Source organism: Apostichopus japonicus, chromosome 3, assembly GCF_037975245.1.
Source record: "Apostichopus japonicus isolate 1M-3 chromosome 3, ASM3797524v1, whole genome shotgun sequence".
NCBI lineage: Eukaryota > Metazoa > Echinodermata > Holothuroidea > Aspidochirotida > Stichopodidae > Apostichopus > Apostichopus japonicus.
Window position 1 is genome coordinate 9,130,553 of NC_092563.1, and position 286,948 is coordinate 9,417,500.

A 286,948-nucleotide genomic window follows, 5' to 3' on the forward strand; every position below is an offset into this window, starting at 1 on the left:
TTCTTCCAAAAGTAAGAACAACTGTGTAAGCAACTGCCAAATACCCATGAATTGTAAGTTCATTTTATTCCACAAAATTCGAGCTAATGTGGTGCATCAAGTGTTTCTGTATGTGAAAATGAAAGACATTTTGACGATGAGATCAGGATTTCGTTGAAACCTCGTTACCATAACGTACTCAGGCACCCTTGGGGCCCTGGGTGTATCAAGATGTCGCCAGTGACCCGCCAAGCGCTGCAATCGTATTGTTGTCAGCGGGTGCGATGTGGCTTTTATGTGTGAATTTCTGTGGTGCTCACGAGGAAGGGAACCATCTTTAAATCTGGAAGGCAAAACATTGGAAGTTGAACAATAAAGATCGTAATTTTCAATACATTGCAAGGTGTGGTACTCAAGGGGTTATCAAAACTGAACAGCCTACATGTAGAATACTACCCACAGAACAGATGACCTTCATAATCATTTACATATTTACTACTCTTTATGAGAGAAACTAATCATTTTCAGACATCGATCAGAAGCAGAGACAATATACCCAAATTACCCATATCTTGCCTGCCGCTAACCTCTATTTTGTTATTTCCTGGAAGAAAATGATAACCTTGTCCAAGCAGAAGGTGATATTAATTTAACTAAACTAAACAACAAAGAACACGGAGACAGGACAGTGGTTTGCTGTCGATACCCCCATCAGGGAGTTGTTATGGAACAACTCCCTGCTCCCATACCACAGCAGGTGAACTGTGTCCCAGCTACAGTAGCACAACTCACGTGGAGCATTTTTGATCAAGTACGTCATCGAGAACGGATAACGACACCTGTTGACATACTGTATAGCGCTAAGCCGCATTGACATTGTCATTACTGATTTCGGAAGTGCCTGGCAAAGACACATGTGACGGACTACACTCACGTGTAGATCAGTGACAGGAAAATTGTGAACGGAGTCTCAGTAACACACCAGAATAATCGCGACCATGGGCAATAAAAAGGTAAACAAAGTTTCAATATTTCCTGCGATTCTTTTTATGTAATTTAGGCATCTTTGGCACAGAATTCATAGGACTGAGTGAAAGGCTATGTAATCGCTGCCAAATCGCAGTCTACGGATAAGTTTAAAGAACACATGTTTGCAACAGATTGCGAATATAAGCTCGCAAATTGCACTGACATTCTTGTGAGACGGAGACGGATGGCAGGGGGACTTTTCAAGGAAGATCTTCAGAGTCTGGTAGTGCAATTTTTTCTCTAATACGTTTAATTTGCATCTTGCACTGCAGATCTGCTACAAACGGCTTTAATATCAATTAAGGAGTGGACACTAATTGATAAATGCCACACACCAATTGTTATTGTTTAACCATAGTGTCGTGCATCTTTCAACATCTTGTAACCTGGGAATTGTCGACTATCTGGCCTCCCCCCCCCCCTAAAAGGTGCTATTATAACGCAAGGGGACATCTTTCCGAACACCCTCTCCATACACGTTATCCTCTTGACAGGCTATAGGTCTATGTAAGGCACTGTTAGGCAATAATTACAGCAATAATAATAATTAAAATAATAATGACAATAATAATAACACTCCAGATTCCCATCCCTACAATTGTGTGTATGTACGTTATACATAACAGCACGAAATCTTTGGAATCGTGAAGAAACTTCTGTGCATTAATAGAGTAAATCGCAAACCGCTCAATGATGAAGCTCCTCTGAACATGGTTTTACAGGCCACCGTACGGTGGAATTTCCCTTAGTTAATAATAAAGGTACGTGCTGTAGTATAGGATCGTACAGTAGTTACTGCAGACCCCTTCGTACGTGTAAGTGTATTTACACGATGAAGTTTTCTTTACTGTTTTCATATCAAAAGCAATGTTTAGTCATGTCCATGCAATGGTGGCGGAACCGGGGGGGGGGGCTTGGGGGGCTTGGGGGCTTGGGGGATCAGCCCCCAATGAAAAAGTTGAGGGGGCAAATGCATGATAAGCCCCCCCCCCCCTAAATATTTACCAAGGCTCCGAAACGTGCATCTACCCATTTTCCAATGCATAATTGTCGATCTGTCCGATGCACACGTATACTATATAAGTGTAATAATTCGATAAGATAATTGATTGTCTGTATCATGCCTCATCGAATATTAGTGCTTTAAATAGGGTGTTACTTAAACGAATGACAATTGCGTTACACATAACGAATGACGATATGTTGTACACACTAAAAAATTGCGTTGACTAAAACGAATGACAGTAATGACAGCACAGACATTTGCTTTAACCGGATATCACAGTTCAGATTTCGTGGGTATCTAGATCTAGTAAAGTACGGACAATATAAAAACGCACCTTATAGTAAGCGAAATTGTAAGTCTGATTAAAAAAAAAACAATTTAACGTCATTTTTCCGATATTAATTGTTAGAAACTAACAATACTATAATCTTGAAACGGCTTCAGATATATTTCTATATAAATCTACAGAGGTAAAAAGCACAGCACTCAAGCGCATTCTCACACACAAACTTTCCCTGTGGTTTCTATCCGTAAATTACACCAAAACCCTGCAACCATGTAACATGCGATTTTCCTCAAATCATTTTTGCGCAGAAAACCAATAACCGCATTTACTCCACTCCGTTAATCATGCTATCTCCACTCAACACTGTCCTTCGTTGTCCTTCGTTGTCATTCGTTGTCATTCGCTGTCATTCGCTGTCATTCGCAAATGATAATTAACCCTGTACAAAGTCAATTGTCATTCGGTCATTCGCTGTCATTCGTTTTAGTTTGTCCCTTTAAATAAGAGTGTAATAAGGGTCAATCCATGCCAAATCAACAGTGGCCTCCACGTCGACCCTCTCAGAATCGCCTGAAATTGATATGGTGTCTTGCCATATGTCTCAAAGGATGAAATTGGGCAAAAAAAAAAATTTAAAAATTTTTGTTGCTAGGATACGGCCCCGCCTAGCAACCAAATCTGGATTGCATTTTAAGAGCCCTTAATTTGTGTCAAGTTTGGAGGCATTTTTTGCATAAATGTTAAGTATTTTATGTCTAATATTGCAGATATTGTGGAAGACATGTGGCCAGTCTTCGAATTTAGCTAATTTTGAGGAAAATTTACGGTCTCAATTTTTCGTAACAAGTAATTAAAATGGCAGAAAATGAGATAGGGGTCTTTTCTGGCCCTACTTTGAGTGTGCTCTATATTCACAAGCAGAGGCATGTTTGAGTTTTAATTTCCATAGGATCCTTGTCCAGTGGTAGTTGTACGGGAAAAGTGCAAAAAAAAAGTCAAGCGGGTCGTACGTTTTACGAACAGCGCCCTCAAACTTAAGAAATCTCACTTCTGGCCCTTATTGGGGGTCCATTTTGGGCCTGTGGGTATTTTTTTATTTTTTTTTAAATAGCATTTTTCAGGAGCGTATTGACCCTATTTTTAAAAACTCAAGTCAAAAAGTTGTGTATTTTGCGTTATCTACTCAAATTTACGACTCGAAAATTGCGAAAATCACTTCGTTCATATGTATGAAAATGCTTGCACAAGCCGATTTGAGTAATTCAAATGACAACAACTTCTTAGCATTAGCATACAGGTGCTTAACAATTAAGAGGGTGGTCCACTAGCATAAGGACTACAAATAAACTGCATTTTCAGGGTCATATGCCCAATGATGCCTGTGAACAGCGCCCTCAAACATCACATTTTACCAATATTTTGGGCTATTTTGGGCATTTCAAGGTCAAATTTGGTCACAATTAAAAGTTTTATTTTTGGTTTTTAATACAAAATTAGTAAGATATGTATAGTTATGATGCACAGAATGAGCTAAAACATCTTTTATATTAGTTATTAATGCTCTGATGAGCAGCTTAAAGTGGCGTATATGAGAGTTACATCAGCTCTACAGAAACATGCTTGCGAAACATGCTGTACTGCGAAACATGCTGTACTGTATAGGGTACATGAATTCGTGACAGTGCTTGGTTCATAGAAATTTGTTGGCAACTACACATGGTTTTGGAATTACCCATTTGTTGACATTAGGAAATGCTTTCTGTTTTTTCTTATGACATTTATTTAATTATTGCATTTAATTGCAAGTAGTAATTTACTACACTAAAAAAACGTCTTTGCGAGCACACAACGAGTAATAGCTACTCTCCTAAAACACCATCGAATATACAAATTACAATGTTTTTACATATTTGTACGTGCAATCTGAGAAATTGCAGGCTTGAGACCCATATTTTAGGGCTAGGTATTCGCAGCATGAAACACTCGTGAAGTGCCGCTTCCGGCCATCAGGGGGTTTGAAAATCCCAAACTTTTCTTGTACGCTCCGCGCCAACCGATGGTGGCGCTCCGCTTAGATAGTCTCCACACATTAGCCCCCCAACAATTTTCCCGTTCCGCCGCGCCTGTGTCCATGCGAGCTACATTAATCTATATAATGCTGGTTCTTTAACACAAAACGAGTACCGTACCAGGTGATAACAAACGACTTTGCTCCTCACTAAGCGGATTTATTACTAGTTGTAATTAGCTATATCCGTTCAGAAGTATAGTTGCTTGAATAGTAGGGACGGAATTCACCAACATTTCGCAATTTAATTTAAAGCGGCGCACTGCCTTGACATGGTAATATATAAGGATTTAAGCAACCTCAACAACCGTTGCCTTCGAATCTTCCCATTAAAATGATATGATGGTGACAAAAAATGTGAAGCTTGGATTGAAGAATCACAGTAGGCGCATCACAGTAAAAGAATCACAGTAGTCGAATCACAGTAGGCTGTATATATGTGATGCCATCTGAGCAAATGATTATCAAAAGTTTAAAGTAGGCTATTATTTAATCTTCTTGTTGATTTCTTCTTGGAACCAGATAAACCATGGAAAGTTTGCTTAGTTCTTAAAGTTCTATGTTTAATGTTAGGCTACCTAGAATTTCACGGAAAGGTACCTTTTTTTAGAAATATTGTTATTTACATTTGTATTGCATATATATTCGCGGTTCAAAATGGCTGCTGCGTCGATTTGATTTCACCTATAAGATAGAGAAACTTTTCAGCAAGTTTGCTAAGCAATTCAATTCAGCAGCCAAGAAAATCCCTTTCAGTGATAAAGATGATCCGAAGAGATTTATTGCTTGGTGTAATATATACGATGGTTTATAGGTGTGTTTATTTAAGGGGAGGGGTGTGCGGCGGAGTTGGGATGAGGTGGGAACCGTGGGGTGGGTGGGGTAACGTGTCATTCGAAGTGACGTAACAGTGCCAATTTCAGTTAAACACCATATACACTTCCCTTTGTTTCTCTTGCTAAGGGTACGTTACATACTGCTTACACTAATATTCTAAGGTGACCATATTTTCCTCAATGAATGATGTTGCCCACGCCCCCCCCCCCGCCCCACCCAGTCGCATTCCATGTTGACATGAAGCGACATGGACGGCCACTGCAAGTTTAAAGGGAGGGAAGAATTTTGAGGGCCTTTTTGTGTTTCGGTGGTGCAAGGGATTATATTAAAACACTAAATTTTTGAAAACCTGATTTTGAAACTTGTTTTGGGAATTTTGAAGAAACTTCTGTGCATGAATATAGTAAATCGCAAACCGCTCAGTGAGTGATGAAGTTCCTCTGAAAATGGTTTTACAGTCCACCATACAGTGGAATTTCCCTTAGTTAATAAAGGTACGTGCTGTAGTATAGGATCGAGTTACTGCAGACCCTTCGTACGTTTAAGTGTATTTACACAATGAAGTGTGTTGACAGTTTTCATGTCAAAGCAATGATTAGTCATTTTCATTCAGGCTATATAATGCTGGTTCTTTTACATAAAACTAGTACCGTACCAGGTGATAACAAAGGACTTTGCTCCTCAAGCGGTTTTTTTTACTAGTTATAATTAGCTACATCCGTTCAGAAGTATAGTTGCTTGAATAGTAGTGACGGAATTTCCCAACATTTCGCAATTTAATTTAAAGCGGCGCACTGCCTTGACATGGTAATGTATAAAGATAAGCAAACTCAACAACCGCTGCAACACACAATTCCCTTTGTTTCTCTTGCTAGGGGTACGTTACATACTGCTTACACTAATTTTCAAAGGTGATCATATTTTCCCCAATGAATGATGTTGCCCCCCCCCCCGCCCCACCAAGTCGCTTTCCATGTTGACATGAAGCGATATGGCCACAGCCACTGCAAGTTTAAAGGGAGGGCCTCTTTGTGTTTCGGTGGTGCGATGTTTCAATGGATGATATTAAAACACTAAATTTGTGAAAACCTGATTTTGAAACATCTTTTTTTGGTGCCCAAGATATAAAAATACAATGCCCCCCCCCCCCAAAAAAAAACTTGGAACGACCAGTAACTGTGAGCCTTCTTATTTTTCATTTGGTTCATATGCATGTGTTCTAACATACTTGTCTGGTTCTAGTACTCGCCCTCCTGAATATGGACTTACACTCGTAATCTTTAAAGTTTTGAAATGTAGTGCAAGATTATGTAGTCATGTCTACTTCAGCAATGTAATCGTACCGTCGTGCCAACAGTAATTCTACTGATGATCATCATCAGAATGATTTGAATTATTGTTGTTATTATTGTTGAATTATGAGTAGAAGTGACCATTATGTGTATCTATAGCTTATTTTGGTGGTAATATGGATGACTTTTAAATACCCTAGCTGCATGAAACCACGCATTCTCAGGGCCCGTATATATACTACCAATTGCTCGTCAAATTTCTGGTTTGAGCGGCGACAAATCGGAGTTCGAAGCAGGAACTCCATGGTCGAAGTCGTGCTCGTGTATACCATGGCACGCTGCTAATTGAACCAGGGAGCTGTCATAACGGGTGACTGTAAAAATATAGGAACTATAAGACCTTTAAAACAACGAGCTGTAAAACCAAGACCCGTAAAACTAAGACTAAGTATAGGAAATGTTGTATGTCATCGTAGCAAATAATTGTAAAGGTTTGCTATAATATTTTTGATGTTGACTTCTCAATAAGGTCTTACAGTCACCCTCTCTCAAAAACTAAACCCCATTTAATTTTATCGTCCCGTTTTCGCGTAGTGGCGAATGTGCACTTTTGGCGAAATTTAATTAAATATTGTTCTTACCTATTTCGAGGGTGAAGAATCGGTTGAGCCGGATTAGAAGTTTTAAAACTGTCCATGTTTTCGTTTTTTTCTGACTCATTTCTGACGAATGTACACCTAAGGCCCACTCTCGTGTTTACATACTGACGAATACATTAGTCATCAGTACAACCACTCAGTAACACAATTTGTCTAAGGTCCATACATCTGACTGCCATTTGAAAACACCCAGGATTATGGGAAGGTAATATTTTTATTATTTCCACCTGTAATTGCTTAATGCAGCATTTCATACACGATAGCATAACTCGTGAAAACAGAATGGCCAGTGGGTCAACAATAATATACCTGAATAGTAGCCTAGTGTTATGATTGCAGTACATTCGATGCTTGTATCTGTTGCGCGAGTAGCTATAGACAGTGGACTGGAGTAACGCTATTTATCTCTATACTGAATCGGTGTAGCAGTGTCGGTACATTTAATTAGAGCTGTGTGTAAATGAGGAAACAGGTGGTGTAAGTCACTGACGGACATTGATGACAATGGGTGTAATTCTTTTAAAAATGATGAATAAATCACTCAAATTTTAATTGTGACCGCGAAGACTACAATACCTAGACCAAGGTTAAGTAATTTAAGCCATTCTTAGAGTTAGCCTAACCATACCTAGGGATTGAAGGGAAGGAATCCCAAACCATCACAATGAACGTATATCTCCAAGATCCTTGTGATGAACTTTTCCCTAAAATATCTAAGTCCATTATCTTGCACGGTACTGGAGTAAATTGGTTTTTAAAAGTCGTGGCATGTAGCTATTTTGGGCAATGTGTAATGTCATTGTGCCACTTGGGATGATGGGGGGGGGGGGGGGTACTTTTCAATGTGAATGTAAACAGTTCAATAAACAAATACCAGTATTATGAAAAATTAAAACATGCAAACGCCAGCTCATTTCCACTTAAGACTTCCTCCAGTCTTCAATTCATATGTAAAGAAACGTTAAAAGTGTAACATCTCCCTAACGAAGTACGGTTTCTCTTAGCTGTTGGCGGCTTTGCCCATCACGAGCATTACTCTAGCCTCACTTAAAACTAACTTTATCTGGCTTAGTAATACCTAGTTACATAGTTGAAGGTCACATACTTTTACATTAAACTTTGGAAGGTATACTAGCATAGTTTATACTTAAGTAGTTTACTTTGCTACAGGTTCTCTGCTGGGTGGATGCTTTTCTGAGTGATAGAGAGCAGTCGGTTGTTGTCAATGGGTCTAGGTCTAATCCTTCTAAGGTTACTTCCGGTGTTCCGCAAGGGTCAGTTTTGGGACCCATTCTCTTCCTGGCCTACATAAATGATATTGGTAATGCTGTTTCTTCTGGTGTCCGACTGTTCGCTGATGACTGTGTCTGTTATCGGGTTATCGATGATGTCAGTGATGGTCATCAACTTCAGGAAGATATAAATATACTAGTGCAATGGGCTAAAGATTGGGGCATGAGTTTCCAGCCTGTGAAATGTAACATTATGACCATTACTAGAAAGAGGAAACCTGTAATTTTCAATTACATGCTCAATGGGGTTCACTTGGTTAAGGTTGATTGTGTTAAATATCTGGGTATTCATATCACTTCAGATCTCAACTGGGGAAAGCATATTCAAAATGTGTGTAACAAAGGAAATAGGATATTGGGAGTTCTTCGTAGAAACTTATCCCCCTGTTCGAAGGATGCAAAATTGGCTGCATATAAAGGTCTCCTCCTGCCAGTATTGGAATATGCCAGTTCTGTCTGGGATCCCCACCAAGCTCTTGCAGCACAACCTCGAAAACATTCAGAGGCGTGCAGCCCGTTTCATCGCTTCAGATTATTCAAGAGAGCCTGGCTCTGTCTCATCTCTGTTACGGGACCTAAACCTGGTGCCCTTGGCAGAGAGGCGCAGACAAAGTAGAATCATCTTATTTGCTAAGGGCATCTATGGTCAGGCTCAGATCCCTATTGACTGCCTAAGAAAGCCTCTGCGTAGGAGTCGGAACATGCATGATATGCATTTCTGCCAACTGTATGCCAGTACCAATTGCTATAAGTATAGTTTTTTCCCCAAATACAATTAGGGATTGGAATAGTCTGCCTTCAGACCTCATTAGTAGTTCCAGTGAATCCTGTCACTTATATCAGTACTCGGGTCAGATTTAACTAGTTATTCTCTTGACATGTGTGTGGTGAGATATTGTCCCTTTTTGCGGATGTGTCACCGTATCGAAGACGAAGACGAAGAAACACAGTTACATTCCTAAAATACAGTTACGCCTAGTAGTAGTAGTACTACTAGTAGTAACTACAGTAGTTAATACTATGCCTACTACTAGTTATAGGTAGGCTATATCGAAATTCGGACTTTTCCATCACTTCCAAAGCGCCCGAATCGACCGCTCGCCATTTCTCTATTTCTATGCTCCTTCACCTTGACTATACACGCTTGAAGTCGGGCTGGAAGTCGCCATTCTTCTCGTATACGTTTTGCACTTTGCTTACATCTATGGGCGCAGACATCTTGATTTGGGGTGCTTGGCAGCGATTGGCTGAAATCCCAAACCTTCTTTAAGATCTATTTTGATTGGTGCTAACATACTGTGACACCGTCACCCTCCTACAGTAGCACAACTCACGTGGAGCATTTTTGAGCAAGTACGTCATCGAGAACGGATAACGACACCTGTTGACATACTGTATAGACATTGACAATGTCATTACTGATTTCGGAAGTGCCTGGCAAAGACACATGTGAAGGACTACACTCACGTGTAGATCAGTGACAGGAAAATTGTGAACGGAGTCTCAGTAACACACCAGAATAATCGCGACCATGGGCAATAAAAAGGTAAACAAAGTTTCAATATTTCCTGCGATTCTTTTTATGTAATTTAGGCATCTTTGGCACAGAATTCATAGGAATGAGTGAAAGGCTATGTAATCGCTGCTAAATCGCAGTCTACGGATAAGTTTAAAGAACACTTGTTTGCAACGGATTGCGAATATAAGCTCGCAAATTGCACTGACATTCTTGTGAGACGGAGACGGATGGCAGGGGGACTTTTCAAGGAAGATCTTCAGAGTCTGGTAGTGCAACTTTTTCTCTAATATGGTTAATTTGCATCTTGCACTGCAGATCTGCTACAAACGGCTTTAATATCAACAATTAAGGAGTGGACGCTAATTGTTAAATGCCACACAACAATTTTTATTGTTTAACCATAGTTCGTGCATCTTTCAACATCTTGTAACCTGGGAATTGTCGACTATCTGGCCTTTTTTTTTGTACCCTAAAAGGTGATATTATAAAGCAAGGGAACATTATCTTTCCGCACACCCTCTAAATACACGTAATCCTCTTGACAGGCTTTATGTAGGCATAGGCGTACGGGACCATTTCAGTTTGGGGGGCAGAACTTTTTGTGCCCGAAAGTTCCCGTGACACTATCTAAGCGGAGCGCCACCATCGGTTGGCGCGTAGCGTACACAATGCCTCTCAGATTGCCGGAAACGGCACTTCTGAGGCCTTGCAAGTTGCATCTAAACATTCTTTATTTTATAATCTCACGTTTTAGAAATTTACACTTCCCCAAAAATTTGGTAAATTAGAAGAAGAAAAAATGGTAACATCACTTTGAAGGGGAAAAATGGGACATATATTTTAAGCTCCTATTTAGTTACCGTATTTATACTTTTAACACAGTACTCAGCTACCTCCAGAAAAAAACATACATTGTTCAACGACACGTAGGCGGGATCATGTCGCTGTGTCGGGTGAGACTGCAATTTGTCTCACAAAAAAGTATAAAAAATAACAAAGAATATGATAAACCTGTACTTCTAGGCTTGTAGGCACTCCCCCCTCCCCCCACCATCCATGAAAAAGAAAATGTTTCTTATATACACTCATGTTGCGGATATCCAGGTCAAGGGCGGCGGAAGCACTTTTAATCTGGGTGGGGGGGGGGACCGACATCAAAGGGCACTTTGCAGAAATTCGATTGGACTGATGCAGCCTTAGATTTAGTCCCCCTTATAACTCTTATTGTATTATCTTATTTGTGTATATACATCACACCATCAACGCCCCCCCCGCCCCTAAAGGAAAATATGCATACTAAAACTGCAATATCCAATGCGCAAATTGGGAAACAAGGAACAAGTTTTCTTTTGAGACGAAATGAGGTGAAATCATGCTAGTTGCTATTGTAGGAATCTTCCGAATTAGAGTTTATTTCTTGTTAATACCTTAACAAATTTTTTCCATTCGAAATAGCTTTGAGTTTGACCCACAGAAATTCATTAAAAGTCACGGGCTTAGCCAAGATTTGCAAAGTTGTATGCACGACTATCTGAGCGGAGCGCCACCATTGGTTGGCGCGGAGCGTACTAGCAAATTTTTGGTTTTACAAACCCCTCAGATGGCCGGAAAAGGCCCTTCCCGAGTGTTCATTCTGGTTACCTGACCTCTTGCTAACTTGAGGCACCTCAATTTTGTAGAAAAAAGGCCCCTTTTTAACCTGTGGAAAAGTGGGGGGGGGGGGCACGTGCCCCCTGTGCCCCCCGGTTCCGCCGCCCTTGGTCCAGGTATACAATTGAATAGTTAGAAAAAAAATTGATCGTGCAAAAAGCGTGGTAGCCCAGATGAACTGCGCTTACGGTGGTGTTACACGGAAATATTCGGGCATCATGATGCTAAATAAAGAAAATCATGGAATTGTCGGGCAAAAACTTGAAAAAGATTCGGGCAAGCTACTGCATATTTATATATATATTTCCAGAGGACAAGAAACTCGGGCAAAAGTCCTGAAAATTCGGGCAGCCTAAGAGGAGAAAAAAAAAAAATATATATATATATATTTTTTTTCTCCTCTTAGGCTGCCCGAATTTTTCAGGACTTTTGCCCGAATTTCTTGTCCTCTGGAAATTTGGGGGGGGGGCAGTCTGCCCCCCTGCCCCCCGCCTCGTACGCCTATGTATGTAGGATACTGTAAGGCAATAATTACACCAACTTAATAATAATAATAATAAAAATAATAATAATAATATAACACTCTAGATTCCCATCTTCACAATTGTGTGTATGTACGTTATACATAACAGCACGAAATCTTTGGAATCGTGAAGAAACGTCTGTGCATTAATGGAGTAAATCGCAAACCGCTCAATGAGAAAGTTCCTCTGAAAATGGTTTTACAGGCCACCGTACGGTGGAATTTCCCTTAGTTAATAATAAAGGTACGTGCTGTAGTCTGCAGACCAGACCCTTCGTATGTGTAAGTGTATTTACACGATGACGTTTTGTTGACTGTTTTCATACCAAAAGCAATGTTTAGTCATGTCCATGCAGTGGCGGCGGAACCGGGGGAGGGTGCTTTGGGGGGCAATGAAAAAGTTGAGGGGGCAAATGCATGATAAGCCCCTCCCCCAATATTTACCAAGGCTCCGAAACGTGCATCTGCCAATTTTTCAATGCATACTTGTCGATCTGTCCCGATGCACACGTATACAGTACTATATAGGTGTAATAATTCGATATGATAATTGATTGTCTGTATCATGCCTCATCGAATATTAGTGTTTTAAATAGGGTGTTACTAAAACGAATGACAATTCCGTTGCACATAACTGACAATACAGTGGAGTAGGAAGGTACTTTTGAGTGGGGGGGGGGGGGCTGAAGACTGATGGCTGGCCTGGGGAGGGATCTAAGGGGAGGGGGTGTCCCCCTCCCCTTTGGATTTTTTTTGCATTTCCAGGTGGCCTCAGATGCAATTTGGTGCAATATAGCACACTTCAACACCCACTCCATTTTGTAAAGAATTTTGCATTTTCACCTGGCCTTAGATGCAATTTGGTGCTTCAAATGAGATTTTTTTCTCATTTGGAAATGAAAAAGGGGTTTTCTGACTTGCGGAGCGGGGGGGGGGGGGGGTGGAACGATACTTCCGCCCCCCATATTTTTCACTGGGGGGGGGGCTGGCGCCCCCAGCCCCCCCGGTTCCTACGCCCTTGTGACAATATGTTGTGCACACTAAAAAATTGCGTTGACTAAAACGAATGACAGTAATGACAGCACAGACATTTGCTTCAACCGGATATCACAGTTCAGATTTCGTGGGTATCTAGATCTAGTAAAGTACGGACAATATAAAAACGCACCTTATAGTAAGCGAAATTGTAAGTCTGATTTAAAAAAACAATTTAACGTCATTTTTCCGATATTAATTGTTAGAAACTAACAATACTATAATCTTGAAACGGCTTCAGATATATTTCTATATAAATCTACAGAGGTAAAAAGCACAGCACTCAAGCGCATTCTCACACACAAACTTTCCCTGTGGTTTCTATCCGTAAATTACACCAAAACCCTGCAACCACGTAACATGCGATTTCCTCAAATCATTTTTAACCGCATTTACTCCACTCCGTTAATCATTTTATCTCTTCTCAACACTGTCCTTCGTTGTCTTTCGTTGTCATTCGTTGTCATTCGCTGTCATTCGCAAATGATAATTAACCTTGTACAAAGTCAATTGTCATTCGGTCATTCGCTGTCATTCGTTTTAGTTTGTCCCTTTAAATAAGAGTGTAATAAGCTAAACGCTACTACACTCATCAAAATTTGCGTTTACACTACGAGTACACGCAAGGCGTGGAACATGGCTTTATGTTTAAACGCAATCAATTATTAAACGAACAAAAACACAATATTAGCATTTCACCTGTACTGTATAGGGTACATGCATTCGTGACAGTGCTTGGTTCATAGAAATTTGTTGGCAACTACACATGGTTTTGGAATTACCCATTTGTTGACATTAAGAAATGCTTTCTGTTTTTTCTTATGACATTTATTTAATTATTGCATTTAATTGCAAGTAGTAATTTACTACACTAAAAAACGTCTTTGCGAGTACACTTCGAGTAATAGCTACTCTCCTAAAACACCATCGAATATACAAATTACAATGTTTTTACAGATTTTTACGTGCAATCTGAGAAATTGCAGGCTTGAGACCCATATTTTAGGGCTAGGTATTCGCAGCATGAAACACTCGTGAAGTGCCGCTTCCGGCCATCTGGGGGTTTGAAAAACCCAAACTTTTCTTGTACGCTCCGCGCCAACCGATGGTGGCGCTCCGCTTAGATAGTCTCCACACATTAGCCCCCCAATAATTTTCCCGTTCCGCCGCGCCTGTGTCCATGCGAGCTACATTAATCTATATAATGCTGGTTCTTTTACACAAAACGAGTACCGTACCAGGTGATAACAAACGACTTTGCTCCTCACTAAGCGGATTTATTACTAGTTGTAATTAGCTATATCCGTTCAGAAGTATAGTTGCTTGAATAGTAGGGACGGAATTCCCCAACATTTCGCAATTTAATTTAAAGCGGCGCACTGCTTGACATGGTAATATATAAGGATTTAAGCAACCTCAACAACCGTTGCCTTCGAATCTTCCCATTAAAATGATATTATGGTGACAAAAAATGTGAAGCTTGGATTGAAGAATCACAGTAGGCGAATCACAGTAGAAGAATCACAGTAGTCGAATCACAGTAGCTGTATATATGTGATGCCATCTGAGCAAATGATTATCAAAAGTTTAAAGTAGGCTATTATTTAATCTTCTTGTTGATTTCTTCTTGGAACCAGATAAACCATGGAAAGTTTGCTTAGTTCTTAAAGTTCTATGTTTAATGTTAGGCTACCTAGAATTTCACGGAAAGGTACCTTTTTTAGAAATATTGTTATTTACATTTGTATTGCATATATATTCGCGGTTCAAAATGGCTGCTGCGTCGATGTGATTTCACCTATAAGATAGAGAAACTTTTCAGCAAGTTTGCTAAGCAATTTAATTCAGCAGCCAAGAAAATCCCTTTCAGTGATAAAGATGATCCGAAGAGATTTATTGCTTGGTGTAATATATACGATGGTTTATAGGTGTGTTTATTTAAGGGGAGGGGTGGGTTGCGGAGTTGGGGTCAGGTGGGGTAAGGTGTCATTCGATTTTTGTCAAGAAGTGACGTAACAGTGCCAATTTCAGTTAAACATTATACAATTCACTTTGTTTCTCTTGTTAGGGGTTTGTTACATACTGCTTACACTAATTTTCTAAGGTAACCTTATCTTCCCCTATGAATGATGTTGTCCACCCCCCCCCCACCCAGTCGCTTTCCATATTGACATCAATCGATATGGCCACAGCCACTGCAAGTTTAAAGGGAGGGAACAATTTTATGGGCCTTTTTGGTGTTTCGGTGGTGCGATGTTTCAGTGTATGATATTTAACACTAAATTTTTGAAAACGGGATTTTGAAACATTTTTTGGGGTGCATTAATAGAGTAAATCGCAAACCGCTCAATGTTGAAGTCCATCTGAAAATGGTTTTACAGGCCACCGTACGGTGGAATTTCCCTTAGTTAATAAAGGTACGTGCTGAAAATTAGGATCGGAGTTACTGCAGACCCTTCGTACGTTTAAGTGTATTTACACGATGAAGTTTGTTGACAGTTTTCATGTCAAAAGTAATGATTAGTCATTTTCATTCAGACTATGTAATGCTGGTTCTTTTACATAAAACTAGTACCGTACCAGGTGATAACAAAGGACTCTGCTCCTCAAGCGTTTTTTTTTACCGGTAGTTATAATTAGCTACTTCCATTCAGAAGTTTTGTTACTTGAATAGTAGGGAAGGAATTTCCCAACATTTCGCAATTTAATTTAAAGCTGCGCACTGCCTTGACATGGTAATGTATAAGGATAAGCAAACTCAACAACCGCTGCAACATACAATTCCCTTTGTTTCTCTTACCACAGGGGTACGAAACCTACTGCTTACACTAATTTTCTAATGTGAGCATATTTTTCCCAATGAATGATGTTGTAAATGAGCTGTAAAACCAAGACTTTTGGAACTAAGTATAGGAAATGTTGTATGTCATCGTAGCAAATAATTGTAAAGGTTTGCTTTAATAATGTTGATGTTTACTTCTCAATAAGGTCTTATACAGTCACCCTCTCTCCATTACTTAACCCTATTTAATTTTAAACAAATGTGCCGCTCGTTGATGTGGCAGCTTCCTTATTACACTTCATGTAATGTCCAATTTTCTTTCATTTTCCTGTGGAAGATCTTGCTATCCTTATGCTCCGGAGGCTTCTTTTTTTGCTGGAAATTGTCAAAACCACATCCATAGCACTTGGTATTGCGAAGAAATGAAGTTTTCAAATTTGGGGATAAACTTGTGAATACTTCTGGCAACAAAAGAGTAAATGATGCCTCTATGAACTGAGCAAAATCTTGTAGTAAGACGTGTCTATGTACTGCGTAAATTGCCAGTTTAATTACAATTTAATGAACACAATGATATCCACCACATATAATTATAATAACACATGCCTGTCACTACACTGCTTTAATACTGACAATTTGACGTGAGCGACTCCTGTAAGTGACACTGCGTTTTCGAACGCCGTCGATCTATACTATATAAAACTTAATCTTTGGATTACGTCACCTTTTAAGGTGACCTGAGGGTACTCCGCTTCCACTATAGTGACCCTATTGACACCAACTTTCAGGGTATTACCTGCACTGATGTGCTGGGTCTTTACTCAGGGGTTCTTTTCCACAGTTGTTCTTGATTGTATCTTAAATTATAATGGAGGGAATTACAAAACCTTTAGGCATTCTTTTTGTTCTTTCTTTCGTTTCCCGTATTTTGATTACTTGCCGAAGGCAGGCAAGTAACATATGCAGTCAAAGTTGGCATGTGCATGTATGCGCGTGTGTATTTGAGTGTGTGTGTAATTGGGTTGGGGGGGGGGTGTATGTGAACACGATATCTTTGTAATCACGATAACTTGAGATAGGTATGCAGATCTCATATTTGGCATGTGGCGTCATCTTATTCAGTAGAAGAACCAAATTGTTTTAGTAAAGGTCAAAGGTCATATGGGATCAGCAGAGGTCAAAACTTGAAAATGTTAAAAGTCCTTTATCTCCAGAACCCCCCCCCCCAAAAAAAAAATAAATAAATAAATAAAAAAAATTGGAAACTCATATTTGCACGGTCGGTTATTGTAATACTGTGTACAAATTTTAAACTATTCTGGAGAAGGTGAAATGTCATTTTATGTAAGCCTTTAGTAAAATCTTGAAAATAGGGATGCACCGGATATCCGGTCCGGCCGGACTATCCTGCCGGATAGTGAGAAATTATCCGGTTCCGGTTCCGGTTCCGGCCGGATATTTTTCAAAATCTGACCGGATCTTTTTCAAAATCAGGCCTGAATCATCCCTTAAAAAGGTGTTGGTATTAACTTAAATCAATGTAAACTATTTCCAAAAATTAATAAAAACATTCAAAGTAAGGAAAAATTAGGTTTAACATGTTTAATTTAATTTTCTCAATGGTCTGACCCACTGTTTCTAAAGATCAACCAAAACAATACAACTACTGTAATTATATGAAGCAATATACAACAAATACAGTTTGCAGTTAAATCATTTCTTGCAGCCTTCAGCAGTTTAATATTGTAGTTATTTTATTAAAGAATGTAGATTACACCACTTCAAGTCATATTTAATCTCATAAATGGGGTCTTAATTTCACCTTCTTTATAATATGCATACATACCTCACCTAAGATTTGCTCCTTGTTCCATACTTCTACTTCTTATTAATGATTTTCTTTTGTGTAATGAAAAAATCCGGTTCCGGCCGGATTTTATCCGGCCGGATTTCACGTACTATCCGGCAAAATCCGGTTCCGGCCGGATCCAAAAATTTGGATCCGGTGCATCCCTACTTGAAAACATTGTCAACACGATATTTCAAGAAACGTAACAACAGTAGATTACATATATCGTATTTAGTAGGTGGTTTCCGTGAATTGAGTGCAAAAGTGTTAAATGAAAGGTCCCTATTGTTTTTGACCGAAATCAAAGGTCACCAAGGGTCAGCAAAGCTGAAAGTCTGAAAATGTGAAAACCTTTGTAATAGAATCTGCAGCATTTACAGACTTCATAATAGCATGGTAAGATCTTGGTAGGATACTTATATAGACAATTTGGACAAACTAATTACATCAACTGGAATAATAAAATCATTGAGGTTACGCGAGTCCAGATTATTTATGTTACTCGTAACGTATTTGTTTGTTAATGAATCCACCTGGCAATAAATTTGAAAACCATCTGTATAACGGATACTGCTTATGTATATAAACAGTTCTATTGTTACTAATGCGTACGCGAAATATATCACAGTGATTATATATATGCCTCGTATACATATCATTATCAACACGAACTGAAAAAGTCTCTGCAAGCAGTTTTTATACTGAATACCTTATGTCGTTAATAATCAGTCTTTGGGCTTATATTTTGGCAACGAGCAAGTGGGATATTTACTACAGAATAGTACCAAAAGAGATTCTTTCGACCGCCAAGATCGAATACATCATGAGGCTTTATGGTTGTTAATATTGTTGATTCTTCTGTTTCATTGTACAGTATAATTGTGTGATAAGAACAGAATCGGCATTATTGTTGCGCATCGATCTGGAAGATCGAAATTACATGATTCGTTATTGTATTCTTAATTCTTAATATTTCAGAAAAAATGGAAGCCAAAATCTAGAAATTTTACGGCTCCCAAAAAAGCAGCAGCACCTTCGCAACGGTCTTCTGCTCCTGCGAATGAGAATGAAAGACACCCTAGTCCCTTGCCACCGCCAAATCTTCTGGAAGGTTTGTTTATTTGCTTCTTCTTTGCGTTACATTTAATCATCTTCAGCAAGCAATTTGCAATTAAGCACTACACTATTCAGTACATAATGCACATAGTCACATACCAGCAGGTTACTCCGCCGCCACCCCACCCGAAGTATATGTTGTTTCGCCCCTTGTTGTTGTTTATATGAATTTTGAAGAATACACTCTGGTTAATTTATTTGAAATTCAGGCCTGCACTGAGGAGTCGACGTCGTCATCAATGAAGCTTTAAAGGAGCGTTCCCGAGATTAAGCATGTTTTTCAAAGTAAATATCATGAAAACCGAAAACGCTATAGAAACAAATGTTACTAGCACTCAATTTTCCATTTTCTTGGACTGTTAAAATATCAGATCTAATGTTCTGCTTCCTTTACTCATCCTTTAATGACACTTGTTAGTATCACATGATCCTTGAAAGAGAATTAAGTCTAGCTTCGTCGGCGAAGATCTAAGCCTTATAGACCTTATTATATATGGCGTATATAGCGAAGTATCGATATTTCGTATTTTTTGAAAAATTCCTGCAACGATTTCACGAGATGTTAGAAGCTATCTACCCTCATTGCTCGTTATGCTTTGTCGGTGGTGTGAGCAGGGAACTGCACCCAGGTGGAAGGCCCTTCTTTCATGCGTATTCAAACTAAAGAAGTTGAAACTGTCCAGGGTAACCGAGGTTACATGAAGCGTCGTTTTAAGTTATCAAGGGTCACACCCTTCAGACCAGTAGGGTCCATATTTTTATAGGTAAGGTTTTGTTTGTCGGTAAAGGTAGGCCTATGTGTTTGATAGACTTGTTTGGACTACCGGCTTACTACTGACTCAAAACCGATGCGCCACTGGGTCAGACCCTGGCACCATGAGGTTGATAGATTATCGTCTTTCTTTCCCCGCCAAATGGGCCGTTTATTTCAAGTCCCCGTCTCCATTGGTTGGAGATAGCTTATTCGAAAGCAGCCTAGTCGGAAACAGTGTTTGCATGTAATGAAATTGAACAACATCGGTTATGCAGAGGTAGTATGGAAATAATTAGTTATATACGTACCTGTAACTTAATTTTTAAGATCCATTGATTTTTCCCTCTGTTCATCTTTTCGTTTAGAAAGTGCATCGTCAGGATTTACGTCGACCACCGGAGAAGGCAATCACAGCCATCTTCAATCATTGCCTGCCTTGCCGCTGCCTGATAATGGTATTAATATTATTGATATTTCGTATTTTTTGAAAAATTCATGCAACGGATTTCACGAGATGCTATAGAAGCTAGCTACCCTTGGTGGTGTGAGCAGGGAGCTGCACCCAGGTGGGGAGACCCTTCTCTCATGCGTATTCAAAGTCAACGAATTTGAAACTGTCCAGAGTAACCGAGGTTACATGAAGCGTCGTTATAAATTATCAAGGGTCACACCCTTCAGACCAGTAGGGTCCATATTTTTATAGGTAAGGTTTTGTTTGTCGGTAAAGGTAGGCCTATGTGTTTGATAGACTTGTTTGGACTACCGGCTTACTACTGACTCAAAACCGATGCGCCACTGAGTCAGACCCTGCACCATAAGGTTGATAGATTATCGTCTTTCTTGTACCGCCAATGGGCCGTTTATTTCAAGTCCCCGTCTCCACTGGTTATAGATAGCTTAGTCGGAAGCAATGGTTGCATGTAATGAAATTGAACAACATTGTTTTGCAGAGGTTTGTACGTAACTTAATTTTTAATGATTCATTGATTTTCCCCTCTGTACATCTTTTCTTTTAGAAAGTGCATCGTCAGGGTTTACGTCGACCAATGGCAATCACAGCCATCTTCAATCATTGCCTGCCTTGTCGCTGCCTGATAATGGTATTAATTAAGGGATTTGTTCAAACTTTTCACTCTTCAACTTTTACTTTGCATGGAGAAAGGTTATATCTCTGTTTCATGTTCTTTGTTTACCACTTCATAAACCAGCAAACAAAATAATAATAATACCAGTATTAAAGTTATATTTGTTTACTGTTCATTTTTACACACTCATAGGTTTAGAATTTTTTACTATTTGGAAATAATAATCAATAGATTAGATATATTTTAATATCGTGTGCATTATGCATACTGTAGTGTAAGCTAATTAGCTGTATTTGAGTTGAAATGAATTCAGTATTTGTTCTTGGTATCTGGGATCTTAAAATGTTTCTTGTCTGATAGATAACAGTGTAAATATGGGACATGTTTAATGTTTCATAAAAAAGGTTTATATATCAAAATGACAAATTATGTTAATATGTTAAAAATCTATAACATTCAAACGTATTCTGAAAATATATCAGAGAAAAAGGTTAAACATTTTCAACCTCGATTGTAAACGACATCCGAAATCAAATTCGACGTTTCCATTTCCGTTGCGGAAAGCAATGTTTCGTTAACCTTACGGTTATGACACACTGCTAGGTGTAAATGAAGTTCGTATTTGACATGTGTACAGGCAATGCTGAAAGAAACTTGGTATCAAATGGAACGCCCGGGAAAGGAAACTCTGTCCCGTCTCAAAATGAAGATAAAACGTGCATTACTGGGAAGGGAAACCTTGTTACGTCATTGAGAAATGAAGGCAGAAGAGTTAAAGGGGATTCATCTGGTAAGTAACAACTTAGTTTCTGATTCTTTGTTATTCGTGGACGTATCAGCTTTGGTCACGGACGTCCAGATCTCGGCTTTGAACAGTTAGGTCTCAAAACTGTTACAATATTTAATACTTTCCACGGGTAACTTGTCTAGGGTACAATTAAGCTAGGGTATAAATTTATTCATTCATATTAAGTTGTACCGTATTCCCATACAATTGGATATCGCTCAATATAAAAAGATAATTATGTGATTTCAAATGTTTCGTTTGTCCTGATTAGCGGTTTATCAACAATTTTATTCAATACAGACATACAATTTAATCATTCTCAAAATCTTTTTTTCAGGTACATGGTCTTTCCTTAAATGGTTAAGTCAGTTGCAACTAGATTGTGGCAATTGGAATGCAAATGGCTACTTTCAAAATTAATTCTGTCACGTAATATGTGAACAGATTTCGTGCCAATATAAGTAATCATCACTAATTATTGGTTCCTTGCTTTAGCAAAAGGAACCTATGCAGTCAGGTTGGCGTGTGTGTGTGTGTATGTATGTATGTATGTATGTGTGTGTGTGTGTGTGTCTGTGACACTTGCTTGGGTACGCTCTATCTCAATAAGGGAATGTTGGATTGAGGCCAAACTTGGACGATAGATCCGCCATATGGAGAAGGTGTGCCCTATTGTTTCTGGTGCCCACAAAGGTCACCAAAGGTCAGTTATGGTCCAAAAACCGAAAATATTAAAACTGCAATAACTCCCAGTGCCAATGTGTGACAAGATTGATATTTTGGGACAAGTTGTGAACTGGTTAGGGGAGCATTTTCAAACTTAATGGTCATGTGATCCGAGGTCACCAAAGGTCAATTAATGATAAAAAACTAGTATTTTTGCGATAACTTGAGAACGAAATGTCCGTTAGGGTTGGGAGTTGCTTCAATGTTATCCAATTGTTGACCCGCATCTGGGTGACCCTTGACCTCAATTTGACCTCTGGTGACCTTTACGTGTTTTTGGGGATTTTTACAGTTTTGATGCTATTTTCAGATGTCAAAGGTACCTTCTGATCATAAATGTCAATAGGTTGACCCCGTGTGACCTTTATGTGCGAAGTTATATGGGGTCAAAGTTTTTCGGTCGGAGTTAGGATGGTTGTACAGAATTGTCGTTTTGTTTTTTGGAATCAGGAGATTAAACTACATCTGAAACCAAGGTCAAAAGGTCAAAGGTCACATTAGAAAAAATGTGCTTATTTTGGGAGGAAACGAGCAAAAAAGGAAATGTTTGGTTTTGATGCTAGATTTGGATATCAAAGGTACCTTCCGATCAAAACTGTCAATTGGTTGACACCCGTGTGACCTTCATGTGCGAAGTTATACAAGGTCAAAGTTAATTTTCAGACATTTAATGCAACAACTCCCAGTTCCAAGGTGTGACATGGTTGATATTTTTGGACAAGTTGCAAATGGTATAGGGGAATATTTTCAAACTTAACGGTCATGTGATCCGAGGTCACCAAAGGTCAATTAATGTTAAAAAACTAGTATTTTGGGGGCAGAAAATGGGCAAAGAAAAAATGTTTGAATTTGTATAGTTTGATGCTCTAATTTAGGTCTCATCAATCAAAAATGTCAATAAGTTGACCCAAGGTGACCTTTGTATGTTAAATTATATGAGGTCAAAGTTAATTTTCAGACATTTAGTGTAATAACTCCCAGTGCCAAGGTGTTACACAGTTGATATTTTGAGACAAGTTGCAAATGGTATAGGGGAATATTTTCAAACTTAAGGGTCATGTGATCCGAGGTCACCAAAGGTCAATTAATGATAAAAAACTAGTATTTTTGCGATAACTTGAGAACAAATTGTCCGTTAGGGTTGGGAGTTGCTTCAATGTAATCCAATTGTCGACCCGCATCTGGGTGACCCTTGACCTCAATTTGACCTCTGGTGACCTTTACGTGTTTTTGGGGATTTTTACAGTTTTGATGCTATTTTCAGATGTTAAAGGTACCTTCTGATCATAAAGGTCAATAGGTTGACCCCCGTGTGACCTTCGTGTGCGAAGTTATATGAGGTCAAAGTTAATTTTCAGACATTTAATGCAATAACTCCCAGTGCCAAGGTGTGACAAGGTTGATATTTTTGGAGTAGTTGCAAATGGTATAGGGGAATATTTTCAAACTTAACGGTCATGTGATACAAGGTCACCAAAGGTCAATTAATGATAAAAAACTAGTATTTTTGCGATAACTTGAGAACAAATTGTCCGTTAGGGTTGGGAGTTGCTTCAATGTAATCCAATTGTCGACTCGCATCTGGATGACCCTTGACCTCAATTTGACCTCTGGTGACCTTTTCGTGTTTTGTGGATTTTTACAGTTTCGATGCTATTTTCAGATGTTAAAGGTACCTTCTGATCATAAATGTCAATGGGTTGACCCCCATGTGACCTTCGTGTGCGAAGTTATATGAGGTCAAAGTTAATTTTCAGACATTCAATGCAATAACTCCCAGTTCCAAGTTGTGACAAGGTTGATATTTTTGGAGTAGCTGCAAATGGTATAGGGGAATATTTTCAAACTTAAGGGTCATGTGATCCGAGGTCACCAAAGGTCAATTAATGATAAAAAACTAGTATTTTTGCGATAACTTGAGAACAAATGGTCCGTTAGGGTTGGGAGTTGCTTCAATGTAATCCAATTGTCGACCCGCATCTGGATGACCCTTGACCTCAATTTGACCTCTGGTGACCTTTTCGTGTTTTGTGGATTTTTACAGTTTCGATGCTATTTTCAGATGTTAAAGGTACCTTCTGATCATAAATGTCAATGGGTTGACCCCCATGTGACCTTCGTGTGCGAAGTTATATGAGGTCAAAGTTAATTTTCAGACATTCAATGCAATAACTCCCAGTGCCAAGTTGTGACAAGGTTGATATTTTTGGAGTAGCTGCAAATGGTATAGGGGAATATTTTCAAACTTAAGGGTCATGTGATCCGAGGTCACCAAAGGTCAATTAATGATAAAAAACTAGTATTTTTGCGATAACTTGAGAACAAATTGTCCGTTAGGGTTGGGAGTTGCTTCAATGTAATCCAATTGTCGACCCGCATCTGGATGACCCTTGACCTCAATTTGACCTCTGGTGACCTTTTCGTGTTTTGTGGATTTTTACAGTTTCGATGCTATTTTCAGATGTTAAAGGTACCTTCTGATCATAAAAGTCAATGGGTTGACCCCCGTCTGACCTTCGTGTGCGAAGTTATATGAGGTCAAAGTTAATTTTCAGACATTTAGTGTAATAACTCCCAGTGCCAAGGTGTTAGACAGTTGATATTTTGAGACAAGTTGCAAATGGTATAGGGGAATATTTTCAAACTTAAGGGTCATGTGATCCGAGGTCACCAAAGGTCAATTAATGATAAAAAACTAGTATTTTAGCGATAACTTGAGAACAAATTGTCCGTTAGGGTTGGGAGTTGCTTCAATGTAATCCAAATGTCGACCCGCATCTGGGTGACCCTTGACAACATTTTGGAACATGTGGAACATTTTGAAACTTAAAGGTAATGTCATCTGAGGTCACCAATGGTATCATATCTGTTGACACGCTTGTAGGTCTCTTATATTTCTTACATTTTCGACGCCATATTTAGATCTCAAAAGTGCCTTTTGATCCAAAATCCGATCACATTTTGTGATCACAAAAGTGTTGGCTATAGTGTTGGTTACTTTATGGGAACATGTAGGACCACAATTACTTGGACTATTTGAGCCCAATCTTGCTTGATAATGTTATGTGTATTGTCATATACCCCAAGCAAGGAACCACAGTGCCCTTGGGCTCTTGTTTATTGATGTAAACTCATTCTAAGCATGCGCATAACTTAACATTAAATATTCGTTGTTTCCCCCTCTGTATTTAGAAAATGCAACGCCAGGACTGACGTCGACCAATGAAGAAAGCAACTCTGCCGATCGTCAATCCTTACCTGCCATGCCGCTGTCTGCCAACGGTATTAAACGACTATCACAACCTATAAACATAAATTTGTAGCTTAAAAAAGACGATTCTCTGTTTATCCCACCCTTATTTATAGTAGACACAATCATGACATGCTTGTCTGGAGACAGTTTGAAAAGTTAATGTATCTGGTGGTTCTGGATGCAATTATAAATCATACAGATAATCTAACGAGCTCAAGCCCTTGTTAAAAGCACCTTCATCAGCAGTATAGCGTCACCCTCTTAAAGCAAGTCGTACGATTTATGTCAGACATCTTTGTATGTTGTATGTTAATTATATCTTAATAGATTATGACTGCTGTCACGAACATAAATGGGGCAAGGCCATATGATGTTTGGAAGCTATTTACATAATCATGAATAATTGTATTCACACAGTTCAGCATTAAAATATTTTATTATAAACATTACATCATATAACATTACATCATTTTGAGTATGTGTCCTTTCCCTACATATCATTTTATTTAGAAAGTGCTACGCCAGAATTACCGTCGACTAATGGAGAAAGCAGTCATAGCGATCTCCAGTCTTTGGCGACCATGCCGCTGTCTGACAATGGTACTAACCATTATAATTCTAATTTATATATATATATATTTATATATATATATATCTATATATATATATCTATATATATATATATATATATATTTATATATATGTAAATATGTAAAAACATATGTCACCAAAGCAAAACTAGTTTGATACAGGTAGCAGGAGCCTACAGTAGAATTACGACCCTCCTTACCGGTTATGAAACTTTGGACGTACAATCAGTGTCCATTGCTTAGTGGTTAGGGTGTCCGTATATATATATATATAATGTTTATTATGTATATTATGTGTATTATGTGTATTATGTATATATTATGTATAATATATATTATATATATATATTATATATGTGTGTGTCTATCTATCTGTCTGTCTGTCTGTCTGTACACACAATCCCCTTTGATGTATTGAAGATATCACATTTGAGATCCCAAAAGCAATTTTTTGTATGAATTTCACACATGACTCGTATAACCCCCTTCTTGGGTACCAGAACCCTTTGAATTATATGTGAAAGTGAAAGGTAAGTTCAGGTAAACATAGGTCAAATTATGCAAACCTGGCGCTATGAATTCAAAGGCATGACTTTTGGGTCAACTTCATACTTTGTTCATACAGCAAATTAGTGGTCAAATACTGAACTAAAGACTGAACTAATTGAAAAAAAATAACTTGACTTGCTAGAATTAATTTCATTCGTGATATGTAGGTCCACATAAGTGTAAGTTTCGCCCTGGTATACTCTTGACAACACTTGAAAATTGACTGTTAAATTGCTCTAGATAATGAATGGAACACAAGCACTAAACGTATTGGCTTTCTGTTTTTCCATCAAGGATTTGAAAGGAAGGACGTTTGTAAATCTGGGAAATTCAAGATCAAACCGTTTCGTTTGATGGTACATGGATTAGAGAAGTGCTTAGATCATGGTGCCGTTACTGAACTTGCTCAACTGACAGAACAAGATCCTGACTTTGTGCTGAAGGTGGATGAATTACGAAAGCCATTCCACCATCTTATGGCCAACTGGGAGAAGGAAGGCATTGTCAAAGAGGATGATGTAGATACATTGGTGGAACTATTGAACGTGTTGGAGGCATATGAAGCTTTGGATCTAGTAATAGAATACAAGGCATCGTTCGGCGGTGAATTGACAGAAAAAAGTGTTTCTTCTAAACCACAAGGTCAGTTTGCAGGATAGTGATACTTGATTGAGTCTACCGAATGTTTATTCCTCTACCCAACAGTGGTTGCGTGATGTACGTCAAGTGATCGTGCTAGACATGATGATGAGTTCTATTAGATCGATAACATTGAAGTCCATCTAAGTAGGAAGTAACATCAGTTGACTTTTCCCCAATAGTTAGGCAAGTTATAATTTAAATACAAACTGCTCTGAAGATGATTTGATAGAACCAAGAGCAATATAGAATCAAAGTGAGATACTATATGTGAATAAATCAAAGGATTTTCAAATGTTCTGAACCACAAACATTTAATATTGTACCTCAGTAGGGTATACATTAAAAAAAACACAGACCCATAATCATCTATGAAACCAAAATAATTTTAAGGGTATTAATTGATAGTTTGAACACATCCAAATGGCGGATTTATTATAAAAGAAAAGCTTACGAAAACAAGGATTTAGTTTAACCCCCTTCCCGTGCCACAACCTATTGTTACCGAATTCCTGAAAAAGTGTAACCAATTTTTGTATTTTTCTGTAAACCAAACGTTACAACCCAAGGTAAAGTCTTAGTAGCGGCTGTTCAGCTGATAGATACTTCACCCTTCACATGAATATTAATTTGGAAACATCCGAGTTATTTTTATTCGTTGTTCCAAGCATTTAATAGATACCATAACTGTTAGTGGCAAGAAAGCAGTTTAAGATGTGGTTTAGAACAATAACAAGTAGCCTTTTTGCTATTAAAAGTTTAATATACTGTGCATATGAACACTTGATGCACCTGATATTGCATAGCAATGTACAACGCCATGTCTTACGAGACAAATCAGATGATCGAGTCAATGGATGTATATTTTACTGATGACCGTGTAGTACCACACCAATGAAATGTTTCCTATCAATGGTATATCCTACTATGTTTTGTTGGAGACATGAGTGGAAGTTATTGATGACTTGGATTTCGTCTTGGTTAATATATTTTTTGAAGTATTGTGTATTTTGTTTTGTTTTTGTAACAGATATCAAACCTTCTGTTCAGTGTTCTAGTCCAAGAGAAGCTGCCACAAACATCCCATCACAAGAACAGGAACAACAGAGAACATCATCGGCAAGACCACGGGAGACATTTCAGAATCCCACAAGGAACAACCATAGAAGCAAGAAACCAACTCACACAAAAGAACAGGTGTTATCCGTCCTTCAATCGTTTGGTATTGATTTAGATTGTGGTAAACAGTTAAACGTTCTCAGTAGCATGACCCTGGAAAGCATTCATCTTTGCGAAGACACCATATCCCCTGTATGTCTTGTCACGGCTTTTTTAAGTCGTTTGATGTCATACGATTATCGTTCATTGCGACTCTTTAAGGAACATGAAGAGCTCAACATGATTCTTTCAGTGGCCCCATATCCAAATAATAACCCTCATTCGTCCGATTCTACTAACACAGCTAGACTGAGTTGCAGAGATATTGTGTCTGCCATCGTTATGCATTGCGATCCTTTCCTTAGGCAAGAGGTTTTGTCGAAAATGTCTGCTTGCCAGCTGGCTGTTCCAGTGATTCTTCCACAATCAACTACGTCTGACCCTATGTTTCTTTTATGGGGACTTCAGAAAATATCGAAAGCATGGAAGGACCCGTCAACTTCCCTTGTGAATGAAGTTAATGTTACACAATTTCCCTTTCCGATTGTAGCTGCAGTGCGTTTCGGTATTCCTGGCTTCTCAAAGTCGAATACTTTGAACAAACTGATAGGTTCTGTTCAAGGTAACGACGAACATCCGTATTTCTGCAGCCAAGAACAGGACATCGCTCCTTCCATTTTATCCAGAGGAACAGTGGAGGCGGTTTGGTACCTTCCAAGTGATCGTAAAAGTCGTAAATATACCATTGAGAAGGCAGCTTGCTTCCTTAACCTTCGCGGAGATGCTGTAGAGTCCTCATCCCAGTTTGATTTTCTATGTACCTTTGCATCGATCACTTTAGTGTTTGTCAACAGAAGAGATGTACAAAGGATGTTGGTCCAACTTAACGCCATTACCCGGAAGAGCCAAGTACTGCTGATTTTGTCCTCCAATGGGACATTAGTTCCAAGATGGAAAGAAGATGAGTATGTGGTAAACTCTATCAGGGCAACAGGAGTAAGTGTCATAGACACGTCACAGCTTTCACAGATCGATGTTTGTGAAAACATCTGCGATCAGATGAAGCGATTGCTCAAGGAGGTAAAAACACCCCCAGTCAACCTTCACAATACAGCATCATATTGTGCAGACCACGGTATTGCAGTTGATATATCATTCCAAGATTGTTCAAAGGCAAAAAAGGCCGCCCTTAACATATTACAAGCATGCAAACATGACCCCAAAGAGTACAAACCGAAAGCACTTCCTTTGCAGGTAAAATGGCAAAAATGGTCTCAACTTGACAAAGACCGAAGTTGGAAAGGTGCACAAGGTAACGTAGAAAAAGAGCTTGCTATGTTGCACAAAGCTAAGACAGCAGTGAGACAACAACAGCGTGACATTGGTATGTCTAACGAGATGCGTTTACTGTATGAAGAACTTTTGAGTTCAACTTCGGATTACAAACAGTTTCTGGTGTTTTGGCTTCAACACTTTTTAAATGAGGTCTCGATTGAAAACTTGCGTCCCGTTCTAGATGAGATGAAGGCCACTAGAGATGAACTACGAGAAACCGCTGCAAAGGTCACAAATGTTCAAAGAAGACTAAGTGTTTCTTCCATTCCTGCGCAAGAGAAAAGAGCTTTGCAGGATGATGTTAGAAAATGGAAGTCCAAGGAGTCTGAGTTGCAGCAAAGTCTATTGGAGAAGACTAAGACATTTGACGCATCCTCTTTAGGTTTCGAACATTTCGTGAGGGAATTCGGCCAAATATATGAGTGCTTCCATAACACTGAAAAAAGGAATCAAAAAAACATAATGAAGAAATTTGATGTAAAACTAATACCGCAAATGGCTGCTGAAATGCTACTCAGTGGCCACCCATTAGAAATTTTTGATGGCGATGCGTGTCATGTACCCATCAAGTGGGTAAAAGGAATCTTAGCAGCGGTTCGCGGAATCATTGGTGACGCATCTGTTTATGTAATTTCAGTTATCGGCATACAAAGCAGTGGTAAGTCTACCCTTCTCAATAGCATGTTTGGAGTTCGATTTGCTGTAAGCGCTGGAAGATGCACTCGGGGAGTGTTTATGCAGTTGTTACCAATAGCTGATTCCCTAAAGGAAGAAATTGGCCGTGACTATATTGTTGTTATAGATACGGAGGGTTTGAAAGCACCCGAGAAAGCTGTTACGGAACGCAAAAGTGAAGACAATGAGCTAGCGACCTTTGCTTTATGTCTCTCCGATATGACTCTGATCAACATTGGAGGGCAGACTGTTGGAGAAGACCTGTCTAACATTCTTCAGATATCTGCACATGCATTCATAAGGATGAAGGAGGTTCATCTAAGCTCATCTTGCTACCTCATACAGCAATTTGTGGCCGACGTAACCGCCCAATACCGAAATCAGAGCAGCACCCAAAGCATACTGCAGAAACTTGATCAAGCTGTTATCACCGCCGCAACAGAAGAAAGGAAAGAGGATCAATACAGACAGTTCTCAGACTGTTTCAACATTGTCAACATTGACAACAAAGAGGATAATGTGCAGTACATTCCCAGCCTATGGAGAGGATCAATGTCGTCCCCCAATCACGACTACAGCGAGACGGTGCTAAAACTGAAGTCCGCTCTTTTAAGAGAAGTGAAGGGCAGCTGTAGACCACAAAAGCTCTCAGACTTTGAGGAAAGAATTAGCAGCGTTTGGAATGCAGTGAAACAGGAAGACTTTGTATTCAACTTCCGGAACACTACCGAAATCTCACAATACAACACATTTTCCCAAATGTTTAAGAGACTACAGTTACGTCTTAATCGGGAAATGATGAAGTGGGAACTTGAAGCGAAGCAACAGATTCGAAATTCAACTGTTGAGAATATTGAAGGACGGAAAGGAACTTTACTATTAGAACTTGAACATAAAATGACTGAAGAAATGAGCGAAATACGAGCTACCATTGGCGAAACATTGCAAGAACGAGAATTTGAGAGTGTTCGACACCATTCCACTTTTTTTTACCGTGATTTAGATCTTTTCGAAAAGAACATTCTAGACACGGTGAAGAAAATGATACAGTTCGAATCCGATATCATCGGCAACGCCACAGCGAAAGAAAACCAAATTCTACCAAAGCTTAAGGCGGATTTGCGGAGACAAGTTCTTCCGGTTGCAGAAAAGCTGCAAAACGAATTCCTGCAAAGTTACAGTGGTAAGTCTAAAGAAGAAATATCTGAGCAAACTGAAGAGCTCGTGAAGACAACATTTGAAGAAGAGTGGTCAAAATGTATGAGAAATATCGAGCTTGTCCATCCGACAAATAGTGAAGAGCGAATTCGGCAAGACATTGAAGCTGACATTTATAGATGTGTCCAGGAGTGTCTGCAACATAGCAGTCATAGTATGGCAATGAAAGATTTACTGACTACACACAAACTTGAAGGACTTTGTGAAATGACCCCAAGTGTCAAATCTGAAAGAGATGCAGAGGAAGCATTTCGACTAATAGGACCATGTGATAGAGAAATGACGAGGTTAATAAACGTCTTACTTGAATTTGTTGAAACCACATGTGGCAAAGAAGATTTTCAGTTCACTGAAGAATTCTTGGACAGTGTCAGAAGGTTACTGACGAGCATCGTATCAAAGCCTTGCCCAGGATGTAGAGATAAAACAGCTTTGATCGTTATCCTGTCTTGTAACATTGTGCAATCCGCAAATGTCCCACACAAGCAAAACATTTTGAAGAAGATCATTCGAAAACGGGAATTATTGGTCAAATTAAAACAATTTGACATACGTACGGAGTGGAAAATAAAAGAACACGTAACTGCGTGTCTCAAAAGTGAAAAATTGAACTGCGCTTCGAAAGGCACGTTGAAGAAATTGACTAATTGGGTAATAACAGACATGCTTGGCTGGGGATCAGACAACAGTGAAGAAAATTTCTTGAACAAAGTTCGAGCTAATCTTAATGACATCACGTCAAGAGTAGACGGAAAGAAGTGGTATTCGTTAGAAGCAACAAAGGATTTCGTTGCAAGCATTAGTGGATTATTGAATACATTTCGTTTGACAGATAAAAAAAAACGTGAGCATCTCCAGTGCGAAGCGTGTGGGTATTACATTCAAGAAGCCGTACGCTCTGAAATGGATGCGCTAGCTGAAAGCGTATCTTGGTCTGAAGTGCAAACATATATGGACATTTTCTCTGTAGACATCATCGATCAAATGACAAAATTGGTGGATACTGTCAAGGATCTTGTGCCTGTTGAAGTGGTTGAAATGTTAGTTGGTCTGTCAGAAGAAAACATTCAGAAGTTTGCCAATATGGTACCTACGGGGGACACACGACACACACTTGATAAGTGCTTTATGATGGAACTACCAATGCTAGAGAGGCAAGACGTCCATATTGTACTATCTATCGTGGCAGAAGCACGTCAGACGTTTCTTGCGCAGATCAAAAGTAATGGGTCGTACAGTTCCACTATAATGAGGGGTATGATTACTTCCATTGACCAGGAGTTGAGCGCACGTAATGAATTGGGCCTACGGGAACAAATCGTTTCTATTGCATACTTTTGCTCCTGGGCCTTCCCGATATGTGCTGATGTTCAAACTACATCTGAACAGGAAAACAGTGTAACGACGTTACTAGAGAAGGAAAAACACCCTTTGTATCAAGACTTCAAAACGTTATGTGACGGTACCTGCAAGGATCATATAGCAGCTAAATCGTTTAGCTCTATTATCGAGGAATCTCTGAGGCAATGTCTACAGAATCGAATCTGCACAGCAATGTTTGAGCGATTGAGTAAAGCTGGCGATGAAATATTCTGCAGCAGACCTCGTTTCTTAAAAGCCGTTTTAGAGAACCTCTGCGAAGAAGAAGATTTTGAAAATTATATTGATTTTCTTAGGCGACACTCAACCTTTCTGCAAAAATGGACCTTATCTTTTATTGCCAAAGAATGCTGTGAAGTAACAGAGAATTGTATTCGAATCAAAGATATTGCAATGCATGAAATTGGTGAAATACTGCGAGAGACGGGAGAATCACTGGATGCAACATTGCGTTCTTTGCGAGCAGAAAGTGAAGGCGACATTTCCTTTGAAAAGTGGGTTGAAACCTTTACCGAGTATTTTGAAAAATCAGTAAAGTCATCTTTAAACGAAGAAGATATATCTGAAATGACCATGTACACAGTTATATCCGACTATGACGTATTTGGTGCAGAATGTAAAAATCTTGTTCAGAATACTATGCAACCGAAACTATTGCAACATGCGGACCTTCCAGATACTAGCTGCATCGAAAAAATCAAGGAATGGTTTGAAGACCTTCCCAAACAATTGCATATTCTTCTAGCTCACGCGATGCAGGGATGTGGAACCCAGTGTCCGTTTTGCAGGACGCTTTGTGACGACACCGTCAAAGAACACAAAGTGCATTTTTCTAATCTACATTTTCCTACTGGTGTAGGTGGTTGGCGAGTTCGCCGTAGTAGAAAGCTGGTATGTAATACTTGTACTGCAAACGTCGCATCAAGAAGAACGTATCTCAAATGTGACTGTCCCGGACGAACGTGTGCACACATCCCAACACCATACAAGGAATACAGGAATGATTATCCGGAGTGGGATATCAAACCAATCTCTGATTATGAAGCAACCCTCTACTGGAAGTGGGTGCTTTCGCGATTTAACGACGACTTTGCAAGATACTACAATTGCAAAAGGGCGTCCATTCCATGGGGAACAGTTACAAAGGAAGAGGCCCTATCAAGCATAAGAAATGATACTTGACTTCGATAGACGTTCGGGCATAGGTTATATGCGTGTCATGGTTAAATGTATATATTCGGTTTTAACCAATAACAATGGGAGGGACCTAGTAGAGGAAGGATATGTGTGTACTAGGCATATGTGTGCGTGTGTGGGAGGAGTTGGGGTGGGTGCAATCGTTGCATAACAGTCGTGGCTTTAGGTAGAACCGATTGAGATTACAGTAACTAAGAAGAAAAATATGTTCAAAACAAAATTGTATTTCAACATCTAGTCGAAAATCAAAGCTCCCTGAATTTTAATTAACTACGTAGGGTAAATTAATATTTACACTATTGACTCTGCGCAAATACTGGTGGGATAATCACAACATTATTCAGACTATTTCCGCGAATGGTATGAATAATTTCTGACTGTCATCGGAGTCACCATTGTACTAAAAATCGAGTAATTTTTTGTTATGTTCATACTCAGTTTAAAGGGCTGTCTTTGTTTAATTGCTTATACTGCAGCAGTATATTTTAATATCTTTACGACATTTAGTTTCGTAACATGCTTGTTTTGACTAAATATTATGCTTTTTCGCTATTTAGTTTATGTCTAGATTTCAACGGGACCTACTTTAAAGATAATGTCAAGAAAATCACTTTCGAGAAAGGGCTGTCGGATTATATTATGAAGACATATTTAAATACATCTCTTTCGCAATGTTTTTGTCGTTATAGCTTATGGGAACAAAAGTCACCATAATTTAACATATAATGTAATTTACGTAAACACCTTGCACAGATAGCACTAGCTTGCTTTCGTATAAAATATTGACACTGTTTGGTCACTTGATGGTTGATACGCCAATGAAAGTAACTGTTGCCGTCATGTTTACATTTGATTTGCGTGTGAATGTGACACATTAGATTGTAGATATGTTGTCCCATGCAAGAATCTCTTCCAGGTGGCAAGTTTGACACACGTCTAACATATTTAGGTGAAAGGTTATCTGTCGCAATGTTTTTGTCGTTATAGCTTATGGGAACAAAAGTCACCATAATTTAACATATAATGTAATTTACGTAAATACCTTGCACAGATAGCACTAGCTTGCTTTCGTATAAAATATTGACACTGTTTGGTCACTTGATGGTTGATACGCCAATGAAAGTAACTGTTGCCGTCATGTTTACATTTGATTTGCGTGTGAATGTGACACATTAGGTTGTAGATATGTTGTCCCATGCAAGAATCTCTTCCAGGTGGCAAGTTTGACACACGTCTAACATATTTAGGTGAAAGGTTATCTGTTGTTAATTAAAAATCAGTAATTTCTTTCATTGACAAAATAAATTCAAGGAAATGGTTGATATGGCTTATTGAGATTTCATTTATATAGGCCTATCTATGTAGTCTTTGTGGTTATCTGGTGTAAGACGTGATTTTGCAAGTAAATAAATCCCTTCCAAAGTACGTTAATTTTATTACCAACTCTACAGTTTGTTTAACGGAAATACCATTTTCTTTATGATTATATAAGGGAGAAGAGTTATGTATACTTTCTGTATTTTTCATACCATAAATAGGAAAAAAGGTTGCGGCAGGTAAACTATTAAGGACTTCAATGTAATGTTTGATATCTACCCAACGATTCGTAAAGACGGGTTAGGTTTGGTAAGCCGGGTTTTTGGTTCATATCACAGTATTAATTAGACTGGACTTACTTGGTATGATTAAATAGCCATAATGCCATTATCTTTGGCTGTCTTAGAATGTACGTTTGTATGGCTTAAGTATGGTGGAAGTAGCTTGAAGTTCAGTACCATCAAGATTATCTGTACTTCACCCAATCTCTTAAAAGTTTGTCATTTCTTTGTAGTGTTTTAGTAATGATGATAACGAAGATAAGTGCTCACCTGTTAGCCTAGAAAATTATTTCTCTCTCTTTCAGTCTTTCCAGCACACTAGACCAGATGCAAAGCTACAACTTTAATAAACATTTAACATGAAACGCCTTTCGGAATGCTTCGGATCACACTTCATTTAATTTAGGACGTAAGGTAGATCGTAGAATAGAAAATGTAATTTGTTTAGCATAAACTCTTTCAATTGATATACAAGTATTCCAAATCGTATATGGTAACTTTGTATGCACTGTTAGACGGGTAAAAAAAAACAATCATATTAAGGTTATCCTTTAATAAATGAGGTAAAAGGTAAAAGGATCTCTGTTGTGTTATTTTTCATGAGAGAATCTTTCCCCCCGAAATTAACTTTAATAGAAAATGTTTAGGTGGCTATATCAGGTACTTTAGAAGGAAGATGAGAAACATCGTTTTTGGTTCCTTGCTTTTTGCAAAGCAAGGAACCTATGCGTTCAACTTGGCATGTGAGTGTGTGTGTGTGCGTGTGTGTGTGCGTGTGTGTATGTGACGCTTGGCTTGTGTACACGATATCTCAATAAGGAAATGATGCGTCATGATGAAACTTGTTGGGTGGATAGCCCATAGTAAGAGGAAGATCCCTATTGTTTTTGGTGCCCGCAAAGGTCACCAAAGGTCAGTTAGATGCCAAAAACCAATATATTAAAAACAGCAATAACTCCCATTGACAGGGTCCGACATGGTTGATATTTTGGGAGTAGTTGTGAATGGGGTAAGGCATCGTTTCCAAACATAACGGTAACGTGATCGAAGGTCAACAAAGGTCAATTAATGATAAAAAACTAGTATTTTTGCGATAACTTGAGAACGAAATGTCCGTTAAGGTTGGGAGTTGCTTCAATGTAATCCAACTGTCGACCCGCACCTGGGTGACCCTTGACCTCAATTTGACCTTTGGTGACCTTTACGTGTTTTGGGGGATTTTTACAGTTTTGATGCTATTTTCAGATGTCAAAGGTACCTTCTGAACATAAATGTCAATAGGTTGACCCCGTGTGACCTTTATGTGCGAAGTTATATGGGGTCAAAGTTTTTCGGTCGCAGTTAGGATGGTTGCACAGACTTGTCGTTTTGTTTTTTGGAATCAGGAGATTAAACTACATCTGAAACCAAGGTCAAAAGGTCAAAGGTCACATTAGAAAAAATGTGCTTATTGTGGGAGGAAACGAGCAATAAAGAAAATGCTTGGTTTTGATGCTAGATTTGGATACCAAAGGTACCTTCCGATCAAAAATGTTAATGGGTTGACACCCGTGTGACCTTCGTGTGCGAAGTTATACGAGGTCAAAGTTAATTTTCAGACATTTAATGCAATAACTCCCAGTTCCAAGGTGTGACGTGGTTGATATTTTTGGACAAGTTGCAAATGGTATAGGGGAATATTTTCAAACTTAACGGTCATGTGATCCGAGGTCACCAAAGGTCAATTAATGTTAAAAAACTAGTATTTTGGGAGGAGAAAATGGGCAAAGAAAAAATGTTTGAATTTGTCTAGTTTGATGCTCTATTTAGGTCTCACCGATCAAAAATGTCAATAAGTTGACACAAGGTGACCTTTGTGTGTTAAGTTATATGAGGTCAAAGTTAATTTTCAGACATTTAGTGTAATAACTCCCAGTGCCAAGGTATTACACGGTTGATATTTTGGGACAAGTTGCAAATGGTATAGGGGAATATTTTCAAACTTAACGGTCATGTGATCCGAGGTCACCAAAGGTCAATTAATGATAAAAAACTAGTATTTTTGCGATAACTTGAGAACAAATTGTCCGTTAGAGTTGGGAGTTGCTTCAATGTAATCCAATTGTCGACCCGCATCTGGGTGACCCTTGACCTCAATTTGACCTCTGGTGACCTCTGGTGACCTTTTTGTGTTTTGTGGATTTTTACAGTTTCGATGCTATTTTCAGATGTTAAAGGTACCTTCTGATCGTAAATGTCAATGGGTTGACCCCTGTGTGACCTTTGTGTGCGAAGTTATACGAGGTCAAAGTTAATTTTCAGACATTTAATGCAATAACTCCCAGTTCCAAGGTGTGACACGGTTGATATTTTTGGAGTAGTTGCAAATGGTATAGGGTAATATTTTCAAACTTAACGGTCATGTGATCCAAGGTCACCAAAGGTCAATTAATGATAAAAAACTAGTATTTTTGTGATAACTTGAGAACGAATTGTCAGTTAGGGTTGGGAGTTGCTTCTACGTAATCCAATTGTCGACCCACATCTGGGTGACCCTTGACCTCAATTTGACCTCTAGTGACCTTTTTGTGTTTTGTGGATTTTTACAGTTTTGATGCTATTTTCAGATGTTAAAGGTACCTTCTGATCATAAATGTCAATAGGTTGACCCCTTGATGAGCTTTGTGTGTGAAGTTATAAGAGGTCAAAGTTAATTTTCAGACATTTAATGCAACAACTCCCAGTTCCAAGGTGTGACATGGTTGATATTTTTGGACAAGTTGCAAATGGTATAGGGGAATATTTTCAAACTTAACGGTCATGAGATCCGAGGTCACCAAAGGTCAATTAATGTCAAAAAACTAGTATTTTGGGGGTAGAAAATGGGCAAAGAAAAAAATGTTTGAATTTTTATAGTTTGGTGCTCTAATTTAGGTCTCATCAATCAAAAATGTCAATAAGTTGACCCAAGGTGACCTTTGTATGTTAAGTTATATGAGGTCAAAGTTAATTTTCAGAAATTTAGTGTAATAACTCCCAGTGCCAAGGTGTTACACAGTTGATATTTTGAGGCAAGTTGCAAATGGTATAGGGGAATATTTTCAAACTAAACGGTCATTTGATCCGAGGTCACCAAAGGTCAATTAATGATAAAAAAACTAGTATTTTTGCGATAACTTGAGAAAAAATTGTCCGTTAGGGTTGGGAGTTGCTTCAATGTAATCCAATTGTTGACCCGCATCTGGGTGACCCTTGACCTCAATTTGATCTCTGGTGACCTTTTTAGTGTTTTGTGGATTTTTACAGTTTCGATGCTATTTTCAGATGTTAAAGGTAACTTCTGATCATAAATGTCAATAGGTTGACCCCCGTGTGACCTTCTTGTGCGAAGTTATATGAGGTCAAAGTTAATTTTCAGACATTTAATGCAATAACTCCCAGTTCCAAGGTGTGACGTGGTTGATATTTTTGGAGTAGTTGCAAATGGTATAGGGGAATATTTTCCAACATAACGGTTATGTGATACAAGGTCACCAAAGGTCAATTAATGATAAAAAAACTAGTATTTTTGCGATAACTTGAGAACAAATTGTCCGTTAGAGTTGGGAGTTGCTTCAATGAAATCCAATTGTCGACCCGCATCTGGGTGACCCTTGACCTCAATTTGACCTCTGGTGACCTTTTCGTGTTTTGTGGATTTTTTACAGTTTCGATGCTATTTTCAGATGTTAAAGACGTGTACCTTCTGATCATAAATGTCAATAGGTTGACCCCTGTGTGACCTTCGTGTGCGAAGTTATATGAGGTCAAAGTTAATTTTCAGACATTTAATGCAATAACTCCCAGTTCCCAGGTGTGACAAGGTTGATTTTTTTGGACAAGTTGCAAATGGTATAGGGGAATATTTTCAAACTTAACGGTCATGTGATCCAAGGTCACCAAAGGTCAGCTAATGTTAAAAAAGTAGTATTTTGGGGGAGAAAATGGGCAAAGAAAATTTTTTTGAATTTTTACAGTCATGCTCCCTTTAGGTCTCACCGATCAAAAATGTCAATTGGTTGACCTCCGGGTGACCTTTGTGTGTGAAGTTACATACAAGTTCAAAGTTAATTTTTTGACATTTAATGCAATTAAATCTCAATGCCAAGGTGTGACATGGTTGATATTTTGGAACAAGTTGTGAATGGGGTGGTGGAACATTTTGAAACTTAAAGGTCATGTCATCTGAGGTCACCATTGTTATCATATCTGTTGACACGCTTGTAGGTCTCTTATATTTCTTACATTTTTGACGCCATATTTAGATCTCAAAAAGTGCCTTTTGATCAAAAATCTGATCACATTTTGTGATCACAAAAGTGTTGGCTATAGTGTTGGTTACTTTATGGGAACATGTAGGACCACAATTACTTGGACTATTTCAGCCCAATCTTGCTTGATAATATTATGTGTATTGTCATTTACCCCAAGCAAGGAACCACGGTGCCCTTGGGCTCTTGTTATGAATTCGTTTGAAAACTTTCGGGATAGTTCAGTGTGCTTAACTTTCTGTTAATGTTAATGTTAAAACGTTTTTAAAAACATAATGATGAATGAAATAACTTTTCATAGCCTTTTTAATGAACGCATTGAACGCAGGATATATGGTTGCGTATATGGTTGCGTTAATAACTACTTCATTTGTGGTGGGGTGGAACGGGATGTACATTCCATGCAACCCCCTTCCCCGAATTCTCCATTTCCCCGGAACCTAACCTACTTGCTGAACACTTTCATTTGTGACATTGTACGCATGGAATTATAGGCACGAACGTACGATCAGTAGGCCTACATAAAAGCAACCTACTGACATTTGTCCTGGTTTTTTAGTGTGCATTACTGTAATATTATCTTAATATACTTTTCTTTTTAAGTACTTAGAACATGATTCGTGTAAATAAAGAATACTAGTTAAGAAAACACAAAGTCTAACAAAGGGACCTGGATGATCTTCTTTGGCAGTTTAATTTGAAAGGACAGGTTTGTAGTTTCGATCGTATAAGTTTTCGTTCTGTCTTCACAGCAACTGGCTTAGGTCGATATGGTCAGGAGGGGGAACTGTGGTGCAGTTACTGCTGGGAAGTCCTCATATGCCAAGTGGACCCATATGGGTGTTCATGTGCAGATGGATACATGGGCCAAGGCTGTCATAATGGTAGGTTCAATTAACACGTCACTTTGTTATTATGAAACCATGTTATTTTTCATTTGTTTTTCTTCATGGGCTGGGTGCTGAATTAAAAAAATAAGAGTAGCCTAATATTACGGAGAGCCAAACGTTCCATAAATGTCGAAAAAGAAAGTGAAATGTCCAAGTTAATATACATATATATGTCCAATTCGAAATCAACATGTTACAATTCCATATATACATGTCGAAACAAAATAACAATATGTCATTACGTTTATCAATATGTCAAATTCAACATCAGCATGTCGAAAACTTGTAACAGCATGCCACTACTTGGCATTTATGCCTCTATGGAAGACCATATAACATATGTGCGTCTGTCTGCTCAGTACCATCTCTACAACATCGGAAGAATACGAAAATACCTCACCACAGAAGCCACAGAGCAGTTAATCCATGCTTTCATAACATCTAAACTGGATTAATGCAATGCACTTTTCTGTAGACTACCAGTTAAACAAATAAAACGACTGCAAAGGCTCCAAAACACAGCAGTAAGGATTGTTACACTAACGAGAACATCAAGTCATATTACCCCAGTATTGCATGATCTTCATTGGCTGCCGGTATCTCAGCGGATTAGGTTTAAAGTCCTTCTTGTGTTCAAGTGCCAGAACAACATGGTACTTCCATATCTGAAGATCTCATCCGCCCTTATTAGCCAACAAGAGCCCTACGGTCTGCTGGTCAGAGTCGTCTGGAGGTACCGATCACAAAAAAAAAACCGGCCATGGGAAAAGAGATTTTTGCGTGGCTGGGCCACGCCTCTGGAATGAGCTGCCAGCTGAACTCAGAACTGTTTTTAGTCTTACGACATTCAAGTCAAAGCTGGAAACCTTTCTTTTTAGACAGAATTACTGCAATTTTTAAACTGTTTATTAAATTCTGTTCATGTGCAATACTCCAACAAACTCAAACGTGCATGTTTTTTTTTCATACTCATTTATATTGTATTTTATTCTGCATTTTTACTACATATTTTGTGTCATATATATTTTTATTTGCTGTTACATAGCGTTTTAGAGCACTTTCATGGATTTAACGCTTTACAAGATGAATTATTATGTTATTATTATACTACATTGATCATGTCAACATTGCTTGCTAGATACAATATTGACGTCATACTATAATGTTGGCACATCGGTGAGCGCCATCGTTTCATGAATACCAAAACTGTATATATATGTCGAAATTTATATGAGAATGTCCAAAACTTGTGTCAGCATGTTGAGACAAGGAAATAAAATATTCAAGCCGTAGAGATCACGTTGATGCCTTAGTGCAATTTTTGGGCCCTATGTCTATATTCACATGATTAATTCCTGTGTGGGCAATTGAGCCTTTGAGGTTGCTGCATGTGCCCCGTTACAGTTAAAAAATGAAGTCGTAGATGGTATTTTGGAAACCGCAATGTCCAATAGGGCCAACACCTCTAAAAGAATTATCCTGCTTTTTGTTAACATTAATGGAACGTTTGGCTCTCCGTACAATATGGCAATGCCATTTTGTTCTTTTCTTCCAAGTCTTTTCAGAATGCGAACTAGGAACGTTTGGAGCGAATTGTGAGGTTGAATGTCATTGTGTAGATAACAGCCTCTGTGACTTCATGACCGGATCTTGTGACAGTTCTGGAGGATGCCAGACTAATTGGGCTGGACATACTTGTCAAATTTTCACGGCGGGTTCTACATCATCAAAAGACAGTCGACTGGGAAAACTGATTAGACTGATGATATACAAAGAAATTAGTTCTAAACATCTGACAGTTCTCATGTAATTCCTACAACGCGTGTTCGAGATATTTATTTTGAAGTTGTTATACAGTTTGTACTATATGTGAACTCGGAGCAAACAGGTGTGACGTCATAGTTGCACATTAAGAGTATAATCACGAAATGTTAAAAAGAAATTGCTTTTTTTTTTTTTTTTTTGATTATTGGATCGGGTTGTGAGCGGGTACGATTGTACATTACTCCAATTCAGAGCTTTTTAATGTAGCAATATATATGTATACCCATATTCTTATGGCGTATTGTATTCATACGCGGTTGATCGTATTTTGAAGTAGGAATATGGATGTACATTTCACTGAAAAAAATAACAACATTTGCCAATGTGCAATAACAACATCACATCTGTTTGCTCCGAGTTCACTTATGTAAGTACTAAACGCATTAAACTTCTACTGTTGTTTTTGTCGCAACCATACACTCAAGCTTACACACCAATTAATTACTTAGCTACATGCAGCAGTAAACAAATTTGAATTTGAATTCGTTAAAATAGTTTGTTAAACACTAGAAACTTTGATGCTGAGTCCTAAAGTTGATTTTATTCGGTGGCACTAAAAGCCATCTCCTACAAGTGTTTGTAGTTTCGACCCAGATCATTATCTTAGTATATAAACTCAATATTTAGTATCTTTAAATGCTTTAACTTTTTATATGCACCGGAATGCAATCAAACTAACCAACATATCCTTTAAAACGCAATATAAAGAAAGGGTAAAGTTGCCACTGCTACATTGGTCACCGCTATCATTTCGTCCCGTCTGGTTTATGTAAATAGCCTGCTGTGTGGACTCCCCAACTCTACAACTCGCAAGCTGGAAATTGTTCAAGAAAATGCTGCTCGTATAGTTTATAAGAAAAGGAAAAGAGACCATGTCACACCACTATCGGAATCACTGAATTGGCTACCAATAGATTTTCGAGTGAAGTTTAAGCTAACCTACTCACCTACAAAGCTCTGCACGGTCATACTACCTGTCTTGTCTCCTTACACTGTACAAACCTAGCAGAACCATACGGTCGTCATCACAGGATTTGCTCAATGAGAAGAGAACAAGACGAAGACCGGCGACAGAGCGATTTAATCTTTGTGCATTTTACTATATTACTACTAACTTAGTTCCAGTTTTCATTGAGTACAATGACAGTGTTGACATTGGTGGCGCCAAGGAGGCATTGGGCTCATTTATCACCCGTCATCCGCCACACTACATTCAGGTGCGGTTAAAAAGAACTGGCTCACTTTGTCGTCTAAATTTCCTATATTTGGGCAATATATAAAGCCAACAAAATGCTTCACATTTCGGAGGCTTGGCCACATGGGCCCGCATAGGCTTTGAAATACATTCCAACTGAATTGTAATCTCTGGATGTATGTCTCTGCTTTAGTTATCATAGCTATAAGAGAAATGTCTGAAAGCACTGCAGCTTCCGCGCTTGGAAAACCTTTCACAGAAATGAAGTTCATCGTTCAGATAAGTGCTTTGGTAATTTAAAGTAAGTTGTTATGAGATAACAATATTAATATCGAACAAGGTCTAAAAGCATTTGTACTTACTCAACCATCACGGCCTCTTCACGGTGATAAAAGATTATTTTTAAAGTCAGTGGCTATGGGAGAACAATATTAATATCGACCAATATCTAACATCATCTGTACTTACCCAAACATCACGGCGATAACAGATTATTTGTAATATTAGATATCTTAGGACCTTGCATGCGAACAGCCAGTATATTGACCTATCACTACCGTTTACTTGGGAGTATCTTGTTTGCCTATATCTGTCCATTCTTGATTCAGAAAGGTGCAGTTTGTGCGATAAATATAGCCTGCTGTAACAGCGACACAAGCTTGGTATGTCATGTTGTGTGTTAGTATATGAAACAATTCACAGGACCCGTTGTTGCGGTATAATGTAAAGCAACACATTTCAACTACATCTGATCAACGTCAAGCAATGGGGGGCGCAGCAAGTAAAGAGGTAAGCTTTGGGATCACATTGTACTTTAAAGACGTCATGATTGATTGACTGTGTTTAAAAAAAGTTATGAATCGAGTCGATAAATTTCAGGAGTAAAATGAGAAAATAAAGTGTCTCGAATCTATGATTCGAGTCAGAGCGTTAACACTGGCAGTGATCCGATTCGACCTGCAATGAAGTGGTTGACTTGTTAAAACTTTGTTGTTTGAAACTAGATACGGGAGAGAACTTGGATTCTGTTATAGACAGATTGACTATAATATCAATACATATTCATATGAAGGCAAATTTCTAGACAACTGAACTGGAACTAACATGATCATTAGCAAATGGAATCCACTCGCATGATCATGTCGCTCAATGTTTGTAATTAATCACATGCTTAATCTAAAGGGTGAGAATCCAGAATGTTCAGGGTGATCGCTAAGTAGTTAATTTAATTCGTATATTGAACAGTACGGGAGATTCTCACAGTAGTTCCTACCAGAGGACATCTTCGATCTATTTGTGCATTTTGTTACACGCCTTTCTAATAGTCACGTTACAGAAATTAAGCAGTTTGGTTTCGCCCAAATTGATGAAGATTAGGCTACGTGCATGCCCTGCGAGAAACCACTTTTCATCTCCTGTTCATGGTTGATGAGTGTTGTTACCTAGTCAGCCTCTCCTGCTGCTGATGTCATACATAAGCTTAAAGTACTGTAACGATCATGTGGTACTTTCCAATGTGGATCTATACTTACCTGTTAACAATAAAATGTCTTCAGTGTTTAGCTCTACCTTTGGATATCGTATTTATTTTTTGTTGTTGTTTTTTGGAGAGAAACGGGTGGTGGTCGGAGCAGAATTTAACTCCTTTTAAACTCCACTAAATTTAAACTAAAGGGAGACCGTTTAAGCTTTATGATGAACTATTAAACTAAGCGGGTGCGAAAGATATCCATGGAAGTACTAGCAATGGGTATGACTAAAACATTCTGCCCACATGAAACGCGAAACGAGGCTACGTTGCCGATTGACCATAAGTGGCTGTCATCACTAAACGTGGGTGGAATGGCTCATTGATTGATGGTTTATGTGTTCAATTTTTTTCAGATTAAACCATCCTTAGGCAGGAGCCATGGTAAGTATGGATGGATGGATGGATATGTAGGTAGGTAGATAAAGGTTATACATGTATCTTGCATTTCATCTGTAAAATATAAATTTTTTCGAAGAAACAATAATAGTAAGTATGGAGGGGACTCAATGCATAGGCCCTATGTTTAATTTTATCCCAAGACATAATATCTGCAATTGATCTATTGTGATGTTCACTTGATTGTTTAATGTTACAATTTACTATTCCTGTTATCTATCACATTATCAATTGTATTTTTGGTCATGGTAAACTGCGAACGGTGGTACATGTTCCGATCCATGTGCTGGAGAATGAACAGAATTTTGAAAACTCGAAAACTAACCTCTATTTTTGGGAAGCATTACAAAAACTGAAAATCCCTTCCACTCTATACGACGTTGTGCTCTTTTAACATGCTTCCGTATATTCGACATGACATAAAAAGTACCTGTTTTCTAAACCTGATAGGGTAATACTATCGATTCCCTTTTTGCGGCTTTCTATAGGAGTTCGTTTGGTATAACGCGGTGGGTAAATTAGGGACAGGAAGAAAAAGAAAAGGTTTGGGTGGACGTAAATTGGATATAATTAAACTGTTTTTGACAAATGTCCTTGTACATCGAATTACATTCATTGTCGTTCATGCCTGAGGTTTCTCCGAAATATATATTCCTTTAAAAGAGCAACATTTGGATAAATATCTTTGTAAAGTTGCTATATTGACATACAATCTTTGCAATAATTTTTTATTACTTTGTAAAGAGACCGACAACGACAAAAAACGCTCAGCCTATTTGCAATACTGACAAATTGAGACATGTTTAGCACTGTAACTGTTTAATAATAATATATAGCAGAGACTGGCACAGGATTAAAGTTATTCAAAACTAGGTTAATTAATATCTTGGGTGGTAGACCATCTTTAACAATGTTTGCATTTGATATGTTTGTTTCAGATTCAAAGAGTACCAAAAAGGCACTAACGCATCAAATAAACACATTAAAAGACAAAGTGCAGGAACTCTCTCACAAACTAACTGAATCAGACTATGAAAAACAACAGCTCACTGGAAGACCAAATGAGGTGAGACAACGATTCAATGATAAACTAGCAATATCAGAAGGTGAAAAGCATCAAAATATTGGAAGACTTAAATTTGCAGAGGAAGAGAGACGTCTCAGTGATAAAGTTACAGAATCAGAAGATAAGAGACAACACTTTATAGGACGTTTGAATACAACAGAGGAGGAAAGGCAACCATTTAAAGATACATTGAATACAACTGAGAACAAGCTGAAGACACTGAAGGATGAGACGGAAGAATTACTTCAGCAGCAGAAAGAGGTTAAACTCCACATAGCATGTGATTATATATATCCGATGACCGAGTTACTGTACCTGACTTGGTTCATGAGAAAATTAGTCATTATGAACAAGATTACCATTCTGCCTAATCTAGTAGTGTAAAGTGACTTTGTTATTTATCATTTGTAACACAACATGTATTTTCAGCAATTAGGGAATGTTTATGATGTCCAACAGTAGAGATGAAATGATGAACATATTAAGGGCTCTTTGTCTCAAGAATTGTATACAAGCATGATATTTGTTTATATGATGAAAATTAATTCTATATGTATGAATAGAGGTTAGGCCTAGTAACATATGTATGAATAGAGGTTAAAGGTTATTTGATGTTCAGAGAGGTCAATCGACACATGTTTTATGCACAGGTGAAATGCTTTAATCCCTTTATTTCAAAGAACAGAACTTTCAGAGATTATTCATTTCATAGTGGAATGCTATTTTAAAGAGGACAGCATACTGCATTGTTCTATTTGTTACTAAACAGGAATTCTTCATGTGCTGCGGCACACTATGTAGTAGATTAAAGCATAGCATGGGACTTATTGAACATTAAAACAATGTATAAGTAATTAATTTAATTGATAAAAATGAACGTCTGTCCTGCAATGTGATAGGTCTACATTCCTCCTTGTAGAACAGTAGTTCCACCGTTCATAGAAGTTCCTTTTGAAGGTTAGGTCTGCAATTTCAGCGCTAAATTATTGTGAACATGTAGTTTTCTCTGAGCCAGGAAGTAATTTGCCAATAGTCATACCTCAAGTAAAGGTCAAAAGGTTATCATTTCAGCCTGCTTCAAAATAAGTATGAAGACATTTGTCAAGTTGAATAATGTGTTAGCTTCAGACACAGAGTACTTCAATGTTCGCATAGACTTTAATTTGTGGCAAGTAGTTAAAGGTGTTACAAGGTGACAAAATAATCTTGAGCTTTACCGAAAAAGTTCAATGAGTTTAAAACAAAAATTAAAACTCATACTACATTTGATTACAAGTAGTGAGTGTGAGGAAATTCAGCTATGCTGAAATCAGTTGCTTCTATTAGCTAAAAGCTTAATTGATGTAACTTGACAGGTGACGGAAAGGAAACTGAGGTACTTTTTTAATGTGTCAGTACACCATATAAGATAACTTTCCTGTGTTGTTTGTTTGCAGACTTCCTCCACCTCTGTTACGGAGGAAGACACCCTACTTGGAGAATGTGAAACTCTAGACAAATCACATCAATCAACTTTGGCAGGTAGGATCACAATGAAAAGATAATTGCTACTGATCCTTGTAAATTTGTAATAATGTTTCCTTACGTAAGTCTGATGATCACTAAATAGTCCTACCTGCAGATCTTCAAAGCTACCAGGGGAGATGTAAGAAGAGGGGAAGGGGGGCGGCGGGGGGGGGGATTGGTAACTTGAGTCAATTTAAGTAGTGTAGGATGGATTTCTTTACCTTATATGCATATTTATGTCAGTTCAGAGCAAGAGTCCCATGTGAAATCATTTGGAGGTCAAACTCATAGAGATCCCCTCCTAATGTCCAACACATTACTGAACTTCTGTGAGACTGGATATTCGGCAAGAAAGAAAACTGAATGTTCTTACGCTTTTTTTGTAGTGTATGCATATCATGGATGCAGCTCAGGCTTTAAGTTGTTTTCATGAACTCACCGACCAAAGACAATCAACTAACATGCACATACTTCAAAAAAGTGGGGAAGGGGCTTTGTGGTAATTATACCATATATTATATCATAGCGGACCAAATTTGCAAGGACATACGGTGCATGCCGTGCAGCACGGTATATATACGAACCGATAAAATGTACATCAACTTTCCCATTTGCGCGCGCGCGGCGCAGTGTTGATATTTGGTTTTACAAAATCTGATTGGACAATAAGTCAATCCTTACAACACTGACCGACCTTTATTTGCACCACGTGACTTGATTCGATCGGTTTGATTGGATAAATTCTGTAAATCTAAAACACGATTGCCTCAAGTTTAAGACCCTTAAGACCGCTTAGATTTCAGTCCATTTTCAATCAATAGATTGTAAAGTACTGTCAACTCTTAGATACGACTGACTTTGTCAATCTTATGAAGTAAGAGAGTATGTGATATGGAACATCACGTATAGGTTGTGCAATTGTGGTCATGAACCGCAGCACCTGACACAAACGTGACCAACTGGCATTCAGGAAAACGCAACATGTTGGGTGCCGGACCGACTGAAGCCGACGCGACTTAAAACTGATTAATATCTTGATACTAAGGACCGGCGGCACCGCACACTGTCCCCGCCCATTATAGTATATTCGTATAGGGCTACCGTAGGGTCAATACAAGTTCAGTGACAATGTGAGAAGTAAAATTCATGGTGGTTTGTAAGGTATCTGATTAGTTGTATTGCCTCAGTTTGCTTGTGTCACATGCAGCGACATCCCATGCCAGAGTACTTGAGTAATTAAAGCGCTGTGAATTTTTTTTATTACACTGCTTTATTACCGTACATACCATATTCAACACCAGAGGAGTCCACGTGTTTTTCATGATGTTTTGTTTTGTTTGTGTTTAAACACAGTTATTATTCCAACACGTTTCTCGATTTTTTGTTATTCGTGGGGGTATTTGTTTTGGTCACGGACCTCCAGATTTGAACAGTTAGGTCTCAACACTGTTACAATACTTAATACTTTCCACGGATAACTTGTCTAGGATACCATTAAGCTAGGGTATACATTTATGTCATTCAGATTAAGTTGTACCATATTCCCAAACAATTGGATATCCCTCAATCTAAAAAGATAATTTTGTGATTTCAAATGTTTCGTTTACCCTGAATAGCGGTATCGACAATTTTATTCAATACAGACATACAATTTAATCATTCTTAGAATCTTGTTTTCAGTTACACGGTCTTTAATCCTTAAATGGTTAAGTTAGTTGCAACTAGATTGTGGCAATTTGAACGCAAATGGCTCCTTTCAAACTTAATTCTGTCACGTAATATTTGAACAGATTTCGTGCCAATATAAGTATTCATCACAATGATTTGTTTATGTAAACTTATCTAAGTATGCGCATAACTTAACATTTAACGATTATTTCCCCTCTGTATACGTCCTTCCATTTAGAAAATGCAACGCCAGGACTAACGTCGACCAATGAAGAAAGCAACTCTGTCGATTTTCAATCCTTACCTGCCATTTCGCTGTGTGCCAACGGTATTAAACGACTATCACAACCTATTAACATAAAACTTGTAGCTTAAACAATGCGATTCTCAGTTTATCCCACTCTTATATATAGTAGACATAATCATGCATATTTTGAGTCATACAGATCATCTAATGAGTTCAAACCCTTGTTATAACCTCCATCGGCTGTCACTCTGACCATGCAAACAGCGTCACCCTAGTTAGTACGTCGTACGAATTATGTCAGACATTTTTATATCTTAATAGCTTATGACTGCTGTCACGAACATAAATTAGGCAAGGGCGTATCATGTATGGAAGCTATTTTCATGTTCATGAATAAATGTATTCACGTATTTCAGCATTAAAGTATTTAATTCTGAACATTGCATCATACTAAGGACGTGCTTTCTCCCTACATTTCACCTCATGCAGAAAGTGCATATATGTATATATATATATATATATATATATATATATATATATATATATATATATATATATATATGTAAATATAAATATATATATATATAAACATTTATATATACTAATGACTCGTATAACCCTCTTCTTTGATTATATGTGAAAGTGAAGATAATTTCAGGTAAACGTATGTCAAATTATGCAAACCTGGCGCGATGAATTAAAAGGCATGATTTTTGGATCAACTTCATACTTTCATACTTTCAGCAAATTTAGTGGTCAAAGACTGGCCTAAAGACTGAACTAATTGAAGCCAAAATAACTTGACAAGCTACAATGAATTTCATTCGTGATATGTAGGTCCACATAAGTGTACGTTTCCCGCTGGTATACACTAGACAAAACTTGAAAATTAACTGCTTAATTGTTGTAGAATAATGAATGAAAAATAAAAACACTAAACGTATTGGCTTTCTGTTTTTCCATCAAGGATTTGAAATGAAGGACGTTTGTAAATCTGGGAAATTCAAGATCAAACCGTTTCGTTTGATGGTACATGGATTAGAGAAGTGCTTAGATAATGGTGCCGTTACTGAACTTGCTCAACTGACAGAACAAGATCCTGACTTTGTGCTGAAAGTTGATGATTTACGAAAGCCGTTCCACCATCTTATGGCCAACTGGGAGAAGGAAGGTATTGTCAAAGAGGATGATGTAGATACATTGGTGGAACTACTGAACGTGTTGGAGGCATATGAAGCATTGGATCTAGTAATGGAGTACCAGGCATCGTTCGGCGATGAATTGACAGAAAACAGAGTTTCTTCTAAACCACAAGGTCAGTTTGCAGGATAGTGATACATGATTGAGTCTACCCGAATGTTTAGTCCTCTACCCAACAATGGTTGCGTGATGTACGTCAAGTGAACATGCTAGAAACGATGTTGAGTTCTACTAGATCGATAAAATTTAAGTCCATCTAAGTAGAAAGTAACAACAATTGACTTTTCCCCAATAGTAAGGCAATTTTAAAATTTAAATACAAACTGCTCTGAAGATGATTTGATAGAACCCAGAGCAATATAATATCAAAGTGAATAAATCGAAGGATTTAAAAATTTTTGAAAGACAAACCTTTAAAACTGTACCTCAGTAAGGTATACATTTAAAAACACATACCCACAATCATCTATGAAACCAAAATAATTTGAAGGGTCCTTAATGATAGTTTGAACATATCCAAATGGCGGATTTATTATAAGTGAGAAGCTTACGAAAACAAGGAATTAGTTTAACCGCCTTCCGATGCCACAACCTATTGTTGCTGAATTCCTGAAAATTCTAACTAATTTTTGTACTTTATGTAAATCAAAACGTTACAACCCATGTTAAAGTTTCAGTATCAACTGTTCAGCTGATATATACTACACCCCTCTCATGAAAATTAATTTGGAAACATCTGAGTTATTTTTTATTCGTTGTTTAAAGCATTTAATAGAACCATTTATCCCACAACTGTTAGTAGCAAGAAAGCAGTTTACAATGTGGTTTAGAAAAATCACATGTAGCTTTTATGCTTTTAAAGAGTTTTATATACAGTGCATATGAACACTTGATGCACCTGATATTGCACAACGATGTACAACGCCATTTCTTACCAGACAAATCAGATGATCGAGTCAATGGATGTATATTATACTGATGACCGTGTAGTACCACACCAGCGAAATGTTTCCTTTCAATGATATAGCCTACTATGTTTGGTTGGAGACATGAGTGGTAGTTATTGATGATCTGGATTTCGTCTTTGTGTATATATTTTATGAAATATTGTGTATTTTGTTTTGTTTTTCTAACAGATATCAAACCTTCTGTTCAGTGTTCTAGTCCAAGAAAAGCTGCCACAAACATCCCATCACAGGAACAGGAACAACATAGAACATCATCCGCAAGACCACGGGAGACATTCCAGAACCCTACAAGAATCAACCATCGAGGCAAGAAACCAACTCACACAAAAGAACAGGTGTTATCTGTTCTTCAATCGCTTGGCATTGATCTAGATTGTGGTAAACAGTTAAACGTTCTTAGTAGCATGACCCTGGAAAGCATTCATCTTTGTGAAGACACCGTATCCCCTGAATGTCTTGTTACGGCATTTTTAAGTCGTTTGATGTCATACGATTATCGTTCATTGCGACTCTTTAAGGAACATGAAGAGATCAACATGATTCTGTCAGTGGCCCCATATGCAAATAATAACTCTTATTCGTCTGATTCTACGAACACAGCTAGACTGAGTTGCAGAGATATTGTGTCTGCCATTATTATACATTGCGATCCTTTCCTTAGGCAAGAGGTTTTGTCGAAAATGTCTGCTTGCCAGCTGGCTGTTCCAGTGATTCTTCCACAATCAACTACGTCTGACCCTTTGTTTCTTTTATGGGGACTTCAGAAAATATCGAAAGCATGGAAGGACCCGTCAACTTCCCTTGTGAATGAAGTTAATGTTACACAATTTCCCTTTCCGATTGTAGCTGCAGTGCGTTTCGGTAATCCTGGCTTCTCAAAGTCGAATACCTTGAACAAACTGATAGGTTCTGTTCAAGGTAACGACGAACACCCGTATTTCTGCAGCCAAGAACAGGACATCGCTCCTTCCATTTTATCCAGAGGGACAGTAGAGGCGGTTTGGTACCTTCCAAGTGATCGTAAAAGTCGTAAATATACCATTGAGAAAGCAGTTTGCTTCCTAAACCTCCGCGGAGATGCAGTAGAGTCCTCATCCCAGTTTGATTTTCTATGTACTTTTGCATCGATCACTTTAGTGTTTGTCAACAGAAGAGATGTACAAAGGATGTTGGTCCAACTTAACGCCATTACCCGGAAGAGCCAAGTACTGCTGATTTTGTCCTCCAATGGGACATTAGTTCCAAGATGGAAAGAAGATGAGTATGTGGTAAACTCTATCAGGGCAATAGGAGTAGGTGTCATAGACACGTCACAACTTTCACAGATCGATGTTTGTGAAAAAATCTGCGATCAGATAAAGGGATTGCTCAATGAGGTAAAAACGCCCCCAGTCAACCTTCACAATACAGAATCATATTGTGCAAACAACGGTTTTGTAGTTGATATATCGTTCCAAGATTGTTCAAAGGCAAAACAGGCCGCCCTAAACATATTACAATCATGCAGAGATGACCCAAAAGGGTACAAACCGAAAGCACTTCCTTTGCAGGTAAAATGGCAAAAATGGTCGCAACTTGACAAAGACCGAAGTTGGAAAGGTGCACAAGGTAACGTAGAAAAAGAGCTTGCTATGTTGCACAAAGCTAAGAATGCAGTGAGACAACAACAGCGTGACATTGGTATGTCTAACGAGATGCGTTTACTGTATGAAGAACTTTTGAGTTCCTCTTCGGATTACAAACAGTTTTTGGTATTTTTGCTTCAACACATTTTAAATGAGGTCTCTATTGAAAACTTACGTCCAGTTCTAGGTGAGATGAAGGCCACTAGAGATGAACTACGAGAAACCGCTGCAAAGGTCACAAATGTTCAAAGAAGACTAAATGTTTCTTCCATTCCTGCGCAGGAGAAAAGAGCTTTGCAGGATGATGTTAGAAAATGGAAGTCCAAAGAGTCTGAGTTGCAGCAAAGTCTATTGGAGAAGACTAAGACATTTGACGCATCTTCTTTAGGTTTCGAACATTTCGTGAGGGAATTCGGCCAAATATATGAGTGCTTCCATAACACTGAAAAAAGGAATCAACAAAACATAAGAAAGATATTTGATGTAAAACTAATACCGCAAATGGCTGCTGAAATGCTACTCAGTGGCCACCCATTAGAAATTTTTGATGGCGATGCGTGTCATGTACCCATCAAGTGGGTAAAAGGAATCTTAGCAGCGGTTCGCGGAATTATTGGTGACGCATCTGTTTATGTAATTTCAGTTATCGGCATACAAAGCAGTGGTAAGTCTACCCTTCTCAATAGCATGTTTGGAGTTCGATTTGCTGTAAGCGCTGGAAGATGCACTCGGGGAGTGTTTATGCAGTTGTTACCAATAGCTGATTCCCTAAAGGAAGAAATTGGCCGTGACTATATTGTTGTTATAGATACGGAGGGCTTGAAAGCACCTGAGAAAGCTGTTACGGAACGCAAAAGTGAAGACAATGAGCTAGCGACCTTTGCTTTATGTCTCTCCGATATGACTCTGATCAACATTGGAGGGCAGACTGTTGGAGAAGACCTGTCTAACATTCTTCAGATATCTGCACATGCATTCATAAGGATGAAGGAGGTTCATCTAAGGTCATCTTGCTACCTCCTACAGCAATTTGTGGCTGACGTAACCGCCCAATACCGAAATCAGAGCAGCACCCAAAGCATACTTCAGAAACTTGATCAAGCTGTTATCACCGCCGCAACAGAAGAAAGGAAAGAGGATCAATACAGACAGTTCTCAGACTGTTTCAACATTGTCAACATTGACAACAAAGAGGATAATGTGCAGTACATTCCCAGCCTATGGAGGGGATCAATGTCGTCCCCCAATCACGACTACAGCGAGACGGTGCTGAAACTGAAGTCCGCTCTTTTAAGAGAAGTGAAGGACAGCACTAGACCACAAAAGCTCTCAGACTTTGAGGAAAGAATTAGCAGCGTTTGGAATGCAGTGAAACAGGAAGACTTTGTATTCAACTTCCGGAACACGACCGAAATCTCACAATACAACACATTTTCCCAAATGTTTAAGAGACTACAGTTACGTCTTAATCGGGAAATGATGAAGTGGGAACTTGAAGCGAAGCAACAAATTCGAAATTCAACTGTCGAGAATATTGAAGGACGGAAAGGAACTTTACTATTAGAACTTGAACATAAAATGACTGAAGAAATGAGCGAAATACGAGCTACCATTGGCGAAACATTGCAAGAACGAGAATTTGAGAGTGTTCGACACCATTCCACTTTTTTTTACCGTGATTTAGATCTTTTCGAAAAGAACATTCTAGACACGGTGAAGAAAATGATACAGTTCGAATCCGATATCATCGGCAACGCCACAGTGAAAGAAAACCAAATTCTACCAAAGCTTAAGGCGGATTTGCGGAGACAAATTCTTCCGGTTGCAGAAAAGCTGCAAAACGAATTCCTGCAAAGTTACAGTGGTAAGTCTAAAGAAGAAATATATGAGCAAACAGAAGAGCTCGTGAAGACAACATTTGAAGAAGAGTGGTCCAAATGTATGAGGAATATCGAGCTTGTCCATCCGACAAAAAGTGAAGAGCGAATTCGGCAAGACATTGAAGCTGACATTTATAGATGTGTCCAGGAGTGTCTGCAACGTAGTAGTCATAGTATGGCAATGAAAGATTTATTGAATACACACAGCCTTCAAGGACTTTGTGAAATGACCCCACCTATGAAATCTGAAAGAGATGCAGAGGAAGCATTTCGACTAATAGGACCATGCGATAGAGAAATGACGAAGTTAGTAGCTGTCTTGCTTGAATCTGTTGAAACGGCATGTGGCAAAAAAGATTTTCAGTTTTCTGAAGAATTCTTGGACAAGGTCAGAAGGTCACTGGCGAGCATCGTTTCAAAGCATTGCCCAGGATGTAGAGATAAAACAGCTTTGATAGTTATCCTGTCTTGTAACATTGTGAAATCTGCAAATGTCACACACAAGCAAAACATTTTGAAAAAGATCATTCAGAAACGGGAATTATTGAACAAATTAAAACAATTTGACGTATGTACGGAGTGGAAAATAAAAGAACAGTTAACTGCGTGTCTCAAAAGTGAAAAATTGAACTGCGCTTCGAAAGGCACTTTGAAGAGATTGACTAATTGGGTAATAACAGACATGTTTGGCTGGGGATCAGACAACAGTGACGAAAATTTCTTGAACAAAGTTCGTGTTAATCTTCATGAAATCACGTCAAGAGTAGACGGAAAGAAGTGGTATTCGTACGAAGCAACACGGGATTTCGTTACAATGGTTAGTGAACTATTGAAAACATTGTGTTCGACGGATAAAAAAAAACGTGAGCATCTCCAGTGCGAAGCGTGTGGTTTTTACATTCAAGAAGCCGTTCGCTCTGAGATGGATGCTCTAGCTGATCGCGTATCTTGGAATGAAGTGCAAGCATATATGGACATTTTCTCTGTAGACATCATCGATCAAATGACAAAACTGGTTGCTACTGTCAAGGATCTTGTGCCTGTTGAAGTGGTTGAAATGTTAGTTGGCCTGTCAGAAGAAAACATTCAGAAGTTTGCCAATATGGTACCTACGGGGGACACACGACACACACTTGATAAGTGCTTCATGATGGAACTACCAATGCTAGAGAGGCAAGACGTCCATATTGTATTATCTATCGTGGCAGAAGCACGTCAGACGTTTCTTGCGAAGATCAAAAGCAATGGGTCGTTCAATTCCACGATAATGAGGGATATGATTACTTCAATTGACCAGGAGTTGAGCGCACGTAGAGAATTGGGCCAACAAGAACAAATCGTTGCTATTGCATACTTGTGCTCTTGGGCCTTCCCTATATGTGTTGATGTTCAAACTACATTTGAACGTGAAAACAGTGTAACGACGTTACTAGAAAAGGAAAAACACCCTTTGTATCAAGACTTCAAGACGTTATGTGACGGTACATGCAAGGATCATATGGCGGCTAAATCGTTTAGCTCTATCATCGAGGAATCTCTGAAGCAATGTCTACAGAATCGAATCTGCACAGCAATGTTTGAGCGATTGAGTAAAGCTGGCGATGAAATATTCTGCAGCAGACCTCGTTTCTTAAAAGCCGTTTTAGAGAACCTCTGCGAAGAAGAAGATTTTGAAAATTATATTGATTTTCTTAGGCGACACTCAACATTCCTGCAAACATGGACTTTATCTTTTATTGCCAAAGAATGCTGTGTAGAAACAGAGAATTTTATTCGAATCAAAGATATTGCAATGCACGAAATTGGTGAAATACTGAGAGAGACGGGAGAATCACTGGATGCAACATTGCGTTCTTTGCGAGCAGAAAGTGAAGGCGACATTTCCTTTGAAAAGTGGGTTGAGACCTTTACCGAGTATTTTGAGACATCAGTAAAGTCATCTTTGAACGAAGAAGATATATCTGAAATGAACATGTACACAGTTATAGCCGACTATGACGTGTTTGGTGCAGAATGTAAAAATCTTGTTCAGAATACTATGCAACCGAAACTGTTGCAACATGCGGAACTTCCAGATACTAGCTGCATCGAAAATATCAAGGAATGGTTTGAAGGCCTTCCCAAACAATTGCATATTGTTCTAGCTCACGCGATGCAGGGATGTGGAACCCAGTGTCCGTTTTGTAAGACGCTTTGTGACGACACCGTTAAAGAACACAAAGTGCATTTTTCTAATCTACATTTTCCAATTGGTGTTGGTGGTTGGCGAGATCGTTATAGTACACAGCTCGTATGTGATACTTGTACTGCAAACGTCGCATCAAGCAGAATGTATTACACATGTCACTGTCTAGGACGAACGTGTGCACATAGTCCAAAACCATACAAGGAATACAGAATTGATTATCCGGAGTGGGATATCAAACCAATCTCGAATTATGAAGCAACCCTTTACTGGAAGTGGGTGCTTTCGCGGTTTAACGACGACTTTGCAAGGTACTACAATTGCAAAAGGGCTTCCATTCCATGGGGAACAGTTACAAAGGAAGAGGCCCTATCAAGCATAAGAAATGATACTTGAATTCGATAGACGTTCGGGCATAGGTTATATGCGTGGCATGGTTAAATATATATTTTCGGGTTTAACTAATAACAATGGGAGGGATCGACCCAGTAGAGGGAGGATATGTGTGTAGGCATATATGTGCGTGTGTAGGAGGAGTTGGGGTGGGTGCAATCGTTGCATAACAGTCGTGGCTTTTTGTAGAACCGATTGAGATTACAGGAAGAAGTAAAATATGTTCAAAAAAAAATAATGTATTTCAACATCTAGTCGAAAATCAAAGGTCCCTGAGTTTATTTTAATTAACTACTTAGGTTAATTATTTTTTACACTATTGACTCTGGGCAAACATGGATGGGATAATAACAACATTATTCTTACCAAGACTATTTCCGTGAATGGTATGAATAATTTCTGACTGTAATCGGAATCACCATTGTACTAAAAATCGATTATTTTCTTTTTAAGAACGTTTACGTTAACATTTCAATTGTTTGTGCAAGATATTATCCCTTAAAAGTTATCGATGTTATCGGTTTCCAAATTCAAAACCACATTTGTAAGTCATTACAAATTTCTACAACGTGGAATGGTACTTTATCACACGACTCCATTACAGTTTATCAGACACGCATCCAAACTTAGTTTAAGGACTGTCTTTGTTTAATAACTTATACTGCAGCAGTATATTTTAAAATCTTTACGACATTTATTTCGTAACAAGCTTGTTTTGATTTCATATTAAACTTTTCGCTATTGAGTTTATGTCTGGGTTTCGATGGGACCTACTTAATAGTTAATATCAAGGAAATCACTTTCGAGCAAGGGATGTTGAATTATATTAAGAAGACATAATTAAATACATCTCTTTCACAATGTTTTCGTCGTTATAGCATATATGGGAACAAAAGTCACCATAATTTAATATATAACGTAATTTACTTAATTCAATAACTTGCACAGATAGCACTAGCTTGCTTTCGTATGAAATATTGACACTGTTTGGTCACTTGATGGTTGATACGCCAAGGAAAGTAACTTTTGCCGTCATGTTTACCTGTGATTTGCGTGTGAATGTGACACATTAGGTTGTAGATATGTTGTCCCATTCAAGAATCTCTTCCAGGTGGCAAGTTTGACACATGTCTAACATATTTAGGTGAAAGGTTATCTGTTGTTAATTAAAAATAAGTAATTTCATTGACAAAATAAATTCAAGGGAATGGTTGATATGGCTTATTGAGGTTTCATTTATATAGGCCTATCTATGTAATCTTTATGGTTATCTGGTGTAATACGTGATTTTGCAAGTAGACAAATCCCTTCCAAAGTACGTTAATTTTATTACCAACTCTACAGTTTGTTTAACGGAATACCATTTCTTCATGTTTATGTAAGGGAAAAGATTTATGTATACTTGCTGTATTTCTCATAAATAGGTAAACCGGTTGCGGCAGAAAAAAAACTATTAAGGACTTCAATGTAATGTTTGATATCTACCCGACGATTCGTAAAGCTGGGTTAGGTTTGGTAAGCCGGGTTTTGTTCTTCTTCATATAACAGTGTTACATAGTTAGACTGGACTTAGTTGGTATGATTAAATAGCCATAATGTGTGGGAAAAAACTTGCAACGTATTTTATTACATCTTTGGCTGTCTTGGAATGTACGTTTGTATGGTTCTAAGTATGGTGGAAACATTGTGAGTAACAATGTTGTATTGAAGGGCAAAGATGGGGAAGTAGCTTGAAGTTCAGTACCATCAAGATTGTCTGTACTTCACCCTACAGTCTCTTCAAAGTTTGTCATTTCTTTGTAGTGTTTTAGTGATAAGGATAACGAAAATAAGTGTATATATAAACGCATCACCTGTTAGCCTAGAAAATTATTTCTCTCTCTTTCAGTCTTTCCAGCACACTAGACCAGATTCAAAGCTACCACTTTAATACACATTTAACATAAAACGCCTTTGCTATGCTTCGGATCACACTTCATTTAATTCAGGACGTGCGGTAGATCGTAGAATAATGTATTTTGTTTAGCATAAACTGTTTCAATTGATTTACAAGTATGCCAAATCGTATATGACGTAGTCACCGTTAGACGTGTAAACAAAACAATCATGTTAGGTTATCCATTAATAAATGAGGTAAAAGGTAAAAGGATCTCTGTTTGTGTTATTTTTCATGGAAGAATCTAAACTCCCGAAATTAACTTTAATAGAAAATGTTTAGGTGGTGGATATATCAGGTACTTTAGAAGGAAGATGAGAACGCTTTTGTAATTCAGACTGTGGGTTAAGAAGATGCAAGATATCGGAGAATAGAATAACAAACTGGCGAATTTCTCAGAAGAGGAAGTCGGGGAGACAATAAAGTATTGGTGGATACTGGAATAACTTCCTAATCAACGGTGCATACGAGAAACATCAGTTACAAATCAGATATACACAGGCGCGTAGCCAGGAATTTGCCAAGGGAGGGGCGAAACTGTAGATTCGGCATTGCAAACTATCTAAGCGTAGCGCCACCATGAGTTGGCGCGAAGCGTACAAGAACACTTTGGATGAAAATGCCTCTTAGATCGCTGGAAATGGCACTTCCCAGGCCTTGTAAGTTGCATCTTAGCATTTTCTCTTTTGAAAACACTAGCGATATCATAAAAACATTAAAAATTTTTTTTTTAAATATGCTCAAGGGGGGGGGGGGCGGCTGCCGCCCCCCCCCCTTGGCTACGCGCCTGGATATACACGCCCACGAAGTTTGTTAATAGTTTGCCTACCGAGAACTTTCCTTTAAGCAAAATTAAGTGCAATTGAATAGTGCAATTGAATCGGGTCTTATCCTTCCTTTAGTGAGCGTCTGTCGGGCCATCGGAGCATCCTAAGTAGTAGCCGGCTCTTAGAAAGCGAATCTGAAGTCAGCCCAACAAAGTGTTTGCGTGTCTGTGGTTGAGTTTGAGTGTATTTGTATGTGTAACCAGTGTGGTTTACTGGTTAGAATTTTTCTTTTTTTGTTCTTATCATAGTCCGTCTCTCTATTCATATTATTCTTTCTTACTTCTAACTTTCTAACTTTTTAACGCGTTTCATGTAAGTTTCTTCCATCAACTCTTGTAGCTTGGTTAACTGACATCAAATAATTGGCCTGCAGTGTTTGCATCGTCCACCTGTCACGCGGTTTCTCTGATGGGGTGCGGTGTGGTGTGTCGGTTTTAGTTTTTTCTTATAAAACAGATATCAGGCTGGAGTTTGTCTTCCTTTAAAACGATGTAATTTATCACTTAATTTCCGGGAGAGTGGGGAAGAATGTAATTATGAGCTTTTCATAATCATGTTAGTAGACACCTCCCCGTAGTCTTGTATCCTTTTGGTTTTCGTGAGGCTACGTTTCTAAATTTTATTTGTGCACTGATTGGTGTCACTGGTGACGTATCACTGTACAGAGTGTGGACGAAATGAAATTAAGGCATAGATGACGGGAAAATAAGTAAATTATGGGATAGGAGGTCTTGACGTGTAAGCACGACATGGAAAGACGGGGGAAGAGGACTCAAGACTTGAGGTAGAGACTTCCGGTATATAGAGTTGAGAGAGTGTCGGAGAGATAGAGGAAGGCGAGGTAGTAGTGCTTTAGGAATAACAAATGACCTTGAGTTATATTATGATCATATTTGATCTCTATAGAGTAAGGCAAATATGTCACCAAAACAGAACTAGTATTGTTCGATCCAGGTGACAAATGCCTACAGTGGAATTACGACCTTACTTACAGGTTTCGAAACTCTGGACATACAATCAGCGTCCATAGCCTAGTGGTTAGGGTGTCAGCATATAAAGCGGGAGGCCCGGGTTCGAATCCCGATGGAGGCTGGAAGATTTATCACTGTCTGGATTTCTCAACTCATTTCGTTTTCAATTATTTATATTCATTTGCCTTTGTCTTTTACCTCCATTTCATTTACAAAAAGTCTGTGCAATCTCTTCCGAGATCCGGCTTTAGGAATCACAAATTACTTCGAGTTGGTTAGAATTCCTTTTCGAATTCCTTTTCGAATTCTTTTTCCAAATCGGGATTATCTACGAATAATCCAAGTTTTCTCTTGAAAGTCCTGATTTTTCAACCGATAATCCAATTTTATCGTCGATATTCCAGTTTTTCGGGCGTTATCCCAGGTTTATCGTTAAAATGTAGATTTTCGATCGTTCCAATTAATAGGCATTTGGCTAGCCATAGCCGTCACATTTCTTCATTCGGAGATAGCCAACACACATGATTCCTTCTCATCTGTACCTATCAATGACGATTTATTAGTTTTGCTTCTTCTCGCAAGACAATCTCAATCTCTTTTAGGAACAGCGCCCTCCTATTTCCAAGTTTCTCATCTTTGCTCTGATTGGTTGGTAGAGTGGTACAGATTTCATAGAAAATTGCCAATTGCTTTCGTGATTTCTCCTTGATATATATCTATATAACCTCTCTGCTTTTAAGTAGGTAATGACTCTTGTAAGATTAACGTCACAAGAGACAAACACAAAAGTGTTAAAGATAATATCATTTTATCCGCAATAGCCGAGTACGAATAACTGTGCTCGATGCTCATTTTATCCTTTTTCGGCAAGTCATAAAGTATGTTTGCATGGGTACGAAAATTAACTCTCAACCCATCCCAACCAATCTTTATATCAACACTGACTTTATCAACGTGATCATGACAACTAACCATCAAGAAACAAAAGAAGATATCTGTGCGAATTAATTGGTTTCGGCAGATTGACTTGTTTAATTCCCATTATTTTGATGGAGAAGGAGAAAAATAATTAAGTCGTCGCTTAATTTACTATGGAAAGCATTATATTACTTTATTTGAATATTTTTAGACGTTCGCAATGATCGAACAATCAGGAAAATTATCAAGTATCTTATATATACTTCATTGGTAATATTTAAGTGTTAATATTTCATTGGTACTACGGGATAATTTGTGTGTACACTATATGAAACGCATTTAAAATTACAAGGTATATGAAACTAGATATGTAATTGCTTGGCAATCGCGTTTGCTTCTTTCCCCAGAATTTGGCTGCACTATCTATAGCAACGCCATAGAATGACATCAGTACTCAGGCTCGTATCCAGGGGGGGGGGGCGTTGGGGCGCGCCCCCCGGGTAAGGAAAAGAGGAGAAAAAAGATAAGCAAAAAGGGAAAAGGAGGGGGGAAAAGAAAAGGAGGAGAGGAAGGAAGGGAAAGGAAAAAGAAAAAAGAGAGAAAAAAGGAGAAAAGGAGGGAGCAGAAGATAGCCAAGACTTCTGGAAGAGAAAGAGGAACGGTCATAGTTAAAGCGCTGATCCCTATTATATACACAGGGTAGCCAGTGACAGATCAAGGATTACGAAGGGGATGTGCGCCTCACCCTACCCCTTACATCGACAACTCCATTTTTGACGTTTCCATTTTTCCTCTCTCACTAATGAATCTATAAGTACTATATATGGTCTATCATAACGCGTGTGTGCGTATGGACGCCTTAAACAATTGTACAATTGTGCTTTATGGAACCAACTGTGGCTTGTTTTGAACTCGACCGAGTCGTCGGGGAACATGACGCATTTCGGGAAGGGGACGACCGCCCCTCCCCCGAGCAAATTTTCTTTATGACATCGCTAGTAATTTCAAAATAGACAATGCTTAGATGCAACTAACAAGGCCTGGGAAGTGTCATTTCCAGCGATCTGGGAGGCACTTTCGGCCAACATTTTTATTGTACTCTTCGCGCCAACTCATGGTGGCGCTTCGCTTAGATAGTTTGCCTACAGGCTTCGCCCCCCCCCCCCCCCCCTTGGCAATTACTCGCTACACGCCTGTTCGAATTTGTAAAGCAAAGAGCAGATATAATATCATATCATTGAGCATTGAAATGCATGTTCCACGATGAACAGCCTCAAAAACTGTCTATGTGTGTAGTCAAAGGCGTAGGAGCCCAATTGGATTTGGGGGCTGTAATGACTTGCCCGAAAAAAAAGCCAAAATTTTTCGCGCGCTAAGCGCGAGTTCAACATGTCGATGCCAATATCATATAAGCAAGCATCGGCCATTACATTGCATGGCATCGTGTACCGCACGGTCCGTGAAAGTTGCACAGTATACCGCCGGATGCTAATGTAAACAACCAAATGTCTTATGTAGATGGAGAAAAAGCATACAGATCCATTTATGTCAAAACTCTCTTTTACAGTATAGTTATGTCGGCCAAGCTTAGAACTTTAATTTAATTACCAAGGAGATCATTTTTAAGCTATTCATTGCTATTTATTTTTCTTTCAGTAGGTGCCCGAAAAAATGGGGAAAAAATTGGTTGCGGGGGGGGGGGGGGGGACCTACGCCTATGTGTGTAGTGTTCGGTTTCGATATACCTGATATCGGAAATATCTGCTATTTTTCATTTCCTTCAACCAAGTTTTATAATAGCCGTTATAAGAGGTTTTAATATTTCTACACCATTAAATTAACTGTGTCTGAATTTTCCAAAATTTCCTCACCAACATTCTTCATCATACTTTCCTCTACTCATGCAATTTTGACTTGTCTGTTAGGGCTTCAAGGAGGTTTTTCTATATTGGTTGTCCATAGATTGAATTTTGTGCAACATTATGGGTATGCTTTAGAGTGATTTTATTCACGAGAAATGTGAATTTTCAAATTCTCAACAAATAATGGGCTTAAAACCTTGAAAAGTGGGGCTTTCGGATATTGTGGGCCGTGACGTAGAATCACCTACAAAAGCAATGATCCATAGGTGACTGGTGACAATCTTCATGTGTGACTGGTGACAATCTTCAAAAAGGTTATGGATGGAAAAAAAACTTTTGGGAAATACTTGGTTCTCAGGCAAAAGTGTACATCTGGTTGGTCATTTTCAAGCCCGAGAAGTGCCATTTCCGGTGATCTGGGGGTTATCAAAACCAGAAATTTTCTTGCACGCTCCGCGCCAACCGATGGTGGCGCTCTGCTTAGATAGTAATTCGCGCCCCCGGGTTAGAAAATCCTGGATACGCGCCTGGTACTTACAAAATCATCCTTCCCCCTCCCCACACTTTCAAAAGCAATGATCTTCCCAGGCCCATGCCCCTCCCCACCCCACACAAGCCCACCAGACCTTGTCCCTGCACCAATGGTAAACCATTGAAAACGTTAAACGTGACTAAATAATGATGATACCATTGCAGAAAGAAGGAAGACAAGGTTTGGTTAGTTGAATTGAAAGAAGAGAGCGGGAAACAGTAAGTTCAGACCTTTATATCGTGCTCTTCAGTTGAATAAATTAATCATAACTGTGGTAACATTCCACGTACCTGAGATCCCAGTGTCTGTGGCCTTATAAAACCAACTGCATTGGGAGTGAAGGGAATATTTCTGGGAATATCAAGTACTGCAGTAAGTTTTTAAGAAATGAAGTCATCCAAGTTAGATATTGGGCACAAACCAAGTGACCCACTTTTTACCCAAGTCCCCTTACGTGGAGACTGTAAGCCTACTGTCCCAGCAAACACAAAACGTTATCATAACATTTTTAAAAGAGCCTCTAAAATATTTTTTCATAACGTTAAATGTGGTATTATAATCGGCATAACGTTTTTATGAGATATTAATTTTATATTAATGTTTTAACGAATTTTTTTTGAGATAATAGCCTGAAAACGCTTTCGTGACATATTTATTGCACCACAAATAACGTTATCAAACAAAACGTTTTAATAAAAACGTTTTATGTTTAAGTTTATTACGTAACCAATTTATTTTACATAACCTATATTGTATCGTTCACGCTCCCGACTAATCGTATGGCTTACGCTAGTACAAGCTCACAGTTGAAGAAGAACTGATCCGCACTTGGAAATGCCCTTGGGCGATAAGTATGATAGTAAGTCACCACTGTAATATTTTTAAGAGTAGGAAAATTGTAAGGCATTCGCGGAACTTGCCATAAGTCTCCGAGTTAAAGAAATCCCAAAATAGAGCAATAAACGTGAAACATAAAAAGTGGTTGGATTCATAGGAAACAATTCCCGTGGGGTTTGGTCAGACTTATTTTTCCGATTACCAGTCAATTTAAATGGTTATTTAACATTAATGAATAACAAATACCCCAAATGATCCAATCTGAAAACAAACAAAAAATAACAAAAAACCTTGGCAACTTTTACTGGAAGGTATCATAACACTCACTTTACTCAACTTCGGGTACATCGATAAAAATAAACAACTGAGTGATAAAAAAAAAATGTGTGACTTCCAAGAGCGCTTCCTATTAACTGCAAATGACAATGTAAATGCCCGAGACATCACAGAAATATCCATATAGTTGTGAACTTTTACAATATTTCATTGCCATACTGTTCTAAAGATTAGTGAATGAGCGCATATGTTAGCACTGCTGATAACAGATACCCGCCATTCTATTCTGTGAGTTAAATTTTGTTTTGAAATTTGATATGTTCAAATGCAGTCGAAGTTGTTGTAGGCCACCGTAATATGTGAAACTTTGTTATGACGTCACGTCACCCCAGCAAGATGTAAACCAATCAGATATTCGGGTTTAGTGATGCACTTCCAAGTACATAATTTTTCGTACGAATGATCTTCATCGTGGTCGTAATCGATAATCGGGAGCGACGTTAGTGGCAGGTTACCAAGCTTGCACAGTTATCTAGTAGCATTTACCTGACCAGACGGTTTCGATAGGCACTGCACCATGGACTTGAAATACGGTCATCCAGCTTGTGGGGTAATGCTCGCGCTGTGGTATCGTAAGTATTTTATTTTTTATTTCATTAGCGTTACTTTATCTTGCCTAAGGATAGGGATCACAGACGCTTCCAGTCACCTAATTAGTAGTCTAAATATGAGTCAGAATTGCACCATTTGTGGTACCTGTACTACTACTAGGCTAGGCCAATTGACAATAGGCCCTACTGCCATTGTCGTATTTTATGATAACGATATGGAGTACCAATGGCTGGCCTGGTAGTAGTAACCTCGTTCAACCCTACGTTAAGAAGCGTAACTAAAGGGCGACGGGCTCATTCCAAGACATAAAGGGAACTGATGCATAGCAAGTCCAAGAGCCTGCTGTATATAAAGGGACCCTAGTAAGGCCCAGACCTCACAGTTATAGTTAGGTAATATACTACTAGGCACATTTGCTGGGCTTCTCTTTGTACTTCTGCAATAAGCTATAACAGTTACAACCCAGTTCATCATTGCCTTAGCAACAACATACCTGAACGATCAACATGGAGAGAGTGGCTTTTGTATGGGTAAACAATCAAATGTTACTCTACAAACTTGATGTGACTGTTACAGTGTTAGCTTAATTAAAGCCAAGAATTAATAGTAGCTCCCAGTTAAGGTGTACTAAAACACATCTCACATGTCTGCAGCATGTGGCTCTACATAGGGTATTGACTCAAGTCTGTTCTGGTTGGTGATGCAGGTTTATTATGTTCTTTATCAGTCTTTAAAGGCAAAAAGAAAAAAAAATTACCAGAAAAAAGGGATTCCATGACAGTCTACAATACAATTGCTTTGACTATATAGTGCATGTTATTTACTCTGCCCACATTATACCATTGCAACTAAAGAACATTGACGTCCGGTTAAAAGATAAATATATTCACCCATGTAACAAAAGGATATAAGTGTTCAAAAGAAGTACTGTGCTAAAAATTGTGATAAACATTGCTGCATAAGTTGCCTAGTTTGGACTTTTATAGCTGTGTTTAAAGTACATAGCAATGGTGATGGTTGGATATCAATGGACAAGTCTCACTCAAGTACATCCACAAAGTCTGATGTACTTATTTCTGTATTGCTCTGACATCTTGCTTATGTATCTCCATGTATAGATCTTTTGATATATCTCATTTCAGTAACATGTATATTACAATGTTATATCTATTTTAGCATTAACTTAATTATATTTGGGATCAGACTACCTTGAATTAATTGGTGTGCGTCATACCACGGACAGAGCACTATGTAAAAGGGACCTTTTAAGAAGGCCAGGGAATAAATTTTTGCTTGGATTGCCCATAGCAAGATGTAAGATTTGTACGGTTTTATGATACTCTGATAATTTCCTACAGTTTTTGTGTAAAACAGCTGTTACACTTTTGTAGAGCTATTGACCATGTAGTTTTAACATAGTATTTTGCTCCGCCCTAGATTCCATTTCACATGCATTGTGTGGTTCACATTTATAGGGGAGTGCATCCAAATGAAATGGTTAAAGTTATTTCAGTAAAGGAATTTTTTAGTTTTTCCGGTCACATCATTTCTTGTCTTTGTATTGCCTTTAGCCTTGCCCTGTGATGAATTTTAGTTTATGTGATAGAGTGCTTGATATGTTGGCCGCCCGTCCTGCCAGAAAATTTGAATCTAACACTGACTTATGTCGAGATGGGACGTCAGTGCGGCACATTGGTCGGACTCGATCAGATCTCACTTCAAGCTTGGTCATGATACGCTGACAGGAATGTGTACAGACTTTGTGTATGGCTGTGAATTCATAGGAAAGATCTCACTCTAAGCTTGGCCTTGACATTATGAAGAAGAACTAGTAAGGGAATTATGGAACGTTTTGACTCTCCAAAAGATTGCTAACTTGCAACTTCCCCGGGAAATTTCCATCTAAATTGCTAATGATAGCGTCCCTGCTGTATATTAGATTAAGTTGGCGCGAGGTTCAAAATTTCACTTCTCCTGAATTATAGGATGAAAACTCCCTGAACTAGGACTGTGGCGATGAAAAAATTATGGAGTTTTTTTCGTAAACCCAATAGACAGCCACTAAAGAATTTCTTAAGTTGTGTGCCCTCAGGTGCCATTCCCCTTTTCCAAACTATATATCAAGCCCTGCATGGTACTGTATACACTTTATCATGTACAAGACTAAATTTTGCTATATGGATATATATATAACCAAAGGAAAGGCATTTTCTCCATCCAAGTGCTGTAGAATTTAAACAATTAAGACTAAAATTGAATTTTATTTTGCTAATTAGAAAGGAAATCTGTACCAAGACTGTATGGGCCATAAAAAATAATGATAACATTAATAATTTGAAGGAAGTTGACAGAGAAGTGAAGATAATGGTACAAAATCTAACTGAATAGTTGCTTGTTAAATTGCATAAATTGTGTTCCATTTCTTTTAAACAGTCCTACAGTTAGCAAGTGGTCATTACTATGGCATTGAAATTGGTAAATTTGCCCTTGAAGATTCCACACAGCTGGGAGCAAGAGGAACAGTCTATGCTGTGGATGAGTCAAAAATCTTCATAAAAGGGTTCACTTTTGATGGAAACCAATTTGGCACAGGTAAGAAGCCTTGGTTAATTGTAAGCAACAGATGTGAGCTAATTTCCTAAACTTGTATTGACGAAATGATCCTATTGTTGTTTAACCTTGACTATATGCAGACATCTTTTGTCCGGATTCTAAAATAATCTGGATCCAATCTTTCATAATAATCACGGCACAATGTATTGTTACTTCGGCACAGTGTTTGCAGCTCCATTAATATAATAATGGTTCTATTGTTGCAAACGAATAGCACAGTTTGACTTTGTGTAGATTTTGAAATACTAAAATTAAGACAAGGGGTATGTGTTGTATTCCACATTATAAGTTATAATCTAAATAAGTGGACAGGGGGTAGGAGCCGAGGGGGGTACGAGCCCAATCCCCCCCCTCACTTTTTTCCAAAATAATATGTGCCCCTTTGATGAAGAACTGTCTTTTGAATATCTTAAGCCTTTGTTTTTTTTCATGATTTTATTTGAATTATTCACATGCACCATAGTAGTATTGATAGCATACTAATACATCATATATTTTTAAGTGATATGGCCAATGTGTATCGGTTTATAGCATAACGAGTGGTGGTTGTGGAATGAGAAAGTGCCCCTCTGATGTTGTGCCCCCTCCCCCACTTTGTGGAAGCTTCCTACCCCCCTGTAAGTGGACAAAGAATGTCAACCTGTGCTAAAATATAGGAACTATATGTTATGCTGATTTTTTTCACTTCCCAAATATTTCCCTTCCTGAAGTAATGGGATAATTCATGTTTTACACATGTGGTTAAGTCATTATATACCTGTTTGTCTCTTTTCATATTTTTAAATGGTAGTTCCCGGTTTCGATCAAATTTATGTTCGAACGGCCAAAATCTGCTGAGGCCTATTTACATCAAATTCCATTGTTGGACTGTAACTATAAACGAGTGCCTTTGTCTGTACAATTAAGCTCTGCTCTTAGTTGATCCAGGGCATTATCAGTCCATTTTTAGACAATAACTATAGAGGAGGGCCTTTGTCTGTACACATCTAGCTCGCTCTTAGTTGATCCAGGGCATTATCAGTCCATTTTTAGACAATAACTATAGAGGGGGGCCTTTGTCTGTACACATCTAGCTCGCTCTTAGTTGACCCAGGGCATTATCAGTCCATTTTTAGACAATAACTATAGAGGAGGGCCTTTGTCAGTACAATTGAGCACTGCTCTTAGTTGACCCAGGGCATTATCAGTCCATTTAGACAATAACTATAGAGGAGGGCCTTTGTCTGTACAATCTAGCTCGCTCTTAGTTGATCCAGGGCATTATCAGTCCATTGTTGGACTATAACTATAGAGGAGGGCCTTTGTCTGTACAATCTAGCTCCAGATGCTCTTAAGTGATCCAGGGCTTTATCAGTCCATTGTTGGACTATAACTATAGAGGAGGGCCTTTGTCTGTACAATCTAGCTCCAGATGCTCTTAGTTGATCCAGGGCATCATCAGTCCATTGTTGGACTATATAACTATAGGGGAGTGCCTTTGTCTGTACAATTAAGCACTGCTTTTAGTTGATCCAGGGCATTATCAGTCCATTTTTAGACAATAACTATAGAGGGGGGCCTTTGTCTGTACAATCTAGCTCCAGATGCTCTTAGTTGATCCAGGGCATTATCAGTCCATTGTTGGACTATAACTATATAGGAGTGCCTTTGTCTGTACAATCTATCCCGCTCTTAGTTGATCCAGGGCATTATCAGTCCATTTTTAGACAATAACTATAGAGGGGGGCCTTTGTCTGTACAATCTAGCTCCAGATGCTCTTAGTTGATCCAGGGCATTATCAGTCCATTGTTGGACTATAACTATAGAGGAGGGCCTTTGTCTGTACAATTGAGCTCGCTCTTAGTTGATCCAGGGCATTATCAGTCCTTTGTTGATCTGTAACTATAGAGGAGGGCCTTTGTCTGTACACACATCTAGGCTGACTACACAGCATGTAGCTCGGCCAACGATCATAAAGTCCTTCCCAGTGACAAGGATTGGTTGCTAATTTCCGCAGAGCAGAGACATAATTATGCCAGTAATAGAATCACAAAGATAACCCTCCAAGCCATTAAATTCATATTGCACAGACGGAATACAGAAAACTGTCCACATGAGGTATTAAAAGACAAAACAAATCTACATTGCAAATTGTGTGAGTTGCGTCGCCACGAAAGCATGCACCACCACCAGTGCTTCTTATATCGCCAGCTGCGGACATCAGATTGTAAATTGAGAACAGATTCATCTGGGTTACAGTGTACTGTACATGCTGCAGTGATACACTGGACATATTCATTTTGCAAAAACATTTACTGTTCGAAAATCTAAGGATCCTACTGGTTGTCTGAGGGAAAAACTAAAGAAATTCTTTAAAAATGTGCCCTGATGTGTGCATTTTTTAAATTGGTTTAAGGATTTTTTCTACAGTATAAAGTGGTCATATTTATGCTCAGGTAACATGGTGATATGATTCTGTCAGAATTGAGCTAGTGCACGTTACACTACAGCTGCAGTTATTCATTGCAAAAGTCAATAATCAGATTACCTTAGCAAATTTTGTGAACAATTTTGTATACACTACTTGGTGCATTTGCATTATCTCACTATTGCAAAGATTCTAAGCAACTGAAATGTTTGCATGAATGTAGTGTGCAGATATATATTCTTATGAATTTAACATGCCCTGTAGGTATCTGAAATTAAAATTCAACATTAATGCTTGAAGCACCTTTGAAACTTTTCGTTTAGATGCCCATTTTGTCATTGGTCGGTCTGATGCACCAGATGCAACATGGATGATCATTCCTGATGAAATGGGGACGTGAGTGGTGTAGTTATTGTGTTAATTGTGGTGGTTTCAAATGGTGAACATGGCGGGCACAAATACTTCAAATATTGGGAGTCATAAGACATAAACCTTGCTAAATTGCTAATTATAAGTATACTCTCCACTCTTTCTTTGTGTTAAAGCCCAGTTATGCATTCAGGATCTTTTTTGCTTCTATATCGTGAAGAAAATAACCACTATAATCATGAAATTGCACTTTTTTCCCCAACAGCTTTGCCCATCCGCAGAAATTCAAACAAAACAAAAAATTCAAACCAAAACAACACCCTTCTTTGTTATTATTTTGGTCTGGATGAAAATATTAATTATAGGAGGCAAGTGCAGGCAGATGTATTGACCTCTCTGTTCGTATCCATGCATTAGATTATATGCGTTTGAAGGACAAATGTTCCACAAAGACATGAGTAGTTAGTTGCTTGCCTTGCACAGTAAAGTCGGACAGCAAAAATTGTTAATTGTGTAGGCTAGGTTGTTTTTAATCTATTTAATGTACTGAGGTCAAAACGTTTGCCTTCGCATGCATCGGATTTATGCTTCGTTACACAGATACTGAGTTGTCTTTGTTTGAAGTTTTCATTCGCTTGATCTCAGCCAATGAGCCAAAAGTTTGTCAAAAAAAGTACCTCATCATGATTGTGTTATTATTTTACAACTCTATAGTACTGTGCCTAACAAAATGACTTTCTAGAATTGTCAAGATCACATGTGCATGATAGGGCTTTACATGCTTCTGTATGCAACCTATACAGATAATCAATGCAAATTCATATTCCTTGCCACAGTTCAAATTTTGAGCACATTTGGCACAAGTGTGAATAATTTGCAAATTAACAGGGCAAATCCATTTACTCTTTTAGCACGAGAGGGTGGTTTCTGATAGACTTTGTAATGCCTTAATAAATTGTAACTTTAAGTACTGTACAATAGCTATCATAGCTACAACAGCGGTTTAATGAAGGCAGAAAGCATACATGTCACAACGTCAGTCTTTATGAATCACAGATATATACAACATACAGTATCAATACCTTTTTTCAAAGTTTGTAGGAACCCTAACCAGTGGGAAAAAATTGACGAGCTCAGCTTTTCACATTAATCTCTCATATATTAGGATACATGTATGATTATGGCTTAAAAGGTGTGTCATATGCTTGAACTTTCTTGTACCTTAATGCTTCTTCATTCCCAAGTTTGCTTTTACATCTTTTTTACTTCTAAAAGTATGTAACACTATATATATTAGCTTTACATGTGGTCTATAGCAGGCATCTTGACTGATCCAGCGATCAAATCGAAAAGAACAGAAAATGACTGTTAGGACAAGAAAACAGCTCTATGGATATAATCAGCTTCAATCAATGCATCTTTCTCTTCCATTCTGTGCTGTCGTTTAAAAAAAAAAAAACGCTGATGTACTTTCTTTACTAATAGTGTTCCTATTAAATGGGATTAAAGGGTTCACTTTTTAATATAGTTATTTATTTTTATTTTTTCTTTGTCTTATTTTTTGTTGTTGTGTTCCTGTGCTGGGGTTTTCTCTGGTTGGGCTTTCCATAGGGCATGTGCCCATCTCAGACCTTTGACCTGTTATGTTATGTTAAATGGAATGTTATGTACGTTCTTGCTTCTTGATGGAAGTGCAAAGTTCTCTGCTTTATAATCGTTATATAGAGTACCAGTGTCAGAACATTTCATGGTAACTTGGTAAGTTTATGTATAAGTCATGTTGTGTTGACTCCACATTTCTTACGTGCATAAAATTACTGAAAACGTCTGCAAAATATTATATATACTAGCGGAGTAATTACTATCAAGTTCATTCCCAGATATTGAGGTAGGTCAAATTCTTCAGTTTCAAAATATCCTGTTGAGTGTAATGAATTGTACGGTTCCTAAGCTTAAAAGTGCCATCAACAATAAGAAAACTTTACCCCAATAAGTCAACATTTTTCAGTAAATTCTTTAGATACCAGGATAATATCTTATCAAAAATCAGAAAATGTTGGATTGCTCAGTTGCTGCAACTGAGCAATCGAACATTTTTCTGCAAAATGTTTAATTGACAACTTATCAGATCTCATCAATTCAAATATTGTCTGCAAAATGTAAAATTGTTCACTTAATTCATTCCAACTGAGCAAGTGAACTATTTTCTTCAAAATGTTTAATTGACAAATTATCATCCTCTATTCAACAATTTTCTGCAAAATGTAAAATTGTTCACCTAATCAAGCAAAGACACATAAGTTCAGATTCCATCTTGCATTTTTAGCAGGATTAACAGACTTTAATACCTTTATGTCTAAAACTCTTCTGTATTCAGGTTTACAGCTAGTATATAAACGTTTACGATGTTGACAAACGTTTGTGCACTAGCTGCAACATATATGTCTGTATGAACCTGTTGAACTCTACATCATATTAATCTATGTTACCTTTTTAAATTGGAGATTTTCAGACATCCATGTTTCATAGCAGTTTGTTAAAACTCTAGATCAAAACTATTAAACTACATTGAAGCAAATCCTGTTCCTAGTGAGTTCAATTAAGCTCTATATCAGTACTAATAGCGTAGATTATAGGCTTCTTATTACCACAGCTGTGTCTATTTACCTTTCGAAAAATGGACCTAGTATGCTGTACGGAAAAACAAAATGAAAGGGGTGGGCGTCTACACTCAGTAATGAAAGTTTGACTATTTGACTTTTCTCTGCACCGTTAAAATTTTAGAACTGCAAGCTTAGGGATGTACTTTCAGCAGGATGTGTTGTTGGTTCTTCCATCTGGTATGGAGATTACAGAATTTTTCTGGATAGCAATCTGGGATGTTTCTCATGAGGTAAATCATCTAAAGATCACTTTTGTATAAAACTGTTTCCATGGCATCACCATCACGAAATATAACACTTCCTCTACTTCATTAATATTGTTCAATCAGATTTTATTTTAGGAATTACTAGAGTCTCTCATTCCATGCCTTCATGATGGTTGTTATTTTCAAGGTGGTTCCATTATTGTGCAAAATATGGTAATTCAATATTTACCACTTGCAGGGTCATGGCATCTAGGGTTATATTGCTAAATTCCTATGTACAGTTTTTTACACTTTCTCAACATGGTAGATAGTGTGCATGCAGGTGGTTATTTTTTATTTCTTACCATTTTACCATACATCTGTATAGTTTTAATACCTCTGTACTGATTCTGTGTCTCTCTACAAAGACTCGAACATGGAACAATTGCTGTCACCTGAACATTGTGATATCTTTATGAATTTATGACTTCTTAATGAATTTATGACATCTTAATGCCATTTCTAACTGTTGTGATGTGCTTTCTATTCAGGTGCATTATGGGTATGTTAACATCTCCCGTGATTTCAAGCCACCTCAACGACATGACCTTGGGCCATCTGCCTCGCCACATCTTGATTACTATTTCCATGCAGATAATGTGATCATGGAGAGCATCAAACAAGTCACCTTTATAGGTGTTAATGATGGCTTAAAAGCTGGTTTGTATACAGTTATATATGGTGTAAAAGTAAGTTGGCCCGACGTTTCGATCCTAGCAGGATCTTCTTCAAAGGCTAGAAAAAAAAAAAAAGCCTTTGCAGAAGATCCTCCAGGATCGAAACGTCAGGCCAACTTACTTTTACACATTCTCTTACACAAGCTAGGCTCTCTAGTGGATAAGCAGTTTGCTAACAGTTTTATTTTATTTTGAGTTATAATATATATGTGGTGTCGCAATGCTGTAGCTAAATGTGGGACATGAGTCTTCATGACCTCTGTTACACTGTGTAGATTCATAATCCTGTAGACTCAATTTGAACCTGTATTAAATGATATTGCTATTTATATACTACATTGAGTTATTTGTGTAGGCGTTAACAGTAAATTGATCATTTTGTAGTATATTCTTTGAAGCTATTGTTAACTAGTAAATGGCCGATAACATGCCACCCTTGCAAAAAATATGTTATTGTACTTTCAGGTTTAAGCATTATATCTCCTTGATATTTATATCTTTTGATCTTTATTTAATCATTGGAGCAAGGTAAGGGCCTATTCAGCATTGAAACAACATTGTTTGAGAATATGTTTAGAAAATTTCAGTTCTTTGCATTTGCCGGTTTAAAGCCAGAGGGGCATAATTAACAAGATATGAATAGCTTTGTTATGAATAGCTTTGTTATGAATAGGTTTGTTATGAATGCCATCTTCATTTACTTACTGCACACAGGAACCTCAATTTATGCAGGTAATGGAAGTCCAGATTCACCAAACTGGAAGGTAGAACTGCAGTTGAAGAAAGATGAGTGAGTGAGATCTTTTACAAGGAAGATTGGGATTCTCAAACATTGATCTTTGCCTTCAGATGTTCTCCTTGAATTTCAATGTGTTCCCACTGTTGTAAATTCATCAGAATCCCAGTGTAAACTATACAGTGTTCACACTTTTATAAATTCATCAGTTCTAATCCCAGTGTAAACTACAGTGTTCCAACTGTTGTAATTTCATCAGAAACCACTAGTGTTCCCACTGTTGTAAATTCATCAGAATCCCAGTGTTTAACTACAGTGTTCCCACTGTTGTAATTTCATCAGAATCCCAGTGTAAACTACAGTGTTCCCACTGTTGTAATTTCATCAGAATCCCAGTGTAAACTACAGTGTTCCCACTGTTGTAAATTCATCAGAATCCCAGTGTAAACTACAGTGTTCCCACTGTTGTAAATTCATCAGAATCCCAGTGTAGACTACAGTGTTCCCACTGTTGTAAATTCATCAGAATCCCATTGTTAAACTACAGTTTCCACTGTTGTAAATTCATCAGAATTCCCAGTGTAAACTACAGTGTTCCCACTGTTGTAATTTCATCAGAAACCCAGTGTAGACTACAGTGTTCCCTGCACTGTTGTAAATTCATCAGAATCCCAGTATAAACTACAGTGTTCCCTCTGTTGTAAATTCATCAGAATCCCATTGTTAAACTACAGTGTTCCCACTGTTGTAAATTCATCAGTATCTCAGTGTAAACTACACTATTCACACTTGTAATTTCATCAGAATCCCAGTATAGACTACAGTGTTCCCTGTTGTAAATTCATCAGAATCCCAGTGTAGACTACAGTGTTCCCACTGTTGTAAATTCAAAAGAATCCAAGTATAAACTACAGTGTTCCCACTCTTGTAAATTCATCAGAATCTCCAGTGTAAACTACACTATTCCCACTGTTGTAATTTCATTAGAATCCCAATTTAAATTACAGTGTTCCCACTGTTGTAGATTCATCAGAATCCCAGTGTTAAACTACAGTGTTCCCAACTTCCCACTGTTGTAAATTCATCAGAATCCCAGTGTAAACTACATGTTCCCACTGTTGTAAATTCATCAAAATCCCAGTGTTTAACTACAGTGTTCCCACTGTTGTAATTTCATCAGAATCTCAGTATAAACTACAGTGTTCCCACTGTTTTAAATTCATCAGAATCCCAGTGTTTAACTACCGTGTTTCCACTGTTGTAAATTCATCAGAATCCCAGTGTTAAACTACAGTGTTCCCACTGTTGTAAATTCATCAGAATCCCAGTGTTTAACTACAGCGTTCCCACTGGTGTAGATTCATCAGAATCCCAGTGTAAACTACAGTGTTCCCAACTTCCCACTGTTGTAAATTCATCAGAATCCCAGTGTAAACTACATGTTCCCACTGTTGTAAATTCATCAAAATCCCAGTGTTTAACTACAGTGTTCCCACTGTTGTAATTTCATCAGAATCTCAGTATAAACTACAGTGTTCCCACTGTTTTAAATTCATCAGAATCCCAGTGTTTAACTACCGTGTTTCCACTGTTGTAAATTCATCAGAATCCCAGTGTTAAACTACAGTGTTCCCACTGTTGTAAATTCATCAGAATCCCAGTGTTTAACTACAGCGTTCCCACTGGTGTAGATTCATCAGAATCCCAGTGTAAACTACAGTGTTCCCACTGTTGTAAATTCATCAGAATCCCAGTGTAAACTACAGTGTTCCCACTGTTGTAATTTTATCAGAACCACAGTGTTAAACTACAGTGTTCCCACTGTTGTAAATTCATCAGAATCCCAGTGTAAAAACTACAGTGTACCCACTGTTGTAAATTCATCAGAATCCCAGTGTAAAACTACAGTGTTCCCACTGTTGCAAATTCATCAGAATCCCAGTGTAAAACTACAGTGTTCCCGCTGTTGTAAATTCATCAGAATCACAGTGTAAACTACAGTGTTCCCACTGTTGTAAATTCATCAGAATCACAGTGTAAACTACAGTGTTTCCACTGTTGTAAATTCATCAGAATCCCAGTGTTTAACTACAGTGTTGCCACTGTTGTAGATTCATCAGTATCCCAGTGTAAACTACAGTGTTCCCACTGTTGTAAATTCATCAGAATCCCAGTGTTTAACTACAGTGTTGCCACTGTTGTAGATTCATCAGTATCCCAGTGTAAACTACAGTGTTCCCACTGTTGTAAATTCATCAGAATCCCAGTGTTTAACTACAGTGTTCCCACTGTTGTAAACTCATCAGAATCCCAGTGTTAAACTACAGTGTTCACACTGTTGTAAATTCATCAGTACCCCAGTGTAAACTACAGTGTTTCCACTGTTGTAAATTCATCAGAATCCCAGTGTAAACTACAGTGTTCCCCAATTCTGAACAGCAATTTAACTCCAACAAAGGAAAATTTGTATTTACAAGCAAAATGGGTTGGCGTTCTGCTGTTTTACGGCCATTCCTTTATAAGAATAATCTCTGTGATTTTGAATTAATTACATAGACAACTGTCTTTGCAATGATATATAGTAATAAGATTTGTTCATGTTAGTGCTTTGTATTGTGTATAAAAATGAGGATAAACAGTTGTGACTGTAGTTTTAAGCAGGAAAATCGCTTTCAATGGATTTTGTATAGTTATTACTAAATAAAGACATCAACTTCAGATTTTGAAGAGGTCCTGTGTATGTCACCAAACATTTTCATAGAGAAGTAATTAGTTCTATGCACCCAGATGGAGAGCCAGAGTCTTGTGGAATGGGGGTGGAGGGTTGGAAACCTTTATAACCTATACATAAACTCTCTGTGGTAGTCAAGTATAGGCACTAGTGGAGGTAGAAGAGGAGTTCTGCCATAATTAAAGGTAACCCATATGTTTCTTTCAGAGGGTCGAAGCTTCCATACACGCCCAGTGTTAACCTGACCGTGACATTACCCGGTGACCTGACGGTCTACGATGTCGACTTCATCTGGATTTGGAGTCGGCCAGAAGCTGACCTAAAGTTTGATGTCATCACCATTACAGATCGTGACCGGAAGGACTTACCACCATACATACCAGATACTACAGAGGTAACGTAAACTGCTTATTACTACCGTGAAATTGAACAGTATCGTATGGAAGCTTAGAAGTGCCATTAACATAAGAAAACTTTGCCCCAATAAGTCAACATTTTTCAGTAAATTGTTTAGATAACAAGATAATATCTTTTAAAAAATCAGAAAATGTTGGATTGCTCAGGTTGCTTTAACTAAGCAATTAAACATTTTTCTGCAAAATGTTTAATTGACAACATCGGTAACCATCACCATTCAGGATGGGTAGAACTTGCCCTCCAATTTATCACATGCCACAGAGTAAAGTATTGAAGTTATTACTAGTTTGAAATTTATTCAGGCTTCCTTGGAGATAATCAAGAAGTATACCTCCCTCCTTATACCAGATAATGTGTATACATGCATGTATCTATTAAACTGCTTGTTACCTTTCATTTTACAATTTCTCCATAACTTGTCAAGGTAACAAGAACTTAATACCTCCCTACATACAGATGCTTCAGAGGTTATATTTTAACTGCTTTAAGCTTCCTTAAGCTTTTACACTTCTCTATGGCTGTATCAAGATTAGAAGAACTTACCTCCCTTTTACATTATTATAAGATTCAACTACTGTTCTACTAACTATAAGTGTGGTTACTGCTATCACATTACAACTTTCTCCTTCCTGTTTTATCACTTGCCAACTTTACATTCTAACATTTCTCCGTTGTAAGAAAGCGGGATCGAGAGCTTTTACTTTAGTGACCTTGTCGGTGGAATTAAACCCCCTACCCCAAAAGTATATTAATTAGCAAATTTCTGTGAATCATAAAACATTATTTTAAACATTGACATGACAGTAGTACATAGGTGAATTGTGCTATTGGTTTGTATCATTTGTAGTAACACTGAAATATAACTCATTGGTGTACTTCATGTATATCATAACACGTACTGTACAACTATTCATAAGGAGATGCCTATCGTCCATATAAACACATCAGTTAGGGACAAACCTATAGATTTTTTATCCCTATGATTATAGTATTAAAATACATAACATTAACATATTTTTTCCCATCAAGGGAATTGACTGCACAAATTTGGGCAGAAAGAGAAAGTACATTATTCATGCTACACGATGAAGTTACTTTCATGGGGACACAAGCAGGGGGGTAGGAAGCTTCCAAAAAGTGGGGGGGGCACAATATTAGAGGGGCACTTTCTCATTCCACAACCACCACTCGTTAAGCTATAAAACCGATACACATCGGCCATATCACTTAAATATATATGATGTGTTAGTATGCTATCAATACTATTATGGTGCATAATTAAAATAAAATATTAAAATTAACAGGCTTAAGATATCCAAAAGACAGTTCTTCATCAAAGGGGCTCATATTTTTTTGCCAGTAGGGCACATTTGCTATTTTGGAAAAAAGTAGGGGGGGGCACGTGCCCTCAGTGCCCCCTCGGCTCCTACCCCCTGGACACAAGGTAATCATGTGTACTGGGACAAGAGTTTTTGAGTTTACTATGGAAATGCAACCAACTGGGTTATATGTAAATAATATTAGCAATGTCACTTTTCAAAGACCAAAAGCTGTGAACTACTGCTGGATAGCATTTACCAAGTATCATGGCTGCTTGACGAATATAACAACAAGATAACTTTGGAGTTGAGCGGGAGGGTCGCTGCGAATGAGTACATGGCTTTTGGGATCAGTGGATCAGAGACGAGGACTCAGATGGTCGGATCAGATGTGACGGTTGTGTGGATCGATCCTAGTACTAATGAACCCCAAGCTGAGGACTATCATCTGAGTGCCAATACCCAGGTAAAGTCAATATAAATGGGTTTGGAAAAGAGGATGAAAACTAACTTGTTAGGAGAGGTGTATGGCTATATGGGGGAGAGGCTAAAGAACACATATTGTCGGGACCCACCTTCGTTGTGTGGAAAGATGGAGAAGATTATAGCAAGTAATAACAATTAATAAATACTATATTGTGATGATACTGTCACAGCTAGGCTTTTTGCAGAATGTATGTCCCTTTTGTTGTGCAGCTGTTTGCTACGATAATACTCTATTTGTTTTTAGTGTATCGTCAACAGCGGTATGGGCGCCTGTCCAGACACTTTTACCTCAGAGGGCAGCAATGATGTACACTTGATCGGAGCAGTGATCAGGGATGGCATTACTACAATCACTGTAGAGCGCCCTCTAACTTCTGGTAAGTCAGTTTCAATTAGTTTGCATCTGTAAAAATTAATGTTTATTTCTTAAGAGGTATTTTCTTCCAAATGTTTGGAATTTCTCTGTGGCAGGTATAGGCTGTACTAGACAGCTCCCTTTGGCACTCATATTCAGTCAACATGATCGTGCTGCAAGGTTACTACTTAGGCACATAAGCTAATTCTGGTGAGACCAAGGGTGCCCTAACACACAGTATTTACCGGGTCCACTAGTTTTAATTTCATACTTAACATCAATGTTAATCACCTGTAACACAATCTGGTTATGGCATATTAAGCATACACTGCTGAGCCTTATGAGCTTCTTGTGAGACAGTCCCTTTAACACACAGTAATGTACATAGTTCGCTGGTTCTAAATCCAGACTTAAAGCAGCATTTTGCGTTTTGTCCCCGTTTACCACTTTATTGACAAGTCCATCAAGTTTTTTACATATATCAATCACAAAACAGCAAACTAAGATATTAGCCAAAAGTGCAATTGGCGAGTAATGAAGGACATTTGCAGATAATGAGAAAAGTGTCCTCCGACAAATTACACATTTAATATTATAATCGCATACAGTTCCCCCAACCAACTAGTTTGAATTCAACCAATCAGAGTTGCAGGTTTAGTTATGAGCCATTGCTAAAAATAGATTCAAAACATCGAGTTGGTAACTTGGTACAACCATCGAGCTGGACTCTAACAGCTCCCTGGTACAACTGCCATACACAATCTACACAAATCAAGCATGGTGTTGTATTACTTATTGGCCAATGACGTTGGTAGCTTTTAAATATTCATATTATGGGCCAGGTTTATTTGGATCCCAACGGAAAATATCTTCGAGAAAAACAAAGTTGAAAGTTGTAAATTTTTCGACTTTTATGCCACCATTTGAAGTAAGATTTGAATAGATAAGCTAGTTATGTGTGTCGTTATGGCATCGTGGTGAATCAGTGAGGTTGAGAAAAAACATAGAAAAGGACGCAAAATGCTGCTGTAACATCAATCTTTATCACCTGTAACACGGACTGATTAAACACTGGTATATTAAGCATACACTGCTGAGCTCCATATGAAGCTTCTTGTGAGACCAGGGTTCCCCTAACACAGTAATGTACCAGGTTCATTGGTTCTAATTCCAGACCTAACTTCAATGTTAATCACCTGCAACACAGTCTATGTAAACACTGGCTTCTCACGCATACACGGCTGAGGCCCATGAACCTTTTGGTGAGACCAGAGGTCCCCTAACCCACAGTTATGTACAGGATTCACTGTTTCTAAATCCAGAGCTAACATCAGTGTTAATTAGGGGCCATTGCAAAATTTCCCAGTCCTTTTGAACGTTTTGTATGCATTCTTTTGTCTATTCAATAAATTCCATAAAGCATGACCACAGCACCTCATTAAATAGTCATATCTCACACACACTTTGCTCAGCTCTTTTTGTTTCTGTTTAGTCCAGGGTATTCCACTTTTTTGGGTGTCAACCCCTTCATGGAATGCTTCAGTGACCCTTTAGGGGAAGTAAAAATAGATAAATTTGAACTTACCCGGGTTTAGTTAATTTAATAGCTGGCATAGGTCAAAACGATGATTAAAGCTGGAGTATCCGTGAATAACAATTACAGTCTTAAAATCTCCAAATAATAAATCTCCATAGAAATAATACAACGATGGATAAGAGTAATCCGAATGAATAAAGCGAAACAATGAAATTTACAGCTGAGCTGAGCGATCGTACCTATACTTAGGTGTTGACTCAGTGCTAGCGAGTCGACGAGTGTGGTGAAACATAAGGAACATATAAACTAAACAAAGAAAACGTTGCTTCTACGATTCTTCTACGTTGTCGTGACGATTAAACAAAGGAAACGTTTGTTTAACGATTCAGAAAATATGGGGCGTATCATCCGATGGCGAAACCGCTACAACCCCATAGCCTACTGGTTGTTGTGAGGCTCAAGGTTGTCCACATCTCTTTCATAGCTTTGCTCATTTTAAGATGTATTCAATGTGATTTTGACTGTCATGCATGTTCCTTTTTAACCTTTACCCCTAGATGATCCTCTGGATAAACCGATCCCAACAGACAAGCCTGTCTATATATCTTGGTCACTTGGGTTCATAAATAATGTTGGTTTGGCTTCTCATCACCATGAAAGCACATCAGGTAAATAAACATACAGGTGACATTATTTTACTATGTATGTATGTATGTATGCGTGTGTGTATGTATGTATTTTAGATCCCAGCTCCTGCAAGCAGGAACTCGTGAAGATGCCATCATTGGCTTATCAAAGCCGCAAGCTGACCGAAGTCAGTCTCTTACATTCATATTTAACGTCCATGATTATGAATTGTCGATTGTCAACAACTCTGTAACTGGACGACATGAATTAATCTTGCAGTGACTCGAACTCGGGACCTTATGATTGAAAGGCACCGGCATTAACCACTGAGCCATTATATTCTATGATTCTATATTCTATATACATACTACTGTATATATATTCTATATATATTCAATATATATTCTATTTGATATATTCTATTATATTCAATAACATTTTAGTGGAAACTTACAAAGGAAACATAGCAGTTAAAGCTTGATGTATTGTTTCTTGTAGAATAAGGTGAGAAACATAAGGGTAGTGGCAGCCAAAGAATATGTCTATTATTTGAGTAAATATTCTATCTATGATTTAGAACAAACAAAACAGCTGAGTTTACTCTCAAATCATTGACTGAATGAATTATAACCGATCCTGTCTATAGAAATAGAGATCACGTGTTCCTGCTTGTATAGCACAAAAACATAACTTAATAAGCTCAGCTTGGTTCAACTAGCTACTCGGTATTTACTGTAGATCCCCTCTTTGATGAGTACACGAATGTTTATTAAACTTTGTGGTGGCAGAAGATCCAATTGTTGTCAAAAGAGATCAAAGTCTAAAAACCTTTGATAACAAGATAACTTGAAAACTTCAGCTATGATGAACTTCATTCTTGAGTTAAGGACCGGTCCACACGAGTGAAAGTATCTTGCGGAATAACAGTAGGCAAAATTGAAATATCGATTGTAGTCTACTGTCAGAAGGTCTTCTGTAAAAGTGTTCAAGGAACCACCAAGCCTTTTGCCTTTCTGTATTTGATTTGAAAGTTCTTAGTTCCATTGTATATAAAATATATGAAACTGATGGTGATACATTACAAGTTCGTCAATGTATTCGAGGTAAACCAGTTGACAAATATCGTTTGTCTCATAGGGGATTTACAGATCGACTTTGGAGCAACAGCAGTGTCAGTTTGCCCCAAGTTTGTAGTGCAGGACAAGGAGAGACGGGATAGTAAATCTTTGAATGTTCACCCTTCTGTCAAAGTTGTTCCATCCATCACAGGTATGAATCATATACAGTATTCAGCTGATAAAAAGATTGCTTGATAGCACGATTGTTACATGTTTTCCTTAAAGTTTGTCACATGTAACTTAACAGTAAAGTGTTTATTAGAAAAATATTCACTTCAATTGAAAGTTTACTTTGTTCTTGAACTATAACATGACCAGTTATAATTTCATGTATGATTAATGACTCTCCATTTTTGAGGTAAAATATAACAGTTGGTGAGACCTTCACTATTTTAAAGCAGAAATCCTCTATGTTTCTCTTATCCTCTCAGCTATTTTTGCGAATCTCCGCTGATTGTTATGTGGATAACAAAATACAAAATATACTCATGCAGCTATCAATCCCCCCAGACAAATAGTCCTTTAGACCTTATTATTCTGTTCATGTGTTGTTAAAATGATCATTCACAACCAGAAGTGTTTTTAGATTTACTGTGTAAATAGAACAAACTCAGTTAACAGGAATTGATGACAACTCCACAATGTCTCAATACACGTAACGTTAAACACAAGTCTGTAACTCAGTTTGCTGTGTCTTCATACTATGTCATTCCAGGCTTCAGGCAATTTTGTACATTTCTACTATCTTTACTAGTTCAATGTGCATTGCTGAGCCATATAGTTGTTATGTTAGTTCCTATTTAACACAACTTGATGGAAGGCATTTAAAAATGTCTACAAGACGAGTGGTGATTGAGAAGGGTAGCGGCCAGTTTGGCAGAATAGACTCTAGAGGGTTGAGGAACTCATGAAGATAGAACTTGCACATATGCTTAAAACTAACTTAAAGGCATTAAAGACTGATCGCCCCAAACCCTGTGCGGCCATCTGAAAAGGTTAACTTTCCGTTGCTTGCAAGTGACGTTTTGTTCGTATCGCTACAAAATGCAGACAGTACAGTGATGAAAGGTGATACCTTGTTATCTTTAGCTGGACCTGAGATGTCCATCGCTGTATTGTTTGTACACTGTGCTGTGGGTATTGACCACAGCTGTATGTACTGACTGTACACTAGTGTCTAATTACCGATGGTAGCAAGCTGTGTGTGTATTTTCTGGGATCGATGGTGGTGTCTAACACCTCATTCGAAACTAGGTAAGATTACCGGCATTATGACGTTTCTTTTTGCGGGAGTCTTCACACCCTCTAAGGCCCCTAATCTGAGCTAACTGATAGGCCACTGTTGTATATGTTACTTGTTGTAAAGAAGGGTAAGCTTAAAGTATTAGGCCTAGAATTAGTAAGTAAGACAAGCCTAATGCAAGAATGAGCATCAACTATCACACTATTTTGCGTTACGAAACGGTATCACCATCCAAAGCACCTTTTCGTACATACCCTTCTCTCGATGTATCACAGAACAATAATTAATCAGCTATTTTTAAAGTTTCATTTGCACTTCTGAGTTCAACGTTTGTATGTTTTTTTAATAATTTATTTGTTTTCCTTTACAGATCACGAAATCAGTAAAAGGGCAACAGGTCCTGCCAATATAGGTGTGATATCAATTTTTATTTGTAAAATAATTTTTTAATATTGTGTATTTTGATACCTGTAAACAACAAATATAAGATGGAGATACTTCAGGTTAATTCTGACTTTCTGAAGAAAAACTAGAAAAAAGCAGTTGAAATTGTGGAACAAGAGTTTGAGAGAAATGAAGACAACTGAAAAACAAGAAAGTATATTGTTACATTATTTACCAGATATAAAAGAATAAATAATTTCCTGAAAGTCTTAATCAGTTATATTTTGTTAGATTGTCATGGAATCCACAAAGGTGAAGGGGCAGGGGAACATATGTAACTAGCTCTACCTCTAAGACATGAAGTAAACACATAAAATGCAAAAGACAAGTATAAACACAGTCAATGGTGATAGAATTATCACTTAGGCAGTAGTATATATTATTAAAATTACAAATATATGCAAGCTGTAGGACCATTAACTTTAGTCTAGGCAACAGAAGAACATTCTTTGTAGAGGGAAAGCATTCTATGTATACATCATAGCCTAGTCTGTACTCTGCAGGGTTTGAACGTCATGTTCCATGTTCGTGGCAGAGACGAAAAACTTTCATTTTCTTCTCTTTCTTTGTTTGTACAGAGGCCTGTTGTACCTTTCCTTGCCAGAATGGAGGAGTTGGTTTCTTCACAGCTGATCAGCAGTCACAATGTGTCTGCCCTCTCGGATATTTTGGAGACCAGTGTCAACTAAGTAAGTGTGAATAATACATTTTACTTCCAGCTTTGATGTTAAGCATACATGTTTAAGGACAGATTATCAATTTCTGAGGCACATTGATAGTAATTACATCACAGCTGTACTAGCCTCATGCATTTACTTGAAGATATGAGTTATGCCAAACCGCATGGTGATATCATGTTTAAGTCAGTTCATAATGCAACAAATTGGAACCAGAAGGAATAAGAAAGCATTGATTTAAGCTGTTTATTATGACAGCCTTAAGTACCTGCAGGTCTAATGTAAACCATTGTTCAAAACCTATGCTCCCATGCCATTGAGTTGCCATAACTTAATTATGCCATATCATTTCACTCTTAATATATGTCAAAGCTCCCCTAGAATAAGGTTAGGTCTATCTGTCTATATATTTGATTTGATTTTCAGATGATTCAACATATAAAATATGCTTTAATACATTATGGTACTAAGCTGATGCATTAATGCCCTGGTGTATACGTTATATATTGCTAATGTTAACCCGTTGTTTCAACAAGTTTATTAAAAACTATTCTTGTAGCTTCTTATAAACTAGTGTAAACAAATGAAAACTGCAACACAATGTTTTCTTGACCAGTCTGTAATATACATTAAACAGGTTATTTCAGAATGCGATGGTTATTTTTTCATTGAATTTTGTCTTGTCTTGTGAGGAGCAAACTTAGTGGATTGAGTACTAAACTAACATCTGATATTTAAAGGGGAATTTTTAAAACTAAACATGGGGTTATTGAAATGTATTACCAGCAGATGCATAGTCATTCTTTAAGATTGTCACTGCTTTAGACATTATTTATGTCATCATTTTCTGAAGTCAAAACCTCTGTTTTAGTACTTTTTTGTTTCTTTAAAATCAAAAAAAGTACTTAATTTAATGTTACACTGCTCAACTAGCGAGGTTACTATTATTATCCTGAAATCACAATGCCAGTTCACAACTACTATCATTGAATTTTAAGATGACACTGCCTGACTAGCTGTTTTATCATGGTTTTAAGTTTCCTGAAGATACAATGCCATCTCTCAGATACTTTGAATTTTTAGATATTTATATTAGCTAGATCATCAGTACCATGAAGACTTTACTCTTTATATAGGATACACATATAAGAGAAGTGTTTGATCAAACAGCAGTGATTGTTGTTGTTGTGACAATACTTAACGTAATTAACGTAATTGCACATATCTCCTCTTTTGTTTATAGTCAAATTTCTTTTGTTGCAGTTTCAAATGCTTGCTTTCCGAATCCCTGCCAGAACGGTGGTCTTTGTATCATCACCTTCGGTTCCTTTCTCTGTTCCTGCGTAACAGGGTTTACAGGCACTGCTTGTGACTTTAGTGAGTGGTATATTACTATTGGTAATAACGAGGAAACTACATTTATGTAAAGTGAAAACAGGTCATTCGGCGGACAGTAATTTGTCTTTGAAATAAACACAGCTGGTATCAGTGTCAACTGATAAACAATAGCTATCTCTTACAATCTTCTTGTTACATTTGGTGGTAAATCATTTTCACCCCTGGTGGGCAGGAAACCTTTCTCAGGGTGAATGTGAACCCCTTCTGAACTGAGTGAGCTAAATGTTTGCTAGTGGATTGCATTTAATACAAAATGACTACAGGTTCAATCTGGACATAGCTTCTGTATGCACACTTGTGATGCAAGTTTCATCAATGAGTGGGGGGGGGGGGGATTTTTCTAGCATCATTTGGATAAACCACTCAAATGGAAGAATTCCTTTAAATACGAAGACTATATAAAATGTTTTACTCTATATGCATAATGCACATATTCGTGAAAAGCTTAACGAAAGAATGAAAATTCTGATCAACATTTTATGCATGCGGCTATCAGATTTTCACATGAGTAGATAAATTGTTGGAACCCAGCTTACGGCACCTTCAAAATTAAAGTAGTCCTGGCTTACAAATTACCCTTAGACTCAGCATAATTAGTTATTGCATGGCTATGAGAGATGATGAAGTCGGTTATGATCTGTCTTCCCCTGCATGTAACCGATATTTCCTTTGGCCTATGTTCAATTGAAATGGCAACATTACTTCACAACTCAACCATCATGGAATATTATTCATCCTATTTATATTAATCGCTATTGCAACAAAAAGGAATTGGATTCCTAGAGATGCCATGAAAGTGCATTGAATTACCATTGTTTGTTTTGATATCCTTAGTTGATGGAGGTCAATTCGCAGTGGTGTGTCCAACCGACGTACTTGTCCTTGCGATGGCAGGAAGCTCACAAACTGTTGCTGCGACATGGAGAGAACCCGATGCACCCGGTATCCGGCAGATCTTAAGAAGTCATGCCCCAGGAGATAGTTTTGTAATTGGTGTAACGCCAGTGTCTTATACATTTGATTCTGCTCAAGGCCCTCGGAGGTGTGATTTCTGTGTTACTGTTCAACAAGGTTTGCTGAAAAGATATCTCATACAATAGTAGTACTAGAAGATTTATCAGTATTGGAGTAATAATTTCAGCAGAATAAATTTACTAGGAATTTAGTTTTGAACAAACACAGCCTACCTATATACATTGAAAAAGATACTCCACAGGAAAATAGCAAACAAAGAGTAGTGACAAATCTGCAACATTCACTTTTGGTTCAGTACCAGATGACACACAGCACAACCTTACTGTTAATATTCCATTGATTGTAGTGAATTAGTGGCATGAAGTATGACTTTCCCCAATAGTTTATCTGTATCAGGTCTCTTAATATATCTTAATATCTATTTACATCTATTACCTGTTTTTTACACAAGCCTGATCTGTGATGAAACACCATCAGGGCTCTGCTATCTATTAACCATGCAGAAACCCGTTCACCTTAATCCCCAGTTCATAATTAGGGGACTACTTTGGACTACTTTAATGGTAATAAACATGTACTGCATATGCTCTCACGGCAGAAGAATGTAGTATGTGTATATCCATGCATGTGTACACTGTATCTATGGCAGCGTATATCTGCCACAGATGTGAAAAATAATTTAAAGTTTTGTAAACTATATATGCTGCTCTCTTCAGTATGTCTGGTTCGCTAAACTGCGCTTAATTTGCACTTCACTGCCCAGGTTTTGTTCTGGGCAAAATAAATCATATTGTTCTGTATACTTCCTCATAATAGTGACTTTGGATTAGAGACTTTATTCACCCCAAAGAAAATTAGAAGCAGCTGAGTACTTCAATCTGGTATTTTAGGCACCTTTACCTGAGGACATTTTACATCTCATGTGTAAACAAAGATTCATCCATGCTGAGCATATAATATCACACACAGTATGGTAGTCACGGTTTCTGTACCCTTTCTATAACCACCCAGCCTCTGCTTACAAAGTGTGAAACCATTACCAAATGACTGGGTTCTTGGGTGATCCCTACGTAATGAGTTCAAGGTGGAATTAGGTCAAAGGTCATCATAGGTCAGCAAATGTTACCATTGTGAAAGTAACATAGAGAGTATAGGAGGAAATGGGTTGGTGGTTGTTATGGGAAATGAACAACGATGAGAAGAAACAGGCTTTTACAAATGTAACTTCCCATTATTTTATTTCCTGCATATCCTTGTTTCCATTTCAAACATATTGACTAAAATATAGCCTTACAAAAAAATTCTTTCATTGGAAGACTGGCGTGTACTTTTTATTTCCTTCTATTTTACAATATTTTTGTAGAGTTTGAAGGTTGTTTCCACCATTTATTAAAATGGAAAAACTTTACCAATGGTATATGTCAAGAAATGCTAGAGAATTATAATTCATCATTACTATAATGACTCTTTGTCTAGAAGATTATTTAGTATACAAAAAATTCTATCAATACTTTGGTTTTTAATTTTCAAGTAGCTTTTAATGGATGGTTGTCATTTTGGTTATTATCATGATAGTAAAGTAAAAAGCCTTGTTTGAAAGGTTGTTAAACCTTACAAAAATATTGCAACATGTAATTATACTATTCCATAGGTTTATACATAGGTTATAAATCGTTTTTGTTAGCAAAGACTGTATACCCTTTGCTGAGGTCAGAGTAATCACGGTAATATGTTGACAGGACATTTTGTCTAAAACTGCATTGATGTTTGTTCCTTTTTCAGTTGGCATAATAGGCAACCCTCCTTCTGTTAGTAATTGCAGGAATCTTGAAGTTACCAGTCCACAGCCTGGAATGGTTGTAACATTTACAGAACCTACAGCTAACGATGGCTGTGGCCCTATTCCACTACTCACAGCAGCTAGTGGAAGGAGTGGCAATTTCTTCCCAGTCGGTCAACATGTGTTGACATTTAGATTTCAAGATAGTTGTGCAAATGAAGCTGTTTGCAGTTTCTTTCTTACAGGTAAGAATTATATTAATAAGCACGTACTCATTATTGTTTGATAAGCCACATTTTGCATTTAAAGTGACCATCCTTATCAAGAATGAGAATCTTTTTACTAGTACTATTGAGTTGGAAATAATCACAGAGCCGATCATGATGGGAAACTTTCCATCCAACATTTTGGCTCATTCACAGCTCGAGATAGGGTGAATGAAAACGTTATTTTTGTGAATATGTCCTTCAAATGGGTTCTCTCTGCTGCGGGAACGATGAGAGAGACACACACGTTATGCAATGGTGCTGGGAAAGGTGAAATACATGACCCAGCATATAACCTAATGGACAGTTAGTATTGGAATGGTCAACACATCTGCTGTCACATGTCTCTGAGTAATGTTTTCAAACCTGTTCTGCAACCCTTTTGACTTAATGTAAAAGTGTTTATTCATATTTTTGAGGTGATTGATGTTATCTCTAAATATGTTAGAAAGTCAAGTATCATTACGATATTTCCTGCCTATAGCAAATACCACCCAAAACCATTCCAGTTGTTAGTTGATAGCATAAACTACCCCAAATACTGCCATTATAGGATTCATCCTTGAGCGCACCTAATTAATTGACCAGTCACTTCTATGATTATAAACACAAGTGCTCTAATGGCCAGCACCACTTTCCTGTGTGTCATGGTGAAGACAAGTTTGGCTTGATCACTCAAATAATACACTGTATGTTTAATCATGAATTTGTGCAGAGGAGCATTCAGTATGGCTAGCATTACCAACTCGGGTAGATATTCAATCTCCCCTGTTCGGTCCAAAAGCAGGGGACTTGGGTGGTATTTGCTATCTAGGCAGGGAAGATCGTAATGATGCCAAAAGAAAAAAAGATGGAAGCTAGCAGACATTTTATTGTGCTACAAAAGTCACCTATCATCCAGTTATTGACCCTGTCAGTAAGTAAAAACTATCTCATTTTTGAAGCAGATTATAAAGACTTTAATTATTTTTGTCCATTCAGAGCTGTTATCTACTCATGTTTTCTATCATTGCAAATTTGTGATAAAATATTGTTTTGTACTTATATTCCAGTTCGGGATATTTGTGACCCAAATCCCTGTAGGAATGGTGGTAGCTGTCTCGGTGTTGATAGTAGTAATTTTGATTGTCAGTGTCTAACTGGATTTGCTGGGCCAACTTGTTCATTGTTCGGTATGTATTTATTTTAAACTTTGGTTGCAAACCTTCACCCTGTTTGAGAAAACATCAATCACTATGAAATGTACTCAAAATATTTGGCCAATACATGGTTCTGGTATTCGTAATAAAGGTTTGTTTTTCCCAGCAAACACAAATATTTTTAAAATATCAGGAAAATGTTTGGACAAATGTTGTGCGTACATTATTAATAAAGTTTTTATAACGTTAAATGTTGAGTCGCTAGGAAAGCTGGAGAAAGTTGTCACAACATTTTCTAAAAATGACATTTCGATATGAGCATGACGTTTGTACAACGTTATAGAAAATGTTGTAGGAATGTTGGCATATTGTTGTGAGAAACATTTAAATAATGTAAATGTTGAGTCACTAATTAGCATGACATTTTTACAACATTATAGAAATGTTTTGCAGTTGTTTCAATGACGTGATAGGTATGTCTTTAGAAATTTAAATGTTGAGTTGTAAGAAAGTCAGGTGAATGTGTCATAATGTTTCTTCAACATTTCGATATAAGCATTCACAACGTTTCAGAAAACAATTTACAGCTGTTTCTGTGACGTTCTAGGAGCGTTAGCAGACTGTTGTAGAAAACGTCATGACATCTGATAGCATTTTGAAAACTGTTCTGCAAGTACCTTAGACAGGTGACTTAAGTTGTGAATGTATATGACACATGAGATTCAGAATGGTGGGCACTGTCTTGGTGCTGCCAACACTTTCAGAAAAGCTAGACTTGAATGCTTTCTGTACTAACAATTGATTGTAATAAAGCACAAATCATGACATTGTCAGAGAAAGCACATGTAATAGAAAACAATCATCACTCTGGAGATCCACCATCTTCTTCCAAGGAAGTTCTTTTCCTCTGTGCCAAAGAATCTTGTCTCTGTTTGGAACCAATAAAAACAACATATATGTTTGATCATAGAGTAACACACTGTGAAATGGGGATTGTTTATTTGGTTTCAGCCTTCAAACATTACAGATCATATTTGTAAGGCTTAATTTCTTTATACTATTACATAGTAAGGACTCCAACATCCACAATGCATGTGACCCCTGTTGACCCTAGATGATTTTTAACCTCCACCAACATCAATAGAGTGTTCTTCCAAATAACATGAGTAAACTATGTGCCAAGTATGAGACCAGTCAATACTTGTCAATGTTAACCTTTCTATGTGGTTACAAGACGTACACACTTTTACCAGTGTTGACCCTAGATGATCTCTGACCTCCACCCGACATCAACAGGGTTCTTCTAAGTTTGAACATGTTATATTTCAACAATGGAAATTAGCTATGAAGATTTTCAACCTCTGAAATATATATGTTTGTTATTGCTCAAAAGTTCAACTTCCTAGCTACTGAGTCAAAGTATACAATGGAACTCCACCCCCCTCCCCACCAACACCCTAAAGAAGAGTGCTATACATTCAAAAGTGCTATTCATTCAAAAGTATATTCATTCAAAAGTATTATTCATCAAGTATACATGTTCATGTTATATCACAGCACCCAGGTAGTACAGTTCACCTTTGACAGCCCTGCAAACTTCACTGCATTTATTTAATATTTTGACATATATGCAAGCTTGAAATTACATTTTGTACCAAATAATAATTTTAGAAGTTGCTATATGGTATAATGTATAGATCTGCCATTGCAAGTTCATAAACTCTTTTTGTTCATCAAAAACATGAGATACTATTATGTAGTTCATGCAGATATCTTACTCAAATTAACAAAGTATCACATCATAGCTAGATGCAAACTTCATAACAATGTATCGTACTAAAGGAAAACTCCATGATTTGTTTATCAAATAGGAAGCATTCATCTGACAAATTAATTAATGACACTGTTGAAAAGGATCTTTTTGTCACAAACGTTTTCACCTAGTAAGTTCCTCTTCGCATGTTTGGTGCATTTCTTAAGACCTCCCCAACTTCAATGGCTTTGTGTCTGCTTACTTGTTCTCAGATGAGCAATCTTCTCATACTGTAGATTCTGTGAGCATGAGCAAAAAGTCATCAGATACAGGATGTGCATGAAGAAACAAGATATGTATTCTTTGCGTCTAGTACACCAAATACTACAAGAAACATGCATGTCCAAACCATTTGTTGCAATTTCCAGCTGGTAGAATTATTTATCGACATTGTAGAAATATTAGTATCATATGAGCTACATTTCAATTTGTGTCGGGAGTTTTCTTTTTGTGAAGGGCAAGGGCTCGTAAACTAATGACATCTTTGCTATTTGGGTGACCTCCAATATCAACATTTAGCTGAAATTGAGAAGCTAGATGATATTTTAAGCAAGTCTGATGAGTTCCCTCAGTCAAAATATGAATGACGTTGTGGTGTGCTCATTCTTTAACTGAATGGTCTACTCCATGAGAAAAAAAAAGCATCAAGATTTGTTCATGCACAAGTAAGAGAGCCTGGTGTTTTGATCATAGCAGGATCTTCCTCAGAGGCTCAATGACAAGTTACAGTAACAGAAGGGACAAATACACCCACAGAATACAGACAGGTTGATAATGAGCAGGTTGAACACAATAGATTCTCTTATATCTCTCTCTTTTGTGTTCACCCTGCTCATTATTAACCTCTCTGTATTCTGTGTGAATTCCAGTGAATTTAAAGAAAACTGCTTTTCCATAGGCAGGCTTGACCATAATGATAACAATCACTTGATACATGTTCAAACTTAAAAAGCATGATACATTTCTGGCATACTAATATCAATATTACCCAGTTTCAATCTGCTGGGAATTCCCAATAAGGGTTTGAACCTCTAGGAAAGTAATTTCAAAAGTAAACATATACTGTAATTGCTTTTGAGTTAGATGGATTTTATTCATGTTAAGGTAGACAGATGTCAATGAATGCTCACTCTATCTCTGTCATCTCCAACAGAGTATAATTTAGTCATATAAAATTGCACTACATTGTAAACATGTCAGTTGAAGCTATAAAAGTTGTAATGTTTTCCCACTGAGGTTTCTGTTGAAACTGACGGATTGACTTTTATGATGGTTTCTGTATTAGACAGTACAATCCAGTCAACTTCAACTGAACCTCAGCTGATAAAATTTGGGTCATTTATCAAAAAACTCAGAGTGCTATAGAAAATAACCTGGACTAACAACAGTGGTTTTTAGGTAGTCTACGATAAATCAAAATGAATTGTGTGCCTAAAATTGTTACATAATGTGATTTGGATGTTTTTCATAGAGCTGTAATTTTTTAACCTTGTAAACTATTTCACTCAAGATGTTTACATTTAATGAGTTCCATACTTGGTTTGTATGTGACCATGAATGAGTACTTGCCTAGGATAGTTTTTCTGGTGTTAGAGAAAAAGTTTTTGTGAGGTGGGCCATAGATCCTGTATTTATTACATCACATACCAGTAAATTTGGTTAGATTATACATAATACTAGTTTCAATCAATCCTTTTGTCAAAATATTTATTAACTGGTATAATTCTTCTCAAATAGTTCTTGTGGGTTTTTAGCTGAGACTCTGCATAATAATGCTTGTATGATTGTAGATTGCCTGATCATGTGCAAGGAGGGTAAACAATTTTGCATGGTGAGTTCAAACAAGGAAACTTGAAAAACTATAGTATTGCAAGAAGCACCATTGAAAACCTTTATGCCTATTAATATGTGGAAATATTATCAGTAAGGTTACAACAACACATTGGTTTTGTAATATTACCTATATTACCTGAGTGATAAGTTTACATTCAGTGTTGTGTAGTGATTATGGATGAAGTGTTAATTTAAAGCAGTGGGTTTGTTCATTGCCAAAGTAACACTTTTAACTTAATTGCAATTCCCAACAGATAAACCCAAGTAACGATTGCAAAAACATTTTTGTTATGCCACAAAAGTTATCTATCAGCCAGTTATTGACGATGCAGATTATAAAGACTTTATTTGCTTTTTGTCCATTCGGAGCTGTTATCTACTCATGTTTTTTATCATTGCAAATTTATGATAAAATATTGTTTGGTACTTATATTCCAGTTCTGGATATCTGTGACCCAAATCCCTGTAGGAATGGTGGTAACTGTCTCGGTGGTGATAGTAGTAATTTTGATTGTCAGTGTCCAGCTGGATTTTCTGGGCCAACTTGTTCAGATATTGGTAAGTATTTATTATAAACCTTGGATGCAAACCTTCACCCTTATTTAGCTTCCAGAAAACTTCAATCACTATTAAATGTATATGAACAAAATATTTGACCAATACATGGTTCTGGTATTCATAATAAAAGTGTTTCTTTAACTGAATGGTCTACTCCATGAGAAAAAAAAAGCATCAAGAATAGTTCATGATGCAAACTACAATTCTTTGTCTTATTATTGTGGTGAGCTGAAGTTTTGAATACACAGAGCTTGGTACTACTTCTACATCCTCAGGGGTTCATTATTGACCAATTGCTGGACAACCTCTTCACTTTGTATAATAGTATTGTACCGAAGTTAATGTAGTAACGATATTGTAAATAATTACTGAGATTCCTTATTCTTCTGGTTAATACAAAGTCCGCTCATATGATTATAGTTACGTTAGGTATATATGCAAGTAATTATGGTAAGTGTATATATGCATTAAATGTTTTAACTCTTCAGTTTCACGTAGCAATGTAAATTGTATCACTGCGCTGTATGGAAGTCACGCTAGCGTGGTGCATCCCAGCCATTACTCGTTAGCGTGGGGTTCCAACTTCACTAACTGAGAGACATGAACAGAAGTTGATGATAAAGTATTGCGTTTTGTTTATAACGAATGATATATGGAAGATAAGATGATTGGTGACTGTTAAGAATGATTCCTTATGAGTTATAATCAGATAATGATATACAGTTAGAATTATAAAGTAGCATTTCAAAGCATGAATTGAATATCATTGTTAATGTTTCAGCTGTGTATAACGATCTGTGTTGTATTAGTGTTGGGTTACCTTATCCAAGCATTTTAGCGTTAACTGTCATTATGAATATGACTTCATTACTTCATAATTTTGTCACGTATTAATTATTGTCGTAATACCTAAAATAGTCGGTGTCAAGTGTAAAGTATTATTCTAGTGTCTGATATATGTTGGGTGTATTTGGAGAAGCAAGTAGCTCATATGCTCACACAGAATTACAAAAGAGTAGACCATTAAATATGGTTTGCAAATTATGAGTTCATGTTCATTATTATAGTGAAAGTATTTTGGGGGGACACGGTGATAGGGGTGAAATGGGATGTTGAGTTTGAAGTTTTATTGTGAAAGTTTTTATACAATCAAGTGTGGTATCTGGGACAGAATTACAGCAACGGCGATGATATGATATGTAGTGTTAATGAGAATCTAGTTAATGATATGTTTAATGTAAAAGTTTATTAGGGCACTTAATGTGTTTACACACCCAGATTGGTGATATCTGTATTATCGTGCTTGGCAATAACTTTTACATAAAGTATGCAGCCTACTTTTATGTTGTTTTCCAGTTTTTACTGGTAGATAATTATAAGAAAGGTCATAGAATCAACAATTGAAATTGATACAATACAATTTGCACAACCTTCAGTTGTCTTATAGAAAAAGGCTTACACCATTTGGCAGGACGATCTTGAGGTAACCGTTGTGTGCATGCCTATATAATTTTTTTTCATTGTTTCTTTTCAATTCCTGGTCAAATACAAAAGGAATCTATGGGATTGTGTGCATGTGTGTGTGTAACTATGTTGATAACTCTTAGTAAGCTGTTCTTGGCTGCTTGAAAATCTTCCGGAACAGCTGTAGCATTGGGTAATGGCATAGTTAGGTGGTAGGTGCCCCTTTATGAGAATACAATGTGGGCAGTTTTCAGAGAGGCCAAAGGTCATTTGAAGTCAACAGGAGGCAAAAACTGAAACCCTTGTAAACAAGCTAACTAAAATGTTTATGCCATCAAGAAACAAATTATTAATGCTTGAGGGAACTTGAGGAGGACTTTTTGTTCTTATAGGCAAGCTTGACCGTCATGTCACTTTTTGTACGCAGGTGCCCTCAGTAAGTTCTGGACTGCTTTTGTTGTGGGAAGGTCAAAGGTCAATAGATGTCAAAGCCCAACATCCTTGTTATCATAACTCCTAAAGTAAAGCTGTAATGCAGACACACTTGCTCCCTTTTCAGTTGTCACACTCTGAGCATCATGGGGTTATCTTAAATGGTCTTTAAATTGGCCTTATCCCTGTGATCTTTACTGGAGGATTTTGGTATAAGAATTTTTAATTGGGTTGTCAGCAAAGCTGATTTTTAGTTCCTAATTGGTTTAAGAAATTAGATCCATGTTTTTATACAGTACTATGTGACTATGCTGTATACAGGGGGAAGACTATTAATTCTTTCTGGATATTGTCATTAAATTGGTATTGTAAATTGCAAACTCCTTATTGGTCACTTACTTGGTTGATCCTCCTAAGTGAGGATTAGCATGTGAAGGTTTTGGGAGTTGCAAATTTCTGATCTTCTGGTTCTCGCTTAATTCACATTGCATATTTCTCCTTTACTAAAATCGGTCCTAGCTACCACAGGTTTTCCCTGAAAACTGCAGTTCCCAATTAACGTATCCGACCACTGGTTCATTGCCAGATTTAGCGCTCAATTACAGCATCAGAGCAAAGCTGCAACGACCCTGCTGCATAACACCACTTTCCATTTTTTGTTATATAATTTTTAATTTCAAATATATATTATATAGTAAGTAAGTCGGTTTTCATTATTTATTATATAACGAAAGTTACTTTCCATGCATTATTAATTATATAATGAATTTACTTTCCACTTTTTATCATGTAATGACTTTCTTAATTTACTTCTTAATTATCCATTATATATAAAGAGTTTGTCTGTTTGCATAAAATCCTAGAAACATACTTTTACCAATCAGTTTTGAAGTTTTTTTTCTGTCAGTAATTGTAAAATTACAGAAAAAGACCCAAAGTTAAGAGAACCCATTTTCCACATTAAGTTTGCAAATTTTGTAAACACAACAGAAGGGAAACTAGGATCTACTCCATACTGTGTATAAGTATCTTTAATATTAAGAACAAAAGTGGTATTGTTTGTGCTGGAGTTCAATGTTAATTTCCTGTTGATTTAACAAAACAATAAATTGCAATGCAGAAGGGAGCCTTCAGTTTCACATCCCTAATGGATACTGCATTTAAGTCTTCAAAACCTCAATGCATTTATGAATTTCTTGTTTTAAGTTGTATCCTACATTGTTTTAATCACAATCTAAGTGAATAATAATTGTCAGCATGTTAATAACCTATTCAACTTGTGAAGAAAGTATGTATTGTCTTATTTTCTTCTAATTTATACTAATAAAATAAAAGTAAAACAAAATGCTTAGAGCATTGGTAAAAAAGTATAACATTATTTTCTGTTTGTAATTTTTAAAGTTTTTGCTAACATTATCTTAATCACAATGTGTGTGACTGATATGTGTAAACATGTAAATAAACTTTCATTGATTACAGATCGTGATGTGTGTAACCCTACTCCCTGTCTGAATGGCGGTACCTGTTTTGATGTTGTTTTCAATAACAACGAGTTTTTCTGTCTGTGTCCTGTTGGATTTTCGGGAACAATATGTGAAAGTATGTTCGCTTATATTTCCAATCTATATTGTGAAATGATGCAGTTTACATTGTTTCATTTAAGCAAATTTGAATGTTTAGTAATATATAGGAAGTTTTCAGGTGAGTATTAAAGCCCTACTGCTTTTTTTTGTCCATTTTTGATAAATGAAAGATTAACTACTTACTGAAGTTTCTTTGTGATACATGTGAGACCTCAAATACTTAGAGCATTGGTAAAAAAGTATAACATTACTTTCTGTTTATACATTTTAAAGTTTTTGCTAACATTATCTTAATCACAATGTGTGTGACTGATATGTGTAAACATGTAAAATAAACTTTCATTGATTACAGATCGTGATGTATGTAACCCTACTCCCTGTCTGAATGGCGGTACCTGTTTTGATGATGTTTTCAATAACAACAATTTTTTGTGTCAGTGTCCTGTTGGATTTTCGGGAACAATATGTGAAAGTATGTTCGCTTATATTTCCAATCTTTATTGTGAAATGATGCAGTTTATATTGTTTCATTTAAGCAAATTGAATGTTTAAAACTATATAGGAAGTTTTCAGGTGAGTTGAAGCCCTACTGCTTACTGTATTTGTCCATTTTTGATAAATGAAAGATTAACTACTTACTGAAGTTCTTTGTGATATATGTGAGACCTCAAATGCTTAGAGCATTGGTAAAAAAGTATAACATTATTTTCTGTTTGTAATTTTTAAAGTTTTTGCTAACATTATCTTAATCACAATGTGTGTGACTGATATGTGTAAACATGTAAATAAACTTTCATTGATTACAGATCGTGATGTGTGTAACCCTACTCCCTGTCTGAATGGCGGTACCTGTTTTGATGTTGTTTTCAATAACAACGAGTTTTTCTGTCTGTGTCCTGTTGGATTTTCGGGAACAATATGTGAAAGTATGTTCGCTTATATTTCCAATCTATATTGTGAAATGATGCAGTTTACATTGTTTCATTTAAGCAAATTTGAATGTTTAGTAATATATAGGAAGTTTTCAGGTGAGTATTAAAGCCCTACTGCTTTTTTTGTCCATTTTTGATAAATGAAAGATTAACTACTTACTGAAGTTTCTTTGTGATACATGTGAGACCTCAAATACTTAGAGCATTGGTAAAAAATTATAACATTACTTTCTGTTTATACATTTTAAAGTTTTTGCTAACATTATCTTAATCACAATGTGTGTGACTGATATGTGTAAACATGTAAAATAAACTTTCATTGATTACAGATCGTGATCTGTGTAACCCTACTCCCTGTCTGAATGGCGGTACCTGTTATGTTGTTTTTTTCAATAACAACAATTTTTTCTGTGGGTGTCCTGTTGGATTTTCGGGAACAATATGTGAAAGTATGTTCGCTTATATTTCCAATCTTTATTGTGTAATGATGCAGTTTATATTGTTTCATTTAAGCAAATTTGAATGTTTAGTAATATATAGGAAGTTTTCAGGTGAGTATTAAAGCCCTACTGCTTTTTTTTGTCCATTTTTGATAAATGAAAGATTAACTACTTACTGAAGTTTCTTTGTGATACATGTGAGACCTCAAATACTTAGAGCATTGGTAAAAAAGTATAACATTACTTTCTGTTTATACATTTTAAAGTTTTTGCTAACATTATCTTAATCACAATGTGTGTGACTGATATGTGTAAACATGTAAAATAAACTTTCATTGATTACAGATCGTGATGTATGTAACCCTACTCCCTGTCTGAATGGCGGTACCTGTTTTGATGATGTTTTCAATAACAACAATTTTTTGTGTCAGTGTCCTGTTGGATTTTCGGGAACAATATGTGAAAGTATGTTCGCTTATATTTCCAATCTTTATTGTGAAATGATGCAGTTTATATTGTTTCATTTAAGCAAATTGAATGTTTAAAACTATATAGGAAGTTTTCAGGTGAGTTGAAGCCCTACTGCTTACTGTATTTGTCCATTTTTGATAAATGAAAGATTAACTACTTACTGAAGTTCTTTGTGATATATGTGAGACCTCAAATGCTTAGAGCATTGGTAAAAAAGTATAACATTTTTTTCTGTTTGTAATTTTTAAAGTTTTTGCTAACATTATCTTAATCACAATGTGTGTGACTGATATGTGTAAACATGTAAATAAACTTTCATTGATTTCAGATCGTGATGTGTGTAACCCTACTCCCTGTCTGAATGGCGGTACCTGTTATGATGTTTTTTTCAATAACAACAATTTTTTCTGTGGGTGTCCTGTTGGATTTTCGGGAACAATATGTGAAAGTATGTTCGCTTATATTTCCAATCTTTATTGTGTAATGATGCAGTTTATATTGTTTCATTTAAGCAAATTTGAATGTTTAATACTATATAGGAAGTTTTCAGGTGAGTATTAAAGCCCTACTGCTTTTTTTGTCCATTTTTGATAAATGAAAGATTAACTACTTACTGAAGTTTCTTTGTGATACATGTGAGACCTCAAATGCTTAGAGCATTGGTAAAAAAGTATATCATTACTTTCTGTCTATACATTTTAAAGTTTTTGCTAACATTATCTTAATCACAATGTGTGTGACTGATATGTGTAAACATGTAAAATAAACTTTCATTGGCTACAGATCGTGATGTATGTAACCCTACTCCCTGTCTGAATGGCGGTACCTGTTTTGATGATGTTTTCAATAACAACGATTTTTTGTGTCAGTGTCCTGTTGGATTTTCGGGAACAATATGTGAAAGTATGTTCGCTTATATTTCCAATCTTTATTGTGAAATGATGCAGTTTATATTGTTTCATTTAAGCAAATTGAATGTTTAAAACTATATAGGAAGTTTTCAGGTGAGTTGAAGCCCTACTGCTTACTGTATTTGTCCACTTTTGATAAATGAAAGATTAACTACTTACTGAAGTTCTTTGTGATATATGTGAGACCTCAAATGCTTAGAGCATTGGTAAAAAAGTATAACATTATTTTCTGTTTGTAATTTTTAAAGTCTTTGCTAACATTATCTTAATCACAATGTGTGTGACTGATATGTGTAAACATGTAAATAAACTTTCATTGATTACAGATCGTGATCTGTGTAACCCTACTCCCTGTCTGAATGGCGGTACCTGTTATGATTTTGTTTTCAATGACAACAATTTTTTCTGTGGGTGTCCTGTTGGATTTTCGGGAGCAATATGTGAAAGTATGTTCACTAATATATTTCCAATCTTTATCGTGTAATGATGCAGTTTATATTGTTTGATTTAAGCAAATTTGAATGTTTAATACTATATAGGAAGTTTTCAGGTGAGTATTAAAGCCCTACTGCTTTTTTTGTCCATTTTTGATAAATGAAAGATTAACTACTTACTGAAGTTTCTTTGTGATACATGTGAGACCTCAAATGCTTAGAGCATTGGTAAAAAAGTATATCATTACTTTCTGTTTATACATTTTAAAGTTTTTGCTTACATTATCTTAATCACAATGTGTGTGACTGATATGTGTAAACATGTAAAATAAACTTTCATTGATTACAGATCGTGATGTATGCAACCCTACTCCCTGTCTGAATGGCGGTACCTGTTTTGATGATGTTTTCAATAACAACGATTTTTTGTGTCAGTGTCCTGTTGGATTTTCGGGAACAATATGTGAAAGTATGTTCGCTTATATTTCCAATCTTTATTGTGAAATGATGCAGTTTATATTGTTTCATTTAAGCAAATTGAATGTTTAAAACTATATAGGAAGTTTTCAGGTGAGTTGAAGCCCTACTGCTTACTGTATTTGTCCATTTTTGATAAATGAAAGATTAACTACTTACTGAAGTTCTTTGTGATATATGTGAGACCTCAAATACTTAGAGCATTGGTAAAAAAGTATAACATTATTTTCTGTTTGTAATTTTTAAAGTTTTTGCTAACATTATCTTAATCACAATGTGTGTGACTGATATGTGTAAACATGTAAATAAACTTCCATTGATTACAGATCGTGATCTGTGTAACCCTACTCCCTGTCTGAATGGCGGTACCTGTTATGATGTTTTTTTCAATAACAACAACTTTTTCTGTCTGTGTCCTGTTGGATTTTCTGGAAGAAGTTGTGAAAGTATGTTCTCATATATTTCCAATCATTGTTAATATGTCCTTTCTTTATAAATGAATCATTAACTAGTTGTTTAAGTAACCTTTTAGCCCGGCAGCCCAGTGCACTTTGATCAAACGAACGAGGTACCAATATCTGAGTATTGGAACATTTGGGAAAAACCCAGTATATCCAAAAGTGGATGTCTGCCGGGGTCCCTCTGCTGTATGTGGCCCCTGGGGCCGGTTAAAGGGGCCCAAAAATGCATTTGATCAAACGAAAGAAGTAACACTTGAAACCAATGTCAACTTAATGCATGAATGCCACATAGTACTGAATGGCCCATGCCAGACAAAATTTCTGCTGCAAAAGGCCTGCCAGACGCCCCAAAAGGGCCCCTAAAAATGCATTTGATCAAACGAACGAGGTACCACTTGAAACCAATGTCAACTTAATGCTGCTGCTGCTAAGGGCCCGCCAGACGCCCCCAAATATGGCCCAAATGCCCATTATCGTAGCATTGACCCAGATTAAATATGCAAGGTACCACTCAAAACCGGTTTGGAATGTTTGGGTTGATCTTACAGACTATGGAAATCATCATGCCAGACAAATTTTCTGCTACAAAGGCGCCAACAGACACACTACAAAAAGGGCCCCCAAATGGGCTATGATCAATCATAGTTGGTACCACACAAAACCAATATCAAATGAATAGGTACTTTCCACAGAGTAAAGAACTGCCAATGCAAGACAAATTTTCTTCTGCATAGGTCCCACCAGATAAAAAGAATAGGTGGCCCAATGTGCCCTATATGGGCCTAATGAATTGTATATTGATGCAGACAATATGTGCCTTGTGACATGACATTTGTAACATTCCACAGAGTAAAGAAATGCCAATGCAATACAAGTTTTCTTCTGCAAAGGGCCCACCACATGTAAAAAAAAATTGATGCAGTTTAAATAGTTAAGATACCACAAGAAACCAATCTATAACAATCAAGAACATCCTGAATTATTCAAATTCCTTCCCGCTGCATAGGCCAAAGGAATAATGAGATTAGTATACTAGTAGGTGTATCAATTACTGAACATTTTATTGAGCAAAACTAAAATGACGATTCAGGATTCGTAACACCAATTTCGAACCGGTGAGAGTTTCAAGTCCCAATCCATGTACGGTGTGTTTCCAAGGCCTCACTGCACCCCTTGTTGTATTGTACACAACATCTGATGACATGACTGTCACCTTCCTATCCACTGCATCACTATCAGAAGATTCACAAAGGCCACACAGCAGTGTTTTGTAGAACAGTAACAGTTCTTCTGGAAGAACTGGTGAACGTGCCTTCAGTGATGATACCGATGTAGGGGTTGGTGTTTCCCATTTTGGCATAGCCTTGATCACACCCCGAAGATGAAGTGCTACTGTGCGTATCTTGTGGAGATTCTTCTCATCATCACTATAGAAACTATCTCTAGCATCGACTTCAGACATTGCAGAACTATACAATACATTGCCCTTACGTTTGTCAAAAGTAGATATAGAGATTTTGTCACCAAATTTGTCCTTTATCTTTTTCATCAAAGCTTGAGCTGTGTAACATGCAATATCTACTGTTGTTCCCCCTACGCTCAGAAATGCAGTGCTGTATAATTCCATGATGGATGATGAAAGCATCGCTTTGCCATTCCCAATGAGCTCTTTCTCAATCATGTCCGTTATTGATTCAAAAGAAGTTGCATGGAGACATCTACTTGATGTGCCTCCAGTCTTTTGAACAGCATCTGCTTCTTTAAAGAATTCACGACGGCAAGACTTGTGGTATTGGGCCTCTTTGGCGATAACTAGAGCCTATACTCTGTCATTGCTGCTTTGGGGGGCAGCGGCAATTATTGCATCACATCCATCTTTGGTGAGACAATCTGACAATAGTTCCACCTTCCGTTTGATGGTATTCCGCTTAACAGTACAAAAGATACAAGGGCCCTTCAGTAAACCTTTGGCATCTGATCTTGGTATTGAACCTCTTCTCCAAGTGTCTGGTTTTTTGGCTGGATGTTTACAATGTGGTCCGGTAGATGCCCTTTTCACAGCGGTGAAGCTTCTGTAACATTTAGATTGGTACTTTGCACTACCACTTTCTTGTTTCAGATTGACTTCTGTAGTTACATCTTTTTAGAAATCTGACTTCAATAAAAGTCTACATTGTGCTGCCATCTTCAACGACTCCCATGTTTTCTCCACAAATGTTTTCATTCGGACACCTTCGCTTGACTTGCAATGATGCACATTTGATCAGCTGCATGTGATGTGTTTATTGCTATTAGATACAAATAAAATACCAGACCAGATTTAGTGTACATTACATGCAAAATTTATACTGTGATATTAATGCCTATCAGACTATTAAGTTTATATGGAATAAATTTTTATGTTTTATGTATATGTCAAAAGATCCGCACAATAATTATGAAGATTTGATGAGGTATGTGTTAATTTTAAAGTATTTAAGAAGTTACCAATTCAGAGGGAAATATATTTCTTACCACAATCACTCCGATCGAGATGTATGTATATATTTGGGAAGAGATAAAGGTGTATCAAACTTCAGGACGAAATAATTTTTAAAAGTCCGCTTTAGATATATTTACCCCTGATGAAAATATTACATGTATGAAACAAGTAAATAGTGACATATTGCATCCATAATTTGCAGTTGATTTCAAGAATTTGTTCTGTTTTTAAAATACTTTTTGGTACAAAGCTGATTAATGATTGATTACGTAATTTCATATAAATGATGACCTGGTCAAAGTAATGTGAGTGTCAATATCCACTAATCTACACACTTTTAGGTGAATTTCACTCTCATATAAGTCCATAAGATGTTGGGAATAAATTATCAGTGCATACTTGATCGACAGACGGATTTGGAAAATTTCACTTGGGTCATCATCATCATCATGTACAGATGTGTCAGAAGTCTGAAAAAAAACATGAAAATCTGTCATGCATATGTCTCCTTTGTAAGCCTTTAACATTGCTATTAAACAATTTTTGGTGATTTTCAAATAATATCTTTAAAAAGTGAGGATCCGGGCTCATTACAGTTTAAATGATTTAATATTAATATTGACCTGGTCATAGTAAAGTGAGTATCAAAAGCCACGTATCTACACTTTTAGGTGAATTTCACTCTCATATAAGTCCATTGGAAGTTAGGAATTAATTATCAGTGCATACCTGATCGACAGACAGATGTGGAATGATTTCACTTGGGTTGTCATCATCAGCATCACCTACAGATGTGTCAGAAGTCTGAAAAAAACATTAAAACGTGTCATGCATCTGTCTCCTTTGTAAACCTTTAACTTTGCAATTAAACAATTTTTGGTAATTGTCAAATAATATCAGTTAATAGGTGATGAACCAGGCTTGTTACAGTTTAAATGTGTTTAATGGCTGATCTCTGATAGAGCAAATATATCCTGTCAATCAGTTTTTATTTTTGAACTTTGAATTTGAATGGAAGAAAGTATCATCAGTCATTGTCAATGCATCCTTTTATTATTAGCAACAGCATTTCTTCTCTGTGGACGATGCCCTTAGACTCTTGTAGGTGCTAAACAATGTAACATCTTTAGGTGAAATTATATAGTATCGAAAACATAATTAAACAAATGACGCTTGTTATACTTTATCATTCATGAGTCTTTAATTGATTAGACCTATTGGTACATATCCAAATTGCAAGAATCATTTGCTAACATTGATTGTTGAATAGGAAAGTAAGTAAATGCCTAAGTTAGTAAAACGTTGCAAAATGATTTACATGTATGCCTACCTCGTGAGATGATCCCCCATGGTGAATCTCAGAATTTCATCCACCTCCATATCGGAAATCAGTTACTTTGCCCAATCTTTCATCCAGTAGCTATACAAGTCATGTACATTACAGATACCAGGCAAGAGTTAAGCAACTCTTCCTCAGAGTGTTAGAATTATAATGTGGGGAACTGTAATTCTTGCCCAGATCAGCAAATTCCAAATTATTTAGAGGCTTAGGTGAAAGTGTTATCTTTATTATGCTTAGAGCAGTGAATAGCTAAATAAGACAAAACACTGGTCTTAAAACACTGGTCTTGTGTACATTAACTCCATTGTGGTTTGAGTATAGATAAGGGGAACATAAGGAGAGGGATTGACATACAGATAGTGATATTTATCTTGTGACATGAGGGAGTAGCCTACAGCAGATTCTCTGTATTACGTGTTTTGGGAGAAACAGGCAATCTGTTTGCTAATTACAATATGTTGTATTACCATGATAACCAATTTTTAGCTGTTGCTTAAAATCCAGTCATATAATCATCTTGAGTAGAATTTGGATATATAGTCACCATTTTTATGTAATAGTATAAAATATGTTTTTTGTTCTTAAACCAATTTATGCTGGAAATGATATAACCATGAGCTTGAAATTTCATGTTACAAGGCACATATATAGTCTGCATCAATATCCAATTCTTTAGACCCATATATAGGGCCACATTGGGCCACCTATTCTTTCTATCTGGTGGGACCCATGCAGAAGAAAATCTGTCTTGCATTGGCAGCTTCTTTACTCTGTGGAAAGTACCTTTTCATTTGATATTGGTTTAGTGAGGTACCAACTATGGTTGATCATAATTAACCCATTTGGGGGCCCTTTTTTTAGTGTGGTCATGTCTGTCGGCCCCTTTGCAGCAGAAAGTTTGTCTGGCATGACAATTTACATAGTCTGTAAGACTAACCCGAGCATTCCAAACCAGTTTTGAGTGGTACCTTGCATATTTAATCTGGGTCAATGCTACGATAATGGGCATTTGGGGCCATATTTGGGGGCGTCTGGCGGGCCCTTGGCAGCAAAAAATTTGTCTGGCATGGGCCATTCAGTACTTTGTGGCATTCATGCATTAAGTTGATATTGGTTTCAAGTGGGACCTCGTTCGTTTGATCAAATGCATTTTTAGGGCCCTTTTGGGGCGTCTGGCGGGCCCTTTGCAGCAGAAATTTTGTCTGGCATGGGCCATTCAGTACTATATGGCTTTCATGTATTAAGTTGACATTGGTTTCAACTGGTACCTCGTTCGTTTGATCAAATGCATTTTGGGCCCCATTAACCGGCCCCAGGGGCCACATGCAGCAGAGGGACCCTGGCAGACATCCACTTTTGGATATACTGGGTTTTTCCCCAAATGTTCAAATACTCAGATATTGGTACCTCGTTTGTTTGATCAAAGTGCACTGGGCTGCTGGGCTATTTTGATAATTACAAGACATCAAATGCTTTTGGTATATAGAAAAATTGGTTTGGTATATAGAAAAATGTATTATTTTTCTGTGTGTACATTTTTAAGTTATTGCCAACATTATTTTTTGTCACAATCTGTGTGAATGATTAGTGTAAACATTTAAATAAACTTTCATTGATTACAGATCCTGATGTATGTAACCCTAATCCCTGTCTGAATGGTGGTATCTGTTTTGATGGTGTCTTCAATAACGACTTTTCCTGTCAGTGTCCTGTAGGATTTTCTGGAAGAAGTTGTGAACAAAGTATGTTCTTGTATGTTTTCAATCTTTATTTGTGAAATGATGCAGTTTACATTTTTGCATTTAAACAGATGAAATGTTTAAAATTTTGTAGGAATTTTCAGATGAGTATTAAAGCCCTGCTGCATGTTTGTCCTTTCTTTAGGAATGAAATATTAACTAACATGTCTGAATGATTAGTGTTAACATGTAAATAAACTTTCATCGATTACAGGTCCTGATGTATGTAACCCTAATCCCTGTCTGAATAATGGTTCTTACATTGGGAACTCCTTACCTTCTGGGCAAATTACTTACGCATTTTCACGCACCATCAGAGCTCAACTCACAAAAAAATACTACCATCAACAGTACTGTAGCCTGCCAAGGGCAGCCAGTCTAGTTCCATCTTGCTAGATCCGATGCCTTGGCCTGGTCATTTTTCCCTGTGACTTGCTCTGTTCAGTTGCAAGTCTACATCAAAGGTTTTGTTGCTTGTTAGTTAGTCCCTTTGTGATCCTTCTTTCCTCCCGTGTATGCGGGGAAGGGGTTTTCCTTATACTTGTGTTCGGCCATAGCTTGATTCGGCGAGTTCCCTCCATATTGTTTGGTTTTGGGGTTCGTCGGTCTTACCTTGGGTGCGAGGCATGCTTTTGTTTGCCTCCTGCTCGGGGTTATGTGGGCTCTTCGAGCCTCTTTTGGGCCTCCCTTCCTCCGCGGAAACATTAGTGGTTCCGCTCTGGCCCTTTACAGGCCTTGGGTTGGGCTTGTTTCTCCTCTTAAGGCCCCCTCCTCGGACCCTTCAATCAATGGTTTTTGCTTGGTGCTGTGTGTAGGCTTGGGTCTCGTATGTATGTACTAGGCTGTTTAGCAGGGTAGTACAGTGTTCTGGCACTGCGGCTCTGGGTCAGGTGACCCTGGTTCGCACTCTCCAGAGCTCTGCCCATGTAGACCTTATTGCTACCGAAGACTTGGGGAGCCTTCCGTTCTCCCCCCCCCCCCCTTTCCTTATGTTTTTGTAACACATTTATGGGGAAGGTATAATCGATGAAATTTTTTCTCATTCGGCCTTCGGGCCTGCTATCAAAAGACACAGTTTCCAAGGCCACACCCTTCTACGGTGGAGCTGGGAGGCCTTCTTTTCAACGGTTTCGAAGGTGGTGACTAAGGTTTGGGTTCGTCTTCCTCATCTGTGGACCCTCAGGGTTCCCGTTTGGTTCAGAGTTTACCTTTGAGTGGCCCTCTAGCTAGGCCCCTCTGGTATCTTGGCCTCGTCATTTCTGACTGGGAGGTGGGGCCCGAGTTTAGTCCGACGGAAGTTTTTCCAATGGTTTTTGGCCCATAACTCTTCGAGGGGAGCTCCTAGGGGTGTGGTTGCTGAATTACTCTACTTCATTCTGGGCTCGTACCTCCACTCAGGTACCTCAGGGAGGTCTCGGGGGGGGGGGTGCTTCACCAGGTAGTCTGGCCCCATGCTCATCTGACTATGCGGAATTGCTCACTGGAATGTCTGGATCTGAGCTCAACTCACAAAAAAATACTACCATCAACAGTACTGTAGCCTGCCAAGGGCAGCCAGTCTAGTTCCATCTTGCTAGATCCGATGCCTTGGCCTGGTCATTTTTCCCTGTGACTTGCTCTGTTCAGTTGCAAGTCTACATCAAAGGTTTTGTTGCTTGTTAGTTAGTCCCTTTGTGATCCTTCTTTCCTCCCGTGTATGCGGGGAAGGGGTTTTCCTTATACTTGTGTTCGGCCATAGCTTGATTCGGCGAGTTCCCTCCATATTGTTTGGTTTTGGGGTTCGTCGGTCTTACCTTGGGTGCGAGGCATGCTTTTGTTTGCCTCCTGCTCGGGGTTATGTGGGCTCTTCGAGCCTCTTTTGGGCCTCCCTTCCTCCGCGGAAACATTAGTGGTTCCGCTCTGGCCCTTTACAGGCCTTGGGTTGGGCTTGTTTCTCCTCTTAAGGCCCCCTCCTCGGACCCTTCAATCAATGGTTTTTGCTTGGTGCTGTGTGTAGGCTTGGGTCTCGTATGTATGTACTAGGCTGTTTAGCAGGGTAGTACAGTGTTCTGGCACTGCGGCTCTGGGTCAGGTGACCCTGGTTCGCACTCTCCAGAGCTCTGCCCATGTAGACCTTATTGCTACCGAAGACTTGGGGAGCCTTCCGTTCTCCCCCCCCCCCCTTTCCTTATGTTTTTGTAACACATTTATGGGGAAGGTATAATCGATGAAATTTTTTCTCATTCGGCCTTCGGGCCTGCTATCAAAAGACACAGTTTCCAAGGCCACACCCTTCTACGGTGGAGCTGGGAGGCCTTCTTTTCAACGGTTTCGAAGGTGGTGACTAAGGTTTGGGTTCGTCTTCCTCATCTGTGGACCCTCAGGGTTCCCGTTTGGTTCAGAGTTTACCTTTGAGTGGCCCTCTAGCTAGGCCCCTCTGGTATCTTGGCCTCGTCATTTCTGACTGGGAGGTGGGGCCCGAGTTTAGTCCGACGGAAGTTTTTCCAATGGTTTTTGGCCCATAACTCTTCGAGGGGAGCTCCTAGGGGTGTGGTTGCTGAATTACTCTACTTCATTCTGGGCTCGTACCTCCACTCAGGTACCTCAGGGAGGTCTCGGGGGGGGGGGTGCTTCACCAGGTAGTCTGGCCCCATGCTCATCTGACTATGCGGAATTGCTCACTGGAATGTCTGGATCTGATCTTTCTTCACTTCCTCCTTCCCCCCCCCCCCAACTACTAGTAGCACCCTTGCTGATTTCAATGACAGGAGCACATAGCAGAAAGGCTCCGACAATGCTGGCCACCATCAGCCTCTGACATTACCGGTGCAGTCATGGATCGATGCCCGGTGGAGTGGCCACCCGCTCGTTACTGGAGGCCCGGATCCGTCACAGACTCTTGCTGAAACTAGCGGCTGGTCCTCCCGCTAGAAGTCAGAGGAAAATTAGGAAACGGAGGCGTGCATCCTCCTCTTCTCAGTCCTCGTTTAGTGAACAGGAGTTCCGTCGGAGACAGAAACGCTTCTCCCGTCACCACTCTTCGGTACGGCCGGAGGACCCCTCGGTGGTTTCCCTCCTCACAGCCTTGAAGGAGTCAGTCGATGCCCTTTGTCAGAGCTTTACTACAGATCCCATCGCTCCTTTTCTGATCTGGGAACTGGAAATTGAGGTCCATCCCTCTGAATTGTTTGTAATACGGATAGTGTCATTCTTACAGACATAACACCCCTCCCTGCCTGCTCCTGGTCCCCCCCCCCTCCCTGTGAGGGTTCAATTACATGTGTTTTAAGTCCCTCGGACAGGGACCGCCTTACCTCTCCTTGCCTGGTCTTTGAACCGTCTGGGGACGTTCTCTCTGTTCAAGATAATCAAGATTATTATAGTATTCAAGATTATGTCTCAGCTCAGCCTGCCAGGTGCTCCTAGCTCAGATTTCGATGTCAGCCTTACCCTTCTGTACTCGTAGACGAAGAGGTTGGGGAACGGTTCACCTGCTTGGCGGATCGAGCCTGGTCAGCTTATCCACGTGACCTCGACAGGCTGATACGAGTGAGCCAAGAACAATATGATTCCCTTATTTGCTCCACTCCAGTGCCCCAGGAGGCCTGGGATCGCCTCGTCCTACAGGGACAAGCTCGCATTTCTAATGTGAGGGAGATCGCTGCTCCGGTTTGTCATTTGGTGCCCACATTGGCACACCAATCCGAGAAGGACCTCGGGAGCTTCGATCGTTCCGCCCGGTTATTCCTTAAGATTTCTGTGAGTGCCTCTTGTGACCCGCAAACACCGAGATTCCTCTATGGTCTAACTAATGCACCGGACCCTACTTATTCGACTGATCAGTTTTCTCTTGGTGCCTTGACAGTGTCCCTGCGTCATCGAAACCTCCTTCCCCCAGCTGTTATGGGCGCCCCCATTCCAGATCAGACCTCTTCGGAGGCTCGTTCCAATAGGTCGTTGAGGAGAGTGAGGAGAGAACCTCCATAAGACCACAGAACCTTCTCCTCCCTTGCCACCTTTTTGCAGGAGAGCCAAGAAACCTACTAGACGTCGATGTTCATATTCGGCCTTCTAGCTGCCTTGGGGGCCCTCGATGCCTACGACCAAAGGACACACTTCAGAGTTCGATCGTTCAGTCTTTTGGGCCAATGAAAACCCAACCCCTCCTACTTCCGGCAGAGGCCGGGGAGGGGTCATCCATTGTCTATATGTCCTGGTCTTTGTGGATCACAGCCCCTTCTTGACCTTCCGTTACAACGGGACTTCTTACAGATTCACGGCCCTTCCATTCAGCCTGTCCCCGGCTACCAGAACCTTCACCAGATTGGTTCGCAGGGTCGCAGCCTTTTTGAGAAGACTTGGAGTCCAGATTTTTTTCTATGTAGACGATTGGTTGATTGTGAAAGGAGTCACAGGAAGACCTTGTATCCGTCACCCAGAGGGTCTTGGACGTGACGTCATCATAAGGGTGGCTGATTAACAAGAGAATTCTTCGTTGGTCCTGCCACAGGAAATTACTTCTCTAGGGGCGGACATAGATCTTTACCAGGGTCAGAAAGGTCTGTCCATCTACGCCGCCCCGCCCATTACCTGCCTGTGCGTCACTGGTTCTGTTGGGCTATCTGGTAAGCTTGGTGGACCTGGTCCCTCTTTGCCGCTTATACATGCAGCCTCTCCAGTACGTTCCATCTCCTTGCCTTTTTCAGCCTGTTATCACGAGACCTGAAGGTCCTAGTACATCCGACGCTGCACTTGGACCAGATCATTTAGTGGTGGTGCAAGAAGCGAATCTGTACAAAGGAGTTTCCGACCGGCTCCCCATCATTCATGCTCCCGACAGGTGCGAGCCTTGCACAAGATGTGTCCCTGGCCCATATGTGGGAAGAGAAGTTAATATGGACCCACATCAATGTCCTGGAGCTGCTGATGGTGTTCCGGGTATTGAAGCTCCCGGAATGCAGAGGGTGCGGACACCTGCGGCTTTTCCCATGCTACAGTACAACACCACAGCGTTTTCCTACACGCCAAGGTGGGACGAGGTCCCAGCTGTTGGGCCTTCTGGCGGAGATCCCGAGAATCCTTCCCCCTTGTCCCTCCTGACCATTCTTGCGACAGCATCTGCTCGACGTCGGAACCCCCTTCACGGACTGTTAGTGCTGCTACAGTAGGACACATGAGATTTGAACCGCACTGGGTGCACCTGGTTCCGGACCTGTCCTTCCTGTCGAAGACCCAGCAGGTGGATTTCTTGCTGGCACCTATCTTCTTAGCTTCTATTAATACCTTCTCTTCCATCGCAGAGGATAAGGTATGGTGCCCGGTCGGCTCTTTGAAGTGGTACCTTCACCGGACGCAGCCCTTGCGGGGTTCATGTACATCTCTCTTTGTGATTTCGCACAAGCCATAATCTTGTGCTTCCAAAGAAATGATCTCATGCTGGATCACCAAGATTATTGCAAGGTTGATGCCAGGGGATCCTTGGCCCTGCATGCGGGTGCACGACGTTATGGCTATGTTTACGTCTCTCTGGCACTATATAAAGGGGTTCCGCTAGAGGAGATCCTACAGGCAGCTGCCTGGAAGTCATCTAACACATTCATCCCTTCACGGGACGTCATACGCCAGGAAGCACGTATGTCTTCCGCCTTTCTCGGTGGTCCATCCATTGGGTCTCATCCGCTTGCTCAGATCCAGATCCCAGAGGCACGTGGATGACTGTGTGTCAGGTGGACTGCAGTCGTTTGGGAGGTTTCAGTTGATCTAGCATTGTTTCGCCTCTGGTACATTTAGGTGAGTTCCCGGCTCCCACCACCGGTTTCGGTGGGAAGCTGCATCAGCATCTTGTCCAGAAGGTAAGGAGTTCCCGATGTAAGTTCTCCCCACTTGATTAGTGGGGCTACTTACGAGGGAAGGACTTACCTTTTGGATACCGACCATTTCTCCACAGACCCCTGGGTTTATGGGTGGTACTGAATGACCAGGCCAAGGCACCGGATCTAACCAGACTGAGCTGGCAGGACCAGCTGCCATCGGCAGGTTGCAGTATAGTTGGTGTTAGGGCACGGGAAAATACATAAGGAATCTTTCCAGAAGGTAAGTCGTTGCCATGTAACTAGCTTCACTAATGAATTGGGGATAACCTGTTTTGATTTTCCTTTCAATAACAACATTTTTTCTGTCTGTGTCCAATTGGATTTCAAGGAACAACATGTGAAAAATATATGTTCTCATATATTTTCAATCATTAATTGTTGTAATAATAAGATATAAAATTCTTAGAGCTTTTGGTAAAAGATGAATTAAATTGTTTTCGCTTGAGTGCATTTTTAAGTTTTTGCCAACATTATCTTAATCAAAATGTGTGTGAATGAGTTGTTTATTCATGTAAATAAACTTTCATTGATTACAGGTCTTGTATGCAACCCTAATCCTTGTCTGAATGGTGGTACCTGTATTGATTCTCCTTTCAATATCAATGGCTTTTTCTGTCTGTGTCTATCTGGATATGAAGGAACCACATGTGAAGAAAGTATGTTTTCATAAATTTTCAATCATTAATGTGAAATGATGCAGCTTCTACATTCTCATTTAAGCAGATTGAAAGTTTAAATATATAAGAAGTTTTAGATGAGTATTAAAGCCCTACTGCCTGTTTGTCCTTTCTTTAGAAATGAGATATTAGATACTTGCTTAAATTTCATTGTGGTAATAATAAGACATCAAATGCTTAGAGCTTTTGGTAAAAGATGAATTAAATTGTTCTCGCTTGAGTACATTTTTAAGTTTTTGCCAACATTATCTTAATCAAAATGTGTGTGAATGAGTTGTGTATTCATGTAAATAAACTTTCATTGATTACAGGTCTTGTATGTAACCCTAATCCTTGTCTGAATGGTGGTACTTGTATTGATTCTCCTTTCAATATCAATGGCTTTTTCTGTCTGTGTCTATCTGGATATGAAGGAACCACATGTGAAGAAAGTATGTTTTCATATATTTTCAATCATTAATGTGAAAAGATGTAGTTTATATATATTTATTTAAACAGATTAAATGTTTAAATATATATAGGAAGTTTTCAGCTGAGGATTCAATTAAGTCATCCTGTTCATTTGTCCTTTCTTTACAAATGAAAAATTAACTACTTGCTTAAGTTTCCTTGTGATATATGTGAGACCTCAAATGCTAAGAGCATTTGGTAAAGAAAGAATTGTATTAATTTTCTCTATGCTATGTATATTTTAAGTTTTATTGCCAACATTATCTTAATCACAATCTGTGTGAATGATTAGTGTTAACATGTAAATAAACTTTCTTTGATTACAGGTCTTGTATGTAACCCTAATCCTTGTCTGAATGGTGGTACCTGTTTTGATTCTTCTCTCACTAACAACAACTTTTTCTGTCTGTGTCTTTCTGGATATGAAGGAACCACATGTGAAGAAAGTATGTTCTTATATATTTTCAATCATTAATGTGAAATGATGCAGCTTCTACATTCTCATTTAAGCAGATTGAAAGTTTAAATATATAAGAAGTTTCAGATGAGTATTAAAGCCCTACTGCCTGTTTGTCCTTTTTTAAGAAAGATTAGCTACTGCTAGAGTTTCCTTGTGTGATAAATGTAATAGACCTCAAATGCTTAGAGCATTTGGTTGAAAAGGAATTGTATTATTTTTCAATAACCACAACTTTTTCTGTCTGTGTCCATTTGCATTTTCGAGAACAACATGTGAAGAAAGTATGTTCTCGTATATTTTCAATCATTAGTGTGAACTGATGCAGTTTATATTTTTCATTTTAAACAGATTGAACTTTTATACCATATAGGAAGTTTCAGATGTTAATGTAAGACCTCAAATGCTTAGGGCATTTGGTTACAAAATAATTGTATTATTTTTCTGTGTGTACATTTTTCAGTAATTAAAGCCACCATTTTTTAATCACAATCTGTGTGATATATGATTGGTGTAAACATGTAAATAAACGTTCATTGATTACAGATCCTGATGTATGTAACCCTAATCCGTGTCTGAATGGTGGTACCTGTTTTGATATTGTTTACAATAACAATAACTTTTTCTGTCAGTGTCAATTCGGACGTTTTGGAACAACTTGTGAACAAAGTATGTACTTTCTTATTTTCTTCTAATTTCTACTAATTTGATCAATTTGAGTAAGATGGGTCAACGTCATGAATTGATCAAGTTACCTTTCCATTTGCACAGTCTCTCATCTAAATATTAAGTAAAGTTATAAAGATTTACCAATAATTTGATGCCCTACTGCACATCTCCTGTTCTTACACTAAAGGATAGGTTTACTACATGCTGAAGTGTCCCTGTCTTAAATATGTAAACCAATTTATTGCACTTTTGACTTTTTCTGTCTGTGTCTATCTGGATTTCAAGGAACCACATGTGAAGAGAGTATGTTCTCATTTATTTTCAATCATTAATGTGAAATGATGCAGTTTATATAGTTTTATTTAAACAGATTGAAATGTTTAAAATATATAGGAAGTCTCAGATGAGTATTAAAGTCCTCCTGCTCATTTGTCCTTTCTTTAGAAATGAAAGATAAGCTACTTGCTTAAATTTCATTGTGGTAATAATAAGACATCAAATGCCTAGAGCTTTTGGTAAAAGATGAATTAAATTGTTTTTGCTTGAGTACATTTTTAAGCTTTTTGCCAACATTATCTTAATCACAATATGTGTGAATGAGTTGTGCATTCATGTAAATAAACTTTCATTGATTACAGGTCTTGTATGTAACCCTAATCCTTGTCTGAATGGTGGTACCTGTGTTGATTCTCCTTTCAATATCAATGGCTTTTTCTGTCTGTGTCTATCTGGATATGAAGGAACCACATGTGAAGAAGGTATGTTCTTATATATTTTCAATCATTAATGTGAAATGATGCAGCTTTTACCTTCTCATTTAAGCAGATTGAAAGTTTAAATATATAAGAAGTTTTAGATGAGTATTAAAGCCCTACTGCCTGTTTGTCCTTTTTTTAAGAAAGATTAGCTACTGCTAGAGTTTCCTTGTGTGATAAATGTAATAGACCTCAAATGCTTAGAGCATTTGATTGAAAAGGAATTGTATTATTTTTCAATAACCACAACTTTTTCTGTCTGTGTCCATTTGCATTTTCGAGAACAACATGTGAAGAAAGTATGTTCTCGTATATTTTCAATCATTAGTGTGAACTGATGCAGTGTTATTTTTCATTTTAAACAGATTGAACTTTTATACCATATAGGAAGTTTCAGATGTTAATGTAAGACCTCAAATGCTTAGAGCATTTGGTTACAAAATAATTGTATTATTTTTCTGTGTGTACATTTTTCAGTAATTAAAGCCACCATGTTTTAATCACAATTTGTGTGATATATGATTGGTGTAAACATGTAAATAAACGTTCATTGATTACAGATCCTGATGTATGTAACCCTAATCCGTGTCTGAATGGTGGTACCTGTTTTGATATTGTTTTCAATAACAATAACTTTTTCTGTCAGTGTCAATTCGGACGTTTTGGAACAACTTGTGAACAAAGTATGTACTTTCTTATTTTCTTCTAATTTCTACTAATTTGATCAATTTGAGTAAGATGGGTCAACGTCATGAATTGATCAAGTTACCTATCCATTTGCACAATCTCTCATCTAAATATTAAGTAAAGTTATAAAGATTTACCATTAATTTGATGCCCTACTGCACGTCTCCTGTTATTACACTAAAGGATAGGTTTACTACATGCTGAAGTGTCCCTGTCTTAAATATGTGAAACCAATTAATTGCACTTTTGACTTTTTCTGTCTGTGTCTATCTGGATTTCAAGGAACTACATGTGAAGAGAGTATGTTCTCATTTATTTTCAATCATTAATGTGAAATGATGCAGTTTATATAGTTTTATTTAAACAGATTGAAATGTTTAAAATATATAGGAAGTCTCAGATGAGTATTAAAGTCCTCCTGCTCATTTGTCCTTTCTTTAGAAATGAAAGATAAGCTACTTGCTTAAATTTCATTGTGGTAATAATGAGACATCATATGCCTAGAGCTTTTGGTAAAAGATGAATTTAATTGTTTTCGCTTGAGTACATTTTTAAGTTTTGCCAACATTATCTTAATCACAATATGTGTGAATGAGTTGTGTATTCATGTAAATAAACTTTCATTGATTACAGGTCTTGTATGTAACCCTAATCCTTGTCTGAATGGTGGTACTTGTATTGATTCTATTTTCAATATCAATGGCTTTTTCTGTCTGTGTCTATCTGGATATGAAGGAACCACATGTGAAGAAGGTATGTTCTTATATATTTTCAATCATTAATGTGAAATGATGCAGCTTCTACATTCTCATTTAAGCAGATTGAAAGTTTAAATATATAAGAAGTTTCAGATGAGTATTAAAGCCCTACTGCCTGTTTGTCCTTTTTTAAGAAAGATTAGCTACTGCTAGAGTTTCCTTGTGTGATAAATGTAGAACCTCAAATGCTTAGAGCATTTGGTTGAAAAGGAATTGTATTATTTTTCAATAACCACAACTTTTTCTGTCTGTGTCCATTTGCATTTTCGAGAACAACATGTGAAGAAAGTATGTTCTCGTATATTTTCAATCATTAGTGTGAACTGATGCAGTTTATATTTTTCATTTTAAACAGATTGAACTTTTATACCATGTAGGAAGTTTCAGATGTTAATGTAAGACCTCAAAAGCTTAGAGCATTTGGTTACAAAATAATTGTATTATTTTTCTGTGTGTACATTTTTCAGTAATTAAAGCCACCATTTTTTAATCACAATCTGTGTGATATATGATTGGTGTAAACATGTAAATAAACGTTCATTGATTACAGATCCTGATGTATGTAACCCTAATCCGTGTCTGAATGGTGGTACCTGTTTTGATATTGTTTTCAATAACAATAACTTTTTCTGTCAGTGTCAATTCGGACGTTTTGGAACAACTTGTGAACAAAGTATGTACTTTCTTATTTTCTTCTAGTTTCTACTAATTTGATAAATTTGATTAAGATGGGTCAACGTCATGAATTGATCAAGTTACCTATCCATTTGCACAATCTCTCATCTTAACATTAAGTAAAGTTATAAAGATTTACCATTAATTTGATGCCCTACTGCACATCTCCTGTTATTACACTAAAAGATAGGTTTACTACATGCTGAAGTTTCCCTGTCTTAAATATGTGAAACCAATTTATTGCACTTTTGACTTTTTCTGTCTGTGTCTATCTGGATTTCAAGGAACCACATGTGAAAAAAGTATGTTCTCATTTATTTTCAATCATTTATGTGAAATGATGCAGTTTATATATTTTTATTTAAACAGATTGAAATGTTTAAAATATATAGGAAGTCTCAGATGAGTATTAAAGTCCTCCTGCTCATTTGTCCCTTCTTTAGAAATGAAAGATAAGCTACTTGCTTAAATTTCATTGTGGTAATAATGAGACATCAAATGCCTAGAGCTTTTGGTAAAAGATGAATTTAATTGTTTTCGCTTGAGTACATTTTAAAGTTTTTGCCAACATTATCTTAATCACAATATGTGTGAATGAGTTGTGTATTCATGTAAATAAACTTTCATTGATTACAGGTCTTGTATGTAACCCTAATCCTTGTCTGAATGGTGGTACTTGTATTGATTCTCCTTTCAATATCAATGACTTTTTCTGTCTGTGTCTATCTGGATATGAAGGAACCACATGTGAAGAAAGTATGTTCTTATATATTTTCAATCATTAAAGTGAAATGATGCAGCTTCTACATTCTCATTTAAGCAGATTGAAAGTTTAAATAAAAAAGAAGTTTCAGATGAGTATTAAAGCCCTACTGCCTGTTTGTCCTTTTTTAAGAAAGATTAGCTACTGCCAGAGTTTCCTTGTGTGATAAATGTAATAGACCTCAAATGCTTAGAGCATTTGGTTTAAAAGGAATTGTATTATTTTTCAATAACCACAACTTTTTCTGTCTGTGTCCATTTGCATTTTCGAGAACAACATGTGAAGAAAGTATGTTCTCGTATATTTTCAATCATTAGTGTGAACTGATGCAGTTTATATTTTTCATTTTAAACAGATTGAACTTTTATACCATATAGGAAGTTTCAGATGTTAATGTAAGACCTCAAATGCTTAGAGCATTTGGTTACAAAATAATTGTATTATTTTTCTGTGTGTACATTTTTCAGTAATTAAAGCCACCATTTTTTAATCACAATCTGTGTGATATATGATTGGTGTAAACATGTAAATAAACGTTCATTGATTACAGATCCTGATGTATGTAACCCTAATCCGTGTCTGAATGGTGGTACCTGTTTTGATATTGTTTACAATAACAATAACTTTTTCTGTCAGTGTCAATTCGGACGTTTTGGAACAACTTGTGAACAAAGTATGTACTTTCTTATTTCTTCTAGTTTCTACTAATTTGATAAATTTGATTAAGATGGGTCAACGTCATGAATTGATCAAGTTACCTATCCATTTGCACAATCTCTCATCTAAACATTAAGTAAAGTTATAAAGATTTACCATTAATTTGATGCCCTACTGCACATCTCCTGTTATTACACTAAAGGATAGGTTTACTACATGCTGAAGTGACCCTGTCTTAAATATGTGAAACCAATTTATTGCATACGCTATTTGGTAACAAAACCCTGTTCTGATTAATATGTGTGAATTAATAGCCCATATTGAGTAGATGAAACCTTTGTTCTTAATGGAGGTCAAAGTTCATTTGAGGTCTGATGAATAGAATCTGTTAGTCAGCATCATATTTAGTTTATTGACTCTCCATATTAGCAAGATGAATCCTGTTGTTTTCATTGGTGATCAAAGGTCACCGCTTCTGGTCAGCAGTCATGTTTTGCAAATTTTGTAAGCACAACAGAATGGGGAAACTATGTAGGATCTATCTCATACTGTGTATGAGTATCTTTAATACTAAGAACAAAAGTGTTATTGTTTGTGCTGGAGTTCAATGCTCATTTCCTGTTGATTTAACAGCACAATAAATTGCAATGGCAAAGGGACCTTTCAGATTTCGGGTACAGTACGTACTTGCCATTTAAGTCCTTGAAACCCTCAATGCATTTTTGGATTTCTTGTTTCAAGTTATAGCCTACATTAATGTCTTAATCACAATTTCATTACTTTATTTTCTCCCTATTTCTAACTGCTTAACAGCTTTGAGCAAGAAGAATCGTTATCGTGAAATCCATATAGTTAATCCTCCATTTTTAAACAGCATTTCATTTTCAAAATAGAAAGTTACACTAATTGCTTACAGATTTCAGATACATAGATCACCATCGTCATCATTTCGGCTGCTGTGTAGTTTCAGCTTTTATGGTTGTGAAGTAATATAACTTATACTCTTCTGAAGCTTACATTAATAAATTTGTCCTATATCATAATCTCAAAGTACTTGTCTTTCTTTTTCTTCGTTAGTTTCAGCCTCGAATCTCTGTGGTGGATCACCCTGCGCACAAAGTGTGTACTCTAATTTGACTTATAATTTTAACGATTAAACTTTTGAAATGACCAAAATCATTTCCATTATACAGTCTTTCGTTTTATAATATTGGTGGGTGGATGGGTTGATGGGAATAGATGGATGGGTGAATGCATGGATTTGTATATTCGAACACAATTGTAGGATACCACAGACTACATACGTTCAATGCATTAACTGATGTAACATGACAATGGTCACAAATTAAACGATCAGACCATAATATAGCTGAAAGTGTTTCCTCTAAGAAATTTCCCATTGAGTCAAAATGGCTAATATCTGACCGTTTGACTCACTACTTGCCTGGGGGAGGGGTCAGGGGCGTAGCCAGGATTTTCAAAGTTGTAGACTATCTGAGCGGAGCGTACAAGGAAATTTTTGGTTTTACAAACCCCCCAGATGGCCGGAAACGGCCCTTCCCGAGTGTTCATTCTGGTTCCCTGGCCTCTGCTAACTTGAGACACCTCATTCAATATCACTTTAAACCCAAAAAACAAACAATTTAAAATAGTACGTAATTCAAAACTACATAATGTATTTAAAATTAGCAAGGTACATGTACAGAGTAGTCTTACTTTTCAACTTCTGATCCTTGAAGATACAAAGATAGGCCAGAAATGTCTTTGATACAATTATAGCCAGTAAGTGTCTTTGATACAACTGTAGCTAGTAAATGCTTATCGAAAAGGCTGTTTTGGAACTTGGAACGCCGATCATGACAACAGGCAACAACAGGCAACAAAGTGCTGCAGCTCTATAAAGTCTGCTAATCCACGATAGGCTTATTTGACTGGAATGTTTCTCAACTGAAATATTATCTACGTAAACGTGTTCTTAACTAGATGTTAAAAAACTGACAAGATCGGATCCTAGTCTTTTTCGTAGAGTGCTAGTGTGGGTAGAGTGTTGAATGAAACGGCACACGATAGAAATTACAGCCTAGATGACAGAAGAATAGGTCACCTAATTTAGCCATATTCTTGCTACGTTCATTTCAATAGTTTTTCCTGTCTAGACTCTTAAACATGTCCAGCAAGCTTATGGATTTGTATGTTTTAAAAAAAAGGTAACTTGGCCAAAAAAGTGTAGGACAGGGCCTACAGTGCTACATACTGGCTACGCCCCTGGGGTCTATGCTTATAAAGGGATTTCGTAATGAAATTTCCTGTTTGAAGAAAAAAAATACTGGGCCTTTTGCGTAGTAAAGTGATAGTCATAGATTCACAGATTAATTTGTCCATTTGCTTCGATTGATAAAAAGGTAGTGTGACGATGTACAAAGTCGTCAAAAAAGTTTATAACATTCATTCATAAAATGATATGTTGTTTGTAAAATGTGGAGGCATGTCAGCCCGCATATCACCAAAATTAATAGTTTGTCTTGTCAAAGTTGATGAGGAATTTACAATTGTTTCTTTTCAGTGAAGTATAAGGTTCATATGAAAACAAGACAGGCAAAAATTCTGGCCAAATTATTTTTATTGAGCCAAAAACACAATTGGTCAATTCTTTTGTGACTTTTCATGATGATAAATTTTGCCGACAGTATTAGCACTAATCATCGGCCAATCCAATGTCTGATTTTATATTGAGGCATGGAACCCTGTCCCTGAGCTTTATTTAAACGATGATTGCTAAATAATAATAAATTAGTTTGTTGCGTATTACGCTTTATTTTTACAAGCTATAGTTGGCTCAAATAGGGCACCACTTGCAATGCAGGGTAGGAATTAAGATTTGGCTTTTGGGGGCTATTTTTGAAAATGAAAAGTTAAAAACGCCCTCCTTAATGTATTTACGAGAGCTTTTTTAAGGTTTAGGGGGCTCTTTTCCAAAGTTCAATATATGCTGTTTACGGAAATGGTTGTAAGCATTCATCAAGATCAAGTAAGCACAATAACCTTCTTCTATAATGCTGCGACCGTATAGCAAATCCATTAAAAGTTTAATTGCCAAAATTTGCGATCGTTTAGCAAATAACGTCAATCCACCGAATATATGACGAAAAACCAATAACCCATCAACTGAAATAGAAAACAAAGGTTTAAATCCGCTGAAGGTGCCCTTTCCTTAAATCATGTATTTTTACGTGTGTGGAATCACCACCAAATTTAAAACCATTATACCGCTTAAGTAATCGAATTTAAAGTTTTTTTTGCAAACCGATGGTTAGGCTACATTTCCCATTTACTTAGTGTGGTTGTTAGGCTAACATGTGGTCGAAGATTGCAGTTTTTCTGGTATTTTTATTTTTTATTTGGGACACAACTTGAGCGAATAAACCGATGGCTAAATTAGATTTCCATGTTGACTTAGTGTGAAGTTAGGCTACCATGTGGTCGGAGATTTGTGGGGATTTAGGTTATTGTCTCTGGTACTGAAATTGCTTAGTGGAAGCCGTAATTTGCCAGTGACTGTGCGAGAGGTTCCCGGTGATTGTGTGAACTGTTTGCGCGATTCGCGCTGCTACTGCAAACCCTAGCTAAAGCAAAAGCATTTCACAATTAAAGTTACACAGATACCTGATATTACGAGGGCGATTTTCTTATGTTTCTCTTTTCTTTTTCGCCCTCGCAATAGTGCTCTCAGAGGGATTTTTAGCACTTGCTAGCGCGAACCACCCGTGGCCCCCGCTTATTTCTCACCCTGTTGCAATGTAATGTAACGTAGGCTATACAGATATTATATTTAGTACACTGGTAGTGCGAACCACGAGTGTAGGCAATTAATGCATCATTGCACATTACGTTATATGATTTAGCATTACAGCAATCAAGCTGAATCTGGGTGACTGTATAGAAAAACATAGCTACGGTAAAGTTAACGATCGCTTATTTAACATTTCTGACAATAAATTGGAAACAATTTACAGTAATAATTACTTCACTTCACGTTGGAAGTTCTGAACACCATGCCTTTTGAAACGTTTTTTTTTCATTCACACTGTATAAAATTCAGGAGAAAATGAAACCCTCTTTTTTATTTTCTTTCTCTCTGAACGCCAGTGCATCAAATCGGCAAGCCATTGCGTCAAAATCGCGTCATAGCGGCTTAGCGGAAACTCTGCAATGCGGAGGTACTGGTTTGACTGCATCGTTTCAATGAATTTTGGATTTGTGCCTTTATACCCAAATTTTGGGATGAGATCTGCAACTTCATGTATTTGCTGTTCTTGTAACACAAGGCATTTAAACCTGTTGCAAGGTTGTGGATATGGCATATCAAACCCAAATTTCTGCCTAAATTTGTGCTTTAAGACAGATGGTTTGTGTTTGCAGTTTTCACCACATCAGATACAATTGAACCAGTCTATTTTTATCAGTGTACCATTCACAACAGTTGCTTAAAATCTTAAGGAAACATGTGACATTTCAATAAGAGTAAATTTTCTCAGCATAGACCCACACTCTTATATAACTCAGTGATATACTTTATAGTCTTACATTGCCCAAGGATTGGGCTTGAAGCAGATTTTCAGGTTATAAAGTATTGGTCATGCACCTATATGTTTATACCTTCTGAAATGAGAAGATATACTTAAACTGGTGTTCTCCACAGAATGTTTGCACTAGTATTACTGAAGGGAATCTGGTGGGAAGAGAATATACCTCTCATTAAAAGGAACCAGCAATGTACATTAAGTATCCCATGTCAAAGTCTTTTAATGTACAAAATAATGTGTACACACATGTATTTGATGGCATCTGATCTGAATGTTACATGAAAAGTCAAACATGTGGTGTAGCCCTCTGTTTGAATAGCACTATGAACTGGAATAACCAATACATGCGATCAAATATTTCTTATACTGTATAGGTATCTTCTCGCTTCACTTTTCAAAAACCACATTGTCTTCTTTGCTGTCCTGATTACTAATCAATTGCATCATCAGGTGCACAGCTACATCAGTCTAAACTGATTGTAGGTTTAGTTGTCTCTTTTCATTGTTTGCCAAAGGCAGATGGAAGCAAATTGTAGTGTGATGATGTGAGCAAGTGATATTGTGCAAACACAGTAACTCAAGCTTGGAATCTTGGATTAATTACTTCAAAAGTCATTTTGTGGTCATCAGAGGTCAAAATCTACAATAAGTTCTAAAACATGGTGTTTACCAAGAAGTGAACTTCCATCAATGGGTTTTGCCATAATTACGTAATGGATAAAGGTGGAGTTTAGTGGAGTTCAAGTGTCATTTAGTTCATCAGAGGTCAAAGCTTGATAATTGAGTACACCTGGTATCAAAACAAGGGATGAATCTCATGCATGTGGATATAACCATGTTTTAGAGGTCAAAGTTCATTTGAAGTCAGCAAATGTCAAGAAATTATCAAACAAGATAGCTAGGGAAAAATGATGATGTATCTTATAACTAGCAGTGGATGCTCACATTACATGGAGCTAGCTCCATGCTCCTACAAGTAGATGAACCTGCAATAGTTTATGTAGCGGTTACAGGGGTATGTAGTTTTGATTGGAATTCAAAGGTCACATGTGGTCTGCATTGGTCAAAGTCAGAAAAATTACATCTAAAGAAAATGAAACTTGGAGGACAAAAGTCGTACTTGGCGTAGGAATTTACGATATTGAGTGATTTGTTCCCCATTGGCTTTAATATAATAAAGCCAATAGCTCTACAGAGGTCAGCAGGGTCAAATACTGTGTAATTCAGCTACTAATTAGCACAGTATCTAAATATGGCAAACTTGGATAGTCTTTCATATATACTAAGGATGTAGATACACCATATAGGTTTGATGAATGCTATTCTGTTCAGAGTTTTTCAGAGGTCATTGCAGGTCAGTTAAAGTACACACATTATCTCAGGTAAGATATATGAGATGAAATCTCATACATATATCTTATAATCAATGAGTGACACATACAGCATTGTCAGTGTTTCAGTGGAGTTTAACATTTATTTTGTGTAGAATTGAAACATCAACACTCTGTGGAAACCTTGAAATTGCAACTACAGATATCAGATGGAGTATTATTACTCAATGATTGAAATTTTGACATTAATTTCCTCTTCTTTTTTTTAAATATCGTTTGGCTTGGAATGTCTGTACTTATGAGACATTCATCTGTACGTGTATGAAAAGTTATTTGATGACCATGTAACCATTGTTCTGTGCCTCTTTGTACGATATTTCAGCCCGAAATCCCTGTTCCGCCAGTCCCTGTGAGAATGGTGGTACCTGTACTGATAATGACGATGACAACGACAATGACTTTTCCTGTGAGTGCCCAGCTGGATTTTCTGGAACGACTTGCACTGAAGGTAAAGTATTCTAAATTTAATTAAACTTACAATCCTAATCAGGGATTTTTTTGGAAAGAAAGCAAAGAAATTTAATTAAGCTAGAATATGAGATATATGAACCAGTGACCTCTGGTTTACAAGCCAAGCGCTCTACGAACTGAGCTATATCCAGCCCTTTAGTCGGTGGCAATCCTTATATAGCTTCTTTCATTGTTGTGGGTACCTGTCAGAAGCCATGGCAATAACTAATTATACTATGAGCCATAGGTTCTTGCATACCACATGTAACCAGAGATCTCATACTAGTTTCATTGGATATATAGCCCATAAAGTGGCAGGGAAGGGATTTCAAGAGAACTTCCTGCTTTTTGTTTATAATTTTCGATTTTTGTAAGTTTGGTAGGAAAGATGCATTAAATCATGGTTACCCACACAGTTGGGAAATTTTGCAAAAGCCAGGAAAGTGTATGGAATAAAAGGAAACAACTCTGTTGAAGGTCTTGAAAGTCCCTGAGGTTTAGTGTGGCATAGTGAAGAAAATATGTATTTCACTAACACAGAATCACATTGATTTTGTTTTCATAATTACTTATTGAAGAGAGGTTTCTTATTTGGCAAACAATACAATGCTTGACGTTTGGCAATTGATGTAAGGACTGGTGAAATTCATGTTCAGTACCCGTACTAGCCTTTACAAGGTTTACATGTACAAACATGCTACTGGTTTGCCATTGATCTGTGCCCTTTTCCTACTATTTCAGCTGTGAATCCCTGTACTCCAAATCCCTGCGAGAATAGTGGTACCTGTACTGACGACGGGGATGACAACTTTTCCTGTGAGTGTCCAGCTGCATTTTCGGGAACGACTTGCACAGAAAGTAGGTATTCTTAAGTTCAGTGCAAACTAAATTAAAATTTTAATCAAAGTAATCAAGGACAGTCTTGATTGGAAGATGCAAATTTAGTCATGGTTATATCCCACACAGTTGGTAAATAGAGAAAAGTGTAGTACAGAGAAAATGGGAACACACCTTATAAAGGGTCTTGACAAATTCTTGCAGGTTAATCTGAAATAGTGAAGAAATAGAATCCCTATTTGTGTTAAAATAGGTATAGAAGTTTACCTGTTAAGGTCTTACATAATCCGCACCTGATGAGTCCAACAACCAGCCGACTTGGAAGGACACGATGAAATGTAGTTAGTTTAGTGATAGTTTAACACCGATGCTTTACCCAACCAGTTGCCACTGTAAAAAGGAGAGGGCAAATGGTCAATACTAATTACAAAACTCCCCTTTTCTTCTTTTGAGAACCAACTAAAGAACTAGTAGGTACATTGCAAATACCAATTATTGATTGTAAGAATCACATAAAAACGTCAAGTTTCTAAGATATAAGCAAGGCCTGGAGTTGAGAATTCTTACTGAAGTTTGAAAGGTTTATATTTATCACATTCAAAGCCAGACTTTCATTCTTTTTCAGGTGAACCTTAAGGAATGCTGGATGTGTGGCGACCTACTGGTGATTGTCAAGTATATGTCAGCCTGTACGTGGTTAACTTCAAAACTATGATAAAAAGTTGTCTATATTTTTATCAACTAATTTTGTTTTTCATCTTCTTTCACATATTGTTAACTAATGGCTTGGTTGTTTCCTTAATTTTTATTACTTGCCTTGTTTTCAAAACTTCAAATATGTGGTCGTACCACAATCTCGTTTGTGTTCACATTTGATCATCGGTCTGCTCCTGATCAGATAGCCGGCCATTGGGGATTATAACCAACAGGGAGTGAGTACTTTATTCATTGTATCATTCAGAGGTTTAGCGAATACTGTTATGCAGATAGACATTGTGCACTGTACATATTATGGATTCAGTACAGCATATATAAAATGATGGAGGAAGCAATCCCTTCTGTTAACTTACTTGAACTTTTTTTTTTCATCAGATACCCCCCTTGCTGCAAAAGCAATCAAATACAGGAACTCCTACCCATTTCTTCAAATTCAATACTTTTCCATTGCTCTGTAGTAGGGTTAGTAACAGTTCTAGGCCCATTTTAATCCCACTCATGATGGCCAAGACTTGCCTATAGAAAAACAGTCCTCCTCATATTCCCTCAAGCATTAATAATATGTTACTTGATAGCATAAACTACCCCAAGTACTGCCATTATGATTCTTCCTTAAGTGCAGCAAATTAATTGACCAGCCACCGTATGATTGTAAACACAAGTGCTCTAACGGCCAGCACTCCTGTGTGTGATGACAAGTTTGGCTTGACAACTGAAATAATACACTGTGTTTAATGATGAATTTATGGAGAGGAGCGTTCAGTATGGCTAGCTTTACCAACTTGGGTAGACATTCAATCTCCCCTGTTTTGGGCCAAAAACAGGGGACAAATATCTGGAATGCATTTTAGGAGGACTGTTTTTCTATAGACAGGCTTGACCATCATGTCAAAATTGATGCTGCCAGGTCAGTTAAAAATTAAATTCCAAATATAAAGGGAAATTTGAACAGCGATATAGCTGGTGACTTCCGGAAACAAGTTTATAGCTTCCATTGTTTTATGGCAATGGCAATGTTCAGTTTCATTAGCAAAACCTTTTTGAATTTGAAAATTGTGTATATACACAAAAACTCCAAAGTAAGGCTTGACAAACTTAGTATTTGTCTTTGTTAATCCACCTGAGTGAAAGAATTCTTTCAAGAACACTGTCGTGTTATGTGGAGGTCACAGATCCAAAAAACTATGAAAGGTATACAGTGTAACTCAAATGTTAACCCTGAATGAACTTTTATATCTCTTATATAGATTTCACCTTTATAGTAAGTGCACGAGCACAATTAACATGTTCTTTTATGTGGAGGTGAATGAAAGTCATACTTTGTTGCATATCTACCAAAATTTGGTTCAAGAACCCTACTGTACAGGTTTTATGGAAGTCTACAGAGGTCCAAAAAAATGAGAACTGAAAAAATATACAGCTTGGATAAAAACATCATTTGCCTTCACCATAAGCTTGAATATTGCTGATATTTTTGCCTCTATGTATAAGGCTGCTAACAATTCTATTGAAGAAGTCAATATAAAACTTACTTAATCATGTCTTACATTTCATTATTTGTTTTGTTAGTAGTAGCAAGAAATCTGTGAACTCTGCCATCCTTCACTATGTAACATTGAAATGAATATTTTGCTATGTTTTACTAAGAAAAATAGTGAGGACAGCCTGAAGAGTGAAATACCAATCATATAAACAATACTGTGAAGATTTTAGATGCAACAGTACAGCAAACTAATTAGAATGTACCAGGAAATCATTTATCTGGTGTCGCATAGCAAAATGGGATGCAAAGTTGTCCAAATGCTATGCATGTGCAAAGATATGCATAAATGGTTTTTGTACACATGAACCACAGTATAGCATAAGAGGCAAAGGTCAGAATTTCCTTCAAAATTGCTACACAAACTATGAACACTAAAATGATACCTTGTGTAAAAACATTCAGGGGTCATGTATAATCCTGGTGCACGTCTGGGTATGTGAAGGGTCAAAGGTCAAGTTACATCCATCTCTGAATATGACAACATCCATCAATAGCATCTTACAATTTAAACAAAACAAAAAGGGATTTAAAAAATTTAATATTTTCCTAATTCATTTTCATGGCATCACAAAATGACCCCATGTACAATGTTTCAATATCTCAGTCAGTATTAAAAAAAAGTGATTGGCAAGTTATACGCCCTCGTTTTCTGAGATTTACAGAGGTTTCCTTGAAATATAGGGATAATATATTTAGATCTTTGTTCTGATTTATCTTATGCAAGCTACATTTACATAATAGATCAATCTTTGAATTATTATTGATGATTTCCTTTTGATAATTAGTAATCATTTCCATTGCAATAGAGTTTAAAATGTTAAAGAAAATGTACGCCCTCCCAAACCCTACCCCTAGCATGACTACCCTTACCCAACCCCTTCCCCTACCCACCCTTACCCAATCCCTTTCCATCCTTACCACATCCCTACCCACACTTACCCCACCTCTACCAATGATCAATAGTGTAGACTATTGTTGCTGAACAGTCAAGTTTTATCAATAAGATTTATGAAAAGTCATTCCTAACTTTGGAAATACTTCTATCCAAAGTCTCTTTTTTTTTGTACTTCAGACTCATTTAATTTCAAAATATGCATTTTGTACATGGTGGTATTTTGCTGATACTTATATTTTGGTATTGAATCTTCTATTCTTTTGATGGTATATTAATTTAGAGTTCTTTGATCACTCTTGGATATTTTATTCAAGTGTGGCTTTAACTGTAATCTGTGAGAATAAAACTGTGGTAACCGGACTACAATGCTCTCCATTATTTCTTCTGTTGTTCTTAAATTAATAGCAGACAGTTTTTCGTGTCAATACATGTTCGCAAAAAAACATATTGCCAGATTGCTGTATGTCACAAGATACCCCGGTGCTCTCTTTAAAACAGTATCAATTACTAGCAAATGCCTAACACACTTAATAGCAGCAAATCACTATAGGACTAACCTAAAACTACAGACATCTTAGGATGCTCCATATTATGTAGATGAACCCTATTGGTTTGTTGGAGGTCAAGGGTCATATTATGTTATCAAAGGTCAAAAATTTGTAAACCTGATATCTCAAGCAAGGAATCTTGGCTGTATCTCATAATGAGTATGTGGAGGCTCCATGTTATCTAAATAAACCCTGTTGTTGTTTTTAGGTGATAAAGGTCATTCGGTTCATCCAAGGTCGATGTTTGGAAACCTTGTAATCATAATCTCTCGAGTAGGTCACTTGGGATGAATATCTAGCCGCATATGATGAAATTTCATAACGAGTACCAAAACCTTGTGTTTAAATAGCTTACTTATTGTGTCCATCTGGATGTGTCTATCAGCATCATTTCTAAGGTTATTTGCTATCGACCCATTTGCTGGATCCTGATATGAAAGTTGTCCAAGTTATCTATGTTAGTGGCTTAATTAGTATGCACTGCATCCCTCCTAGAACCTTGTTCACATTGTCAGCAAGCAAGGTTTAAACAACTAACTCTGTCAAGGGCACTGGCGGATCCAAGGGGGGGGGCAAGGGGGGCCATGCCCCCCCCCAAAGGTGAGGCAAAAAGTGTTTCCGAACATCCGCTAAATCGTATGATTGGAAATTAAAAAAATCGAGAGGATTAGCAGTGGTAGACTAATCTAAACCTGTTCGTTTTCTGGATTAAAATTAAATGCAGAGCTCCCAACTGACCCGCAATTCGCGGGAATTAGACCCGCATTCTAACACCCAAACCCGCTGACCCGCACAAGCGTCCGAAAAAAACCGCATTGTAATTGTCAAGTATACATAAATAAAATTTGCATCAAATTTTGACTTAGCAACCATCATTTCTTTCGCATTTAGCATAATAGAGTATAAAACCTCCTTTACAGCATCATTTGAACCTCAAATTAGCCTATATTTCTTTTCATTGGGGCGAGCAGCGAACATTTTCATGCCACGGGAAAGAATGAATTATCACCTGCTATTCAATTTATTGATGTTACACACAAAAAAATGCATATTTCTCAGAAAATTTTGGGTGACAAAAGCCTTTCTAAGTGCCACCATTTTACATGTAGACATCACCAGGATTCCAAAAAAATTCAAAAGGGGAGGGGGACATCCCCTCCCCTTATACCCCTCCCCAGGACGGCGATTCGTGACATGGACCAGCATTTGCCTTCTCAAGAGTTGGGAGCTATGTAAATGTATGAGCATGAGGATTTACAGTTTAACACCATTTTGCAGTTACAGGCTGGTTGTAAGAAATTTATAACCTATGAGAAATAAAATTTCTTGAGAAAGATGATCCCAACTTTGTTTTATAAATATTTTAGAAAATTACACCTGGGAAACATTTTTTAGAAGTAAATTAACATCACCATTGTACACTTTTGTCGCACCAAATTGCATCTGAGGGCATTTAGCAATAGAAAATTTTCCAAAGGGGAAGGGGGCACACCCTCCCCTTAGACCCCTCCCCCATATCACTCTAATGCCACTTTGGCCCCTCCCAAACAAAGGCCCTGGATCCGCCAGTGGTCAAGGGCACAATAAACAGTGCCGAAAAATAAGTAAAAGGTCTTCTTGAGGGTGTTAGGTGAAATAGGAAAGTTGGTTGATGTACTTCACTTGCCATTTTTTTTAAAAGCCAGGCTTCGTGTACTCTCTTTAGCAGATCTCAAAAAGTGAAGAGAGTAAGAAGGCATTAAACCCCGCCCTTCTTAGTCGTGTTCAAGGTCCTCCCCGAGCATAAATTGAAACAGTTGATTGATTCCAGAATATTCATGTTCTAGATATAATAATGAAGCAGCATGGCGTAAAAGGTTAAATGTGCTCGAGGTGGTACATGCACGTGCTTATCTAGAGGGCAATCCAAGGATTTGCATACCTCATCGCCAGCAAACTACACTTAGAATATAGCCTATACATTTGACCTTAGATAATAATAATAATAATAATCAGCAGTTATTTGCGACCACAAATGTGGGAGAAACCCGTAAGGGCTTATGGATTAACAAAACAAACTAAAAACAATTTTTAATAAACTATATGAACCTCTGGATACCATGATGATTATTCGTGCCTTTTTAACTTTATCATAACCCTTCTCGCAATTCAGTACGATTGCATATATATTATTCTATTAGTTGTATTATAATAGGATTTTGTGCAAACGCCAGCATGTATGTTAGCTTTTAAGACTTGTTAATGGTGGCATAGGCGTACGAGGCGGGGGGCAGGGGGCAGACTGACCCCCCCCCCCAAAAAAAAAAAAATTCGGGCAGCCTAAGAGGAGAAAAAAAAAAATATATATATATATATATATATATATATTGTACCTCCTTTTGTTCTTTGTACATTTTATCGATCCGTTCCATTTTGTGCTATTGAGTATGAAATTCTATGTCGTCACCTTGATGTTAAATGTTGTCAGGCAGTAAGTGACCTGTCAAGCATAGGCGTACGAGGCGGGGGTGGCAGGGGGCAGACTGCCCCCCCAATTTCCAGAGGACAAAAAATTCGGGCAAAAGTCCTGAAAAATTCGGGCAGCCTAAGAGGAGGAAAAAAAAAATATATATATATATATATATATATATATATATATATATATATAAATATGCAGTAGCTTGCCCGAATCTTTTTCAAATTTTTGCCCGACAATTCCATGATTTTCTTTATTTAGCATCATGATGCCCGAATATTTCCGTGTAACACCACCGTAAGCGCAGCTCATCTGGGCTACCAAGCTTTTTCACGATCAAATTTTTTTCTAACTAGTCAACTGTATACCTGGACATCCCCGACATGAGTGTATATAAGAAACATTTTCTTTTTCATGGATAGTGGGGGGGGGGGGGGTGGATTGCCTACAAGCCTAGAAGTACAGGTTTATCATATTCTTTGTTATATTTTATACTTTTTTGTGAGACAACTTGCAGTCTCACCCGACACAGCGACATTATCCCGCCTACATGTCGTTGAACAATGTATGTTTTTCTGGAGGTAGCTGAGTACTGTGTTAAAATAATAAATACGGTAACTAAATAGGAGCTTAAAAAATATACTGTCCTATTTTTCCCCTTCAAAGTGATGTTACCATTTTTTCTTGTTCTAATTTACCAAATTTTTGGAGAAGTGTGAATTTCTAAAACGTGAGATTATAAAATAAAGAATGTTTAGATGCAACTTGCAAGGCCTCAGAAGTGCCGTTTCCGGCAATCTGAGAGGCATTTTTTGCCAAAAATTTTCTTGTACACTACGCGCCAACCGATGGTGGCACTCCGCTTAGATAGTGTCACGGGAACTTTCGGGCACAAAAATGTCTGCCCCCCCCCCAAAAAAAAAATGAAATGGTCCCGTACGCCTATGAATGGTGGAGATCTTGCAAACGTCATTATTAAAGCCATATGACACCAAAAATTGTGCCCACGTTATCACTTTTATGTCCCAGCAGGTGCTATGATGACCTTTGCCACAATTTCAGTCTTGGTATGTCGTAGTCCAAGGAAAATTCAAAAGTAAAGTTGACATGTCAATTTCTTTTCATTTCTGCAGATATGTTTCTACAGCAATTCCGGTTTCAGTCACATAACAATACTCAACATTCGGTACTCCCTTTAGTGCTAAATTAATTGAGGGTCGGCCGGGTCGCGAATATTTTTTTCCCAAACTGAACTGACACTGAAATTATTTCCTCGATTCTGATTGGCTGATCAAAGCCGGAATGGTAGTCTGCGTTTATCAATGAATGTATGTGACACTGTTAGTGTTGGTCATACCAATCCTCATGGGCCGCATCATGTCAAAAATACGTGTGTAGGCCTTATATAGGCTAAGTTAGTATGTAGGCCTAAGTGTGCGTACATGTAGATACAATGTGAGGCTTCCAGTTATCAAGAGCTACTGTAAAGGCGGTACGGCCTATATTAGTGAATTTGAGATCTCGAACTAATACGAATACGTATATCAGGCGCAGCGGAACGGAAAAATTATTGGGGGGGCTAATGTGTGGAGACTATCTAAGCGGAGCGCCACCATCGGTTGGCGCGGAGCGTACAAGAAAATTTTGGGTTATTTCAAACCCCCAGATGGCCGGAAACGGCACTTCCCGTGTGTTTTATGCTGCGAATACCTAGCCCTAAAATATGGGTCTCAAGTCTGCAATTTCTCAGATTGCACGTAAAAGTCTGTAAAAACATTGTAATTTGTATATTCGATGGTGTTTAAGAGAGTAGCTATTATACTCGTAGTGTACTCGCAAAGACGTTTTTGAGTGTAGTAAGGGCAGTGGCGGAGCTAGGGGTATTGGTCGGGGGGGGGGGCAAGAATGGTCTGTAGGGGCGCTTTCGACACTATCTAAGCGGAGCGCCACCACAGGTTGGCGCGGAGCGTACAGAAAAATTTTGAGTAAAGATACTCCCTAGATTGCAGGAAATGACCCTTTCCGGGCCTTGCTAATTTGCAGATAAACGGAGAATAAATAGGCGTCGTCGCCATTTTGTCGGACAATTACACCAACAGAATATGACAAATGTCAATATGTATATGAGAGCGCAATAAAATAGTCAATAATAGCGAATAAGTAAAAAGTATAGTGAAAAGCTGAAAAGGGCGCCAGCAGTCCATTTGAGTCTGTCAGGGGGGGGGGGGATCCGCCCCTGACTGTTTATATGGACGCTCCGCCACTAAGTAAGGGGATGTTGGAGAACTGGCTGAAATGAGGCAAGTCATTGGCCTAAGACGAAGTCGTGTTACGCTTACTGGTACTCACACTCACTGCTTCCACTTTTCACGGGCGTGAAGACGCGGTTGGGGTGACAATGTGGTCTATAGCCATGGGACGGGCCGAGGGTCCCCCAGCAGTTACTAAAATTATTACACCTATATAGTATACGTGTGCATCGGACAGATCGACAAGTATGCATTGAAAAATGGGCAGATGCACGTTTCGGAGCCTTGGTAAATATTGGGGGGGCTTATCATGCATTTGCCCCCTCAACTTTTTCATTGGGGGGCTGAGCCCCCCAAAGCCCCCCCCCCCCCCGGTTCCGCCGCCACTGACGTATATACGGTTAATGCAGGCCTACTAGGTCACCATGTTCAAGAACTTCTAATGGTGCTGGTAAACATATGTGTTTCCGTACGTAGGCCTATAGGTTATAAGGCTATATACAACTAGTTAACAAGTCAAAAGACACAGACATATCGCCATATGCCATGTTTGTGTACACTCAATGGCTGACACACACTCACTCGCGCGTCTTCATGGCCAATGCATATTCGACTAGGCCTATCTAGATTCATTTACTGAATACATTTTGAATTTATGATTATAAAACTAAAAGTATCGCAACCCTGAATGTACACAAACACCTCGTACACACGTACATCGGCTACATGTATACAATTACAAATGCACTGTTTTATTGTGTTGTATACTATACACAGTACAATAGGCTACATTACATGTATGTGCTGTGTAGAGCGGAGTCAAGCGAGTAAAGAAACGATCGAGGACTGCCTATAATGGGCGCAGTAGTTGGGAATAGTTGCTTCACTATATACTTTCGTTCATATATACCTACCAAAAGTTCTGGGAAGTTGCTAATGTGAATATCTTAAAATTGTTCGGGTTGATCAAACTGATATCGACAGATTATGGAGGATCGATGTTGAAAACTAAAGTATATCACGTGCTCGCTGAGAACCAATCAGAATCGAGGAAATAATTTCAGTGTCAGTTCAGTTTGGGAAAAAAATATTCGCGGCCGGCAGGTTTCCGTATAGGTTTCCGTACGTATAGGTTATAAAGCTATATACAACTAGTTAACAAGTCAAAAGACACATGTCGTCAAATGAATTTTTTTTGTGTACACCATGGAGTGTGTACACTCACTGGCTGGCACAGACTCGCTCACCGTCTTCATGGCCACTGCACATTCGACTAGGCCTATCATGATTCATTGACTGAATACATTTTGAATTTATGATTATAAAACTAAAAGTATCGCAACTCCGAATGTACACAAACACCTCGTACATATGTACATCGGCTACATGTATACAATTACAAATGCACTGTGTTTTATTGTGTTGTATACTATACACAGTACAATAGGCTACATTACACGTGTTGTGTAAAGCGGAGTCAATCGAGCAAACAAACGATCGAGGACTGCCTATAATGGGCGCAGTAGTTGGCAATAGTTGCTTCATTGTGTTAAAAACACTATATACTTTCGTTCATATATACCTACCAAAAGTTCTGGAAAGTTGCTAATGTGAATATCTTGAATTTGTTCGTGTTCATTATACTGATATCGACAGAGTATGGAGGGGTCCATGTTGAATACTAAAGTATATCACGTGCTCGCTGAGAGCCAATAAGAACCGAGGAAATAATTTCAGTGTCAGTTCAGTTTGGGGAAAAAATATTCGCGGCCGGGTCCACAGTGCACGCAAGCCCAATCGTTGATGTTAATCCACTGCTTTATCAATTCTGGTGCACTGAAATCAGACGATCCAAGAAAATAATTAATGACTAAAATAATGAATGTTGGTGCACCTAATTGCACGGACTTCTTGCAAATCTCACATAATGTGCAACAAGCCAGCCACCAAAACGTTTCTAATTATTTATAATTTCCCCATTGACGTGAACAGCAAATTGTGAAACTACTGTGGTCTTCAAGTTGTGGAAGTTTTCACCAGGTTAAATGCTTCTCCCACAGTAAGTTATACAAGCGTTTACATTTCTGTGGCTACTCCTCATCGATATTTGATGCATTGACTATTGCAGAAACCTTCAATTTTCCGTCGTTTCATCTGCGAAATCCAACATTTTCCTGGTATCATGGCCATGTAGACTATAAATGCCCAACTTTTGTCAGCTCCAATTTTCATACCACACGTTTTTCAATCCGCCCACTGAGAAGGCCCATTCATGTTATGACATGTGTAGTAACAGTTCTAAACAGATGTTCTCCTGATTGCCACTTTTCCGAGTACATGAGAAAGGAAAACACTCTTGCGAATTGATCTTATAGGCTTTATAAATTTCAAAGTTATCTTTTTCTGATCCGCGCCCTCTATTCCCCAAAAAAGAAAAGAAAATGGCAGCCTCCTTTGGTAGGGTGGGTCGCCGTTTGGCTACAAGAACTGCATTCTCAATTCACTCTCAAAGAAAAGTATGTAGACATTACACAGCTCTTGAACATCATGAATGGTTTCAAAATCATAGATAAAGCAACATAGTTGCAGATTAATCATACTAAGTTATGTAGGACTAATGGGCTATGTATCCCTTGCTGTACTTAGGGCTAGCCTAACAATTAGGCTAGGCTAAGGTATGGCTAATGTACAGTATGGATGTAGTGCAGGTGGCCAGTACCGATCAGATAATATAATCTAGGCCTACACTCACAACATTTGAAGGTTCAAGTAATTTAATGCCCATAGGCCTAGGCTAGCACTTAGTGTTTTTAGGGTATATGTTACTTACTGTAGGCTAAATGTTAGAGCCAAACGTTTGGCCTAGCCTATGATGTGGTGTGCAAAGTTAAAAGGCATTGGAGACTCTCCCCAAACCGTGTGTGGCCATCTGAAAAAGTTAACTTTCTGTTGCTTGCAAGTGACCTTTTGTTTGTGTCGCTACAAAATGCAGACAGTAATGAAACGTGATACCTTGTTATCTTTAGCTGGACCTGAGATGTCCATCGCTGTATCGTTTCTACACTGTGCTGTGAGTATTGACCGCAGCTGTATGTACTGACTGTACACTAGTGTCTAAGTACAGACGGTAGCAAGCTGTGTGTGTATTTTCTGGGATCGATAGTGGTGTCTAACACTTCTGTTACACCTTATTCGAAACTAGGTCAGATTACCGGCATTAGACGTTTCTTTTTGCGCGAGTCTTGGCTTTAGCATAAGATTTAATGTTTGTAGCCCACAGTATGCACACAGTTAAATAGTCTAGTGATTGGTGTGGATGATGTACGAATCAAAGACATTACATTTAAAGCATGTTATTTCTCACAGCGTAGTCTAGGCTGGAAATTTTGGCAGCTACAGCAAGACAATTAGTTAGTAGTTAGCTGCAGAACTACTTGTACAGATGCTCTATGATACTGGTTAATACATTGTTGACAGGTTGTATGTCTGTACTACTCATTGTACAGTAGGGAGCTAGGCTGATTTGTTATTTGTGCCAGTATTGAGCTTGACTTAACATTGCATATACTGTAGGATGCCATTTGTCACAAGGAATGTATAATGTATAATTGTTCAAAAAATTAACATCACTCCGGCTGCCTTCATGTGTAAGAATACAAAAGGGCAACTTGCATAGTACCACAAGCAGGGACGTCGCTAGAGGGGGGGTGTGGGGGGTGTCTCACCCCCCCAATCTTGGTAAAAATGACGATAGTTGGAAAATTTGAGTGCGACAGTCGGAATTTCCGACTGTCGGAATTTCCGACTGTCGCCAGCTTCAATTCGGAATTTCCGACTGTCGCACTCTAATTTTTCTGACTGTCGCACTCTTATTTTGATATGTTCTGTAATTTGTGAGTGACATAGAATTTTCGATCAAAATTGACCTATAATCAGCCATATTTACCACGTTTTCCTCGTCACATTGAGAAATTGTATCTCGCGATCCTTATACTCCACCATACAAAACTTCGAATACTTTGAATACTCTAAAAAAAAAAAACACAACGTTCGCCAGCTTCAATTCGGATAATTTATGTATTAATTTTGCTATTGGGTGGGTCGACCCTGTTCGCTAGCTTCAAGTAAGTTCAGGCTATACCAGGGACGTAGCCAGGGGGAGCAGGTGAGCGACTGCTCCCCCCTTTGAGTGTCGAAAAAATGTTTAAAAACTGTTGTTTTTTTAGCATGGTATTTTGTCAGTGCTCTTTTGATCTTGAATACTCGTCAGCTCCGTTAACTCGATTATAATCGTAGTAACATTCATGCCTACTGATTCAACTACTTACTTAGTTTGGCAGATGCAATTAGCTTAATTAATCCTATAGCCTATTTCAAACCTACAATTGGCCACTGCGTAATAAAATACATATCTACCTAACCTCACTCGATGGAATGTCACGAACCGTATGTACAACGACGACGACAACGTGCGTTCTCATCCTTTCTATGATTCTTCCTACGTTGTTGCACGAACAGCATGTTATGAAGCTAAGCTAGCAATCGTACGTGATACGCACTTCCTATAAATAATTATTACACTGCTAATACACGGCGATAACGATTTTTTTTTAGGCCACTGCAAATCTGGCTGTCTTACAAAATATGAAAGTTTATATTGTCCATCAGTTAAGTTCGTCAAATGTATTAAAGTCCAGACATTGGACAATAAACAAGAATCATCCTTCTGAAAAAATTGTAAAAGAGCACTAAGTTTGTCCTTAGTTTGTCCTGATATATTATGTTAAAGAACGTGTAAAAGAATTCAAGCAGGAAACAAAATCTGCTGATAATATGATATCATATGATAATGATGAAACTGGCAACAAATTGCACCAGATCGCATCTAAGGACCTTCAATTGTTCAAAAATATCTCAAAGGGGAGGGGGACACCCCCTCCCCTTAGACCCCTCCCCCATATCAATCGCAAAAAAGTGCTCCCCCTTTCAAATTCCTGGCTACGCCGTTGGGATATACATTTTCTCTATGGTATACAATTAAAACACTCAATGCTAATCTACGGAAGTTTAAAAGTGCCATATCAACATAAGCAAAAACTTTGCCCCATAAGGTACAAATGTATCGAAAAAAGTTCGGAACAAAAGTGCAGTCGCGAAAGATGGGGTGTCTGACTGACACTGACCGTATCGTTGACGATTAGTGCGGGGGGGGGGGTACAAGGCAGCAGTCGGAACTTTCTAGCTCCAAAACCCATCCAGTTGGAATTTCAGCCACTACACCCCCCCAATCATCAGGCCTTAGCTACGTCCCTGACCACAAGATGCCTCTATTTTTGTGTCTTTGTATAATGTGATATACTTGTACAGAAACATACATCATTCCTTACATTAATTGCAAGAAAGTCAAAAACCTCTTGTCGGTACAGGTCTAATCTGCACAGACAATTTTTACATTGTGTCGATAAAGTTGGACCAGGGTACGCTTACAAAATTAATCACTGCTCTTTTTCAACAGCTCATCCCTAATTGCCAGTGTTGGCACAGGCTTCTCTCAGCATCATCTTCTGGATCAACAGAAGTGTCGGAGAAGCCAAAAGCTGAGACTCCGTCATCAGTTGCCAAAGGAGGGTTAATTCCGAAACCAGAAGTTGCTCAAGCTATTCAAGCAAAACCAGCTCTAGAACTGCCATCGGAGGAAGATGGATTTGTTGAAAGTTTCATCCCAATCTCCAGAAGGTCTTTGGTTCGAGAACTGATGCAGGACGATTTCCTCTCTCAGGATGAACAAAGACAATTTGAAAAGTTTGCCACGGCTCTGGACTCTGCTATCATTAACCAGTACCATGGAAATCTATCAGAACTCAAAGTGAGTTGTCTTTCTTTGGGAAAACATGTATCAGTACTTGGGATTTAATCTAGATTGCAATGGCTTGCTTTTGAAGTACTGTACCCTGTTGCAAATAGATTCAACTTCCCAATAGGTTTTTGAAAAGGTGTTATTAATATTGTATTGACAGTATCCTCAACACTAAATGACAATAATATCAGCACAGGTTCTTATATACCATAGGCTAGGCTAGCTTTATGAGCTATGCAAAGTGAGGTAGGTCTAATTGTTGATATTAATTTCGACAAGTGTAAACAGTCTATTTTAAGTTATTAAGTGGCATTAATGCCAGTATAGAGAAGAATTTACGTTGTACTGTAGCTGTCAAGGGTACCAGTGCATTTGGAAGGCGAAAGAAAACTTTGAATTTGGCAATTAGTCAAACAACAGAATAAAAACAAAGGTGAGGATTACGATATGATGCATAACGTTTTTTTTTTTAAATTTATTATTCATTTTACTTCAGTCTGGTAGTTCTATACTTTACTCTTCCAATCTCCTTTTTGTATTTGAAAACTTAACCAGAAATTCCTTTACTTAAAGCATTTGTAAAGTTTTTATAATTTTGGTTTGGGTTTATATAATTCCATTTCATCCCTTCTCTATCTTCAAACAGCAATTATTCGATGCAATAAATCCTGACAAGGATACAGTAACTTCTAGAAAGGTGCCTAAGAGAGAGATGAAGGACAGTGAGTTTTGGTTGCTACAGAAACTGGCTGCTCTCATGGAGAGAGCAAACTTTTACGAGCTTTCTGAGAGTGTTGTCAATAAGGCTCTGGATGAACATGAAGCTGGAGAAGGTGTAATGGTAATCAATTGAATAATTCAGTTTTCATTTTAGTAAGGAGTTTTTCCTTCGTCAACATGCTCTATTCTTAAGATTAAGTTTTAATATATATATAAATTAACGGTGCAAGCCTAAATGCTTTTTCATATTCAGCAAACATTGTGTGGCATTGAATTACTGTATTTGGTTTGAGCCTTTAATATCAAGCTATCAACATAGCAATATGCACATTTAGAAGCCTTATGATGAATAATTAAATTGATTTCATGGAGTTATGGTTTTAGTAGTATGTGTTAAACGTACAGACTTCCAAAGTTTTCTGTTTTAAGATGCAGCGATTGCGCACATGGTTTGGTGCCCTCTAAATGATCTTGATGATTGTACAGTAAATGATTGGCCCACAGCACAAGTAGGCTCTAAGTCTCATGCTGTAGAACAGACTCTTTACCGTAAAGGGATACATCTGTGGCTGTGTTGACAAAAGTGCTGGTAATAGCCCACATCTTGAGGTCAAAAACCACATCCTCATAGTCAACATCTTGAGGTCAAAAACCACATCCTCATATCAGTTTGTAGGGCAAAGATATGAATTTGTCAAATTTGGTGAATATTTTTGCGAATGCATCTGCCAGTAGAAGGTTGATTGATGTCATCATGGCAATGAGCTGCAAAAAGCTTTTTGTTTTGAATTATTTAAAACATTTATCCACAGAGGATGACAATATTTCTACAAAACAGCTACATTTCAAATGTTCAATTTATACAGAGAAAACATTTGCAGCTATATAGCAACAGTCTAAGCATATCACATTTCAAGGACAAACTGACAGTAAGATCATAATAGGTAAGTAACATTTTTGCAGAATATCTGCCAAGATGACATCACACCCCTCCTCCCTCTGTGATAAACCTCCTAAAGTAATTGGGTGAGGAGGGGGGGGGGGCAGGGCAGGTTGGCTAGAGTAGTAAAAATAAATTACATTATTCATGGAGCTACAACCACAGTCAACCATACCTTACAATAGGAACAAGATATTGAGATTGGATTTTTAGCTAACTGTGGAATATTCTTCTTCCAGTGTTGCATTGTCTGCAAGTGGATTATCCCTTTAAAAAACTGCTCTTTCAGTTGAGATGTAACCTCAAACCATTCAGCCTCATGTTACGTTTCTTATGTGGTTGATCAAATAATAATATATTTACAGTGGATCATAATATAGCACCAACTTAGAAACAAGAGGTAGCTGCCGTAGGCGCATCACAAAACAAGTCAAACAACATCACAATCAAATGAAGAAGTTAAAGAGATGAGTCTTTAGGTAACTCTCTCGTTGCTGTTGCTGTACTCAGATCCGTGCATGGTGCAGCATTATTTTTTAATGCAACAGTCTATGTATAGTTGTGCTTGATCATCATCATATAAATGACAATGCAGGCAGCCACCCAGCTTTCACTTAAAGGCATTGAAGACTCAAGCACAAAGAAACGTCTCATGCCGGTAATCTGACCTAGTTTCGAATGAGGTGTAACAGAAGTGTTAGACACCACCATCGATCCCAGAAAATACACACACAGTTTGCTACCGTCGGTAATTAGACACTAGTGCACAGTCAATACCTGCAGCTACGGTCAATACCCACAACACATAGTGTGCATAGCAGCGATGAACATCTCAGGTCCAGATAAAAGATAACAAGGTATCACGTTCATTACTGTCTGCATTTTGTAGGGACACAAAAAAAAACTTCACTTGCAAGCAATGGAAAGTTAACTTTTTCAGATGGCGGCACGCGGTTTGGGGCGAGTCTTCAATGCCTTTAATAGTGTGTCTGGTTAATGCCTTCATTGCTGATATGGAAGCCAGTCAATTGATAATCATAAAATGAGATCTGTTGATACACACGCATAAGGAATAACATTTCATGTAAGGTAGGCTACTGTAGGTAGCTCATGTAATTTACTCAATCAAATAACATTTTTTCTATTGCATTGCTTGAATGTGATTTGAACTATTGTACCTACCCGTATGTATTCTCCTCAGGTAAGTGTGAACAGGACTAACTACGATGTACTTCGTTTCTGGGCACTGGGTAGAGAGATACCAGAGCAACGAGAACCTTGGTACAAGCAAGTACCGATGTCCCTGTTCTACTGGGCTACCAAGAGGAGTGCGCCCCCACCTCAGAAATATTACAAGAGAGTCGTCGTGGCCGTCAGGCCCAAAGGTCAGGATAAACTCTCTCTCAAGATGTTTAAAGAGGTACCTGCCTCCGCTCTAGAACAGCTACTGCCAGACGGTAAAATACGAATGTCGAAATTTGATCAGGGACTCATAGCAACAAGCGTCGGTGTCGGCAGCCTGACGCTGCTCGTCAAGGCGGTCTCTTCATTAGCGGACATACAACTGAAATGGACTCTAATCGTAGCCGGAGTGACCGGCCTGGCGGGGTTGAGATTTTGGAACAGCTACAAGAATAGGAGGGTTAAGTACCTGATGCAACTCTCAAGGACACTGTATTACAAGAACGTAGCCAATAACCGAGGATTACTGGCCCTGTTGGTGGATAGAGCCCAGGATGAGAGTTTCAAGGAGGCTCTGATTATGTACACCTTCCTGCTCAGTCATAGAAGGCCCTCCTCCACAGAACCCCTGACAGCAGAGAAGAGTGGCAGCCAATCACAGTTACTCGGTAAATATTGCAATTCTTCTCGATTTTGAAAAGGGATTTATAATTCCTTTATTTTTTATATCGCCAATTGTGTAAAATGGGAAAGGAAGTCTCCTATAGAGTCTTAAAAGGCTTAACAAAGTAGGAGACTCCCTGGAAGAAAAGAAAAAAAAAAGGAAATTTATCAAAGGAAATGTTTTGCCTGTCTTGGTTTGAGCGGTGCCTGATATGTAGACAAGAGATTTCCATTTGTTCCTTGGATTTTTGGAATTGCTTATTGCTTATAGAATAGAATTTTGTACTAAATTCTTATGAGTTGCAGTGATGATTTGTCACCAGAAAGTTTAAGTGACTTCAAAGTCAGTGAATAGCTTTTAGCCTTTAGAAAGACAAGTATTTAAAAGATTGCCTGTTCAATTCTGCTGATATCCAATGACATGTCATCTACAGTATAGTGGTTCCTGTTTATCCACGTGTTCCACATGTTCACCTACAGCAAAACGTGCATTATATAGAATGTCTTGAACAAGTTGGAGTAAAACTCAGTTCAATGTTTTGATCACCCTGAGAATGGTACAGTAGTGTACTGTAGTTAGACTGGCAGACTGAAGTTTGTCTATAGAGATTCACAATACAACATCTCAACTCCATTGATCATGTTATAGTTTAGCTAACTGTTGAAGAGAGTTCCAGCAAGCATACTGGCTGTCCAATAGATGTTATAATGGATGTTTGTTCCTCTCCATCCTCAATCCCTTACATTTGCATTTAATGCTGTCTTTTGCTACAATGCAGTCTTACAGTACTTAGCTCCACAGCCATAGGATAGACCAAGCAATATACTACTCTAGTCCACCAATATCATAGCAGGAATAAAGAAAAATATCCGTTCCCATTTATTGGTCAGTGATTCAACATTAGCAAGGTGTTGGTAAAACCTTTCAAATACTCTTCCACACTCTCTGTTGGCTGTTTGAGGCAGTGTCTGTTTGACTTGGTCCATTAATACTCTTTGTTATGAGTCCAAGCTTTGTAAACATTTTGCCTGTCCCATCATAAAGAAAGACTCAATTTTGAGCACACAATATTGATTCCATTAAATCTCTTCTGCATTTTTTAGTGCAAAACCATTGGTACCATTCATTATTGTGTAATATTGTATTGTATTATGCTGTGAGATTTGTCTATGGTTATGTACAGTTACAGCAAATTAGTACTTAAAATTAATACTAAAAATAAATACCAGCTAACCATTCATTATTGTGTAATATTGTATTGTATTATGCTGTGAGATTTGTCTATGTTTATGTACATTTATTATGTACAGTTACAGCAAATTTAATACACAAGTTATGCAGATAAGAGTAAATGCCAAAGCACTGTCAAATTAGTTTATGGTAGACACCACATTGTGCACAGAACTACAACTGTACTGTACTGTAACAAACTACAATGTACTGTAGGACGGGTAGCATGAATTTCAATTTTTTTTTCTTATCCGGCCTGAAAACCTGTTGTATTGGAGTGTCTGGATAATCCAGTTTTCACCGTAATTATAATTTTGTATAAATATGCCTGTAAACCTATCAGCCTCGAACCGGTACCTTCATAACAATACCAAATATTCCACAGATTCGGTTGGAACTTGCAAACTGGAAACCTTACACAGTGTAAACTCAGTAATGTTACAAAGATAGGGTCAAGTCTGCTTTCGTGTGTTTTGGAAGGAGCAAATAATTAGTTTTTAGCTGTTCTTTGTGTGACTATAGCCCTTTTATCTTCATCTGTCTAGGTGGTATTCGATCCTCCATCCTCGAGAGAAATGTCGAGCGCTGGGTAAAGAGCAAGACCAACGCCGACGTAGAGTTTGATACTTCAGCAGCCTCGGAGCTTCTCAAGGAATTTGGCATCCTCCATGTAGATGAAGAAGATGCCAATGCCGTGGTACCACTCGCGAGTGCCATCCTCAGCCTCCCATACCAGGCGCCCTCTATCATCAGTCGGACGGAAGATGTTGTAGATTTAGAGGAAGGCTACGATAGAGTTTACATGGAACAAGAAGAGATGTACCACAAAGATGAGAAGAAACAGAAGAGGCACGGATGGTCGTAGTCTCTGAGGTGTCTGGTATGAAGCTAAAGGTGACCGGTTTTAAGCGACCACCGAAAATATCATACACTGCTTGTCAAATGGGCTTGCATCAGCTTTGCATCCTTTGAAGTTTCAAACTGCTTGAAATGAAATGTGCTTAAAATCTGTTGAAAGAATGTTTGCTTGACCTAACTTGGATGAAATCGGAATGACTATGAAGCAAGGATGTCGTCTGAAATCTGTACTGAAACGCTTTGCAATTTCTCATTTCTACTAATTGAAAATGAGCATAACTGTCTGTATGCTGCATTAACTTTTTAAATTATTTAACATTGAGCCCTGTAGAACGGAAGCTACAAGCAAACCTATGAAAGTGGAAATTGTTTGTTGTTCCTTCAATCAGATATTTGGTTTATCTTGAAACTGGATAGTTTTAAAATAGATTTTAAACAGTTTTTTCTTGTAATGGGATTTTTTTAATAATCAGTTAGAGTGTACATATGAAATATTTGGCAACCTTGCAATGTTCCAGTGAGCATGTACAGTATTCTTGTGTGTGTTGGTGTGTGCATGCATGTATGTGTGTTGTTGTTTGCTGTGGGTTGGGTGGTTCACTTTGTCATGTTGATGTGATGCCTTTGAACACATAGCCCAAAGCTCTTTCTGTGCTTTCCTTTAATATGAAGGTTAGGAAAAGCTCAATCATAAAATAATGAATTAATGCTTCAAACTTGGACAAATACAGTAAGCAGGTGGTCTGCTTAAGGTAGCATACGCCCATTAAAAGCCTCATTGACTTACACACTAAATCACAAAAGTAATGTCTTCTCTAAGTCTAGATAGAAGTTTTCACTGGCTAAACGCTACCCATCACTGGATAGCTGACAAGTTGTCCTTTCATGGCTCCATCAATTTTCCGTACCATGACAGCGCACATTTTTTGCTATCTGAACCAGAAGTTTTTGTCACTTGTAAACAAACCTCTTCACTCAGTAGTAAACAATTTTCCTACGCTGCTCCTGGGAGGCCTAATGGGGTCTAAAATTGCCTCAATTTACCCAATTTTCTCACCACATGTACTTCCATTCATGCTCTTCAACATGCAAGCCACAAAAAACTAGATCATGATTGATAACAGGTCAAAATAGATGTTCTCCTGGTGCTTTTTGGCACTTTTCATGAGGGAGAACAATCGAGCGGATGGATATAGACTCTAATAGGCGTATGCCACCTTAAACAGCAGATATCCACCATGTTGAGTACAAGAACCTTGTTGTATTTTGCAGAGGTCAAAGGTCATGTAAGATCAGAAGTATGAAAACTTATAACTCCAAATGTCAGTTGGATGAACACCATACTGCAGTGTGTTGATCCACCATATTGAGTACACGCACCCTATTGTTTCTGCAGTGGTCAAAGGTCATTTGATATCAGCAGAAGTCAACAGTCTAAAAACCTGTAAACCAGGTACCTCAAAACTTGAAAAGTCCCACTTGGTGCGTAAATCCACCTTATTAAGTGTAATGTCTAGAGGTGCACAGTTTTACATTAAATGTTCTCATACTGTAAAATTGGGCCATGAATCACTATAAAGCCCGTTGGCCGTATGGTTCTTACCATTATCTAGACTGGATGATTCAGTTTGACCTATATCTGTTTTGTTAACTTGTGTAAGGCACGAATACCTTCAGATTGAAGCAGCAGTTTCTCTCTATTTTAATTCCTTTTTTTTTGGAAGTGCCTGAAGCCCATTATTAGGAAAAGAATGAATTCCATTCATAACTAGTGCATATTTTAGCCCAACCACCCTGCAATTCATCTTCAACTTGTTCTCATACTCTCTCATCAGGATTTCCTTTTTCAATGGTCAGAGAATGTTTGGGGCAGAGCTATCCAGTCCATAGTTGTCTTCAATTTCTATCTTTCATGTCTTTGCTTGGTTGTTTGTAGTTCGTAGCAACGTTCCATTGGATACTGGCCAAGTTTCATTCAGTACAACACAGAATTGAATTGCAATAGGAAAGGGATTTCAAGCCAAACTAAAATCATTTTTCTGTATCCTGTTTGCATTCAGATGTCCCCGATCAAATCAACAACGGAATGTCGAACGGATAATTAAAAACAAATTTTGAAGGAGCAAAAGTCAAACTTGTTTGCTGATTATCTAATATTTTGTTATCAACAGATAATTACAACAGGGGTATGAACTTTAGTATGTATGTATTCAAAGTATTAACTGCTAGATATGTTGAAACCTTTGCAAAACATGAAAGAGAACGTGAGTCAGTTACCTCAAGATGATGCAAGCTTGTTTCGATTGTGATCAGTGTCATGCAAGGATGACACGTTTTGAGCTGCGTGATGATATTTATTATCAGATGGCTACGAAAGTTGAAATACAATATCAAGATTTATTAATACTTCATTCCGTTCGTCTTTTCTGTATTCATTGTTAGTATTTTGGGGACTAGTAGATGGGTTGTAAGCCAATTATCATATCATTGCCAGTTAGTTTGTGATGCCTTGTTTTCATGTAAATGCTGCTAAGATGGTCACAAACTTAATGGAATCCAGCTTGACTTTTCCATTTCTGAATATTTCTTAAGAATCGCTCTATATTAAGTGTAGTTCTACTGCCACATTAACAGCCTCTGGGGCTTAAAAGCATAGTATGCTTTATCCCCTCACAGAACCCTTATAAAGGTTTGCCAGCACAACTCTAAAAGATAGTTGACAGTGGCAGTCATAAGGGGGAGGAGGGGGGGGGGGAGGAGTGCCCCTCAAACAATAAAGGCGAGCTATGTGCCTGATAGTTGGTATGACCTATCCCACCCCCTCCCATGGTATGTCTTGGCCTCTGCAGCTTGGGGCCAGTAGATTGTTACGACTGTTTCACAGGTTGTCCATTTCTAAATATAATATCATACACTACAATTTGATGAGACTGAATATTCAAGCTACTAACACCATCTACTGCAAGGGTGACGTGCAGAGACAATTAATAGCACATGAATGGGAAACACAATGTATCATATAATGACGAAATAATACAAGTCATTGATTTACATATTTTATATTTTAAGACTCCCAATAAGAAATACCAATCCTCACATAAGGAAGTTTATTTTACAGAGTATCATATCATAGGGTGATACTTAAATGGTCGATGATGCCACTGGTATTAAAAAAAGAAGAAAATGGCACATCTCAAAAGGCTTTTTGTTTACGATATATTTGTCATTACAGCAGTAAAACTGAAACCCTTTTCTATTATACCCTCCAACATTTCCGATTGCCTACATTTACTATTTGTTAGTATGAGACCAAAACATGGGCGAGCTCATTCCATACTCCAAATAATACAAGGCTTTGCAACACATGTTAAACAGAAAAAAAGGCCCCTGCCTTCTTAATCTTTTATTTCATAGAAATAATCAGTGATAGCTAGAGTATCATCCAGCCAATGTGAAGGATTGACCTGTAACAGACCATCTGGCCGAGCAGATTATCACAAATTACAACGAGCTAGGTTTTAGATTTGTTGTTAATCATGTACTCATATAAAGAGTACATGCATGATATGGCAATCTATGAAAATCCTCGGCCATAACTTGTTCTCCTTCAAAAGGGAAATTACCAGGAATCAAGTACGCATTAATATCCAAACTATTTTTTATATTATTACATGACAACAAAACAGTGATATACATCTCTACTGATAGTCACTATGTGTTCTTCACTATGTGTTCTTCACTATGTGTTCAACAGTGCACAAAATCTTGAGCTGTAGTTTATTACTGAAGGCAAACAAATGGAATGAATTATTGCAAATGTAGAGAACAAGGCTGAATTATTCATACTCAAAGTCACTGATTTTTTCTCTAAAGAGACCTGGCTCTCCATGTGTTATATGCTACCATACAGAGAAGATATACAACATCATAATGAAAACAAAGGCAATATGTATCCCTTACATAACTGAATTAAGCGTCAAGCAACTTCTGCTGACAGGGCAAGAAAATGAAAGAAAAGTAATTCGTACGAACGAACTTAAACTTACGTAGCACCAATTACTTCTAAGAGAAAAGCAGTACAGATCAATATTTTTACTCAGCTTATGCTGACGAGAAATGCAGTAAGAATGAAAATCCTCCCATGTAAATTGCTTGGCCTCTGATGACACATCCAACAAAGTGAATTCCTCCAGTAAGTACATTAACAAATGAAAATCAGCAGTTAGAAGAGAGACATTATGAATTTATTATAATTTATGATTCCCTCCCATTCCCCGGCCCTCAACCAACTAAGGGACAGCAAATGACATTTATGGTAAGCGTTTTCTTTTCCTCTAACACTGGACTCAAAGGTTATCCTGCAAAAATTTATCAATTCTAGATATCTATGCATGTACCTTTCTGGCCACTAGCTGGACACACACATCTCCCCATAGTGATAATTGAAGTTGAGCAATGTGTTCACTTCAGTCAACAAATGGCAGTAACAATGTGTTTGTTTACCACCTCTTGCAGAAATGAACCTTTCGAGTATCTTCTAATTTATAATAAATTTTGGTTAAAATGTTTTAATGTAAACAATGCTCAAACAATTTTCTACTCCACTTTATAGGTCATAGTTTAAATATAATAAGTCATAGTTGAATGATAATAGCATCTGATGATAAGACTTTAGCAACAAATCCAGGGTTAAAAATTAATGATGTAGTCTGCTTTACACAGTTTAGTATAAAACTACCTTTCCCTAATCACTGTATGTCTCCATGAACTTTGTGTGGAACTTCTTGAACCTGTCCATGACTTCTTTAATCTTGTCCACAGGGGGAAGAATTGTCATTCTGTGAAAAAAATATGATATACATTGTTGAATGTTTGAATAAAATCTGCACATGAGATCCTAATTCCATCCGTGTCCCACTTTGCATCCCTCAGGTGACTGCCATGAAAAAGATAGTGTTATATTCCAAAGACACAAATAAAATCACCAACCCACCCGGCCCACCCCAGTTTCATGTAGTACTGTCTCATAGTTTTGCTGTAAGTTTACATGCCCCTTTAAGGAAAAATGCTACCTAACATAGTCAGGTTTCATTCAGATATTGCATTTATTTTACACAATAAACAGGTGAGTATTAAAGCTATACCATTAGTCTCGTGCATAACTGTTAATTCTTTAAAAGAAGTAAAGAATTCTTTAAAAAGTTAGCCTTCAACACACACATATATCAGCATTCTAGATCCAGGTTAGGCCCTGGGGACTACTATTCCACCAGGATCTCGATTTTCTGAAGTATATTATGAAACTGAGGTTAATGTATCCTGCATCCCATTAAACCCTGTGTCCTCTAGTTGGACCCAGTTCCTCTAGTTGGACCCAGGCCCTGGGTCCTCTAGTTGGACCCAGGTCCTCTAGTTGGACCCAGGTCCTCTAGTTGGACCCAGGTCCTCTAGTTGGACCCAGGTCCTGGGTCCAATCCCTCATCACCCCTCTTCCCTCAAGCCATCCACATCATTTGTGCTTAGGACTAACCTTACCTGACTAGTTCCAGTTTACAGTTATTATCTTCAAAAGGAAAATTACTTCTAATACTAAAAAAAAATTACTAAAAAAATAAATGAAACAAATTACTAAATAAAAATTGCAAATAATTGAAGCATTCATCATTAATCGACCACAGAGACTTCTTATGACTGCAGAATTACAGTAGTAGTTTTATCCTTTATCGACACACCCTGGAAGCTTGTCTCACTCTCTGGTTGTTTTGTTAAATGGAACAAGCAGACTACATTTTCAGCTACTGTAATTCTTCCTTGATTGGGAGGACTATCTGACGACGAGATTGCTGAAAAGGTGACCCGAACAATGCGACCCTTAAAATCACTCTCACCTGAAATGGAAAGTGCCCTCTCTCTGTCCAAATCCACTGCCAGGTACAATGCAAACGCCCGCCTCCTCTAAGAAGTGTGTTGCATAAAAGGCATCGGGGGACAGATTTTGTTTCTGCAAAAAGAAAACAACAGATTAAACATACTAAATAAATATATAAATACGTCATAAATCACAAAAAGGATCAAAGCGCTTCACCAAAAAAAAAAAAAAAAAAAAAAAGATAAAAAGGAAATAAATACAGTGAAAACAAATGATAATCTAATTAAAATAATCCTAAAGTACCAACACAAAAAAGTAAAAAACAATAAGAGGTAATTAAAAATACTGAATATTAAACAAAATTCAAAAAACATAATGTTGTCTAGATAAAGATTTAATACATTGCACTTAGTGTATTAAAAAGCAAAAAACTGTAACAAAAAATCAAAACTCCTTGGCTAACTACATATGTATGTATGTATGTATGTATGTATGTACAGTATGTATTTAAGATCCTCCTGCAAGTAGGAACTCGCGAAGAAGCCTCATTGGCTTATCAAAGCCGCAAGCTGACTTAAGTCAGTCTCTTACATTCATATTTAACGTCCATGATTATGAATTGTCAACAACTCTGTAACTGGACGACATACATTAATCTTGGAGTGACTCTATCTCGGGACCTTATGATTAAAAGGCACCGGCGTTAACCACTGAGCTAACACTCTAATATCATACAAGTATGAGGCCGAAAATAGAAAGACGGAGGTTCTCGTCCAAATCGTTCCATAATGTCAGGAAACAGGAGAGGTATCAGTTTGTCTATTCAGCATGTAAGTTGACAGTCCAAATATTCTCCTGTTTTAGTCTAAGTTTGACCTTTGCCTTGAGGTACAAATCAACACATTATACTGTATAGTGTAGTTCTGAGATGATATATTCAAATCGTGTTTAAATTGTATAAATTTGCCCACCCCCTCACCCCCCAAAATAAAATTAAAATAAATAAGAGAAGCATGTGGGACTTAAAAATGATGCAGATGGGACAAACAATTGTGTCATTTCTTTTTAATTTGGCTGACCAAAGGTAAAACCGAGTATTATCAGCATTACCATATGCTGGGTCTACCATCAACTTTTGTAAATAATCGGAATATATTCATTTATTTGTTGCAGTGTTATATAGCAAAATGCTATACAAAAAATTTGGGTTATCTCTTGCGAAAAGAGTTGGTAGGTAAACAACGAAACTTTAGTTATCGGTATCTTCTTTCAAGGCTGACTGACAGGAAAACAGTATATTCCCTCTACATTTTAAATATCAATTTAACGAGGCAAATTGAGCCATTGCAACCTGTTAATGTACATCCATGCTGCTATGAGGATATGACGATATCAATAAGGAAAGTAATAATAAATAAATTAAATTAAATAAAAAAATTTTTAAAAAAATTAAAAAATAATAAATAAGTAAAATTAATACAAAATCATTAATAATAAATAATAATAGTTACCTTGGCGGCCTCTATGGCTTTCTTTGGAAGATGTATTTGAGGGAATGAGTACATGGCACCCATTACTGTATTACATGATACTCCCTCTACAGAGTTGAAGCCATCTGCCACCAGTTTAGCCTTCTCTGCCAAAGTACTTAAAACAAAGCTCTTTTCCTGGAGAGTATGAAAATACAAAATTATAATTTAAAAAAATCATAAAAAATAAATTATGAGCACCAAATATTCAAAATTATCTTGAAAGCTGTATATATTCAGTAATAAGAACACTATGCATGTCAGAAGAGAAAACATGTCTACTAGGTATGCCCTTGCAAGCTGTTGAGCCACAAGAAGGGTTTAAATTAGGCACAGAGGTATTTTTAGCATGTAAAGAGATTAAAATGATCGTCCTACCTCCATAAACAGATCATATGATGGTTCACCTTTCTGTGGGGGATTGACAACAACATCCATCACAGCCTGTCAAGGAACAACAAAACATTAAAAGGTGAAGGTATTAATATGTGCATAAATTAGCGTGACGCAAGCACAGAATGGATTCGACCGTACCCGGAAGTATTGCCTGATGAAACTACTGCCGATCGTAGAAAATGCGCATTTTAAATATGATCTCAAGTTGTTGTAATGCTCTCACAAACACTGCAAAGTTAGCAGAACAATCAGGAGGTCCTAGAGGGCCAGAGTTTAGGTGAATTTAAGAAAAACAGAGACAGTTTTTATTAAGTTATTAAGTGAATGCATCACATCTCAGATTACTACACCTGTACACCATGAACCCTTGCAAAGAAAGTAAACGAAGTTTGAAATTTGATACCCCATCAACAAACAAGCCATTAATCTGGAGATATAACTAATAAGTTGTCTATGTACATGTACAGTATGTTACATGTACAGTATGTTACATTACTAAGCATTATTTTAAACCTGAGAATTTCTCATCCTTGTACATTGCTACAACAACCAGTCACTTTTTACCAACCCCCCCACAGTGCAGTGTTGCTCATCATCATACAAAAAACATTTGCTATTCCTTATTACCTGACCGGTAACGGTTGGACATAGTTTGGCCGAGACCAGCTTGAATAATTGAGCCTGGATGCCAGGATCAACATTGACCAATTCACAGTAACCCCCCCTCATGCCGCATCTGAAAAGAAACAAAAAGTGAACGGTGAACGAAAAGTGAACAGTGAACAAAAAGTGAACAGTGAACAAAAAGTGTAAAGTGAACGAATAGTGAACAAGAAACGAAAGTGAACTCAGAATTAGTGTGTTTTGTAGAAATGAGTTACAATATTACCCCATATTGATCCTGTTTCCTACCCTTCATACTCCACCCCCCTCCCCCCTCCCACTCCTCCTCCTAATCACACACACAGACTCCACATTTAATTTAAAGTTAATTTCATTTGGCAACTTTAGAGTGTTTCTTTTATGCAGAGACTTGACAAATCATACAAAGATTGACAGCCAGCAGAGCAAGCGAAAAATACAGAAACATCAGTCTTAGATATCTCAAAGGGTAACAACTCACTCTCCCATAAATCCCTTTGATGTGGAATGGAAGGATGCTAGTTCCTGGTCAGCATACTGGTCCCCCATCTCAGTCAGTACTTTCTTGAATGAATGAAACTCAGCACCCTTGGCATAAACATTATCTTGATAGACCTACAAGGGAAGAGGTAAGAAGAATTGAACACACAGATGGAATAGAGGATTTCTTTAAATATGGGTCTTGTACAAGGTTCTATAATAAATGGGTATTGTAAAAGGTTCTATGATAAATGGGTATTGTAAAAGGTTCTATGAAAAACATGGGTATTGTTAAAGATTCTATGATAAATGGGTTTGTAAAAGGTTCTATGATAAATGGGTATTTTGCTCCAGGTTCTATGATAAATGGGTATTGTAAAAGGTTCTATGATAAATGGGTATTGTAGAAGGTTCCATGATAAATGGGTATTGTTAAAAGGTTCTATGATAAATGGGTATTGTTAAAAGGTTCTATGATAAATGGGTATTGTAGAAGGTTCTATGATAAATGGGTATTGTAAAAGGTTCTATGAAAAACATGGGTATTGTAAAAACTATGATAAATGGGTATTGTAAAAGGTTCTATAAAAAACATGGGTATTGTTACAGATTCTATGATAAATGGGTTTGTAAAAGGTTCTATGATAAATGGGTATTTTGCTTAAGATGCTATGATAAATGGGTATTGTAAAAGGTTATATGATAAATGGGTACTGTAAAAGGTCCTATGAAAATTGGGTATTTTGCTTAAGGTTCTTTGCTAAATGGGTATTGTAAAAGGTTCTATGATAAATGGGTATTGTAAATGGTTCTATGATAAATGGGTATTGTAAAAGGTTGGCAGTTATTTTACTAAGAATTTCAGTCTGAAGAGGATACAATCTTCCACTTGCTGTGATTGGTGCTGGTATACACAATAGAACATGGGAGTATGGAACCCAACAAATATCATCTCTTGATGGCCAAAACAAAGACCCTTATTGTTCTGAATTGTGCATGAATTTAACCTTGATGTCACGAAATGCATCAGAATCGTCTAAAATGATTCCAACCCACCAGTGGCCATCATAGACACAAGACGCAAACTGTCCAAAAAGCCTCAAATGATCATGAATTTCTTGTGGCATTACAGCTCTTCCTTTTGCTCAGCTAGTATATATTTGATGTGATGTTTGCCCAAAAACCTGAATCATTGTCCCCAGAAATTTGACTGACAAAACATCATTCCTTTTTTGGCAAAAATGCTCTGGTGATCACATGTTCCAGGTATACCAGTTGCATACCTTGGTTCTAGCTCTTGAGCATGTGCAAGAACTTCTTCCACACTTTTGAAGAAATAGTTGATGCCTTGAATCTCAGAAATGCAAAAAGTGATACAGTTCTAAATGCTGTAGTGATCTGATTCTCAAGAGTTCTTTGTAAACTTGCTCGACTTGATAGTCGTTTTGTAGTCCCTCCAATACCACCACATACATTCTTCCCATGCGAAGTCCCATGCGAAGTTGCAAAGAAGTGCCATTCAGCAGTGGTACCAAACTCCTGTTTGTGGAAGCAGATGTTCACAATTTTTTTTTATAGTTCTTGTATTGACTAGCTGAACCATCGCTGAAGTATATGATGTGCTGAATTATTGGCAGCCTTTCCTTGACGTGCCTGCAAACGACTTGTTGAAATGTGTGTGCAGTTTCCATTGTCATGTTTGAGATGATCAGATATGCAACATATGTTCATTGTCTCAAAAGTTCTCCATCTTGCCTGTAGGTACAATGCTACTGGATGCAGAGTGCATTGTGAATTATCCCAATAAATGCCTTGTAATATTGCATCCTGAATGATGAAGGCTAAGTTTTTTCTGCAAAATCCATCATAATGATAGCCTTTTCTTCTGTTAGATTCCCCTTAGCTTGTTTTTAGCTTGTTTTAGGAAGTTTGGATTGTGCTTTGGCAATGACACGGTGAGAACCTAATGCTTGTAACTTGTCACTCAGCTCATTAACAAATTCATTAACTGTTCTCTGCTCAGTAACGAGTTCTGTCAGTTGATGTCCATTGTTTGTACGTAATGAGATCATCATCATCAAACTCCTCTGCAATTAACTCACTAATTAGTGTCCCATCTTGCCCTGGGCATTGCTGGCAGCTATGTAACATGCTCATTCTGTTGTCTAACATTACAAACAGTTTCTTTGAGTAAATCTCTGTACTCAAGTTTCTTGTGTTTGATAGCTGCGACCATAAGCTTCACATATTGGGTGTTTTACACAAACACAGACCGAATGGCTTCCACTGTGATCGACATTAATGCACCATTTTGGTCCTAATTAAAATAAACTTGCTCCTTCCAATTTACACAGTCCTTTTCTCTTTCTTTAAACTGAGAGTACAGTTCATCCACATTTGCCAAAAAGTAGCATTTTCTGTTTGTGGACCTGTTCGCCGTTGATATGACCAGAAACATAGTCTTTCTTCACAGGACAAATGCGAGAAACTTTATCATCTTCATAAAACTGCTGAACCTTCTCTCATACTTCTTGCGATCATGTTCCTCCAAGCTTGGTATTTGGCATAGCAAATACCCAATGTGTGTTTTTAAGCTCTCTGGCCATTTCAATATCTTGCCCCCAAACATGAGGAATGGTTGATTGAATGTCAAAATATTCTAACAAATAAACCCTCCCTTACTCCAGTAAGTGGATCACAACAGGCAATTCTATGTTCTATGCCAGGAGGCAGGTAAAGTGTATAGCAATTCATAAGGTGGTTCCAAATAGAACCAGGAAAAGCCCCCAGAAATTTTTGGAAGATCTACCCATCTGAAAGCTAGGCTGACAGACACAATGTAATAACCATGTGGAAACAATCCATCACATTTGCTTCCTGTTTATATATAAATACTGGCAAGTTAGTCCGTAAGTGACTTAATATGCAGTTACAGCTATACTCCCACTCAGTATAGGAAGCTATACATACTGAGGTCATTGGTAGATCTATACAAAAGGTTGCTTAAATTCCTAAACCAGCAAGGAAAATAGTCATGGATATCTAGGGATCTCTAGTCATTATCAGATAGTACAACAGTTTTTTAACAACCGATCAAACAAAGATGACATTAAAAAATAAATACACCACTATATTGGTCTACCACCATATCACTGTAGGTGTAGATAATAGGGGAGAGAATTGTGATAAAAGGGCAAAGGCAATAGATTTCCTATGTAAGGGTGTACAGGTTTGAGTCCTGGCCAGATCATTACATCGTGACCTTTGGCAAGGCACCTAAATCTATGTTGCCTCTCTTTACCCAGGTGACTAAATGGGGACCTGTTAACTTCTAAATATGGTCGAATGTGTAAGAGAACACAGAGGTGTGGTACAGTACACTGCAGTGCCCTTGTAGTGACTGTTTGAATTGTGCACACTTGGGTAGTGTGGGTCTGACAAGTTACCAATGACCAGGGGGTTTAAACTGATGTAAAGTCTTGCGAGCAGGTGTTACCTTGATACAGCCTACCACTGTAACATTATATATGGTTTACATTTAATATATAGGTTTACATTTAATGTGTGAAAGTAAGTTGGCCAGACGTTTCGATCCCAGCAGGATCTGACGTTTCGATCCTAGAAGGATCTTCTGATGTAAGAAGATCCTGTTAGGATCGAAACATCAGGCCGACTTACTTTTTCACGTTCTCTTACACAGGCTCTCTAGTGGATAAGCAGTTTGCTGACAGTTTTATTTTATTTTGGTTTACATTTAATAACATTAAACGTTCTGACAATGAGCTATTGAACTGTAATTGTTTGATACTATACTGATTATCTTTGGAATAACTCAAAAGGTGGTCTTAATTCACTCCAGAAAACAACACAAAATTGATGTTTAGTTTTACACATTATACACCTACATAAAACACAGTTTTGGAACAAACTTGTCCACAGTCCTGTATCACGAATTCACTGATAATCTCTGAAAAAGCTATTGAAAATGAAACCAATTTGAACTTCACACGGTATTTGTGACTTCATTTCATACCAGCTTGCATTGTGGTACTGTAAACACACACTACGATTGATGGTTATCAGCTTGTTTGTGCTTGGTGAGTAGATGACATGTGATTGATATGAAAATAATGATTCTGGTAAATTATCTGATAAAACTGAGATCTTTCCATGAAACAAAACACTCCAATCATATCAGATAAGAAAGTTTAATATATATGAACACAGTCCTTCTATGACAATATAACAGCTTTTGTAAACAATCATTATTTACTATAGTATAGCTTTCAAATGTGACAACAGTCACACCTTAATGACCCTGCTTTATATCTTTCTAATAATCAGCACATTGAGACTTACGTGTGTATTTGCGCTTTATAAGAACTGTGTATTATTATTATTATTTCTATAGGCTGTAATTTGGGAATACAGTTGGCTCCAGTCATATGCATAGTTGACTGAACATCAACCCCTTTAAATTTTTTACTTGCTTTTGCAGCTGTGGTTTGAAGTAATCATGGTAGTGTGTGCCAAGTTACAAACAATGTCAATAATGCTGATAACTGACTACCATCAACTTTGACAGATTTCATGGCCATGTTCAGAGTGAACTTTTAACTGGTTTAGTAATCATCAAATACCAGGGTACCATAGTGCTTACCAATCTGTTAACTTACAACTGTATCTCTGTGAGCAAAGAAACACTGACCCATAAAGGAATTGGTTGTAACCCCCCCCCCCCTTTAGTACCCTTTATACCAATGTAATAAATTAAAATATTAAACATCATGATATTTTCACAAAATGGCTCTCACAGGAGAAACTGGTTCTTTAGAACTGTAAACTAAACATCTTACCTCATCTGCACAGATGAACAACCGTTCTTTGTGGGCAAACTTGATTATTTCCTCGATATTCTGCCGTGATAGAACCTGACCTGAAAGAGAAGAACAATAAACAAACATGAACATGTTGTGCACTTAACAGATTAACTGGTTAATTTGACATTGGTGCAAGTATTTACAGAGCAGCTATAGCTGGTTTAATTAAAGCCCATGTGTTTCCATGTGAACAGCAGAATAAGTGCTTGAAGCACCATCATTTTATCAATTCAGAAACAATTTAAATACCTAGTATAGCCAACAATGCTAAGCTAAAAAGAAAAGGAAAAAAACAAAAGGTTTGCTGGGAGGAGCTAGGCAACGTAAAACCTTTTGAAAACTGCGGTAGAAAAAAGTCATGTATTATGAGAAAAACAGAAAAGATTCAGAACATTTCCAGAATTTTGTGAATGGATATTAATGGAGAGAGAGCGGCATGGGATGGTTCCTTAAAGCATCTCCTTTCAAGCATAGCATGCGGCGTTTGCACATCTGTAACTTCTCCAATCTTTGAACGACATCCGTTATTAAACGTAATGTTCTGTCGAGTCAGTCGCATCTTCCATCACCTCTCTGTGCTACCGAGGAGTCATCTTCTTCCTTGATCGTTGAGGCTGATCTTATTTCATGTTTGTTCGATGTTTGAAGTAAGTCCAAACCGGTTTCTTAACATCAATACCTAGTTAAAGTACAGAGTTTAATACAAAATATCATCCCAAACACAGCACAGCCAGTTGACTGTACCAGAGATGCAAACATACACTGAGGTTTCAATGAATTTTGATGTTTTTTAGGAATCAGATATGGCTCAGAGTTTCCTTTTGGAGATCACATGTTTAGGTCATCATTCCCACCCACTGTTTGACATCCGATGACCTCAAACTATCTTTGACTACTGCTACATAATAAAAGATGTTTATGGTGTTTCATGATGATGCATTCTGATAATTAGAACAAGAACCATCCAAAGTTTCCTCCCATGGATAATGTTTTAATGGAAATGAGCAGAGAAATTTTGGCCTAGAACAGGATTCTACCTTCAACCTCCATTGAAAACAATAGGCTCTGGAATACAATATGGGACATCCATAGAAGAAGTTTGGCGTTCATCAAAGTTTCCCAAGTTGAGGTAATACTGTGTCTCAAAAGGCATTTAAGTTTCAGACCTCGGCTGACCATAGGCAATCATCTTCTCAATATGGGACAACCCCACGAGAGCTTGCCATACAAGATTTTCATATCGTCATATCTACTGATCTCTCAATGAACTTTGACCTCTAATAAAACCTATGGGACTTAACAACTCAGTGTGAGGGGATCCTCTAACAAAGTGTGAGATCAAACTAATATGGACAGTGTAAGAATCAGGGATAAGCCTGGGGTAAAAAAATATCACGTAACTTTGCAAAAATTGTGGTATAGGCTCCAGTTTGCGTATGCTACAGTGTGTTAGGATAATAGTTTTCGAAATCACTGATATTCCGCGAAATCGCAGAAAAAGCTCATGCCTGAAGAATGACCAACCTGTTGGATTGCCTGGGTTTATGATACAGATGGCTCTTGGATTGCAATGCTTTCGAGCTTCATCTATCGACCTCTGCAACTCCTCAGTGCCTAAGCTCCAGTCTGCATCTTCATTTAGAAAGTAATTTATCTGTAGAGGAAGACATAAAACCTTAATATTACTTTGGCGACATTCATTACAGGTGTCATGCCACAATTAGAGTAATATACTTCTGTCTAATTGGGTAAAGTAAATGTAAACTTTCAAATGTAATGTACATCTGTCCATATAGGGGTAGGAGCCTAATTTGATTTGGGGGGCTGTAACGACTTGCCCGAAAAATATAACCAACATTTTCTGCTCACTCCGCACGCGTTCAACATGTTAATGTGCATATCATATCATTCATCATCTATTACATCACATGCCAATAACATGCAATCTTTTTCTGTTTATAACCCTTCCATATTGGTTATAATTATTGGGGAAGTCGTTACAACAATACTGATAATAATAACATAAGTTTAACCATTGAAAAACACACTACAAATTATTCTTCTTTCAGTAGGTCCCAGAAAAATTCTCAGCATATTGCCCGAATATTCACCAAAAATAATTTGTTGGGGGGATACAGCACCTCCCCCCACCCCTGCCTCCTATACCTATGCATCTGTCTAAAAGGGTCAACTGCTATGTACATCTGTCTAATACGGTAACTGTTACATCTGTCTAATCGGGTAACTGTAATGTACATCTGTCTAATAGGGTAACTGTAATGTACATCTGTCTAATAGGGTAACAGTAATGTACATCTGTGTAATAGGGTATCTGTAATGTACATCTGTCTAATAGGGTATCTGTAATGTACATCTATCTAATAGGGTAACAGTAATGTACATCTGTGTAATAGGGTATCTGTAATGTACATCTGTCTAATAGGGTATCTGTAATGTACATCTATCTAATAGGGTAACAGTAATGTACATCTATCTAATAGGGTAACAGTAATGTACATCTATCTAATAGGGTAACAGTAATGTACATCTATCTAATAGGGTAACAGTAATGTACATCTATCTAATAGGGTATCTGTAATGTACATCTGTCTAATAGGGTATCTGTAATGTACATCTATCTAATAGGGTAACTGTAATGTACATCTATCTAATAGGGTAACAGTAATGTACATCTGTCTAATAGGGTAACTGTAATGTACATCTGTCTAATAGGGTATCTGTAATGTACATCTATCTAATAGGGTAACAGTAATGTACATCTGTGTAATAGGGTATCTGTAATGTACATCTATCTAATAGGGTAACAGTAATGTACATCTGTGTAATAGGGTATCTGTAATGTACATCTATCTAATAGGGTAACAGTAATGTACATCTGTGTAATAGGGTATCTGTAATGTACATCTGTCTAATAGGGTAACTGTAATGTACATCTGTCTAATAGGGTAACTGTAATGTACATCTGTCTAATAGGGTAACAGTAATGTACATCTGTCTAATAGGGTAACTGTAATGCACATGTATCTATCTAATAGGGTATCTGTAATGTACATCTATCTAATAGGGTAACTGTAATGCACATGTATCTATCTAATAGGGTATCTGTAATGTACATCTGTGTAATAGGGTATCTGTAATGTACATCTGTCTAATAGGGTAACTGTAATGTACATCTGTCTAATAGGGTAACTGTAATGTACATCTGTCTAATAGGGTAACAGTAATGTACATCTGTCTAATAGGGTATCTGTAATGTACATCTATCTAATAGGGTACCTGTAATGTACATCTATCTAATAGGGTAAATTCCAAAACTTACTGGTTTGGATATTTACGAGTGACGAGCTTACCTGTCTCCTCACAACCTTCGCACCTCATTCTACCGTGCCTATAAAGTCCTGGTAAATAAATAACACTGTGCGCCCTCTATGACCGGACCCCCCTTCCGGTCCCTCCTCCTTTCTCATGAGACCATTCCTGAAGAGTGGCCTCACGGACGCGGGAGTGGGGGTGGCAAGGACTGGCCACCCCCAACGACCCCCGTCGAGTTAACTTCCCAAAGTGAACCCCTAACAAAAAATTCACTGACGCCTTCCTAGCAGGGGGGAGTGTAACCCTCCCCGGCGCAGCGGGAAGGGGGGACACTCTCCTGAACCCTGCAGGCGGAACTACCCCTTACACTAACAAGGAGCCTAAAGATTTACGGTCCGCCACTTGTTACCCTTAGACCAACTTAGGTGAGAACGTAAGTGGAAGACTATGTACGCAAACGCATACGGTAACACATAGGTACACTCACCGATAGACATAGTTGATGGCTCTCTGGTGGATGGTGGTTCTGTCTATCTGGTGTGAAGCTCGGAGTCGTGAGTCAAGTCGAGCGACCGCTCCTCCGTCCGGCTGTGTCCCACCACCCTCTCGGGGGAGGGAGGCGGGAATGGAGACAGGTAAGCTCGTCACTCGTAAATATCCAAACCAGTAAGTTTTGGAATATTTACTTCGCTCCTCGCTTACCTGTCTCCTCACAACCTTAGCACCGAGTGGCACTGCCCGATGGTGGGAGGCCCGAGGGGTGGGACCTGTTACCCACCGGACCTCGCATCACCGCGCTACCAAATGCCGCTTCGGCGTGTAAAGTGTCGGTCAAGTAGCAGGCGACGAACGTAGTTGGAGTTTTCCACGCTGCTGCTTTGAGTATGTCCTCTATCGGGATGCCGGCGAATAGGGCTGTAGAGGCCGCGACCCCTCTGACGTCGTGAGCCCTTGGTCGGGAGGTCCCCGATGTGAACGGGCGTATGATCTCTACTAGCCACCTGGATAGAGTGTCTTTGGAGGCCGCTGCGTAGGGTGGTCGTGGTATGATGAAGAGAGAAGTTGATTGTCTTAACTTCTCTGTCTTGCTCAGGTACCACTTCAGTGCCCTGACTGGACACCATCGTTTGTCCTCGGCTACTGATGACATGGTCTTAATTTCCGGGATGAAAATGTCTCCTGGCAGGAAGGTCAAGGTCTGGTTCTTTGCAATAAATGACGGGTCTGGAACCATCCTCACCCCGTGGCCCTCAAATCTGATGTGATTCTGCTTGGTGGATAGGGCGTGGAGGCAACTCCTCCTTCTTGCTGACGCCACTGCGACGAGGAAGAGTGTCTTTTTTGTGAGGGCAACCAGGGAGGCGTTAGCCATTGGTTCGTATGGTGGTCCTGCCAGGGCATGTAACACTGCTGAGAGTCCCCAGGAGGGGGCTAGCCGTCTGATCTGTGGGCGACGATTCGCCATGCCTTTGATGAGCTGTGCAATGTACGGGTTATTGCTCAGTGTGGAGCCATCTGGGAAGCCCTGGTGGATGGCAGCGATGGCCGACCTGTAATTCCTGATGGTGGAGACTTGTTTCCCCTCTCCAAAGAGTGAGAGGAGGAACTCGGCTATCTGTGTCACAGAGGCAGCAGGCAGCAGTATCTGTCTCGGTCGGCACCATTGGTCGAACTTCCCCAGACGGGAATCGTAAGTCGCTGCGGTCGTTCCCCTTCTAGCGTCGGCTGCCATCGCGGCAGCTGCTTCTGAAAAGCCTCTCTGTCGTAGGGAAGACCGGACAGCCTCCAGGCAACTAATTGTAACCCCTTGATGTCTGGGTGGGAGAGAGTTCCCTGTCTCTGGGACAGTAGGTGAGGCTTGTCCGGTAGACTCACTGGGACGTCCATGAGGAGTTGGGGGATCTCGGCGAACCAGGGTCTGCGAGGCCAGAACGGGGCTATTAGTGTGAACCTGCCCTTGGAGTTCCGAATTTTCCTGAGGACTTGTCCGATCATACACAGCGGCGGGAAGATGTACGCATCCATGTGGTCCCAGGAGAGGGACATTGCGTCCGTGTGGTAGGCCAGGGGGTGGAATCGTCTGGAACAGAAGGTCTGGAGTTTGTTGTTCTTGTGTGTTGCGAACAGGTCTATCGTGGGCCTGCCGAAGATCAAAAAGATTCTGTCGCAAGTCTCCTGTTCCAGAGACCATTCGTTGGGGTCTATATGCCCCCTGGATAAGGCGTCCGCCATCACGTTGAGCTTGCCTGCGATGTGGGAAGCCCGTAGGATCGTGCCGGAGTCCTCGGCCGCTGTTATCACCTCCCACGCGAGTCGGCACAGTCTCTCTGAGCGGGTGCCCCCCTGCCGATTGATGTAGGCCACCACTGTCGTGTTGTCGGTGAAGATTGTGGTTATCGTTCCCTGTACGTGGTCGTTGAAAACTTCCAGGGCTCTTTTGACCGCCATCATCTCCAGGATGTTGATGTGGAGAGATCTTTCTGTTTGGGACCACGTCCCCCATGCTGTGCGATTGCTCCAATGAGCTCCCCATCCGGACAGTGACGCGTCCGTCGTTATCGATGTCATTGGTAGCTGTATCGCAAAGGGTACCCCTGAACTCCAGTTGTTTGGGTCGAGCCACCATCGAAAGTGTTGGGTGACCTCCTCTGACCTGTAGATGAGCGTTGTTTTGTCTGGGTCTGTAGGGTCTGCGGACCTCAGCAGGTGCAGTTGCAGAGGTCGCATGTGTAGCCTGCACAGTCTCACTATATCGACGAGGCTGGCCATGAGTCCCAGGGCCCGGAGCCATGTCCCCGTTGGTGACCCCCGGTGTGCCAAGATCTGTTGTGTGGTCGCCTTGACTGCCGCGACTCTTTCTTCTGAGGGTCGGGCTACCCCGGTGGTGAAGTCCAGTATGGCCCCGAGGAACTGGATCGTCTGGGAAGGTGATAGCCGTGATTTCTTCTGGTTCACGATCCAGCCCAGTTCTTGAAGGGTCTGGGGCGTTTTGTGGACGTTGTTGGTTGCTTCCGATAGGCTGTTCCCTACTACCAACCAGTCGTCTAGATATACGTAGAGGGTGACCCCTCTTTTTCTGAGGTAGGCGACTACTGCTCCCGCGACTCTCGTGAAGGTTCTGGGAGCCGTGGCTAGGCCGAATGGGAGCGCCCGGAACTGGTAGTCTTGTTCTGCGTACCGGAACGCTAGGAATCGTCGGTGTTCTCTGTGTATCAAGATGTGCAGGTAGGCGTCCCGTAAGTCTACGGTCGCCGCCCACGTGCCCTTTCTGAGTAGGGGTAATATTAAGTTTAAGGTCTCCATACGGAAGTGTTTTGGTCTGATGTGTTTTGTGTTCAGGGGTTTTAGGTTTAGAATGGGACGCCAGGTGCCGTCCCGTTTTTTGGTCAGAAAAAAGGAGGACCGGAAGAGTGGTCCCGTCTCTTCCGGAACTCTTGTAATTGCCTGCTTGGCCAGCAGGGCCAGAATTTCCCCTTCTAGGGCTAAGCGTTTGACGGGGTCCGTGGGTGTGAGTGTCTGCCTTCCTCCGCCCCCGAAGGGTGGGCTGGAGGAGAAATCTATTTTGTACCCGTGTCTGACTGTGTCCAACACCCACTTGTCCTCGCCAATAAATTCCCATTGCTGGGAGAAGTTTGTTAGTCTCCCCCCCACCGGCGGAATGGCCGCGGTGAGGTGGGCACCCCTAGGGCTGGGCGGCGAACGCTGGTCGAGTGGAGGAGCGGTCACTGTCCCGTCTGGTCGACGACGAGCCTCTGCCTCCTCTGGGGGCCCAGGGGCGGGTCGGACGGAAGGCTGCCCCCCGGCTTCTGCCTCTGAGAGCTCCTCTGCTCATAGATTTGGCGGGTGCTGCTCTCGTTCCCCTAGGTGCTCTGCTCTCCCTCGGGCGGAAGGGTCTGGTTCTCTGGGTCGGTGGGGGTCGGAATTCTGATTTGGCCAGAGTCTCCCTTCGGGCCACCTCTTCCTGCAGTTTCTTTTGGAAGCAGCCCGCAAAAAGGTCTTCCCCGAGGATTGGTAGTTCCAGCATTCTGTCCTTCGCCTCCGTCGAAGGCCAATGGATGGCGGAGACGATGTTTTGTCTACGGGCCTTTACGGACCTGGTAGCGACCCTTGCAAATTGATCGTACGCGAGCCTGACGAGGGGGCCCAGCAGCAGGAGGAGCTGGCCCGCTTCGTCCCTGGATACTTGGCTGCTGTCCTCAGGGAGCTGTTGATGGTGTCGCATGAGGACTTCAGCTGATAGCATTAGTACCGATGCGAACTTCATGCCCGAACGGGCTGCCATGTCCATCTCTACCAAAAGCTCTTCTAGCTTCCTCTGGTCCGGGGTCTTGAATACGTGTGTGGATGAGGCCCCTTGTTCGGCTTTTAATCTCTCCTTGGCCTCCTGGGGGATGGTTGAGCATCTAAATAGATCCTTACAGGCCTCGTCAGGTACCCTGACCGCTCTATCTGCCCTGGCCGGGAAGGCCGTCCACTTGGTCTTGTTGGCAATGGCCTCAAATCTGTCATAACAGGTTGCGTCTACTGGTATGGTAGTTTTGGGCTTATATGACGCTTCGCCGGTCGCCGTCAATTTTGATACCCGGCCCGCCTTCTGCGGTTGCGTCTCGGGTTCCTCGAACCCCAGGTGTCGTCTGAATATGTCTGCCGCCCGTGTTATTAGCTCCTGTGGGAGGGCTCCTCCTGTCGCGGGCGCTTCCTCCGGTTCGTAATTGTGGCCAAAGCTGTCCTCCATAGGATCGTAGTCGAGAGGATCTGGATCTATGGGCTCCCCTTCGTCCTCCAAGCCGGAAAGATTCACCGACGCTCTGCAATCCAGAGCGTCCGGGTCCGGGGCCGGTTGCGGGGCCATGGTCGATACGGGGCTGGTAGGGCCCGGTGCCACGTCGGCTACCGTGGACGTCCTTTGCTCCAGCAGGGGCCGTAGCAGGCCGGTGAGTTTGGATAGCCAAGCTGGTTCCTCTTCCTGACGCCGTCTCGGGGACCGGCGCCCCCTCTTGGATCTTCTGTATCCATCGTCGGAAGAGTCCGAGGACTCGTCGGAGATTGGAGAGTATCTCTTCCTCTCTCTCCGTCTTGGGGATCTTGTATGCGACCCCGATCTCTCCCTTCTGGGTCGGCGGGAGGACTCTCTCTCCCTACTTTCTCGGGCCGGGATCTCCGTCGGAACCCGCCTCTCTGGCTCCCTGTCCGGCTCCCTGGAACGGGACCGGCTCCGTCTCCGCGTCCCCTCGGTTGCTCTCTCTTTTGGACCCGAGCCTCCCACGGCCGGAGGGCCGCGCTCTGTGGGTCTGTGTAGCTGCGGCCCGGACTGAGACGGAGTCTCCAGCCCGGCCGAGCTGTGCCTCTGCTTTGGAGGTCTTTTCTTGGCAGGAGCCTTGCCTTTGCTCCTGCCCTTCCCTCTGGCCGTAACTGATCCGGACGTAGCCGGGGCCGTTAGGGGAATTCTTTCTCTTTCTCTTTCTCTTTCCTCTCTCTCTACCTCTTTCTCTCCTTCGGCCCTCTCATGGCCACTCTCCTCCACCTCTCTCTCTACTACTCCCTCCTCCTCTCTATCTCCCGTTATTCCTGGAACCTCCGGCGCCCCGATTGCGCTCGGGATCGAGTCCAGCCTTCCCTGGAGCTTGCTACGTAAGCCCTCAAGCCACAGGTCGATGTCCTGCCACTGAGCTGGTGTAAACTTAATACACACCAGGCAGGGGTCTCGTCGAGTGCAGGATCTGCATTTTGGACAAAGGTCGTGCTCGTCCCAAGCTCTGCCTGGGCGAAACATAGAGCAGTTGATGCACTTCAATGGATTGCGTGACATGCTGAATAACCGGATTAAGGAAGATTACTTCTTAGTGATAAATGAACAACAATAGAAGCTTAACGTAAGAAGGGAGAACTAGGGAGGGAATTATGCTTAGGTGGAGCGTAGCGTAACCTAGCAACGGTAAACAAGGTAACGCTACGGGGTGGCCTAACGAGAAAATGGAAGCTGAAACGAAAATGAGAGAGCGAGAAATACATACAAAAAGGAGTGAATATACGTGAGCAATATGAATCCCCAAAAGGGGGACGAGAGAAACTAATTGGGGGGAAGAAGCTAGTAAACAAGCTAAGAAAACACAATAACAACAACACGCTTTAGGGTGGGGAGGAATAGGGCGGGAACCTAGGCAGTTTCGCGGAACTGCTAACCCCGCCGCAAACCAACCCGAGGAGGAAACGCACTACGAAAACAGTCCCCAAAACCCTCCCTTTTTGACAAAAAGGATACTTATCGGTCAGGAAAGGACTGTCAAACTTCTAAAGATCCGAAGCTAAAAAACTTCCGGCGATCGTCGAAGAAAACCAAGACAATTTTCCAAGGAAACTATCCACAAGAAAAATATGCGTGTAGGCACTTGGAATGGTAGAATGAAAAAAGGAGGAGGGACCGGAAGGGGGGTCCGGTCATAGAGGGCGCACAGTGTTATTTATTTACCAGGACTTTATAGGCACGGTAGAATGAGGTGCGAAGGTTGTGAGGAGACAGGTAAGCGAGGAGCGAAGTAAATCTGTAATGTACATCTGTCTAATAGGGTAACTGTAATGTACATCTTCTGTGTCTAATAGGGTAACTGTAATGTACATCTGTCTAATAGGGTATCTGTAATGTACATCTATCTAATAGGGTACCTGTAATGTACATCTAATAGGGTACCTGTAATGTACATCTGTCTAATAGGGTAACTGTAATGTACATCTGTCTAATAGGGTAATGTACATCTGTCTAATAGGGTAACTGTAATGTACATCTGTCTAATAGGGTAACTGTAATGTACATCTGTCTAATAGGGTAATGTACATCTGTCTAATAGGGTAACTGTAATGTACATCTGTGTAATAGGGTAACTGTAATGTACATCTATCTAATAGGGTAACTGTAATGTACATCTATCTAATAGGGTAACTGTAATGTACATCTGTGTAATAGGGTATCTGTAATGTACATCTTTCTAATAGGGTAACTGTAATGTACATCTATCTAATAGGGTAACTGTAATGTACATCTATCTAATAGGGTACCTGTAATGTACATCTGTCTAATAGGGTAACTGTAATGTACATCTGTCTAATAGGGTAACTGTAATGTACATCTGTCTAATAGGGTAACTGTAATGTACATCTATCTAATAGGGTAACTGTAATGTACATCTGTGTAATAGGGTAACTGTAATGTACATCTTTCTAATAGGGTAACTGTAATGTACATCTATCTAATAGGGTAACTGTAATGTACATCTATCTAATAGGGTACCTGTAATGTACATCTGTCTAATAGGGTATCTGTAATGTACATCTGTCTAATAGGGTAACTGTAATGTACATCTGTGTAATAGGGTAACTGTAATGTACATCTATCTAATAGGGTAACTGTAATGTACATCTATCTAATAGGGTAACTGTAATGTACATCTGTGTAATAGGGTAACTGTAATGTACATCTGTGTAATAGGGTAACTGTAATGTACATCTTTCTAATAGGGTAACTGTAATGTACATCTATCTAATAGGGTAACTGTAATGTACATCTATCTAATAGGGTAACTGTAATGTACATCTGTGTAATAGGGTAACTGTAATGTACATCTGTCTAATAGGGTATCTGTAATGTACATCTGTCTAATAGGGTAATGTACATCTGTCTAATAGGGTAACTGTAATGTACATCTGTGTAATAGGGTAACTGTAATGTACATCTATCTAATAGGGTAACTGTAATGTACATCTGTCTAATAGGGTAACTGTAATGTACATCTGTCTAATAGGGTAACAGTAATGTACATCTGTCTAATAGGGTATCTGTAATGTACATCTATCTAATAGGGTAACTGTAATGTACATCTGTGTAATAGGGTAACTGTAATGTACATCTTTCTAATAGGGTAACTGTAATGTACATCTATCTAATAGGGTAACTGTAATGTACATCTATCTAATAGGGTAACTGTAATGTACATCTGTCTAATAGGGTAACTGTAATGTACATCTATCTAATAGGGTAACTGTAATGTACATCTGTCTAATAGGGTAACTGTAATGTACATCTGTCTAATAGGGTAACAGTAATGTACATCTATCTAATAGGGTAACTGTAATGTACATCTGTGTAATAGGGTAACTGTAATGTACATCTGTCTAATAGGGTAACTGTAATGTACATCTATCTAATAGGGTAACTGTAATGTACATCTATCTAATAGGGTAACTGTAATGTACATCTGTCTAATAGGGTAACTGTTATGTACATCTGTCTAAAAGGTAACTGTTATGTACATCTATCTAATAGGGTAACTGTAATGTACATCTGTCTAATAGGGTAACTGTTATGTACATCTGTCTAATAGGGTAACTGTTATGTTGGTAGAATGAGAAGGAGGGCGGTAGACCGGAATGGGCCTGTCACCTGGAGAATGTACCGTTTAAAAGACATGGTAGAGGAAGTGTACATTTGTTGTGAGGAGACAGGTAAGTGAGGAATGAAGTTCATTTCTTTAAACAAACCTGAACGGCATCAAATTCAGAGAGGGTGGCTGAGTATAGTGGATACTGTGGAATCGGGATCATAATCCCAGCTCTGCCTTTGCCTTCACCGGAGACTAACAGCTTGACAACAGCCTGAAGGAAAGAGGAAAGATATCACCTAAAAGCTGCACTCAGAGTTGTATATGCCTTCACCACAGTCTGATGGCTCACATATAGAGCACTTGGTTAAAACCAAGGCAGCTGTTTGCATTCGATCAGCAAATTTTAAATCAGATGATACACTTAAATATGCAAGAATGTTATTGTAGGGGTGGGGGAAATGAGGGGGAGGTCAAGAATAAAGAAATGAGCCTTCCAGCAACTAATTACATAGTCTACATTAGATCAGGGCTTGTCACTGACAGGGGCATACACACACATACGTGGGGAAAAGCAAGGATAAAGAACAGTTTGATATTAAGTGGAATCTATGTTAAAGGTAAGTATATTATAAAAACTTTACTAAAATTCATAACATATAAAAAGCAGGTTTTGTCACATCTGTGGCTAAAGAAGACTAGGTGTCTTCTTGCTATCTGAACATACAGTTATAAACTACAGTATAAACCTACTAAATGAAGAATTCTTCAAGATCCTCGCAGGGCATGAAGTGATTTAACTTGTTAGCTTGGTTAACATGTTTTGAGTGATTTCTGTTACTGTAAGCAATACTACTGAAACCTGTCATAAATACAAGCAAGGTTACTTTATGTATCTCAGAAATACTCTATTCAATACAATGTATCTATATCCCCTCTTTACTCAATAAATTTCATGCCCATACAGAAATTTCCAGTCGTTTCATCCAGAAGCATTTTCATAATTTTCCGGCTTTCAATACAACTGCCAAAAATCCATTTTTCTTTTGTAACAAAGTGCCCTTACCATAACTACGGTATAGGGTTGCTAAGGCAACATGGCTTTCTTGCCCTGTAACATATTGACTCCTGGTGTGGGCTATTAAGTGCAGACTCTATTCATTTTATCCTGGCATGGTCATTACCCAAACTGCCTCTCATTTATAAATCTGCCATTCAAAAATCCTAATCCTACAAAATCCAAAAGTCAGAAATCACATTAAATATTTTAAATTTTTTTAATAGCAGTTGTTGAAGTAAGTCCCGATGTTTGCATGTATTTTGGTTGGCATACTGTATCAATAGCTGAGGGTTTGATGATTCTTCGACCTTACCCGTATAGCTTCACTGGCACCGGCCGATAGCATGATATTGTTGGGATTGCTGGGAATTCCCCCATCTCTCCTCTTGATGTACTCAGTCACATCTTGTCTGATGACTTCTACACCTGTACTCTCACTGTAAGATCCTTCGGAAGGGAACCAGAAGGACAATCGGTAATTAGTGATACCTTGCCACTTTCTATCAGAGGGCATTGTAATTAATAACACAAAATTGTCAAGATTTTACCAATTGATATTGACTTCAATTTGGTGAATTTACCAACACTAGGCTCTTATGCCAATGTTGACCTATACATATCAAGTAATATCAAGTTGATTCATACTTTTCTATACAAGTCAGCATTTATGAACACAGTTTCTGCTATTCAGCTCTGTTATTTAACCTCTTAGTGACCTCCACAGAAACAAAGAGTAATTCTGATGCTCACTATGCAGGATGGAGGTACACAGTATCTATACAGAACTACTGTAGTCTGAATTCACCTACAGTAGTTTTCAATTCTGCAGTTATGTTTATGACAATTTCAAATTTTGACTTAACTGTTCATCTCAAGTGACCTGGAGCCCTCCACAAGAAAGTTCTTATATTTAATAAGATAACATATATCTAAATAATAACAAGGTTTTCAGACTCAGACCAGCTCATCGTGAACTTAAATTACTGTACCTTTTCCCGGGCTACATAAATAGTTGCACTCACTGGAGTGGATCTATATGAAGTTGATTCAAGTTTCAATTTTACAGAAAAGTGTTTACATTCAAGTTTTTCAATCTTTGACCTCTTTTGACCCTTAATAACATGTGTCCTACACAAAAGCCAATACGGTTCTCTTCTGATCAGGTTGAATGCTGCATACAAGTATGGAGTTCATATAGTGCTTTTTGACAATATTAACGTAGGTTTTAGACTTTGGCCACTGTTTACAGGCCTCAAATAACCTTCCACTTCCCCATTTAAAAACATTAGGACTGCTGTACTCATGGCCCACATATCAAGAGTATTGTGAAGTGCTAGAAACCCAATTTACTTAAATGTGTTTAATGCATGAATTAAAATTAACACACACAGTGACACACGCAAGCACATACTGTACAGTAATCTACCACCATCTCAACACAACATGCATCCAAAAAGTTTCATCAAACACTGTAAGACACATGGTAAACAAGTTTTCCTGGTAAGTTTGCAAGTGTGAATAGACAGACTCACAGAAAGATAAACAGACAGACATACAGTAGATCCAGTATCTAGGTTTAATGGCTAAGTCACTGCAGTACGATGTTTTCTCAATAAAAGCAAGTATAGTCAGTATTGCGAAGTTCGGCATACTGCGAAGATCGGCCACCCCTAAAAAATACACGATTTCACCATGAAAAACTACAGGAAGAGCCAAATTTCACCAAAAAGTACGAAGCTACAGTTATTTTCTCTCCAAAATGACCCGTGTGCAAGAAATTACTTACAAATTTGTCAACAAAATGACGAAGATCTATGAAGTCTGTTATAATTACTGAAAGAGCAACTGCGCCACCAATTTTATCACCAGCGCCACACTGTGGGTTGCGCGTCCGAACTTCGCAATACTCTAGCAAGAAATACCAGTTCCACAATCACGAAGAATCTTCTTGGAAAACAACGTGAAAACAGTTTGCAGGAAAGAAAGTTTGGCCGTGTATCGTACTATAACAAAATTCTCCCACCATATGAAGTATATTTTCAAATGATTTATACCAGAAGATTTAGTTTTGGGGTGTTTTAAGTCTTAAGTGGCCGAACTTCGAAGTCACCATCCTACTGTACATATATATCAAGGAGAACCTGTTGCAAAAGATCCCCAATATACTGTACAGTAGCTAGAAATATAGAAAATGTTCAGTTACTTATTAATATCAAAACTTTTGCTATATTGTTTCATATCCTTCTTCACAGCATCCCAGATGTGACATTAAAATAAATTGATTTTAAAACCACTTTAATTGTGTCCATGGAACTGGTGGTACAGTATATACAGTAGATCAGCATTCATGAGTACGCTTATGAGGCAGTTATGAGGCAGGAATGAAGTATGTACCACTTAAAACGAGAGAACTTAGTTTTGGAAACAGATCATTGTTTTATAAGCATACTAAATTTACAACCTTCATTGACCTGCAGAAACCAATTCATTTTGTATTTGTACTGGTGGCTATCATTATTATACATAGAGAGTATACCTATATATCATGCATTAAATCATCAAACTATAGATAAGACGTTTTACATATATGTGTCTACATATATTGTTGTGATATATGTGGTAGTGTACAGGCTTCATTGCACTGTATGATTATCATGTTATACAGTGACTGAGTTGTGTAGTAAGTTAATACTACCAATACTTCTTAATTGTCGTTTGTATGCATTACCACAGCTGAAACTACCTTCACATGTTTGTACTCCAGGCTGTAAACTCACCACCTCCATCAACCAATTAAATTGTATTGTTCAAAGGTCAGATGTGTGTGAAAGCCAAGTGTCATTTAAATACTGTACAGTAGTTCAATGTCAGTTTATCATCCAGTACTCACTGTTCACAACCTGTTACATGTATGATAAAAACTATCTTGAAAGTTTGAAGAAATATTGACAGATGTGCAGAATAAAGTTCGTGTTGAACTGCTCAGCAGGACCATTACACATTATAACCTACTGTACATGGTCTCTTTGGGATGTCAGCATTCAAATCAGATGTATATATTCTTTCCAAAAGTAATAACTTCCCAGCTTTAAGTGAGAAGTTGTGAGAATTAGCTTGCCACCAGAAAGATTCATTGTTGAAATGCCCAGGGAGTTGTTTTGGAATATACCCAGGGTGTACCCAGGGTGCTCTTAATTCCAGCTAGACAATTTAACCTTGGGTTCACTTGCATACAATGAATTGTATGCACTATACAGTGGAACTGGTACATAATAGCTACAGTGTGTACAATTGATATGTATATTCTTTATTAATGCTCATTGGGAGAGATTTTAAAGACCAAAAAGAGACATTGGTATATAAAGCTTCCTGGAAACTCAAATTCACTGCGCAGAATATACTGATATGTGTACTGAGGGGAAGAGCTATCCCAGACTCTCTATATAAAACCTCTGTTGTGGTAGAGCTCTATAATTAGCTAACAGGAGCATGTCAGAATTTCAAACAATATATCTGTATACAAAACATCTTGTAAGCACATAACATTGAGTAAATTCCAAAACTTACTGGTTTGGATATTATTATATCGCTCCTCGGCTAGACCGTCCTTCGCCGCCCGGCCCTAGGGGTGCCCACCTCACCTCGTCAATTCCGCAGGTGGGGGTGGGGGGAGATGGACATACTTCACCCAGCAATGGGAAACTTTGGGCGGGGACAAGTGGGTGTTGGAGAAGATTTCACAAGGGTATCAGATAGAATTCACCTCCAGTCCGCCTTCCGGGGATGGAGGAAGACTGACCCCAGCACCCACGGATCCCGTCCAAAGAGCTGCTCTATAAGGGGAAATTTCAGCCTTGCTGGCAAAGCGGGCAACTGTAGGGTATCGGGAGAGGCAGGACCCCTCTTCCGGTCCTCTTTCTTTCTAACAAGAAAACGGGATGGATTTGGTGTCCCATCCTAAACCTAAGACCCCTGAACAAACACTTCATATATCCAAAACATTTCCGCATGGAAACGCTAAATTTAATTCTACCCCTACTCAGGAAGGGCATGTGGCGGCGAGCATGGACCTCCAGGACGCCTACTTGCACATACCCATGCACCGACACCATCAACGGTACTTAGGCTTCCAATATGACGGAAGGAAATCCGTTCGGCCTGTCAATGGCTCCAAGAGTGTTCACAAGGGTGGCGGGCGGGAACTGTAATCTCCCACCTCAGAAAAAGAGGAGTGACGCTATACGCGTACCTCGACGATTGGCTTATAGTAGGAGAGTCGGAGTCGGACGTTTCAAACAACGTACACATACACTGTACAAGTGCTGTCTCAAAAACTTGGTAATTCTAATAAGGACTGGAGGGAGGGGAGCATAAAATATTTGCCTCTCTTCTAAGTTGTGCATAGAAAATGACTCCTCGTCAGACAAAAAACAAAATAAACCCCCACTCACCTATACTATGACCGCCACATCCATTAAGAATACGCTTGGCTCTGTCTTTAGCATCCTCTGGGAAAGAACTGTCCTCCAACAGCTTGGGATATGAGCAGAGTGCGATGACCTTGAAAGTTAGCAGACAGAAAAACATCAACATATACCACTATGCAATCCAGTCATTATTATGTCATCAAATTAGAGTAAAAAGTTGTCTTATCTGCTATTGCCCTCATCTCTAAAGGTAGTGATTACTGACATTACAAGTTCAACCTGGTCAGCCCTCGCTCGGTTTATACGGCCAAAAATGATGATTTTTTACAGGTAGCACGTGATCTACGAAGTAACCAAGACTATCTTCCTCTATCTTAGCTGATGAAGGAATAAACATTCACAAAAGAGAGGGTAATGACTTTAGAAGCATGGAGTAAGTAGTACTGTGGGACCAGCTAAAGCACAGTATGACATCACTTTGAACAACATCTGACATTACTATTAAATTATATCAGGTGCGCATTTGGCATTTCATGTTAATCACTCTCGTTCTAGGTACTGATCTGCATATATTACAGTGTAGAGAAAATTACTCATTTCAGATATGTCTGTACAGCTTGTACAAGCGAGGCCCATAGAATCTGCATATAATCCTGTAGTCCAGTGCAGTTGATTATTTATTACAGTGTGTTTAACGTGAAATGCTGTGAAATAAGCAACCGTGATCACCATTGCTTGTTGTATCCACACTAATCAAGTTTAACTGAAGTGTTGGTTATAATTCATTCTGTGACCTGTATGTTGTACAGTACTGGTGCTACTGACAGACTACAGTATGTACAGTTGTGGTTATCAACAGTACAGTACTACAGAAACAGGTCCCTGGATATTGATTCCCATTTAATGTGCTTTTCATCTATACACCTACATTAACCCTTTATACCTATAGATTATGACTGATACATTGACACTGTAGGTATATTACATGTTTGAACCTAACCTTTTATAGCAATAGTAGATCTGCAACAGGTGAAATCAATTTTCATCTGTTTATGACAAGTGAAATCAGTTTTCATGTATATATATACATACAACTTTACAGACTTCCATATTTTTCTAACTGAAATGAGCTAATCTGAATGAGCAGCCTAATTCGGTTCTTGCATCTGGATTTGAAAAGTACACCAGGATCACTTACAAGTTCTTATGAACTTTTCGAGGATCCCCACAACCATATACTTTGTATACATGTATATACTTGAATCATTTAAAATGTCAATAACGTTGATGGTTGAAATATACATTACAGTAGTTGAACAAACATCATAAAGTATGATGCCATAGTCCAAATGTTTTACGGTTAAACGGTTTAGCATATGGCATGGTTCGATAGTTCAAGCATTAACTGCATGTACTTTACACATGTATATGTAGTGTGTTATAATGTACTGTATTAATAAGAGACGATTGTGCACAGTTAGTCTCCTGAGACTTGTGAAATATCTTACAGTCTGTACTATACAGTAATAGTAATATATACTACAGTATAGCCTGACTGAACCTGATTATAACCAGGGGTTGTAAAGTAGCTCAGCTCCCTGGAAGTACAGTAAACATGTTGAAAATGTTACACCCAACTTTATACTGTACGTATGCAGTACGAAGTCTATATATGATTATGATGCATCCATGGGATTATATCAAGAGGTTAGGCAGCTGAGTGGTGTGAACTATAGCATTATATGCATGGGGCATTCGTTTTAAGAACTTAATTGACGCCCTGTATATCATATCTTACACTAACCAGGCTAAATGTTGGTATGAAATGGTGCTAAAAAGAAGGTCTTATTTACATGTTTTCTGTGTTAATAAACTATCAACTTTAAGAGTTCTGTCACCATAAGTGTACTCTTGTATCTCATTCTCCAGTAGAGAATGATGCAACATGTTTACAACGACATTGTCAATAGTAACTTTTAAATTAAGAAGCTACAACATTAAATGCAAGTTTCCTCAGTTTCAAGTTAATGTATACTGAGAAGATCCTACATTTGAAAAAGTGAATTATGGCATACTGAATATTGTAGCAGTTTTTATGCAAAACACTTTTCCTTATTTAATAAAGATTTAAGATTTTTAGATTTATATGACAATTCATACTGAATACAAGTTTTAAGCTCAATGCCATTGTACTCTGTCATGGTTTATGACTCATATCCATATTTTGCATTGCAATCGATACAAAGAGCCTATGTACAGTATGTACAGTAGCTTGTGTCCAATGGTGGTGCTCATCGAACGCCTCATTCACAGACACAATATGTTCATGATTCTTTGAAGGTGTGCTGTGTTTAGTAAACTTTTAGAGAAAGGGTGATTGTATGAATGCAATACAATACAGTACAGTACGCCATCAGAACTTATGAATGTACCTTTACATCAGGGTCCCATTATAACTACTCTTGTTCACCTATTGTACTGTACAGTTACAACTGTATGGTCTACAGTGCATCGTGCTGTGAATGTCGAAGAACAAAATGTCAGCAAGTAGACAAAAGTCTGCTCTAGAACTCTTGTGCCTTAATGATCTCTAACTTAGAAGTCAATAAGCCAAGAACAATTTATCCAGTATCCCTTTACAAAATGCATTGCAAAATGGTGAGAAAAAAAATGCAGACCTATATAGCAATCTTGTACAAATGTGCGGTACCACAGTGTTTTATAATCTGTGACAAATCTATGAGTCTTAAAAAGTGCTATTAAATTATACCCTAATAATTAACGGTATACAATCAAATGTCCAGGATATATGTTAATTAATAGAGAGCTATTTTAGTAGTATGTTTGTTATATATTTGTACAATATATAATTAAAATGTTAATTTGTCCAGGGACATTATAAGCGAAGCCAGCATGTTTTGCTTCTTTATTTTTTTGATTTTTTTCTGAATGAAACTTCCAATGAGCCTCAAGTGTTCAAATTTAAAATGCAACAAGGATCTAAAAACTGCAAGAGACAATCAAACTTCTTATTGTGAAGGCTCTTGTACTCAGGATTAGACTTTGCAAACGTCACCGTGAACTCCCTTATGGGGAGGGGGGGATCCTGATACTGCAAGGGGCATCAAGATCGTATGGTAAAGATGAATCCGATCTAAATTATTGAAACAGATGTATGCCACTGAGTGCTATATCTGAGGGTTCCAGCAGGTTCTGTGAAACAGCTACATGGTTTCTATGTTTTTTAGGGGATCAAATATATCCAAACAAAACTTGTTTGGGTTTTATAATCTGCTAGGAATGATTTTGTAAGACTTGCCAATAATATTCAAGTTACTAAGTGACATCCTCTTCACTCTGAGCTTAATTCTGTGCATAAAACCAATTCTAATAAATTAAATATCTCTCCATGTTTAAGAATTTATTACTCTTTCAGGACTCTTTTATTTACAGAGCAGCCCTTTTTGTGCAGAACGGCTTTTCAGATCCTTTATTGTAGCTTTTGATAACCCTTTACAAATTTTACGGTTTATTATTTTTTTAATCTCTTAAATTTTTATGCGTCTTAATAATTTCTATCCTACTTATAAATTTTCTGTTAAGTTTTTAATACTGGAATAAAGAATGCATGAATGAACGGAGGAAGAGTCTTCTCACGACAACTGCAGTGACACTTGACCTTTGGACAAACGATTCTGTTCCTGTGCTCACTAAGGTGGACCCACATACTTCGTACACATTTTTTATTCAAATTAACATGTTTACAAGGTTTTTCAGACTTTGAACTCCATGAAAAACTAGAAACATTGATTTTACTCAACCAAGGTAAACCAAACACTTGTATGAAATTCATTCCAGCTTTACTTTTGGGATTTTACCACGGTTGCCGAATTTGACCTCTGGTGAGCTCAGATGACCTCGGAACCGGATAATTGCTCACTATCCGGCCTGATAGTCCGGCCGGACCGGATATTCGGTGCATCCCTATCTAACATAAAACCAAAAGTTTTGCCTGACTTCACAAAGTTAACAAAATGCCATACAATTGGAATACTTGTATACTGTACTCGGCACATCTTTGCAGGGCCAATGATAATCATTCTAAATAGGTCAATTCTTCAGATATTTCTGTCCTGGTTTTGAAACAATTGCTGGCAATTTCCGGTTATAATACAGCATGCTGCTTTATGGCTGAATGATGTAGGGTTCGGTCTGTGCGAGCTATCATTTGGACCGTTTTGACTGGTTAAGGGCTTACTCACCTGTCTCAGGAACGTAAGGGGCTTCTGGCCCATTGCATGTGCATCTCCTATGTTACACTTGATGATGTCTGGGTACGGCTTCTTTGCTCCCTGCACAAAACAAAAAAAAATGGTATGCCAACTTGGATAAAACTTTATAATAGTTTTAAAAGCACTTTATAATCACAGACCTGCACTGTGCTCCTATGGGATAATGAGCTTGTCATACAAAGAAAACTGCAAAGTTTACGTTGGTCCCTCGAGATCTGAAGACTAGAGATTGTTATCAAGGATTCATGCCTTCTCATTTTCTCATAAAATGAGACGTTAGATACTGTATACAGAATTTCCTTTGTGGAATATCCAATGTACTTAACTATGCGTGGTGCAGGCATAGGGGCGAGTACAGTACATATGGGGAAAGTCCCACACCTATATTTATTTTCATTTTTTGCTAAAAATATGAGAACTTGTAGTACACATATGTAGTTAAAATATTAAAACTTGTACTACACATACCTGTATGTAGTTAAAACTATGTAAACTTGTACTACTGTATGTCCACGTATGTAGTTAAAATATGAAAAACTTTTGCTATGCATATTGTTAATATTTATGAAAAACTTGTACTACACATGTAGTTAAAATATGAAAACTTGTACTACATACAATACGTAGTTAAAATATGAAAACTTGTACTATAATATACGTAGTTAAAATATGAAAACTTGTCTATTTTGTTAGACTATGAAAACTTGTACTCCATACATACGTAGTTAAAATATGAAAGCTTGTACTACACATACAGATAACAGATTAAAACTTGTGGTTAAAATATGAGAACTGATGGTACCACTGAATCTCAACCCCTTTTTCAAGCACCTCTCCCGTGAGGTCCATCTTAGGGATGGATCTAACGGGAGATCAGCCGACAATGACATATCCCGAGCTTCTATTGCACAGTACTAGGAACAGTTACATGTTTAGGCAATACGGTCACCATCAGTAACTACAATGTGAAATGCCCGCTTCGAGATGCAGTACTATCACTATGGAGTAAACATGGAGACGAACTATTTGCATGTTATCAGATCACGAGAGCGTTCATAATGCATTTCGATAATACTTGTCATCTGAAAATGTGCTTGTGACCTTAATTTTTACCATCTGGTGATCATAATCACAAAATATGTCTATCTGGAGTTTTGGCCTCTTACTCCAGGAGTGATGTGATATATATCTAGAATTAATACCTGTCAAAATATAATCTTTGTAGCAATATTCTGAAGAAGAGTTAAATGAAAAATTTGATTACTTAATTGGCAGGCCAGGTACAAGTGAGTTACACATGATGTCCAAGCGGGGAGTAACAAGAGTATGTACAGTTGTTCAGCTGAATCTTGAGTGAGATATTGTCAAGTCTGATACTGTGTACAGTAGATCTATGATAAGTGGACGGCTGCACACAGAAGATATATGACATACTGTACATGTCCGAGTCAAATATAATTGACCAACTTGTGAAGTCTAGATGTGACGGCTATCTATGAAGAGCCATCACGCAGACAGGGGACTTTGACTTAATCATGGAGTTAATTGGAGCCAAACATAATAAGTTCACTCATTCTCTTCAATTATTTCAAATATATTTTTTGGAGACATTCATAAACGTACTATATCGGTGAAAGAATCGAGTCTGGATAAAGCAGTATTGATCAGGAGAAAATGATATGTGGGATTTATCTGCATCTAGATGCATGTTTCCTCCAATGTGAGAGGACAGTGATATTCTACATTTTGACCAGTAGTCAAAAAGATATTTTGTTAAATTGTTAATATTATATTTTAACATTTTCATATTCGGTAAAGTCTACCAGTGAGCATAGTTTCCCACAAAAGAAACACAAAACAAAAGCCAATAGGCTTAAGTGATTCCTTGCAAAATTTTGTATGAGGACATTCAACAATAACACTGCAAATATGACTTTTAAGGGTTGACCATGAATTCATGAGGTCAGCAAGGTTCTTACACTAATGGAGACCTAAGCCTCTAAGCTCAACTTTCAGAGTTATGGCACTAACATTTTGACTTTAGACTTTGACCCCTGCTGAATCTACTGACCGTTGAACATCATAGAATAGGTTAAAAGTTTTGTTCTCAAACATAATGCATTAATGGATATGTTTGAAAGATATTTAGAATGACACATTGCTTTCTGTCAACCTCAAGAGCCATTAGACTTCCACCAGTTTCAATGTGAGAATTTTGTTCACTTACCAAGAGGAACGTACTACTAAGCAGTTTTGGTATCTTTCTGGAACTATCATGTTTGATAACATGATATGTAAAATATAATGTGACAATGTAATCTCTCTGTTGACCTTCAATGACTTTATGATTTCCACCAATTTCAAAAGGGCTGCTTCAGACTTTGATCCGTGCTGACCTCACATGACCTTTGACCAATACCACCAGCAATCCCAAACCAGTTCTATCGAAGGGGGAACCTACTGTATGTACCAACTATGAAATGTTCCACAGTTACTGTATCCTTCTGAAGTCAGAGCAATTACGAGCAACTGTCACACACACATACACACACACACGCCCCATCAGTATCCCATAGATTCCTTCTGCCTTCGGCAAAGGAATCAAAATACTGATAGTTGACCTAAATCAATTGCTCTGTTGAAGCAGTTTCTTGACTAAACTGTTAATTTTAAAGCTCTTCTCTGAATGGGGTCATGATAAACACAACTACAGTAACCATTGATACCTACAGTAGATGTACAGAATGACTGCCTAAAAGTTACCTCTTCCGTGGCTTGATAGGTACACTACATTCATGTTGTTATGAGGAGACTACATTTCCACCGATTTTATCGGAACTTTAGGTCTCTCGAAATGAATTAACACAGGGCGTAAATAATGGACAAAGAGTTTGTAGTACTGTAACACACCTAAGGTACAGTACTATGCTTGATTTGCAATGTACCTACTTGAAACTGTGCTAATTACACGCTTGTACCCGATACTGTTTATCTAACTGTAGTTCACTTTTGACAATATACCATCTTTAAACAACATTATCTAAAGTTTTCCCATGAAAGAGCGTGTACAGCATAATGCACAGACAGACACTGCCAGTGATTCTTGTGAACCAAATCTGAATAAATCAACCATGAGGATTTGAACGTACTAATACTGCACAGTATGTTTTCTATCATTGTGGCAGACATCTCAACCATCCTTGGTTTGAGAGTATTGCAGGTACAGTGGTAGTACACATGTTTACAACCAACTGTGCAGGTTTTAATATAAGTCTGGCAAAGTGCAGCTAGGGTTGACAGTGTAGTTTGAATAATACCTGCATGTAGCACTAAATATGACACTACTGACATACTCGATAAGGTTGGGAAGCTTCATGCGCAACATGCAGTGAAAGAGCTGTTTGTAACTGTGATTAAATTCTATTGACAAGGCAGACAAACTAACACTCCCCATCTGAAAAGCAAAATACTGAGTAATTAAATTTTGGGTATTTTTGTCTTTTTCCATTACCTGTATACAGTAGCTAGGGCTCAAGGATTTAACTACTGTAGCTTGGAGGAAAAAGCTTTATTTGGAATATATTGGGTTGGCAAATCTTGCACATACAGCAAACTTTATGAACACAGAGAAAGTCCTGTCCTGTAGTTGAAAGCAACATTTTAACCAGTACCACATCAAGCTGTTCCATAGCAGGGATATAAATTAACCTCTGTCAGCTGGCTTAGTGATTCCTTGCCTTATCAGTTTATATGGAATCACCTGATTGATAGAGCAACTATTAGGAAAACATACATGTCCTAAAGTCAAGTACCAGACCATCAGGGAAGAGTTCACTGATAACTTGACCATTGCAAAGGTTATATATACTGCTAACTGAGTCATAACTGTTGATGACTGAGTTTCAGAGCTTACAAGGTTTCCAGATTTTGACCTCTGTTGACTGCAAATGACCTTCGATCAGCATCATATTTGGGCAAACATTAGGACAATTTATCTGGGCACCAAGAAATGTGTTTGTGAAATAAAATCAAGCATTGCTAAGGGCAACTGTAATGGGTTAAGGTCAAGTGTTCTGTGTCAAAGGAAATCCCTGAATTCATTGCTGTTTAAGGTATTGTGTGGCAGTAATTTCTGACTATTAAACAAGATACAAATGACATCTTAAACATGTTCCAATTTTAAAGTATGGTGAGAAGCATTTCAGGAATGACTAAATACATTCTTAAAAACACAAATCATTCTTAATTTCATAACATCAATATATAGTAAGGTCTGACCACTTATGTCCATTTCTGTACACCATGTCCTTGCACAAAATGTCATGCTAAAATGAGTACTGACCACATCCTATAAACAAGTGTTCAAACGATTATGCATAACAGAAAATACCGATTACCGATTATTTTTTCATAATCGTACCGATTCCGATTCCGATTATTTGAAAATGAGAAAATATCCCGTTTATACGAAATTGGCAATAAAATTTGTGATAGTGAAGAGGTTTGTTTACAAGTGACGAAAACTTCCGGCTCGGATAGCAAAAAATCTTCAAGGTCATGATACGGAAAACTGATTGTGCCATGAAAGGCCAATTTGTCAGCTATCCGGTGATGGGTAGCGTTTAGCTAGTGAAAACTTCTTTCTAGACTTAGAGACCACATTACTTTTGTGATTTAGTGTGTAAGTCAATGGGGCTTTTAATGGGCGTATGCTACCTTAGAGGTCTACAGTCAACGAGTTAAATGAATCTGGAGGATTCATGTCAATTGGGTGCGCGCGTACCATGCATGGAGGGTCATGTGATGTGTTCCAGGGTGGTACCAAACTGATATTTCTCTGTAGCAGTTCGAGAATAGTGTTAGTGACTTCGTGAAAGATTTGCACCAAGACGGATCGGACATGGGAAGTAACGGCGTAAGAAGGTACTGGTACTTCAGGCCTACGAAATAGTGCTAATATGCTAACGTTAGACTTGCTGGCACAGAACAAGTACAGATACATTGGGCTTGCAGCGGGAAATGTCGATGTCGCTGTCTGAATTGTATTTCAAGAACGATTTTTTGTCGAAAGGATTGTTGAACTGGACGTGTTGCTGTAGGGAAATGTTTAGTTCAGTGCAACCACAGAATTCTCCATGGAACAGAACCTAATGCTGCTCAACGGGAATATAGCTACCACGTTAGGCTACAGGCACGGTTATTGCTAGGTAACGGGTGTCGTCTGCTGCTCTAAGCACGCATACACATTTACGTACTAGTTGGGTGAAATCATCATGCGTAATAGGGAGAGTAATATATTAGTACCACCCTGGAACACATCACATGACCCTCCATACATGGTACGCGCGTACGCGCGTATTTACTGTGTGATAGTTTCTCCAGATTCATTTAACTCGTTGTCTACAGTACTTAGGACTCCATTGTATTTTTTCCATTGTTCAAATCCATGTACCCTAACCTTAATAATACCCCTTAACAATAGAATTCTTGCGAGGGTATGGTGAATCTTTTGAAATAAACATTCGAGGACCTGTAATGCTGAACTGTTCAAGTCCTATGAAACACACACCAACACAAACATGCAGGTGTGAGAATATAGGAACAAACCCATATGTACCAGTCCGCTTCTGGTTTTGAATTTTTGTAGCAATTCTGAAAATTTTTTGTCACACTGTATACAACGTACAGCAAGAAATGAAAATCCCAAATTCAGTATTCAGAAGTTTATAATGAAAGTCTTTTTCTTTCTTTTTTCTTCTTTGCCAGGTACAACAAGCTCAATCATATATTTTGGCATTAAAATCAATTCCATAAATTATAGCATTTTGAGAAAAAAATGGACTCTCCTATGCGTTAATTATACAGTAGATCTTATAATAATTTTACATTTTTTTCTAACACTTGCGTTTGTCATATATACCAAGAAAAAATTTCCTCAGAACTCTCATTATTAATGTTAAACATGCATGTGTACGCACGTACACATACTATTTAAAGCTACTGCATGTACAGGGCGCAATAGAACCACAAAGTAAAAATAGGCTAGGCTGTAAAAACAATGCATAGGCTACGGAAGCTCTATACATGGAAATCAATACCAAACAAAAGAGGGAATGATAAATTGGTAGGGTAGGGAAAGTCACAATAAATATAGCACCAACTTTAAACATGACATTTGACACTCTAAGATTCCAATACTGCATTGCTGGTAGCCTATGGTAATTGTAATGGCTAGAATTTAGTAAGTGCAGTGATGCAGGGTTATCATGTGTGTGATATAGCCTATGATAATGTTCTTTGCACACATATTACCTAAATATTAGTAAGGTCAAATAGCCACTGTTGTTTACACGTCGTCGATATACATGTAGAGGAAATAACCTGGCAAGAAAGTTTATAGACTAGTAAGTAGTCAAGTTAGGATGAAAAGTCGGGAGTTGGCAAAACGGAAACATTAGGAAATGTTCAGTAATTTGTTTTTGTGCTTATCCAGGGTCTACACTACACTGTGGTAAGCCTAAATGATAGTTGGTAGGCTAAGCCTAATTACAAACAACGTCTTTATCATATTGTCCTAGATAGATAAAAACAATGGCGGTTAATTTAACGTTACCTCACGCAGTTCGTGTTCTAGTTGGACAGCTCTTTGAACGATTGGACCCCGCACGGCGTACTCCATGGTCCTCACATGAGGGTTCATGTTCTCTACCGTTAGGGTCTTCTGTCTTCTTGGCTGCGACATGATTATGCCATTCCTCAATTTTCTAGCAGGTGGCGAAATTTGGTTACCAAGTAGGTCCACCCTCGTCGTAACCAGATGACGTTGTAATTGAACTCGAGTTTTTCTTTCGAGACGTAACTGTGCGTGAATAGGTGGCAGTCCTTTCCTAATGTTCAATCCGAAATTTATGCGCGTAGTCAACATGATTTTATGGCTAGTATCAGTTGAACGAAACGAAATTGAAACAACAAATTAGTTGGTAACGAAGAATTAACCTCAAAATGAGCGAAACCTTTGGCTTATGTCATGGAGAAAATATTTAAGTTATTATGTTCATATTTTTAAATAGTCCTCACGATTCCTAAGATGATAAATTTAGTTGAAAATCAGCACATTGTCCGGGATATGGCATACGTATACGCGCAGTTGAACCTTTGAATTGGCCAACGTAAAACCATCCTTGCTGTAATGTGTATGGGGCTATAACGGTAAGTTGTAATGTGATGCGGATATTAATAGGAGGTATGCGGATCGATAAATATACACTGACACACTGCACTCGTCTGAAATCAGGGCGCTGAGGAAGATAAAAATAACTATTTCATCGGGCTTTGGGAAATGTGATATTAAACGTGTTATTGATTGCGTGACCCTACACGTCAATGCGAAATGGAGTCAAATGTGTTGGTAGTTAGTGACCATACATACACCTCTCCACGACGGAGCAGTAATGAAAGTATAGCATCGTTCTGTACGGGAAGAACGTTCCATTTATCAGCAATGGAACTGAAATCGAAAGCATAAATTTGTCGCGGTCTGCATGGAGAATTAGTACGTGTACTATACGGTATTTACATTAGTACTGTTTCATTCTGAACACTATGGCGAAACAAGTGTCACACAGTGGCGTAGCCAAGCCTGCGGGGGGGGGGGGGGGTGGGTGGGAGAGACAGGACAGCCCCTATGAAAGCTTGTCGCCCCCAGTCGCTCCCCTACTGGGAATTTGGGTGTCGAAAAAAATTACATGTGCGAAAAATACATCATTGGTCTGAATGGTCTTGAATCTCCATGATTACCACTCATGACCAACCTTTCGACAGCGGACCGGTAGTAGGCTATATAGTTGCTGAAAAACCGGACGTGACATATGGCGCGCACAGACCGGGTTTTCCCTTCTGGGACGTACCCTAGCTATTGCTCTTAAAACGGCTAAAAAAAAAAAAAATTCAAGAGGATTCAATACTATTGCTGAGAATCAGTTTATCACCCATAATGTTTCAGACGCAATCTTTGATGTCGATCAGTTTGACATAATGTTCGTTAGGACATTTTGGGACATCGTTCCTGTATGTAGGCCTATATCATGAGGCCCTGGGGTCATTCCTTGACCGACTTGATGCAATATATAATGTGCCCATTTTGAAGTCAATTTATTCACAGATTGTTAGTTGTCATGGGTTCGAACAAATGAGTGGTAATCTATCCTGAAACATATGGCAAAATGGGGCTGGGGTTTCCAGTTCGCCGCATCATTTGTCAACTTGCACTGGGTTCTAATGTACATTTCAATTGGAATCACTAATAACAGAAATAATCCACCAAAATTAAGGCCGCATGAACTTTATTGCAGATTCCTGAGTGACGAAATTGTCATTTTCTCCCGAAATCACGAAACTAGATGCATGGCTGCTATCCAGCCTGGCAAGAGGTGCCATCTCCAGCGATCTGGCAGGTAATGAAATCTGAAATTTTCTTGGTACGCTGCGCGCCAACCGATGGTGGCGCTCCGCTTAGATAGTACTTGCGGCCGGTATACTGGAATCGATTACCCCCCCCCCCCACGTTTCAGCTCGGATTTACGCCCATGCTTACAATGCCTGGGAAGTGCCATTTCCGACGATCCATAGGAGGCCTTTTTAGCTAAAACATTCCGCTGCGCGCCAACCATGGTGGCGCTCCGCTTAGATAGTAACAAGACGGCCTCCCAAAGGGTCAAGCCCCCCAGCGCTCCAACTGAAAAAAAATACTGGCTACACCAATGTTGTCACAGTTTACACTTCAGTGTCGATCGAGAGTCACGTGGGGCCCGGGAAAAATTTACTGCTGAAATCATCTAATATATCTTTATTATGAATAAATTTCAATATTTGTACGGGCTCCTACTATTGAGCCCGAGTCCCCTGACCCCTCACAGGCACCTGACCGCATCTAGCCACCGCAAGGGATCGATTCTATTCTTGCCCAAGTGGCATGGGAAAACGCTAAGATTTAAATAGACAGAGCCTTTCTTGAACAAATACTGAATAAATGGCACTTTTTCACTAACAAGAAGGCATAAGAAAGGGTACTTTTCATTAACCTAAAAGAAGGTTTCTTATTTATGAAAAGAACACATTTCATACACACTGTTTACAAAACTGGGGATCGAGTGCTGCCTCCCGAACTCTCCGGTGGGTCCGTTCTCGGATCCATCCCCCTTTCCAGGTTCCACCACCCAGATATAATCGTGATGCCCAATATATGGCACAGCGGATCTCATTCTCTCGCAGTTCACCAATCAAATTGCCTAAAATATCGAAATGTGTTGTTGGAGCTATGTTTTTTTTTATTAACTTCGATTTAATTTAAAAACATGGCATATCAAAAATGCTGTGAAAATCGTACACTTAGCCTATAGACACGGTAACGAGTTCGGTCGGATCAGGGAGCTGGTTAGAGTAGTAGCTCCCTGGTTATAGTGAAGGCTGACACTTGCACGCATGTAAAGGGTTAGAATTTGCTCAACATTTTGTTGCCATCGGGGCATATATAGCCTTCATATCTAGCAATTATTGTGTCACCATATAGTCCAGTCCTGTTATAAATCAAATGTGGTCTGAACTGAGTTGTCGCGGGTCAATTCTAGTGTATACGTATAGATATGCAAAGCCGCGATATAGCCAACAGATGGCGCTGTTTTCCTTTTCTAATATATAGTTGTAGTGCTTTCTTCAATGTTGAAATCATGTTCGTTTTCCTAATCAAGGATTTATGCTAGTAAAGGAGCAAACTATTATGTCAACTTTCTCATGAGCACAAATCCACTTAATTAATTGATATCGCCGATGATCGGGTCACACTTAAAATCATTAGAATAAGTTAGAATTATCATTATAATTATGTCCATTCCTGTCTCTTAATAGCTGAAATGATATAGTATCTCAGAAACATTCTTGTGACGAATATCCCCAACCCTAGCCAGTTTTCTGCCCCCATCCCCACCGACACTCCTTTTGATAACTTCCTTTGACCATGCACGGTAACCCCCCCTCCCCCCCCCCACACACACAGTAAAAGTTGTTGAGAATTAAATCTTTTGTATATTAATTATGATTATTACTTTCGGTGTGTACACATTTGAAGTCTGGCAATTCAATTGACGAGTTGTAATATGATAAAAGTGTGGGTACAATGGCGGCTTTCAATTTTCGTTTATTCGCAAGGTGTAGGTCTCTCCAATAAGTTTATTTCCGACTTGTTATACTTTAAAAGGAATGTATTAGGTATGCATAACGGACAGTGGCGGCGGAACCGGGGGGCTTGGGGGCTCAGCCCCAATGAAAAAATGCATGATAAGCCCCCCCCAATATTTACCAAGGCTCCGAAACGTGCATCTGCCCATTTTTCAATGCATACTTGTCGATCTGTCCGATGCACACGTATACTATATATATAGGTGTAATAATTTTAGTAATTGCTGGGGGACCCTCGGCCCGTCCCCTGGCTATAGACCACATTGTCACCCCAACCGCGTCTTCACGCCCCGTGAAAAGTGGAAGCAGTGAGTGTGAGTACCGGTAAGCGTAACACAACTTCGTCTTAGGCCAATGACTTGCCTCATTTCAGCCAGTTCTCCAACGTCCCCTTACTTAGTGGCGGAGCGTCCATATATACAGTCAGGGGGCGGATGCCCCCCCCCCCCTGACGGACTCAAATGGACTGCTGGCGCCCTTTTCAGCTTTTCACTACTTTTTACTTATTCGAGATTATTGACTATTTTATTGCGCTCTCATATACCTATTGACATTTGTCATATTCTGTTGGTGTAATTTTTCGACAAAATGGCGACGACACCTTTTTATTCTCCGTTAATCTGCAAATTAGCAAGGCCCGGAAAGGGTCATTTCCTGCAATCTAGGGAGTATCTTTTCTCAAAAATTTTCTGTACGCTCCGCGCCAACTTGTGGTGGCGCTCCGCTTAGATAGTGTCGAAAGCGCCCCTACAGACCATTCTGGCCCCCCCCCCTGACCAATACCCCTAGCTCCGCCACTGCCCTTACTACACTCAAAAACGTCTTTGCGAGTACACTACGAGGAATAGCTACTCTCTTAAAACACCATCGAACATACAAATTACAATGTTTTTACAGACTTTTAGGTGCAATCTGAGAAATTGCAGGCTTGAGACCCATATTTTAGGGCTAGGTATTCGCAGCATTAAACACTCGGGAAGTGCCGTTTCCGGCCACCTGGGGGTTTGAAAAAACCCAAAATTTTCTTGTACGCTCCGCGCCAACCGATGGTGGCGCTCCGCTTAGATAGTCTCCACACATTAATTTTTCCGTTCCGCCGCGCCTGATAACGGAATTTTCCAGATTTTGACGTCATATCCATACTCATATTTCGTATCTACATTTTACGCTAGTATATATACGGATACGGTATAGTTTTTTTTCAGAAGCTTTAATTTCAGAATTTTGACGTTTTAATGAGAAATATCTCGTTTAGTCTAAAAATAATACTTTCCGAATTTTACTTATTTCCAAACCGTTGTTATACCACATGTGTAGAACGGTGTTTTTTTCAGGTTTATACCGTTTTATCATGTGTGCAACTGTTCAAAGTCATTTCCATTCAAAGATTTCGTACTAAACGACAATGTTGAGCTTACACAATCGGTAAACCTGAGCTTTGTATGTTATTCCAATGTATAGAGTAGTATAAAATGCACTATAATGCCAAATATCACGAGTAAATTCTTCACATGAACAGTTGCTCAAAATGTATAGCCGAAGTCAAAGATTATCGAGAGAGCCTAGGAGCTTACACGGAGGGAATTGGGTACTCTTTCTGTGTACGGAATTTAATGTCGAAAGATGTTATAAACATGATTCGTGAATGCATATATGTGCAAATCAGTAGGGTGACACCATACCTGACAGGTGTACAAGAAGAATTTACAAGGGCAATTTGTGATTCATTGATCGAATAGCATTCAGTTGTAGCACTGAATTGACACTACCATGTATGAAGGCATAGAAGGAGCGAGTATAACTCAATCAATCGAAGCAAGACTGAAAATTTTGGCCGAAAATGCCTCCCAGATCTCTGGAAATGACAATTCCCAGGCCTGGTAAGTTGCATCTAAGCATTTTCTATTTTGAAATTACTAGCGATATCATAAAAAAAAAAAAATAAATAAATACATACATATATGCTAAAGGGGGGGGGGGTGGTCGCCCCTTCGGCCACCCCATTATTACTCAGCAACCAAACTGTATGTTATTTTTCTTGAACTTGCGTGAAGTGCGCTGCTACGTGACTTGGTCTCCTTGAAAGTTCCAAGTTGATCATATTTCTAGTTCACGTGATCATCGAGCGAGCCCGCCGAGTACACCGAGATTCGAGTTCTCCATCTAGAGCGATCTTTAAAGTTTATACCTCATATCGCAACAACCTTATGTTATCTTGCATGGCGCCCTCACTTTGTCTTCGCGTTTGTCGTGTAGCTTACTTGACAACAACGTTGTTGTATCGAGTTGAATAAGGGGTTGTATAGGTTACAAACATTCTTTGTTGTTTGTTTGTTTTCATAACATGACAACTTTTTGCATTATTTGTATGGATTGTGATTACATTTAATATCTACTATCGATTTTACCAACCGTATAGCCCAAAAGGTCACACAACTTCTTACTCTCGTTCGTAAATCTAGCCAGGCAACAATAATATCAAATTGCAGAGGGGCGGGTGGCAGGCTGATAGGGGAAGAAGTTATAGGAAAAGTGGTAAATATAGCTTACTTATAACAACAGCATTAACTCGAATGTGTGATTTGCAACCCACAGATTGCTATGGCCAACTTGCACATTGCTCCAAGTTCTGTCTTGCATAAATATGGACAAATTATTCGAACTCCACTATCGTTCCTGTTTTCACAAATCGAATTAGTCGATTGCTTGACTAGGTTGCTGATTTAAATAATTTACCTGTCATACTTGTGTACGGTTTGACAATATGGTGCTCGGGAAGGGTTCCAACTGAAAGGGACTCTATAGACCGCCTACCCCTCCCCCAACCCCCACTCACCCCCCCCCCCCCCTGCGATTGGGCTACTACAACTGGGCAGTTTGCTTCTTCTCATTTGCTTGATTTAGCCTATGATTACAAAATACTGAACAGAACACTGAGGTTAAAAAATTGACTTCCCTCAATTTTCATGTTCAATTTTGAAGCAATCATCCTGTTTACATTACATTACAATTGGTCACGTACCGTGCATTGTTTTCCATGTGTAGTATGTCTTGTAAAGATAACGTACTTAAGCCCAACATATCTCAGTTACTATTGACATTCGCGGTTTCTTTTCATCGTTTTCGGTTATCATATATTTTACATCTATATCTCACACGGTACCTCGGATCGATATAGCCTACATATCAGTTCTATCAAAATATAAAGGTAAATTTGTTATGAATTGATTGTATACCGATCAATCATGTTACGTGATGTCAGCGTATAGTCACGTTGTTTTTGAAGTAACTTTAAAAGAAATAGACTATATGAACACTATATTTGTTAACCAAACTTTATTACACCGAAACATCGGTAGTTAGTATATATCTATTCCCTTTTTCAATGGATTCTTCAATACTCACCTGATGTAACAATATGTAGCTAACGGCAAGCACATCGTAATGGAGGTAAACGACAAAAGCAAATGAATATATATATATATATATATATATATATATATATATATATATATATATATATATATATATATATATATATATATATATATAATTGGAATCGTAATGAGTTGGAAAATCAAGAACAGTAAAAAAAACTTCCAGCCATCACCGGGATTCGAACCCGGGCCTCCCGTTTGATATGCGGACACCCTAACCACTATACGCTAATGTTTGTATGTCCAGAGGTTCGAAACCGGTAAGGAAGGTCGTAATTCCACTGTAGGCGTTGGTCACCTGTATCGAACAATACTAGTTCTGTTTTTGGTGACATATTTTGCCTCACTCTAGAGATCAAAATGCTTGGTTCTACAAATAAGGTTTACTCAAGATAGGTAAGATGCATTCTAAAAGCGGAAAAGGATTAAAAATGATTCATCGTCATGAAACGGTATTGAGAAAGCCTTCTGAATAATGATTCAGTAAATGTTGTGTTCATGTTTCAAGTTTTTTCTTTGATTTACATACCAATTTCATCGTTTTGCAATAATGGTTAGACAAAACTTCGTAACCAGAGATCATATATGCTACGCTAGCTAACATTTTATTGTTAGGTCTATAAGAACGTTGGCCAATATATCACACAACTGTTGTACTAATTGATAACCTCCAACATTGGCTCATTAGTTCCATATTAAAGAACATTCACAAAATGCGGGATATATCAGAGGATGTGACGTCATCATTCAATTTTGGAAATGGAATGAAATGTTCTTTGTTCACTAACTTCACTTCACTATTATCACCAGATGCATATTGGGTTAATTTTGTTGCATTATTGACAAAAATATGTGAAGAAATTGAGCATTGTGACGAAAAGGAGGTCTTTCTCAATGTCTGCCCGATTGTGCAATTTAGTTTGAATTTAATGGCTTTTATACGTTTCCGTAGCTCTCAACATGACGCCCAGCTGCGAATACAATCCTTTGCGCAGGTGGTATAGACACATGACATATGACAAAAATAATATCTCTTAAATTCGGTGTCTCGAGATCTGATAACATTTCTATTATATTGCTAAGTTTGTTTTGGCAAAATTCTGTTCATGACTTTGTTCCTTTTACAACGTCACCGAGACGTCGATCTTGTAATATCTTACAGTACTTTTCATTAAAGGGAGTGAAGACTCGCGCACAAAGAACGTCTGATGCCGATAATCTGACCTACTTTCGAATGAGGTGTAACATAAGTGTTAGACACCACCATCGATCCCAGAAAATACACACACAGCTCGCTACCGTCGGTAATTGGGCACGAGTATACAGTCATTTCATGCAGCTACGGTCAATACCCACAACACAGTGTACATAGCAGCGATGGACATCTCAGGTCCAGATTAAATATATCAAGGTATCATATTTCATTACTGTTTGCATTTTGTAGCGACAAGAAAAAAACTTCACTTGCAAGCAACAGAAAGTAAACTTTTTTCAGAGGGCGGCACGCGGTTTGGGGCGAGTCTTCAATGTCCTTAAATCGCTTTCCATGAAATCGGGAGATTTTGGTCGTCAATAATTCCCTAAGAACTTTCCAAATCTATTCCCAGTTTTCCTAATATTTATATCACAATTTATCAAAAGAAGACACGTTTTGGAACCAAAATGACCGTTAATAAGCGAATAATTAACGAAAGTCGTAAAAATCCCCGGACTTTACTAGTATTGTTCAGTAAAAATCTACTCCCTCAATTTAAAACAGTTTTCGAACAATACCCTTTCTCATGAAGTTGACTATACAAAGAGGGAAAGGAGTTATCATTTTTGAACAAGCACCCTTAATTGGAAAAGGTGCAAGTTTGTCCTGCTCTTCAGTTGTAACAGTGAAAGGTTGTCATGGTTACAAGGAGGAATCAATATCATGACAGAAGCCTCCTTAACTGGTATGTGTTTATCTTCTTGCCCTCATCTTACGTGAGTGACCTACTCTGTTTGCTTACCGACGGACAATATTAGCTCTTCGATTTAACGCTAGTTTCAGGCTGCAGTAAATAGATTTGTCTCGGTTATTTGTAACGTTAAACTGACACGCGTTATACTGTACTCTGTTGAAGACCACATGGTCTCGTTGGGGCCTAGCAAACGTCTGTCACATGGTGTAATTTATGACATATAGTCTTAAGCGGCGGTATATATATGTTTAATTGAACCATGGAGCTATAAACAGAACACATCACGTAATTTATACGTTGTAAAGCCTGTTTGGTCATCTTCTGAAGGTTAAATAACGACCTAGTTTGGACGTTGAGTGTGAACACCGTATCAGGATGCCACGAAGATAAATGAATTACCCAGCGCCTGGCCAGACACCAAAGGACTCACAAGTATATGATAAGGAGAGGGTAATAACCCTATAGGGTCATACAGGCAGGCGACAGACTCATGATATCGACAACCTCTCCTTCACCATATAACCGATTCTTGACTGAGGATAACCAGACTGCAAGTCGGTTGACATCTGGACACAAAGAACGTAGCTTTGCACGGGTTTCAGTCATTGGTCTTTCGTTGTTTTCTTCCCATTCTTTTCCTTCTGCGGGATGCCTCGCAGAAACAGAAAAGAACTGAGGAACCTGAAGGGTCTGAACAATACACGGGAGTTTTACCAGTGACTGCATGAGTGGTTGCGGTTAAAAGTATCTTTTTAATGGGAAAGACTTTTTGACATATTGTTGGAGTTCAAACATAGGCCAGTCATCACATCTGGTATTTATAGCCTCGCTTGCAAGTCGTTGTTCCATAAATATAAAACAATCAAGTCAAAGAGAAGGGAGAACCAGAAGGGATATCATTTGTTATTACTAATGTAGTGGTCTTCCATTCAGCGAGTAACTTGTGAACCGAGTGAAAACTCGCGAACCGGATACCAATTGTATGATTTGAACATGCACAACCCGAGTTTTGTTGTGTTGTTATAGGCTTCTATACGTCTTGTCGTATTCGTTCGGCTATAGCTCCAATGAATGGACGACTTCGTTTGTGTTGTTCTAGATAAGAGGTGTTAATTTGATTGGAGCACGGGAAGCTAGCTAGAGGCTTTCGATTGGTCACCTCGTTATTGAGAGAGGACGTCGGATTATAAAAGGGGCTTTATCGAAATTAATAATTTAATACCAATTTCCCTTTTCCTTGGATGAGATCCAACAACAAACACGCGATTCGTGGATGTGCGGTGTATGGTCTTTTTCTCTCCGAGTCTCTCTCTCGAGTTTTATGGATTTATAACATTAGGAGTTAGTAGGTTACTTGTAACTTTAACCAAGACATAACATCTTTAAGTGCATGCAGGTGAGTACATTAACCTGATTGTCTATACTTTCACTTAAATGACTATAGAGTTTAATAGTGCTGCAAATACATTATAGTGTACTTTTCCCATTCTTAAGACCTGTGAGCATAAGACTAGAATGGATAAAAGTACTTTCCTTGTTACTATCTGGATGCACGGTCACATTGCCGAGTTTGTTTTGTGTGTGAGATGGGGGACAGGGGGTTGGGAAGAGGAGGAGAGGCAGTGATTGGGAGATTAGCTGATGTCAAATGTCGGAGAAGACAGACATTTCCTCTCAAAACGTGTTAGCACGATATTGTCAGAATTAGAAATCTAAGTGAGTTCCAACTGGGAGGGGTTCCCCTCCCCTTTGGAAAATTTTCAAATGCCTCAGGTGCTTAGATGTAAAATGGTGATACTTAGAAAACACTTTTTAAATCAATTTTATTTCAAAAATGTAGCTTTTTCTTAGATAAAATTCACATACTTTACGTGGTTTTTTGAGAGCTTTTGAGTTGCTTGTGTCATAAATTCGTGATCAATTGGTCTTAGAGTACTTCTCTGAAGAGTGTATTTTCTTCAATACTTAATTGGTGCTACTGAGCTTATTGCTGAATTCCACACATGTCTGCAGGACATACTGAAATGGGTTCTGACATGCAGCATGGCTTTCACCGTTTCAACCTTCAGCTGAAATTTCCCTGAGTTCCATAAGTCATTCATGAGAGGAAACACCCTTTCTACTGATGCATTACTCCCCGGAATTTTGTTTTTAAAATTATTTTACTAATAAAGCGGGATATTTTCGAAATTCCTGAACATTTTGACGAATCGGGGACATTTCCGGTGACACTTGTTCATCGGGGACAGGACACTGTAATCGGGGACTGTCCCCGAAATCGGGGACGTCTGATCGCCCTAGTATATAGACCTAATTGTGCAGGTTGTTTAACTACCCGCTATAGTACACACTGGACGTATCAGGCACCATCATTACAGCTCAGCATAAATATAGCTAAGTTTTCGCATCAGGCTTTCGGAAGTACACTGTAGTGCAGCTCCTTCAGGGTGCATGGGGAGAAATTATAATAAAAACACCAATAAAATAGAATACCAGTGTACTATCGAGAACTAAAAGGTATAGGCACAAGCACACATAAGAGGCTGAATCTTACAACAGATGGAAACAGTTAGGCCAAGAACGAAACCTGAGACTATAAGTAGCAGAATACCTTAATATCAGCCGGGGGGGGGGGGGGGGTGGGGGTCTGCCACACACCTGGCACCGGCCTGTCCTAGGATACCCTACTATATACTAAAACCCAACCCGGTGGCCGTCCTGGCCCCTTTTATGTTTTACATCTCTAACTTTTCATACTTGTTTATCAATGTACCGCTCCCACGGTGTCATTTAAAATGTTCCAGTGTAATAGTTAGCCCCCTTGAACTCAAATCTATCCTATCGATGTGTTCGTGTAAGATTCTCAATACACACTCCACCATGATAGGGCCTGTAATCATATCGGCCTTAATGGTAGCCTCTGTTAAAGCGTATCGGCCAATTTTTCTTTGCCAAATGCGCTGGGGTCGTTTTTTTCTATTCATTATACGCTATGAGCGATACGTTCCTGTGATTGCGCCGGAAGCGTATGTAGAAAGGGGGAGGCAAATATAACAGCCGTAGCATTTTCCAATTTTTAAGTAGGGAGACTCATTTGCACCGCTGAACAGACTCCGAAGAGTTAAGCCTCAAGGAGACTTTAATTCTCCACAAGAATAATCTTCTTTTAAATTTGAGTACGTTGGTTCTTGCCTCTATAGGTGTACACCTACTCGGTATACACTGATGTACTTTGAACGTATGGTTTAAGTCTTGGGGAGTAACGAGTGCGGGGTCTTTTGTGTAAGTTCTTAGCAAGGTTTAATTCAAGTATACTTAAGTAGATTGACAGAGCGTAACCACAAAGACACTTAGTACAAACCATGCCGAAAGGGGGAGAAAGGGTGAAGGTTTAGTGGAATTATAGCTTGTAACGTCGATCAGTGTGTAAACATATTTTGAAGATGCTCTTTTTGGTATTTACTGTTTCTTAATTCTTCCACACCGTTCTGCAATATTTCTTAACTCTTCTTTGGTGGACAGTTTCTGAGATGATACAGACCTTTTAACGGTTATTGAACTGAGATACGACTTGGAAGTATGACACACACATAAACGAACAGACACACAAATATGTAACTTGCTGAAATTTATACCTGGAACGGTAGTTTGAATCTCTGATTGAGTTTCATAAGTTTTCACATCAATAAATAAATATAGGAAATATTTGTCATGAACACAAAAATCTCATCTTCACGTAAGAACCAAAAGTAAAGAGCCATACGGCCAGTGAAGCAAACAAGCAAACGATGTTTATGTGAGGGTTTGTATCTTTGTGTTTCTGTAGTATAGGATATATCTTATAGAAGGATATAGGGCAACTCAACTACACATGGCATGTCTCCTCTGTATTTGTATGTGTATGCACCCTCATCAGTCAATATCATTTACAAGCTGACATTGGTTGTGTTAGTCTGCGCATTAAAGTATCCGTAGATATACAAACTTGTAGAAAGCACGAAACTTATTGTCTTGTCGAATTGCCATGACGATTGCTAAGATGAGTGTCATGTCCAATATGTCTATAAAGCTTCTATTGCAATAGGCTTACTAAAGAATGGTTAAGATGACGAAGGAATTGTTAACGTATATGATGACGATAACTCTGGCGGGATTGACAGGGAATATGATAGTATAAGGAAGCTAATCATGACGATACATCAGTATGACGATAATTCTGTCGGGGAGGATGACAGGGAATATGATAGTATAAGGACGCTAATAATTACGATACATCAGTATGACGATAACTCTGGCGGAGATGGCAGGGAATAAGATAGTATAAGGACGCTAATAATGACGATACATCAGTATAACGATAACTTTGTCGGAAGGATGACAGGGAATATGATAGTACAGTATAAGGACGCTAATCATGACGATACATCAGTATGACGATAACTCTGGCGGGGAGGATGACAGGGAATATGATAGTATAAGGACGCTAATCATGACGATACATCAGTATGACGATAACTCTGGCGGGGATGGCAGGGAATAAGATAGTATAAGGACGCTAATAATGACGATACATCAGTATGACGATAACTCTGGCGGGATGACAGGGAATAAGATAGTATAAGGACGCTAATAATGACGATACATCAGTATGACGATAACTCTGGCGGGATGACAGGGAATAAGATAGTGTAAGGACGCTAATAATAACGATCAGTATAACGATGATTCTCTGTGAGATGGGGGGGGGGGGGCTATAACCCGAGCTTCCTCTTGCGCACGCCCCTGCTTGAGAGTAGTGTTAATTATGAATGATTCATGAACGAGGCGTTCTTTTGTAGACAAAATTCTATTTAAATGAAGACTTACTATTATTCGCAGAACAAATACACAATACTTCTATATAACATGTATTGCACGGATATGAAATGTTTGAGGGTATGTTGAATGTTGCTCCAACATTACTCCAAATAAGGACTGACATTGAAGGAAGTGGGGTGGAGGGGGACTTCACTTCTGCAATCTCGGATATGGACCAGTGTAATTGAACGACCAAAAGAGCCATCGGCTATACCCATCATCGACCATACATTACATCGCTTATCGTATCTTCACTATTACACAGAATATGATAACGTGAACGGCTCTTTCGTTTCATTGAACATTCACAATGCTTTATAACATATATGCGACCTCGTCAGGCATGCATGACCAATTTTCACCGATCTTAATATTTTCAAAACATGATTTATACGCATTAGCGTATGGTAATCTGCACATTGTCGGATATACGTATTGGCTGATTATTTTCAATTATGTTTTTTATGATTCGCGTAGAATAATAGTTATAAATTCCCTGAAAACTTTAATTCCCTTAGTTTCTTTCCGCTAGGGATTTAAATCTCAAAGCGTGTGATGCTGGATTTCGATAACTAAATTTCTTCATAGATAATACGCTGTCCAAATCCCAATGGGACGGTTACACGAATGTATATACGTAGCACAAGGAAGCAATATATCAAGGCAATGAATTCCAAACATAACATCATTAGCGTTCCACACTTGTGACTAAAGGCGTCGATAGCCGCCGAGGTCGGGCGCAGGGGACAATCAATGTCGCAGGGCTTATTTCGCACTCTCAACATATCCCATATTTTCCCGGCCCCTCCATATTTCTCGGTCTCCCAAATTGACCCGGACCGCGAGGTTATTTGTAGCATCTCCGACCCCTTCTCTCGTCAGTCGTATTGATCATAGCTGAATATCAGTCGGCTGTAGTTAAAGGTCTTTCTCTTATTTTCATTTGGCATGGATTTACATGGTACTTGGTAGGCTCGTAAGGGTACTAATGATGAACCCATTGTGCGTTTTTCAATGCGTAGAGCAATCAGCAAAATTGAAGAACCCATAACGCGTACAGGCCAATACGCTATAAATGACCCCTCTATAGGCTACATAAGCACGACGCTATATTAACACAATGATCTGTGTTTAAATATTTTCTGAAGTGATCCAACAGTTTTGTCTTTGTCAGGGCGGCTATAACAAGAGGGCCTGCGTTTTTCTTGTCACCCCTCAATGCTTGGTAACCTATATGACAGGATGGACCCCATACAGGAGGCTTACTTACCTGGAATATTTCATCTTGTTTTGTTCAGGGAGTTTTGTCTATCCTATGAATGGTTCACCACTTAACCCCAGACCATGGTCAACTCGAAAGCAGGAATACCTCAACTGTTGAACTTGTTCCGTTCCGATTTATTTTCGTCGTATACTATACCAGTCCACCAATATGATATATTTACTTATGTCGCTCAACGAGTTAAAACAATCGTTTCTTATCCAGCATAAGCGAATAAATCTCAAGTTAAACAAATGAAAATCTTAATATTTTAGTGTTTGTTATCGTGAATCTTCTAACATTGAATTACGACCTACATCGCCATGCATGACATCAAATTTATTGATACCTATTTCGAATTTGTGAAAACGGAACAAACCACTAGGGGATCACTGGTCCACACACACTAAATCCATATTTCATCTTTCTGTAATTTAGTGCACTTTAATGTCTTGAGGTATAGGTCACAGTGACAAAGAGCCACCATCAGTGCCCAAATGAGGGTCCTGGAGGGGGTAACAGCACCGTCAATTTAATCGTCTGCCAAACTTTGTACACTTTCTGCGCGGTACGTAAACACTCACTGAATCTGAATGGCTTCTTTATCGATAAGATACGAACATCAAATGACAGGGACATCGATTAACGTTACAAATTTGAAGATGGATGGTCCGTGTGTGGGGGAGAGGGGGCAGGTGCAGGGGCAGGAGTACGACGACCAGTCCCGTCTGTGGTGGCACTACGATAGCGTGAGAAACATTATTGTGAAAGTTTTTAGGGCTATCTAGTCCAGTCCCCCGTTAACGGATGTCTTTGAGTGATGAGACATGCCAATGACATGTGGTAAATGCAGTATACTGTTGTTTTCCCCAAACAGGCTTTCATTTCCATGATGCAATTGACGTCGGTTGTACAATTAAATACGTTGTAAAGTTGGTATACTAAAAGAACGCTGTAAACACTTGGGACAAATCATATACGCATTGGAAAGTTGAAACATTGCAATGTATATCAATACCACGGTAACAGAAAGTAACAAAGAAAGATGCCCATCTGCATCCCAACTATGAAATGGCATGCGAATAGTATAGCATAATGATTTGATAAAGGATGGTTGTGACCCTGGTCGTTAGACGCCAGCTCCCATGGAGTCTGGGGTCCTCTCCAACCCGAAAAAAAGTAAATTTTAGACGACTAACAAATGGTGCATTTTGTGGCATATTTGGGGTATCAGTCTTTAACCAGGTTTCCCTGCTAGGTTGTGCTAATAACAACTATAATTTGTGTGTGTGTGAAGGGGCGGGGGGGGGTCGAAAAGGGGTTGGGTATACACCCACTCGCCTATACCCTCTGAATCCACGCTTGTATAACAGTGACGACATTTTCATAACTGAATTCACCCATCTTTGGTGAATGAATTTAAGGAAAATGCGTTTTAGTATAATTAGAGGTTAGTTAAAATGCCAGAAATTATGGACAAACTAAGAGAGCTCAAATTAGTGACGGATCTCGTCAATAGACATAGAGAAATACTCTGAAACGGTTGTGTTTTCACTTTCTGAGATTACCTTTATCTCTTTACCCAATCCATTTTGGAGTATGTACGAGGCAAATTCTACTTTTCAGTGTATAAGTTAGGCATATATCGAGCTAGCAAAGCCTTCAGGAATGAGTTTAGATAAACCCATGCCATTGCTCGAAGCAGCAGCGACATATATAATACAGGGAACTGCGCAGCTAAGACAGCATTATTATTATTATTATTATATCAACACCCGTGGAGAAATATTTCTCAAGTTACAATGCTAATCGCGAACTTGATAATACCGCAACCTGTTGGAGATCGTCTTTGTTCTCATCCCTCTTTTAAAAATTTATCCTGGTTTGATTTTAACCTGAATTTGACCACAAAATTAACAATGATAACCGCGAAAGCGTGTCCTATGCTTCTAACGTGGTCTACTCTATTGTAGGCCTATATATCATCTCATGGAACAGACTGACAAAGACGTAATACATTCTGAGCTATATGTGGCATGTGGTGTATGTTAGCAATATAATCTCCGTATCGAATGTTCGGTATCTCTTTGACGAACACTTATCTTTTAGGGAGAAGGACATCGCTTTATACCCGTGTTCGCCCAGTTCTCTGCATAAGTATGATGCTCGTGCCCCCAAATATCGACACCTTCACCCCTCCAAATATCCAAAGTAGGATATCTTCTTGATTGCTAAGGATAAATGGGAAGGAATTCATTCTTTTGTTCATTGAAAAACCAAACGTTTGTCCCCATCTTGCATGTTTTAGGTTTAGCGAATTTTGAAGTTTATTTCAGTGACGTGCCTATAGCATTTAAATATGGAGGAGGAAGGGGAAGGGGTGGCAAATTCGAATTCTCCGACGGATTTTAGGAGGGGAAAATGAATTGATATGGAGAGCCAAAGGTGGATTCAGTTTTCACAAATGATCGGGTGGGACCCTGGGGTCGTTGAAGCCGACTCCGATGTAGGGAGGGGGTCTGGGGTTCCCCTATGGGAAACAAGTCAAATCATATGATGTAATCTGATGAATATTTGTTACTAATTTTCTTTTTTTGCCAATATTTTATTATCCCCGTTTCATCCCTGAAAATGTCTGAACGGGGTTGGGGGGGGGGGGGGCAACTTACACTAGATATTACTTGCTCCTGTTAGATCTGGGAATGGTAAAAGGTCCTTTACATTTTCTGGAGGCAGGTCGTGGAAAAGTCTTCCCCAAAATTTGAATGCTTTAATATTTTTAAACGCAATACGAAAACTTATATATTTTGGTCAGATGTCTGATATGTGTTTGTCTATCTTTTTGCTGTCCTTTGTGCTCTTGGATGTTTTCCATTTTTCAACTGCATAATATTGTACTTGTATTTTGTATTAAGGGCTCCTCTGGAGCAGGACTACCCTCATTAAAGATGGCAATAATAAAAATAAAATAAAAATCCGCTACTGGCCACGTCAGTGTTGAGGCGGGGGGGGGGGGGGTGGTGGAGGGTTGGGGTTGTTCAATCCGGGTTTAAGATGTTTCCTTTATTGACAACAACACCCTGAGATCACTATACTGATATGTACGATTTTTATAAGCGTTTACACCCTCAGCATCGATTGATGTTCTCGATCTATTTTCAGTCAGTGTGCAGAACGTAATTACTCCCAGTAATGTTTATGTCGCGAACACCATTATAGTTTGACCTTTACTGTGACCCTTGCGGCCTTGCCACATAATACAAAGCTAATGCATGAAAGTTCTGGATAACTATATATATCACATTGTTCTATTTTTTTCCGAGAACTAAAACAAATAATAGAATTCGCTCCAGGGGAAAAGGTTCAATATAGTGGATTTTTTTACTTAAGCATGGGAAGACTTATACAACTATTACAGGTGAACCCTCCCCCCCCCCTTTTTTTTTTTTTGTTCTCGTCGAACCTCACACAAAGTATTTATAAGCACAACCTTGCTTTTAGAGCTACTTATATAGACCTAATTTATAAAAAAAAATAACAATCACAATTTGGATTCTAAATATTTTTATTTCCTGAGGAGGAACCCCAAACCATCCTACACGGCAATTCCATTCAATGTCCCCTGGGCAGAACCATATTCTTGATAAAATCCTTGACTCGCCTGTGGCCCTCCCATATAGCTTCAGGCCAACCTAAATCAGTCGGGGGAATTTTCAAGTTTTATTATTTATTAGCTCAATTTTCGTGCCTAAATACACATAAGAATGCGCCATTAGACAATCGATGGGGGGGGGGGTAAATATTGAATCCCCCCACCACCCCTCCACCTTCGAAACCCTGCGCACGCCACTGATTCGCTCCATTTCAATCTGTGGCTATTTTTTCCGCGTTTTCCTAGAAATAGAATTGCCCTCACACCACGTTTTTATAACAACACATTAACTAGTATTTAACTCCTGCATGTACTGATGATGAGAGATAATTTCTTAACCTTGCATGATTCACGGTAGGAAACGGAAATATCATGCGCGATAGGGAAATATGGAATATACAACAACAATATGAAACTGATGATATATGGAGGACAAGTGAACTTCTGTGTCCCGTCATTTCCAGAAATGAAAACATTTTAATGACGCTCTGTTTGTTTTCATATGGCGTAATTTTGTATGCATTGTTATCAAAGGTGGTAAATGGTGCGTGCTAACAATCACGTGACTCATCTTTGACAGGAATAAAGTTGACAATACGAATACGAGTATACGAATACGAAGAATCTGACCAGTGACTGTTTGGGAATATCCGCCTTTCAAAGTTTACACGGCTATTGTTATAACGTTATACGAATTCTAATAGGTCTCTTCAGGATGTAGTATAAATTCTTCATAATATACCGTATATAAAGGGAAATGTGACATTTTGTTTCAAAGTTTTCTAAAATTTTGTTTTCGTTTTTGTGATTGTCAGGTTTTGCGAGGCTGTCCAGCAGAGTTCGTTAGATCACCGTAGAAGTTTAACCGATAGAAATAATAATGGAGCTTGGACTTTGCAACTTATTCTACTCTCTCAGTATTTTCGTCTGCGCCTGTGTTGCCATGGGTATCCAACCGATATTCCAAGGCGATGAAGACAACGACTGGGGCGAACAACTTGAGGGACCAATTTATGACGGCAGTAGCAGCTACTCGATAGATTCTTATTCCTACTTTAGTTCAGACAATGACGTCTCTAATGGGGAATCGGACTCCATCGTCGAGGAAGCATGGGAGGAGAATAATGCATCCTTACCGTCAGAAAAAGATACCACTGAAGGGTGAGTCTATATGGGTATGGTTAGGTGTTAGGGCATATTATAGTAGAGACATACTGGCTAATTGCCAATTGCTTGGTCGTATCATGCTGATGTGTTTATTGTGTGTGAAATGTGTTCATGGATAGTCAGGTGCAAAGCATAAAACGGGTGGGCGAGAGATATAGGCTATAAGCGTATACCGTACTTATACCGTTCTTATTATATATACTTGCATATATTTATAAACACATTGAAGCATGGAAGGTTAATTATTATGACTTTGGCCATGTAAATTTAAATCACTGTCGAATAAATTCCTCTGTAATTGTTACACATCTAACTCTCGCGGAAGTGTTATTAACTTGTACATCTATAGCTTATTTTGACAAGCGTTGGTGAAACTCTGATCATTCCTGCAGAAGCAAATATATCTTTGCTAATACAGGTGTCGTTTAGGTACCTATTATGGCGCAGTCTACTTAAGACGAGCGGAATTATCCTTGAAATCACTTGGATGAATTGATAATTAATTACAAATAATTTAATAATATGTTTTGCTTTATCGAAAATATACTAACCACAAAACGAAATGTCTAGAAAGAATAATTTGAAAATATTTCTTCATTCTTTACGATCGACAGCAACACGTAACAGTTCAGATGGTAGCACGAACACACACGCGCGCGCTCACGCACACATATACATTACTGGTTTATACGGTGAACTGATGATTTGGACATATCTTTGCAAATTTGCAACACACCTGACTTCATTTTTAAGAAAACTACATTGAAGGACTTGGTAGCAGAATTCAAGTTAGGCTTATACTTTCCGTTGTTATGGTAAAATCATAAAATCTCAACAATTGCGCCATAATTGGTAACGCTTTAAAACAGCATGCATGCTATATAGACACAAATGTACGATGAAGACGATATAACCATATATCAATTACATTGAGTATCTCCCCCACGAAATCGCTTTCGACCAATTGAACCATCTATACACAGTTCTCTCTCCACTGTATAATGCATGTCTCATATGCACACGTTGGAGTTTGTACTCGTGTGGCCCTTGATAAACTGATTTATATACATCCCTTTGTTTTAAATAACATGTACGATGGCGTTTCTACAGACGATCGGCAAATCTAAGACAAGGTACCACATTGCATATCATGGTAGTATTACTTCACACTTTCAGTTGGCCTTGTATTTGGCAACCATACATGAATACAAAGGATTCAGAAACCATGACAGGTTCAAAGCGACAAGTGAGTGTGTTGGCCTTATTAATACACAGCGTTTGGTACATGGTCCAACCACTTTCGCTCAATCTGAATTCATCAAGTCAGTCATGATTCCAATGTAAAATACTGTAAGGGCCACTTAGCCTCCCACCTCAAGTTCTTCATCTATGATAGTGTTACAACGGGCATTCGAAACGGGTGCAAATAATTGGCCTGCGGTGTGAAAAGCTGGAGTTGTGGCCTACATTACGTGGTGAATAGTCAGTCAGTGGTAGCCTATACGCGTTTGGTTACACAGTACACATACACACATATAGTTCTTATATACTTTTTACGTAGGCCTATATTAAAGACGCAATCATACATACAGTATCAGCAGTGGGTTTCCCAGTAATGAATAATTATGAACTTAGTCTCGTTGAAATGACATAAATTTACGCGGAAGTACAGTAGGTGCAATAAATGTCAGTAGTACTAGCGCTGTCGACAATTCTTCATGTAAACCTTTGAAATACAACCCTGTCATTTTCGATATCTAGATGTGTTAAATATTATACCACGACGGGGTACTAACGAGATCCCAGTTAGGAAGCGGTATCAATCACACGTGTGGTCGCTATACCATTCGGACTAAACGACCTGAACAAACCCCTTCGGTCATAATATTTCCATTTCATAATTGCGGTTCTATTGCGAGTATTATATCCCGTATATGTCTAGTCAAAAAATTTGTAGAAAAGGTTTATGAATTGTCCCTATAACCGCATCAGAGAAATTGAAGGTCAGGTGTGGTGCTAGTACATCCCCTAGTATACGGTACCCAGAAGCTGAAATTATTTCTAGAGACGATATAGTTGATTATGCGGCAAAATTTAATTGGTTTGATAGCCTATAGCAGGGGGGTTCACAATAGGCGGTTTGCATGCGGGGCAATACAATAAAATAAAAATAAATAATTGATCAGCCCACAATCTAACTCTAAGCTGTCATGCGTACCTTCATGACATTAGGTTTGAGCAAACTTCGGGACCTGCCCGTTATATTTGATCGTTTCTAAGTAAAGTGAGATTCTCTTTGGACCTTTGCCCCAACAGATGTTTCTCTCTATAGCCGTCGTAGAAAAAAAAAGTTAATTGATAACCTCTGACCTCGAGAATGCATGCAAAAGTCTCAGTCACCAACTTGGTTTCGGCAGACAAACAGGCAGAAAGATAGCTAAACCCAATGAAGACTTTCTAAGAAGAACAAGTATCGTTGGCGCATTATCAGATTAGTAGGCTACCGTATTGGTTGCATTGCCCTGTCATCATTGTCAAGATTTGCCTTCACACTTGATAGCTTTAATTTGATTCTTATATATTTTTGATGTCATCCTACCGAAGGAAACATATCTGTGATGACACATAGAAAAGGCATGGACAGTGGCGTCGCCAGATATTTCAATTTGGGGGGGGGGGGGGGGCACAGGGGCCAGCACTAAATTAGGGGGCACAATGTTTATTTGTGAATGCCGTCCTGGGGGAGATGTGTCCCCCTCCCCTTTGAGAAATGTTTGATTAATTAAGGGTCTTTAGATACAATCTGGTGCTATATTTTGATACTTGAAGTACTTTTATGTTCAAGAATGTTCGGGCTTAGTCTGTCCGATATTTATGTTTTTAATGGAGGCAGATAAAGTTTTTGTTTGAGTATTTTGTTTTAACACTACAAATCGCATATGGGGGGGGGGCACTACTATGTTTTGGGAGGGCAAGTGTTCCCCCAGGCCACCCCTTGGCGACGCCACTGGGCATGGAGGAGAGTTATCAAATAAGAAATGTTGATTTTCAACGTTTTACCATCACCCTTTAGTCTATGGGAATGGGGGATGTGTGCATGCATAGAAAGGACCTTTCGTGTGACTTTTTTGGTTATCAAACTGTTTTCTTCATTGACACAAACGGCACTCGCTGAGTCTGCAAATGTGTTGAATAGTTATTGTATTTCTCAGTTAAAAACACCTTTTCTGCCAAAGTAAGATTTTGGAAGGATATCTGAAATGGAATGAAGACATCAGTTACAAACTATTCTGTGATTTCTTTCCTTGATTAATGAAGGTTTACATAGCATTACACTGAAGATGAATGCCATCTCCAGACAAATGTTGAGTCGAGGCACAATTCAACCGTATATAGTAATGTGGAATATTATTGCCGTCCCTGTCTTTGTCACATAATCAGTGACGGACATATTCCTTTAAGATACATATAAGAAATACAGGGACATAGAATGGCAAATTAACATATCCAGGCAGGGTGAAGGCATGGGGAGGCGGAGGGGGGGGGGGGTGAAGATGTTCATTGCATGCCGTCCTCTCCATGCATGGTCCTTGTGCAAAACATGTACTTGAAGTTACATCAGTTCACATGCATAAGTGCTCAATTTTCATGATCAATATACCTCAAATAGGTGCACTTCTGTTTTAATAACGTCATCACGGAATCTTCAACACAACTCTTTGAGAGTTCCCTTCATCATATGTATAGGCCTTCTTATTTAGAAGTGAACGGATTCGACAGTGGCAGTCTACTTTCCTCGAAATCTTGTCTCCAAATCCCTGGGGTTCCCAGGGTCGCAAAAAAAGAAAAATAGAAAAAAGAAAGTCACACAGCGCAGGAGGAGGATTCGTTTGGAAGATTTTGGATCGTAGTCTGTATTGGTAAAAGGGTGTTCAGGGGGTGCATAGACAGGGTACACATAAAGCAAGAATGATGATTTAAATTGAAATAACCTTCTGCTCTTTTCTAATCGTGTTGTTGGCAACAGACAAATTGCTGCCTGAGGACCTTTATTCCCGACTACTGTACAAATATGTCTCAAGACTCACAAACCTGTACGATTTAACATTAAAACATATTCTGAGTCCGATCAGAGAGCTGTCACCGAAGTCTGTGTACGAATGAGTCCAAAAGTCAAACAATATAGTAGAAAATAAAGTTGATCGATATGAATCTTGTCGTAGTGCAAGTGTGACTTTCCAACCGTTTTTTCCAAATTTTACTTTTGGTATAAAGTGTGTCATTTGAGTCAACAGTATCTGCATGAACAACACATGCAGGAATGGAATGCTTATTTATCTGGAATGTTTCGATTGTGTTCCTTATTTGTCAGCGGAACAACTAATCAAAAAGCTTTAATTTATTTTTTGTGTAAGAAGAGAACAAGTTGCGGACATTGTTTGGTCGTGAGCGTCTTGTTTTGTTTTAGGGATACTGGCTCAATACGAATACTCATGCTTATTATAAGTAATATTACCTGTGTCAATGTTGTTGTTTTTGGAGAGGTTTAGTGGCGGGGGCGTGGGGGCGTGGGGGCGTGGGGGCGTGGGGGCGTGGGGGCGTGGGGGCGTGGGGGCGTGGGGGCGTGGGGGCGTGTGGGGAGTGGTTATCAATAACAGTGGTAGTGTATGATCCAGTTTAATTTTGCACAAGCGATTAAGTAATACGCTTCCTGTTCAAGCCTATGCCGTTTATCCCGGATGAAAATATCCAGGTTCCTATCCCAATGCAAATGTATGCATACATATAGAGGTTTGGGTTCGGCGCCATGTTGAGCTCGGAGAAGGTTAACGTTTCTGAGATCTTACCAAGTGATCGTTCAGTTCATTTATAAATGGAAAGTGACTTAAGAAACACCTTCAATTGTCACAATTCAAGATTACGAATATATATATATATATATATATATATATATATATATATATATATATATATATATATATATATATATATATATATATATATATATATATATACTGATAGTGACTCTCTCGGCTACGTTTGCTAGCCTATGTATTTCCTGTAGACACATCTTCTACACACGCAATGTTTACCTCATAATCAGTAGGAAATTAGGCCGACGTATTTGAGTTAAACTCAATTTCCATTACTGAACCTCGATAATTATTTCAGAGACAGGAATATTATATGGAATTGGCATTTCATACAAGTAATGATTTTCTTTTGCAAAATACTAATTTATGAGTGATTTATGTACGGTACCACGGTTGGCTACTTACTACACCTCTCTGCGCTGTGACCTACCATAGATTTCATATTTATTTGCAGCGTTTATAATGTAAAGTCTATCTGTCAAACAATCTGTCTATCCGTCGGTTCGCTCATCCATCTAGTCCCTCGTTATTCATCTAATTTCATTCATATGTCTATGGATCAGTATTATAAGATATCGAGAATACCACATGAAATCAATCTGACATTTCAGAACCTTCCATATTTCGGCAAACAGGACAATTAACTTTATTCTATCCAGATCAAAGCATTTTAAGTGACAGTTGATGGTGGGAAAGTCATGAACTGTGACAAATAGGACGTCTAATAAATCCATAGTAAATCCGAACCAGATTAGAAGGGGCTTTGAAATGTTTCGGCAACCTAAACCCACCCACTGCGCTATGTCAAAGCTGATTGTTCAGTGTTCTCCGACTCCCAACAGATATGGAGTGCCCACTTGTTATTGTGAACTACAGTAGTTGAGTTTTACTGCTATACCATTCAATGTTTTATGACCCGTTCTGCGAAACAACGGGAAGACTTCAGCGCTTTGACAATAAAGAAAGAAAAAGTCTAAATGAACAAAGAATAAAATAAATAAAATGAAAGAAACATATACTAGACTAACTGATCGACCGACCATCTGGAACAAACGAATGAAATTTATGAAACGCAACGAATTGAAACTTATAGTCAATGTCTGTTGTAAGAATTATACAAGATATCATTTTATAGTCATTTAGTTTACATAATGTTGTAAACTGACGATTTGTTGCAATATGTGTGGTTGACCTTGAATGTTCTCTCTGTACAAGATACAGAGATGTCATTTACGGTAAGGCTTGTTTAGAAGCTTGGACGTGATTTATCGGGCTTCGTCGTAACCATAGAAAACTTCAAGGTGTCTTTCTTTTCTAAAATGTGTCAAGAGTTCCTTGACAGGATTCGTCTTGTCATGCTAACTTTAATATCAACATCTGTATATATGTCCCTGACAAGAACTCCCAATCGAAATATTGACTAAACAGAGAATAATCATAATATACATAAGCGATAAATTAGATGTGGTTATAAGGACTTGCCTTCTGCGGCAGCACCCGATACATGATGAATTAGTTATAGGTCTAATGTGTCAAATATTTACATGTAATACAGATTATTTGGTGGAAAATACAAACAAGACTATAGAAAATTGTAACCAAGGTGACAAGAAGAGGAATGATATCATAATTTAGATAAGACCCAAACAGACACAAGACTAGGCTAGACTAACCTCGTTAGGCTCGGTGACTAGTAGACGAATAAGACCATCCATTCAGCGAGACCAACACAGAAGGAAGACTACACATCAGGAGTAACCAAGGCGACAAGAAAAGAAATTAGAGACCAAGACTTAGATAAGACCAAACAGAAACAAAATAATATGAGAGGAATCCGGTGACAAAACGAAGAATAAGACCTTCCATTCAATGAAGCAAAAAGCAAACAAACAAACACACTTATACATATACACACAAAAGCAAGACTATAGATAGAAGTAACCAAGGTGACAAGGAGAGAGATGATACTGAAACTTAGATGAGACCATCAAAACAAGACTGAATGAGAGTAACCCATGCAGGTGACAAGACGACGAACAAAACCATCACTTAAATGAGACCCAACCAGAAACTTGACTAAACCAGACTATCCAAACTAGCAAGACGAAGAATGAGACCATGACTTAATGAGACCAAACTAGAAATATGACGACACGGGAGTAACCAAGGTTACAAGACGAAGAATGAGACCATTAATGAGACCAAAAGAGAAATATGACGACACGGGAGTAACCAAGGTTACAAGACAAGAATGAGACCATCGAGTAATGAGACCAACATAGAAATATGACGACGCGGGAGTAACCAAGGTAACAAGACGACGAAGAAAGAAACCATCACTTTATGAGACCCAACCAGAAACCTGACTTAAACGAGTTAAACGAGACAAACTAAATTAGGAAGACGAAGAATGAGACCATGACTCAATGAGACCAAAATATAAATATGACGACACAGGAGTAACCAAGGTTACAAGACAAGAACGAGACCATGACTTAAATGAGACCCAACCAGAAACATGACTAAACGAGACTAACCAAATTAGCAAGACGAAGAATGAGACCATGACTTAACGAGACCAAAATAGAAATATGATGACACGGGAGTAACCAAGGTTACAAGACGAAGAATGAGACCATGACTCAATGAGACCAAAATAGAAATATGACGACACGGGAGTAACCAAGGTTACAAGACAAGAACGAGACCATGACTTAAATGAGACCCAACCAGAAACATGACTAAACGAGACTAACCAAATTAGCAAGACGAAGAATGAGACCATGACTTAATGAGACCAAAATAGAAATATGACGACACGCGGAGTAACCAAGGTTACATGACGAAGAATGAGACAATCACTTAATGAGACCAAAATAGAAATATGACGACACGGGAGTAACCAAGGTGTCAAGACGAAGAATGAGACCATGACTTAATGAGACCAAAATAGAAATATGACGACACGCGGAGTAACCAAGGTTACAAGACGAAGAATGAGACCATGACTTAATGAGACCAAAATAGAAATATGACGACACGGGAGTAACCAAGGTGTCAAGACGAAGAATGAGACCATGACTTAATGAGACCAAAATAGAAATATGACGACACGCGGAGTAACCAAGGTTACAAGACGAAGAATGAGACCATGACTTAATGAGACCAAAATAGAAATATGACGACACGGGAGTAACCAAGGTGACAAGATGAAGAATGAGACCATGACTTAATGAGACCAAAATAGAAATATGACGACACGGGAGTAACCAAGGTGACAAGATGAAGAATGAGACCATCACTTATTGATACCAAAGTAGAAATATGACGACTCGGTAGTAACCAAGGTGACAAGATGAAGAATGAGACCATGACTAATGAGACCAAAATAGAAATATGACGACACGGGAGTAACCAAGGTGTCAAGACGAAGAATGAGACCATGACTTAAGACCAAACAATTACAATACTGCTCAGTGGTGACGGAGCTGAGACAAAGAATCATAGCAGAAACAGAACAAGCAGAAACAGAACAACAATTGACAGGCAAGGGAGTCCCAAGACTTCAAAGAGTTATAGAACGGGGCAGAAAATGTAAAACAAAACAGGACTATCAAAGACAGCAGGGAGAATGAATAAAACCAGGTAAAATGAGACAGGGACAAGGTAATTTATCATAGATATGAAAGAAGAGGAATAATAAAATGATGACATGGATAGGTAATAAAAGGTGACAAAAGAAAGAACGATGACATAAAATATGCGACACAACAAACTATATATCAAATGTTGTTTCTATGGTGATCGATATATCAAGTACAGTAGTGGTACAGTGAAATATCGCACATAATCGCCCTCAAACGCTGGGAAGTGTTATCAGCGTCACGTATTCGTTAACGTCACAGTAAACTGTGGCGAGTTTAATCGTCCCAGTAACAGTTTGTCGATCTTTTAACCTGGACACCCCATGCTCCGATATGAACGACTACATGTTATTTTTAAAGCTGTATTTTAGTATTTGGTTTGTATCTACTACCGTATATGTAACTTGGGACCCTATGCAACCATCAAAACTGTTGGGCAAATATATGTTACCCAAAAGTGTGTTCATGTGTCTCCCAAAAACAATTGGGTATAATTTGGCCCACAACAAGTTACATTACGACAGTTTAACCAGTATATTGGCCCAAAAGTGACACATTTGTCAAAATTGTCTGTTATTTATTTATTTATTTATTTTTGAACGGGGGGGCTCAAACTTTACCAAAATATATTTGGATACATACATATACCTGTACGTCTTGTGTAAAATATATGCCTAATGTTTTTTTAGAATGATTAGAAGAAATACACACAGCGTACATGGAAGATAATCTATCACTTTACTCTGCCAAAGTCGCAAGTGAAGTCAAAACGTTACGTGAGAAACTGGGAGAGATTGACAAAAACATTGTTACAAACCAACAAGAAACTCTGTCAGCTTTAAAGCCTTTTAAGCTAAGAGTGTATCCTTGATCTATCTTTAGAACTGTCAACGTGAATTAAAATTGAGATATCCCGGCGTGAGGTTTTCATTGCATTACTCACTCTAAAGTCTTACTATTTACATTTGGTACATGGCTACTACATATACAACCAGCAAGTTGCGTCCAGTATACTAGTGTGCAGCAGCTCATTTCTACACATTAAATACAAGCTAACCTTTGAAGAGGAAGTCACTTAACAACTTTTCAGACCGACAAAGCGCTCAGACAGGTTTATTAAACCTATAAGGCTAAATATACCTCAAAATTAGATTGCAGTTATAATAAACTAAAACAATCTGCAAGTTACAGATATATTCACCAAATGAATGTTAGCTGACGAGTACTTATATTAGGAAAATCATACCGATTGAAAATATAGTCGCAGGGACAATTTGCCATATTTAATATTCGCCCACCCCACCGAAAGAGAGAGGGGAGGTAGGGAGAGATGGGGGACGGGAGGGGTAACGAAAATGGGAACGGTCCAAACTTTTACCATGTTTCTCATCTGAAATTCAACCTGATGTGTCCGGCTATGAAGGGGCATTGAAAATTTAATATTGATTAGTTGGCGAAAGTTGGCAAGATTAACCAAAAACTATTATTAAATTACTTAAGATAAAAAAGTTAACAAAAGGAAACTCTTTGAATTGCAGTACGTATATCTATACTTGTTGGAAAACAGGTTGCGCGCTCTACGGAAGCCCTGAAGAGTCAATAAAATTTATTCTCATAGACTCCCATTAACTTCCGTGGGTTCAAAGCTAGGAGTTGGGTAAGGAGAGGCAATTACAGCACTCTGTATATGTGATGTCATCATTACATAGTTATTAATATAAATTAATATAATAGTTATTAAGTATGATTACAATTTATGTCCTGTTCTATTCTTTCTCTAACATCTCTCATCCGTGAAAAGTAATGGGGTTGAAATTAGTACATCGATATGCATTTTCCTGTTGAATTTAGCCTTAATGAAACACTTACGTAGCACACGATTATCAGGGTTTAGTCATTTCATTAATGTCCTACATCAATATGGCTACAATCTGTCTCTCGTATGGTCATAGTGCTATAGCACTATGACCATACGAGAGACAGATTGTAGCCATATTGATGTAGGTCATATATGAGTGCACGCTGATGTATTCTCACAGAGAACTGACAATACGGAAGCACTTAATAATCGTTATCTATCGAATTATTAGATTGTTTAAATGTCTCCTTTGACATGGAATTGTTAAACTCTCTCCTTGCTCGGAACCCTTGGTAAAATCAAATCATTAACAGCATCCTGCGACAATCTGCTATTTGATTTACTTATATCAAGCGACCTTTTTTATTTTGCTTTGTGTTTGTTACACTTTAAACCATGCACTGTTAGACACCGAATCGATCTTGCGGGTCGAAGTGGAAGTTTGTCCCCTATCAACACTTAGAGTTGGACGTAGGCTATACCTATTTCTCGAGACAAGAATAGGAAGGAAGTTTTACAATTTGGTATTACCCACCTGTTACGTAATAATATTCACTCATATAGGTGAGGGCTGGGTGTGTTGTAGCGGTCAGAGTGTCCCCCCCCCCCCTTCCACCACAATCTTCCCGGCTCAAATCCTTACCAGTGAACCATATTCTCTTGACTTTTTAAAATTGCTGCTTTGTAGTGATTTTGAGCGGATTCTTCCTCGGATTTGTTATATTGTTCAGGAATTGGGGGACTGTTGTTTGGTTTTGTTCTTTCATGGTTTAGAAGCAACTTCGTTCACCATATAGCTGCAATGCAGCGACGATAATGAGAGCGCATCCACCTCCCTCGGGAAGTGGTAAAATGCTGAGACACCCTCTCGTTCGTCGAATGGGAGGGTGGGGGCGCTATAACCAGTGGGAGTATGAATGGGCGCGAAGCGCTATTACATGCTTGCCGCGTCATTCTTTAAACACTCATTGAAAAGAGAAGGCTTGGTATAAACATGTGTTCACCCAAGATCATTTCACGAATAGGGTTTCAAATGAGCTTCTGTTGGCTTTCTAACACCTGGGAAATACTTCAAATTAAATCTTAATGGGCCCGATGTAAAAACTCCCCAAAGTATATATGTTTTGTTTTTCAGTAAGGTTCCACGGTCCGCATTTATCTGGTTTTGAAAACCTTCTCAATTCCTGGTAAAAGAGAACTTTGGTAACTGAAAGCATAATCTCTTACTTAGTCAACCAAAATTGTTACAAGAATATAATTGGCGCAAACATTTCTGAATTGAGTCAAACTGTCAATAGTTATATCACGTGATATATATAAGTATAATTGAATTAGGGTATGAACTTTTGTGTAGATATTAAAAAGATTAGTTAGAGCGTTGCAAGGTTTACAATTACATATGCAAACAGATAACATCGGTCCTATAAGTTCTTGTTTGATCATTAGCCGCAGCTAATTAACGACTAATTTATCAATCACCGTTAAGGATTATGTCTTAATTATGTGCACGCCATGATTAGCACAAGACGTTTTATGAGTATTAACAACTAGATAATTTTGAAAGTATCAATTCTGTTATAATTGTATAATTTATTTGATTACTTTGTTGAATGCCTGTTTAATTTATTTATTTATCTTTTTGAATCTCTTTAGCATAATATCGTGTGTTTACAATCTGTTCAGAGAATTTTGGAGAACCCTTTTGCTAGAAGAGTGTATCAAAGCGTAGTCATAGGAAATACATATATATACATACATGCTTTGCCTATCGTGCTTGCCTTATTATCATGTATGCGCATTCTTTAGAATTATCACCTGCTTACGAGTAGCATTAGGCCGTCTTCCATGGCTTGCTTTTCGCTTCCTTTGCTCAACTTTTTAGGGGAATGGTGTTACTGTAGCTTAAAATGCGGAGAATAATCACGAGATTCATAATTTGCTATGCCAACAACAGGATTGTTGCACATTACTCTAAAAATGCAGTAAAACTGTAGTATTTTAATTGATTATGGGACATGCCTGATTTTAGGCAACTGACCAATCATAGGGCTGCTTCTCGTGACCTTTTGACCCGGCCCGAACTTATTTTGTTTACATCTACTGTGGCGAGCCTAAATCACGCACTGTCTGTATATAGAGCCTGTAGCCCATCCATTGCTCCAATCTATCGGAGATGGCAGTCCAAATGATCAGAAAACGTTTTGACAAAGGTAAGAATAGAATAACTGTAGACGCCAAAAAAAAATCGTAAAATATATTTGTACACTTGTATGATATTGTAGGCAAATGAGGTCGAAATTTCTGTTGATTAAGTACGTAGGCCGACGCTGCAAAGTTGTAACGCATAACGCCGGTTGGGATTGCGATATTGCATTAGCCTACATTATATATCTGCCTGACCAAAGTCTTCGTTGACGTTAGACTTAGCAAACAATATAGGCTATGCATATGCTTGGCCTAGTTTATGATGTCCTTATAGTACGGACGATTGAACGATGGTACATCCAATGTTGTTTATGCCTAGATTTCTAATCGAGGAATTACTGCACTGAGCAGGGTTGACTTTCGTATCAATTTGTATTGGCGTAGGCCTACGCCTAATGTTAGTTGAGTTTTAGCATAAAAAATAATCAGAACCATCCTTGGCATGGGCCTACTTAACTGGCTCAGACTAACCCTAATGATTAGCCTACTGGCATAGATGCTAGACTTATCCTTTTGCCAGATTTGCTTGATTTATAATTGTAATTACTGTACCTGTACATTAGATGCAATAGGGCTAGGTGCTGCACAAGTCAATAAGAGACAAAGAAGTTTTGATAAAACAACCAAGGCTTTGCAAAGTACCATAACAGTAGGATCTGTTCAAGTGGATTGCACTTGGCCTACCCTCTATCCCATGGACCAGGAAAGCAGCCACTGTGCCTCACACTCCACATCGACTAGCTATGGTTATGAATGCTTGAACTAGTAACATTCCAGCTTTTTGTTTTATTTTGCTATTTTCTCTAACAGTTCCATGATGACTTCTCACAAATGTGCATTCCATTGTGCTGGGAAGATTGGGCCATTAATGAGGTTCACCCCAATCAGTTGGTCTAAAGTTATTGCCAGTGCTGAGGAATGGTGCAAATTATCTGACCCACAGTGTGATGTTGCTCACAAAGTTCTATCCACCTGCAAAGAACAGCCTGACAGCTTTGAGGACATCTTCTAACATCGTGATTGCTATGCGGCTTTTACCAACAAAACAGATATTATCAGAGCCAAGAAATGACAGATGAAATAACCTCAACATAAAGCAGTTGAAGGTAAGAAGTTTGTCAAAATGCATTTTGTTATGAGTTAAAGGTATGCTGTATTGATCCCAAATATGCCTCATTTTCAAATATGGTAACTTTTGGTCAAAATTCTTTAACTTTTTTTATTACCACCCTGGAGGAAATTTACCTCACCAGGACATTCAGTCATCTTGTATGCTCATGTAGTATGTCTAAGAACAAATTGGAAAGTAAAGACCCACAGGGAACGATTTTTTGAAAACTTGTTGTTCTAAATTATAGCATGCTATAATTTGGGGCTAATACAGACTACCTTTAAACAGTAATGAAATACAGAAACATGTCAATGAACACAAACAAATTGATTTAATGATGTGATGTAACACTTCTTGGATCAATTCACTTGTTGGAACTTTAAAAGCTCATTTCCCTTGCATACAATGTAATTGAACTGCTTGAATTTACATTGGTATGTGAATATGTGGTCAATAAGTACTGCAGATTTCTAGAAGATTTAATGTGAGCAAAAAGGGCCTTTTATTGTTTTATTCCCAAATGTTCTTTTTATGCCTGATCCTGGTATTTAGATATCCTGTCTTGAAGGTAGTTGCCTCTAAGGCATGATTTTTTTAAATGAGTTTATCTGATTACACATGAAATTGGGAATTGAAGAATTGTTAGAAAACCTGCAGTGCAATATGAATTTTGAAAACATTAGGTGAAATGAAGGAAGATAAGACCATTAGACATCTTGTTATCATTTATGAATTTTAAAATATGGCTAGTTTGTTATGACTATCAACAAAGGCTTCACTGTGCTATGTGTCATGCTGCCATTTCTAAGACAAAAATAATTTTCTGTGCAACGAAAAGTCAGTGTCTGTTGGGCCCACATAAAATGTGAGAAAAGCTGTCACTCACAGACATCTCTGAAAAGGAATTGTTCCAACTCAACATAGGAATGTCATACACAAAAAACATATCAACCCAACAAAGCAACTGTAAGTCACTTTCAGATATAGGAGGTATCCTGAGGGATTTTAATTGCTTTACATTTTCTCAATTTGATTTCAGATCTAGATACCTCTATGGAAGAAGATCAACAAACAGAAACTGATGAACCTCTGGAAAAACAACTCCTATCATCAACGTTGGCTTCTTCCTCATCAAGGTCACAGAATGTGCTATCAGAGGAGTGTATAATCTATAATATGAAGGAAGGCCTTTAGCAAATCTAACTAACCAGCAATTATAATTTATTTCCAGAGTCATCATCAAATTGCTTAAAAATGTATCATCTATTTGCAAGTACCCTATGTTTTTGTTGCTTTCAAATGTGAAATATAACTACATAAGTGAAACAAGTGTGAAAAAATTAGTGGGGATATACATTGGTGTACATACAGAAATGCACATTGATGAAAAATATTAATTCTAATAAAAAACCAACTTCCCACTTCGTTTGACCTAAAGTCTGTCGCCCTCTATTTATCTAGGCTACATGTCACTGTTTTCAGCCACATGTGCATTCGATGCAAACAGTGACATAAGTATTACAGGTCATGTGACGTTTGTTCATCCACTCAGCTGGATCAGATTGTGACACTTGTGAATCAGTCTTCCCTCCCATTCTGAATCGATTGGTTCGGTAGTAGCCCTGGCTCCGATCATTGTGGTCGTACTTGTATCTGTTTTGTATTCGTCTTTTATACACTATTGTATGTATAGTTATAGGACACTACTTCCGTATTGAGACCTCGTTTGTGACCATTATCGTTAAGTGCATGTTTTCTACCTATTATTGAGGCTTCGTCCCGATGTATTGTTTGTACCGTGGCTGATTATAGTAATAGATTGCAAAATCTCAGCGCTCCTTCTTTACTCTTTAATCTATGTGTTATATTCTTTGCATGCAATAGCGAGGTTCAAGACTCGTCCTTATTAACACACTGCCATCGAAGCCACATTTGTTTCCATACCACCACCAGTCCTCAGTAGGGAATATTCAGGCACCAACCCCACCCCCCCCCCCAAATACCCCGAATCTTAGAGTGAGTTAACGTTACAATATGCCCTATAATTTATACAGAAAGCTGAAGCAAGTGTATCATGAATTTCTGACCACCAGAAATCTATTTATACCACAGAAACCAAAGAAAAGTTGTTATGAAACTGGTCTCAATCAAGAATAATACATTCCTAGCAAGATTCGAGGTTAAAGCTCAAGTAGATATAGAGATATCACAGCTAAAGTTCCTTCTGGTCAATCCTAAAAAACGACAAAATGTTTGGTAACCTTGGCAACAGCAATACTTTCTGAAGTCATCATAATAGCATTGAATATTCTATGATACAAGATTTCACATGTGTATGTAACTTTCAGTCATAAATTATTACATACAACCTCTGCATTGTTTCTTAAACAGGTCGGTAGATTTTCTTAAAAAGTCTAATCAACGAGTAAAGGGCGCCCTCTATTTGGTTTTCTGTTAATAGTTCCCCCAGTCAGTATCGGACAAATTTCAAATTTGGTGGGCTTTTTGTTCTCCAGAAGACCCTTCATAGAGATTGTTTTATATTACTCTACTCTTCCACCCTGGCTATTAAAAAAACTTCCAAATTCATCATAGCCATATATGGGCAGCTAGCCGCCATTTTGGTTCTTGGCACAGCCGTGTGCACATTTGGTGGCTGCCAACAAACAGAAAACCAAACCTTATATCAAATTGTACTCATTTTCACTCAAATCAAGTATTCCCTAAAAAATTGAGCAAAATCCAAAAACTAAGCACTTTTTTGGCACATGGAAGACGGCCTATATACTAGTTTTGCATTTTACATCTGCATGCATGCTTGGGATGTATTTATTCAACAGCATAATTTCAAACAGTTTTCCGTGATATAATTGCATGTTTTTATTTGCTTCTTTCCGCTCATCACATATTGCGAATTCAAGGCCCTTTATGATAAAAGTTATTTAAATATATGTTAGTAAACAAATATCAACATAATTGTTGAATTATAAACTGATCTATAGGATGAGACGAAATGCTCGCTACTCCAGATAAAGCTCTTGAAAGAGGTCGAAGTATACTCGCTACTCCAAGTAGCCCACAGATAAAGCTCTTTAAAGAGGTCGAAGTATACTCGCTACTCCAAGTAGCCCACAGATAAAGCTCATTAAAAGGGGACGAAATACTCGCTACTCCGAGTAACTTACATATAATGCTCTTTAATGAGGTCGTACCGTGATCTGGAATAAAACTATTACTGCATACAGTTTCTGTTGTTTCTTTATTTCCACATTTCCCGAACCCTCTACTGAAATGTTGATGGTGGGGAGGGGGGGGGGGTGGTGTCGATCTGTGATACATTCATGGCAAACGTATATGAGCCAGCAATAGTTATATATTCTGTGTATTATATATTTTAAACTTTATTTGTGTTCGTTGTTCTTTGTCTTTTATATGTGTTCTATAATCAGCTATTGCACGCTTCTATACAAAGCCTATCGCACATTCTTCTTTTAAAATGTTCCGGCATTTATATAGGCCATGTCATGCTAGAAAAGAAACTCGCATCATTGCATATCAGAGTCCATCATGTCAATCCATCATGATGTCACTGCTGCCAGATAAAGTCATAAAATTTCTCAAAGCTGACCCCCCCAAAACGACTCTGCTTTTTCTGCTCACTGAATTCAATAAAAATGTCAGAAGAGATATTTTATTCAATCCAGCAAAGAAAGATCGTTTTTTTTATGGACGGGTAGTGGTATATCATCGTAAAAGTAGCATTTCATATTAATTAGGAAAACAACTTAATTGATATGAAATTAGGAAGATTGTAGCTTTCTCAGTAATTGTATATCAGATGCATTGTTTGAAGATAATGAGAACAAAACGATTACAACTTGGATAAACTAACGATGACGATGACAGTGTGTTGTAACCTCGGATTCACGCAGAGATTACAGTAACTACTGTAAATCTATAGTTTTGTACCACAGTAAATACTGGATCGTGCTGACAGATATGATAAATCGGCATTTGCTATTAAGTTTACTGTAAGAACTGATGATATTTGTAATTCCAACAAATCCCAACAACTGGATTTGTTGGAATTACACATATCCTCAGTTCTCGCTATAATCCTTATAGCACATGCTACCGTAATATAGCACGATCCGGTTTAACCAGTGGCGGAGCTAGGGGTATTGGTCAGGAGGGGCGAGAATGATCTGTAGGGGCGCTTTCGACACTATCTAAGCGGAGCGCCACCACTGGTTGGCGCGTAGCGGACAGATTTTTTTTGAGTAAAGATACTCCCTAGATCGCCGGAAATGACCCTTCCGGGCCTGGCTAATTTGCAGATAAACGAAGAATAAATAGGTGTCATCGCCAAATTACACCAACAAAATGTGACAAATGCCAATAAGTAGATTAGAGCGCAATAACAAAGCCAATAATCGCGAGTAAGTAAAAAGTGGTAAAGAGCTGAAAAGGGCGCCAGCAGCCCATTTGAGTCTGTCGGGGGGGGGGGGGCATCCGCCCCCTGACTGTATGGACGCTCCGCCACTGAGTTTCACTTTGGTAGAAAACTGTAAGATTTACAGTAGTCACTGTGTTCTCTATGTGTATCGGGTGGTTGTAAAGGTCTGTAACCGCTGTACTTGCCGATGCCTGCAGAGGGCAATATATATGACGATATCGAACAGTGCTGATTATTGATTATTTGTTCTCATTCTTACCTTCATATTAACATGAACTTTGTTCAACCTTTTTGTAGTCAATTGCATAGTACGCTACTGCTTAAATAGTAGCAATTTCGGTATCTGAAATATAGGCATTCTTTTTCTAGTTATTAGCTCCTATATATTTATATATTTTGCTGCAACTCTTCATCAGCGTTGCTTCAGTACAATCTTCATTGCTCTTTTTATATTCATCATGATACATGCATAAATTATTCAAATATGTTTTTGCTAACAATTAAATATAGAAGCTTTCATCTTTAGCTGAGCTCTTTATCAAAATATGCTTAAAGCAAAAAAACTAACTCATTTGTACCTCGCCTTTTTGTTTTTTGGGGCAAATTCTCTCCCGCAGGGTTTTAAAATCTCTGAACAGGTTGTCGAGTTTCCTTTACAATACTCACTCATTTAGGAGACATGGACTACTAAAACTTGATCATAATGAAGACGGCTTTATCACCAAACACGAATATTCATTACGTAATCCTGACGTCGATGCGGAAATAGTGAGGACGCTCTTTGACATTCTGGATAATAACGGAGACGACAAACTAACGCAGGCTGAATTGGACGCGAAAACAGACTTTTGGGAAACAACAGAAGGTTAGTGAAAAGGATTTGTGATTTACGGAGTATATGGTATTAAATACGATACGTAATTTTACCCCATCCGACTTAAGGCGGGTTGACACCCTAATATATTATTTCTTCTCGCTATGCAAATCGCAAGGCTAATCTAAATGCATATTCATGCTCGAGTTTATGAAAATTTCATCGTTTAATAAATGTATGGAAGCTGAAACAACGTGCAAAGTTCATTAAAGCAAGAAAACGTTTAAAAAAAAAAAAAAAATTAAATAATTAGTCTCATGCGCATGCAGGTGGATCTATTGGTTACTCCAATTTATGAACCAGGGACGGATACACAAATCAGTAATTCAGTATAACACATGAAACTGCGATTGAAAATTGAGAAATCCCCCCGGACATTAATTAAGGAAATTAAATTGATGTTGGTGGTGACAGGTGTTTTGTTTTACCTTTGGTGCAACAACTCATACTAATTACTCATTACAATGTTTCCTCTTTTGGTTACGATGCCCAATATGCTCAGTAACCTTTGCAATCGTGCTGGCGCATGTGTGTGTAGATGTAAACATGGTATCTCAAGAAGCAAAAGTTTAGTCAATGTCACGCTTGGTAGATGTCCCATGATCGGTAGATGTGCTCTATTGTTTGCGGTTCCCATCTCATGCATATCGATGAGTGGGCGGGACATAACGTAAATTTTTTTATAATGGCAATATCTCTTCAACCGTATGTCTGATTAAGTTTATACTTGGTATGGTACATAGTCATATTATCATTCTCATTATAATTCATGAATGGACGTGGCTTGAGCTTTATCACAGTGAAAAGCTTGTAAACACGATATCAACAAGTTAATATGAATATCATGAATGTAACAAGATATCAAGATAACAAGATATCATGTAACAAGATATCATGAATGTTAATGAGTGGGTCGGGCGTAACATAAAATTCTTAAAATGTCAATATCTCTTCAACGGTATGTTCGATTTAGTTCATACTTGGTATGGTGATACATACTACAAATTAAGTGTATACACTTTGCAACAACAACTTTGACCTCATTAATATTCATGAGTTGGTGGGGAATAATGGGAAAATAAAAAACAGCTTGTAAACATGATATCTCGTCAACCACGACTTGAATCAATGTCATACTTAATAGATAAATGCCCCATGATTGAAATTGGTTGAGGTCATAGAGGTCAACAAGTGTCAAAGTCTGAAAACATTTTAAACATGATAACTCCAAAATTAAAGATACAATAAATCTGTCAATTCTCCAATGGTATGATTTTCGTTCTGTGAAAATAGTTTGGTCAAATTCAGCTCAGTTAAGTTTTGTGAAGGTGCTCTATAAGTCATTAACAAAACAATCAGTCATCGAGGAAAGTTAGTTCAAGGAAAGTTGCTTAAGCACACTGAAGTGGCCTTGTCCAGTTTCACCCTCTGAGCTTGAAGGGGTCTCAAATGGTGGAAAAATTGGCTCAAGGGGTCTAAAGGTGATCTCAATTGGTCTTCAATTGGCAATTTGTTTTTTGATTTATACCGGATGACTTGTAGGTTGTCAAAATATTTCCCAGTGCATGTAAACAGTCTCTTGTATAGGCTCTCAGTCTATAAACAGCAAATCTGAAAAGTGATTTGCATTATGAATTGGAATAACAAGTTCTATACTGTAAAATCCTTACCAGTGAATTAAATGGTTGATGGTTTGTCAACATGATAACTGATTCCTGATACCTATCTTTTTATATGTTGCCGCATAAGTTAATAGATAATACTCTTCATGTTGGTATCCACAGGTTCATTTATATTAACATGTATGGCCTACCACACTATAAATACGTGTAAGACATCGTAACCATTTTTCGTTTTCTGGTTTCTAGATTGCGAGGTTTTTGCCATGCAACAATGCGATAGCAGGCTTGCATACACTGTAGAACTCAACGATGACGTCAACGATACAGAGGCTATGTGTCAAGGTTTACAGGTATGGCGCTATATATGAATTGTAATATACATATAAAAGTAGAGGGCTTTTGCCAGTATTCAACTTCCCCTCAGTCTATATGTACCGATGTAACGCACTTTGGGGTTCAGTATGCGACATATATTGAGTGAATGGGTTGTTAGTCCTCGCGTCGTGACCGCTGTAGTCAGTGGGAACTCACCTGTACTTTTAATGACCACTTTGTTTGTAAGTAGAGCCTCCTCCGATCTCCAACCAGACAGAGTGTTAGAACCATTTTGTGTAGACCTGTTCAATATATAGCTGCTGTCATATGATGTACAAGAGGATTTAATCCCTCTCATTCAATCCCTCTTTCTAACACATAATTATCTGAAGATGTTACATTTCCTTGACCCTTACCATGGCTCTTACAGCTCTATGGTGGTCCCATGCACTCCTCCGATACAATAGCATTGTATCCATTTCAATTATCATTACCCTTCTATACTCCTTAACCCTGTTGCGTTATAAACATATTACACGTGTGCAGGCAGAAAAGTCTTGTCTTTCCTAAAAAGTAGGTTGCTAGTAAGGAGCTGACGTAATGGTCTAATCTTTGTAGTGCAGCCCATGTGATTGATGAACCTCCGATGTTTGAAGTCATGTTGCAAAGTAAAGTAGTGATATTGAAGTGTCATCTAGACGGGGGTATTGGTCTTTTTCAATATGTAGTCTACAGCAGGGGGTAGGAAGCTTCCAAAAAGTGTGTGTGTGTGTTTGGGGGGGGGGGTGCACTTTCTCATTCCACACCCACCACTCGTTATGCTATAATCCGATACACACCGGCCATATCACTTAAATAAAATGATGTGTTAGTATGCTATCAATACTTGGTGCCCTGCAACATTGCTATTTTATTTATTGAGATTGTTTATTGTTAACCGTGCTACAAAAAGATATGGGATGCCATTTTAAAAATTGCATGTACAGACTAAAAATTAATAATTAAAATAAAATATTAAAATTAACAAAGGCTGAAGATATCCAAAAGACAGTTCTTCATCAAAGGGGCACATTTTATTTGCCAGTAGGGCACATTTGCTATTTTGGCAAAAGTGGGGGGGGGGCACGTGCCCCCAATGCCCCCCTCACGGCTCCTACCCCCCTGGTCTACAGCATGTGGAAACTGAATTTTGTGCCCTATGTCTGCTATTAAATGCACAGCCCCTTCAATGCAGATAGGATTCATCTTTGACAAAGGCGTTGTATACCTGCCATAATTTTCACATTTGCAACCAACTTGAAGAAACTAGACTTATTTCTATCATTTTTTCCCTTTTTTTTGGCCAGGCCTACTTAGACTGCCTTTCCTCCGAATCTTCGTTTTGTGACTTCTCTGCTGAATTTCTGCGAGCTGTTTACACTTTTGCCGATTCGTACAAAAGAACCAAACTTTGTAAAAATTTAGTCATCGATAAGCTGGCAAAGTTCGGAGAGAGTAATAACAGCAGCCGTCGAAAAAGAGCCATCTCCACGGCAACAGGTAAGGCTTGATACAAGTCGGTTTAATTGAGGGTAATCTTCCTCTCATATGGTCCCAATGTCGGGGTTGTATGTTATTTTGGTACCCATTCAGGTTCAAGACATATACTAGTCCGAAATATCCGCATTAAGGATGACACATAAAACTATAGTCTTAAATTTTTACGCTGTTTTTTAATACCAGCGCCATTGTTTATTTGACAAATTTCATGTTCACTTTGTTACTGAATACACGATAAGAACTATATGTCAACGTGCACCACTTGTTTAAAACGACAAGTCTAGTGACGTCACTGACATCTTAGGGATGTGACTGTGATTAAAAAGATAGTATGAAGTACCGGTCCTTATAAATGTGCAAAAACTCTAACAAACAAAGAGAATGAATCCAACGTATTCAAGTCTAAGATTGTTGTATGATCAGAAACATAACGATTCTGTCACATTTGTCACTCAGACAATTTTGTAACACTACTATTACTTAATATATACAAGCAAATTTGTCGTTTATTGTTGGGGACGTGTAAGCTATGTAGATCTGGTAACAGGATTATGACATGAAAAACTAAATCCATATTAAACGCAAAATGTAATAGTCAGCATATATAGACTCCAAACCTAATTGCTGATGGTAAATTTATTTCGTTTTTGTTGAGAAATTCTAATGAAATTGTTGTTTACTGACCGTGCTTTATCGTACAGCATTTGTACGGAGAAAGCGCTACTACTGGATTGAGTTGTTCCTCCCTGACGTCATCAAGATGGAATTTGCGTAATCAATGGCGGCTTACTGTGCATTGTGGTTAGGCTTTAGGAGCCGATTTTCAAGCGAGCGTATTCAGTCCAACAGAAAGCGGTTAACTTAAAAATTGAATATTAGAGTTTTCAGGTTACTGGATAATATAAATAGTCTTTTGATCCCTGCCTTCGTTATTCCTTTCAAAAATATCGTGTATTTTTGTTGTTGACATTTCAGAATCAAGCCCTCGTGGCAGTGAGCTTGAATGTGCCGTCCCACAACTCTCGTTATGCTCTTCGCTGTTCAATAGGAGTCTCCGAGAGGCAGGTAACTTTTGCTCGACCCTTAACGAGTACCGTCACTGCGTCAGCCATGCTGCCAAGTCCTGCAATGACGAGACACTCTTGCATCTGAAGGAAAGCGTCAGAATTTTAGCTCATATGCATAAAAAATTCCAAGTCTGTGACATTCATTAAATGTCGATAATAATCAACTTCAAGTGTCATTCATATAACGTGAACGCGAGCAAGTCCAGCTTAAGAACGACAATTGTGTCTCAAGCTCCAAAGCTTACGAAACAATTATAATGACAATTGGTTTGACTACAGCGGAATTTGCTAAGAGAAGAGGATTTGTAACACGAAGGCTTTTCTCAGCTGGAATCCGTATAGTTTATTGTCGCCTTTTTCTTTAGATCACTTTTTATCGACAGCAACTAATAAAAGGTAAAATTGAATATTTACGTATTCAACATTCAAGTTCAACTAAAGTTATATTCCTAAATATTTTAAAAAAAATATTCGAATTGTTTTTTTTTTGTACACTAGGTCTTGAACGGAGCATTGTTATGATACTATAGTTTGATATCCAACTAAATATTTCTCAATCAGCTTCGTTTTGAAAATGATCATTTACATATTACTAAATAGTATCAATTTCTGGCTTATGACTGTTACCCCCCAAGTGACCATTACAGAATAAGGTAACAATGTGAAAACCACCCAGACCGGAAAGTAAGACCGGTAGGTCTGCAACGGTCGTAGACCAGGACTGAAGCATCTGTATAATTGATGATGAGTGCAACGATTAGCTACCACGAGATGAAAGGATAATAAACTAAACAGTCTCTGAACTTTTAACGGAAATGTTAACGCACAAAATTGAACATTTACTTTTTTCAACATTCAAGTTTCAACTAAAGACTACCCACCAGGAGGTGAAACACTTACCGTCTGTATTATGGAATAGCGTGGAACGATTAGCTACCACGACGCAGACCAGTCTAAGATAGTGCTACGTCACATTTGAGTCTGCAAATATTGCACTTCGCTGCCTGGTACTGTGTCTACGATACAGTTTTATTAACACGAAGAAAGTATATCACGTAGATACTGAGAGTAATCTCATAAACGTGTTTGAGAGACTTTTAAAAAAGAGACTTTGGATGTTTTATTCATTGACTTATTATTATTTTTTGGGGGGGTGGGGGAGGGGTGGTGTTCCGCCGAATTGCTGAATGTTTGACATAAATTGTTGAGTAAATCAGATATTTTACTCAACTATGTGAACGCTTTTATCTACCTGATTTAATCACCTATGGTTGTTTTATTTATTTATTTTCTGTTAAAAAAGATCTATTTTGTTTTGTAAGATCAACCAGTTCAGTTATTCGTCGTCTATTGTTTTTTTTTTATACTTTTTCATTACTTTAGATATGTTTTTAATAATTGTAAAGTCTTTCCAAGTGTGACTGGTTTAGTTATTGAGGAGTGAAATGTTGAGAGCTTTATACAGTGACCACAAAATATAAATCGACCCTCGGAAACGAGAATTTGTAAACCATATTATCAATTTTGGTGCATAAAAATGACTATCAGTTCCTTACAAAACTAATTGTTCAGACTAGACTGGTTTACAAACCGATTTGTTTTTTATATAACATCACCCGATACTCATAGCTAGTAATTATAGCAGTATACTGTGCCACCTGTAACACATGTTACCGTGTTACGAACACAGTGCAGTAGTTACTGATGCACGGTTGTGGAACATGAACATTAGTTACTAGCTATATGAGTATCGGGTGATAACATTGGTAAAACAAACGAAGAAAGAATATACAGAAAATAAAAAGACATAGAAAGTCTCCAACTATTTATAACTTTCTAATAATATTAAACCACATTTCCTCCTATATTTACATTGGTACTGAAGGTAAAATATTTGTTTTGTGTTTTGATTGAAGATGATATTATTTAAACCGTTTTGTTCCATCTTGTGCATTATTTTGAATTATTTCGAATCATTTTCCCCCTAAAATATTCTGGTTGAGGATTTAACTTCTGATTTACAATGAAAGTCGTATTGAATATTCAACAGCCGATTTTATTCTCATACTTCCTTCTCGTTTTACTACTACAAACTTTATCTATGTTATGCAATGCTCGATATACTTTTAGACTCGGTTGTTAAAATTAACTCATTTTCTATGTAATAAAACGTCTATAGTAAACATTCTCGTTATGGTTTTTACACAAAGGTGTCATGGTGATTAGGTAAGACGGGTGGGGTGGGGTAGGGGTGTTGGGGGGGGGGTGTTGGAGTTAGGGTTGAATTGTTCAGGGGTTGGGTTTGGGAAGGAGTAGGATGAATTGTGGCAGGTATACAAAATGTAGTTCTGAATTGGTGTGAAAAGTCACGAATGTTGTTAATGTGGTAACGCAGTTGCTTTTATCACAATTCTTTTAATTATTTGTTGCATTTCATCCTTTTCGGCACATATTATAATCCTACTATATGCATTGCTTACATTATGTTGCTACGCATGACATGTTTATTGCTCTACAAAATATGTAGTTGAAAAACTGTTTTGTTGGTATTTGATGGAATTATGGATACAAAAATACAACATTTAAAAATGACCGGGAAGGTTGACACGTTTCGGGTATCCGAAATGAGAAATGGCTGTGGACAGAAGTGGCGAAGATTGATACATTTTGATTCGTAGAGTTTTCTATTCCCCATTTCTTAAAATTTCTATCTTTATCTTCATTTTTGGACGCAGACGAGTTCTTGAATAAACGGGGACATGTATTGTTCATCTTATTCTTTAGTGTTTCTACTCTCTTTTTTCGCTCTCATTTCTTTAAAAAAGAAAGAAAAAACAACAACAATGAAATAGGAATGTTTGTGTAATTACTATATTTCTAGAGATATCTATAAGTTATTGCAAATTAACTTTCACTTTTGATTCCTTGAGTTACTAAAGGTAGCTAAACACAATGATGATGGCGTTTAATTGTTTGAACATATATAAATATATATATATATATATATATATATATATATATATATATATATATATATATATATATATATATATATATATATATATATGTATATATATATAATACAAATACTAAATGGTTATGAGTGCAATAGTGCAAATATTTCATGAGTTGAAAGATGGAATGTTCCATTCAACGAGGCGCAGCCGAGTTGAATGGAACAAATTACATCTTTCAACGAATGAAATATTTGCACTATTGCACGAATGGAAACCATTCATTATTTGTTTCATACAACACCTTCAAATTTGGATATAATTGGATGTAAAATGCACTCATGCAACAGATTGTTTTGAACAGACAGGTTTCTCTGCTCTCTTACCATTGAAAAAAGTGCTATCAAAAAAGTATAACACATGGTTCTATTTCATAGAGTGCAATAGAGCGGATTTTGCATGCAGTCGACGAGCAATTGACCAATCAAATGGCCGGAATATTATTAGGTGTTGTATAAATATATATATATATATATATATATATATACATATACATATATATATATATAAATATATTTATATATATATTTATATATATATATATATATATATATATATATTAGATGTACATAGTACAATATGTACATATGTACATATGCACAATATATGTACATATGAACAATATATATTAGATTAGATGTACATTCAAACAATTCTATATATATATATATATATATATATATATACGTGTGTGTGTGCAGCGTGCGTGCATTTGTTTTGCATTCAGACTTAGGACTTTAACAAAGTAATACCAATTCTTCATATGTCATTTGAAAAGAATCACGAAGTCCTCAGAAGCATTCTATTGTTGTTTCTATATTGTTCTGGTTAAGGATCAGAGGTGGCAAGCCTGAAAACATGATTTATCCAAGTGTAAAGCTTTGATGAAGTTCGTACTTGGTATGTGGAGCCAGTTTAGTCCTTTCTAATTCTATAGTGGTCAAAAGTCATGTGATTCGCCAGAGGTCAAAGTATGAAACGTTTTAAATATGATCATAATAACGTACTTGTTTCATGTATGGGCCCACGTTATGGAGTACAAAACACTATCGTTGACTATGGTCTACTGTCATTTGAGGTCAGAAGGCGTCAAAGTTGAAAAATCCTTCCAAGCAAAGGAACCTATAACATTAATGAACTTCACACTTGTTATGTGTACATGAGAATTCCTGGTATGTGCACTTTTACATTAAATCTTCCGAATATGAACTACGGCTTCCTAGAATCTCTTACGCATTTATTATCAAATCAAAGAAGGATCAGTCATTAAGCGATATAAAAGCATGCAAAATAACATGAATGTCTTTAGTTGAGGTAAAATTAATTAATCGTATTTGGCAACTGCTTCGTAGGCTTCGTGTGTGGATTCTCTTTCTAACGGTTCTGTTCTCTCCCTCTCTCTGTCCCAGCTCTTCCTCATCCCCAAATGGAATTGTTAATTGTGTGTCTGATTAACCAAAAGTTTAGTGAATCAATTAGTTATCATCAGTGTATCTAGCACACTCCTATAGCCGCCACTATGCAGAAAAAGCACCGAGACCCCGAAGTCGCATTCACTTGTTGGTTTCCTGGAATGGAAAAACTATGGAGTCACTTTTACTAACCTTGCAAAATTGTGAGGGGACCGCGTATTGCAAAGTCGGCAATGACTTTGAACGCGGATCCCAAAGTCGGTAATTACTCTAATCGTTAGATTCGTCCAACACGGCAACATACATGCAGAAAAACTGTACCGTACTCAAAACCAAAGACTTCGTTAATTGTTTGGTCAGGCTGCATTTACTAAAATTGTAGTATTGCACTATTTGTCAAAGTTAGAGGAAACATTCAACAGGTCGAACGAATTATCAAAGGAACATTAAATTGTACTTGGTTATTTTTCTAAACAGTTCGAAAGTGGTTAATTTACGTTCGGAAAATACTGCCGAAATTCCCTTTCCACTTTTTTTTGTGTCTTTTGTGAATAATGATTGCATGGATTAAACACCTTCCCTTCGTCAAATTCAACTATAACCAGACATATAAATTGGAAATTGACCTTCGAAAATGATAAGTTTCACCTAATTAAATATTAATGAGGAGTGATGTCATGCAACCCCGTGCATATTCTACAAGAAAAGGAAGCACTTTTCGCATCGCTGGGGACTGACTGTTAAATAAAAACAAAATCGGTACGTATGAATCAAGTCACACATACAGAGTCTGCGCGTGCTGAGTTTTTCAATACCGCCCTCATTCGGGGGAATCATTTCATACTGTAGTTTTGATTCTTATCGTGACGCAAGTGCTGGGGTACTGGTCTATTGAAATAAATCATTAGCGGGATGGGGATAGCGAAATGGAAGCAAATGGGACTAGAATGTATAATCTATGATAAGCAAATTTCAACTAGCCGTTGTCCAACGATGCATCGTAATTAGTACAGCACAGTAATGTATGTTTAAAGAATACGTACATACCCATTTAAGTAATGTTGCCAAAATCCTTTCCAATCCATTGTCGAAATTACGGAGAGCCAAACGTTCCATAAATGTCAAAAAAGAAAATGAAAAGAGAAAGTTTTTCGACTTTGCCTACGTTGAATTTGACATGTTGATGTACCAAATGACATATTGTTATTTGTTTCGACATGTTCATATGGAATTGTAACATGTTGATATCGAATTGGACATATCTATTAATTTGAACACTTTGCTTTATGTTTCGACTTATGTGGAACGTTGGGCTCTCCGTACGAAATTTTATAATGACATACAACCAAACAGTTAAACCAAGAATAATTTCTCGTCAGCGTGCCATTATGATATATCACATAACTTCTAGATTACCTTTGGTGCCAAGAAAGAAAACATCAACTAGGAATTGAATGAAAATTTTAATGGGATACTATAACTTTTATGATCTTTGGAACAAAAAAATCAAAAGCATATCTTGTAATATAATATTGATACATAATATAGCTAAATGCTTCAAAATGTTTCCTCTCATTAATAACAGTCATATCTACAGATACCATGAAAAAGGAGGTTTAGTTGTCAAATCCAATTTGTTGAATCAAATAATAAGTTATATCTGCAACTTATGGTCTCTATCATAACATAATAAATCACGGTCTCATTTACCCTCAAATAACAACGTTTACAGCTTAATCGGACTCATAATCCGTCTTATACGTGACACATACTAGAATAAGTACACAGCAGCTGACGGGGCGATAAGCAAAGTTGGCACACTGTCAATTAGCAGTAGTAAAATGATACACGGGTGGCTGCAGTTGGTTGCTTTACAAATAAAAACTGGATATTTACTGCATCTTTAGGTCCAAACCAAATCCTCGTAGCATTTTCTACGGCAAAGATGATTTTTTCTTCAAATTTTGTGGCATGTATTTGGCAACATCAGAGTGAATGCAGTTGGAATTGTTTTGGTTTTGTTTATAATATTTTAAGTTACTAATTAATGGTGGAAATCAATTGTTCCATACAACACGATGGATGAAATTCTTACTGCAGAGAATCTTAACAGCTAACCAAACGTTCCGATTGTATCAAGTTTTATGGATAAATCAAGAAGCAGATTATAATCGGAAGTAAACCTTGTGAAGAATATTTGTCGTGACGACATCACAGACCATATATACTGATCTACTGATCTACTGATCTACTGAGCTAATGATATACTGATCTACTGAGCTACTGATCTACTGAGGCTACTGATATACTGATCTACTGACCTACTGATCTACTGATCCACTGATCTACTGATCTACTGAGCTACTGATCTACTGATCTTTTGATCTACTGAGGCTACTGAGGCTACTGATCTACTGATCTACTGAGCTACTGAGCTACTGATCTACTGATCTACTGAGCTACTAAGATAATTTTAGTTGACAATGAATGAATCCCATTAGACAAACCTCCCGCTACAACACCGAACCATGGGCACTGAATGAGCCTGCGCAGTACTGTAGGCTAGAAACAAATTTGGAAAGCGTTATTCATGATGAAACTTTTTGATGTTTTTTTTCCTGTCAAGATGACACAAATATATCTGAAACAAATTGAGGTATAACCTTTGTACTTCATTTATAGTTGAGATACATATAGAGGGATGCCATATATATTGATGGGTGGTTTACATATTATTTTGAGGGCATTACATTTTCGAATGATTTTTATACAAATCTTTTTTCTCGAGAGAAACAAAGTCGAAAGAATATAAGATCTGATCTGTTATGAGAACTGTTACAGTTTAACGTCTTTTCCAAGAGAGAAAAATAATTATCGATATGATGGATGATCTATATGTATTTATATATATATATATATATATATATATATATATTAATATATATATATATATATATTTATATATATATATATATATATATATATATAATTATATATATATATATATATATATATATATATATATATATATATATATATATATATATATATATATATAATATCCATACAAGTTAACGTTATTACCTGCGGATAGGGACAAGGCATGTATCTCATATCCTATATATTCGATTGGTCCGGATTTGTGGATTATAAGACCTACGTTTCAATACTGCGGTACAAAATTATATATATGAGAAATAATGAGAAACAGATCACATTTTGCTATAAAAACTAGCAGCCTATTGAGTATAATATATAGTCATGCCTTTTTCTATTTCTTTTGCTAATTTTTTGTTTGCACTCCCTGCTTCGTGTCTGTAACTGACTGAGTGGGGTGGGGGGGGGGGGGCTTTGACACCCTTTGTCTCCACGTGGTTACGATAGTCATATACTCATTGACACAGAGCTGGCGCAAAAGACATCATAGTTCTCAAAATAATTATCCGCAAACCGTGATGATTGACACTTACCTTCTTTACACAACTTTGTTCTATATGGCTAAAGGAATAACCAGTTTCACATAGCTTGTGTTTTTCGTAGCTTCATCTTTTTTCCCCCCAAATGTGCAACTCTTCTTCCACCTTTCTCTCTTTACCCTTTAGGAGTTTATTTTGCTCAGAAATAAGTCAAAACGCCTGCCATTTTGCTTCTTTGTCGCTTCGATTATTTTCCACTCGTAATGGGCTTCATGTTCCTTCTGTCGACCCGAAGTGGTATCTAACACTTGCAGGGTCAGGCTACGAAGGCAATGCAACTTATTATCCTTTGTAACTGCCTTGACAGGCGTCGGTACACGCGAGCAGTCGGTGCAGACAAGTCCTGCAAGCAGCCCTTTGGCGAGAAGTACCGTTATTCGTATATGTTATGAACAGTCAGTAAGCAGACGAGGTTTGGGGCATTTCGATCGAATGTCTATGTTGGAAATGGATGAGTTGTTGCTTCAGGGGCAATTAGAGACAGTTGTTGATGAGTTGCAATCTCATCAGTAGCAGTACGTAACGCATCATCTCTATGTATCCATTTCCATGTATATCTATATCCCTATATGTATCCATATCCCGACGTATTTAGCTCAGCCAGATATGTCAAAGCAGCTGTTGTAAATTCATCGTGTCAAAGTGACGACTTGGTCATTGAACGACAAAGTTACTCTGAAACTATTCAGGTTCTTTTCATTATTTGTGTCTTTTGAGGGCTGAAATACACCACATAGTTAGGATTGGGAATGTGACGCAAATCCATTCACAGTGTTTACCTTATATGACAGAGATGTTCCTGATCAACAACTTTTCCCAAAGGCGAAACATATTGTTTTATGCGTTTGGTATATATATAATATATGAACGTAAAGTTTCAATTGGGCTGGAACTGAGCCTCTGGTTGGATGCACCACCGACTGCATGGACCTTCAAGTTAGCCTATACACTTCAGCTGTAAACACATCAGTAATATAGTATCACTTGCTTTGTGTCGTCTGTGCCGCAATGTGTTAGTATCTGTATAGCACGACAAAGTAATCGATGTGAGCAATGAAAGAATTATACTGCATACAACATGTGTGTACTGCATATAACTATACTGAGGGAGCTGTTCAAGTATAGCATCTCCCTGATATAACAGCTTGAGACCCTGCAGATGATGGTACATGCTACTACATGATAAAATCATACTGCATACAACACGTGTGGACTGCATATAACAACTGAGGGAGCTGTTTGAGTAGCATCTCCCTGATATAACAGCTTGAGACCCTGCAGATGATGTTACATGCTACTACATGATAGAATCATACTACATACAACACGCGTGGACTGCATATAACAACTGAGTGAGCTGTTATAGTATAGCATCTCTCTGATATAACAGCTTGAGACCCTGGAGATGATGTTACATGCTACTACATGAAAGAATCATACTACATACAACACGTGTGGACTGCATATAACAACTGAGGGAGCTGTTTGAGTAGCATCTCCCTGATATAACAGCTTGAGACCCTGGAGATGATGTTACATGCTACTACATGATAAAATCATACTACATACAACACGTGTGGACTGCATATAACAACTGAGGGAGCTGTTTGAGTAGCATCTCCCTGATATAACAGCTTGAGACCCTGCAGATGATGTTACATGCTACTACATGATAGAATCATACTACATACAACACGCGTGGACTGCATATAACAACTGAGTGAGCTGTTATAGTATAGCATCTCTCTGATATAACAGCTTGAGACCCTGGAGATGATGTTACATGCTACTACATGAAAGAATCATACTACATACAACACGTGTGGACTGCATATAACAACTGAGGGAGCTGTTTGAGTAGCATCTCCCTGATATAACAGCTTGAGACCCTGGAGATGATGTTACATGCTACTACATGATAAAATCATACTACATACAACACGTGTGGACTGCATATAACAACTGAGGGAGCTGTTTGAGTAGCATCTCCCTGATATAACAGCTTGAGACCCTGCAGATGATGTTACATGCTACTACATGATAGAATCATACTACATACAACACGCGTGGACTGCATATAACAACTGAGTGAGCTGTTATAGTATAGCATCTCTCTGATATAACAGCTTGAGACCCTGGAGATGATGTTACATGCTACTACATGAAAGAATCATACTACATACAACACGTGTGGACTGCATATAACAACTGAGGGAGCTGTGAGTAGCATCTCCCTGATATAACAGCTTGAGACCCTGGAGATGATGTTACATGCTACTACATGATAAAATCATACTACATACAACACGTGTGGACTGCATATAACAACTGAGGGAGCTGTTTGAGTAGCATCTCCCTGATATAACAGCTTGAGACCCTGCAGATGATGTTACATGCTACTACATGATAGAATCATACTACATACAACACGTGTGGACTGCATATAACAACTGAGGGAGCTGTTTGAGTAGCATCTCCCTGATATAACAGCTTGAGACCCTGCAGATGATGTTACATGCTACTACATGATAGAATCATACTACATACAACACGTGTGGACTGCATATAACAACTGAGGGAGCTGTTTGAGTAGCATCTCCCTGATATAACAGCTTGAGACCCTGGAGATGATGTTACATGCTACTACATGATAGAATCATACTACATACAACACGTGTGGACTGCATATAACAACTGAGGGAGCTGTTTGAGTAGCATCTCCCTGATATAACAGCTTGAGACCCTGCAGATGATGTTACATGCTACTACATGATAGAATCATACTACATACAACACGTGTGGACTGCATATAACAACTGAGTGAGCTGTTTGAGTAGCATCTCCCTGATATAACAGCTTGAGACCCTGCAGATGATGTTACATGCTACTACATGATAGAATCATACTACATACAACACGTGTGGACTGCATATAACAACTGAGTGAGCTGTTATAGTATAGCATCTCTCTGATATAACAGCTTGAGACCCTGGAGATGATGTTACATGCTACTACATGAAAGAATCATACTACATACAACACGTGTGGACTGCATATAACAACTGAGGGAGCTGTTTGAGTAGCATCTCCCTGATATAACAGCTTGAGACCCTGGAGATGATGTTACATGCTACTACATGAAAGAATCATACTACATACAACACGTGTGGACTGCATATAACAACTGAGGGAGCTGTTTGAGTAGCATCTCCCTGATATAACAGCTTGAGACCCTGGAGATGATGTTACATGCTACTACATGATAGAATCATACTACATACAACACGTGTGGACTGCATATAACAACTGAGTGAGCTGTTATAGTATAGCATCTCTCTGATATAACAGCTTGAGACCCTGCAGATGATGTTACATGCTACTACATGAAAGAATCATACTACATACAACACGTGTGGACTGCATATAACAACTGAGGGAGCTGTGAGTAGCATCTCCCTGATATAACAGCTTGAGACCCTGGAGATGATGTTACATGCTACTACATGATAAAATCATACTACATACAACACGTGTGGACTGCATATAACAACTGAGGGAGCTGTTTGAGTAGCATCTCCCTGATATAACAGCTTGAGACCCTGGAGATGATGTTACATGCTACTACATGATAAAATCATACTACATACAACACGTGTGGACTGCATATAACAACTGAGGGAGCTGTTTGAGTAGCATCTCCCTGATATAACAGCTTGAGACCCTGGAGATGATGTTACATGCTACTACATGATAGAATCATACTACATACAACACGTGTGGACTGCATATAACAACTGAGGGAGCTGTTTGAGTAGCATCTCCCTGATATAACAGCTTGAGACCCTGGAGATGATGTTACATGCTACTACATGATAGAATCATACTACATACAACACGTGTGGACTGCATATAACAACTGAGGGAGCTGTTTGAGTAGCATCTCCCTGATATAACAGCTTGAGACCCTGCAGATGATGTTACATGCTACTACATGATAGAATCATACTACATACAACACGTGTGGACTGCATATAACAACTGAGGGAGCTGTTTGAGTAGCATCTCCCTGATATAACAGCTTGAGACCCTGGAGATGATGTTACATGCTACTACATGATAGAATCATACTACATACAACACGTGTGGACTGCATATAACAACTGAGGGAGCTGTTTGAGTAGCATCTCCCTGATATAACAGCTTGAGACCCTGCAGATGATGTTACATGCTACTACATGATAGAATCATACTACATACAACACGTGTGGACTGCATATAACAACTGAGGGAGCTGTTTGAGTAGCATCTCCCTGATATAACAGCTTGAGACCCTGCAGATGATGTTACATGCTACTACATGATAGAATCATACTACATACAACACGTGTGGACTGCATATAACAACTGAGGGAGCTGTTTGAGTAGCATCTCCCTGATATAACAGCTTGAGACCCTGCAGATGATGTTACATGCTACTACATGATAGAATCATACTACATACAACACGTGTGGACTGCATATAACAACTGAGTGAGCTGTTTGAGTAGCATCTCCCTGATATAACAGCTTGAGACCCTGCAGATGATGTTACATGCTACTACATGATAGAATCATACTACATACAACACGTGTGGACTGCATATAACAACTGAGTGAGCTGTTATAGTATAGCATCTCTCTGATATAACAGCTTGAGACCCTGGAGATGATGTTACATGCTACTACATGAAAGAATCATACTACATACAACACGTGTGGACTGCATATAACAACTGAGGGAGCTGTTTGAGTAGCATCTCCCTGATATAACAGCTTGAGACCCTGGAGATGATGTTACATGCTACTACATGAAAGAATCATACTACATACAACACGTGTGGACTGCATATAACAACTGAGGGAGCTGTTTGAGTAGCATCTCCCTGATATAACAGCTTGAGACCCTGGAGATGATGTTACATGCTACTACATGATAGAATCATACTACATACAACACGTGTGGACTGCATATAACAACTGAGTGAGCTGTTATAGTATAGCATCTCTCTGATATAACAGCTTGAGACCCTGGAGATGATGTTACATGCTACTACATGAAAGAATCATACTACATACAACACGTGTGGACTGCATATAACAACTGAGGGAGCTGTTTGAGTAGCATCTCCCTGATATAACAGCTTGAGACCCTGGAGATGATGTTACATGCTACTACATGAAAGAATCATACTACATACAACACGTGTGGACTGCATATAACAACTGAGGGAGCTGTTTGAGTAGCATCTCCCTGATATAACAGCTTGAGACCCTGGAGATGATGTTACATGCTACTACATGAAAGAATCATACTACATACAACACGTGTGGACTGCATATAACAACTGAGGGAGCTGTTTGAGTAGCATCTCCCTGATATAACAGCTTGAGACCCTGGAGATGATGTTACATGCTACTACATGAAAGAATCATACTACATACAACACGTGTGGACTGCATATAACAACTGAGGGAGCTGTTTGAGTAGCATCTCCCTGATATAACAGCTTGAGACCCTGGAGATGATGTTACATGCTACTACATGATAGAATCATACTACATACAACACGTGTGGACTGCATATAACAACTGAGGGAGCTGTTTGAGTAGCATCTCCCTGATATAACAGCTTGAGACCCTGCAGATGATGTTACATGCTACTACATGATAGAATCATACTACATACAACACGTGTGGACTGCATATAACAACTGAGTGAGCTGTTTGAGTAGCATCTCCCTGATATAACAGCTTGAGACCCTGCAGATGATGTTACATGCTACTACATGATAGAATCATACTACATACAACACGTGTGGACTGCATATAACAACTGAGTGAGCTGTTATAGTATAGCATCTCTCTGATATAACAGCTTGAGACCCTGGAGATGATGTTACATGCTACTACATGAAAGAATCATACTACATACAACACGTGTGGACTGCATATAACAACTGAGGGAGCTGTTTGAGTAGCATCTCCCTGATATAACAGCTTGAGACCCTGGAGATGATGTTACATGCTACTACATGAAAGAATCATACTACATACAACACGTGTGGACTGCATATAACAACTGAGGGAGCTGTTTGAGTAGCATCTCCCTGATATAACAGCTTGAGACCCTGGAGATGATGTTACATGCTACTACATGATAGAATCATACTACATACAACACGTGTGGACTGCATATAACAACTGAGTGAGCTGTTATAGTATAGCATCTCTCTGATATAACAGCTTGAGACCCTGCAGATGATGTTACATGCTACTACATGAAAGAATCATACTACATACAACACGTGTGGACTGCATATAACAACTGAGGGAGCTGTGAGTAGCATCTCCCTGATATAACAGCTTGAGACCCTGGAGATGATGTTACATGCTACTACATGATAAAATCATACTACATACAACACGTGTGGACTGCATATAACAACTGAGGGAGCTGTTTGAGTAGCATCTCCCTGATATAACAGCTTGAGACCCTGGAGATGATGTTACATGCTACTACATGATAAAATCATACTACATACAACACGTGTGGACTGCATATAACAACTGAGGGAGCTGTTTGAGTAGCATCTCCCTGATATAACAGCTTGAGACCCTGGAGATGATGTTACATGCTACTACATGATAGAATCATACTACATACAACACGTGTGGACTGCATATAACAACTGAGGGAGCTGTTTGAGTAGCATCTCCCTGATATAACAGCTTGAGACCCTGGAGATGATGTTACATGCTACTACATGATAGAATCATACTACATACAACACGTGTGGACTGCATATAACAACTGAGGGAGCTGTTTGAGTAGCATCTCCCTGATATAACAGCTTGAGACCCTGCAGATGATGTTACATGCTACTACATGATAGAATCATACTACATACAACACGTGTGGACTGCATATAACAACTGAGGGAGCTGTTTGAGTAGCATCTCCCTGATATAACAGCTTGAGACCCTGGAGATGATGTTACATGCTACTACATGATAGAATCATACTACATACAACACGTGTGGACTGCATATAACAACTGAGGGAGCTGTTTGAGTAGCATCTCCCTGATATAACAGCTTGAGACCCTGCAGATGATGTTACATGCTACTACATGATAGAATCATACTACATACAACACGTGTGGACTGCATATAACAACTGAGGGAGCTGTTTGAGTAGCATCTCCCTGATATAACAGCTTGAGACCCTGCAGATGATGTTACATGCTACTACATGATAGAATCATACTACATACAACACGTGTGGACTGCATATAACAACTGAGGGAGCTGTTTGAGTAGCATCTCCCTGATATAACAGCTTGAGACCCTGCAGATGATGTTACATGCTACTACATGATAGAATCATACTACATACAACACGTGTGGACTGCATATAACAACTGAGTGAGCTGTTTGAGTAGCATCTCCCTGATATAACAGCTTGAGACCCTGCAGATGATGTTACATGCTACTACATGATAGAATCATACTACATACAACACGTGTGGACTGCATATAACAACTGAGTGAACTGTTATAGTATAGCATCTCTCTGATATAACAGCTTGAGACCCTGGAGATGATGTTACATGCTACTACATGAAAGAATCATACTACATACAACACGTGTGGACTGCATATAACAACTGAGGGAGCTGTTTGAGTAGCATCTCCCTGATATAACAGCTTGAGACCCTGGAGATGATGTTACATGCTACTACATGAAAGAATCATACTACATACAACACGTGTGGACTGCATATAACAACTGAGGGAGCTGTTTGAGTAGCATCTCCCTGATATAACAGCTTGAGACCCTGGAGATGATGTTACATGCTACTACATGATAGAATCATACTACATACAACACGTGTGGACTGCATATAACAACTGAGTGAGCTGTTATAGTATAGCATCTCTCTGATATAACAGCTTGAGACCCTGGAGATGATGTTACATGCTACTACATGAAAGAATCATACTACATACAACACGTGTGGACTGCATATAACAACTGAGGGAGCTGTTTGAGTAGCATCTCCCTGATATAACAGCTTGAGACCCTGGAGATGATGTTACATGCTACTACATGAAAGAATCATACTACATACAACACGTGTGGACTGCATATAACAACTGAGGGAGCTGTTTGAGTAGCATCTCCCTGATATAACAGCTTGAGACCCTGGAGATGATGTTACATGCTACTACATGAAAGAATCATACTACATACAACACGTGTGGACTGCATATAACAACTGAGGGAGCTGTTTGAGTAGCATCTCCCTGATATAACAGCTTGAGACCCTGGAGATGATGTTACATGCTACTACATGAAAGAATCATACTGCTGACAACACGTGTGGACTGCATATAACAACTGAGGGAGCTGTTATAGTATAGCATCCAGGGGCATCGTGCGAAAAAATTTTTTTTTGTCTGGCAGACCCCTCAGATTGCAGGAAGCGGCACTTCCCGTGCCTTATGGCAGTAAGCAACACCCCTAAAATTGATAAAAATTTTCGGCAATTTTTTATTTTGGGAAATATTCTCGAAGGCAGTGATCGCCATTTATTCCTCAGTTTACCAATTCCTCGTCTCCCAGAAGCGCCCAAAATTTAAGAAATCGAAACATTTTTGTGTTGGCTGATCCATGATCGCCGCCCATGCCCGTGAGAAGTGGTGACTGGGTGAAGAAAGAGCGAAAGTAGCGAAATCTAAGGTAAAACGTGCGATAACGAAGTGATTATTTTCCAGGTTAATTGTGACATGTATTTGAAATGATTATTATTATTCATTTTTTTCGAAACTACCTATCAGATCATGAGGAAAATTTATCCTGGTGGACCTTTTAGCGAACTGATTGCATTACTTAAGAAGAAGTTAACATGGAGTCCCATAATCTCTGTTCACCACATTTATCTTAACTTTCCGAACTTTGTTACATGCTTAAAAAACAATTAAAAAAATTGCCATTTTTTCATGGAAAATTGACTGGCTTTGGCAAAGGTAACGGGTTGCACTTACTCTGGGACTACGTATATATAATATTGTTCAACGATGGCAGCGTTGATGGCACATTTGGTTCATTAGTTATCAACCAGTAATTATTTAACTGTTTCGATTGACTGAATATCAACAATTAACAACCATTGACCAAGCAGTCAACAGAAGCTTACATATTCACATATTCAAAGGCAATGGCATTACTAATCCCGATATGTCGTCTTTGAGGTGTGTGGAAAATCCGCAACGACCATCAAAGAGCAATTGACTATTTAGTCTACTTTTCGATTTCGAAAACACTTTTTTTTTTAATTATGACAACATTTTATGATACCTTTGACAAAATTTGGGTGGGGGGGGGGGCTGTGCCCTCGGGCCCCAATGGGCGCGACGCCACTGATAGCATCTCCAGTGATATTGCAGCTTGAGACCCTGCAGCTGATGTTACATGCTACTACATGAAAGAATCGTACTGCATACAACACGTGTGGACTGCATATAACAACTGAGGGAGCTGTTTGAGTAGCATCTCCCTGATATAACAGCTTGAGACCCCGCAGATGATGTTACATGCTACTACATGATAAAATCATACTGCATACAACACGTGTGGACTGCATAACAACTGAGGGAGCTGTTAGAGTAAATCGTCTCTCTGATATAACAGCTTGAGACCCTGCAGATTATGTTACATATACTACATGATAGAATCACACTGAATACAACACGTGGGGACTGCATATCACTAAAGGCTGGGGAGCTGTTCATGTATAGCATCTCCCTGTTATAACAGCTTGAGACCCTGGAGATGATGTTACATGCTTCTACATGTTTCTCAAACGTACTTGAGATTCCATGGTTTTCCCCGTTTCTTTCCTTCTTTCATTCTTTCCCAAGTAATGTTGATTACACCTTGTCAAGTTGACCACATTTCGGAAAGAAAAATGTTCAAAAGAATATATAGAATAATTGAGAATGACTCGGGAGAGATGGTTGGTTATAATTGACAGGTAATCCATGCTAGCCGCCAATTATGGCATTTTATTGAATAAGAACGTGTAAACTAGTCTACATACAATGACATATTGCGGTCATTTCTTCATTGACGACGACGTTATTTTAGCGAGGTTCGTTACCATAACAGCTTACCTAAACTGCTAACGAGTTGATAAGAATACGTTTATATATATACATGCTCAAAAAATTAAAAACACCACGTGAATTGATTCGTATCTGGAGTTGTCTGTATTGATAACGATTGGGTTGGTAATGACTTCTTGGTAGGTTTTGTTATGTGCATAACTTACTCTCAATTTTGTGATTCAATGTTTCTAGTCCACATGTAGGCTTCCGCATAGTTTTGTTTCTATCATTGTAACGAGTTTTTGTTACATTTATTAAATTATAATTTCATATCGTTTGTATTGCATCACTAATTTGATAAATAAACTGTATCAAATTGAATCGAATTTGATCTAATCTGAAAATGACTTCCGAGGGTTAACGTCTGCTTTCTAAATTAATATTTAGATCATTACGTAACAGCTACATTTTGCGTGTTAGGTTGTAGCGTTGACCATGCCATACATGTAGCATTCACACATACTTGGATAACATTGTAACTATTATAAGATAGATCTGGGATATTGGGTCGGATACAGGGCTTCATTAGGGAAGGGGATGGACCCCAACATGGGGTCGTTGAAGCCGACTTCTATGTAGGGAAGTCCTACTGAAAAATAGTTAAACAGTATATTCGGAGACACACGTATAGACTATAATTTAGGTATATAATTAAGTCTAAAACAAAATTGATTTTTTAGGGGGGGGGGCTGGCGCGGGTGGGGGTGTAGTGAAACCTCCCTCCCGCGACATGCATATGTTGCTACGATGTGTCTGCGAGTTCTTAACTTACAAGTTAATTAAAGTTCAGTCCAAAACAGAAAATGATATTGCGATTGGACTCCGGTGCGAATTTGATTCACATGAACGTTATGGCTATGGCAGCACCAGGTTACAGAAACAAGTGAATAAGTTGGTTCAATCCCTGCTATAGAGAATGCAAGACAACATGCAGCTTCAGAGCGTACAGTTATACCTTACATAATGAAAGAACATGAAATGATACTCTGGTGACGGACTAAGTACATGGCTAGCATTCGTTAAATAGTTTCAAATAACTAACTTCCATCTGTAAAACTTCCATCATCAGTTTTCAATCAAATACACGTTACTACTGCCATTCCATCTTCGCTAGGAGAGTCACGGTAGACTTTACGGTGATTCCAAAGATATTTAAGCATACAAATCCCTACGTTACGTATTCCGTTGCAAATTCGTATACCTTAATTCTCAGGTTTAGCTATACAAGTCTACCGTATTATATACATACATACATACATACATACAACCAAACGCACGCACGCAGACCCCCCCCCTACACACACACACACACACACACACACATATATATATATATATATATATTATATATAAATAGTAATATTAATACGACTTATAATGCCTTAAACCACTCAAAGAATGTTCATGACGCAATTAACAATTAGAAATGATACAAATAATACATAATAATACAAAACAATGACAGAAGAAAACGTAATGGTTCAAAATTATATAAAAGCTTTTGTCATTAAGTGGGATTTGATGCTCTTCTTAAAGTTAGACAGAGTAGCTGCTTGTCTGATTTTTAAGGGGAGTTGGTTCCATAAGCGAGGGGCAGAAACAATAAATGACCTACCCCCCCCCCCCAAGAATGTTTGGACTTAATTTCAGATAATAAAAATGGAGAGCTGGATCTTAGATTACGAGAGGGGACATAAATAGGTAATAAGTCAGAAATATACATTGGACCATAAACAATAAGGAGAATTTTATACATGATACGATATTTTACAGGTAGCCAGTGCAGGGTTTTTAAGACAGGGTGGATATGACAATGCTTATGAGAATGAGTTACAATACGCGCAGCTGAGTTCTGGGTTAATTGGAGTCTATGAATATGTTCTTGTGGAAGACCGAGAAGTAAGGAATCGCCCATATCCAACCTTGAAGTGATAAAAGAATGTACAATTTGTTCAGTTGCACTTATCATTTAAATATTTTCGTAGTTTGTAGATGCCTCTGAGATGAAATGCAGCATATATAATATATATATATATATATTATCATAGATGTATATAGATATATATATATATATACATCTATGATAAAAACAGTTATGTTTACTATATATATATATATATATATATCTATATATCTATATAATATATATCTATGATAAAAATGAATAGCGCCACTCTCTTTATTCGACGCGCTTGTTGTAGTCTCAGTAGTACATTTGGCAATCGATTCCTCGAAATATTGAACCTACAACTCGGAACGATCACTTAACAGACACCGAGTTTATTGTTATGTTATTAATGTAACACAAATAAATTTACAATTAAAGAAAGAGGGAGAGGGAACAAAAACAGTTCACAAATTAGAGAGCCTGATGTTTTAATCCGAGCAGGATCTTCGTCAAATTGCAAAATGAAATAAAAGCATCAATGGCCCAATCCTTCATAAAAATGCACATATATTTGATCCTTTTCATTAAAAATGGAATTTGGTATTTGGGAATGATATAATTATTCGGGATTTTCCATCCAACTCTCATAGCATAGGGGGAAATCCCCCCCCCCCGTAGCTCATCCCCATGGGATGCGTCACTTGATTGGCCAAGGGGAGATTGTCTGCACGCAACATGTTATAGCTTCAGTATTATTTAAGGTCTGGTAAACAAGTTTAACTCGTTGAAACAAAGCATATGTTATAGTTTAAAAGAACGTCCATCTTTTTAGATAACACCGTATCCGTTATCAGACAACGTGTATGATGTATCTTCAAACGTCGTCAGTATTGCTTCCAAACTTAGCATGCAGGCTTAAAAAAACGAGAAAATATGGTGAAAGATTTCAAAGTAACGTTCTTTCCTGGAACATCCAAATGTGTCAGTTAGGCGACATTCTTTGAGGCTGGCAGTAAAATCCTTCTTTTTTTTTGTTAATTATGAGCATCGTTGACCATTCTTCGACTTTTCTCGCATATTTTCTTTTGTATTGGTACAATACTGTTGACCACTAATCCTCCAAACATGCACTGAGAGTTCCATGACATAATCAGTCGTCGACGTATCAATGTTTCCACATCTTGACCTCCGATGGCATGAATGACCTTTGACCTCGACTTATAACAATCTGAACTTATGAGAGCAATCAAAGTTTGTCTTTTTGAGATTTTGCAATCCATTAAAAACCACAAGGTTCATGCATCACAGTAATTATACCGTTATACCTTCCATTCAAGCTACCCATGTTGAGACAACAACACCCACAGCCTATAAGCATGAATGTACCATGATTGCATAGGTTTACCATCGTTATGGAACGCCAATTTCATAGGAGTTGAATTTAACCGAAAGCTGCACACAGTCACGTATTTAGTACAATGTTGATTGAATACGTGAATAATTTATAGATAAAACTGCATGGGCAAACATATATATATATATATATGAGTACAGTTTATTATTGTGTTCTGGACACGTCTATGACTACTAACCAAGTCATCCAGATGATACGATCTTAACCATAATTATCATTCCGTTTATTCTGTGGTTCATGGTGCTTCATGTTTAATGTAGATCACCCTATACCGGTGTCGTTATATGCATTCCTTGGTTAGTCTACTTTCTTTAATGTCGGTGATAACCTTGCCCATGTCAATGCTATCAATTTTTTATCACCGTCACTGACAAAGAGAAACTCTCAAAAAGTTATAAACTTCCTGTCAATTAGTTCATAATGTTTATAAAATTTCTGAATTTTATTCTTTCTATGTAATTAGTGATCTATCGAAATTCTAATATTAAAATGAAATCCATAAATCAATTACTCACGTTATAGTTTTTTTTTTGGGGGGGGGGGGGGATGAAAAATCCATCAGAAATTTTGAGCAAAACGTGATACCAGTAGGTTTGGTAAACTTTACATGAAACTGACAAATCAACTGAAAGAGCTACTTTTATGTATCTTGACCTAGAATTTGGGTTTTCTATCCTTGTGAGGTTTGAATGACTTCTTGAGCGATGTTGCCGAAATATACACGAAATATATGATCTATCGCCGAAAGGTTTTCTTAACACAATAAATAACTCGAAGGCAGAACGACTCTTTTCTTAAAGTTGTTTTTATTTTTTTCACTGGTATGTTATATATGGCGACCAAACAGCGCTAGTGAATACAGAAGTACTATAATACATAATAGGACTATTATCGAGTATAATTGTTAAACATTTTAATATTGAAATAAATATTGATATTGCACTCTCTTCGTTAACTTTCTTCCTTATACAATCCTTAATAATCACTTTTTTCTTAATAAACCTTGAAATTTCTTTATAAATTAATTGCTAGATAGAAATGATCGAAAATAATGCCAGTTTAGGTTAATTGAATAAAATCGGCATCGAAAATACAGGCCGTCAGTCAAACACTTCTAGCTACAACTCGTGTGAAATAGTCGTTCGATTACGTCAGTAAACTTTGCTCCAAACCCGCAGTGGCGTAACCGTCTCGAAAAGTGCGACCGGGCAACGTCTTGAAAAATATGAATCCTTTCACTCAACTGAAAGGATGATCTTAAGATCAATAGAGCTAACATCGTTATGTTAAAGGCCATTAGAAGCAATTCGGGACTCTTTATTCAATGCGACTGGATATGCTAGTCTAGTGAATACACTGATTTCATCAGCACATCACAAGCACCCGCCACATTATGAAAGCTTGATCCATATTGTCCTTGCAAATAACGTGTTTACAATTACTTTACACAATTAGCACTAAGCAAAATGGTATGGAATTTCATGTTGCCTCTCGTGTGTTTCTTCGAAGCAATAAAGGATAGACTATAGTTAGATTTTAAAAGTGAATCAAATTACATTTTTAATTAGGCTTCCATCAGCGAGGCAAAGCATTTTAATGGACCATTCCAGGCACTTTTAAATCATTTTGCACGTGAACGTCTTGAAAACATAAAAGTAGATATCAAACTGTGGATGAAAATATCACCACTAAAATTGTGGTCAAGTCACCCTTTAAATTAAATGCAGGCACTTGCAGTAAACATTAAACTGTTCCATTCATATTTTCTGTAGTCTGAAGTAGGAAGGGGGTGGGGGCTGTAGATGATATGTGGCAGTATCATGAGAAGAAATTAAGGACAGTGACGGCAGTGATATTGTCTAATTGAAGTATGGTAATTAATTTCAAGTTATCCCATGAAATCTTCGTACAAGCAAAACAAGATTAATAAACAAACATTTTACAGAATTATTTTGGATTGGACTTCCCTATTCATAGTCGTCTACAGAGTTGAATGAAAAGTAACCAATGAATAGAAGAATTGCCGAGAATGGCTTCTGCATGGGTAGGGTATGGATGGCGTCCAAATGCACTACATTATCAGTTGTCCCCTAAATACTATATATGTATATAACCGCGGCCGCTTAAAATTACTGTCATGCCAGTTATTTCTGGCACATAGGTTATCCATGATAGCACCTCCCTTGCAAAATCCGTCTGGCTACGCCACAAAACTAAAACATAGGGCAAAATAGCCTTTCATGACGTTTACATGACGTTACTTGTATCGTATTTTAGAACATGATTCGCCTAATGTATCTTCTTTAACGACCTCATAAAAACAGGCAACAACTCAGACGAACGTGTAATCAGCAAAATAGAAAAAAAAACGAAGTAAAGAAATATCAACAAGTCAGAATTTTGAAAATGTGCTCAGACTTAAATCATGTAAAGAAAATTTAAAGCCTTAACAAAGAATAGATAAGAAAACCAAAACAAAGGAAAAACATTACGAAATGCTGAAAACAGTCAATAAAAATCAAATAGAAAAAGAAATAATTTATTACAAAAAAGAAGAAGAAATTAATGCTTCTCAGTCAAATGTAAACATAATCTGAATAAAAGATGTAAATTAGCAAATTGTAATAAACCAATGATGAGTTTGGAAGGCAAATTGAAACCAAGGCACAGAATTTATGTTACTTTTAAACTCGCGGGTCTGCATAACTCATCGTATATCTGCAGTGATGACAGGTTCATAAATTTTAAAACTAAAGATCCTTCTTCGATCTGTGACATGGTCACGCTCGTCTTGTAGGAAGGAAAATAAGTAAGCTGATTTTGTTTGCAACGAAAGAAAGAAGGGAAAAAAGGGGGGGGGGGGGAGAAAAAGCCCTTTCCAACGATGAATATCATCATTCTTCTTAAACATCGTTAGTTCGCTTACCATGTTTTCACCCATCATTTCAAAGCTTACCCTGCCCAAAGTTGTTACAAGTGCTTCAAGCAAGAAAAATTCAAAATGAAAGCATAACAAATGAAACAATAAAATATGCAGGAGGAGAAGGAGAAGGAGAAGGAGAAGGAGAAGGAGAAGGAGAAGGAGAAGGAGAAGGAGAAGGAGAAGGAGAAGGAGAAGGAGAAGGAGAAGGAGAAGGAGAAGGAGAAGGAGAAGGAGAAGGAGAAGGAGAAGGAGAAGGAGAAGGAGAAGGAGAAGGAGAAGGAGAAGGAGAAGGAGAAGGAGAAGGAGAAGGAGAAGGAGAAGGAGAAGGAGAAGGAGAAGGAGAAGGAGAAGGAGAAGGAGAAGGAGAAGGCGAAGGAGAAGGAGAAGGAGAAGGAGACGGAGAAGGAGAAGGAGAAGAAAGAGAAGGAGAAGAAAGAGAAGGAGAAGAAAGAGAAGGAGAAGGAGAAGAAGGAGAAGGAGAAGGAGGAGGAGAAGGAGAAGAAGATCTAGTTGATTGGTTCTAGAACGTTTTCCGATCAAGTAACTATTTACGTGTTGCAAAATCGACATTCATTTCTCGTTGCATCCAAAAATTGCATCTTTTAGTCACACACATAAAACACGAATATCGCATACAGTAATCATCGTTCGAAATTAGTGAATGCTTACACATTGACACATCATATTATTTGTCGCCACAGGCTAGTCTACTGTTCAGTTTTGCTGTTAAATTCTACGTCAACAAGATTCATTTTTTACTGCAGCTTTCCCAGTACTTAGTTGCTGGTATACTTGGGTACATCGAAATCTGACAAACTTCAATTGAAGGGTCCTTCATGTTCTTTGATTGCAATTTATCTTTGAACATTTTATCAAGCGATTTGGTTTATACATATAAATATACTCAACTACTCTTTACATTTAATAACATTACTGTACGTGGTTATATGGTAGTGCAATGACATGCATAATTTAGAGCAATGTGGTTTTGAGTATTACAATCTTAGTTTTGTTTACATTGAAATTGTTTAACTTTAATTATGCGATTTTCATGAATCTGCAATGCATAGCAAGGCTTGTTGTTCTGAAAATGTCTTCGCAACTCTTGGTCATGTATAAAAGAAGGATTCATAAGCGGGTTTAATTAAAACAGAGCAGCGTGCATGTAATGGTAACATAGACCTTCTGCATGTCATCTATACCTACTCTTTACACTGGACATGATTCACTTAACATAGTAAACCATATATTAGTAAGATGAACCGTACCAATATCACGCATAATAGTATAACCGCATGATAACAGAATACCAAATAAAATGTAGGGAGCATCAATGGCATGAATAAGTGTTAACCGTTCGTATTCAGTTTGAATGTTGGTTAAATAAACATTGGATGGAAAATTTGGTGAATGTGATTAAAAAGTTAATGCGAATGTCTGTGTGTGACACGCAACGGGGAATTATGTACAACCGTGACGCATAGACTCACATTTTGTCTGTGTTATGCATAATACATCTAATTTCTCTGCGGTATTTAAGGTTGCGTGTTGATCATGCCTGAAGGACATACGCCATGCGTACAAGTCACATGGATTAAAAGGAAGAGTTAAACACACTGTGCATCCCAGGAAGCTAGGTATCGTTAACTATGTGTTGTTGTTGTTGTTGATATATGGAAGCATGAATCTCCGCATGGTAATTAATCAGACGATACAATAATACAATCATATCACTTAAAACATTCTAGCATAGCTGACGTCTAAACTGTTACGAGTTACACTGTATAGGCCTATACTGACCATGGGAATATTATGCCATTACCGTTGGCGTTTGGCCATGGTATGTAAGGTTAGCAAGCGATGCATATCCATCATCATGACATGTGCAATTGGGTGTAGTATCCAAAGAGATATAGCTCGTGGGTAGTACAACCATTAATACTGTCTGACCAGGGAGTTGTTATGGAACAACTCCCTGGTCTGACTTCCTTAAACAAATGTGTTCGCGGTTGAAAGAATATGGGATAGGGAAGGAAAGTCACCAGAGAGTAAAATTAAAAAAAATAATGTGACCTTAACAGTTAATGTCGGAAAACATATAACAGACAATCAAGCTGCCCTCCTAAATCCATTATATTTAAAGCAAGGATACCGCATAGTGTGGGGGACTTTGTAACTAATATTTAAATTAAATTGAAGAAGGATGACTCGGGTGATTTGCCAAATTTTGCTACACTTAGAACATCGAGCCAGTTTTTTTTTGTAAGATGCGAGACATGTCCGATTACAACATGCAAACGAGACTGATATGTAAATTATCGAGGCGTAATGCAGACAGACAGAGGAACAGACATACAAATCTTCAATGACACAGATATCATGCGCAGCCGTAAACAAAATCAACTTATTTTGCTGATATATTTTGTACATAATTTATGGGTGTTGACTCTACATTTAAATAGGGTTTCATGGGTTCAGTAAGGCAGATGTTCAACATTTACCCAGCTGTAAATATTGATATTATATCAGAGAAAGATATATACAAACAGAGATATAGACGGTACTGATAAGCTAACGAGGCATGTACATAGAACCTTATTTAGCCAATTATATTTGTATCAAGGGTAGCTTAGAATTTTGACTTTCAAGTTACATGCAAGCACATCACCTGACCTGAAGCTGCACTGCAATCATAACCATATATTATCGCATGGCTTAAAAATTATGTGCTTGCTAATAGGCTTGTACACGTATACGTTGTGATGTGTACATACACCCTCCTCTCACACACATTAGAACATAGCTTAGTGCATAGTTAGCAAGGTGACTATTTACAAGTTGAAGATAGAGACACAGAGCGAGAAGAAGAGGAAAGAAAAGGAAAACTCTTAAAATTGCATCAATATTCAACATTTTGCAAGACACTTAATTGATACACAAGTAAGGTTGCACAGTATTTTAACCTTTAGACTTGAGGCTCAAAAATATTTTATACACAGTAAAAACATAACAATTACATTACAATAAACACGTAAAGACTGTCGGTAATTGTTAGTCGACATACATTTCTAAGACTGCCAGTCAGCAATGTGGATACAAGCCAACCTGCTGATTGCATTACTTGGCAAACATATCCTCTTTAGTAAGCAGGTTACTTCAGTTCACGGCCTCCCTTTGGATGTATTAATATAATATATACGTGACCTGTGCAATCATATCCCAAATTTAATATAAATATCATCTGAAATACAATATTATCATTAAAAAAAGAAGGAAGAATCTTTATTTGCGCATGCGACAAACTTTCTCCACGAGCTTACGCAATGCAGACGACATCGGAATTTCAAACTTTAAACTCTATTATTAATAATGTACCTGGCAACATTGAAGTCACTAAACTGTCGTCATGTGCACTGTTGATAATATCGCAAGGCTGTGACATTTCTCGAGTACTTTTGGCCACGAAGATAAATTGTGATGCGTTCTCAAGGATCAGTGACATGAAAGGTTAAGCAAATAATCGGATAAAAAAAGGGGGGGGGGGGTGGAGGAAACCTACAAGTGGGGAAAGTATAATTTGAGACTTTATCACTGAATAAATAACCTTCACAATTTTAACAAGTTCATGAAGGTGTAGTGTTGAGATATTTTCGGTTTAGCTTAAATGAGATATTCGAGAAAATTATTCTTTCGAATAATATCTCTTCATGAAATAACCAGGATTGTTCTTGCAAAGAAAAGGAACGTAGAATATAAGCTTGCAAGGACGTTGAAATAGCTTACCGATCGAAATGTATATATCATTTCTTCGTTCCACAGTTCGCTTGAGGATACACAAACAAACAGTTACTTATGACAATTCTTCGCTTTGATCACAAAATTATTTACGCAAATAATAATAAATTACAGGAAGACGTGATTGTATCGTGCATGGTAAAGGACGACAACTTGTGGCAAGGAAGTGTAAGAGACATTTACCCACGCAGTTAGATTATTTTTAAATGATTGTATGTGACAAAGTGAAAACATTTACCAACATGAAATTTAATGTCACATAGCACTGAAATTTATTTTTCGTGATTATAACTATTGCACAAGTTGTATGAGCAATTAATTGTTGAATGCAATTAAAGCTGTACTCAAGATTACATTCAGCACATTGTGGCAATGATTCGTCTCGGTCAAGTAAGTCTAAAAAGTTTCAGATTCTAAATATTAAAGCTGTGCTTGAGCATGTAGATGAAGCCTTTCTTTAAAAATCAATTTGTGAAATAGTGACAAGAAAAAATTGAAGTGACAGATATACTCATCGAAAATCGTTGTCGATATTCTGTTTTTGTCTCAAGTTACATTTTCAAAGTTGTTAACCAACTGAAGAGCTGGATAGTCATGATCAAACAAGCTGCTTTTTTTGTCGACGATTTGGCACAATTTAGTGCTACTACAGTATATATACTCAACTGTTAATGGTCATATTGTAAGATGCATGAAAACGTATACTTGTTAAGGTTAATCCACCAAAACGCAGCACCAAAAATGACAAAATCCGGAGTATTTTGCAAGAAAACATTTGGAATTATTGTAATGTTGTGAAACAAGGAGCTTTTATATAGTGGATTGGCTGCGTGACGATAGCGATAGCCCACTCGTTGTAAATTTGAATAGTTTGAGAATTGAGAATTTGAGAATTTGAGATTTTGAGAATTGAGTAACTTGGTCAAAATGATGCGAACATAGGCCTACTGTACGTCACAACACAAAATTGAAGTTTATATCTTCTTCTTCGTTATCAGACGATATTTGGCCTCAAAGAAAATGTTGTTTCCACGATATGACGCAGTTATTGTGAAATCAACAAAACAAATTTACAGTACCAAACACCGACAAACACCCAAAACAACAAGGTTTCATAGTGTACATACACGGTGGTCTAGGGTGCGTATAGATTTACGGAAATGAAGCATATTGGTTCAATTTGATATCCAAGGGCTGACATTGATCGTACATTGACTAATACACCACAGCATTATCGGGTTCTTTTTCGCAATTCTTCTTCCCATAGGCCAGGTCGCGATGACTTGATGTCACGACACGAAATATAGCCTTCCATCAGCCGTTGCATCCATTGCTTCCCGTCTGTATCGACAGTTCACCTCAATGTGACTCGTAACAAAATCCACGACCGTTTGTTTTGTTGTTTCCCTTTTTGACGTCTAGACAAAGTTCATGCTACCTCCTTTGGTTGGGTGAAAGCCTCGTCCTCCTGCACCACCAACACCACCTCCACGGTCCCCTATATTGAGTGCCGGATGCTGTATCATTGTGGAATGTCCGTTTGTTAGTATGTTTGACGGTCTAGGAGGAGTCTTGCCACCGCCACAGTGAAGAGCTACAAATACGAAGATGAGGACAACAAAGCCAGAGACGAAAATACTCGTCAATTCTGACTTGTTTGGCGCTGAGAAGACAAGAAAAGACGTTAATATTAACGGTTGAGATATACGACAGAGCTTATCATGTAGATTATGTAGTACAGAGCATGGAGATGGAATCGTATAAACATTAATAATGATATTTATCATTGTAAAACGACAATGTTATCTATCAGTCTAACTAGTGTTGAGGATTTGATTGATAAATTTTAAGTCTGAAGAATTGAAATATACGATTATTTATTATTATTATTTATTTATAATTAAACAAAAAAAAGGTAGGAAAATGTTTGATGCTTATACGCTGTACTGAATTATTTCATTATGTTTAACTTTTCTTTGTTACTTTTCAGTGACTGTCAATATTATGCGAATATGAACAAGGGTTGGGAGGCGTTATGTGTGTGCGTGGGGGGGGGGGGGGTGGGGTGGGGTATTGAATTACCATACGGTAACCCAATTAACCTTTACATAATATACTAACAACAGCTTCATACATGATGTTCTAGTCTAGCCTACATAAGCCTGGTTACTGACAACCGCCGTGTTTTGCTGCCTGGGTTGGTTACATCGTTTTCTGTTGAAAGGGCAACTATATACATGAGTGTTTGATTGACTTCGCTGTCTACACAATGTCGTGAAAAAGACATATATCGCAAAGACGGAAGAGGGGCTTTGGAGGAGAATAATACTATTGCAGTAAGTAATAAGTCTGTAAACGTCTAAAACAATCTCAATTTTATACATTGATAATGACCATCGTTTTATAGTGTATGGAGCCTCGCTTTATTTTTAGGAAAAACGGGGAATCTACCAAGGGATTCAAGCATGCACTTGCTATTAGGTTGACTATAGTTACTATGGTGACATGTCGGGCTGCTATACTTTAAACATATATTGTCCTCGATGGAAGTTGGAGGATTATATTAGAGATTTATTCAAATGTTCCTCCTTACATAATCTTGATAACTTCTCGCTCGACGTTATTTTTAGCTTTCCTTAAATGATAGAAATAGTAAAGATGATTTTCTCGAAATCCCGCAAGTAAGTAAGTAAGTTAATCTAGCTTAAGATCCATATCAGGATATGTTGTTTGCCATAGCAACAATCTATACTGTTGGGGGTTATTCTAGTGATGAAATAGCACGCACGCGGGTCTGATGATAAATCTCCAATAAGGCGAGGACAATCCTTCATGACGTCATACATGAAATATACATCACAGATGATTTTGTCCTCTGCAGTTGATAACAAAAGCACAAAAGCAACGCCGAGGATATCTGATCTTATTAAATGGAGATCCTAGTTCAGCTAATCACTTTCAAACATTCATCAAAAACAAGAAGAAGACAATACTATATTATGTTGGGTTTCACTTCAAATGGCACAGCACTTTGTCAATTAATCTAAAAGTACAGGTTAATTTTTATTATACCTGTACTTTATGCATTCTACCAAAGCCACAAAGACAAACTTCGTGAGAGCAGACAACCCTGAAGGCAGTTTTGAAGGCCTACTGTAACGAGTAGATGCTTGGCCTCCAGACATTATAGCTCGGTTATACATAGGCAACATTGAAATTTTCTCACCTGGTTGCTATAATCTCTGTGTCTCAGTATATATGTGTTATTGCCTGTGATTGGTTGTAATAGATATGCAGAAGAATGAAGGCTAACTCGACAGACAACGACCAAAAACATGTAACATTTCACTTATTCTGTACCGTATTTATGTTAATTCTGAATGAATTAATGACAGTTATTGTATATGTAGTCGATGGACTTCATTCAATGTTTTGTACAAAACACTGTGCAAGGATGTTACTGGTATAGAATATAAAAAACACACGGACTTATGTCAATGAAACTTTAACATACGAACAAACAAACTGAAAGTGGCACCATCATATTGCCTTGTCTGTTTTCAAGTTAAGCTGTATTCAAACATAAACTGACTGTTATTTATCTTTGTCAAAGATAAATATCTTTGAACTAAAATATGTTTTGTCAGATACTCATTTTGGTAGATGAATTAAATGAGGTAGAATGAAATCCGGACAGGTTTAGTGTTTCTTACAAGTTTCCTGCTCATGACATGTTGACTTTGTTTACTCCCAAACATCCCATAATCAACCAACGATCCCCCTTAAAATCACCACCCAAAGCCAACTTTCGCCCGCTCTCCGCTATCCAAACATCCCTTTATCAAGCAAATTTCCTCCTTAAAACCACAACCCCAAGCCAACTTTCGCCCCCTCTCCGCTATCCAAACATCCCTTTATCAAGCAAATTTCCTCCTTAAAACCACAACCCCAAGCCAACTTTCGCCCCACTCTCCGCTATCCAAACATCCCTTTATCAAGCAAATTTCTCCTTAAAACCACAACCCCAAGCCAACTTTCGCCCCCTCTCCGCTATCCAAACATCCCTTTATCAAGCAAATTTCTCCTTAAAACCACAACCCCAAGCTAACTTTCGCCCCACTCTCCGCTATCCAAACATCCCTTTATCAAACAACAATCCCCCTTAAAACCACAACCCGAAGCCAACTTCCCCACCCCCTCCCCGCTATCCAAACATCCCTTTATCAAGCAACGATCACCCTTAAAACCACAACCCCAAGCCAACTTCCCCACCCCCCCCCCCCTCTCCGCTATCCCAAACATCCCTTTATCAAGCAACGATCACGCCTTCAAATCACCACCTCAATTCAACATTCTCCCCCTCTACCAAACCTCCTCTTTTAGACGTTGAAAGTGGAGATATGTATAGTGTAGACAAACATGCAGTCATGTGATAGAGGATTTGCACTTAAAGTGCAGCGGTCATATTCAAAGTTTACCACAGGTACAGCTACACTGATCATTCTTGCGGATTTAAACAAATTGGCAGTATCGGAGGCCGTCCGAGACATTTGAATGTTTGTGCAGCTTTGTCCAGACGTTATCTTGAAGCTACATTTTGCGTGATTTTTTTTTATCGCAATCTGATTGTAACAAATGCCCCCTTAAATTAAGGAAAGATGCGGTACATGATAACATAATATGTTACCGTAGTGCACCGAAACCACACCATGAATGAAAAATCGAATGGGGAAGGGGGGGGGGGTGGGGTTGGTAAGCATGATTTCAAATGGTTGCATATTAAAACAAAAAATAGCACACTCGAGTATATTTGTGGGACACAACATTTTGTATATTTGTAGACGCTTTTAATCAAGTTAATTATTTGGAACAAGCAACAGATTGTGAACCACATTGGGTCCCTTAGTTATAGATTGACGGTTTTCCAATGTAAACATTATATGTCTCATGGTCAGAAAGCGGAGAAAGTTGCAAACTAACGCAAAATTGCACTGCTTTCAGAGAAGAAAAGCCGTTATTACGACAAATATAAGTACCATATAATAATGCAATATGTTTTGATAGAAATATATTTTCTTAACTTTTTTATCAATAGAAATAGGGAAAGACGTACAGATACCCATACAACCTGAGATATAGACTTCCGTTATCATCATTATATATGGTATAGAGGACATTGACACGCAGTTTCAATCCACTCATTTAACACGAGGATGTGTATTCTCAGAATATCTTACTACGTATAGGTTAGTACCTTGATATAAGAATCATGCTTTCACGGTTAAAGTGAAGGCTACTTTATTATTCAATTATAGTGATACAATCGATCAATTTGATGAGAACTGAGTGAAGGGTTCGCAATGTGGCAGTCAATAGAAGAGGCCCTCAAGAGCAAGAAACCTTCATGTTTCTAGATAATATCATCAAATTGCATTCTCGTTACTTTAAGAGTGATTGAACAAATTAGTATATGCTGATGTTAGGCGGCAAAATTAGAGGGTGTAGAGGGTGGGGAGGGGTGGGGAGAAGGAAGCAGATAATGACGAAAAAGCTACAATGCTAGACTATCGATCAGGTAAACGGTATGTTTTGAGAAGGAAAAAAAAACACTAGTAGATTATGTGAGACACGTAAATGCAGGGAGCTGTGATGGTATTAACTTGCGACGAGTTCACTTTGGAAATTTTACGTAATCAATCAAATTTAAATATTGTATAATCATATGCAATTCTTAACTTCTGATTGACAGGTTTTTGAAGTTTAGTTTCTAATGTCGGTTGTTTTTCTTCTTTATCACGAGGGTTTACTTTACATACTATATGAACAATAGATATCAACAGACACTGCTTTGAAGAATACGTTGTTGCCGCCAAACGGTCACAGGATTATCTCGCAAGAAAGTGAGAAACGGCTGTTCATATTTATTAGTAAAACGCAACAGCGCAATATGAATTGTTTTCACTATATAGAGCAACCATAGAGTTGAACATATACCTTAACTAGACTCCGGCCTCACAAATAGTTGCTGGTTCCGCAATGGAAGAGTCATCCGCCATTACCAAACATGTACGTATACTCTCTTAAATTTGAAGAATGAAAAATTCAGTCTAAGGTTCGACTGAAATATATTTCAGTCCATAAGACCGATTTCCAGACGCTAAGACTGGAATTGTTTCCGAACGAAATTCAGCCTACAATAGACTGAATGCAATACCCAATAAAATCATTGTATTTTGTCACGTGCTCATTTTAATTTCAGTCCATGCGAAGACTGAACAGTTAAACCAATCCGGTCTGTCCAAATTAATGACGTATTCTAATCTACATATGCCCGGCCGCGTACGTAGGTACGTACGAACGTTGAATCGACTCGCCATCTTAGCTGAACTTACCTTGAATACCGAGAGAATTTACGCTTCGTTTTATGCGTAAAAACTAACCTTTTTAAGCTTTCCACGAGGGTATAAGAATGGCAGAAACATTGAGAACGTGTTTGGCAGGTAAAGGATATGCAGAAGAAGTAATATCATTGCTCGAAGGTAATATTAAAAAAGGCCGTTTTAATCGATTCATACTCATACGCAGTCATAGCGTTAACATGAACAATGCTATGCCTAGTACAGTAGTAGTACAGTTGGCTATAGCCTAGTATAGTTATACTATGGCCCGGTATACACTGTACTGTCAGACTGTCGTACATGTACGTCTATTGTGTCACTGGTTACGAGTAATTTAGTGTTGGCCTAGGCCTAGTGATATTTTACTAATTATTACTAAATTAGGCAAGCCTATTCAGAGTGTGCCAACTGAAATTAATAGGTACCGGTTAAAACGAAAAAAAAAAGGCTTAGCCTAACGTTAGGCCCCTAACGTTAGTCCTTAATAAATGATTTTTTTTTTTTTGAAGAAAATTTATTCCTACCCTGCAGGCTGCGCATACAAGTTTACTTAGCCTAAGTGAAAAGGCATTGGCTATTTACCCGGCCGTTAGGCACTGGTGCTATAGGGCTCTGTTCAGTATGGTTTCTACTTGGTCACTTCGTGGGGTCACTTATCATTACAGTCAATGGAGAAATACTAGATTTTTCACTTCTTTAATTGTAATTTAAAAGAAAAGTACTGAAAATGCTTTCTTTTTCTTTGAATATGTTTCAGATAAATGCCTAACACATCTATTAGTAGCAAACAAAAATAATAACACATTTCCATACCCATCTAAAATAGGAGTGTTGGACATTATTGGCTAATTCAAGCCAGTGGGGCGTGGGTAATCAAATCGTCCATGACAGGCCGCTGGCCCTTTTACGGGTTAGCTCAGTTGGTAGAGCACCAGACTGAGATGCTGAAGGTCGCAGGTTTGAATCCTGTGCCAGCGATTTTTCAGTAGCTTTATTGCAGGTAGATGTGCTTTGCAGCCAGTTAAGTATGTTATCTGTAGGCTAGCTTCGCATTTTTCCATTGTAAAGGGCATTGAGACCGGTTTACGTATAATGCGCTATATCAAGCATTTCTAATAATCATAACCTTCTTTTCAGTCAAAAGATAACTGAAGAAGCAAAATTCAGATTTGATGTAGTAAGTTTCATAATTGTGATACTAGAAAAATCTCCTAGCATTCTGATTTGCAGTAATAAAATGTTTACATTTCTTTCAGATAAATGAGGAGTTTCGATTAATGTTTGCCGAATCCAGGGATAACTTCATCACAAAGTGGGATGGATATAGAGAACGCATCATAGAAGTGAGAAAGAAAACCTCACCAGCTATCGCAAATATGATTGATGCTTTTGAGGAAACTGATAGTAGTAAGTTAAATTAGTATATAGCTATCATATTTCAAAGTTTTCTTTGTATGCCTTTTTCTAGCTAACCAATCAATAACGTTTTGGGCATTACCCCTTGGTAAGAGGCTGGAAAGTTCTAAATTTTATTCTTTTTCTCAATTTGGGCAAATTGTGGCCGCTTGATAGATAAAGGTTTAAAATTAAGACCGAAAACTTAATTGTTCTTATTTTTTCTTATTACCATATAGGCAATAATAAACATCATAGTTAAATTTTCTGTGAATATTCTTTGAAATCAAGCACTTAAAGTACTATAAACATTTTTTCCTGTTTACGATTAGAAATATGACACAATTTAATTTGAGCAGATTGTCATCCAAAATTCAATGAACTATAACTTTAAAAAATCAATATATCAATAACTTTATAGTTTGTGAAAATACAGAATTATTTATTTGGATGTATAACTTATCTGGATTATATTCAAAAAGTTTATTTATGGAATGTGCCATTTGTTCACATTTACTTGTTCTATGATTTATTGCATTTAATTAGCCACATACTATGCCTTGGAGGTTATGTTTAAAACTTCAAACTCAATTTTCTTTTCAGAGGATATGTGTGCTTTATATACATTTATATATATACTGCACAGGTCAGTGACTATGTTAAAGCAGAAGCAGCAGTCCACTAGCAGAGCAGGGGCACTGTTGTACTTCCTTCAGAACAAACCTGTGAGTATTTTATGACAATATACTGTTTATTCCCTTGCTCAATGCTATATAAACACCCCTGCGTTTAGTGGAAAAGTTTTGGTTTTACAAAATTTGCTTGGCTAAACAAAAATTGGCTTGTTATGTGGAAAAAAGTTTGTCTGGTGTATATTAAGGTTAGCATCATATCCACTGGGTCTTATGGCTCTTTTCCATTGGTGCTACTGAATGGTATAGGCACTGGCTCTATAATCATCATGGCTCAATGGAAGTGACTTGTATAGAGTAGGAAAAAACACTTATTATGGCAATGTAAAGCAGGAATAATTTATTCAGCACTGTCTGATTGGCAGCAATACTGACAAGAATGTGGAGCAAGGCGGAAAACCGGCAAAAAGGGAATTTAATAGGGGTGTTTGGGGGAGAATGCCCATTGTGGTCACAATTGTAGTAAAGTGACATAATATTTTTAAATGTAAAGCCAGCCAATATATATGCCATTTTTAGTAAGGAATAACAAAGATAGAGATGGAAAAACGGTTGACTTATGAACCCTTCAGGTGTCTGAGATGTACAATTATTGATACTGAAGGTACACTCTGCCAGTCTGTCCAGGGTTTGTAATAACCAAATTTTGTAAAGTTGTCTGTCAAAGGTTTGTGAATTTTTAGTGACATTCTAGGGAGATCATGTAAGAAGTTTAGTTTATGTAAAATTTTATTCTCGTATGAATAAACTGGAAGTCTCATGGAATATTTAGATTGGCAGTTTGCCTAATGTTCAGATGTTAATTTAATAGTATGGAGTAAAATATACATATTTTTTTGTCATTTCTTTCTAGCTTGACACCAGCATTGATGCTACCGCTGCCGGAATAGATGGAAAGTATGTACAACTGTACATACTTTCACTCGGACCTGCCCAAAATCCGTCACAGTTCTTTATTTTTGGCGGATAGAATTCCAATTCCTGCAGGAACAAGTAACAAGTGGATAGATTATTTAAAGCACATTACACATTTAATGTGCATTATGCTTTGGCACTTCATCAATTCTGTGAATTCTTAGCTGCCTTTTTATATGGAGTGATTCCTGCTATGTCAGTAAAGGCACCATTGCGTAGCTTGGCATCTAACATTAAATTAATTTCTCCTAAGTAGCTTTTTAGAGTGGTGTTGCAAGTGTTTATTTGTATGCTGTATTTTCATTTTGATGTTGTGTCATGTAAACAATTGTTTTGTTTATTTAAACACCAGTACTATCGGTATTATAACTTAGTTTGGTACAATTCTGAATTGTAATCCATCCATTGTCGGGTCAGTCAGTTTCCAAAAATGGTTCAATTATGAGAAACGAGTGTCAGAATGGTGTGGGCTGGTAAGAGATGGGGTTGGGAATAAGCAGCAGAAATGAAAACCCTGAAGGGTAGGTGGAGAGGTTGGGAGTATAAAAAATGTTGGGGTGACAAGAGGCTGGAGCTTGGAAGAAGGGCTTGGCCAAATGGCCTTTTCCAGTATTTGTCCATTGTCGGTCACTTTCCAAGTGGCCTTTGCCAGTATCCGTCCATTTTCGGTCACTTTCCAAGTCGCCTATGCCAGCATCCGTTCATTGTTGGTCACTTTCCAAGTGGCCTTTGCCATTATTTTTTCTTGAAGTACAATTTAGTTTAATATTTTAAATTTCGTTATACCAATATCTGTATAATAAAGAACTTGCCCTGTCATAATTGGTTCGGGTTATTATTATATTTGCTACAACTGCTGCACATATGTTTCACTTAAAAGTATGAATTTAAATTAAAACATAACAATTAATGTTTCAAGCCTTACATTTTTAGGACACTATATAAAAATATTCCAGTTGTTAATATACATTATTTTTTATTTAGGAACTTGCCTTCTCTGTACATAAGTTGAGTGTAATCTGTTATCCGTCAATTGTAATCCGTTCATTGTCGGTCACTTTCCAAGTGGCCTTTTCCAGTATTCGTCCAGTGTCGGTCACTTTCCAATTGGCCTATGCCAGTATCCGTCCATTGTCGGTCACTTTCCAAGTGGCCTATGCCAGCATCCGTTCATTGTTGGTCACTTTCCAAGTGGCCTTTGCCATTATTTTTTCTTGAAGTACAATTTTAGTTTTACATTTTAATATTCTTTATATCGATATCTGTATGATAAACGAACTTGCCCTGTCATAATTGGTTCTGGTTATTATTATATTTGCAGCAACTGCTGCACATGGGTTCCACTTAAAGGTATGAATCTAAATAAAAACTAAATTAAAACTAAATAAAACTATAAAAATAAATGTTTCAATCCTTAAATTTTTAGGACACAAAATAAATTAGTTATGGTCAAATTAGAAATTTCTGGTAAACTTGACCACATTTATAGAGTTTGCATGTCAAATCGTCGGCACCGGAATTGCAACTTTAATTTTTGGAATATTTCATAACTAAAACTTTACATTTAATTTATTTTTGTAGTTTAGGTAAATAACCATTATTTAGACCTAAGATATCATAAATAAAACCCAAGCAAACAAAGTTAGCTTTTGTACTATTTTTTGTTTATATTTCTTTAATGTATCCAAGAAAATAAATAAAGACAGTTTTAATACAGTTTTTAAACTTTTAACAGGTTTTTTGTTTTCTTATTTCCATAGTTAATGGAATGTTCCCATGAATTATTGTTTCATTGTATATTGTAAAGCAAAATCTAAGTTAAAAACATGTAACTATCAACCTGCTTTTTTAACCAGTTGTTTCTAAAATTATACTCCATTTAGGAATTTTTACAATTTTACGGGGAAATTTCCTTTAACCTGCCTGGAGGGCGACTGTAATCGTCCCAGTTTAGTGCCTTTGGGCAGTTTTTTGACTGGCATATTGGACTATTAATCCCTGAATTAAAAGTATAAAATGACGATATTCTGTCTAGCCACTTTTTTTTTAAAGTCTAATTGAATAAAATAATTTAAACCTTATAGGCTGGATTCTAATCTAATTTGGCTTAATTTCAGTCTAAGAAAGGGTAAATTCCAGTCCTGTTACACTGAAATCATTAAGTCTAGCTAGACTAAAAATCAGTCGTTTTACAGACTGAAAATTTTCAGTCCTTCCTTAGACTGAATTTCAGTCTGAAGGAACTGGTCCCTCAGTTCGTCCGCTCTTAGACTGAAATTTCAGTCTATTAGACTGAAATTTCAGTCTATAAATTTAAGAGAGTAGATACTTAGCGTCTTAGCGATTATGCTAACGAATATCAATTCAACTGGGAGAAATAGTCGGGAGTTAATCCGTAGCTTTACATGTATATACGTGTATTTCGCAACTATATCTTGCCCGCTTGGTTGAAGGCGTGTTGACAGTATCGTGCGTCCGCCCCTGAAGTTTATCTATATCCAACTTCTACCAATACATATAGTACCATCAACAAGCCTATACAGACATCAATATAAAATTTTCACAAACTCCGCTTGTTTCATATTTAGACTAATTCATAATACGAGCGACCAATCGTACTATGTCGTTTGAAATCATCATAGAACAACCACTATCCCGTCGACACGTAAATTTCAACATAAGAATAAATGACTTGTATTAGTATTCTCATGTCAATTTGGCCCTTATAATAACCAACTATAAAGTTAGAAGAGGACGCAGGGTATTGTGTAGTAAGTGCAAGCTGCTTACGGTACTGTTGAAACACGGAAACAAAATGGTGTCCTTGGCGACAACAATTTCGCGACATAGAGAATCACTTTCGTTGGATGGATATCCTTCTCACCTACTATATGTCCTTGGTTAAGTCCTTTTGGCTACGATTATGTGTAGTGTCTGTTCAATTTCTAAGGGACTCATGATACAACATTTGACGGTTATCATTCAGTACCAGTCTCAATGTAAGGGGACTGGGGTTGAGGGTGGACCGGTTAAGTAGTTTGGTTGTCGGGCCGAGGCCCTATCTTATAAGGGACCTTCTTAAACAGTATCCCTGGTCAAAGTTCAGGTTACAAACTGTCGAATACATTTTATACAGCATTTTCAAACCTGTAAGCTGTATTGGTGGCGACATTTCACTATTGTTAGAACTCCACCTCGCGTTTGTGACAAAATATCGTAGTCGTGTAGCAATTGCAGCCGTTTTCTTAGTCACTATATAATTTATGATATGGATGAATGGCACGATATAGTCATACCATCAAAGTAGTTGTGTTCCTATATTACAATCTATGTAAATCTCCTTTGCTGTGAGATATTATTAACTGCACGGCTAAGTCTCTAGACTGTGATTATGCGGGCTAAATCTCTATACTTAACGGCAGTTTCAAAGTTGCCACATTTAAGTTAACTCTGTATAGTACCTTACCTTGTGCCATTTACTCTACCATCAAATGTTGCACCAGATAAAAGTGATAAGTTACTTTATCTACCAAAACTCGCATCAGTAACGATGAAATTAAACAATAACTGCATCGCTTTGCCAATGAACTAATAACACTTTACATTGTGGAACGCACAATTTTTTTCGGTACTGCACTGTAGGTACATATAATAAGCTCGCTCATTTAGAACATCTTCATGATTCTAGGCATACATACACACATATATATATATATATATATATATATATATATATATATTACTTGAAGTGAAAGATGTCAGTTTACGTGTATACATATGTAGCTTCAATGTAATGCGGGGCTTCCATTCTCATTCATATAACATCGGGATTATTCATTTGAATCACAATTTGACTCACCATATTGAGTCAGATATGACGTCACGCAAAATGAGAAAGTTAAGAATAAATCCTCCCTTATTATTTTCCGAGATACACGGCTCACTATGTGCAAATACTACCACCGTTTGTATTTGTCCCACTCGACCTGACCCGGAATCACGACAAGAGCATACACAGTTCAAATCACGAAACGGCTGTTTAATCGACTCTACACGAATCATTTTGCCTATATTTTCTTTCTTTAACGTATTTAACTCCCCTCCACTCCTGGTCGTGTTAGTACCTATGAAACGAAATATTTATTATGCAAATTATCAATTTGACCAGTATTGCAAAGTGTTTGATTTCGTTTATACAATGTTTAATTTAGTTCTCATAAACCCTACGCGAACTAATTAGCAGAGCTAGGCGTGTGTGGCTGTTTTTTCTACTTTATGCGCAATTTTGAAAGAACAAAAGATGTAACGGTTGCGATGATCTTCCATTTTCATTAAATATTCATAACTTAACCAAAGTGTCTTGATATGATCGACACTAACTAAGAACATTATATTTTGGGTAATCGAAAATCCTTACATCTGCGATTTGCCTTCTCTTCCGATGTTATAATTGTTGATTTTCTGACCAGATCATGTACCGTTCGCACATATCCGGGGAACCCTCGATCCAACTTAGCAGACATGAATGATTACACCCATATCGCTGCTGGTATGGGAGTTAGAGATCCTTTTAGTTCTCATTGAAGACATGTTTCATACAACTCTTTCATCATGACCGTCATCGTCGTCATCGTCATCGTCGCCATCGTCATCGTTGTCATCGTCATCGTCGCGTCATCGTCGTCGTCATCGTCGCGTCATCGTCGTCGTCGTCATCGTCGTCGTCATCTTCGTCGTCGTCGTCATCGTCGTCGTCATCGTCGTCATCGTCTTCATCGTCGTCGTCATCGTCATCGTCATCATCATCATCATTTTCATCATCATCATGCCCTTATAATCATTACAATATTTAATTTTTCGCAGTTACCGTATAACATTAATTAATCGCGTACGCTACTGCATCTCATTTGCTCCTATATATCTCTGTAAGGTTTGTCCTACGTCATTCAGTTATTTATGGATACACATTACCTTAGATATCAATCGCTACCAACAGATTGAAATCTCTATAAACACATACTATCTGAACAATTAATGGACATACAAATGCACAAATCGTACACTCGTAAACCATCCGCCAACGTCAACACTGTTGGAAAATATAGTAACGAAATCCGACGTCAGAGCTGATCAAGTAACATTTTAGGTAGATATGTGGGTACATGATTTACCACCGAATTATAATATTAAAAATCATTGACTGACTTTAATAGACTACGAAGCGTTGATACAATTAATGACAACGTAAGAAGATCACGTATTTACGGTATATGTACAACGTTTAAAAAGTATGAAAAAAATGCTGTAATGTTATTATCAATTCAGATTTAAAATGAAGTTATCTCACACAACAAATGTATTGAATATGGGGCAAATTGGCTAGGTGTCCGTAGTATTTGAAGCATGTTTACCTTATCAACTCAAAGGGGATATTCCGATAACTGTAATTGATTGCTTATAAAATTGCAGAAATTCCTAAATTACAACTTTACGTCAAAACCACACCCCATACTATCTTCTATCGCGAATTTATTAACTGGTTTTATAGGAACAGTTGGTGTTAATGTAACAGTTAACAGCAGAACGAATGATATCATCTGGCACCCGATACACACAGAGAACACAGTTACTACTGTAACTATTAAAGTGTTGTACCAAAGTAAAAACTGGATCGTGCTATAAATCGGTAGCATGTGCTATTAGGATTACAGTATGAACTGAAGATATGTGTAATTCAAACAAATCCAGTTGTTGGGATCTGTGGGAATTACATATATCCTCAGTTCTTATTGTAATCCTCGTAGCACATGCTACCGATTTATCAGATTTGTCAGCAAAATCCAGTTTTTTTCCCCTGTTCTACAAAGTTGTAAGATTTAGCGTAGTTACTGTATTCTCTGTGTGAATCTGGGTAATTCAGCTGAAAATGTCTTCATTTTCCGTAATAAAGTTTCAATAATTTATCCACAGAGGATACAAGTTTGCATGAATGCAAATATATCTCAAGTCACGAGCTTCTTCTTGGTGTAATTGGCAGCAACCTTAGGCTTTCAACGACTGCAATTTATGGGCAAAATTTAAGCTTCGTCAAAACTAGTTAAGAAACATATTTCAGAACGTTTGATTTGTATATGCAAGTTACACCGAAATGACCTATTCTTGCACCCGATACACACAGAGAACACAGTTACTACTGTAAATCTTACATTTTTGTACCACAGTAAAAACTGGATCGTGCTATAAATCGGTAGCATGTGCTATTAGGCTTACAGTAAGAACTGAGGATATTTGTAATTCCAACAGATCCCAAACAACTGGAAACTCAATAGCACATGCTACCGATTTATCAGATTTGTCAGCACGATCCAGTATTTATTGTGGTACAAAACTTTAGATTTACAGTAGTTACTGTAATATCTGTGTGAATCGGCTGATTCTTGATATGTACGTGATGCATAATATGTAGGCCTCCTTGACCTGAAGGGAGGAAGAACATCATGTCAAAGAAGTATCGGTTAAACCAAAAATTTCTATTAACAAATTGGTCGGTTGGTTTTGAACTTTCTGTTTAAAGCCCCAAGGCATGAGGAAAATTGATTCAGGCAAAGTCTGGACATCCCATGTATCGCCTATTTTTTACCTCAATAGAGAAAATGCTCCGAGAAAAAAGTTAATAAGTAAGATACATCTCAGTCAGATGGACATGAGGTGATAGCTGGGAGAATATATCTTCAATTCTAATCGGTACCGTAATGAAAACCTTGTATACGGCAAAAGTGATTTTTTGGAATCAAAGTGAACATAGGGCCTATTAACCTTCTTTTGCTAAAGTGCAAATGACGTGTTTAAAACTGTCTTACTTATATATTAATTGTTTGCGTTTGGAAGAAACGACCATTATGATATGAATCATATTAAACAAAATTATTCACATTTCATATCATTCGAAATGCTTATAGAAAAACTAATGCAATATTGTGATAGATAAAATTGCATACCTTTATACAATATTCACAATTTCATCTACGCACAATGTTTCAATTTTTGTCAGATGAATATGAATCAGAGTCTATACTACAGAGCATAAATCATAAATTAATATTTTATAAATGTTTGTCTTGCTTTCGTTGCCTTATTTTCGCCAATGCCCATGTGTAACATGTTTTCAGGGTCATTAATATTCTGTGAATACGTGCAAGTGGATTTATTAAGGGGAGGGGGTGGGTATAATGGTGTTGGTGGGGGACTGATGGGGAGGACTGGTGAGGAGCATTAAGTATACACAACAAGAAGAAGAAATTGAACAGCACGTTTACAGAATTTGGTTCATTATGACGATTTTCTTTAACGCTGGCCGTTTTACTGCATATGCAATGCATGAGAAAAACACTTTCAAAGCAGGAGAGATCAAAATAGTTATTCACAAAGCATCAAACTGATGCCCTTTTCGTAATTGTATCTATGCTCCTTCCCTAAGAGATAAATATTTAGCTCAAAATAAGAAAGTCTGTCTTGGCAACGAATAGCCTAATTATTAAAACTTCATTATTTATTAAAGTGATCTGTAGAGTGCAGGGCCTCACTTGTGCCGACAAAAATGGTAGTCCAAATAATTATTTACTTATGCCCTCCCATAAATTTGAAGGACCTATAAAACTGATCTACTGTCGGGTGTCTCTTTGTTCAGATTATGAAATCTATGACTTTATACCCTTTCTTGTCACGCTTGATCCACATTTTGTGGGGAGGCCTCGCGACCTACTTTCATTCCAAACGTGTTTATCTTGCTGCCATCCGGAACGCTGGGTCCACCAGTGACGTCACAATTCGTCGGTCATTAAATAACATTCATTATTGATACCGATCAGCTCGTCATCTAGGATAACAACAAAACCTAATGAAGCGTGGGATCTCTGTTTACCGAGTGCAACTGCCAAGTTTAAAGTTACTGCGTGTTTCTTGGGATCGTACGAGATTTCTATATACCCGACAGACCAATGACGTATTAAGTGTGTCATGCTATAGCTATGCAAAGTTGAGGACGGAATTTTCCTGACGTTTAAAGCTGCATATGGGCTGTTAACGGATAAAGTTACTTTTCATTAAATTTTGATTGTTTGTGGAGATTAGTTAGTTTATGATTAAGGAGTGCAGCGTAAGAGGACAAGAAATAAAACCCATTTGTATCTTTTGCCTCGACGATGGAAACAGAAATACCAGGATTATTATATAGAATTATTATAGTTCCACATGTGTCATAAAATCATAAGATATTGTCTCCCATTACTTCATTTCGTAACATTGCATGGTACATACTATGGGATGAAACTGAAACGGCCTTAATAAAGTATACCACACCATGATTTCCACCTCAGATGTTATTTTCGAAGTATGTGGACCGCATTGCCGACCAACAAAATGAGACTATATATAATTCCAGTTTGGATATAAGTGAAGGTCACCACCAGCCTTTGCCCCGCCAAGTATGCTACACATTAAACATGAGCGTCGTAGGCGAAGAGGGGTACGTGCATGCCCCTGTAAATCGAAGTGGTACCAAAAGTTGGGCGCTCTCGTTCAAAATAACGTTAGCCGGTTCAATTTGACGGTTTTACCGGTTAACCGATTAATTCTTCCTGTTTTGCTGTTGTAAACCGGTTAATTTATGTGGACGGTTAACCGGTAATATAAAGCCGGAACTTGTTTATATTTGTTTTTAATTCCTACTGACGTCCATTACGTCATCCAACGATACATGACCAAGCTTCAGTAATCATATTACAGTCATTCTTATTTCAAATCTGCATGTAATGCGCTCTGGAAATGGTATAAAGAGTGTCAGAACGGAATACAAGTTGATATAATTTATGTTCATATCACTTTATCAAGGGCAACTATACATGCACATAGCACTAATAAATATAATCCATGCGGCCTTCACTAACATTTACACTATATAGTGTTTTCCTGAACCTGTATTCCGTTCACAATTGTTCTTCATGAATTCAATGAATATGGAAGAGAGGCTGAAAGACTTTAACATTAAAGGGAAACACGTGTCTTTCATAACATGCTGAGAACTAAATGTTTTACGGCAAGGTTTCTAAATTGCAAGATATATGATAAACTGTTATTTAAAATTTTTACTGTACTTGACAAAGACTAGAATAATCCCTTAAGGGATGTTTAGGAAATTGCACTTCTGATCGTCCATAATTATGAGGATTACTCCGCCAATTGTACAGCAAATGTCCTTTGCAATGAGCAAATGAAGTGGGAATGAGACCCTCAAGACTGTATAATATTTTGTGACTTTGAATAAGGTATACATGATTTCACACATACTTATAGTTGGGATACAAGGTGTCGTTGTTGGTGATGACGTCACGTCTGTGTCAGAGCAGTTTCCATACCATGATAAGTTACACACTCTGGATTCGACTGCCCAGTCTGCATTGTCATAACACCCCTTACATATATCTGAAATGCAGGAAAAAAAGTTAGAATCAGAAGCAATTGGTGCTGTGTTTCTACGATGTTCTCTTTCGACTGCAAACCTCGTTGCTCGGGTATTAATAGCAATTAAAACATTGACATAATTATCAGAGACCTTTTTAGAAAACTGCATTATACCATTAAGAAAATGGTTTTACCAAGGAAAGCTTTAAAAGAAAACTAAGCATGACAGCACCATACAAATATAACCCCCATCCTCGTTTCGCCTCTGCGGATTCTCAGTCAGGGGCGTAGCGAGGACTTTGGCAAGTGGGAGGCGAAGTTTGTTGGCCAACTATCTAAGCATAGCGCCACCATAGCTGGCGCGAAGCGTACAAGAAAATTTTGGCCGAAAATGCCTCCCAGATCGCTGGAAATGGCACTTACCAGGCCGTGTAAGTTGCATCTAATCAGTTTTTATTTTGAAATTACTATATCATAAAAAAATAAAACAATATGCTTAAGGGGGGGGGTGGGGTCAGTCGCCCGTCGCCCCCCCCCTTGGCTACGCGCCTGCTCTCAGCATATTATGAAACCAATGTAATGCTATGTGAAGTCGATCTTGAATAACGATTACCAGATAAACTCACAGAGGCTGACTTGATCAAGTCAGGGCTCAAGTTCACCTTTCTACGGACTGGGTATATGAACTCAGAGTCGGGATCACTTGGCCTCGAACTTGTGTCGGATTCGAGGTGCCTGCAGGGACCTGGACCTGAGACAAATTTCAGACGAGTCCATCAATATTTAAACTCCTCTCCAAGACTGGCATAGGATTTCATATAGAAATGTCAATTTTTAAATTTTTTTTGCTGTAAAAGCAAGTTTCTTTCTACATGTGTATCTGTCGATATTGAAACATCAGTAACAATAATCAGACTGACATAATTAATGATTTAGGTCCCACTGCGGTATATTCAGCCTCTGTTTATATTGAAATAAATGATATAAGCATAATAAACCAACCCAAACTACGTTAGCCTATACTATTATCTCAAAGTAAAAGTTATACCACAGGTATACAGTATTAACGCCACGTTCAAATAACACATATACCTCACAAGCTCAGGACTGTGTCAAAACTAGTACCATTGATTAAACTTGAGATCGTATTTAGCACCATAACGAGGTATACTTTGGAGGCCTACAGACCTACACTGAATTATCAATTTGTAAAAGAATGACTTCTTCGAAGTTTTATTGCTCTCAGCATGGCCATTACTCTTCTTTATTTGTTGTTGTATAAAAACAGCTGTATTTTCACCTACAGGGGTTTGGACCACACGATGCATAGACATTTAATAAACACAGAGGCAACCTTCAGACCTCTTTCATGACTCACGACAAAATGTTAATATGAAAAAATGGTTTTAAGAAGCCATTACCTCTCATATCCAATCGTAAGCCCAACCTCCAAATTTCTTGTTCGTCAAAAATTTAAATGTGATTGGTCAAAAGATATACTGTTAAATTATTTACTGTTTCATATAATGCTCAATGAATATCAAATTCACTGTTAAATATTGACATGTTAAATGATGTAGATAATACGGAGATTACATGCTGACAAAAATCACCAGAAATTAAATGTATTAACATGCTGCTATATGATATATGCCTTTCCTTAGATCCCTTTAACACCACCAAATAGCCATTCCATGCGAACCTTTGGCTACCATCAATCTTAATGTTTGGCTTTGTAAGTTAAAATACATGGTCTGACTGCATATGCCACTTACCTGGATGACACAGCGAAAGGGAGTGATATGCTTACTTTACCGGTGTGTCTATTTCGCGAACAAGGCGGCAAAATTCTGGGTCGGCGGCAAACACGCAAAATGCTACCGACCGAAGTTGGCGATCTAAACGCTCTCTGTAGGAAGTTAATGTTCCATATTCATTTCCTGAATTTTATCAAGCCGAGAAAAAAGGTATAGGCTTGATTAAAAACCTAACTTAAATTCTAAAAATACCTCAGACGTCACCATTTGACGTCTAATCAATGAATTGAACCCCCCCCCTCCCACAATAAAATCCTTGATCCGCTGCTGGCCCTTATACATAGGTCCATGCACTTATCTATATCGGTCGGGGGATGTATAATTTGGCCCCACTAGCACCCCGCCCCCTCACCTCATAAGTATACAATTGAAATCCACTGCCCGTCACAGACATACATACTGTATTGGTGTACTAGCACTAGATGTTCGACGACAAATTGTCACTTTATGTAAGCTGAAAGAGCGCCATGTGAATGTTTTGCCTAATGCGCCGAAAACCCTGCAGTGGAACATGCCTTGTGTGTAAGTAATTTTTCTCCAAGATTAGACTATGCGGTAAGAAATAGGGGTGGTGAAGTGGGGGGGGGGGATATAAACAAAGTGACTTCATTTGGCATTACTTTGAGTTCTAGTGTGCACATTATCTATAAAGAGTACGAGCTGTATACGTAACAATACATGTCTGATTAAGAAATGTTATTCTTCACTTTTATCTTAACATAGTTTACGATGACGCCATTTTTATTTCCCTCATGATGCTGATGTGAGTGAAGTCAATTGTTTTTACGTTGCCTTAATTGCACCGTCGAACTGCTGCGATTATAATTTTTATCATTCTTCTCGCACACACAAAAAAAAAAAAACTCCATGTCATCAAATTTATAGCCTGCCAATGATATATTTTATATACCACACACATACACAGAAACATCACTCGATAACCGTCAGCAAAGACTAACAAATGTGTTTCTATATACTTGAAGAAAATGCGTAAGTGTTTTGACTTCAATGATTCATCTGTATGTATCACCGTTTTAGGGAAACGAAAATAATCATTGACATTTAAAAGAAAGGGAATAAGATAAGGAAGTTAATATATCCAACACGGACGAAACTTATCGTATTCGTATGGATGCATACTGGTATGGCTTAGGTGTTGTGACGTCTCTGAGCTATTTATATATGACGCACACTAACGGATAAACCTTCTTTAACAACACACACGATCACATATCTTATGTGAAGTATATGAAGAAGATGATTGGAACATCTCAAACATTTGGAATCACGCCTAATATACCTTCTTAATCTAGCTTTCTTATTTGTAAAATTTTGCCGATATTCGGTCGTAGAAAATGGCCTCTATTTTATGCTTCTCCTATAACGGCCTCAATTTACGAGGCTCGATATATCACGTTACCATAACCGAGAGCAAAAGTCTGTTCAGTGGGCGGTATCCTGCAATAATATTCTACGTAGCAACATTAGGCAACATTTACTACATTATCTGAAGACAGATATATATTTGGGTGTGAATGACCTCGGAGGAGTTGTGTGCGTATATTGCTTACACTGCACGGTTAAATTTAATGAACGTTTTTAGCGTGATATGCACAAATAATCAAGAAAGAAAACGTTGAGTTGTAGGGAAAACTGAAATTGGTTGATATTCAATACAAAATGAGAATATTGTTTGATTACATGTTATTGTTGTTTTGTTTTTTTGCTACAGGCGTCGTGTGTTTTATATAAGAGACATTCTTCCCTTTCATAAAGGGAAGGATATTTCAGTCTCAAGACATTTCAAAGCAAGTCAAGCCGTATTAATGAAATGAATAGGTCGCATGTGGAATGCGAGACATATATGAACTTATTGGAAAAGTCCAGGTCACAATCGGTTTCGTCCTCTTTGGGACTTATCAGGACATAGTAAACGCGTTCTGTATTTGTGTGTTAATTGTCAAATTCTACAAGCACCTGGTGCGCACTGTACACTCGTGTATATATATATATATATATATATACATATATCCATCCATCCATCCATCCATCCATCCATCCATCCATCCATCCATCCATCCATCCATCCATCCATCCATCCATCCATCCATCCATCCATCCATCCA

The 286,948-nt window shown here is 38.1% G+C and overlaps 7 protein-coding genes and 3 long non-coding RNA genes across 32 annotated transcripts in view; 7 read left to right on the plus strand and 3 right to left on the minus strand.

The window, feature by feature from the left end:
• The first annotated feature begins 9,821 nt into the window (after positions 1 to 9,821).
• LOC139962295 (uncharacterized) lies at positions 9,822 to 35,562 on the plus strand. 3 transcript variants are annotated; one of them, XM_071962299.1, is made up of 9 exons: positions 9,823 to 9,994; positions 18,785 to 18,917; positions 20,042 to 20,131; positions 20,693 to 20,776; positions 21,399 to 21,551; positions 25,467 to 25,556; positions 26,038 to 26,127; positions 26,961 to 27,308; positions 28,336 to 35,562. In XM_071962299.1, the coding sequence occupies exons 1-9, from the start codon at positions 9,980 to 9,982 to the stop codon at positions 34,251 to 34,253; spliced, it is 6,921 nt and encodes a 2,306-aa protein (XP_071818400.1). In that variant the 5' UTR covers positions 9,823 to 9,979; the 3' UTR covers positions 34,254 to 35,562. The 3 variants fall into 3 exon arrangements, with proteins under 3 accessions (XP_071818403.1, XP_071818400.1, XP_071818402.1); XM_071962302.1 differs by lacking the exon at positions 20,042 to 20,131 and having other exon boundaries at positions 9,822 to 9,994; XM_071962301.1 differs by lacking the exon at positions 20,693 to 20,776.
• Positions 35,563 to 43,026: 7,464 nt separating this feature from the next.
• On the plus strand, positions 43,027 to 61,281 carry LOC139962331 (uncharacterized). Of its 3 annotated transcripts, none has more exons than XM_071962303.1 (7): positions 43,027 to 44,853; positions 45,949 to 46,006; positions 46,930 to 47,318; positions 48,494 to 48,578; positions 50,470 to 50,559; positions 51,446 to 51,793; positions 52,815 to 61,281. In XM_071962303.1, the coding sequence occupies exons 1-7, from the start codon at positions 44,830 to 44,832 to the stop codon at positions 58,730 to 58,732; spliced, it is 6,912 nt and encodes a 2,303-aa protein (XP_071818404.1). In that variant the 5' UTR covers positions 43,027 to 44,829; the 3' UTR covers positions 58,733 to 61,281. The 3 variants fall into 3 exon arrangements, with proteins under 3 accessions (XP_071818404.1, XP_071818405.1, XP_071818406.1); XM_071962304.1 differs by having other exon boundaries at positions 45,949 to 45,976; positions 52,815 to 61,280; XM_071962305.1 differs by having other exon boundaries at positions 43,031 to 44,853; positions 46,930 to 47,057; positions 52,815 to 61,279.
• Positions 61,282 to 67,210: 5,929 nt separating this feature from the next.
• Positions 67,211 to 134,265, plus strand: LOC139962402 (uncharacterized). 11 transcript variants are annotated; one of them, XM_071962321.1, is made up of 43 exons: positions 67,214 to 67,520; positions 69,934 to 70,092; positions 72,845 to 72,917; positions 75,675 to 75,783; positions 76,290 to 76,458; positions 77,190 to 77,265; positions 80,150 to 80,336; positions 81,902 to 82,144; positions 82,409 to 82,541; positions 84,614 to 84,724; positions 85,821 to 85,952; positions 87,415 to 87,456; positions 88,067 to 88,177; positions 89,429 to 89,542; positions 90,398 to 90,634; positions 92,321 to 92,563; positions 93,637 to 93,756; positions 97,808 to 97,927; positions 101,303 to 101,422; positions 101,759 to 101,878; positions 102,213 to 102,332; positions 102,668 to 102,787; positions 103,124 to 103,243; positions 103,578 to 103,697; positions 104,033 to 104,152; positions 104,487 to 104,606; positions 104,944 to 105,063; positions 105,398 to 105,517; positions 110,979 to 111,098; positions 117,484 to 117,603; positions 117,936 to 118,055; positions 118,401 to 118,520; positions 119,078 to 119,200; positions 119,839 to 119,958; positions 120,516 to 120,638; positions 121,276 to 121,395; positions 121,951 to 122,073; positions 122,712 to 122,831; positions 123,389 to 123,511; positions 124,573 to 124,614; positions 129,792 to 129,917; positions 130,661 to 130,777; positions 131,382 to 134,265. In XM_071962321.1, exons 1-43 carry the CDS (start codon positions 67,466 to 67,468, stop codon positions 131,390 to 131,392), a joined length of 5,262 nt encoding a protein of 1,753 aa, XP_071818422.1. In that variant the 5' UTR covers positions 67,214 to 67,465; the 3' UTR covers positions 131,393 to 134,265. The 11 variants fall into 11 exon arrangements, with proteins under 11 accessions (XP_071818498.1, XP_071818488.1, XP_071818472.1 ...); XM_071962387.1 differs by lacking the exon at positions 119,078 to 119,200 and having other exon boundaries at positions 67,213 to 67,520; XM_071962371.1 differs by lacking the exon at positions 101,303 to 101,422 and having other exon boundaries at positions 67,213 to 67,520.
• Positions 106,241 to 141,544, minus strand: LOC139962558 (uncharacterized). Of its 3 annotated transcripts, XR_011791266.1 has the most exons (5): positions 140,750 to 141,544; positions 131,024 to 131,146; positions 108,744 to 108,818; positions 108,414 to 108,484; positions 106,241 to 107,820 (listed from the first exon to the last, which is right to left on the minus strand). It is a non-coding gene; the product is annotated as an uncharacterized lncRNA (long non-coding RNA). The 3 variants fall into 3 exon arrangements; XR_011791265.1 differs by having other exon boundaries at positions 106,241 to 108,484; XR_011791264.1 differs by having other exon boundaries at positions 106,241 to 108,818.
• A 26-nt stretch (positions 141,545 to 141,570) lies between these two features.
• Positions 141,571 to 150,964, plus strand: LOC139962465 (transmembrane protein 143-like). Its single transcript, XM_071962446.1, has 5 exons — positions 141,571 to 141,679; positions 144,679 to 145,029; positions 145,667 to 145,861; positions 147,882 to 148,530; positions 150,302 to 150,964. Exons 1-5 carry the CDS (start codon positions 141,605 to 141,607, stop codon positions 150,619 to 150,621), a joined length of 1,590 nt encoding a protein of 529 aa, XP_071818547.1. The 5' UTR covers positions 141,571 to 141,604; the 3' UTR covers positions 150,622 to 150,964.
• A 2,693-nt stretch (positions 150,965 to 153,657) lies between these two features.
• On the minus strand, positions 153,658 to 193,075 carry LOC139962460 (alanine aminotransferase 1-like). Its single transcript, XM_071962432.1, has 13 exons — positions 192,508 to 193,075; positions 185,865 to 185,954; positions 181,627 to 181,735; positions 177,489 to 177,622; positions 176,276 to 176,389; positions 165,935 to 166,064; positions 164,387 to 164,466; positions 159,532 to 159,665; positions 159,036 to 159,144; positions 158,391 to 158,456; positions 157,995 to 158,150; positions 156,503 to 156,615; positions 153,658 to 155,452 (listed from the first exon to the last, which is right to left on the minus strand). The coding sequence occupies exons 1-13, from the start codon at positions 192,817 to 192,819 to the stop codon at positions 155,359 to 155,361; spliced, it is 1,641 nt and encodes a 546-aa protein (XP_071818533.1). The 5' UTR covers positions 192,820 to 193,075; the 3' UTR covers positions 153,658 to 155,358.
• Positions 193,076 to 202,069: 8,994 nt separating this feature from the next.
• LOC139962566 (uncharacterized) lies at positions 202,070 to 238,146 on the plus strand. Of its 2 annotated transcripts, none has more exons than XM_071962683.1 (6): positions 202,070 to 202,909; positions 212,099 to 212,444; positions 231,216 to 231,463; positions 233,341 to 233,444; positions 234,756 to 234,948; positions 235,924 to 238,146. In XM_071962683.1, exons 2-6 carry the CDS (start codon positions 212,164 to 212,166, stop codon positions 236,160 to 236,162), a joined length of 1,065 nt encoding a protein of 354 aa, XP_071818784.1. In that variant the 5' UTR covers positions 202,070 to 202,909; positions 212,099 to 212,163; the 3' UTR covers positions 236,163 to 238,146. The 2 variants fall into 2 exon arrangements, with proteins under 2 accessions (XP_071818784.1, XP_071818793.1); XM_071962692.1 differs by having other exon boundaries at positions 202,082 to 202,909; positions 231,273 to 231,463.
• On the plus strand, positions 217,494 to 229,773 carry LOC139962578 (uncharacterized). Of its 6 annotated transcripts, none has more exons than XR_011791276.1 (5): positions 217,494 to 219,792; positions 219,939 to 220,231; positions 220,744 to 225,036; positions 225,842 to 226,137; positions 227,182 to 229,773. It is a non-coding gene; the product is annotated as an uncharacterized lncRNA (long non-coding RNA). The 6 variants fall into 6 exon arrangements; XR_011791270.1 differs by having other exon boundaries at positions 217,494 to 219,561; positions 219,634 to 220,231; XR_011791268.1 differs by having other exon boundaries at positions 217,494 to 220,231.
• Positions 238,147 to 265,540: 27,394 nt separating the features above from the next.
• The window catches only part of LOC139962598 (uncharacterized), an 83,319-nt gene continuing 61,911 nt past the window's right edge, over positions 265,541 to 286,948 (minus strand). Inside the window, exons 3-4 of the mRNA XM_071962730.1 lie at positions 282,892 to 283,026; positions 265,541 to 265,809 (exon numbers count right to left, since the gene is read on the minus strand). Of these exons, the coding sequence (XP_071818831.1) occupies positions 265,565 to 265,809; positions 282,892 to 283,026 (380 nt within the window). The 3' untranslated portion in view covers positions 265,541 to 265,564. The remainder of the gene's footprint in view (positions 265,810 to 282,891; positions 283,027 to 286,948) is intronic.
• LOC139962603 (uncharacterized) lies at positions 270,313 to 275,374 on the plus strand. Its single transcript, XR_011791278.1, has 4 exons — positions 270,313 to 270,685; positions 271,801 to 271,951; positions 272,543 to 272,664; positions 273,485 to 275,374. It is a non-coding gene; the product is annotated as an uncharacterized lncRNA (long non-coding RNA).

Coding starts and splice junctions, on each gene's coding strand:
- LOC139962295 (XM_071962299.1), top strand. Junction 20,777..21,398: donor CTTGTCGCTGCCTGATAATG/GTATTAATTAAG, acceptor ACATGTGTACAG/GCAATGCTGAAAGAAACTTG. Junction 25,557..26,037: donor CATGCCGCTGTCTGCCAACG/GTATTAAACGAC, acceptor CATTTTATTTAG/AAAGTGCTACGCCAGAATTA.
- LOC139962331 (XM_071962303.1), top strand. CDS start 44,830: ATGGGGGGCGCAGCAAGTAAAGAG. Junction 47,319..48,493: donor TACTTCAGCAGCAGAAAGAG/GTTAAACTCCAC, acceptor GTTTGTTTGCAG/ACTTCCTCCACCTCTGTTAC. Junction 50,560..51,445: donor CATTTCGCTGTGTGCCAACG/GTATTAAACGAC, acceptor TTTTCCATCAAG/GATTTGAAATGAAGGACGTT.
- LOC139962402 (XM_071962321.1), top strand. CDS start 67,466: ATGGACTTGAAATACGGTCATCCAGCTTGTGGGGTAATGCTCGCGCTG. Junction 118,521..119,077: donor AGGAACCACATGTGAAGAAA/GTATGTTCTTAT, acceptor CATTGATTACAG/ATCCTGATGTATGTAACCCT. Junction 122,074..122,711: donor TGGAACAACTTGTGAACAAA/GTATGTACTTTC, acceptor CATTGATTACAG/GTCTTGTATGTAACCCTAAT.
- LOC139962465 (XM_071962446.1), top strand. CDS start 141,605: ATGGCAGCCTCCTTTGGTAGGGTGGGTCGCCGTTTGGCTACAAGAACT. Junction 141,680..144,678: donor CAATTCACTCTCAAAGAAAA/GTATGTAGACAT, acceptor CTTTTTCAACAG/CTCATCCCTAATTGCCAGTG. Junction 145,862..147,881: donor AAGCTGGAGAAGGTGTAATG/GTAATCAATTGA, acceptor TATTCTCCTCAG/GTAAGTGTGAACAGGACTAA.
- LOC139962460 (XM_071962432.1), bottom strand. CDS start 192,819: ATGTTGACTACGCGCATAAATTTCGGATTGAACATTAGGAAAGGACTG. Junction 185,955..192,507: donor TAGAACACGAACTGCGTGAG/GTAACGTTAAAT, acceptor TGTTTTGTGCAG/GGAGCAAAGAAGCCGTACCC. Junction 156,616..157,994: donor AAGCCATAGAGGCCGCCAAG/GTAACTATTATT, acceptor TTCTTTTTGCAG/AAACAAAATCTGTCCCCCGA.
- LOC139962566 (XM_071962683.1), top strand. CDS start 212,164: ATGGAGCTTGGACTTTGCAACTTATTCTACTCTCTCAGTATTTTCGTC. Junction 212,445..231,215: donor GAAAAAGATACCACTGAAGG/GTGAGTCTATAT, acceptor TCTCTCCCGCAG/GGTTTTAAAATCTCTGAACA. Junction 234,949..235,923: donor AGCCATCTCCACGGCAACAG/GTAAGGCTTGAT, acceptor TTGACATTTCAG/AATCAAGCCCTCGTGGCAGT.